Source organism: Neolamprologus brichardi, chromosome 10 (assembly GCF_056152115.1).
Source record: "Neolamprologus brichardi isolate AB-2024 chromosome 10, ASM5615211v1, whole genome shotgun sequence".
NCBI classification, from domain to species: domain Eukaryota; kingdom Metazoa; phylum Chordata; class Actinopteri; order Cichliformes; family Cichlidae; genus Neolamprologus; species Neolamprologus brichardi.
The window spans coordinates 25,572,274-25,815,390 of NC_142113.1; the positions used below are offsets into that span (position 1 = coordinate 25,572,274).

General features: G+C 40.0%; 12 protein-coding genes and 3 non-coding genes across 25 annotated transcripts; 8 read left to right on the forward strand and 7 right to left on the reverse strand.

The window, feature by feature from the left end:
- Positions 1-33,844: 33,844 nt before the first annotated feature.
- trnav-uac (transfer RNA valine (anticodon UAC)) lies at positions 33,845-33,917 on the reverse strand. The gene has a single exon. It is a non-coding gene; the product is annotated as a tRNA-Val (tRNA).
- Positions 33,918-34,310: 393 nt separating this feature from the next.
- trnav-uac (transfer RNA valine (anticodon UAC)) lies at positions 34,311-34,383 on the reverse strand. Its single transcript has one exon. It is a non-coding gene; the product is annotated as a tRNA-Val (tRNA).
- Positions 34,384-48,447: 14,064 nt separating this feature from the next.
- nsd1b (nuclear receptor binding SET domain protein 1b) lies at positions 48,448-80,287 on the forward strand. 5 transcript variants are annotated; one of them, XM_087847450.1, is made up of 25 exons: positions 48,448-48,535; positions 48,630-48,722; positions 50,564-51,468; positions 56,045-56,189; positions 58,389-58,561; positions 58,749-61,755; positions 64,018-64,130; positions 64,256-64,511; positions 66,524-66,624; positions 69,648-69,690; positions 70,574-70,818; positions 70,902-71,039; positions 71,217-71,340; positions 72,125-72,325; positions 72,410-72,589; positions 74,025-74,181; positions 74,270-74,475; positions 74,561-74,673; positions 74,818-74,964; positions 75,421-75,543; positions 75,636-75,752; positions 77,120-77,261; positions 77,362-77,468; positions 77,551-77,752; positions 77,951-80,287. In XM_087847450.1, the coding sequence occupies exons 3-25, from the start codon at positions 50,581-50,583 to the stop codon at positions 78,637-78,639; spliced, it is 7,617 nt and encodes a 2,538-aa protein (XP_087703576.1). In that variant the 5' UTR covers positions 48,448-48,535; positions 48,630-48,722; positions 50,564-50,580; the 3' UTR covers positions 78,640-80,287. The 5 variants fall into 5 exon arrangements, with proteins under 5 accessions (XP_087703576.1, XP_087703577.1, XP_087703575.1 ...); XM_087847451.1 differs by lacking the exons at positions 48,448-48,535; positions 48,630-48,722 and adding an exon at positions 49,114-49,276; XM_087847449.1 differs by lacking the exons at positions 48,448-48,535; positions 48,630-48,722 and adding an exon at positions 49,453-49,596.
- A 727-nt stretch (positions 80,288-81,014) lies between these two features.
- rab24 (RAB24, member RAS oncogene family) lies at positions 81,015-92,545 on the reverse strand. The gene is made up of 9 exons (XM_087847453.1): positions 92,130-92,545; positions 91,217-91,416; positions 89,637-89,705; positions 88,439-88,517; positions 86,819-86,886; positions 86,034-86,133; positions 85,167-85,217; positions 84,021-84,080; positions 81,015-82,862 (listed from the first exon to the last, which is right to left on the reverse strand). Exons 2-9 carry the CDS (start codon positions 91,331-91,333, stop codon positions 82,792-82,794), a joined length of 615 nt encoding a protein of 204 aa, XP_087703579.1. The 5' UTR covers positions 91,334-91,416; positions 92,130-92,545; the 3' UTR covers positions 81,015-82,791.
- Positions 92,546-93,955: 1,410 nt separating this feature from the next.
- pgrmc1 (progesterone receptor membrane component 1) lies at positions 93,956-98,789 on the forward strand. The gene is made up of 3 exons (XM_006785049.3): positions 93,956-94,325; positions 95,881-96,036; positions 96,731-98,789. The coding sequence occupies exons 1-3, from the start codon at positions 94,031-94,033 to the stop codon at positions 96,823-96,825; spliced, it is 546 nt and encodes a 181-aa protein (XP_006785112.1). The 5' UTR covers positions 93,956-94,030; the 3' UTR covers positions 96,826-98,789.
- Positions 98,790-100,228: 1,439 nt separating this feature from the next.
- trnal-caa (transfer RNA leucine (anticodon CAA)) lies at positions 100,229-100,339 on the reverse strand. Its single transcript has 2 exons — positions 100,302-100,339; positions 100,229-100,274 (listed from the first exon to the last, which is right to left on the reverse strand). It is a non-coding gene; the product is annotated as a tRNA-Leu (tRNA).
- A 474-nt stretch (positions 100,340-100,813) lies between these two features.
- On the forward strand, positions 100,814-102,684 carry cox7b (cytochrome c oxidase subunit 7B). The gene is made up of 3 exons (XM_006785050.3): positions 100,814-100,955; positions 101,895-102,010; positions 102,356-102,684. Exons 1-3 carry the CDS (start codon positions 100,919-100,921, stop codon positions 102,431-102,433), a joined length of 231 nt encoding a protein of 76 aa, XP_006785113.1. The 5' UTR covers positions 100,814-100,918; the 3' UTR covers positions 102,434-102,684.
- A 1,916-nt stretch (positions 102,685-104,600) lies between these two features.
- Positions 104,601-117,274, forward strand: pgk1 (phosphoglycerate kinase 1). The gene is made up of 11 exons (XM_087847454.1): positions 104,601-104,780; positions 108,075-108,125; positions 108,477-108,632; positions 108,869-109,013; positions 111,239-111,342; positions 111,497-111,616; positions 113,422-113,536; positions 114,997-115,176; positions 115,258-115,435; positions 116,370-116,468; positions 116,569-117,274. Exons 1-11 carry the CDS (start codon positions 104,716-104,718, stop codon positions 116,607-116,609), a joined length of 1,254 nt encoding a protein of 417 aa, XP_087703580.1. The 5' UTR covers positions 104,601-104,715; the 3' UTR covers positions 116,610-117,274.
- Positions 117,275-118,428: 1,154 nt separating this feature from the next.
- LOC102777145 (uncharacterized) lies at positions 118,429-144,402 on the reverse strand. Of its 5 annotated transcripts, none has more exons than XM_006785052.3 (14): positions 144,058-144,402; positions 139,365-139,483; positions 135,136-135,240; positions 131,631-131,673; positions 131,210-131,253; positions 131,068-131,113; positions 128,527-128,558; positions 128,382-128,414; positions 128,227-128,254; positions 126,183-126,238; positions 126,036-126,089; positions 125,895-125,936; positions 121,201-121,260; positions 118,429-119,890 (listed from the first exon to the last, which is right to left on the reverse strand). In XM_006785052.3, the coding sequence occupies exons 3-14, from the start codon at positions 135,236-135,238 to the stop codon at positions 119,826-119,828; spliced, it is 606 nt and encodes a 201-aa protein (XP_006785115.2). In that variant the 5' UTR covers positions 135,239-135,240; positions 139,365-139,483; positions 144,058-144,402; the 3' UTR covers positions 118,429-119,825. The 5 variants fall into 5 exon arrangements, with proteins under 5 accessions (XP_006785115.2, XP_006785116.2, XP_006785117.2 ...); XM_006785053.3 differs by lacking the exon at positions 144,058-144,402 and adding an exon at positions 139,675-139,764; XM_006785054.3 differs by lacking the exon at positions 139,365-139,483.
- kctd7 (potassium channel tetramerization domain containing 7) lies at positions 143,990-158,030 on the forward strand. The gene is made up of 4 exons (XM_006785051.3): positions 143,990-144,561; positions 146,460-146,629; positions 151,828-152,006; positions 154,067-158,030. The coding sequence occupies exons 1-4, from the start codon at positions 144,256-144,258 to the stop codon at positions 154,441-154,443; spliced, it is 1,032 nt and encodes a 343-aa protein (XP_006785114.1). The 5' UTR covers positions 143,990-144,255; the 3' UTR covers positions 154,444-158,030.
- A 1,398-nt stretch (positions 158,031-159,428) lies between these two features.
- On the forward strand, positions 159,429-180,932 carry kcnj6 (potassium inwardly rectifying channel subfamily J member 6). The gene is made up of 4 exons (XM_006785055.3): positions 159,429-159,474; positions 159,757-160,084; positions 173,337-174,254; positions 179,762-180,932. The coding sequence occupies exons 3-4, from the start codon at positions 173,360-173,362 to the stop codon at positions 180,112-180,114; spliced, it is 1,248 nt and encodes a 415-aa protein (XP_006785118.1). The 5' UTR covers positions 159,429-159,474; positions 159,757-160,084; positions 173,337-173,359; the 3' UTR covers positions 180,115-180,932.
- Positions 180,933-182,208: 1,276 nt separating this feature from the next.
- Positions 182,209-199,160, reverse strand: rabgef1 (RAB guanine nucleotide exchange factor (GEF) 1). Of its 2 annotated transcripts, XM_006785056.2 has the most exons (10): positions 195,809-195,857; positions 194,143-194,325; positions 193,740-193,936; positions 191,980-192,143; positions 191,792-191,873; positions 191,520-191,652; positions 190,944-191,035; positions 188,672-188,928; positions 186,803-187,251; positions 182,209-182,582 (listed from the first exon to the last, which is right to left on the reverse strand). In XM_006785056.2, exons 1-9 carry the CDS (start codon positions 195,832-195,834, stop codon positions 186,841-186,843), a joined length of 1,545 nt encoding a protein of 514 aa, XP_006785119.2. In that variant the 5' UTR covers positions 195,835-195,857; the 3' UTR covers positions 182,209-182,582; positions 186,803-186,840. The 2 variants fall into 2 exon arrangements, with proteins under 2 accessions (XP_006785119.2, XP_006785120.2); XM_006785057.3 differs by lacking the exons at positions 182,209-182,582; positions 195,809-195,857 and adding an exon at positions 198,824-199,160 and having other exon boundaries at positions 184,518-187,251.
- Positions 199,161-201,940: 2,780 nt separating this feature from the next.
- Positions 201,941-205,211, forward strand: LOC118453800 (uncharacterized). Its single transcript, XM_035905353.1, has 3 exons — positions 201,941-202,258; positions 203,776-204,078; positions 204,311-205,211. Exons 1-3 carry the CDS (start codon positions 201,947-201,949, stop codon positions 204,938-204,940), a joined length of 1,245 nt encoding a protein of 414 aa, XP_035761246.1. The 5' UTR covers positions 201,941-201,946; the 3' UTR covers positions 204,941-205,211.
- A 964-nt stretch (positions 205,212-206,175) lies between these two features.
- ttc3 (tetratricopeptide repeat domain 3) lies at positions 206,176-233,703 on the forward strand. Of its 2 annotated transcripts, none has more exons than XM_006785058.2 (46): positions 206,176-206,261; positions 208,338-208,408; positions 208,503-208,539; positions 210,997-211,153; positions 211,242-211,323; positions 211,418-211,471; positions 211,759-211,891; positions 212,074-212,159; positions 213,679-213,773; positions 214,253-214,315; positions 216,290-216,344; positions 217,062-217,251; positions 217,435-217,459; positions 217,538-217,601; positions 218,297-218,321; positions 219,182-219,242; positions 219,389-219,476; positions 219,552-219,704; positions 220,357-220,437; positions 220,646-220,755; positions 220,852-220,978; positions 221,055-221,177; positions 221,272-221,373; positions 221,483-221,575; positions 221,667-221,731; positions 222,457-222,605; positions 222,711-223,031; positions 223,151-223,426; positions 223,507-223,550; positions 224,254-224,310; positions 224,401-224,480; positions 224,562-224,717; positions 224,812-225,409; positions 225,515-225,583; positions 226,073-226,216; positions 226,305-226,444; positions 226,551-226,619; positions 226,711-226,807; positions 228,619-228,722; positions 229,349-229,433; positions 229,850-229,963; positions 230,331-230,551; positions 230,670-230,784; positions 231,333-231,464; positions 231,794-231,886; positions 233,068-233,703. In XM_006785058.2, exons 2-46 carry the CDS (start codon positions 208,349-208,351, stop codon positions 233,176-233,178), a joined length of 5,304 nt encoding a protein of 1,767 aa, XP_006785121.2. In that variant the 5' UTR covers positions 206,176-206,261; positions 208,338-208,348; the 3' UTR covers positions 233,179-233,703. The 2 variants fall into 2 exon arrangements, with proteins under 2 accessions (XP_006785121.2, XP_006785122.2); XM_006785059.2 differs by having other exon boundaries at positions 222,457-222,587.
- A 216-nt stretch (positions 233,704-233,919) lies between these two features.
- Positions 233,920-239,090, reverse strand: vps26c (VPS26 endosomal protein sorting factor C). Its single transcript, XM_006785060.3, has 8 exons — positions 238,860-239,090; positions 238,115-238,258; positions 237,423-237,572; positions 236,973-237,053; positions 236,335-236,406; positions 236,078-236,228; positions 235,846-235,998; positions 233,920-234,180 (listed from the first exon to the last, which is right to left on the reverse strand). The coding sequence occupies exons 1-8, from the start codon at positions 238,914-238,916 to the stop codon at positions 234,098-234,100; spliced, it is 891 nt and encodes a 296-aa protein (XP_006785123.1). The 5' UTR covers positions 238,917-239,090; the 3' UTR covers positions 233,920-234,097.
- Positions 239,091-243,117: the final 4,027 nt, after the last annotated feature.

Below are 243,117 nucleotides of genomic sequence, written 5' to 3' on the forward strand. Positions count from 1 at the left end.
GGTGTTTATGCAAATGCAGTCCACCTTTTGCAACACACATGAATGGTTTGTTGTCATCCACCAAAGCCTGCTCAAACATTATTAACCAGCTAAACTCTGACAAGAAGTAAAATACCCAAAATCCTTTTACAGCTTTCACATGTTTATATTCAGATATTTATTTATTGAGATAAGTGTGAGATTTGTTTATTTGCTCCCAGCTGATTCACCACATCTTCTCCCAGACCTTTTCTTGCATATTAGTCAAGAACTTATCTGCAGTATCTCTCTCTCTCACACACACACACACACGCACCTTCAGACACCAAGTTACTTTTTGCACAACACTCAGTATTTTTGCACATTTCCTGTTCTGGCAAGTGTTGCACTGTCTTGTCTTGTTTTTTTGCAATTTTTGTACATTGCACTTGTTTATGTCATATGTAGCACCAGAGTCTGAGAGGAACGTTATCTTGTTTCACTCTGTACTGTACGACTGCACATGGCTGAAATGACAATAAAAGCCACTTGACTTAACTTGAAGTGTCAACTTTTCAAACTCTTGAAAACTGTAGATTACATATTACCTTGAAACCTAGCCAGGTGCCTGCTTTGTTATCTTTTGTTGAAATATCTTTTAGGGGAATGTTTGCAGTTAGAAAGAGTTATTCTGGGACAGTAACATTAACACATCCTTAAAAAATTATATAATTGTACCAGGCTACTTTCCACCTCAGTTACTTACGTATAGCGTAACCACTTTTGAGTGATGTGCTGTTGGACTTTTGCACAGCTTCAGGGCTACTCGAATGGACACTAGTAGGTCATAAATTCCACTTAAATTGTACATATTCACTCTTATGCCCAGCCTCGAGAACTGGAAGCGCTGCAGCTTTGACAGACACACCAAAATCCATCTACAATATTTAGAATGTTTCACATTTTAAAAGGCTGTTGGTTTTCTGTCCCTCTTTAGTCTTATTAGCTGCTCTACACTTCAGCATTAGTCTGAAACCTTCTTGGATTTATTTTATTTCTTTTTCCAACACAGGGCTCGTGTTTACTCTGTATATACTGTATGCTCTCTATAGTCTCACCTCAGGACAGTCAAACATTTGAAATCTGTGTTTATGAACTACAACGTTATTGTTCATGTGGGTTTTAAAGTTTAATTACATTAAGAATTAATATACTCATGACATAAGCTTCCGAGGGGGTTTATCATTGTGAGTTGATGACTAATATATCCTTATAAGGAAGGATATGGGTAAAATTGACCTAATATTACAGCTCATAAAGACTTGGAGCGCTTTGGTAATTTGTTTCACTTGGCTTGTTTGGGTGCATATTTTACAACATGAATAAAATATGACTAAATTCTGGTTCAAGGTTAGAGTAAGACATGAGAAACTGTGCTTTTATAACAGACTCTGACCCACTTCAAACCATACAAAAACAGCACAGTAAGACAAACAAAACTAACTCGCTGATTGAGGAAAAAGGTTTTCAGGCCTCCGAATGCAAGTTGATTTTCACATCAGCAAGTTAATGTATGCGCACTAATTTTACAGTAAATTGTCCAGAAAAAAACTATAAAAGCTGTGTCCACTAGAGCCATACACCTAGTTTTAAAGCAACCACTTCTTTTAATAATATGAAAAACTGTCATTTGATAACAGGTTGTTGGGGCTTTTTACAGAGTCATTACCCAGCTGATGTGAACGTTTACCATCGAGCGCAACCAAGCAGGCCTCTAATTGTTCATGTATGGAGCCCCGAGGATGTGACTGATGGACGTCATTAAGTCGAATTTGCGTCAACGGGCGTGTAGCGAGCATATTACAGTCCATCTCCCTCAACCCTACACTTTCTCCTCAGAAGGCAGCTAATGGCCCAGAAGGTCCAGGTAGCAATTTAGGCCTCTTAAGTTTTAAATGCTTCCTACTGTAAAGCTGAACTACACACACACACACACACACACACACACACACACACACACACGCACGCGCAATGGAACGGAACAGAACGCTTTTTATCTGGAACTTTTTTTCTTCCAGTTTCTGACTCACATTTGTCGATTTAACAACACTTTTTAAAGCAGTTTTTAATCAAATAAGCAGATGTGTAGTTTAAACAAACGAACACAAAAATGTATTTTTCTGCTCACAGTCTGGTGTGACGCTACTTTCAGCTTCCCTTTTGCCACCAGGGGTTGGCACAGCGTGTACGGCATGTTTCATTTTACACCAAATGGCCTTCCTGATGCGAGCCCAACTGGGATTTTTGCCACAGATGAAATTCTTAAAGGATGCCTGTGGTGCTATTCTTTTTTCCTGTCATATCTATACTGGTGTAATGGTGGAAAGATTGAAAATAATGAAGTTGACATATACTCAGGGAACACTTGTGAGCACGTCTGAATCAAGTTACAGACACCTTGCCACAAATTTGTCGTGGGCCTAGAGCAAATTGTATTGATGATCAGTTTTTTGTCCTTTTTTAATAAATAGATACAATTAGGCAGAAAACGTCACCTCTGATCTTGATCTTGAGATGAAAGTCACCAGTCTTTAAACTCATCTGAGATTTTGCCTTGTTCTCAAGTTATTGCACTCAAGATTTTTAGGAAACAAAGTCAGAGATTCAAACTCATCTTCAATTTTTAGTAGATACACCTATGTTACCAATTTAAAAATCCTGCATTCCCTCAGTCGTCGTGTTATTGCCTTCACAAATCTGGGTGTCCTCAACATCACTTCACTTTTACCCCTCAGAATATTCATCACAATGCACCTTTACTAAAACGTCAAGTCTCTGGTATTAATGGAAACAATGATACTGTGTTTCATGTGTGTCTCCTTGTCTGTTCTCCTTCTCTTCTTCTATCTGATGCACTTGTTCACAGTCCCACTCCCAGGTGAGTGATGAGTGAGAGAGCTTTCCCTGGGACAAGCGCACTTTTGGGATGTGTCCACGTAGAACAGGAATAAACACATTTTTGTTTCCATCCATCCATTTTCTTCCGCTTATCCAATTCAGGGTCGCCAGGGGGCTAGAGCCTATTCCAGCTACCATCAGGCAAAAGGCAGGGTACACCCTGGACAGGTCACCAGTCTGTTGCAGGGCTAACAAAGAGACACAGAACCACTTGCACATATGAGCAAATTAGAAGTTGTGCATCCTTGTTGCCAGTTTCATTAATTTTGCATAGCTAGCTGAGCCTAGGTGACATATGGACCGCTGTATTCTACCAATGATAATTTTTCTTGAAAGCAAATACACATCCATGTTTTGATAATATATAGTTTCAAGAGTTCTCTCTTGGATGAGCTGCAACTGTGAGCGGACCCCCGACACATGTAAGGAACACCTTTTGGATAATCCAGCCAAGCCTATGAGCCAAACGCTCAAACTCCAGGTTGTTCCTAATGCTTGGATTAATTTTTTGCAGTGTTTTTTAACCGACTGTCCAAACCTGCTGTTTTTGAGGAGAAGCCAGTGCTGACTTAAAGGGAGAGAGGCTATGAGGGCTTCTTTCAGACAATCAGAAGTAATGAGGGGCCCAGTATGAGAAAAATAAGGATTATTCTTTGAATTGTGAATTTGTGTGCAAAGCTACTCTATTAGAGTCAAAGAACAAAAACAGCATCCAATTGAACTAATAGAAAAGTATGAATACAGAGGTGGCAGGATTTTTTAAAAACTTGAAGTAGAAATTGACTTTTCTGTGAAAACTGTTTATCCTAAATCATTACTTTAGAAATTCTTCAAGAAAAAGCCGCAGAATTGCGATGTCAGGCTCACTTATTTCACAGTACAGAGTCCCAAGTAAGAAATACAGAGGTCAAAAAACACATGAGAAGGATGATATTGCGGCCGATGTTAAACTATTAAATGAACGAATATTGGATGAGGTGCCACAATTTATCTTAAAAATGAATCTGTTCATTTGAGTGTTTCCTATGCACACAGATAAGAAAAGAGGAGGACTTTGAAACCTGCGCACTGGAGCGAAGAAGGTAACCGAAGCATAAATCATGAACAGGTCATTTGGTTCACAAACAAATCTAGTTTTACAACCGAGAACGTTCTGGAAAATATATAATAACATTTTATCTTGATAGCTGCTGGAAATTGGTCTGTAATTTTCCTTAACAACCTGCACTGAGCTACATCTGTGCGCCTTCGGCTGTTCAGAAATGTGTAAGATAAAATCTCAGCTATTTGCCTCATTGAGTATCAGAGCAGTTGGATGATTTTCAGAAAGATTGCAGCTGCAGGCATCATGCAGTGCTGCGTTCAGGTGCTGTGGTGCGTGGAGAGTTCTCACAGTCTGACCTGAAAGTCTTCATTCCCAATAAAAATATCCTGTAGACCAGAAAAATGACTTCGAGGCTCCAAACACAAATGAGCCATATAAACCTTAAACACTCAAAAACAATCAAGATATTCAGCAGAGTTTGAATTACTTTTAGCGCAGTAATATTCTTTGCTTCTTTCCTCCTTCACACCCTTTTGGTCCCACATTATAAAAATGGGCTCCACTTCTTAGTTGTGGAATTTATTTGAAAACCATTTGGAAAACCCCGTTAAACTCGAGCTCCGAGACATCTTGTCTGTGTGTCTGCGTGTGTGATTCGCGAGTGCGGTCATGTTTGCGGGTTATCGCTCATGTATTTGAATTAAATATATGTTCAAAGACAACTGACTTTTGCAGGGGTTTTATAGCACCGTGATTGCATGAGACGCGTTTTATGGGTGAACTTTACAACATGAACAGAACACAACAAAGAGCTGCTGCCGGTGAGCACTTTGTTCCTTATGAATGACAAGATTACTCAGCTTTTATTGTCAAAACAAGACAAAGCATGTGTAACAACACTGTGAAGATTTACTGCTCTGTGGCCGTGCTTTGATCAAAATGCTGACTGCTGCATGTTCAGTACGTAATGTTCAAACTCTGGTGTGAATGAAGGCACAGATAGTTGAAATCACACAGTGACATGGAGGGGATTTCTCATCCAGCAGGCTCCTAAAGTAAAAGTAATTATGGGGAAAAGTTCTTAAGCTTCTTTTAAAAATTCATTTTTCTTTCATGTTAGCTTCAAACATAAAAGACAAAAGGCAAGGGAGGTAAATCTGTCAGAGTTGGGAAAAACAAAGTTTTGGTTTATTGTTATATTTCATATACATTTCATATATCTTGAGTCTTTAGAATTTTTTCTGCATTTTAATTATGGTTGGAGTATGTATGGTATGGTTGCTCATGTTATTTCCATGTCAAAGTTGAGCATTAGGGAACACCTGCGAAAAGATAAACCTGTTCCTGTTCAAAGGGAGTTTTTCTGTCACACTGTCACCAAAGCGCTTACTCATAAGGAGTCATATGATTGTTGTGGTTTTCTGTGTTTATTTTTGTATTATTGTAGGGTCTTTACCTTACAGTGTAAAGTGCTTTGAGGTGTTGTTGTGATTTGATGCTATATAAATTGAATTGAAAATTAAGTTAAAGTCTATGCACACCAGCAGCATTGCACCTTTGTGGAAAATCCATCCTCAAAAAACTCGCTCTGTCATAGTTTGAGTGGAAGACACCAACTTGTCTGCAAGCAATCACCATTTGCCCTTAACAAGTGCAACAAACTAGAATTGGAGAACATTTCCCTTAAATGTAAAAGTTATGCCTTAATGCTACCAGCTAACATGTTTGAAAAGGTGCAACTTTTACACATAAGACCAGTATTCTCCATCTTTGGTTGGTCACAGTTTACCACAGAAAACAGGTGTCCGCCCTCAATCCATGTCATAATCAGCAGGAATGAGATCCAGACAAAAAACTACCGTTATTAAAGACAAGATTTCACCCCCCCCCCCAAAAAAAACCCCACAGACATACTACAGGTAGGAAGACGAAGCAGACACAACACAGGACAAAGGGACTATTTATACTGACTGACACACTAAGGGCTAATCATTGGAATAGGGAACAGGTGGGGTGCGAGGGACAGCTGAAGACAATTAAGATAATGAAATAAAGGGATGTAAAACTAAACACACAACACAAAGAGCAAAAGGCTTCAAAATAAAACAGGAAATGAATAACTGACAGGCTGAATACAAGGAAACAGGATGAACAACAGAAAAAGAGGCGGGAAACCATGAAACTCATAAATCAAAAGAAATCCAAGATGTTCAAGTTAAAGGCATAAAAATATAAATTTATGATTATAAATATAAACAAGAAATCTGGAAAAAATAACAATAACCATGCAGTACTGCAACAATATCAGGCAACAGTTAGTATGAAGACAAAGAATTCCCAGCAGCATGCCCAAAATTTACCCTTTCATTATATTTTCCAGTTATTTGTATGAGTAAACACGGATTCCCATCACCTCAGAAACAGAAACAGCTCAGTCTGAATCTTACAAGCAGAAAGAAAATAAACATTTACTTACCATAAATTTAAAAAAGTGATATCAAAATCCCCTGAGGGATAATTAGCATGAAAACAAGCCATAATTATGTTGAACTAAAAATAGCGTAAAACAAACTTCATTTGCTTCCTCCTCTGGCAAATGACGACTCTATAACTCAATCAAATCATCATCCATGCAAGTCAGTTCACAGGTGAATGAGGGGTATTACCCAACTAAACGGCTTGTCAAACACTCCAGTCATCGCCCCAAACATAATAAACAATATTTCTTTAATTGTCAACACGACCCCCCAAGTAGCAGAAGTGAATTTTGGCTAATTTGTTATTACAGCAAATTGCAATGGGGGGAAAAACCTACTGACTTAAATTTCTTGGGAGACTTTGGAGTCACATTATTGCACATTTCTCCGTGCTCAAACTCCGTACTCGGAACTGTGCTCCCCACGTGTTTACGTTTATACTGACGTGGGCTTTGGTAACAATTTTAAAATCCTTCAACCAGACTGTTACATTGGATGTTCCAGTTGACATGATTTACAGCTATTAATTAAACACAATATGTCAGCATTGTTTATACAGTAATTCTGAGGGCAACACTGGCGATATATTACAAAACGCAGTGTATGATTATAGTTTCAAGTTAATTAAACACCCGCGGCAGACAAAAGTGCTCATCGAGACTTGAATTTAAACCAAAACATAACAATCAGGCCTCCAACTGCACATGGAAAATGTTTTTTTGTTGTTGTTTTTTTTATTTGCAATGCAAGTTGGGACAGTTAAGAAGAGTTACTGCATGACTGAAATGCCCCTTAAATCCCCAAGAGTGTCTGTGGGCATGTGGACTACATGGAAAAATGAGAAAGAATGTAAAGGGAAAACAAAGAAGAAGAATAAGGCTGTCATCACGCGCTTTTCATCCATCATCTGTAAAATACGTAATTATCAGTCCGGAAGAGCGGCACTCCTCCTTGTCTCCTCTTTTCCTCTGTGAATGTGTGTGTGTTTGTTTTCTCAGCCGCCTTAAAACCTCTCTTTCACACACACACAAGGACACAAGTTCATAAACAGACAACTGTGATCCTCGGATCCTCTGCTGAGCTCCGCGCTTTGTCAGAGGCATTTTATTTGTAGGGCAAAAAAAAAAAAAAAAAAAAGAGTTGCTTCTTCTTTTCCACCTCCCACAATATCCTAAATCCAGTTTTCCTTTTTTCTACCTCCCACATTTAACATTTTTTCTATGCAGTTATTGACTTTCACATCTGCCAGTAGCTGGAAATACATAGTACAGAAGTATTTAAACCCTCATTTAAGCACATGGGTGTTTTCATGGACTAAAAACATCCTGGCATCATGAAATTGTGTCTGAACATCTTATCACTAAGAGGTTTTTGCTTTTCATGCAACATTTCAGATCATCTCACCATTTGGAATAATTTTAATTTGAATTGTATTAAATTACATAATAACCTAAAAACGTGTCATGAAACCAATTTAAATTTTCAGGTCTCAGGGTCAAGCTAATCTACGGTTTCTTAAATGGAAAAGTTCATTTATGGTTCAGTATTTAAGCTAATTCAGCCTACACAATAATGGTGTGCATTTGAAAGCTGTCAGCATCTATCCAATAGATGCTCTATTGCAGGGTTAGGGAACTCAAGGCCTCGAGAGGCGGTGTCCTGCAGATTTTAGATGTGTTCCTGATCCAACACAGCTGATTTAAATGGCTAAATTACCTCCTCAACATGTCTTGAAGTTCTACAGAGGCCTGGTAATGAACTAATCATTTAATTCAGGTGTGTTGACCCAGGTCTCTTGTCATCTTCAAGAAACCAGTCTGCAATGATTTGAGCTTTTTGACTTGGTGCTGGAAACAGCCATCAGAAGATGGGAACACTAGGCTGTGGCGTGGAACCATACTCAGGTGGTACTAACCACCACTGCTAGCTGCCTGAATTGTCAATATGAGGCAGGATGGATGCATGTTTTCATGTTTATACCAGTTTCTGATCTCCTGTTGTCCAGTTTTGGTGAGCTAGTGCAAACTGTAGCCTCAGTTTTTTGTTCTTAGCTGTGACAGCAGTTGCATCTGGTGTGGCCCATCTGCTTCAATGTTCGATGTGTGGTTATGTAAGATCAGCAGATTCCGAAATACTCGGATCACCCCGTCTGGCACCAAAAACCATGATACATGTCACTTAAATCACCTTTCTTACCCAGTCTGAACTTCAGCAGGGCAGCGCAATCATGTCTACATGCCTAAATGCACTGAGTTGCTACCACGTGATTGGCTGATTAGATATTTATGTTAAAGAGCAGTGGAACAGATATATCTAATAACAGTTACTCATTTGCATACAGTCAAGATTGTAAGTTACACCTGCTGTTTTACGCTGCTGTCTGCACTGCTAGCACGCTGTGTCTAATTTACAGGTATCAACACGTGAGCTTTATCTGGATAGACAGTCTACGTCATGAGATTTCCATACACCAATTTGTCACAACATCTAACCCAGGTCATGGGAAGTAATGGCAACCTGAGGCAACTTCAAAACTGAGTCAGTCTGTTACTCAGCAGGCAAAAATATGAGGCTAAGGCGACCTGCCCAGGGTGTACCCTGCCTCTCGCCCTAAGACAGCTGGGATAGGCTCCAGCCCACGAGCGACCCTGAAAAGGATAAGTGGAAGCGAATGGATGGCTAGATGGAGTTTTCAAAATACAAAGTACAAAAACGGTGTAGTGATGTCACAGCAGCTATCAGTGACTTTTTTCTTTTTTAGCATTTTCTTTATTCAGACATATCCAGAAACAGGGATGTTAAATCCGGATATGGTTTTCTTTTGTCTCCAGCTTAAAGTAAATAAAAGTATTAGTTGTTTGATTTCTTTAAACAGGTGGAGGATGTCAGCAGTGTTTTTTCAAAAACACTGTGAACTTGTTACACAAACATCACCTGACCCAAATCTTCCAAACTGATAGGAAACTCCTTGGAAATCTTGTTTGCTAGAAAGCTAAACAAATAAAGTTAACAGCTATCCATTGTCAAATCAAAAGACTTCAAATCAACATTTTGTTTACATGCCCTCAGTAAGTCAAACACATTGTAACAGAATCACCTCTCCTCCAGCATCCATGAGATAAGGATTTTCCCGGGTGGCCCGACTCCTGCCGGGAACAGAGCTAATCCGTTAAGATGAACAGCAGCGTTTTGTAAACAGGGAACAATGCATAAAAAAGGCTGTAATTCCTAAATGGTTAATTTTTAAAAAAAATTGTAAATCCCCTTAAATTAAAGCTGAAATTCTGCACTTCATTCACATATTGATTGGTTTTAAATGTACAACAAAATAATGTGGTTTGGCCCCAAAAATGTATGCATCTGTGCTGCAGATGATGTCTGTGTCCCCTTCTTTATCAGGGTAAAAGTAGAGGACATTTTGAAACGAGGATCCAGGCCAGGGTATCCCCTCTTCAACCCCCTGAGCAGAAACGAGCAGCAGCAGCTCCAACATTCGAGACTAGAGAGGTTCACAGCAGGAGCTTAATTAAAACAAACTGGCAGTGCTGTCGCACACACAGATGTGGGTGAAACAACCGGAGCCGCTAAGTCTCCCGAACTAAATAAACTGGTGCCACCAAATAAGACCGTGTCCAGACAAATGTAAGGAAAACACTTGCAATCACTGTTTATGTGGTTTGTGATAAGAATATGTGAAATACGCTCATTTTCGGTCTGTCTCAAAAATACACAAAAAGACATCAACACATCTAAAGCTCATAATATTTTGTTTAAGAAACAGGGATGAGTGGAAAAAACTGTTTGTGAGTTTGTATGACAAAGTCTTGAAGACCCCACCGACCCCCGTTCCCACCGTTTATGATAAGCTGAGGTAATTAACTCCTTGGCTGTACTCCAAAGTCAGACGTGCCAGGTGAACTGGTGATTCTACACTGGCCGTGGATAACAAAGTGTTTACAGTTTATAAGTCCTGGATGGATGGATGGTTAAATGTGGCTAAAGTGCTGTTACTGCTCACCAAGTTAGCAAGTGGTTGCTGGAAGTTGCTACGTGTCGCTACGTGAAATTGATCACAAAGCGGGATACAGATTATCACAGTTGTCCGTAGTTCTAATGGAAGATGCCAATGACAATCAGTACGTTTCAAAAGGCAGAATTTGTGCTGTGAAGGCAAAAGGCCTTAACTACTACACGGTTTTTGTATGAAGGTAAATCAAATGGAAAATGAGAGAACATTAGATAGAATAAAACGTGTGGAACAAAATTGGTTTTTTTTTAGAAATTAAAATTTCAAGTTACAAGTCCAAATAATTTTTATACTTACTTCCATATCACCGACTGGTCTCTGGGTCTGTGCGACTGAGGCCTTAAAGACAGCATTTTTTAAACTTCAGACAAACCTCTGAAGATAAATTTAGACTATTAAACTAATTGTTAAATGTTCCAGCTCTTTTACCAGTGATTTGCTCTGTTTGTCTTGCTGTTGTTTAGTGAATGGTGAACGCTCGTGAAAATGGCTTTAACAGAGGAAACAAAATAAAAACTAGCTGAAAGACAATAGAATGCAAATTGAATATGGGGCCAGTTTCTCCCTCAGCCTCAGTTGAAGAAGACATTTTAATCTCAAGGGTCTTACTGGGCAAATAATAGTCATTGGATGATCTTCTGTTTTTAAGACACCCTTTACATTACACGTACTGTTGTGACCCACTGTTGACGTGAGATTTTTATGTTAAGTTCAGTGAAAATAAGTGTTTTCTGACTTCTTTCCCAAAAATGGATGATTTTTGGTGAGGCCTTTATTAGTCAGCCAGTTTAGATATATAAAGGGATACAAATTAAGCTGTGGATGTTGCAGATGTGTTATCCAGTACCGTTTTCAGCTTTGTGAACATTATACATCACAAAGATCTGCTATTGAAGGTGTTACTTAAAAAAAGAGAAAAAAAACACCTTCCAGAGTTAAATGAGAAGAGAAGAACAACGCAGAGAGACACAGACTTTAAATTAATCACTGTGAGCGTAAACATGCACTATCTGTGATAACATACAATATTTGTTTGACTGTGATCTCTCTGGTATGTCAGTGAATGCTGTGTTTGTACCACCAATGACAAATCTGTGCTCCTCCCTCTGTTTGTTTGGCTTTGTTTTGCTTTCATCTACAAACCTCCAGAACAAGACAAGGGCCAGCTGTTCTTACCAGAGGAGGAGGAGGAGGAGGAGGGCAGAGAAAGTGACCTCCTGCTCTCACCCAGAGGTCAGCAGGGAGGTTGTGTTTGTCCCAAAGTGATGGAAAATGGTCAGTTTGTTTAAGAAAAGTCATACTGAAGAAAATAGTGTGGGCATATTTCTAAGTTATTATTAGAATGGGAGAGGTTTAATGTAATGCGCGCCTCTTTCACTTGTTTTTATTTGAAAACTGACCTAGAAATTGTGTAAAATCTCAAATATTCCTAATTTCACATAAGAACATCTTGTTTTTTTTAATGTTTCTATATCATCAGAATTTGCGATTATTTACAGAGGACAATATGGCAGATTGTTGGTGTGGTCACAGACTAAACTGTTGCACAATTAGCAGAAAAGCAGCACGTTTCCACCCAGTTTCTGATCTGTGAGCTGCAGAAACGGTCTGTCTCAAAGCTGTAGCGAGCGCCGTGGGGTGATAGACAGTCTGGCGAGAGCCCCGGTGACCGGGAGGCTCAAACTGTGACCAGCATCTGACCACACAGCTACGGGTCAGTCTACACAGAGACAGACAGGGCGACGGCGGCCGGGGTTTCCTCCAGAAGACGTTAATGATCCAGAGACAAAGAAACGGTCGAGAGAAAAGCACTCTGTCTGCCATTAGAGGCACCGCTGTTACGTTTAATTTAACCCAATAACAGACAGTGCAAACACACTATCAGTTAATCAGTGGTGACCTGCTGAGCAGAATCACAGAGATTATAAGGTAGCTGGTCTCATAACCAAAAGATACTCATTCACTTGTTTTCTCAGGAATCTTAGTATTTAACAATATAATTGCATTTCTGTTTGACCTAATTAACACTTGTGTATGAGCATCATACATTCTCCTACACAACGACAATGCGTGTGAAAAATATTAAAAAATATTATTTTTCAAATGCAAGCACGGAGAAAAGTTACCAGCCTTTTCTTAATGTCTCGTTGATTAGGTGATAGTGAGATATTTTATGAGCTATGTGCTGGAAACTACAGCAAATCTCTTAGAAAATGGTGTACTGGAGCTAAAATTATACACTTTTGGCCAATGTCCACATTTACAAACCCATAACTCACGACAGAAATGAGCAGAACAGGTAAGCGCCTGCTCGGTGCTGCTAAGCATGGAAACTATGGCAGACAGAGGCCTTTCTGTCTAAACTGAGGAGGAAACGCGGGCGTCATGCAGCACCAGGACGTCCTGACAGGCAGGCGGCCGCTCCGACCAATTAAAAGGTGAGAGCAGAAGAAGAGCAGGATGTCAGGAGCTTTGCCCGAGCCGTCTGGGCTTCCCTGTAACATTGGGATTACTGTAATTCTCTATTTCAGGCAGTTCTACTACAGCTTATTTCAACTGTCTGAGATTTTCCTCAACCACTTTCAAATGTAAACCTTCACTCAGCTTGAAATCTGAACTGTGTCATAAAAAGTCATGAAAGGGAAAATTCAAGAGTTAGCTCGACATCGAAGAGAGAAAAAGACAATGAAACACTCTGAACCATATATCATAGAGAAAGTCCAAACAGAATAAACATGCAATATAAAAGTCACATGAGCGGATGTGCTGATGTTTTGCCTTTTTAACTCTTTTTCAGCAGCTGATTATAACAGGGTGTAGCTGAGATTGATGGGTTTAGATATAAAAAAGAATCAAAAGACATATCAGTGATATAATGTTCATCATCATGGGGAAAAGACAGCAATTCCTAATTCCTCAGCCAGAGTAATAGACAGACCAGCACTGAGGCAAACAGCAAATGCCTCTGAAAAAACAGAGTGTAGATATCCACAATTTGCTGGAAGTAAACGTGTCATCGCTGAATACAATAAATGTACAGTTTCCTACTTTTACCTTTCTATGTAACTCTACTTTTAACAAAAATATGTAGGAGCAACATTTTTCAGCTGCTCCAACTTTTGGAAAGTCAAACTGAAAAACCTAACAGTGACATACACAAGTTGTTACTTTATGAGGATCATCCTCCTCTTTTCTGAGAAATGCACTTACACAGAAAAAGTGGCAATCGGGCAGTTGTTAAACTTGCTTATTGAAATTCTGTAGTTGTGTGAACATCAGTGTTGGGGAAGTTACTTTGAAAAAGTAATTAATTATAGTTATTAGTTACTTCTTCAAAAAAGTAACTGAGTTAGTAACAGAGTTACAAGATTCTAAAAGTAATCAATTGATCTAAAATCAGACAAAAAACATAAAATCCGAGTAGAAAAAGTGATATTTTTTTTACTGTAACAACCACAAAAATGTTTAATGAATCATATTTCATAACCTTAAATGCAAATATAAATTGTTAATTTTAAAATCATATGCACAAGTTTTGCAAACAACAAAGTTACTTGCACCCATTTACCTTTTACCCCTTTTCTTAAATAACAATTTCAAACTATTTACATAACAATCAGCTGTTCTGCATTCAATTAGATGGCACACAAATTATTTGTGCCACTTCAAAAAAATAATTTCTGTCCACTATAAAGGAGAACATCACAGCCTGATACCTGCAGTTCTGACAGCAGCAGGTGTATCACTCCTTTTTCTACCTGGAGACAGCAGTCACCTCATTGTTCTGACACACAACACAAAACTATCCACAACACTACACACAAACTACACAAGAAAACACATTAACTACACACTCCAAACACGCTAAACATCACAAATGTCTCACATCTCAAAACTCGCTCTCTCTCTTTTTCTGCTGTCTTTCTCTCTCTGTTTCTCGCCATCAATCCTAAAACTCCCCCCTCTTCCTAAACAACCAAATGTCATGTTGCCATATCATTTTTGATTGGTCGTCATGATGCCTTTATCCACCAACACGAAAGGGCAGGGGTTTGTTGTTGTTTTAAGCTCTAGCAAGCACTCTTATAGGCAGAGAGCGCTTGCTAGCGCTGTCCTTAGACGTTAAACATGACGAAACTATTGAGGAAAAAACGCTGTGTATATATTGTTTATCATGAGTCTGGTTTTATGTGGCCTATCAACACAATTTAAAAACTGGTATCTATCACCTTGTTGCTTTGTCATCTTAAAGTGGTCATGTGATTGGCTTACCACGACTACTTTATTCTTCCTCAGTCAAACAGCAGCACTCGTGAGATTGTTTTGCCCCCTTAGCTCCAGATGTTGTGCCAAAAAGTGATCGTCGGGCAGAAAGTGATTGCCGTCCGCGGGAGCACGCGGAGCTGCTTAAAGCTATAGCGCCCAGATTACTTACAGCTACTTCCGTGCAACTGATGCAGTAAGCTGAAGACAGCTTCAACCGTCTGGTTGTTGAAAAATAGTAACGAGACAGCACCGCATTTTCTTGTTAGTAACGGTAGATAGAAATAGTAACTAGTTAGATTACTCGTTACTGAAAAAAGTAACGCCGTTACTTGTGACGTCATTATTCCATCACTGGTAAACATTAACCACTTGTTGGCCTTTTTGAATGTGTGACAGTCATGGTGATAATGTAGACCCACAGCTCCAAAACTGTGGAACGATCTCCCTTTAGAGATTAGATTTAAAATCACTCCTGAAAACCCACCTTTACCCTGACCTTTGACACCATGTAAGATGTTGGTTTGTAGTTTTAGTTTTATTTTAGTTGTTTTTAGTTGATTCTGTCCTGTTTTATCTTGTTTTTAATATAGGGCTGTTTTAATTTTTATGCATTATGTGTTGTATTTATTCATTTTTGCTGTTTTCTGTTATTCTATTATTTTTAGCTTTTTTTCTGTACAGCACTTTGGTCCTGTGCTTGGTATTTTAAAGTGCTTTATAAATAAAACTGGATTGGATTGGACCCATAGTGCTAAAGACCAGCGACCATCTGTCAACCATCAGTAATGAATGAAAACACAATGCAGTTGTTGAGAAAATGTTTTTACTGGTTTAGTTTAGACTAGTATGACCAAACCAGTTTCCCACAGTCCACTGAAATAAAATTAGGGAAGATACAGTTAGATGAAATAAAATATTTAGGTTTATCTCAGTTTTATTTCCCCACACTACAGGCCTGTAGGGGGTCAGCCCAAAACTGCACTGGCCTATGTTCAGGTTTGTCATGGATGTGGTATTCAAATTACTGCCTCTGTCATGTATGTAAATATGAAGGACAATATAAAGCAGTCCAGTAATACCCATTACTTGTGTCATGTTAATATAATAATAATATATTGTGTCCCTTGTTGCCACTGTACACAGCACAATGAGATTGAGTGCAAAGCAATATATAGTGCAAATGGCTGATAAAAGTTGGATCTATAGAATTTAGAAAAAACATCGGTGCAAATTATAAGTCTGTATTAAAATGTCTGGTGTTTTCGTGTTTGTTGTTTTGTTTTCATTTTGTTTTATTTTGCGAGTTGGTTATTAGATGCTGCTCCAGCCAGCCAGAGAATCCACCGCCGCCCCGCCCTCTCCTCCCTGTGCTGCAAGCAGTAGGCGCACCTCGCAAACGGAGGGCACCCTTACTCCCAGCAAATGGGCGACAGAAAACCGATCGGTGCCTATGCCATTCCCAATATGCGCTGGTTGATGCCGGGCAGCATGAGTACGAGCAATTTTTTATTTTTTTATTTTTTGCCGATGCCCGTGATGCCGCCCCCCACCACGATGCCGCCCCGGGCAACCGCCCGGTCGCCCGTATCAAAAACCGCTACTGGATCTAGTGTTGCACTTTGCTGTAGTGCAAAGTTTGCAATGAGATTTTTGTAACTGTGAGTACAAACAGTTCTACCATAGCTATGTGATGGACTGGTTAAGTGCATTTATAAGTAGCTCTGGAATGAGTCTCTGAGCCCTGGAGGTCGGCATCTGAAAGGCTCTGTTTGCAGGCTGTGGCATGGGTGTGGGGGGTTCGTCCTTCAAGGCTGGAAGCTGCACCATCATCTCTGTAAATGTGCCCAATCACTGCTGTGTCATCCAATTTTATGACAATGACCAAAGCAGGTGAATGCAGAAGTTGTGGCAGAGTCATTGTAGTGAATTTTGCTGGGTAACAGGTGTGTTTAAATTAAGTAATCACTGAGTATACTAAAAAATAATAAAGATGGTCTAAATCGAGAGTCAAATGCTACTAATGTTTGCGCATCTGTGCAACAATGACAGATATATAACCTCTGAGGAGATTTGCATGAGCAGGTTTATCATTTCCCATATCCGGTCCAGAACGCAATTAAAACTAGAGTAAGACTATTAAGGATCTTACACAGATTAAAAGCTCATCTTAAATATCATTAAATGATGAGAAAACACTGAACACAGAGATCAGTGGCAGAAAAGTGGATTATGCTGTGAGGAAAGGAACTTATTAAAAACTCTCCTTTCCCCAGTTAGTGGACTTCAAACAGCACGGTGCTGTGAGGTCTGGCATGTCCAGCAGTAATCTCAGTGTTGATGGTGTGCGTTTTTTTGACGGAGGAGACAACAGAGAGGCTCGCGGTCATCTTTTGATGAGGCCAGATGAGACCTTCAGCCACATTCCTCGTCAGTCTCCTGGGCTGCCGCTCGCCACATTACTGTCTGCAGTCCAAACAAACAAGGCCAGCCTCAGAGGGCCTCCTGAGCCGTGCCAAGCCCAGCCGGGACAAACCGCCCACATCCGACGGTCTGAAAATATAGACTCTCCATTTTTAACTCCAGTAACAAGAAGTTTTTTCAATAATACAACAAAGTCGTTCCACACGGTCTGACACAAGCTGTTGTCACTTATGATGTCTAGATGTCAACAACCTGTCACTGGAAATTTGTGTGTTCCTGAACAACATGCATTTAAAAGTTCCCAGTCACTAATTATTTGTTTTTGTACTAAACAAAATGTGTACCAGTTGCTAAGACCTTTGCCAACCAGTGGCCTGCCAAAGCAGTAGAAATACTCTAGTTTCACAAGCTGTGTCATCTGAAACCAAAACTCGGATATAAATATGAAGAATGGCTAACTAGCTCTAATCTCAAAGCCGATTTATTAGCCATAATCTGAGAAAAGTGAACAAAAGAAAACTAGGTGCTAACCTAAGGATAGCTATGACACAACTGAACCAAAGTGAATGAAAATCAACTTGAGTACTTGAAAAGCACCAGCCTTCCAGGATAAGAGAGAGCGCCATCTCACAAGGCAACCAGCTTACATAGACTCCCAAGCAGGTGAAGTCATTCCTTTATTTAGGAGAAACCGTTAATTAGGACCTGAAAAATAGTACACGGTAGACATGAGCTTTCTCTGAAGTGTGGCTCCGGCATCTGTTGTTTGAGAGGTGCTCAGAGCTGCTACTCCACCACATCAAAGGGAGCCCGTTGAGGTGGTTCGGGCACCTATGCCTTCTAGGTGAGCTGATCCAGGCTTGTCCTTTCAGGAGGAGGTCCCAGGGTAGACCCAGGACGCGCTGGAGAGGATTTATCTCTCATCTGGCCTGGGAACGACTCAGTGTTCCCATAGATGAGGTGAAGGAGGTGAATCGGAAGAAGGCAGGTCTGGGCTTCTCTGCTTAGACTGCAGAGCAAGCCCCAAATAAAAGGAAGAAGATGGATGGATGGATCAGTTTGGCAAATAAATGCACCAACCCAATCCTACACATACTGTTACACAGCTAGCAGGTAGCTAAAGTTACTTTAAGCCACTGAAAATCTTGATGACTTGATGGGATCAATATTCTACATTCAGTGACAGCATTCACCCACCAGGTGACATTTCTTTTTTTTCAATGCCTAATTAAGTATATGTGTATATGACAGGTGATGGTGATACATGGTTTGTGCTGTTGTGCACCAATGGATAAATCTATTTATGTAAACGGACTATTGTGGGTTTGAGTTAGAGCTTATTTAGCCTCAATATGGACATTTTTCTTCATACATGGCATAAATACAACTGAGAATATGTTTCTGTATGGCTGCTCCACAGTGGCACTTTAAAACAGGTTTTTAAAAGCCAAGTAAAACTTAAATTCAGCTCCTAAAATATATGTCTAACAGAAAACAGGTGGTGTTTTTGCATGCAGGTCTGTGTGTGGGCTGTTGTTTTATACTGTACGTCTAACAGAGGCTGAACACAGCTCATAAACACAAGCCACAGGATCCTGATTCAACACAAAGCTTCACCCGAGCAGTTTTTCGTGGTGTCCTGTCAGCCACTTCTTTAAAAAGCAACTGTAAAGTCAGATCTGAGAAGTGAAAACTGAAAGTTAATCATGAGAGAGGAGTTTAGGATATCCGCTGCTGGAATTGAAATATAAAGAAATCTGTCCATAGTAGAGTCTGTGGAAGTCACCCGATTGCTGTTGACTTTTCCTTTTACAGTGCAAACTGTATCCTTCCTCATGCAAATAAACCTCCCCTTCTTTCTTTCTAGCCCTTCTCTTTAGCTAGCTTTGAATCTCAAATGACTGAATTTTACATGTTATACAAATTATGACATTTACATGTAACCAGGCACAGGCTGGACAAACATATATACATTAAATCAGAGTCCTATTGAAAAAGAGACAAAACAGGTATGAGTAAAATACACTTTATGTTATCAGAGTCAGTCTGAGCTGATAATAAAATGTCTAAGAATCACAGTGTCTGCTGACCTTCCATTAATGCCACAGTTTTAATCTATAGACAAAAGACAAAACAATATTTTTAGACTTTTTTCAAGCTTTCACTTTGACTGAAAATGTTTTATCTCCTCCAATCTAGTCATCTTTTGCAAGTTAACACGATAACTAAATAAAAGTAGCGTTGCATGATGAAGTTTAGTCCGTATGATGAAGAAAACTGAACCATTCAGGAACTTCTGCCGCCTGCTTTGTCAGGAGGAGGCAGCCTGGGCAAACAGTAAGTTAAATAATGAAGTAATAAGTTATATTTGTTCTGTGTGTCATTAAAACCCGTGTGGGGTGGACATTAAATAAATACAAATCGGCTCAGCTCCTGGCATTTGCGTAACACGATGCCGTCTCACAACATTTATTTGACATTGGATTCCTTCTTGTCTCCTGATTGGGCCTGAATCTGCAAGATTTTATCATGGCTGTCAGAGCAGATTGACACATAACCTTTAAAAGAATCTGTCAGGATGCCAGGCTGCGACCGCTGTATGTTATTATGTGTGCGTGCCTTTGAATTTGCATCCCTGTGACAGACAGAGACGTCAAGTCGTCAAAGAGGACAATGCGTCTGGCGCGGAGCTGAACTCGGGGAGATGGAGACAAAGAGATGGTGTGACAGGTTGGAGGAGGTGACAGAGAACTAAAGGCCAATGGGTGAATCTGTTTATGCCGCCACCTGCCCCCTCGCTGTCTGAAAAACTGACCATTAAGTCAAGGAAGGGAATTCCAGGACATGCAGGCCTTCCCTTTTGTCTTCATATTCATTCTCCTGGTGATTTTCACTGAACTATGAGCCAGACTGCACAATGCCTTCCCGTTGAGATTAAGTTAAAGTCATTTATTTTGGGGCCTGAAGGCTCAGACAAAGATACCTGCTGATTAGTGTAACATAATCTAAAATACAACAACACTCAGCAGAACTTATTAGGCAAACTATTAGTTAGATTAACCCCAAAATTGCCAAAATATTTTCCACAAGGCACCAACACCACAAACAAAGAGATTCTGATTAGCCTGAAACTCACAGTCTCCCTTCGTGGTGCCAATCATTTTATGGCAAAGTTTTATAAATTATACCTTCGTACACTTCTCATGAAAGGAGCTGTGAGCTACACAGACCGAGCTGTAAACAAGTTTATTTCTGCTTTATATTCGGGTGTGTTAAATATCGCAAACCGCTTGTTCAGCAGACGTTATTAGTTGCTAATCAACTTTGAATGAGCCACATGTCTCTCTTGACTGTCTTCCAGTGCTTTGTCCTCACCATCATCCAGTGAGCCAGTGTCCAGCCCGCCACAGGGGTTGTATTATGGGCCGGTGGGAGTGTCACTCAACCCTCTGAGAGGAGAAAGGGGAGGGAGGTGATTTAGCATTAGGTCATCCCTACCCCTCCTGCTCGCTCTCTGAGGCTCGCTGACAGGTCTCATCATACAGGGGGACCTGCCGGGCAGATTGACAACTCAATGAGCCGACCAGCGCGAGGCTTTCACAAGCACTATTTCATGGCATCTGTCTTTGTTTAACAAACCCCCTACACCACCCATATACCCTCCACTACTGCCCCCAATCTTTGCTTTTCTCCCTGGTTTTCTTGCAAACTGTCTTCCGTCTGCTTTGCTCATTAAAGATAGGATAGAGCAGCTCCACTCGTCTTAATCATTAGTGACAGTGAAACAACAACCATTAATAGTAAATATCAAAAATTAGTAGTATATATCAGACATTAACAGTTTATTTCAGCGCCAAAATGTGCTCAAATTCTTTAAAATATCTTAATTTCGGGGATCAAGTTTTGAATCAAAGTGCAGGATGCAGAAAAAAAATTACTAATTACACACAAAATCTCAGCAAACTACACAATCAAGAATTGAGCTACCAAAATTTGCAAACTGGTACATCTTAGGCCCCTTAAAGGTTCTTATCTATCTCATATAAATTAGCTATATCATGTTGCCTAGCAACCATCGACTAACATGCTACAATGACCCACTTCTAACATCTATCTACCGATCCCACATTATTAAAGCATCATATAATTTTAATATCTTGAAAATAACGTCTCATTTCAGTCCATAAAACTTCATCATGCATGCTGCCGAGCAACCACCTAGCAACGGACCAAAATCACAGATCAAACAATACCGTAACGTGGTGTGTACTACAAAAGAAGGTAGACTTGTTTAGCTGCTGGCACAAAAAAATGGATATGCATCCAACAGAAGATAATTGAAACATAAATCAACATAAATCAAGGTAGGATTGTTTTCTCATGCATTTCAATAAAGGCTTCATTGGAGGAGTCGCCCCCTGTTGGCCAGCTCAGTAACTATATTGAATGCTAACATCTTCAGGTTTTCTCTAAATTGCTTTAAATCTCCTCTATCTTCAGAGAATTAATGAATGGTAATGAGAGCACAGGTATTTCCTACCTGCTGGGCATGAATGTCTCACCTACTACACATCCACCCACTACCTTGTGGTTCTTGCTAAACACTGAGATGCAGGATTGACTGAAGTACACGTGACTGCTCAGGACACCAGGCTGAGCAGTGGATGCAAGGTGAGGCTTGAGCAAAGGAAGAATGCAGGGAGAGGAGGGAGTGAAGAAAGGAGGAAAAGTGGGAGGCTTGGAGGGGAGGGGATACCGTTCCGCTTTGGTGCCTTTCAATATACCGGCCACAAAAACCGGCTCGCTCCATATACCTCATCTTTGCATGTGAAAGGACGGCTCCATTGTCCAGGCCTAACTGCACATTTAACCTGTCTGGAATGAAAGAAAGGGGAAATTTCTCCCCCTGTCTCTCCCCTCAAACCCACTCTCGTCTTAACAAACCAATTAGCCGTACATTTCTCCCGCAAAGACGACTTATTTACACTTGGGCTAAATAGTGAGTGAACAACCAGCTCACGGATGTTTAATTTTTAGCCAGAGGGAAGAACCAAGGCTGTTTTCCCTTTTTTCCCCCCTCGTATTTGTCCTTAATTTGGGCCTTGAGGAAAGATGCAGATTTGGTGTCTTTATCAGGGACTGAATGCCCAGTTTGATAGTGATGTCTGTCTTTTCATCAAATTTGGGCCTTTTCAGTTTGCAATAAGTTGTTTTTAACTCTGTGAAAAAGAAACGCTTATATTTTCATTTTGCTGTTATCACTTTTTGAAGCTCTTCTGTATAGTGCTGTATGATACTGCAAATTATGGTATCAATCCAATACCAAGTACTGCCAATACCGTTACCGATACCTTTCACTCATAAAGGCAGCTTATGTATTAAAGATCAGTGTGTCATGATTTATGAGATGAATCATCAGTTTTCAAATTCTAAACACACTTTAATGACCACCAAATCACTGTGATTTTTTTAACTTTCCACAATAATGAGTTAACACAACAAAACACACTTTTCAGCTCTTCATGTATTGTGAAACTGGGCTGGGGGGGGGGGGGGGGGGGTTGGACACCTGGAATGTAAATGTACAGCTTCTGATGTTAGCAATCTCTTTATTTTCAAAATAAAATTAGCCAGCCAACTACATACTGAACTTCGAGGATAGTAACAAAGTATCGATCTCATCCCACTAGTATCGATCTAATACCGATACCAGCATTGGTATTGATACTTTTGATATTTTGTATTGTTAATGCTAATATTGAAGTTGCAAACTATTCTGATAGACGGTACCATTTTTAAAAACTTTACAAGTTACCAATATGTGCATAAGTTTTGATGTGAATGTGCACATGATTTTTAAGACCCAGCAATAAATTTCATTTACATATGAATAAATCTGATATTTAAAAAAAACACAGAAGTTTTCATCCAAACACTGGTATAATAAATCGATCAATTTCTGTCCTTAAATAGGGGCTCAATTTTGTTTTGGGTTTTTTTTTTCACTAGAGGAGGCAAAATGATCCCAAGCTACTCTGCAGCCGTGCCCACTGAGAGTCCCAGCTCATGCTGAGGGGCAGAGTGGGGATCATTTTTTCTGCCAAAGCCCCTGGCTGTGTTTTGAGTTTTAAAAAGGAGTGTTGTTTGGCTCTGAAAGCACACTGACGCAATCTGACTCAAAGCCAAGCAGGCTGTGTGTGTCTTACAGGTGCCACATTAAGCAGTTATTAAGGAGCTGATGGCTTATCATTAAACATCTTTAAATCACTTGTTAATGCTTTATAGATCAGCATTCTCATTTTGCAAGGTTCTAAAAGAAAAAATCCACTCAGATAATGTATTTCTGTCTTATTCCAATATTATTGCATGTTTGAAAGTAATGTATTTGAGCCACAGTCTTTAATATTAACAGTTGTTATAACACTTAGTAGAACACTTTGTTCCGGGGACACAAAAATGATCAAGTGAGACGTTAATAATGCCTCAGTGGAAGCCTGTACTGTGTGCAAAACTACTGCGCATAGTTGTTAGAGCAGGGGTGTCAAACATAAGGCCCGGAGACCAGAATCAGCATAGCAAAAACAAAGTGCAGCCCACTAGTTGGCTTTGGAAAATGCGAGGAAGGGCACAAAAATTAGGTTTTATAGATTTTCCTACTGATCAAGACTTCCCCATGGCCATTCCTACTACACCAAAGTAATTAAGTAACAGATGCACAATGTTTTAAAGAAAATTAAAATGTCACAAAATGGGATTTAAGCAAGTTTTTTTCCCCTGAATAATAAAGAGTAATGGAAAGGAATGTTGTTGGTTTTTTGTTTAAAGGAAACTTTAAAAAGCAGCTTTTAAGTTAAAAAAAAAGATTCTTTTAAGTTACCTACTTACCCAAACCCCTCATTACCCTTTAATTTGCCCACATTTGGATTCAGACAAATAAATATTTGTAATGACTCTATTCAAAAAGATTACCTTATACTTAGTTTATGTCACAATACCACAGTAAGCTACTCACTTTGGTTGCCTCAATAAAAAATTGCCTTAAACTTCACAGTTGGGATGTGGTGGTTCTGTTAATGTTCCTGAACAGCCCTCAGAGAATCTTACATGGATTATATTTCCACTACTTGCTTTCACCATCACCAAATTATGAAGCAGATTGTCATATATTGCACTAGTCCACCAAAGCAGAGGTCAGTTGAGGTTAAGACGCGGTGAGTAGGCGTGGATGTGATTGTCAGTGAGATGCCAGGGATGTGAATGCAGTCCTGAATGGGGAGGCTGCTGCTCCCCTAATGCTCTATCATGAATACGGCTTCCTGAAGAGACCTGGTGAGAGGACGCCGTCTCTGTACCTGTGAAGCCGTCAAGCGGCCGACTGGGGTTTGTTTGTGTCTTCAGTTGAGTCGGACCTCAGCAAGGGTTCTCCCAACACAATGTCCAGTACGCGGCTCTCTGCCTCTGAAGCTCAGCCGAGGGGCCAGCTGTGAGAGCGTCTCAGCCGGGGTCCCGGGGCCAGAGTAGGTCCAAAGGCCTGGTGCTGGGAGTCTCCGACAGGGGCAGCTGCTTCCCAGCGGCCCCTCAATGCCCAGCTCATTCTTTTAATTAGACACTTGGAGAATTAACTCCCGCGTAGACGAGATCAGCCTCCACTCCCCTGCAGCCTGAGCAAAGTGGACTGGAAGGAAAATAATGTACACTTGATAAGCTCTTCAGCTTTAAACTGTTCATTTCAATAAAAAGTGGTGGTGAGTGGTTTTAACTACTTTTAGCGTTCTGCAGCCAATGGGGTTCATTTTCTCTGGTCAGAGCAGCATGCTGGAACAGGTTTAATTTGATTTGGGGTTTATTTAGCAATGCCTGTGTTTGTTGAATTGTCTATAGAGCTGGTTGGGAAAATTAAGAGTTCATTCTCTCCTCTATCTACATTAGTGCTATCATCCCCTATGTATGGAGAAGAGGGTTGCTCAGATCTAACACAACCATGCTTCTGGCAATCCTGTCACAACCTGACCTGACTGAACTCACCTGGTAAAGCCAAATTTACCAACCTTAAGCACAAAGGTTTATGCTTGCTACTTCACCAGTACAAAACAAAGTACAGCACATGTACTCCAGTACTAAACAAATATCTCAAAGTTGAACAATCTTCAGATGACTTCTAATCACAAATTGAAAATGAAAGTTGTGCAAGTTCCCAGGATTTTTTTAATATTTTACTTTTAATCAACTAGAACTAAACTAAATTTTAAAAAGTTTTGTTGCTAGAAGAATGTTGACAAAAAGCATACAACACAAGGAAGATTTATCTCCTGACCCGTCCGGGGCCTGGTTCTAATGCTGCTGAACAATCCCCACACTGCAGCACACGTGCTGTCCCGGGGATGTACATAAAAACTAATGGTTTGAAGTTCTGTTTAAAAAAAAATCAAATATATGTAACTTCGTTATATGATCTTTATTTTTTGCCTCTTCTGAGTGGACATTTATTGCACATGGAAACATATAACATCAAATATAACTGTATGTTTTCACTGTGTTTGCTGCAGTTTATCCACTGTGATGCTTCCCACTAGTTAATACAGTTTACATGGGTGGGTTATACAGTAACTGGGATACTTACCTACATAGAGCAAAATGATTTTTTGCACCTGTCAGTAACTACGTTGGGTATTTTACCATTGGAGTGCAGGGGGACTGTGTCCTTTTTGGAGACATTTCTGCTTTGGTTTCATTTTCTGCTAATTAATAAAGAACTTGAAAACAGTCCACACAGATTTATTCCCAAACAAAGCTTCACTATGCTGAGCTGTGGAGGGAGTTTTATCTGCTGTCACAACAAGGTCATAATGCTTCCGCAGAGCTACACCTTTCCCAGGATCATTAGAGATTTAAGAAGCGCCGCTTTTGCAAGCTATCTGCAAACTTGTGAGACTACTGCAACACAATGGCTACACTGTTTGTCATGAAGCTGTGCCCCAGGTGTAAAACATTGTTTTTCTTGAAATAATACAGTGTGTCTATGAGTTTCACTGTTTTCCTGTGGGATGTTGAATTTTTCAATTTGGTTACTGTAATCAAAATTGTATTCAGTGGTTTTATTATAAAACTACTGCCATATGGAAGACTGTATGCCCCCTCCCCCACTCCTGCTTTGAGGCTGAAAAGTGACATCATTGTCAAAGTGTCTAAACTCAATTGCTATCTGTACCGCTTCTTCAATATAGGATGATTTTCATTGTTTTAAATCACCATCCCAAACCTGTACCTGGAAAAATGTATCATTTAGAAAAACTTGCATGCTTTAAAATAACTATCTTGGCCTGGAGGATTAAATGTAAATGTTGGCTCATGCCTTGTGTTTTTTTTCTAGACTTATTGTGTGTGGAATTTCATCCGCTGCTGTTCCTGCCTCACAATCATTACTGTGAATACAGCATCTTAATTAGCGGAGACGGGATGCTGCTTATGGGGGCAGGTGCAGCTTTTAAATGACTTGACATTTTTTGCAGTGTGCAGGAGGTGGCAGGTTGTGATCTTGCAACCCACATCTCATATACATAATCCAGGAGGCAGGCAGGCAGGCAGGCCCTGCTCGTGTTGAATGGGGGGATTCTCCCTTCCTCTGGGGACGTTTCAGGGCTGAAAGAGAAACCTCGCCACCCGGCTACCGGGGGACGGTGGGCGCAGTGAGAAAATGAAGACCTCTGCGCCCCTCTAAATCCCCAGGAATTTCTCATTAAGCATAGGTCCCGGTCTGCTGAGGGCCCTCTGGGCCCTCACCCACCCCCCGTGAGGGGTCTCCCTCTCTGGCAAGGAGAATGAAGCTCTCCACTCCACTTTGTGCTGGCTGCCGGCTACCAGGAGCTGTTATTCACCTTTTCTATTCTAACCAGCACAAGGGCTTTCTCCCAATCATGCTTTCAAAGCCCTCAGGACTTCCTCTTCTTTTCATTTAGTTTTTACATAAGTGTGTGTGTGTGAAAGTGTGTGTGTGTGTGTGTGTGGTGTCCCAAAAGAGAGAAAGGCATAATTGAATTTGACATTTTTTAATGGTCTCCTGAGATATTTTTGTCTGGCGGCACCAAAGCTGGAATGAAGCGGACTCTCATTTCAAAGAGTTTTTTTTCTTTTTTTTTCACACGTTGTTCATGAGTACAAGTAGGATTAATGAGGATTATGTATATGAGGAGAGGTAATGAGTTTTGATGAGAGTAGAGAGGATATTTAGTGTAAGATTTCAAAACATCCCAGTGAGTCGGGATTTGGCAGCATTAGCTCATGGCTTTTCCTGTTTTTTGTTTTGAAGTGACTTTCTCCTCATATTTTTCTGACAATATTTGGCCTGAATTTTCCAAAATAGCGGGCTGACTGGAATGACAGTGCCGTGTTTTTCACATCATAAAGAGCACAAATAAGTTTAAGAAAAAAAACATGCCGTTTGTTCTTCTGAAAGAGATGCTGTTGCCTCCCCTTTGTGGAGAACAGCTGCTGCTACAACCACAAAACATTCCCAAAAGCACATGCAGCGGACACTCACAAGCCACTTCATTAGGTACTGCAGTTCACGGAATATTTTTAGACCCTTCTATATAATAACTCCTCGATATGATTGTGTGTGTGTGGGGGGGGGGGCCTAGTATTTCAGCAGTTTATGAAATACTGCTGAAATTTCCCCAACAACCGTGCCACATTAAAAGTCACCTAAATCCCCTTTTTTTTCCCCCATTCTGATGCTCAGTTTGAACTTCAGCAGGTTTTCCTCATCGTGTCTACGTGCTTAAATTCCCTGTGTTGCTTCTACAGGATTGGCTGACTAGATATTTGCACCAACAAGCACTTAAGTGGTACTTAATAAACTATTAGCTGAGTTTATTTAATGTGTCATCTGTTTATTTGGTTATTCTTCCCAAAGTGTAACATAAATAACATAAATAAGATTATACCTAGATATATTGTATACAGTATATCTTCGATTCATATAGAAAATGATCTGTCGTTTCTAAAATGCATTTATGTAGCATCATTTCTGGGCTTGTTTATTCCTGTTTTAATCTTTTCATAGACCTTTTATACTGTGCATAGATCATTTTATTGACCCATCAGGAGTCGCTCTGCTCAATTTCCTGAGCCACTAATTTTGTGTGTATGTACTGTTGATATCGATAGCAGACTTTTAATGCATGTAAATCCAAGCTATATAAAGTTAAAACATCTAATTATAATATTTAAGAGTACTGAAAACATAAGCTGTCTCTTCAGAATTTCATTTTAGGACACCAGGAAACAAGAGTCCACTAATGTTTTCTGCTGGACAGCTCATCTGGTCACTGCAGTTCATCCATCAGCTGTGCGTGTTTGTGAGTCCGTGGGGAGGTGTTGGAACGATCGACAGAGACTCATTACCTCGACTCTGTCAACATGTGCAGCGGGAGAAAAACTCCATATGGTTCCCTCGCTGACGGAGAGCCTGTGATGGACTTGAAGGGTGACCCTTCTGGGCTGGTGTCCATATCTGTGGTGAAAAGATGATTCAGCATCTGGGGCTGTTGGTCAGCACTGACTCAACTCCAGGTGCTGAGCTTTCTGACAGTTTTCATTCTTTAAAAAGAAATGTTTCCTCTGGTGTGGTGTCCTCAGTTTGTCCTCAATGTGTGTTGCTGTTTGGGATGTTTACATAAAAGTTGTGCAGATAATTTATCATTTTGAAAGTGTAAAAATTTGTTTTATCTACCTATTAATTGGTGCTTGTAACAGGCGTTAAATGCTTGGGAAACAATAAAAACAATGGGAGAAAAGAAATTACGAAACATCAAAGTCAACCTCAAAAGACATTTTCTGCAAAAAATTGGCAACTGTGAGGATGTTACATGCAGTATGTAGTATAGAGAATGGCTTTTGTTATTTAGTTAACACATATTAGCTTATGGCTTTCATCTGGGGTCATCATCAAACATGTTACAGACACTGTTTTAATTAGTGCTCACTAAGTTTTAACCCTGCAATCTTTTAATGGTCACCAGGGGGCGATGGCCGTGGTTGCTGAAAGACTTTCAAGATTCTTTATTTGTCACATGCATAGTCATACAAGTACAACACACAGTGAAAAGTGTTAATAAATAAATAAATAAATAAGAGCACAGTCTGTGCTGAGCGGTTAGGAAGGCATCTGGACGTGGGCGCGCCAACTGCTAACTTTGTGTCCTATAAAAGTCTCTGTGGGGGAAAAGGCCAGCTGCCAACATTTTCGTACGTAGTTGGTGGGCTGAGTCTATTGTTTCAAGTGATTTTGATTAAAGAGTTCAAGTGAAGTCCACCAAAGATTGTTGGTCATCTTTGGCAAATACTAAAACTCCAAGAATTGAAGCACATAGCGGTTCACTGGGGAATGAACACAGGACATTCTGGGCGTAAAGCAGATGTAATTGCCACTACACTATAGATCCACCACAGAACACAGGAAACCAACTACTGAATGACCTAAAAACTATCAATTACTCAGTCTTTATTGACAGACTTTATATCCATTGTTAAAAAACAAAAAACACACAACATATAAACCTTAATAAAATAATATAAAATATTTGTAAAGATTCAAAGAAATCTTAAAAGAAATCAATAAATACACAAACACTTCAACCAGTGCTTCCTCAGACTAGATGAGTAACGGGAGCCATTGACTTTCAGATCTGTGCTAAAATTTTGTGATATCCAATACCAGTGATTTCCTTTCCGACCCAAAACCAAGTAAAACTCAGGGTGGTATCGACGATACTGATTCGATACCAATACTTCGTACGCACACCCCACTTTTCAGTTATTTATTTGTAAAAAATGTTTGGAATGATGTATGATTTTCGTTCCATTTTGTACTGGTCTTTCAGGTGGAATTCCAATAAAATTGATTCATGTTTGTGCCTGTAATGTGACAAAATGTGGGAAAGTTCAAGGGGGCCGAATACTTTTGCAAACCACTGTATATCTTGTCATTTAACATATATATAATTGCCTGGACATTTCAACAAAAACATTCCGCATTCACACTTTCCCTCATTCACAGAGCTGCTGTGTCACACTACAAATTTTGGTATCGATCCAATAGCAAGTAAATATTGGGCCAGTATTGCCGATATCAGTACCAATAATTTTAAGTTATTCAGGCAGCTAATTGGGAAGAGTAGTGTGCCATGACTTATGAGATGAATTCTCAATTTTCAAATTCTGAAACAGCACCAATCTGTCTGTCGATCTCCGGCTCCCTTCTTCCATCACTCGCGAACAAGACCCCAAGATACTTGAACTCCTCCACTTGGGGCAGGAACTCATCCCCGACCCAAAGTGGGCACTCCACCCTTTTCTGGCTGAGAACCATGGCCTCAGATTTGGAGGTGCTGATCCTCATTCCCACTGCTTCACACTCGGCTGCGAACCGTTCCAGTGAAAGCTGGAAGCCATCACCCGATGAAGCCAACAGAACCACATCATCTGTGAAAAGCAGAGATGAGATTCTGCGGCCACCTAAGTGAAAGCCCTCCGCCACTTGGCTGCGCCTGGAAATCCTGTCCATAAAAATTATAAACAGAATCGGTGACAAAGGGCAGCCCTGGCGGAGCCCATCACCCACCGGGAACGAGTCCGACTTATTGCCGGCAATGCGAACCAGGCTCTTGCAACGGTTGTATAGGGATCGAATGGCCCGTAGCAATGGGCCAGACACCCCATACTCCCGTAGCACCTCCCGCAGGACACCCCGAGGGACACAGTCAAATGCCTTCTCTAAGTTCACAAAACACATGTAGACTGGTTGGGAAAACTCCCATGCACCCTCAAGTATCCTTGAGAGGATAAAGAGCTGGTCCAGTGTTCCGCGACCCGGACGAAAACCGCATTGTTCCTCCTGTATCCGAGGTTCGACTAGCGGACAAACTCTCCTTTCCAGCACCCTGGCATAGACTTTCCCAGGGAGGCTGAGGAGTGTGATCCCTCTGTAGTTGGAACACGCCCTCCGGTCCTTATTCTTAAAAATGGGGACCACCACCCCGGTCTGCCAGTCCAGGGGTACTGCCCCTGATCTCCATGCAACATTGCAGAGGCGTGTCAACCAGGACAGCCCTACAACGTCCAGAGCCTTCAGGAACTCGGGGCGGGCCTCATCAACACCAGGGGCTCTGCCACCAAGGAGTTGTTTAACTGCCTCAGTGACCTCACCCCCAGAAATTGGCGGGTCATCCCCCTCATCCCCAGACTCTGCTTCCTCCTCGGAAGACGTGTCAGTGGGATTAAGGAGGTCCTCGAAGTATTCCTTCCACCGCCTGACAATTTTCTCAGTCGAAGTCAGCAGCGCTCAAACCAGCACTATACACAGTGCAGGTAGAGCACCGCTTTCACCTCCTGAGACGCCTGACAGTTTGCCAGAACTAGAACGTACTAGTATCGATCCAATAACAATACTAGTGTTGGTATCGATACTATCGACATTTGGATTGATCCGCCAACCTCTACTAAAATTATACTATATAAAAAATGTATAAAAGGTAGCATAAGCGAAAAAGGTGGTTTCTTTTTTTTTTGGCCTGTCCCGTTTTGTTTCTTTAGCCATCAGAATTATTGTCTGAAGGCTAAAAAAGATGCCCAACGGATTTACCTTACGAAGTGGATCATGGCCTCGCCATATTGGTCCATTTGATTGACCTTTATTATTATTATCTTGGGGGGTTTTTTTATTTCATTTTCAGACAGACATGACTGGGAGATAGGAAAGTGAGAAAGAATGAAAAAAGAGAAGGAGAGAAAGACAAACAGAGGGGAAGAAGGACAGTGAGAAAAGGCACTTAAAAAAATCACCTGGATCACCTGTTGAGAGACAAAAAAACAGAAGAGAAAACAAGCAAAAATGAGAGCAACATAATAAACACAACACCATCGCAATAATCTAGCTAACAGTAAATAACAGTAAATAGTAAATGTTGAATGTTATTGTGCAGCACGCAAGATCGACAGCGCACAATGTGCTTTAAGGTAGCAGCCAAGAAAGGTGTAGTTTGTGTCTGTGTACACCCGTGTGTACACCCGTGTGTACACCCGTGTGTACACCCGTGTGTACACCCGTGTGTACACCCGTGTGTACACCCGTGTGTACACCCGTGTGTACACCCGTGTGTACACCCGTGTGTTGCGGTTTGTTTCACACGTCAAACATTCAGTAAACACAAATAAAAGTAAACCGCAATAAATAACAGGTAGTAAGCCTAATAAAAGACACTACTAACTCTTTTACTACATCTACACCTACACGGGTATTTTTGAATACGCAGCTGTTTCTATGTGTTTGGGCCTTTTGTCCACACGTAAACGGCGTTTCGAATCACCGAAAACTGAGATTTTTTAAAACTCCATTTTTGCTGTTGTTTTTTTTTCCTGTTTATTAATATTCAACATTGCTATCAATTAACAACATTAACAACTGTGGAATACTGTTTGTCTGTGATTTGAACCGGGGGAACAAATTGTGGCAGGATCAGCCTGATATTATTTGTATCCCACTGTAACTTTACTGTATAAAGAAGTAACTTCCCCAAAATATCAGGAGTAGTTAGTCATTACAAGAATGTGGGATACTGTTTGTCCGTGATCTGGAGAGCCCAGCTCGTGCTCCCGACGCAGGGAAAACCAATTCTGCAGGGGAGACCTACCTTGGCACTTGTGCAGGTGAAGCAAAAGGGAAGATATGCGTCATCATATTTTCTAGTCTTTTGCTTGGAAAGAAGTTGGTTTGGAAACATATTTGGCGATGCCTCATCTCCTGCTTTCTGTTTCTGTGGGAGCCCCGTCAAAAACCTGTCCATTATGCTAGCAGTGTCCAAGCATTCTTTTTTTTTTTCTCCATGCCGCGCCCCCCCTCCCCCTGATGGCCCTGTGGCCCGCCTAGGGGGCGGGCCCATACTTTGGGAACCTCTGTGCTGGAGGGTGTGGGGAGCCATAGCCCTGTCCCCAGGGAATGAAGCAGCAGTTTGAATACTTCAAACTTGAATGCACAACACCTAAACTCAACAGAAGTTGCATAGCCTTAAAATGGGGAGATCAAGAACTAACTTGCACTTAAGCCTAATTGGCTTTCCTCAAATAAACACTGGAGAAGGGTCTGGTTTCACTGGGGATTAAACCCAGGACCTTCTGCGCATAAAGCCCATGTAATACCCACTGCACCATAGAACCACCATGGGTACATGCCTTCCCTCCAAAACGAGAATGGGAATTGGGAACTTTGCATCCTATAGAAGTTCGCAGAGAAGAAATCTATCCTTTCCCTCCAGTGTGCATATACATCAATGACATAAACAAAATCTGAATGAGAACCAGCAGTCCTAAAGTCTAAACAGATGAACTCTATTTCTGTGTAGTTTTTGCTCATACTGAACACAAAGCTAGTACTCCATAGACTCATCTTTAGAACCAACTGGTACTTTTGTGTCAACACACTATATGCCACCAACTGGCCCGTCACTTCAATGACTAATGAGAAAGAGTTCTTCACAAAAATCAAAACTGCCGTCTTTGCATCACCAAGACACACTATTTGATTTATTGAAACAATACTGAAAGCACTTGTACAAGATAAGCTATGCTTCAACTGATCTTGATTACACTTTAAACTTGATGGATGTACTTATCATGTGGCAGACATCTAAAAGAGCATGGTTCCACTGGGGATTGAACCCAGGACCTTCTGCATGTAAGTCAGACATGATGACCACTACACTATGGTACCACGTCAGGTGACCTATTACTGAATGAATGTCCTTAAAAATCTGTACATGTACAGATAATTTATGTGTATTGAGCCATGTTTCATAAAGTTTGGTCGCATTGAATAACACTTCAGGTCCTTGTTTTTTAATTAACGTGTAAGCACATTACACATCCTCGAGGAACAATCCTTTCCATCCAATATACATATCCACCAATGAAGTAAACAAAGACTGGATGCCTAAATAGAGTCCTAAAGTCCTAATGCCTAAATAGATGTGTGTAGTTTTGGACACAAAGCTGGTGTTTCTAATGTTTAGAATAAACCAATATTTTGGACTGGAGAACATGTACAGGGAGCAGATTGTCAGTGGTACTAGGTCAAAGATACACCATTTGGTAATGTCTAAAACACTGGTTCCACTGGGGATTGAACCCAGGACCTTCTGTGTGTAAAGCAGACGTGATGACCACTACACTATGGAACCACACATGCTGGGTAGGTCCTCATAGCTTTATCTTTTATACACTCTATGGTCATCTTATTTTCAACTATACAGATCACAAAAAGCCAGTCATACACGTCAGGCTAGTTAGTCTGGAAGCAAGGAAGCAGACGTGACAATATAAAACCACCAGAGGAGAAAACAGTATACCTTTAACTGAAACAGTGACCTAGTCTGCCTTCTCTTTAACAGCCACTAGGGGGAAATGACTGCGATTGCAGAATGTTTTCAGGTCTTTAGAAGACTGTGGGAACATCTGCCTGCACAAGGACAACCTAACGTCTTTGTGTAGACACAGTGCTGGGCTTTAGCACCAACTTGCACTTTAGACGAGTGGGTTTGGAAACTTCATGAAACATATATGTCTTAACATATAATCAGACAGTAAATAATTTTTGCATATAAAGCAGACGTGATACCCACAACACTGTGGAACCACGACATATCCTGCCACTAAATGAATGACCAGTGAGCATGTGACAGATGAAGGTGGCCTGGTCTCATGATTAACGCTCATGTGTGATGTTAGGTGATGGCAGCAGGATTATGGGAAACTTTGGATTATGATATTATTTCGATATCAGTGCTCCATAATATGATCCATAATATGATTTTTTTTAAGTCTTGAACAGGAGATTTTTTTTTCATGTTCCCACCTTGTGTTGGTGTAGGTCACATACAACCTTACATTGAAACAGGTGGCCTCTTTTAGCAGGAAAACACATCCTATCACAGACATCTGGGCTGTGGAGGGTCCATTAAAGGATGGTACAGCCCCGCATTACACCTTCAGAGCTGCTATGGCTGGACAAAGGAGGCCTAAGTGATCTTAAGCAGGTGCTGATTGGTGTAACCTTTTATTACACTCTGCTGCACGTTAATGTGGCAAGAGGATCGTATGTTTCTGTGAGCACTTGTCTAAAAGAAACAGAGATCTGATTTCTGTCAGTGACCTGCCCACAGCCGTTTTTCTTGGCCCCTGGGACAAATTAGCAGCCAGGCCGAGTGGTGGAGCCACATCTAACCTTCTTATTAGATCCATGAGATAGATAGTCCCATGCAGGCCAGGACAGCTGACAGCTGGGTTCAGCTGGGGTCAGAGGTCATGGATTGGCAGCAGTGGGGGAGTGAAGTGGAATCTGAAACAACAGGAAGAAACACACACACACACACACACACACACACAGTTCCGGGAGGGAGATAGTCGTGGGCCTCCGGATCTCTCTCTCTCGCTCAGTCAGTTCACTAAAATCTCATATTTGAAATCAAGAGGCTTTGCTCTGTGTGTGTGTGTGTGTGTGTGTGTGTGTGTGTGTGTGTGTGTGGTTCACAGGAATCTAATGTTGTGTAATTTGTAATTTGTTTCTCTCCTTTATAAAGCGGGGGCATCTGAATCGTTGAGACATAGTCTGATTTTCCTGATTTGTTTGTTTATGTCTGTACCCTTGTGTGCTCTGTATGTCAGTAACAACTTTGGTTCTACTGAAGGAATCATTTGAATAAAAAGTATCCATAACCCAGGCAGAATAAATGGTATTAAATAACAATATACTTTTGTGGGCTAACTGTGTAACACGCAGTTAATTAAATGCACAAACGTAATTTTAAAGCAACTAAATTTTGTGTGTTAAGTATTACATTTTACATACAGGTTTGTGTGTGACTGATATAAAGAGGGCAAGAAGGGTTTAAACATATTTGTATAGTTCAAAACCTAAGGAGATATAGTAAACATTGAACAGAGATTGGGTTGGTTGGTTTGGCCTTACTTTGTGCACAGGTAAAAGTTGCTCATGTAGTTATGATCTCATCCGGGATCTGACACTGTTTAGTCGCTTTAGTCACTTAAGACCTCTTTTCTGCGTTGGTGAAACTGTGTGAGCTCTGAGTGTTGGATCCGTCAACACTGGGCACTGTTTTGCTGTCCCCTGGTGGATTTCTGAAGTCTTTACACTTTTTGTTTGTTTTGTTTCAATGATCATAAAGAAATTTGTTCTGAGGTGATCATTAAAAACGATAATGTGATGCTTGTTAGGAAAATATGAATAATTCTTATAGCAAGCACAAAGGTGCATGTGCGCGCACACACATACACACACACACATTCAGTATTGAATACACTCCTATACTTTTAAGTTGAAGCAGTCAGTAAGATTGTGAGATTTCTGTCTTTGATTTTTGTAATATTTTGTATAAAAACCTTTGAGTGACAGATTTGATTGACTTGGACATGGATGACATTTGTATTATTATTATTATATGTATGAGTCTGTGGAAAGATGTTGTTCCAGGTTAATGAATGTACTTGTCGAGATTCACTTTTTATTCTCTAAAAACATTAGTAGAGTACTGTCCAAAAATCCTGAATCACTCTTCATTTCTTTGCATTTTGCTTTCGCAGAACCAAACTTTATTATAATATTTTATCTATAATACTGATCAAACAAATAAAAATGTATTTAATTATAATGTAATAATAATGCTTTATTTAAACTGATATCTATAATGCTATTTATTGCATCCCATATGAAAATGTTGCATGTTTGTTAATGTTTATGACCTTTATTGGGAAGCTGCCATTTTTCACTTCTATGCTTGGTAGGTTCTCGGGGCCAAATCCACCTCATTTCAGTTACAGGCTAACACTGCTGTTTGCTCAGGTCTATACCGAGCTTCTGTTTCTCTGCTCCAGCCATAGAGTACGTATGAGATGGACACAACCACAGTAAGCAACTAAAATGTATCTTTGTTTATTATGTCTTTTGTCACTTTTTGCCAAAATCTTACTTACAGATGGTAAACTCAACTGTAACGGTGCCAGGCTGTGACTTATTTTTCATCCTTTAACTGCCTTTGTGGTAACAGCCTTTGTCCTGATTGTCCAGGTCACCAGACGTTACGGGTAAAAAAGCAGGAAGACATTGCATGACTTCCTGCGAGATAACGGCTGCATACACACGTCTTTGTGTCTCTTGAGAATGCCTCGTAGTAAAACTATGCAGTGGTGAGACTATGCTCAGAGTCCATGCTTGATGGATGTTTGGTGCATGGACTCTGAGAACTCACTGCTGTTGACCTGCGATATCACTGTTTCATTTGACTGTTTGAAGCAGGCCACAGGGAGATGCTCCAGTGTTTCTAACTGGCTCTCTGCCACTGGGTCTGACTGAAACACCAAGAACACTGCTGCCTGTTGTAACTTCTCACAGGACAAGCTTACTCTAACAATGTATCCTTTTTGACTCTAATGTTGACAGTAATCTAAAAAAAATCATCATCCAGTACCATTTAATGAGACTTGAAACTCAAGAATGAGGCCATAAACTCATCAAGAAAAGTCATAAATTAAGTTAGCAAAAGGATGTTTTCCCATAAACATCTATACAATCTAACTTGCATCTAAATAAGTCACTCCCTACTGGCTATTAAGAAGAATTCATGGTTTTCCTTCACCTTCCATCTCTTATGCACCGACTATGGATAAAGCCAGGGGTTAAAGTGGACTGGAACAGTTTTCCAGCACCATCGGTTAATGAGCAATCAAATCTGTTAAAAAGTTTTATATATAAAACTTTTTTTATATATAAAAGTTTTATAAAATAATAAAATAATGTCATCCCACAGGCTCTTACAACCTCAATGTATCCTTTTTTTTTTTCGATATCACCATGATGTGTTCATGCTGCTGATGTCAATAAAGTTGTTGCCAGACTTCAGCATCTGAGGGCTCTGGCTAGCATGTCAAACCATGAGTCAGTGTAAATGTAATAACATTCATAATTGGCAGGTAATTTCAAAAGTTTCAAACAGCTCAACAAATATCATCAAGTACAACCTAAGGTTTGGAGCACAATGTGCGTGCGAGGTAAACCCTACTCAAAATTATTGATTCATATTTATTGAAAATGAAAAATTACTTTTAAGTGCACATGTAATTAAAAATTCCAATAAAAAAAATAAAGGGGTATGTTAGCTGCCCCATACATCCCAATCTACTACATGTCTTTCTTTTCAGGGTAAGCAGTACCCTGGTAAGCAGGTCAGCAGCCATCAAGTTGTGTGTTATTACTGAGGACTTCCATTCAGCAAAATTCTTCCCTTTTAGGAGCAAGTTTTCCAAATCTGAAGGGAGATATTCTGAAAAGACTGAACAAGTCCTCTCATCATTTTCTTTTATACTAGCATCTAATCTATCATGTGGCAGGGTGTTGAATTTCCAGTGTCAAAGAGTAACACTAGTTGGAGAAACTTTGATCCAACTATGTAGATAAACTTTCTGGAGATTAGAAGGAGCTTATAAATATTCCACTAGGTTCCCTGGAGATAAATGTCCAGAACCTGGAAATTAATTTCCACTCCCAGAAGCAGTGAAAATATGTTCCCTAATCAAAAAGCACTAAAAAAAAATAGAGGAATTTATCTTGTGCAAAATAACAGGAGTGATATGCAATCTGTGAAAATTTTTATAAAGAGTCTTTTTCAGTCTGATGCATGTAAAGGGGGATTTGATCAGCCTGATTACTGCCAGACCTGATCACTTAAAATTAAATAGAGCCTGTCTGATAAAGTAAAGATCGCTAAAAGAGTTCAAAGAGGGACACAACAACTTAAGACCAGTCGAGAAATAAAGTCACTGACATCTATCAGTCTGGGAAGGGTTACGAAGCCAGTTCTAAGATTTCGGGATTCCAATGAACCGCAGTGAGAACCATTATCCACAAATGGAGAAAACCTGGAACAGTGCTGAATCTTCCCAGAAGTGTCCAGCCAACCAAAATTACTCCAATGTTTCATTCAGGAGGTCACAAAAGACCCCAGAGCAACATCTAAAGTACTGCAGACCTTGCTTTCCTCAGTTAAGGTCAGAGTTGATGATTCAAGGATGAGATGGCATCGATGGGAGAGTTCAAGGAGAAAACCACTGCTTATCAAAAGGAACACAAAGGCTCATCTCACATTTGCAAAAAAGATCTTGATGTTCCTCAAGACTTTTGGGAAAATTTTCTGTGGACTGATGAGATAAAAGCTGAACTTTTAGTAAGGGTTAAGTCCCATTACATCTGGTGTACAACTAGCACGACCTTTCATAAAACGATCATAACAACAGTGAATCGTGGTGGTGGTGGTAGTTTGATCGCCTGGGGCTCCTTTGCTGATTCAAGAACTGGACGACTTGCGGTTATTGATCAACCAGATCTACCAGAAAATCCTCCAGGAGAATGTCCGGCCATTACTGTGCTCTGAAGCTCAAGCTGACTTGGGTTATGTAGCAGGACAGTGATCCAAAACACACCACTAAGTCCACCTCTGAATGACTGAAAGAAAAAAAAAAAGAAAAAAAAAAGAAGGTTTTCAAGTGGACTGGCCTGGTCAAAGTCTGGACTTAAATCAGATTGTAATGCTTGGGTATGACCTTAATCAGGCTCGAAAACCCTCCAGCGTTGCTGAATTAAAATAATTCTGCAAAAAGAGAGTGGGCCATCTATTATTAAAGTTTGGTTTGGTAAACATATAACAAATATGCAAAAATAATAATATGTTGTCTTATAATAATAAGAAGAAGGGACTAAATGCTTCTGCACCACTGTGATGGCCAAACCCGTGGCCACACTCTAAAGTCGATAACTTTTGTATTTTCATTCTTCATTTGAACACAGTAATACATTTTAGTTGCCAATAACTTTATTGATTGGTTTGGATACATTTGCTCTATTTGTAAGCACGCACATTTAGTTTACTTATGTATTCATACTACTTCATTTCTACTTCATTTCTTTGCTTTCTGACTAACCTTTGTCTTTTTATTTCTTACCTGCCATCATCCCTGGGAGTTGCTGGACAAAAGATGGTAGCCAGGGTTTGAAACCATTAAATGTAAAGGAAGATAATTGGACCACACCACCACTTCCTGCTGAAGGGGAGAATGTGTGTTTTCTTTACTTTAAAAACAAAGTATTTGTATTTAATTAAATATTTGAGTTTAGGGTTTAATGGGGGTTTTGATTTTCTTCTTTGGTGTTTAGTTTATTAACAAACTAGATTGTACTGCATTGTTTGTGATTTATGATTGTGTTTTGTTTGTTACCCCTCATGTGTCACAATGGTCTGATCAGCCATTATATATACCCTTGTATGTCATTTCATGTTCAGGTCAGTTATGTTTGTTTGTAGCAGTCATTTGGTTTGTTAAGGTTGCAGTCTTTGCCTGAGTTCAGTTTTGTTTCTTTGACCTCTTTTATGAGCTCAACATTTATTACGCTTGTAAATATAATTTTTGGGGGTTAAATAAATGGAAACTATATTTTTCTAATAATTCCTGGGACTCCTCCTGTTTTTCAACTCAGTCCATCACAACCACATTGTATGTATTTAGTAATTTCGTCCCAGACTTTGATACTAAAGTATGCATTAAAAAACTTATTTTTGATCTTCTCAGAGGTCCAACATTGGCAGAGGACAGCCTCCCTTTGCAGCCCACCCCATCAGCTGTCAGAGTATGCAGGCAGTAATCTCAGCAACAAAAAAAAAGGAGGGAGGAAGAGGAGGAAATACAGAGTTCCCTCCCTCTACTGTACAGGAAGAACAAAGTCCTGTGCTCAGCCCTGCAGGAAAAAAAAGGAAAGGAAGGGCATTTTTTTTATTGTAAACACACAATTTCTCAACAATTACTTCATGAGCCTCATATCCCGAAACTTTGATTGCAGATCCCAGTTGAGAGCAGAAAAAAATCCACCAAACAGAATGAAGAGAGTGGAGATAGGCAGACAAAATGCTCCTGATACAGACATCTAACTTTTCCTTGTGAAAAATTAGATGTCTGTGTCTGTCAACAACTGCCAGCGAGGTGAAAAGCAAGCCTGGCTAAGTTTAATCGGCCAATACTGGCACAAGTACAAAAGTATCGAAACAAAAAGTAAAGGAGTCAGGTTGGGGTTTCAGATGCTATCAGCGTGGACAAGAATATCTGTTATTTTATACGTATTAAATAAAAGAAAGAAAAGGTCAATTATGAGCATCACTCCCCGTACAAATCTATTCAGCTTGTACACCGGTTCAAGTTCTGTTCCTTGAGCTTCAGAATTCAAGGCCAATGGACTATGTGCACGTTAGCATATGCTACTTCCGGTGCGGAAACTCCTGTGGGGACGTTTGTTTCCGGTATCCTATTCGCGCCCTGTTTACGGTCCAAAACAAGTTAAGCAAATAAATAAATAAAGCGGCGATTCACATTTCTATAGATGTCTCGGGCATTTACCCAATATATCTGTAAATGTTGTTCATCGACTTGTCGATATTTTCCCCCCACGCCTCAGGGGAAAAGAGAAAATGGATTCAAACGTTATATTTCTCAGCTGTCCGTCGTTTATCGCGGGTGTTATGTTCTAAAAATAACCAGCAATATGTGAAATCAAGTAGCCAATTTTATTTTTTGACGGTGCAAAACGTTTCGTGTACATCGTGGACATACAGCACTGCACTTCAGAGTCACACTGCTAGCGATAGATGCAGCGATTCTGTACTGTACAGGAGAGACGGAGGAGATCGTCTGCAGCGATCAGGACGCAGGACGTAAATAAGCATGCAAACTTGCACTAAAAATCTGCGAAACAGCGAGGTGAAAGGTGAACCGCGTTATAGCGAGGGACCGCTGTAATTTTGAAGGTAAGTCACAACATACCCTTCGTAAATACTAATGTATAGAAACCGTTACCAGCAATCATTAATTTTTTGTGTGGCTTTTTTTCACGGTTTGTTAACATGCTGTGTAGGTGTGTACTTGACTAGCTGATATCGACATAACGGGGAAAACACCTGGTTTGACTATTCTTCACCTGTAGTTTGAATGCTGAACATTTGCCTGTTTAAATCATAAGACCAGTCACTATACAGAGATGTGCTTCTGAATGTGGACGATGTGTCTTCTGCTGCAGTTCTGCTTGTGTTTAGTGATGTAAACAACCGATCGATCTAAACTCTTTAAACGTCAAAATTGATCATTAGATTTTTATGACACAACAGTGGTGAGTGTTCCCACCTTCTGCTCTTTGTAACTTAACGCGATCGTTCCGTTTTCGAGTTTTGGACATCAATTTTGGAGTATATCTTCGCAGTAGCGATTGACCGCAAAGTAAAGCTACCGGAAATGTACAACCCCACATCCGGTCTCAAACCAGGAAGTTAGCATTTTCTCGTGCATAGGGTCCATACAAGCAGGTGAAACCCATTAAACCTAAAGAAGCTCATTCGGGTCAGCTGACGTGTTTGGAAAAAACTGCGATGACTGTGTGAACTCTTTTATTAGCAGAACAGAAACCACAGAGTTTTTCAGCTGAGTCATGTGAATGCAGGGAAAATAAATATCTGTAACACACTAAATTACTCATCACTATTAATCTGCATGTATAGTGAAACTCGAAAACCTCGTGGTGCTCTGCAGGAGAAGCACCCACTCTGGTTGATGCATGATGAACTGCAAATCCTTTACATAAGAGATGATACGTTTAATAGGGGAAGAAAGTGAAGGGAAAGTCTAACAGTCAATCAAATGAAAAAAACAAGAGGAGAAGTTCAAAGGGAAACCATATCATGGCACAGATAAGAACTCATAGGGTTGAAAAATGTGTAGACCCATCGGTTTGATTCTTAACAGTGTATCTTAATTACGTGTATACCGTTTTTATAGTTCCCGCTCATTGCACTCATATCTAGCACTAGTTTTTGTGGTTTGTTTTCAGAGAATTAACTACTAAAACTGTACTTTTGATAACTCACCAAGCACCAACCAGCAGACACACAAAGTCTGAAACTAGCATTTAGTTTTTATTAAGAAGGTGGTGGAGACCAGTAAATGTTGGACTTATTCTCACTGACTACTATATTAGACACGTTGCTTGTATGCCGTAAGACCTTCCTTTCCCTTCAGAGTTGTCCTAATTTCTAATGGTATAGATTTAACAAGTTTTAATATTCATAAGAGATTTTGGTCCAGCATCACACAGCTGCTGGAGATTTGTTGGCTGCACATCCATAACTTTGATCTCCTGCTCCACCACATCTGAAAGGTGCTCTAGTAGGTTGTAGGTTGTGGTGTTTAAATGATGCTCAGCTGGTACTTAAAAACATGAACCCAAGAAAATGTTTACAACATCATTGATGAGTCTGTTTGACTTGTAGCCTCGGTTTCCTGTTTTTAGCTGACAGCAGAAGCATCCAGTGTGGTCTTTTGCAGCTGCACCCTGTCTGCTTCAAGGTTCGATTGTGTTGTGTGTTCAGAGATGCTCTTCTGCAAACTTGTGTTTGTAACAAGTGGTTATTTGAGTTACTGTTGTCTTCTTTGCCTTCAGCTTAAGGGAGTCTGACCATCCTCATCTGAACTCTGGTATCAAGAAAGCATTTTCATCCAGACAACTGCTGATCCATTCTCTGTAAGCCCTACAGATGATTGTGTGGGAAAATCCCAGTAGACCACTCCATTTAGCACCAACAACCATGTGACATTCAAAATCAGTCAAATCACCTTTCTTCTTTATTTTTTTAGCTCTATTTGAATGTCAGGAGGTCATCCTGACCATGTCTGCATTTCTAAATGTTCTGACCTTCTGCCATATTAATGGCTGATTAGATATTCACATTCAAACTGGTGTACCAAATGAGGTAGCCGGAGAGTTTACATCAATTGACTTTAAATGATTATATAATTTTTCCGTGTACATCCTGCTCCATGAGCTGGAGAGAACACGGCTGGAAGAATATTATTAGATACTTCAAGACACCATATCAAGAGAGATAATAAGGTGCTCATATGCCATGCTGGAGACAATGTGGCTCGACTGTTGCTAATCATTTCCATGTCTTTTGGGACTGTCCCAGGTTAAAAGATTTCTGGATGGGTGTCCAGCAGGCCTGGACTGGCCATCGGGCATACCGGGCATTTGCCCGGTGGGCCGCTCGTGATTTTTCGTTTTTATGGGCCGATGGGGTTTTATTTCTAATTTTTAACGATATAAATGAATGGTGGTGGATTGGCCAGTTGGTCATGATCGACTCTGGGTTTGACCAGTTACAGCAGAGGAGGTCGAACTTTAAAGTTGAGGTGAAAAGGAACACGATTTCATAACTACTTCAGCTAGAAAATGCTAATTCAATTCAATGATCACCTGATCAGCTTTTCTCTCCAGAAAGAGGGAACCAGCAGATGATGTTCGTTGGAGCCACAGCTGTAAAGCTGCTGGTCATGATATCGGTTTGGATATGTGGTAAGAGGGAAACATGAAGATGAAACCAGGAGATGTCCTTACTGAATCATCAGAGCTGAACAGGTGATGGAGAAACAGGTTTACCTTTTAGGTGACATGAATGAGTTGAAGGGAAGAAATGAACTGTTTCTGAGAGACAAATAACACCAGGATCCATACTTTTCTTTCTTATTCTCATTTAAAATGTCTAGCTTTTAATAAATATTTATCTGAATCTTACAACCAAAGTTTTCATCTGATGTAAAATGTATAGAAATGGATTATTGTATTCAGTAAATATTAAGTCTAGTATATACCCTAGTAAGTTATAGTATTCTTTCCTTTGGGAAGGTACCATCTGTGCAGTCTGCAATTCTGTTGAAGAAAGATATTGAATCTATTTGATTATAGGAGAAAAATAATAGATTTCTGTGCATTTGTTTGATATGTGCATTAAATTAAAATCAGTTTTGTCAATTAAGCATCTTGAGGCAGAGTGTGGGGGAGTGGGTCCCTATTTTTTTTTTTTTTTTTTTTTTTGCTGGGAGTTGGCAACCCTATTAGTTAGGTATATGTAATTATAACTTAGGTTGTTTTATATTTTTGCTAAAGACCGTTTAGAATACCAGAATAGAGAGGGTGGTGTAGGTTTAAGTTTATTATAAAGGCTTTATAGCTTTTCCTATAATACCATGGTGGGCCAGTCACTAGTCAAAATGCCCGGGCTGATTTTTTGTCCCAGTCCAGCCCTGGTGTCCAGGCCTCCTTAAGCACAGTCTTTAGCGCTCAAATACCTCTAGATTTTAAGGTTCTATACATGGGTCTGGTCCCTTTTCTGGAACGTAGGAGTGAAATTAAGTTGGTGCAATTACTCTTGGTGGCAAGTAAGAAAACAGTTACAAGAAGATGTTAAGCCCAGTTCAGCCTATCCTGGATGACTGGTTTGGGATCACTTTAGAGATATTTAGAATGGAAAAACTGACATATCAGTTAAGAAATCAAATTGTTCCAAATTTGGAACAAGTGGATTGTATTCATTACCCCCACAAGAGCTGACTTTACTTGATCTCAGTGGTACTTGTACCTTTGTAACCTACTTATCTAACTGTTGACCATCCATTCGCTTCCGCTTATCCTTTTCAGGGTCGCGGGGGGCGCTGGAGCCTATCCCAGCTGTCATAGGGCGAGAGGCGGGGTACACCCTGGACAGGTCGCCAGTCTGTCGCAGGGCCAACACACAGGGACAGACAACCATTCGCACTCACATTCACTCGCACATTCACACCTAATGGCAATTTGGATTTTCCAATTAACCTATCCCCACAAGCTGCATGTCTTTGGACGGTGGGAGGAAGCCGGAGTACCCGGAGAGAACCCACGCAAACACGGGGAGAACATGCAAACTCCACACAGAAAGACCCCGGCCTGATGTTGGAATTGAACTCAGGACCTTCTTGCTGTGCGGCAACAGTGCTAACCACCGTGCCACCGTGCTGCCCAACTGTTGACCATTGTTAATTAATTTATTTTATTTACTTATCTTTCTACTTTTTTTTCTCCGTGGCAGCAGAACGGGCAATCCCCAGTTAATGATTATAGTTCCATATAATTTGTTCTACCTTTATGTAATATGAATCCCCTCCTAGAGAACATATGAACCTTTTAGAACTTTATTTATCAGGCTATTCTCCTAGTAATATCCATTAGAGGATAATATGCACCTGTCGATCACTGTGTTTGTCATTTGCTTCTCCAGGATTAACTCCAAAAACTTGGAAGGACTCTGTTTTCATGTCATTCACATATTGCTATGTTGACAGAGGCGTGTAAAATCAGCCAAACAAGCAAATATTTTACTCCCTCTTCATATAAGCACATCAAAAATAATGATTAAATAACAGCTACGGACACCACAGTGGTGTCATAGCTGCCATAGGAATTTCTCTTTGGGATAAAAACAAGAAGTATATCTTACTAGGAAGTTGCTGTTTAAAATTTGTCTAATTTGTAGTTTAGTTTGTTTTGTTTGATAATCTCACTATCATATATAATACATGACATCTCTGTCTGCTAATAGTGTTCAACTCCTCCTACATGATCATGAGTTAAGCAAACAAACTTGGCACACAGATACATCTAAGTACATCTACTAAAGGTTCTCATCTACCATATTACATATTGTAGCGTTATTGCATTGCCTAGCAACCAACTACCAATCGTGTATGAGTTTATGCACCCACAATATCTTATAAAAGCACACTAGCATTTTAATTTCACGAGAGTAGCATCTAATCTGTATCCACAAAAGCTGACGTACGCATTGTTACTTCGTAATGCCATCGAGTTGCCCAGCAACCACTTAGCAACAGACTAAAACGACAGTGGATGAGGATCTCAGCAGTGCGTGGAATCTACAAAAATGTGCTAATTCCTCTAATTCATCATAGTATATACAGCACAAACAGACCAAACAATACTGTATTGTGACATTGTAATAGTAAAATATTATGTAGTGCTTTACGGTTGTGAAATTGGCTACAGGTTAGCAACATTTAGCACTAATATAACTTGTCAAAAATAATCACAGAACATTTTAAATGCAGGACTGAGACTAATGAAATAGTTTTTCTCATTTAAGATGGAAAAAATAACAGAAGCACAAAATCCTTCTGATGATTCAATTTCAATGAACTGTAACTGTGTGTATATTAATTCCAGTCTTTGAATCACTGAATCATTTTCCATGTCTTGCATCTACTGAGTTCATGGATGTATTAAATGAGTATTGACAACTTTTTCACACTTTCAATCATTTGCAAACGGAAGCTCTGACTCATAAAGCACCTGAACCTGCAGTGATGCAGCGGTGGAAAGTCCGGGAAGCGGAGACTGACCGTGAAACCGAGTTGAGTGACGCCAACAGCGGCTCGCCGGGAGTTGCGCGACCGTGCCGATCCGCGGCGCTATTCTGCGCTGCGCAAACCCTTTCGCAGGCCCTGTCCTGTCTGCCCGTCTCTCGCCTTTCTCCTGTCTGTCTCTACAAGTCTGTTTTTCTTTCTCAGCAGACCACTCCTGCCAAGATCGAGGCAGAAAAGCAAAACGCATCCTAAATCGTCCGGGTTTCCCCCTCCCTCTCAAACGGAAAGAGGAGCTCACACCAAGTGTGTGTGACGGCAGAGAGCGTACATTAATCTGACTCCTCTTTGTTCTGCTGGCTCAGAAATGATCTTATCGGACCAAAGGGTGTATTTATTTAACATCAATAGTTGACCCACCCACTGTTTTTTTTGACAGAGGAGGGGTTGCGAGTGCCTTTTTGCGGCATGTCGGTTGTAAATGCCGTTTCTCACATCGCCACCCGGTGACTGTGGAGAGGTGTGTGTATGTGTGTGTGTGTGTCTTTGTGGTGGGGGGGTATTTTTTCCGTTTACACCTGAAACAATCCCCCGACCATCCTCCGTGTCCCCAGTCACACATCCTCCCCACAAATCTTCAAATCTGGAGATTTCCTCAGCCATAAAAAACAAACACACCACGGCAGAAATCTCGTATGTCTCCCCGGCCGAGTGAGCTGCAGTTGTTTTCAGCTCTCAACCCCTCCGTGTGACAGAGAAGAAAAGCCTTCCCTTCAGACGTGCACACAAAAAGAAAAACTGGAAGCAAAGCAGCACGGTCGACGGTTAAAGTGCCATTAAATGTTGTGGTTTTTGCTGTCAAGACGTACGTTTGACACACACACACACACACACCAGAGGATAAGAGAGCCTCAGTCCCCCTCCTGTCGTGGCAGAAACGCTCATAAGACAGTGACTTTGGGAGGCACAACATGTTAAAGAAAATGTTACTGCCGTGACAAGACCCAAAGCAGCCCGCAGAAACCCCATCAGAGCACGGCAGAGGTGCGCTTTGTGGTTCAGTTTCTCCGTGACTGGGTGAACTTTATATCGAACATATATTAACACTTTGTGGCCTGTTTTTTTTCCCTCCTCTCAGGCTGGAGGACTCCATTTTGAAGGGACCGGGTGTGCAGCCAGAGAGACTACACAGCAACTCGTCTCAGGAAAGGAAACCCTTCTGTTTTTCCGGGTAGACTGCTGCACCATTTCACAGCCTCTCAGACGTGGTGGTGGACATTTTTGTTGATTTATTTATTTTTATTACTACTCGTCTTATCTCCAGGAGCATGTGAGCTTGCCCTCACATGCGGGGGTTGTGGTGGTGGTGGTGATGAAGAAGATGTCAGTTGTTGGCACAAGTTTGGCATATGGCATGTCATTGATGAAGGCAGCCCGCTTTGGTTAATAATTGATGCTTGTAATTAAGAAGAGGGGCGGGGCGATTTTTTCTGAAGGTGTCGCGTGGTCGTCCGGTGCGTTTTTTTTGTTTTGTTTTGTTATGGGGTTTTTTGGTGGCTGACAGCTCAGATTTTTCTCCTCTCTTTGTGTCTTTTTATATATCTTTTTTCTTAAGGAGAAATTTACGGCCCCCTTCTGTGCTCCATGCTTTGGACCGGCTGGGGAGGGAGGCAGTGGTGACGACTGGCAGTGCGCACAGTAGAGATACTGACTTTCAAGGGGCAAGGCAGAGTCTGCGGGCAGGAAATAACCATGCAACAGAGCAAACATCCATAGACTGAGGAGGTGAGGGGGGGATTATAAAGTTGTAGTTATCACAAAGCAAAGGGGGAGTGTCGCTGGAGGAGCACAACACGCCTGAATTTCTATTCCGGGGGCCGCTGGACCAGGCTTTTTAGCGCATGTTGAGAGGAGGAGGAGGGAGGAGGAGGTGGAGGGAGGCTGTGGAGGGGGGGTAGAGAGTGAGTACGTTTCACAGGATCCAGGCCTAGTAGTATTGCCGCTGGGACTCTCCTCATCCGCTTTCAAAAAATTGGAAATTGACACATTTAAACGCCAAAATGAGCGGGGCGGGGGTCATTTTTGCGCTGGCCGACAGTGGAATGGTAAGATTCTCGCGACACATCCCGTGTCATGTGGCGTTTTCTGCGTGATTTTGCTGTTTGATGCACATAGCCTGCATCTGTCGGAGGGAAGCCCGTGGAAGTGTGTGTGAGTGTGTGTTCGTGAACTTGTTGTGTGTGTCGTGGTCTTCGCATGTTATGTATTTATGTGTCTTGTCTGTCGTGCATTCACTGAGCCACTGGAGAGCAGCGAACGACACGAGACACACACACTCATGCAGCTGCACACAGACATACAAAAACACACAGATATATGTAGATGCAAACGCGCACACGCCTTTTGGGCACGCGCACGAACGGGTCCATTTTAATTCGCGTTTTCAGCGCCGGCGCGTGAACGCGGGCTTGATTTTCTTTTTATTAATTATTTTTTTTCCCCAACACGACGGGATGTGATAATGTCACCGGGTTTATTGATACTGTAGCCATGCGTGCGAGTTTACAGGCTGACCTTATCGCGCTTGATGTCATTTTCATCATATCGCGATAACATTCCTAAAAGGATTTTGCAGCTCGACGGCGGTGTTTGCGCAGAATCCCCTCTTACAATGACACGTTATTATTTCGACCTTCCCGTCGTCAGTGAGTCTGTTTACGTTTTTTTTTTTTTTCTTCAAATTTTGACACCACGGGAAGGCAGGCTGTGTTGTCTTTTGCGGATCTCGCCTCTGTGAGCTGTGCCCTTCCTCTGCCACTTTTTTTTTTTCAAATATCTCATTACTCATTACTGCTTGGGATAACTTCAGATAAGCTCTTATGACGTTTAAGTGACTGAAAGATGTGCAGAAACTAAATTTAAAAAAATGGCACAAATAAATCAAAGAAAATGACAGCCTTGAAGAATCAGAATGGATTTTAATGTATAAGGCATCTTCCAAAGTCTTTATGTTTTGATTTTCCGTTTAATGAAAGAAGGCCCTGCATTGATTATTTTGTCTTCATGTTTCAGGGAGGAGTCATGCCAGCATGAGTGGGCCTTACACGGGCCCAGGAAGGGAGAGTCATCAGACCAGCTGCCCTTTGACCCCTGGGTGTGACCTCACCGCCCTCTCCTGCCCCTCCAGACGCCAGGATCACAGGCTTGGGCTAACCATGTCAGCAGGCACCTCCTCACTCAAACATGCTTCCTCTATCTATGGGTTCACGACGCAAAGGGACCACTCCTCCTCGTCCTCCCCCTCGTCTTCGTACAGTCCTCTCAGGAGGCTCCAGCATCTCACCACCATGGTGAGCCAGCCTGACCTGGTCTTGCCGCTGAGGGAGCCAGAGAGGGGCTGGGAGTGGGGGACACATAAGAAGAATAGGGAGAATATGGAGAGGGACTCCTGGGCTGATTGCACTAGCAGGGATCACTCTGGAACCCAGGTTACAAGCCGAGAGGCAACCGTTGTTAACATTGCTTCCAAAAAGAAACAACCCGAGGTCCAGACGGGAAGTAGAGACACACCGGCGCCTAATTATACTGATTCTGTCACTTCGGAGAAAAAGACAGAAAACTGTTTCTCCGGCCCACCCAGTCCGGCCTTCTCCCTCGACAGTAACAGTCCCTTTGCGAACAACTTACTCCACTTTGAATCCTCTTTGTTTGAGGATGACGACAATGACATGGAGCGGAGGACCGTGCCACCTCTCAGTGGCATTCAGGAGAAACGGGAAAAGGTGGGGAATGTACTTCAGTCCGCCTCCGGAGACGTAAACTTGCACTCCAAAGACTCTTCTCTGACAACAGCTAAAGTCGTCACCCGCTCCCAGTCCTCCGGTCAGCGCAGGAGATACTGGGATGGCTCAGAGGACGAGTGGGACAGCGACACCGAGTTACTGCTATTTGAGGATAGCCCCTCAAGGCATTCAATGGCAAGTTTTTCCCCTTCTAAGTTATCTCGTCATGAAACAGCAGCAGTTCAGAGGTTTTTAGAAGTAGCAACGGCTTTTGGGTCTAGCCAAAGGATTGCTGGCGTTCACCTGGCTGGGAAATACTTTCTCCGGAGCTGGATTACAAAACTTTTTCCGCACACAAACCTTGACCGTGACATGCAATTGCTCACTGCTTGTAACCTGTCATAACAAATCACTGGTTATTTTAAATGCTGGCCTGATGCAGACAAACGCACAGCTCCACGGCTTGCCCTGCCTTTAACAAACCGCAGCTGTCTGTTTTTAAAAAGCAGCAAAAGGATAATTTTCACCTCCGCCATAGGTGTTCAAGCTGAGGGCAGAACTGAAGGGAGGGCGTGGAGGGTGAAATATGATGCCAGCAGGGCCGATGGCTTACTGACGGCATGCTTAGCTACAGGGCCTGCAGTTTGAGCTGTAGCAGAGGACACACAACAAAGGCTATGGAGGCAAATTACTCAAAAGCTCTTATTTAGTTTTTGTTGCGATTTATAGTAAAAAGGGGCAGTTCTTTCACAAATCCAATTTTAAAATACTCCTTAAAACTGCAGAACCTTTCTAAGAAGTTGCCTTTACCATCACAGTAGTCCAGTTGTGCTCATCAGTATCAGTGTGAATTTTACATACTTCTACGATGCATATTTCCAAAGTGCTAAACAAACACTGAATAAATAGTCCACAGTTAACCCACTAAACCCCCGGTACCATTATAACCATCCTATAAAGCACACGATTAACTGTAGGTACCAGTTATCCTAAAATCTATGACAAAATGATATAAGTGTCAAATTTCATTAATATTAACTTCACTGTTTGCACTGTTTTACATGTTTTTATGACTGAAAGCCTCTGTGGGCTGCCTTCTTTAGGACACCGATAGGCTTACATAACAATCGATATAAATACAACACAGCGGATGTTTTCCCTCAGTACGGTATATTTAAAGTAGGATACAAAGAAAGTCCATACCATCCTCTCACATGCACAACTTCAAAAGCATGACCACAAAATCCATTTGTAGGCACCATTTGACCATCAACCAGCATCTGGACCCTGAAACTGAAGCATCTAAATGAAATGCAGGTGTCATTTAAGAAGGAGGTTCCTTCCTGCTAAAAGGGAGTTTTTCCTTCTCACTGTCGCCAAGTGCCTGCTGATAGGGGGTTGTCTGATTTTTGGTGTTTTCTCTCTGTTATTCTAGAATCTTTACCTTAGAGTATAAAGCACCACGAAAACAGCTGTTGCTATGATTTGGTGCTTTATAAATAAAATGTTATTTAATTCCTACAGTGACCTATCAGAATGTCTTAAAAACCCATAAAAGCCCCACACACATTTGCAGACATGATGGGACATTGATGGCAGCCTTACAGGAAAGCCGTGTTCGTGAAAAATTCAGTTTAGTTTCCTGTAGTTTAAAAGAGTTTTCCTCAACTCAAAGGAGGTATTTGAATTAAATAAATTATATAATACATAATGTGTTCGTACCTTTAGAAGTGCTGGTAAAAGGATTAAAAGGCTACTTTGGACAGAGCTGGGCTAGCTGTTATCAGTAGGCTTAGCTCTCATGTCCTGGCTTTACCCCTGTGAAACTGTGTCAGACATGTTGGATGGTTATTTAACTAAAAAATTATTTGGCTAGTTGTAGTTATGGCATCTTAACCTTTTAGTAAAGTGACAATCTTAGAGGTTTTCATTTAAGTAGCAGTGGTTATTGAGCCTCTGAAGCTATTCCCATATTTTATATATTTGCAGCGATGTGAACTAGGTGTCAACAAAAACAAATAAACAAAAAATGCCATACTGAGTTCATGCTAATTTAAGCCAAGCCAAATCCTTCAGCTTCAAATTATAAGCATTTAACGGTTAAAAAACACATGATGTCAACGAGTTGAGCTTTTACAGTGGTCACTTTCTGCATTTCAGAAGAAACATTGGAGTATTTTGAAATTGAGATGTCATATCCATCTGTGGTGGTGAAGAGAGAGCTGAGTGTGAAAGCAATGCTGTTCATTTATTGGTCAGTTGTTGTTCCTACCCTAATTTACGCCCATCAGATCTGGGTAATGACCGGAAGACTGAGATCCCGGATTCAAGTGATGGGAGGGCTTAACCTTAAAGATAGGGTAGGGAGTTCGGTCATTTAGGAGTAGAGCCAACAATCTGTAGGAGTGGTTTGGGCAGCTGACGAGGATCCCTTCTGGACACCTTCTAGGTGAGGCGTTCCAGTCATGTCCTACTGGGAGGAAGCCTCAAGGCAGGCCCAGGACACAGAGATTACATCTCTTGGCTGGCCTGGGAACACCTCTGTGTCACCCTGGTTGAAGACGGTGGCTGGGCACAGAGAGGGCTGAGCATCTCAGCTCATACTGGTGCCTCAGATGACTGGCAGAAAATGGATGGATGTGTTTTGAAATATTGCAGGGAGTAATAAAACAAGAACAGCCACAGTGACCACAGTGTGGTTGGTTATCTCCACCAGGTAACCAAGCATTACTTTCACTATTCCCTGTTGTTCAAACTCATGCTGTGTGCAGCTTCAAATCAGGTCACAGTTGGCATGCAGAATGATGGAAAAAGACAGGCTGCCTGTCAGCTTTATTCAAATGCCAGTAGTTTGTTTTTGCTGGCCAAGAAATCTGTGATCTATAGCGTAAAATCTGCATTTGCTGTTCCCACTATCACCCGCTGCAGTGATTCTCACACTGTGAGGTGTAGCGCCACGGCCGGATGGATGGGGATGACCAGGGGAGGGAAATATGACAAGAAATTAGATTCTTTTTCATTTTCAGTGATTTTTTTTGTTTTTTGTTTTTCTCTCTTAGTCTAAAGTATGTCATGCCAGAAAAAGGTTGAGAACTAGCACCCAGGCTTTTAGATTGACACCTTAAGTGAGCTTGTCTCCAGTGCTAACGGTTTTTCTGTCACACAGCTCTCTCTGGAGCCCATAAAGCTTTATGAGACTTTATAGCCATACATCCTATAAAGTCTCATATATGAGCACAAACTAATAAAAAAAAACTTTGCAAACATTGCAAAATACAACTAGTGACCATTTCTGAATGCTATATCGTTTTATTTCACAATAATCCAAAATAAAATGCGTAAAATACTTTTTTAAGTGAAATTCTTGGTCACGGAAATGAAGAAAATAACTTTTTCATTCAACACTCATTTTGAATTGAGTAAGATATGAAAAGTTGTATCAGAAAAACAAAAATCAGTAGATGGAAGCAGAAACTTAAAATTTAATATAGTTATATTACAGGTCTTGCAGCCTCCCGTAGCAGTCGTAGCATTAAAGTGTTAGGGTCTTGTATCGGACTACTGATCATGCAATGTGGACACGGCGTCTTGGCCTTACAAGACACTCACGTGAAATGAGGCACTAATCTCATTTTTATTACCCCGAATTATTTTGTTGTGTTTATTTTTATTTATAAAAAGATTTGCATTGGTGCTTGTTGCATTTTGAATGCCTCTCAGTATATTTTAGGCTTAACCTGAATCGTCAGACTCGTCCGGGGCAGTAGGTCTAAAAAATGAGAAATATGTTTTTAATTTTGTGGTACAACTTGTGATATTTGCTCAACCCAGCATAAAAAGAATGATAATAGCATTTTGTTTAATTTTTGTGATAAAGAAAATCATGTTAAATAGTATTCTACATTATGTTTTGCATTATTGTGAAATGTAACTATATACAATGCAGAAATTGTCTTTTGCAAAGTGAAGTTAGTGTGTTTTCAAATATTGGACTTTGCAGGAGTCCTTCATTTTTTATTTTATTTTATTTTACTTTCTTTTTATTTCAGCTAGCTTATACTGAGAGCTTTTTTAATGCACCTGTCCCAAACTGCAGATACTGATTTCATTTTGTGATAAGAGAAGGGCAGTGAACATTTCTGGCTTTAATCTTTAATATTTTTTTTATATATTCATGTTCAAACATGGCCTCAGATTGTAAAAAAAAATTATATCTATTTATAAAAAATACATGTTTTATATAAGCTAAAGTATGTCTAAATTTCAAACCGTGACATTTTCAAGAAAAATCAGAGCTGATTAACCAGAAAAAATTCAAAAAGATTGATGACTTGAGATGGAATGACCCTTTATTTTTATACAGGGTTAAATCATAGCAGCTCCCAGTATCAGCCCTCTGGTCAGTCCTGCTACATGCCAGTCATAATTCAGGCCTGCTCATGTATCTCCAAGTTCAGCCTGGTTACATTTACACAAACAATTCAGCAGCTACAATTGGTACTGGGTTTTGGTGTTTCCATGCTGAGGTTTGTGTCACGGTTTGAACTGGACATGATGACAAGTTAAAATTAGACCACAGAAAAGGTTTTTGGAGGCCGTTGTTGGTCAGAAACGGAAACTTTTGGTTAAAATATAAAATTATAGTAAATCCTTTTCATATCTGTTTGTGTGAAATATATCTTTGCTCTTGTCTGTTATATCTTCTGTACTGTTCTGTTAAGTGAAAATGATTCTTTTACTTATATTTCCCTCTTCATTTTTCTGTTGTCAGCCTCAGAGCAGCCTCAAGAAAAAGTCTTTGCCACCTGTGAAGTTTGTTGAGGGTGAAGTCGTTTGGGCAAAGTTCAGCCGGAGACCATGGTGGCCCTGCGAGGTGATTGTCGACCCCGTACAAGGAGTCTATCACAAAGCGAAAGGTGGGCCAGGAACATTGTTGACTTACTGTGATAACCCAAGCCGGTGCTTGGTAAATGAGTAGCTTTTAATTGTTCTGTGCAATGGTTTGGTCTCTTAACTTCAGCTGGTGGTTACAGAATGAATCCGTGAGTCAATTAATGGTGATTAACAGCACATACACAGCCTGACGTTGAGGCTGTTTGAGATATATTTGATTATTTTAACTTCTTATACTGGGGTTGCCAACTTAAACTACAGGTTGCAGTGAGTGTGGGGATTTTGGAAGAAAATTATGAGGTGTGGTAATTTGGCTACACTGCAACTATGTGCTTCAGGAGAAAACTGTGCCACTTCTGTAAAGCCTGAACAATAATACCCTTAATAAATAGTGAAAGCCCAAATCTGCAGGTGGTGTTCTTTACAGAACAATTATACTGGTTTATGATTTAATGGTTTCTAAGCACAGTTTAGCTAGGTTCCCCAGTCATACACGTTAGGTTAACTGGTGAATGTGACTGTGAATGATTGTCTCTCTGTTACATGGCCTGTTTATGCCTGCCATTCTCACAATGACGACAAAAGTGACGTCACATCAACTGGTGCCGCTGCTGTCATGTCTGTTATTACTGCCACTTGAATCAGATATCAGTTCAGGAGCTCAGACGTTCCCAGATTAAATAGAGATGAAAAGGGGGGAAAAATGTGGTGACTTCTCCTCATAAACCAGCACTGATGTGGGGATTTTGGCTGAGTGGTGACACTTATCATTCGGGAGTAAACTGTAACAAGTGGTGATGTAAATGAGTTGGAGATATGCTGACGTTACTGTTCAAAGTGACCAATGTGGTGAGCATAAATTGGCCATTAGTCCTATAACAAACTGGCAGCTTGTCCAGGGTATATCCCGACTCTTTCCTAGGGACAGCCGGGTTAGGCTGCAGCTACAGCCACGACCCTGAATTGGTGAAGTGGAAGAAAATTGATGGATGTACACAGAAGATTATCTCCTTATGTGATGCCAGGATGATGCCTTCCTGCTTTCTCTGGACAAAATATGTTTTTCACATGAAGTACACTTAAAAGATTACTCTCAAATTCATGCTCTCTGACATGAAAAGACAATTCAATGTACGTGTGCAGTTCTGTACAGCTTCATGTTTTCAGTGTTACTAGGCTACCCGTTTCCATATCAGAGGCATTCAAGCGGCAATAATAATTGGTGAATAAAAGCAACTGCTGTGTTTACTTACAGTAAAATAAAGATATCTGACATGATAAAGTTCAGGAATCAATTCGAGGGCTATGCGACTATGTATCGAGTGATGACTGCCTGAGGGTTTAGGGATATTGTCTTATTCTGTTATGTCCTTACTGTCCCTTACTGTAATTCTGTGTCTGGAATAATTAGTTTACAAATAATTAAAGAAGCTATCATTGTGCAAAGTGCATGCTCTCACTTTTGGGACGCTCATATGGATCCTGCTGCCAAATGTTATCTTAAGTGACGGATGACAGTCCTTTTCTAGACTATGTTATCATTGGCTAGTTTTTCTTCACCATTTTATCAATGATGAACTATGATTGTATGCAGCTTTCTTAAAAGCTGTCATATATTGAGAACCTAAATGATTATGTTGGTTATGTGTTAGCCGCACATTAGTCTTTGTATACAAAGAATTGTTATTCACAAACAGTAACAATAACATTTCAAATTGCTCATTTATAGCAAATTACAATGAAAATTTTTATTTATATGGCACGTTTCATTTCACGTAAACCTAATGTGCCTAACATTAAAGATATAAATTAAAAACCTATGTCTTAAGGGAATAAAAAAATAAAACAAAGAAAAAAAGCATGATTATTGAATTTTTTAATGGTTCTTGGAGTGTTTTTATGATTCTAAAGTCACAGCGGGCCTCCTGCTGCGCCTGTTGCACATTTTCTTTTAATTTTACAGTACCTCCATAATCTGCAGCATATATGGTACTTTCCTTTCCCACAAAGAAGAAGTTCCATGTGGAGACATTTTTTTTCAGTTGATAGCATTGTGGTCATTTAGCAATATAACATGCTCATAGTTCTGACATAAAGACATCATGTATTTCCATCAGTTAAGGGTTGTTAAGACTGCTGTCTTCTTATATTTTCAAGTTCCCTTTTCTTCAGGTGATTCACTGATCTGACTGGACTGAGAGTAATTTTTGTTGTTGTCTCAGAGCCTAGCGACCGGCCCTGTCGGCTCTACCATGTCAGGACGTTTGGGGAGCCCCAGGAGCTGGTTTGGGTGGAGGACAAATCAACTCATACTTTCCATGGAGGTTTTGAATTTGAACAGCTCCTCCTACTACGGCGGAGGGGAAAACAAAGGGAGCAGAACAGCAAATACACCGTAAATACCATTTTATTAATAGCAGGACAACACTTGCATGCCTTGAGTTAAAAAAAGAACCTTCCTGGTAGATAACACAGGAAAGCTTGCACGTCCAGAAATAAAAGTCTTGCTAAGGCCAAACAGGTTATTTCTGTAAGCTGAAATATGCGCAAAGATTGAGGAGTGTTTGCTTATCTTTCTCTAGATTGCTAAGCGGTTTAAGGAATCCTGGAAGTCCAGTGTGGCAGAAGCTGAATCCATTCTTCCTGAGAGACCCAAAATGGCGTCTTCCGTGTCTTTGTCCATAGCTGATGCCTTCCATGATGCTTCCCCACTGGAAAGAGAGAATAAGACCCATCAAAACTTTCTTCCTGTCACTTCATCTGTCTCCACCCATACTGAGACGTCACACATGACCAATGGATCCATTCCATCCCCAGTAATTACACCCCCTGTTACAACTCCAGCAAAGCCAAGCACTTTAAAGAAATCTTCTGGAAAGAAGAAACAGAATGAAGCATCAAAGGATACAAAAAGTAAACACTCTAAAAAGACACTGAATAATAGTCCTGACAAATCGGATAGAGACAGTGAGGAGTGCCCGTACTCTGACCTTGAGTCAGTCCCTAAAATTTTGTGTCCTAAAGCACTTGAACGTCAGCCTAAGCTAGTTCCGACTCAGCCGTCTGTTGTGGTTGTCAAAGAGGTAAAGAAGCAGCCTGAGATTCAAAGTGGTCTTTGGTTTAGCAAATCGAGCAAAGACAGGCGACCTAAAACAACCAGTCCAATGCCAGACCGCAGTCTCTTCAGTAAGGTCCCCTGTAAGAAAAAGAGCTCATCTGTTATTAGTAAAAAGACACCAGCTTCTTGTGCCTCCTCCTCTGTCAGTGCCGCCGCCAACGAGCAGTCAGGATTATCGGACAAGCAGAAGACCACTGAAACGAATCTGCCTCCTGAACAGTCAGGAAATCTAAAGTGTAAAAACACTGCTGCTGCTAATGGGCACTTTGGTACAGCTGGTGTTGTGGGTGAGCAGAAGTCTCTAGACTCTAAGGATAGTGGTTGTTCAAAGGGTAGAAAGTCAGTTGCCAGTTCAGTGGATACCATCAGTGGCACATGTGACCAGTTAAGTCTTTCAGACATTAAGAAGTCCTTAGAGGCCACTGTGAAAGATAATTTGAGTGATCTATCCAGGTTTTCAGAGAGTGCAAAGATTGTCAGTCAAACTGAACATTCTGATGCGACATCTACTAAAAAACATTATACAACTGAAAACATTGCTGAGGAGGAAAAAGAGAGCAAAAACGCTTCAGCATCCTCTTTACAAGATAAAACTACGGACCCATTAGGGTGGCTAGAAACTCAAACGAGTCTGGTCTCTAAATGTAGGCTACCCTTTGTCAAATTAATACGCAAGGACATAAAAGATAAGAAGATCTCAAACTCCAATACAACTATTCATTCCAAAGACCAACCTGGAAGCACAAAGAAAGAGAGACGATTGGATACTAACATGACTACATTGACATCCAAACAATCAAACTGGATGGATGGTCAGGGAAGAGCCTCAAAAGACGAGGTAGTCGCCTCCAAAATAAAAGTCTCAGTTAAGAAATTAAAAGCACGCGGCAAGTCAAGTATGGTTAATTTCTCATCAGAATCATCACATGAGAATATCATGACCTCAAATGTTTCCACTGAGGAGTTGGGTAGCCCAGAAACAGAGAGGATACCAGTTTCAAATGGAAGTCTGAGTACTGTGAGTTACTCATCCTCGAACCAGTCAGATCAGTTTGAAGGTAAAAAGACACCTGACTCTAATGTAACAAGCAAGTCCTCTGAACAACTGGTCAGATCAGACCAAGCAACCACATCTGTCACATCACATAGAACGACCGCGCCACCTTCTCACCAGCGTGCAAGGTTAGCATGTAGAAGAGCTTATTTTCCAGGACGTCCTTCCTCTGAGAAAACCAAGAAAGTGGCCTATAAATCAAAGCGTGGCCCAGATGAAGTGAATAAAGTCATGCACGAGCAGCCTGCCCACCTCCCGGCCAGCAGTCGGCTGATGACTAGAGCGCTGAAGGCCATGCAGGAGGCTGAGGAAAAAAAGCGTGAAAAAGTCAAAAAGGAGGCTGAACAGAAACAACCCTTGAATAATTTTAGAAAATCTGAGGACCTGAGCTGCAGTCCCAAGGCCAAATCGGACTTTTGCACTAGTAAAAAATTTCCAAAATCAAATTCTAATGACAGTGGTGAGTATGCACCTGACAGTTTTTCCAGTTGTAGCAGCCCCCATTTGATTTTTTCTGATTCCAATGACTATGACACAGATGTTAAGAGTGAAGATGAAGACCTCTCAATTCCCTCAACTCCACCGATGGACTTTATACCTCTTACTTCTAAAGCAAAGGCAAAGAAGGAGGATCGCTCCTCAGACGCATGGTTATCGCATTCACCGTCTTCGCCATTTTCTTTTATAAATGCCTTTAAAAATGTTGAAGAGGTCTCTTTTCAGTCCCTGACAAATGAAAGCAATGGTAAACCCGTTTCTTTCAAGCCAGACACAAACTACAAGTTTAGCACCTTCCTTATGATGCTGAAGGACTTGCATGACACTAGAGAGCGAGACGGTGCGCCCTTAGAACTGGAGATTGGGCCACCAAGTGCACATGTTAAGGAAGAGCCTTTAGTGATGCCAGGGGAGGCTACACCTGCAAGACAAGATCAACAATTAGATTTTGTTCATAGCATCTCAAACTCAAGTCCAGATAAAACCATAGTCGCACATAATGAGGAAGGTCCGTATCAGATGTCCAAGAGGCCCTACAACAGACGGGGTAGCTCATCCAGGTGGAAAAAGAAAGCCAATCGCAAAGTGCCTTGTCGTCGTGCCAGGTCTGGGCCTGGTTTCCCAGGACTTGAGTCAGGAATGTCGTCCATGCCAGCAAAGGACTCTTCCTCAACAGAGGATTGCTCATCAAAAAGGCCGGGCATATGGGAGCAGCCTGGAGGTGGTGAAGGAGCAGTCGTGGTGACGGAGGAGGAGAGTTGGAGCAGAGTAAAGGAGAATCTACAGATCATGGTGCCTTTGGAGCAGAAGGGGCGTGACATTGCACTGTCTTTGGAAAAGCCTAATGGGCTTGTGGACTGCACTAAGAAGAAGGCGAGCTTGACGCACAACACTGGAGAAGGTGACAAGGATCCGACAGGTAAGGAGAATTTAGTGTGGAGACCCCCACAGAGAGACTAAGCTGATGGGTGTAATATAGAAGAAAGATAATGAGAAAAACTGAATAGAAGCCAGGGAGGCAAGGGAGAGCTAAAAGCAATTGTTTTTAAAGAGGTTTTTGTGTGTCTCAAGTGCTCCCACACTAGCACCTGCTTTTTCAAGTGTGTAAATGCATTCATATTAGTGTGTTTTCATGAAGTGCTCTGCTAGAACAAGCAGAATGGTCAAAAGGTTAAGCGTAAAACCCTGAACTCTTCTCTCCGTCAGTGGTTGCCATCTTGGCTTAGTAGCAGAAACATAAGGATAATTTCAGCCAGTTGAAGGCTACATCATCAGCGTTAATTTTGATTAATGACAATTAATGACAGTCACACCATGTTTAAAGGCCATTTCTCCATCTCTTGTTCATTTTTTAGAATTTTGTTTTATTCGTTGTTATAAATGCCAGTACAGATAAACCGGCTAATAGCTAAAATCCTCAATGCAAATAACCAAAATATAGATGATGTTTGTCATGTCTTTGCTGTTTTTTTGTTTGTTTGCGGGGGTTGTTGTTGTAAAGGTTGTGTCGATCGGATTAGCTTCGTAACCGTGTGTACTCGTTACCCTTTGATTACTCAATTACAGAAGTATCTCATTCTGTTTAGATTAAATATTAAGCACACTGACAAATACCTCCTTAAAAAAATAAATACTTCGTTTTCAACTGCAAATTGCTAAACGTGGCCAATATCAGTTTTAAACAATAAGATTACGTCAAGTAAAACAACACTTTAACTAAAACCTGCCATAAATGTTGCCATGAGACAGAGTCAGACTGATATCAGTGTGTGAGGCAATTAAATGCAGACGGTTTCTGATAATACAACAATTAACTGTGATAAATCGCACATCTGTCACTGACTACATAGGTAGGAATTTCTGTTTATTACATTTGTTCTCAGCAATAATCAGAATACATCCAGTTCATTTGAGTCCCCTCAAGTTGTGCTGATTGGGAAAGACTCCTTCAGACTGATGGTAACATGTTGGCAATGTGTCTGCTTTTATAAAGTAGATGGTGAGTCAGTCCAAATTGGATTGTGACTGTTTGCAGAAAGGTTGCCTCCCATCGGGCAACCTGTGCAATCGCCTTAGAAGTGGCCATTGGTGTGCAACAGCCTTAAGGCTGGGACAACCATTTAGTCACTAGTTGCAATTAGTCACAGAATATGAAAAAATTTCAATTAAAAAAAAAATCAGTACAATTATCAGGCAGCTGCAGATGATAATCTTATTTATTTGGTTATTTGTTATGATACATGGATACATGCTGTCCTATTTTTACTTGCACGACTGAGCCATTAGCTTTCACTGAATTAGGAGGTTGTTTTGTCAAGCTGAGTCTTGGTTGATTTTTTTAGGTTGAGTCAATTCACAAGTTTGGTCGGCTAACATTATCTGCATGTGATGAGCCCTCTTCGTAGCATTCCCAGCAGGGGCGAGTCTACAGAGGGGGAGACAAGTGCCTTGCCCCCTAGCTTTTGTTAACTCCATTTACACATAGGGGATTTTCAAATACTTCACTGAAAAGTGAAGTATTTGAAAATACTTACGCCTCTTTCGTGTCCCTGTAATGGTACAGTATCATCACGCAAAATATCGTGATGCTATTCTGCATCTGTTGTTTTATTTTTCCCCAACCCTAGTTTATACAATAATGTGTATGAAATGAAAAATCTGTGTTTCTGAATAGTAAATCCTTTAACCACAGGTGTAAATCTGTGTGCACATTAAACTGCAGGTATAAAAGTAACAGTACTTTAAACTGTTAGGTTCAGTTCTGAATTCTGACTTGCCATTGAGGAATTTTTAAAAAAATATAGCAGTTCATAAAATTCTGTTTCTGCTCATGTAATGGGTAGACTACTGACATAGTTAGTCAACCAGTTGTACAAATACTAGTGCTGTCAGCGTTAATGTCGTTAAAATGACGTTGACGCCATAACCGCATTAACGCGGCAAATCTCTGTTAGCGAGTTAGCGCAAAACGCCCCGTGCGTGGGGCTGCACGGCGTCAATGCATTAGCGCGGTTAGCTCGTTAACGTGTTAGCGCAGTCCAGCCACACACACGAGGCGATCCGTTAACAACATTAACGCTGACAGCACTAACAAATACTGATGCTATCAAAGGGCTAAATAGGTCAAAAATAAATGTGTATCTATAATCTTTTTTTAAAAAATAAAATTTGTCCCCTTTAGCACATAAACGAATAAGAAAACCAAGCAAGAGGATGATTGAATGGACTGAAGAGTACGACCAGATTTTCTCCGTGAGGAAGAAAACGAGAAAGCCTCTCCAGTTGATTGGAAAGGTAAAAATCACACAAAGTAAGCTCTTTTGTAAGTACACATTATTATATGAGCATAACCGTTTAGTATTAACCAGCCAGTGTAACTTTATACTGCTTCACACAACTCATGCAATCTGCTCTCTCAGGCCTCTCAACCCATTACCTCCATATCTGAACCCTCGGAGTGTGACAAGAGCATGCAAGTCCAGCCATCCTTGAACTTGCTTCCCGAAATACAGACACCACCCCCTGAGGAAATCTGTGCAACGACGCCCTCTGACCTACAAATTCCCTGCACTGAAAACACATCTTCACAAGATGCACCTGTTCTTTCCATCGACACGTTAACCCCTCCTCCTGAAGCAGAACCTTCGCTACCAGAAAGCATCGTCAAAGACAATGGTAGGACTGCGTTTGTGTGCTTTTCTTTCTGAGGACACAAGTTCAGGTCAGGTCTTTGTGTAGACTGTGGTTGAAATATTATACGGTTAACTTTAAGATTGTCCTGCATTGGCGCTAAGAAGCCTGAACCATGACCAGAAATATGCAGAAGTGTTGTAGACAGCATTGTGGCCATAGGCACGGGTATCGACGTGCTCCTCTGCCATTTCAGTACTCATGCCTTTCACACAGGGTCAACTTATACATGAACTCTTTTAATAAGTGGTGCTGAAGGTTCTACAGGTTAAAAGGTTCTTTCACTTGATAAGGGCAAGGCTTTTAAACTTCTCATTAGTGGTCATGATTGGTTTCAACTGGTAGTTTCTCTTTGCCAGCATAAAAATAAATGTTTGACATCACTCATTGGATCAACAGAAAAGTCCTAGGAACTCAGTGAAGCTGTAAGAAGGATAATTGTAGATTTATAGAAGCTGTGGAGATCTCTTGGAGTCCTTTCAAAACAACTGCAGGTTCCATCATCAGTTCAAACAATTGTACATAAGTACAGCTTATTTGGTTAAGTCACCGCTTTGGATCTTCTGCTAGACCTTGTCAAACTGTCAGCCTCAGATGAGAGGAAATTGGTTAGGATGTTCAGGAACAACCTAGGAACCATCAAAGGCTCAAGCCTGCTGTGAACTGACAACTGGTGGAACACCAGTGTCGCTGTTCACAGTGAAGCCAGTTTTACATCGACATGGAGTGAGAGGGTGCCGATCAAGAAAGAAGACCGTGCTCCAAAATCAACGCCTTCAAGCTCAACCGAAATTTGCAGCTGCCCAGGTGAACAAGCCAAATGCTTTTTGGAGAAAAGTTTAAAGGTCAAAGAAAAAGACTGAGCTGTTTGGCCACTAGACAAGAGGCATGTATGGAGGATTAAATGTGGAGCTGTCAAACACATAAGAAAACGGTACCAACTGGTGCATGCATGGTGGTGGTATCATTGTGCTCTGGGGCGATTTTTCTGCCTGTAGTACATTGCACAAAGTGGATGGAATAATGAAGGAGGAGGACTTCGTCTTCACCATCAACAGCTAGACGCTTGAAACTTGGACACAGTTGGGTGTTCCAACAGGACAATAAACCCAAACACACATAAAAACTGGTTTTAGAATGGATAAAGAAGGCTAACATTAGGCTTCTGAAAGTCCCGCCCTCAACCATGTTGAACATTTGTGGACTTAAACAAATATTAGGCGAGACGTATTTATATATTTGACCCTGTGTGGATTAAAGAAAATTTTAAAAAATTAAAAGCCCAAAATTACCGCGACATTCATGCCGCTGATAAGCAGTAATAAACCTGTAAGCACAACTGTACTTAAAGAAAGGCAAACAGAAATGATACAAGAACTGGAACATGACAGGAATTCCCAAGAATTTGTAAGAATGAAGTTTGTGTTTTGTTTTAACAGGTTACAGTTCAGTGTGCAGTAAGCTAAGTGCTTAAAGTAAATACTGTCAGTAACACTGTAAAATGAGACCAGCTTAAGGTGACTGGTTAAACAGGAGCTTTAACCAAATGAAGAGAAAATATTGTATTAAGCTTTGTTCTTGTGCCAGTGATCTCATTACTGTAAACTATCAGTTATTATTAATAAAGCACTAGTTATTCACATATTTACACATACACAAGTATTTTAAGCACTTCCTGTCGAGCACACATAGATACAGTCAGAAGAAATGTGGGTTCATGCAGACCAGGGGAATAAACCACTGATGACCTAACCTACCTCCTGAACCACACACAGCTGCTGCAAATGGCTTTTTAATGTAGGAAAACCTTGAGAGTATTCCACAGAGAACCAGTCACTTTCTGTTCTGTAGCAGGCAGATAATAATCTAATATGGACTGAATTTACACTTTACAGTCAGTTTTTATCATCACTTATGTTGTTTGGTTAGTATCCACTGGTATACACAGTATTCACTGCTGGTTAATGCTAATCTGGCTGTGACACTTGTTTTTCCAGGAAGTGCTCCTGTGCTGGAGAAGAAGCGCAAAAGAAAACCCACTCAGAAGATCCTGGAATACTGCCTGGAGGCCGAGGCATCAACAGGCCTCAAGAAGAAGGTACAGCATGGATGTTTGAGTGTACATTTATTCGTTTGGTGTAATGTATTTGTACTGTGATGTGCCAGCTTATAAGATAGAGCTGTACATTTTATTTAGCACAAAAAAATCCATTTACCTTCATAAAAGCATTACATCAGATTAGATGTTACTGAGTTAGCAATAATAATTAAGAAGAAAATCTTAGTTTCCTCCTATAGTATCAGTAGTACAGTGCCATGAAAAAGTATTTATTCCATCCCCGATTTCGTAGTTTTTTGCACACTTGTCATACTTAAATGTTTCAGATCATCAAACAGATTTTAATATTAGACAAAGATTGACATCTGTCAGTCTGGAAAGGGTTACAGAGATATTTCCAAGGCTTTGGGACTCTGGCAAACCACAGTGAGAGCCACAGATGAAAGAAACTTGGAACAGTGATGAACCTTCCCGGAGGTGGTCTACCAAGACACTAATGACTCCCCAAGGATGTCACAAAAGAACCTGGAACATCATCTAAGGAACTGCGGGCTCAGTTAAGGTCAAAGTTCTTATGCAAATATAAGAAAGAGACTGGGTAAAAATGGCATCAACGGGAGAGTTCAAGAGACACAGAAAACCACTGCTGACTAAACAGAACATAAAAGCTTATGACTCATTAAAAGTACTCTTATTATACAGGAGGAGCAAGAAGTCCTCTGAATGGCCAAAAAAGAAATAAAATGAAGGTTTTGGAGTACCTGAGTAAGTTCAGATGCTTTGGCCTGACCTTAAACAGGCCGTTCATGTAATTGGAATTAAAATTCTGCAAAGAAGAGTGGACTAAAACTCCTCCACAGTGATCTGAAAGACTGATTGATAGTTATCAACTACTTTACAAAGTAGTTCTTGCTGCCAAGAGTGGGACAACCACTTGTTACGGGTTATTACTTTTTCACACAGGACACAGCAGGTTTGGATAACTTTTTCTCCTTAATAAAAGAAATAATCATTTAAAAACTGTTGCTCCATGACTCCAAGACAAAATTAGTGGTCAAAGCTCTCATTATGTTATCCAGCAAGACATTGTTTTTATTGCAAGCTGTAATGCAAATAAGTATAAGGAAAATTTTCAAAAATGCACCAGTGGGAGTGGAAAGTTCCTTGGGTGATCTACTAACACTAACACTTTGTGTATGAACACTAATTCATACACAAAGATGCAGTAGGTTTATTGCGATAATTGTGAGCAGCATGGATTAGTGACTTAGAAACAAGCGCACCCGATGAGGGAGTGCAAGGGAGCGTTTAAAGGCCTAACAAAAACGAATCGTAAGTTAGGATTTTACAGGTGTTTTCTCTGAAAACAGTGTGGCAGTTACGATACATGAGAGGAGGCTGAAGGAGAGAATGCTTTACTATAACCGTGAATTCATTTGTTAGAAATAGGTGGGAACTGTGTGAGGTCCTGAGGCCTGAATCTCAGTTTGGAGTATAGGATTTTTCTGCACACCATTCAGGTCAGCTGTAGCGCAGATTTCAGGTTTATAGGGTGGAATAGTTTCTCCTCTGGATGAATCCTGCCTCCACCTGAGCTGTGAGAGATATCTCTGATGATCCAAGGTGGAGAGAGTTGTAAGCAGCATGAAAGAACTGATGATCTGATGGTCAGACAGATGACTTTACCTTCCTAAATTCAGTCTGATGCTTGGTCATAGTTGATGTTCAGTTATGGTCAAATAATAGAAACTTGCCACTGTGTTGAAAAAACCTTAGAAACACCAATGTGCATATAGGCAAATGCATGACCGATGCACTGTGCTACTTAAATAAACAGCACTGCACCACGGGCATTAGAAACATTAGAATCCTTTTTCAGTCCAATAAAAAACAACTTAGGGATGTTTGATTGGCCTCCGGTCACAAACATAAGCACCGGTTGAGTGTTTCCAGTCATTCCAGCATTTATGAGATGATGGAGGGTTAATCCTCCCACACGTGTTTAGTTAAGATGTTTAGTTAAGCGCATCTAAACACGCATTATGTTAAGAGCTTCTTAAAGTCTGGGGCTTTCAAATAATGAAGTGTATTAAGTTTTGTGTAAGCTTTGCTTTGAGTTATAAATAACAAACATAAGTATAAATAATACAAGTAAAGGATTTATGCTGTGAATGCTGTGGAGATGAAGCTGAGACTATGAGATGATCAGATTATTTCAGATTATTGTGTAGTTAAAAAACAAACAAACAGATAAACAATTTTATAGAGCCAAAAGTGCCTTTAAAGATTAAAAGTGTTTGTTTTTAATTGAATTTATTTGTTTTTAAATTGTATTAGTTTTTAAGAAAAACAAATATTTTATTTTAAACATCACTCACCTTACATTCAATCTCAGCTAAGAAAAGAAGTCCGTGACCTTCAAAAACAAAATAAAACTTTGACAGCATGTAGTTCTTCCCTGATCCTCTGTGTTCTAAAGAAGTATCACTCCTAAGAATGTCTTTAGAACTGATATAAACTTCAACCTCTACTTGAGGTTGGTGGTGAAGCGAGAGCAGATTAAGATCACAAATACAAGTGTCGAAAAGGCTCTGAAGAGAGGCTGGGCTCACCTTTAGAGACAGGACTCAATCACTCAGGAGGGGCTCAGGGTACAGCTGTTGATTCCTCCACATCGAAATGAGCCAGTTGAGTTGGATCAGCCATGTGACTAGGATGCCTCCAGGACATCTCCTAGATTAAGTGTTTTGGGCTTGTCCTACATGCTGGAGGGATTATGTCTCTCCACTGGCTTGGAATCTTTGTGTCCCCTGAGAAGAGCTGGAGGAGGTGTGGGCATTTCATCTCAGACTGATGCCCTTTCCAACCTGGCTGGAATAAACGATGGATGGATGGGCATGGATGGAGTATTTTAGCCTTAAAATGCTTTTGAGAATTGCAGATAAGAGCTACAAACAAAGCAAAAAAAGAAACACTTGAGCTAGACTTTTTTTTTGTTTGATAGACTAAAACAATGTTGGTTTAACTGCAGTCATTTTTGACAGTGTTCCTCTTTGTTCCAGGTCAAAACACTGAAGACTAATCCACCTCCAACTCCTCAATCTGGTCAGTGAGTTTTCGTAAAGCCTTCTAAATTACACTGTAGTGTGCGGTATCTCATCCAGGACTACTTTTATTTAACTTAACAGTAGGTAGCAGGCCTATATCTGTATTAGAGGCAGGCTTATAAAGACATGCTTAATCAGAGGATTTTTACTCATCTGCCACTTTTTCTTCTTCTCCTCCACTTGCCCAGTTTTCAACTCTTTGGGAATCACCTTAATAGTGTAAAAATACAATTTTATGTCTTTGTTATCTTTGGTATTTTCCATAGTTTTTATTAAAGAAATGAGAACAAATAGTGTTTTTGTGACAGACCGCTAGTAACAAAGTGTCCAGAGATACAATTTAGAATTAGTGCTTTACTATATTATCTGTTATATGTCGACACGACACACATCATCCCTTGAGTTTTGTATATTTATGCTTGACTGACTCATAGGTCAGTGTTAGTGTTGGCTTAGAAAACAAACAAACAAAACATGAGTGGAAAAGCATCAGATTTAGAAAGGAGAAAATATAATAACTAATTAAATGTTGTAAATGAAATAAAATAATCATTGTGTACATGTTAAATCTATAAAGTGTAATTACATTATTTGTTCAGTGGGTTTCAAACATTTTATGACACAGAAGAAGAAGAAGTTAACATAAAAAAACTTCCAAGTCACCAGATTTTCTTTTTTCCTTGTAAATTAAATTTGGGAAAGCAGCCAACTAAAATACACTCTAAGGAGTCCAGATGAATTTACAGCCAAGCGTATTTAATCTGCACAGTTAATGTAATTTAATATGATGCTAAGAGGAAGTCCTTGTTGTTATGAGTTGAAAATCTTGAAAAGCTCGTTTTTCTGTCTTACTATTTCAAATATGGTTTTCTTCCACACAGACTGCTCAGCACCACCCCTAAAATCAAAGAGTAAGCCGCTTCCAGCATCAGAGTCCACACCGGCGACGACCTCTGACCTCTGTACACCCACACCTTTGGTTCAGACCAGCACTCCTGCACCTTCTGCTCCAGAGCAGTCTTCGCCAGAACCCGGACAGGAGGAGACGGCACCAGCCGATGTCGACGATCCTCAACTGGACGACGGTAAAGCCGAGGACATCAAAAAGGACGGAGCAGAATCAGAGGTTGGTCAGCTTTACTTTTTTTACGTACAGTAATAGTTAAAATTGTTGCTATGCAACAGCAAAGTCCTGCTTTGTCTCCTCAGGGTGAACCATCCAGCCTGGACAACAGTTTCTGCTCCATGAAGGACGACTTGTCACTGTGTGACGACTCACTTTTACCTACGAGGAAGATCATAGGGGACCGAGGAGGCCCGGCTTCCATGAAGGAGAACATATGTCAGGTGAGCTTTCAGCAGTTTAGTGACTTTATGGTTAGATCTAAACAACAGTTGGCAGACATTAGATGTTTTCCTCTAAAAACTCTGAAGCCTTCATATCCACCTCGCAAACCATGCATACATAAGACGTAAAGTCCCCTCTCTCTGAGTCATTCTAGTTATGCTATGATCTCTGCTCAGGTGTGTGAGAAGACCGGGGAGCTGCTGCTCTGTGAGGGTCAGTGTTGTGGCGCTTTCCACCTGCCCTGCATATCTCTGGCCGAAGCACCGAAGGGGAAGTTTGTCTGTCCAGAGTGCAAATCAGGTAAAAACTTAACAGCTGTTCCCTGATGTCAGTAGAGCCTATAATTTAATTCTTGATATGTGAATTTTCCAAATGTAAAAATCACTACAAAATGAAAAGTCACTCACTAAAGTCTAAAGACGTTCTAGCATAAGAAACATCCAAGCGTTTGGATATTTCTTCACTCCCCATGTTGCCTTAATCCACAACGGGTTACCACAGTGGGCGGACTTTTATTTTTTATTTTTTGTGTCTTCTCCTGGGATCAAACTGGGAATCTATGTAAACCACTACACATAGACCACTACACAAATTTATTTATTGTTATTATTTATTTATTATTTTTAGTTTTCAAAAATTTTCTTTACTTTTGGTTTCAATTTTATTTCTGTTTGTAAGACTTTTTAGTCTGTTTTGGCAATAATTAATTTTTTTTTTAATAATTTTTTTACAAATGCCTGTTATGTTTACCATTTTATTTATTTTTGTTCATACAATGGAAAAACGTTTCCAAAAATTTGAGATTTTTAGTATTGAAATCATGTCTAGCATGGGACGTTTTAAACAAATAGTTCACGATTAAAAACAGATTTAAAAAGAATTGTTAAAATAATCATAGTTTTATTAGGAATTATAGTTTTATTTAGATATATTTTCCCAGTCATTTGTGTTCATTGCATTCTGGAAGCGATTAGAGGGAGAACTGAGGCCACTTATTATCTGCTGTTTTCATTTTGTTAAATAAATATGAAGATATATATATTTTTAGGTGATCATTTAAACCTGTGACTTTTCCTGTGTCCAGGACTCCACACCTGCTTTGTGTGTAAAAAGCGCGGTGAGGACGTGCGGCGCTGCATGATCCCTGTGTGTGGGAAGTTTTATCATGGCGAGTGCATCGCCAACTACGCCCCGACCGTACCCGTGAACAGAGGTTTCCGCTGCTCCATCCACGTTTGCCTCACCTGCTTCATCGCTAATCCCAACAGCTCCAACATCTCTAAAGGTAATCAGAGGACGCTCAGACCGCACCTTCGCTGTAATCACCCGTCTTGCGCCGTGGCATTTACTCTCCACTTTACGTCTACAGGTCGGCTGGTACGTTGCGTGCGCTGCCCGGTTGCCTATCACGCTACAGATCTTTGTATGGCAGCGGGCAGTGTTGTACTCTCCAACAACAGCATTGTCTGTCCTAACCATTTCGCCCCCCGCCGCGGCGTCAAGAATCACGAACACGTGAATGTCAGCTGGTGCTTCGTCTGCACTGAAGGTACAGATGCTAAAGGAAACTCCAGACCAGACTAAACTGGTTTTGTTACTGAGCTGTTTTCTTCACCTCAGATTTATATTTTATTTCACCTTACGGTTACGAATTACAGTCAGGTGGAAAATAAAGTACCGGTAAGGTTTTATTTGTCAGAATATATTAATAAATCATCTGGTTCTCACGAAGTATTTTACAAACACCAACACGTGACATATGTTACTGTCATTATTTATTTAACAAAAACTGAACCAAAATCCAGAATTAGTGTATGAAAAACTTAAGAATACCTTTTATTGTTTCCACAAGAACTGAGATTTTTGTTTAATTCATCATCATCGTTGTTTCAAAGGCTAGAGCTGAAGACCAAATTTCTGCTCTAAGGTAAACTTTCAAGCTGTTTCAAACTGGTCCAAAAACATGCGAAATCCACTGGAGATGCAGCCTCAACAGGCAGAAAAGCGTTTAGTGAAATACAGTTTTAATACATTTAAAAACATGGACAAAATTGAAGTAAAATAGACATAAAGCACCCAGAAAGGGTTAGGCCATAGACTAATTTGGACTTAATCAAAGACCCAAGGCTCTTGGGAGCTCCCACTTTTTTAGGAATGGAAGTTTCCAGTTTTGGTCTGCTCTGGCAGGTGTTCTGGAAAATTTGGTATTTTTCAGTGTCTCATTGTTTACTATCCCCAGTGGGATAGTGCCACAGAGTCCAACAAAATTACCACAGAGTCCCGCAGACTCTGTGGCAGCCAAGCCAAGTAATGATCTTAGAGAAGCAGTTGTTACTGCCTATCTGTCTGGGAAGGGTTACAAGTAGATTTCCAAACAATTTAAAGACCATCATTCTACCGTGAGAACAATCATTCACAAGTAGAAACTGAACACAGCTGCCAAACTTCCCAGAAGTGGACATTCCAGCAAATTTACCCTAACGTTGTTTAGCAAAACTGCAAAAAGCCCAAGAGCTGCATGTCAGACTCTCAAGGCCTCACCTGAAGTTCTTGATGGTACAATTTGAAAAAAGAATGAACAAGTATGGCTTGTTTTGAGAGGTTTGTAGGAGAAAGAACATGGCACCACAGCTCAGTTTTTGCATAAGTCGGATCTGAACAAACCACAAGACTACTGGAACAAAGACCTTTGGATAGATGAGACCAAAGGGGAGATGTTTGACTGTAATGCAAGGTGGAGAATTGGGCAAAAACGAAACAAGCCAATCAGCTGCAACATCTTATACCAGCTGCTGATGGTGGAAGTGTGATGATTTGGGCTTGTTTTACAGCAACAGGACCTTAAAGTCATTGAGCCAACCATAAACTCCTCTGTATACATACAGAGTACATATAGGACTAAATGTGAGACCAGCCCTGTCAGACGGCTTCATGATTCATTGATGAGAGGTTAATGCAATGCTGTCCCTCCTCCTGTGCTCCAGGGGGCAGCCTACTCTGCTGTGAGTCCTGTCCTGCTGCATTTCATCGGGAGTGTCTGAACATCGAGATGCCCAAAGGCAGCTGGTACTGCAACGACTGCAAGGCCGGGAAGAAGCCTCGCTATAAAGACATTGTATGGGTCAAAGTTGGGCGCTACAGGTCAGCTATGACCCACAGAGTCTTTTAAATCGGAAAAGTCAAACACACGTCATCAAATCCTTTATTCTCCCATTTTCTGCTCCATAAGGTGGTGGCCGGCAGAGGTCAGCCATCCCAAAACAATCCCAGAAAACATCCAGAGAATGAGGCACGATGTCGGCGAGTTCCCCGTTCATTTCTTCGGCTCCAACGACTACCTGTGGACCTACCAGGCCAGAGTCTTCCCTTACATGGACGTGGACGCCAACAGCAAGGAAAAGATGGGTAAAGGGGTTGATGCGACCTACAAAAAAGGTAGGCAAAAGTAAAATATGTCCTTTGATCGGTTTGATATCATGGTTTGTGTTTGCGATCGCTGACTTTTGACGTCCTTCCTCAGCTTTGGAGGAGGCGGCTGTGCGGTTCCGTGAGCTGCAGGCAGAGAAGGAGCTTCGGCAGCTTCAAGAGGACAGGAAGAACGACAGGAAGCCTCCTCCATACAAACACATTAAGGTAATGGAGGTGCCTTTACTTTGAAATCAAGCTGCTTAAATCACAAAGAAACTGTAAAAAGCTTTCTTCATAAGTTGACTTAAAAAATTAGGTTTGATTGTAATGCTCGGTGATGAGTGATACACACCTTTCTGACTCATTCAGGTTAATCGACCGATAGGAAAGGTTCAGATCTTCACTGCCGACCTCTCAGAGATCCCCCGCTGTAACTGCAAGAAGACAGATGATAGTCCATGTGGGATGGACTCCGAGTGTATCAACCGCATGCTGCTCTACGAATGCCATCCACAGGTACCGAAACACCTTCATCACGCTCATGCACAGCTACAGATGGACTATGTTGCCAGAATGTATTCACTGACTGATCCAAATCATTGAATTCAGGTGTTCCAGTCACTTCTATGGCCACAGGTGTATCAAATCATACAGACTTCTACAAGTATTTTAATCCAGTTAGTTTGGTTTAATTTTTTTCTAGAATTTTATTGTACAAGGTGCATGATCCAAGTGTTTTTACTTAGTTATTGAAATTTTCTACGTTCAGGATGTTAAAAAATGCGTTTAAAAATCTACTATGCTGCCACCAATAGCTGCGCTTGACCAATTGGAGTTTAGTGGGGCTAAGACGTAATAGTTGTATTGCTCCAGATCTTCTAAAGTTGAATCTTTAGCAGCTCCCTGGCTGCCTGCCCTGGACTTTGCACCCAGGTGTCGAGTATCTGACCGAGGCCGCTTCTTTACTTGCAGGTTTGCCCGGCGGCCGAGCGGTGCCTCAACCAGGCGTTCACCAAGCGTCAGTACAGCCAAGTAGAGATCTTTAGGACGCTGTCTCGAGGCTGGGGGCTCCGCTGTGTCCATGACATTAAGAAGGTAACCGCAGTGCTGCTGCTGTTGCTGCTGGAATTGCCATCATAAGCCGGGAGTGAATGATCCATGTTTCCCGTATGTGTTTGTTCTCTCAGGGTCAGTTTGTGAGCGAGTATGTCGGGGAGGTGATCGATGAGGAGGAGTGCAGGTCGAGGATCAGACACGCTCAGGACAACAACATCTGTAACTTCTACATGTTAACTCTTGACAAGGTACGGCTCAGAGTCACGTGTGTTTTTAGGGTGTTTTCACATTAGCCTGTTTCGTTCAGTTCACTTATGCAGGTGTGTACGCATTAATCGCAAAACAACCGCACCAAGACCCTTCGGAGGAGGAGGTCTCATTCAGTTCCTAACCGATTCGTTTATGGTGTGAAAGTGATCAGACCTCAACCAACTATCAGGTGAACGTTGGAAGTTTAAATTAACATCTTCCCGTAGCCACATATGTTTTGCATTCTGGAATGCAACAGGGTAACTTCAAGGTCTGTATGGGCTGGCAACCAGTTGTAAAATGTAAATTATCGTTTCATCATATCTTCCCTAATAACTGCGTGGAAAGAAACCAAACCACAGGAAAATGCTTCAAGTTTACAAACCCATTAACTAGGGCTGTGCGATATGACCAAAATCTCATATCCCGATATAAGACATCTATCGTCCGATAACGATATAAATCACAAAAATGTAACATTTTCTGTAAATTCTGTGAATCTCGTGCAGCTCGACTTGCGTGAAGTGTTTCCAGCTGGGCGTCGTGTACCTGGAGTCTTCAGTATGGAGCATGATTCTTTCAGCTCGTTATGCACCTCCACGTGCTTCCAGATGTGAATGACAGCCGCTGGTAGTGCCGCTTTTCTTTTTGAGCGAGTGGTTCTGATTGAAGTATTTCACCTCACAGCTGGAGGGAGGTATATGATTACAGGGATAATTCACTGAAGGAACACAGAGTTCTGGGGGAAAAAACACCAGCAATCCCTTTGTTTCTCTTTCAAGCTCCTCTGTTCCTGCTTTGTTTAGTTTGTGCTCTGAGCTGCAGCGTGTCATTCAAGAGAAGACTGCAGCAAGTCCGGCTTGCTTCAGGCACAAGTATAGAGGATAAAGTGGTCAATGTAGTTCTAAGGAGAAATAACAAGTGCATCAACATTAACCAAGGACTTGAGCCTTAACAGGCTTAACAGGAGAGTGTTTAAAGCAGTCCAAATTATGGTTTAAGAAAAAAACAACAGTAGCAAACTGCCACATGGTTAGATTAAATCTAATTAAGATCTAAAGTTATTCACTTACACCGAACAGCTTTGGAGTAAAGCCTCTGAACATGAATGGCTTTCCTACATCTCTTGTTTCCTGCCGTCTCTTTTTTCAATCAATACCTCCTGATAGGTATGAATGCACTTCTAACAGAATCGTGTGTTTGGTAGTTTTAACCCTGTTACCAGCAGTAGATGCTTTCTTGGCACTTTGGAAATTTCATGGCCAGGCCTGTGTTTGAGTACAGATTATAGCTACACCTTCAAACTAGAGACCTATACAGTAATTAAGTTTAATTTCATTTCTTGTTGGATGACTTTGTGTTTTAGGATCGGATCATTGATGCCGGGCCGAAGGGGAACGAGGCACGCTTCATGAACCACAGCTGTCAGCCAAACTGTGAGACGCAGAAGTGGACGGTGAACGGTGACACCCGGGTGGGACTGTTCGCTCTCATCGACGTTGCCGCAGGTTCGCCGCCTCTTACAGATCTGAAGATAGAAGTCGTTTCTATCTTGTTGTTTGGTGATGCCAGCAAGCTGCTCTCACTCATTTGTGTTTATCCTTTCAGGCACAGAGCTCACCTTCAACTACAACCTGGAGTGTTTGGGCAACAGGAAGACGGTGTGTAAATGTGGAGCATCAAACTGCAGCGGCTTCTTAGGCCTCAGGCCAAAGGTGAGAGGAGGGACACGCCACAAAAATTAATAACCACCTGTGTTTGTTTGGGAATAACCGACTCCTCTGCTCTCTGAACCAGAACAACCCCCCGCCTGATGATAAAGATCGCAAGCTGAAGAGGAGAGGTCACGGCAAGAGGAAGAAGAAGGTGGTGTTGACCAAAGAAAGGGAGGACGAGTGTTTCATCTGCGGCGACGGAGGACAGATGGTGTCATGTAAAAAACCTGGATGTCCCAAGGTTTACCATGCAGACTGCCTGAACCTCACCAAGAGGCCTGCAGGTCAGTGACTTAATCTATTTGGGATTTTCTCTAATCCACACAATATCACCCAGTTTTTATGAAAATAAAATGTAGGATGGTCCCAAAACAGATCTATGCTGCCAAATGTTTATTACAGCTGGTGGAAATGTTGTTGTGAATATGCGTTGTGGTCCTGAGTGAAATAAAGATTCCTTAATGTTCTTGCGTTTGTTGTAGGTCGGTGGGAATGTCCGTGGCACCAGTGTGACATATGCGGTAAGGAGGCTGCGTCCTTCTGCGAACTGTGCGTCAGTTCCTACTGCTGCCAGCACCGTGACGGCCTGCTCTTCATCTCCAAACTGGACGGCAAGCTGTCCTGTAGTGCCCACGACCCCTGCGGGGAACCGCTAGAAGCAGGCGAGATCCGAGAGTACACACCCGAACCCACAGCCCTCACCTCGGGGCTGGGCATGGCGGTCATTCCATCCTCTGCTACTAACACTACCTGCAACGTTAACCCGACTGCCAGGAGGGCCTGGGACGTAAGCACCGGTGCCGGCATGTGCGCGTCAGAGTCCTTTCCTGCTTTTTCCATCCCAGTACCTATCACTATTCCCGTCGCAGCTCCAGCAACGTCGCCTCCTCCCAGTAGTTCTGATGCTCCCAGCAGCCCGCACGTGTTCGACCTCCCCCACTACTCGCCCATCTCCTCATATGAGGAGGAGAGGGATGTCTTGGAGGAAGACCTGTTGGCTGAAGAAGAAGAAGAGGAGGAGGAGGAGCTGTTGGAAGAGGGTGATGCAGAGAGGCATAAATCAGACACTAGTGAAGACGACAGAGAGACAGTAATGGAGGAGGAGGGGGTCGAATACCTGGAGCTCAAAGATGAAGAAGAGGAGGAGGAGGAGGATGAAGAAGAGGAGTGACGCACAGAGGATCATTATTTACAGAGTCACTACAGTGAGGAAGCACATGGAGGTTACTCAGTTACAGTCACTGTTAATGTTCAGTATTCAGTTGGATGTATGGAGGGGCTTTTAGGAGAAAACTACATTTAAAAAAATAAACAAATTGTGAGGTTTATAAATAAAAAATATAATATAATATAATTTATGTATACACTGACACACATCCAACAATTTTGCAGTTTATTTATGCTTGCAATACATGTAGTTTTACCCTGGTAATCACTCCCTACCTCCATCTACACACCTGCTACGAGTGCACAAAAACTATCCGGACCCGGGACATCAATCATGAGACTTGGAAACACATTTCATCTTTTTTTGTTTTGTTTTCTCACATGTTTGTTGGAGGTGTAGGTCAGGTGTCCTAGGAAGCTTTGTGCTTTTAGAGGGAGATGTTTTATGGTAGAAAAGAGAGTCACAGCTGGGCTCGGTTTGTGACTTCTACTGAGTTAAATCGGGATTATGTTTACATCCGTGCAGTTTGAGGCCGTGTCAGAAAAACGTTGTATTTGTCTAGAATTAAACTAGCTGAAGTTCTCTGTGTCCTTTTTAAAGCTTTTCTTTCTAATCTGAACACTGTTGAACCACCACAACCAACGGAGTTAAACTCGCCCTCGTGGTCCAGTTGTCGGGACACACGATGCTGGCAACCCCTTCCACAAAGGCCCGAGTCAACGTACACGCAGGACTCCATAACCTGGGAATATTAATTGTTGCTTATATTAAATCCACTCTCCTCTCCATTTCCAGTTCTTCATGATGACTCACATCAATTAGTTGGTGCTTCGAGATCCAGGACTACCGGTGAAGATATGACAGGCTGCCTGGAGTAGTCTTAACCATGCCAACTTTGTCTTTCCTGGTGTTGTTGGGAAAAACAAAATGCAGTATAATGGAATCAACTGTTTTTTAATAGATGTAGATTTGGTTTGCAGCTACAAATAGACTCTAGATTCGAACATTTCATGCCAAAAAAAAAAAGATTAACTGTTTGAAAGTTAAAGTGTGAAAGATTTCGTGCCATCCTGGGACATTCAGCTCCGCTGTTGTTGGACTGCAGGCTCACGTCGTCCATCAACTAATGGTGTGCAACGCGAAATGAACGCTCAGCCTTGCCCTGGCAGTCGGAAAGAAAAGGTAGCACTCAGTTGGCTCCAGTGTGTGTGCTGTGCTCTGTAGTCATTATTTATTCGCTGGTCTGTGACGCACAAACGGTGACGAGGGAGGGAGAGCGGCGGGGTCGGTGCCCTCCTCCCTCGTTCTTGACCCCCAAACTGCTCGGGGAAACAAAAGTCTTTCGGAGGGAGCAAAAACGTTTGAAACGGCGGACTCCTGTCACCACGCTTGCACTTGGGTATGTGTTCTTGCCACGTTTCGCTCCGTCTTCAAGCTTAATATTGTCTGTGTGTTATCTGCCAATGCCTTAGAGTGTATTTCTTTGGAGATATTTTTAAGGAACAATGTCGCCCCTGTGAGAGCCAAGTTTCCCTACTAATGCCTTTTTACAGTTGCCCAACAAGAAATGTCTCATTCCAGTGTAATTATGTTAGATCTCAACCACTGACCTGTCAAAACAACTGCTATATAAATATATAAGAAGACATGAAATAAGCATCTTGTGGCTCGTATCTTTTTTTTTTGTTTTAAGATTAATAATCATAAATCTGAAAAGAGATCTGTGAGATACTTGGATGCTTTTTAAAGCCAATAATGTCAATTTTTAAAATAATTACATTATACCACATTATTATTTAATTAAAATAAATCACACAAGTCAAGGGTCCAAATTAGTATGTTTTCACTACTATAGATATATAGAAATATATATATATATTTTTAAATATGATATTTTGTGAATTACGACAGGACAGTCTGGGCAATAAGTTACCACAACTTTTTCCATTATTTTCCATTTATTTCTTACACTTTATGCCCAAAGAGTCATGGTGACAGATTTCCTTCATTGCGGCATTTTTTATGCTTTTGAAATTGCACTTATTTTTCTAATACTAAAATATGTCCTGGATTAAGTGTGTAGTTAAAACTTATTTATATCAAGAAAAAGGAGAGTTTCACTGGTCCGATCAACTAAAGTGGGCTGTAAGTGGGGGATAAAAAGCCAAACATACCAACCTGAATCAAAAAAGGTTTTTAAGTATTCCTCGAATTCACTTCTGTAGGCAAACGTGCAAAGATTTATGCTGATATGCAATCCAATGCTAAAATTGTGCATATACAGTATTTTTGTCAGTCTTTGCCAAATATTACACACAAGCAAAATACTGTGGATCAATTCAAACTTAAAACTTACAATCTATCTGCGTTCTGAAACATTCTTGGAATGAGCCTTTTATTTTTCAGAAGAGATGTGGACATCAGTTGTTTTTTAAAAAATATTTGCATCAATATTGAACATCGACACATCAAAGCAGCAACCTACAAGTCCATTGCGCAGTACAACTTAAAAGGCAATAAATTAGTGACTCGAATCTTAAATATAGCTTTAAATGTTTGTGGGACATTACAATGTTAGCCCACGAGGCTTTTCGCTGATCGTCCTTCTGCAGAAGAGCTTCTTCCTGAAATCATTTGAACATTCCAAGATTTTCCTGCTAGAAATCTGTCAGACATATTTCTTTCTTTGAGAGATGCATTCAAACTTAGAAAAACAGTAGATTATTTGTAGAAAAGTAACATTCCCTAAAAATGTTCTTTTAGGCAGCTCAGGCCATGCAATTTAATTACAGATATGTGGGCGTGTTGTTAGTCACCTCCTTAAAACCAGCTTATTTTTTGGACGTTTTTACAGAAATCGTAGTTTATGATGCAAAACAGATCTGTTTTAGCAGCATTTAGTGTTCTTGTTTATTGGACTTCATACTGGATTTTTTTTGGGGGGGGGGGGGAATTTACACCCAATTCAGGCATTATTATTTAAATTATTTTGTCTTTGGGAATTATGTTTTTTGGGCCACAGTTTTTGGGGGGTTTGTGGGTGTTGGTGCACTACCTTGAGTGGCAACTAGGACAAATGCAGAACAAGTCTGAGTAGTGGCAGCGTACAGCGCTTTCGTGGCTAACACATGGCAAAAGATGTACTGTTACTGTAAAGGCCTCTATATAAAGAAAAATGTTGTGTGTTTTGCCAGTTTTTCAAGTATTTCACTTAAAAATGCAGCGGGTAGAAAACTAGAAAAGACAAACCAAGATCGTGCCAGAATCTACAACCTTCATCCTGAAGCATGGGCTTAGTTTGGTCTCCACACAGGATTCAAACCCTACTCTTCTGGGTAAAAATCCTTCTGCAAAACCCAATAAGCTACCACATATGAATTCTTACTCAGGCTTTTTTTTTTTTTTAAACTTAACTGATTGATTTCTTTTAAAGCCTAATATCAGAGCGTAGAGGAGGTGCATGAGTCTAGTGCCCTCCTGAAAGGTTATTATGGGTCATGTTGCCTACCCCAGCTTTAATTAAGAGCAGGAACACAAGTAGTTTTCTGACACACTTCATCCTAGCTGGCTTCTCCATCTGCGTAGCCTCCACTGAACATGAGCAGGACTGACAGATGTGTTTCCACAACAATGTTAAATACAGTTGGAGGTAAACAAAATCAGCATTTGTAAACAAACCACTCCCCCTCCCAAAACACAGCAACCGCTAAAACACACAGCATCAATCGAGTTATCTCTTTCAGTCTGGCTTCAGTGAGGATCCCACACCCTTACCACTGCAGGCTGTTGTCCAACCACAGCGTTGCTTCTGATTGTTTAACACTGTGAACTTGGGGAGGCTTATCGCCCTGTGGGCTGCAGGAAAGTCACAAGTTGATATGGTGATAAATATGAATAACTTGGTGAAAAAAGTGGGTGTGGTGGTCTTTAAATCCCTCACCACCCAGCAGTTGAGGATCCTCTTCCCCAAAGTCTTGCAGCTCTCAGTTCATTATGGCACAAAAGAAAACATATCCAACAAAGTATAAAGAGTTTTGTTTGATTTTCCTTTTTGTGATTTGGTACCACATTCATAGATGAGTTACAGCTTTCCAGCATTTCCAGGTTTGACTCCAGCTGAGGGAATGCAAACACTTCCTGTCCTGCTCCCCAGCATCAGTTGTTGTGACAACAGGAGTAGAAATACGAGTCCTTCTTCTGGCCTAAGTCGACGCCCGTTTCCTCTGCTATGAAACAGAAGTGATAGGACTTTAAATTAGTTTGAGATCATTTTCAGGAGATAAACACATTGCATATTGCTTTTACATTTTGATAGTTTGTATAGATTAAAGAAAGTCCTGCCAAACCTAAGGAAACCTGTTTCACCCATTTCCCATTTAAGTCAATTAGCTGAAAGCTCTAACTTTATATTCACATCTAAAAAGAAAAGAGAAAGACTGGTACTGGTCTTTTTCCCCCCAAATTTTAGCAACAAAGATAATAGATATATTTCTCCAAAGTCTAAACTTTCCTATAAGGTCCCCCATCTACTATATTATAGGTCAGTAATTTGTAACTCACTCCATTTTATGATGGTGTTCCTCAGGGATCATTTCTGGGACCACTGATATTTTCTAAGTATGAATGGCTACTTCATATCACTTGTGTCACAGTTAAATTCTGCTTTTTTATTTTGGATTAATATTATTTAAAAGCCCAAAATGTGATCCCTCATGCACCATCCCATCTGAGCACTAATACTATAGTGTCTAAATCTCAGCTATACATTTACCAAACAGAAATTCTTGGACCAAAAAAAAAAGAAAAAAAAAAGAACCAATTGGTCTCAGCATTGTTTATTTATTACATATTCTGAAAGGATTTTTATTAACTTTAGTGCAAAAAAGTTAAAAAATTAAATAAAATTGTTTGTAAAATGTTATAACTTGGTTTCTTATTTTTTTATTTTAAAAAGTATTTCTTTTAATACTACTAGAAAAAAAAATCTTTAGATATAAAGTATGTTGACTTGTATTCCATACAACTGTGTGCTAGTTTAACATCATAATATAGATGAACTATTGATTTTGATGGAGTAACAACAAATTGCAATAAAGTAAATTAAATATAAAGTCATTAAATAAAAGTCGAGGGCTTTTTTTTTTTTTAAATCCTTTGTTACTTCCATGCTTTTCTTTAATTCAAACATGTTTGTAGATGTGTAAAAGTAAATATTTTCTGCACAGATGCTAAACCTTTAACTTTAAAAAATTAGATTTGCCTGAAAGTTCTGCAGTAAATTCTGCTACGGATAACATAACTTCACACAACTTTCCATTACCCCTGCCACATGAATTGATATAAAGATAACAAAAACAATCTGTGTACATGAACGACACGCTTACCTGTCATATACTGGAAAGCAGTGCTGTTGTAATCCTCGGCAACTTTCTGGAATAACTCATCTGGAAAGCAGAGGAAGAATGAGGCCTGTCAGTTTCCATCAGTTCGTATTCCTAAAACCTGGTGTACAGCATGCAATAGCTTCTTTTAGTGTAAGCAGGCTGATAAGAGATGCTCCAAAACCTGCATCCAGCGAGAGAATGCTAAAAGCCACAAAAGAGACAACGCTCTTCTTTTAATTAGACTTTAATCATCAGATTCAGCCATGGCCTCACACTATAATACTGGCAATAATCTACCAATTAATTAATCCATTCATTAAGTTTCTTAGATTAAATATTTTCTCTTGTCAGGAAGTAAATTAAATATGTCTGGCTGTGATTAGCGGAAAATTATGGTAACACTCTTTGATCACACTCGCATAAAAAAAAGAGAAAAACTCTTAAGTGCACAAAATTTACCAGTACATATTAAAACTGTGTGTGCTAATAAGTAACTTAAAAATAGCATTTGTCCAGTACATGTCAGCTGTTTTGTTTGAAGAAGGGTGTGAAAATATGCAGAGATTCTCTTGGGTAAACAAAAAAAAAAGGTGGACTTGGGTGAATCAGTAACCTACTTTTTATGCCATTTTGGTGGATTTTGTCATGTCAGTTTCTCCCTGTTTGATTCTGGCTACACACACCAATTTGAAAACCTCATGATGCACTACTCAGATCTTAAGCGGTCACCCTGTGTAACCTTCCTTCTGCCTCCTGCTTTTGTGAAGAATCGTATGTGTCGAAGTTTGACCCCTGTGTTTCATTTTTACAGACAGAAAAGCTGCCAAAGAGCAACAGTTTTGATACTCTTGAAATGTTTCCAATCAAAAACTGAAAGGCTTTCATTTGCACATACAACACTGCTAAGAAATACATTTAATCCAAAGCTGAGTGGGTATCTGCAGCAGCTTCAAGCTTCTTTTATGAGGAGCCAACTTGTATCTGCCATGCTGTGTTCTGACCATCCTCTGATCATCCTGCATGTTAACGAAAACATACCCATATTTTTAATGCTACAGCTCACTTCCTCACTCATCAACAATGCTGCAGTCAGAGCCAACAACCTGTGTTACATGAAGTCTTCCGGTGACTCGAGGTTGAACTCACCTACGTTATTCCCTGTTTTACTGGAGGTCTCAAAGTGCTGTGCACCAATCTCTGTGAATATTAACCAGAACATTCAGGTTAAACATCAGTCAGTCTGAAGGACAAACTTATGCAAGCGAAAAGAAATTGTGTTTGTGTTGCAACTCGGGCTGATCACACAGAGAAAGCAGACAGAAGTTAGAGATTTCTTAACATCCTTTTAACAACATCCAGAGTGTTCACAAGCTCTACAGTACACAATCTTTCCCCCAGTTTCAAACATGACTGCGCACGTGGAAAATCCTGTTTTTAAGGTTAAATGATCAACTTTGTCAACACATCTGACTGGTTTCTTAAAGCTGTCTTGGATGTAAATGTTCAAGAAAAAGACAAGAAAATATCAGAACCATTCAAGGAATCAACTATAAATCATTTTTCCACAACTGACGATCATTTATAGAGTTCAAACACATATTTACAGTATATAAAGTAAGGAAAATGACTCATGTACTAAACACTCGGGGTATTTTTAAGTGACACTGTGGATACAACTGAAACTGTCTGTAAATTTGTTCACATATAAAAGACAAAGTTGACTAGCTTTATACAATAAACAACCGAACTAGGTTTTTTATTCTTCCATATTTTATGTATTTATGTTTACATTTTAGAAAATTATGAATGCCTCAACTTTAGGAATTTGAAAATTTCGAAAATCAGAAATCAGTAACCTGAAAGAAACCACAAGACTATTGCTCAACTCTTTTCTAAAGTAATGCATACTGTTAACCATACTGATGTTAATTCACTTCTGACCAGGCCACCGTCTCAGAAAGAAAACATGTTACAGCGTAATCTTTCTGCATGTCTACACTCCACTGCGCTCACCTTCAGCAAAGTCCTGAGCGTCGTGGTAGTCGATTTTGCGAAGACTCCGGTCTTCCTGGATCAGGTCGCTCTTGGTGCCACACAGGTAGATCTTACAGTGCTGCAGTGCACGACACACACCAGAATAAAACACAATGTCCATTACTGACATGATAGAAATTTCAGAAATCCAATGTGGGACTTCAGCTTCAAGTAAACCTCGCTGACAGCAGACTGTGCGGCCACAGATAGTAATAACACATACATTTATCTAGATCAATAAAACAATCAAATAAAATACAAACAATCTTCCATAAGGTTGTGGACTGAACTCTTATATTTTTTACTACAAACTGAACCATCTGATCACATCCATCAAGCTGAGTCTTATTTGATTAGATATTGCCTGCTTTAAATATATGGTACTTTCAGCTGTGTAAAGGACTGAAATAGAGTTCAGAATGAGACAGTGTTTTTTCAGTGCTTCATTATCCTAACAGATGCATATAAACTGACTGCTTTACAAAATGGAGGCCTGATTACCTCAGAGGTAATTACACTGAAACCCCGATTTAGCAACCAACAGAGCCAACTAGCAGAGTTACACCATCATAATATAATTTTATTGTATAAATCGGCTATTGTATTGCTATTGTAAATGCAATTTGCTAACTTTACTTATGGTTTAAAACTGAATGCCCCCAAAACCCTTTTGAGCTACCATGTTAAGATGACTGTTGGCCGTGTGAAAAAAAAATCACATATCAAATGACGTGCAATCATTTCAATGAAAGAAACCATCTTACCTCCTCATAGTTTTGCAGCTCTTTGACCCAGAAGCGAGCTCGCTGGAAGCTGCTGCTGTCAGTCAGATCTGAAAGCCAAAAATATACAGCAGACTTTTCAGTATTCAACATCCTTGTCTAGACACACACATGCACGTGCACGCACAGTGTGACTAATCTGCTGGGGAATGACTATCCACCGACTATTTTTACAAAGTTTCCCAATGTGGAACAAAGACACAGATCTGAAAGCAGTTCAGGACTGGACAGTGGCTCTTTGGTTAGAGGCCAACACCACACCAACTAGTTTACTTCTTAACACTCAAGCCAGGATTCCTTGATGCCGATTCTAGGAAATGGGGTAATACACTGAAAGACATAAACTAATAATGCATTACTGCCATTCAAAAGGATTGAGAAATATTGTATCCCTAAACTCAATTTCTTTTGCCATTGACAAATTTGATATTATAGATTGCAAAGCACAACCGTACATATCTTCTATCAGAAAGCTGTGGTTTCAAACGCCTAAAATAGCCGTTGTTGCCACCTCTGGTTTTTCCAAGACCTTAGATGGAAATGGGACCTTTCTGTCACAATAAATGATAGTGAATAGGAAAATATACAGAGATTACAGACTGGAATTGAAAAGCGGTGCTGCTTGAGAACCGGTTTCAAATTTTCCACAGCACTGTCATATGTGCACAGTTGAAACAGCCCAAAGCATTGCTTCACAAAGAAAAATTATATCAGTGGTAGCTGTAATCTTGTAATCTGTAATCTGTAACATGATTATTTAAAGTCGGATTAAAATGCCCACAACATGCTGAAACATTTTTCTACACAACAGCTCAAACCTGACATCACAACACCAGTTTGATTTACACTTCACCTGCTGAAATCATCACCAGGTCGAGTCAGTGCACCTGCCTTTGAAGGATTCTACTGACTGTTTTACAGAGTGCAGTGATGGGCAGGACGTCTCGTTTATGAAATGGAAACTGCTGCCTCGAGTGAGCTGTGGTAGCACTGAGCAGAACTGGTACTGAAGCCGACCCACACTTTCGTTTTGAGCCCTCATAACTTCTGAATTTATGAGGGTGGGAAAACACAATCTGAAACTAAGAAAAGAAACGCAGGCCAAGCTGACTTGTCACAGTTCTTGTGGTCCCCTTGTAACACATTAACAGTCACGACTCACCTATTAAAAGAACGTATCATGAAATTCAACCTGGCTGTGACTGAAAGTGAGTGAACACCATCACCTTTATAAACCAGATATGCGTGTCATAATTATCAGCACCACTGTGCTAATTTGCACACCGGCCAACCTGACATTCTTGATACTGATACTCAAAGCTGCTTAACAAACGCGATTTTGTTGCAACACTGAAGTGGTTGTCAAATTGCTCTTAAATGTGTTTTTCAGCCCTAAAAAAATTATTGTGCTAACTCGTGTATTTAGGTTAAGTTTAAGTTACTAGGCACCAAAAACAATGGAAAAACAAGGATAATTAAGAAGCACCAACTTTCAACGCACACAACAAATATCAGCTGATTTTGACAGGAAGTCAGGGTGAGTATCCAGTGAAGTTATTAACGTAGGAATATCTCCTCTTCACTGTAAAAGTATAGATTTACCATAGCAGACGATGGCGGCTCGAGCTCCTCTGTAGTAGATTCTGCTCATGGCTTCGTAACGCTCTGATCCAGCTGTGTCCTGAGTGGGAAACACAAGAGAAGAGATGAACTAACTGGAACTGGAACTTAAACGGTGATGAAATGGTCAGGAGAGAAGCCTTAACTTTTTGTTTAAAGCTATAATAAACAGCTCAAATGATTTATCTTTATGCCGCAACAGGCTGTGGTTCCAAAATTTTACAGGTCAAATTAATATTATGTATTTTTTTTACCTCTATTCTTATTGCCATTCATATGAGATATGATAAAAAACCACTTTCATTAATAACTATTTGCATCCACCCACACACACGCCATCATTTTTACATAGTTTCCACATTCACACAGGGAAACCATTTGTTTAGCTTCTGACATTAGCAGGTTGAGTCAGGACAGCTATGCAGAGAGTTCTTCTAACTGGCACTAACATCAACTAATTTAAATTAAAGTTAAGATACATTAATACTGGGTACATGCTGATGACATTAATCTATTCTGAAAGGAAAATTCATAATCATCAACCTTCAGTTAGGTAGTAATTTAAGTATGATTATATTAAAGATATAAAGAGGCTGGTTATTTTCCTAAAATAGAAACCAGGTAGTCAGTTAAAAGCTAGGTCTTTGGAAATGTGATCAACACAAACAACACAAAGGCCTGTAGGGACAAAAGCATAACATGGGGTGGAGACAAGTCAGCTTGGCTGATGGTGCACAAAAAGGAAAATTCTGGACCTTTTATTGGAATACATACATAAAGTTTTATTGTGTTGAGGAAGTTTTGGTTGTGACATAGCAAAGCTTAGCAATATTAGTTCTCTTGGTTCCAATAACTTTGAAGTTGTGACACCATGAGTGCAGTGGGTAGTTGGGTTTGGAAAAAAATAGACCGAGTTACTGTTAGTATGAACCTTTTAACAGCATAAAGTAGCAACTTCAGCAGGACAAATGACAGCAGACTGGCTTTGCTCTTACTCATGGCTATTTTCCGGTCTTCAAACAGAGGAAATTTTGAAAAAAAGAAAAAAAAAGGGAAATATAAGAAATTCCTTTTTGGGTTTATGAATCTTCCATCAGCTCATTGAACTGCAAGAAAGGGATCAAATGTGAAACGACTGACTATCACAAAGCATGTGCATTTTAGGCAGCCTCTAACTCACCCATATTCCAAGAGTAATCACTTTCTCTCCCACCTGGATTGGCTTGGCAACAAAAGCAGCACCGATGGTCTGTCAGAAAGAGAGAAACGGTGGGGTTAGACACTGCAAACATATGATATGACTGCTTTCAGCCATGTTAGATTGATATTTGTCAGATGATATGTGGATTTCGTTTTTCTTAAAGCTTTTCTCATTTCTCTAATTTGTGCCTCCTCGAAATGTACGCAGGTTTTGACACAGAAATCAATCTCATTGCGTCATACTGAAAGACTTCATGTCTCCTAAAATCCATCTGGAGGACAGAGGAAAGGAAGAGAGGTGGCTTGCTGGAGGAGCTTTAAGTAAAGATCCACAGGTGTTTTCTACATGAGTGTTGTAGGAAATGTAAGCAATATCTAGATTTTCCAGAAAATCCTAAATATGCACTTTGAATAACATTAAAAGCTATTTTTTATCATTTTGAAGTTAATTGGTTTTTGTTTCCATTTGTAGATTTTAAACATGATGTGTGTTTACTTACGTCTTCTATTTTAGTGTTTGTGTTTTTGGAGACTTGGAAGGCTAACAGGTTTGCCTAAACCAGAAGACACTTTGGGTTAACTCCTGCTGCTTTAAAGAGGCTAATGACTTGTATAAAACCGGTGTGACACCTAGCTGGAATAAACGAACCATGGCGGGAAAAAGACTTGATTATGTGAGATGATTAATTGGATCATCAAACTTTCTGCACCTCACAGTATTGTCACATGGTGCAATTAGAAGTGGTCCAAGATATAAAACAAATGCCATTAATCCTGTTGGGTCTAAGAAAACAATTTATGATGCAGTCATATTTAATTGGAATCACTTTAAAATAAGGCTCATAGGTGAAGATGGTTCACTTTGTTAAAAGCCTGTTGCATTGGCCACACCTAAGCTCGAGGGAGGCCAACACTGTGAGGATAAAACCAATACTTTCACACTCTCACATGGAGAAAGTCATCAACACAGCAGCTTCCTTTACAAGATAGAATTGAGGATGTCTGGCTCATAGGTGCACAGCTGCAGAAATGAGTGAGCTGGAGCCTTAAATCCTTAGGTGGGGCCTCCTGGTTGTTCCAGACCTACATCTGAAGGTCCCCACTTTGGAATTACCTACCTGAGGAGATTAGGCTTGCAGAGTGGGTAACCACCTCTTAGAACTCTCTTTTACTTGATGTCTTACCTTATAGTTTTGCCTTCCAGGCTCCCTTTATTCTTTTCTTATACATGTATAAGTTTACATTTTTTGTCCAACTTTAATGTTTGGATCTACCATTGATTGTTCTGTGTTTGTCTGTTTGTCAAAGCCCTTTGCAAAGGTGGTATATATAGAATGTTTACTATACTGTTATTATTTATGCAAAATGCAGCAATAGCTTGCAGAAATGTACTAAAACATTACTGCAACCCTACTTCCTGTCAGAGCTTTGACGCATTGAAACAATCACAGACTTGATCTTCTGTTACCACAGCCTCCCTGGGGCTAAAGTTAAAACTGAAGCTCTTCATGGAGGCAGCAGACCAACATGGAAAATTGAAGTGGAGCAGCTGACACTCACATTCTGGTACGGGCCCACCAAGAAGCGATGGTGAACATATCTCTCCACCAGACTAGTCTTTCCCACGCTCTCTTTTCCTAGCATCACCACTTTGACGTCCACACGCATTGCGGTCATAACGATGGCGTCTGGAAAAGCCAGAGGAGAGACCACGGCACAGCAAACAAGGGAGAGCAGAGGGAAGTTGATTTATAAGGCAGCTGAAAAGAGAAAATACACGAGTTAGAGACTGAACTTTATAAATCATGCACTGGAAACAATGAGAAATAATCAACTTAAATCCTCACCCCTTCTGTAGGAGTCTGTTAACACCATAGTTACTTCACAGGGAATCTCACAATCATTTTGTTACGATTTGAATCTCTGGATGCATTCTTTTTCTTATTTTTTCAAAGATGAAAGTGAAACAAAACTGCAGCAGTAAGACCCAACCCTCAAAAACCTACACAAAAGTGGCAAAGAAAAGGGTACGAGTGTAGCTTTAATTTCTAGTTTAATCTGACTAACAACATAAAACACGAATTATTTCCTTTAAAATTATAGCTACTACCAAATAACTGCTGCACTTGTCATTGAAAATAACCACTAATTATCATAACGTAGATTAAATATTTATACACTATGTACTTTACTATATTATTTTAAGATAACCTGAATTTAAAAGGAAAACTAAGTCTTACTAGGTGTATTTCTATTCCTGAGATAAAGAGTTAGCTTTAATTTGAGTTTTACTAAAGTCTCTTTCTTTTATTTTCTCTTAATAAAAAAAGGCAAAGGTGTGGTTTTACTACCTTGCATGAAGCTAGAAATGATCCAGCTAGCTTACTTGCTCAAACACGGCCGAGCATTATCTTTACAGGGTTTCAAGGCTCCCGAGTTGGGCTAGCCTACATATAAAAACACCAAAACTCACCGGGTAGCTAGCTTGACTCAACAAATCTCTCGTAGCATCAGATCTCCTCCCAGCAGGAACCAAAACGAAAGGCTGAGCCCCGTCTATCAAATCCGCTTTAAAGTGGACACAGCAGCCGTCGGCTCGCTCTTCATCTCTGCTCCCAGCCTCGCAGAGCCGGGTAGTGTTAGCACTGGTAGCGCTGGGGGTTAGCTCGGTAACGTTATTATTGTTGCGCAATGAGTGAAATTATAAACAAGCCTTCAGTCAGCTGAGCGTGTTACCGGAACACACGGGAGCCAACTGGTCATGGTTTCTGGTTATCAGGAATCCAGTCCTCTGAAAACAGGTTCAGGTTATTGCAGCTGGGGCGGACACGAAGCTGAGTGTCGCTTCTGTGAGGAAAAAAATCGCCAGCTGAGCTTTGTTTGTTTGGGTGGGAACCAAAGACCGGAGAGAGGCGGTTTCCAAGAGGAAGTGGACCGAGTTTCATGACACAATCGACGGATGTTGAAAGCCACAAATGACTCTACCACAACCACAGCTTTTTGCTGGTATTATTTAATTCAGTATGCTTGTGTGCACCTTAATCTCATCAAAAAACCACCCAGAATTTTATAAAAGAGACTTAAATCTAGAAGAATACAAGATTACAAGTTACTCACATAATAATAATATGTATTGATTTAGCATATTATACAATTAATTCATGAATATATTTATCTCAAGCATTAATTATTGAATGAGACCACCAGGCACAAGAAAATGATCCACTTTTTTAAACTTTATTTTATAAAAATATTTTTATTCAAAAGTAACAGAGAGTCACAAAAAGACATAAAACAACCAAAAACACTTTTATACCGAGTCCAAAGAAGCGCGTTTCCGTCATTTTGCGTCTCTGTGTTTGTTTTATGTGTGTTGCTTTGTTTAATTTGTTTGTGTCTGTCCTATAATAACATAACTTTTTTGTGGTGGTCATTTTATATCTTTTAATAGGAATATGTAGCCATTGTGTAGTTGTGCTGGAACCTTCTAAACATTTTAAGCCTGTTTTTGTTTACATTTACTTTTTTTATAGAAATATATCTTTATTTACTTATTTATTATTTATTTATTCTGTTTTGGAACTAATTAAAGACTTGTCATATTAATCAGTCCTAAAACAGAATAAATAATTGTTAGTTTTTTGTGTAAAGTTATCAATATAAAAGATTGTATGCAGAATGTCAGACTGTGCAGTGTAGTTTATTTTGATATCCATTTTTCTAAAGTATGTAAACAAAACTTTTAGAAATTGGACAGATGTTCCAGACGTTTCACCTGATATATTACAGAAATAAGTACCTGACTCTTATAAAACTCCACAACTGAAAAAACTGGTACAGGTTGTATGATAGATTATTGACGATATCCACCACAGGACCAAGGACATTAATTTAATTCGGGGACCAAATGAAGAAAACAAAGACCACATACACAAAAAACACAAGATGCAGTAAAAAACATCCAAAATGAACACAAAGGAATTAAGAAGCATTTGTATAAATTTGCATCTTTGTATTTAATTTATGTTCTGTTTTGTTTAATTTGTTTGTGGTTGTATTACATAACTGTTTGTAGTCTTTTATATCTTCTTTTAGTCGGGGTTTCATGTCGCACCGTAACTTTCTTGTTGTTTTTGGCGTTTTTTAGACTTTTTTTGGCCTCCACAGATGATTGTTACATGGACAAAGTACGATATCTATGGAGGCACTTAGAAGACGTTGATTGGTCCAAACAGCGGACTGTAAGGGTGAGAGAGAACTGTGATTGGTCCAGGGATCACAAGCGCTGGCTCGGCCCAAAGCCGTTGAGTAGTGTGAGGTCAGGCTCCACCAATCCCACCCAGCACACACGGTTCAGGGGAAAGAGACGACAACATGGCCGAAGCAGAGAGTAGCGAGTTAACTTCTGGTGGAATTTTTCAGGAGATCTTCACTTCTCCGCTGAATCTGACCCTGCTCAGTCTCTGCTTGTTCCTTTTGTACAAAATCTTCCGCGGGGACAAACCGCCGGAGCTCAGCGAGGAGGACAAACCACTGCCCAAAATGAAGAAGAGAGATTTTACGCTTGCGGAGCTGAAGCCCTACGATGGGCTGCAGAACCCGCGGATCCTCATGGCCATCAACGGAAAAGTGTTTGACGTGACCAGAGGGAAGAAGTTCTACGGACCAGGTAACGTTCGCGCGAGCCGTGCGCGTGCAGTGGTTACTGTGGTGTCCTCGTGCCACGAACAAAACCAACGGCAGTTAGTTTAGCGTGGGTTTTAGTTTAGTTACTATCGCCAAATGCAAAAAAACTGTTGCTGCTTGGCACAACTTTTAGTTGACTTCTGTGTCTTGGAGCTGGCGCCACACCCCCTTTAGTTGTTTAACTGAGATCCCGTTTCATAACATCGGGGCTGCGGTGGCCTTGGAGCCAGAGATCGTCTATGAAGACATTGCGTTCTCCTTAGAAAAAAGGCTTGATCCCTGCAATGTTTAAAACATACCTGATGCTTCTTCTGTCCATAGAGAAGAAGATAGAAGATAGAGTCTCTGATTGGTCTGAATGTGCTGTTAACAATGTCTTAATAGCTGTTATCTAGATTGTTCTTTTTTTATAGCTTTACATTTGGACTACTTTGAATTAATTTGACTATGTTTTTGTAGTGACTAAGCAGAATTGATCTAAAACTCACTGCACCATCTTATGGTACAAACTGTTATTACACAAAAGTACAACCCAGCCCTGGTTCAGTTTCACTTGATGTCTCATCAATGCAATACACAACGCTTTGGACACAGATATAGCAGTTGTTTCTGATGATAGCTTTACAGAAAATGGACAACAATAGGTTTAAACCAAACAAAATCACTTAAGCTGCACATTCCCATTTCTGAAAACCACTTTCTAAGAGGATGAAATGAAAGAGTGAAAATCACCAAGACTGTCATCTTTAACAAGTTTTTTTTTTAAGTTCCATTTAATTAATAAAAGCCGAAAATATGTTTAGTAAATGGCCAAAAATATAAAGAAAAGTCTGAGGCCGTGAAAACACAAAACTTAAAAATTAGGTAAGTAAATTAGTTAGGGAAGTATCTGGATGTGGATGATTTCCTGGACACAGTCAATTTTCTCTGTGACTTTTCACTTGTGTGGAAACGGGCACAGAGTGAGCACTCACGGGTTTTGTCTTATCTAAGAATGTAACCTCTGTTGCCTGTAACCTCTGGACAACATGATAGTCATCCGTCATGCAGATTTTCTTAGTGCACTCCACACCCTGCCCTGTAGCCTAAATTCCACGGTTTGTCTCATTTCAGGAGTTTGGATCATTTATATTAAAATTTACCCTGAAGTTGAAAAAGCTTTGGCAGCTCTCGAGGAAAACCTTAGGACTGGCTGTTGTTTGCTGTTTGGGGGAGGGGGGGGGCAAAAAAGACTGATTAACTCTATATGCTGATCTTTTTGTTATATCTTTTAAATAAATCCAAACTGAGGCAGGTGGTTACTCACCTAGTTCAGTATACTCTGGGATAAGACAGCATTCGTTAGGAGTTTTAAACACCCTCAATGATATGAACCACATCTTTGGGGGAGTTTTGGGGAAATTTATCATTATCTGTATTTGAAATAACCTTTTTTTAACATCAGATTTTTCCTCAGATTTAAAGACGATTTAAAGACAAATATTCAAGATATTTTCCCATGCACGATCATCTGATCGTATGTCTTCCTCACCTTGCAGATGGACCGTACGGAGTGTTTGCAGGCAGAGATGCATCCAGAGGTCTTGCAACCTTCTGCCTGGATAAGGAGGGCCTGAAAGATGAACACGACGACCTGTCGGACCTGAACTCCATGCAAAAGGAGAGCCTTTCTGATTGGGAGTCTCAGTTCACCAGTGAGTGGAAGATAAAGCACACTGTCAGGTTATTAGGGTCCAAAAATGCCACAGAAAAAAATTTAAACATGATTTACAATTCTTGTGTATTTTATAATTTACTAAGCATTTATAGTAAAATAAAGCCTGTACTTAGATCAACCAGGGTTTCAGTTAACAAGTATGTCAGGCAGTTTGATTTGCCAGCTCTTAATCCATTATCTCCCTTTACCCTTTAGCCACAAATATTTATTTTCCTCACTGTCAGTAGCCTCTTATCAGATTACAACTGGATTGCTTTAAGATTGTTTCCCATCACGCTCATAGTGCAAATTTGCAAAAACCTGTTGAAACCATGGAGGTGAAAAAGGAAGAGATTTTGGCCATCTCTGCCATTTATGTGTTCAGGGCTTTATCCTGAAACAGCCCAGAAGCACAGAGAGAGCGATCAGTGAATGTCACTGCTTGTATGAGCTTAAACAAAACTGCAGTGATAAAATGTTTGATTTTCATAAGAAAATGAGAAAAAGAGTAACTTGAGGCGGCTCTGGTTGAGTTTCATGCCCACCTCACGCCTCACGCAGGTGACCTTGGTGTGAGGTCACATTAATAAAGTGAGATAGCTGCAGATCGCAACGTGCAGACCTTGGCTGTTTTCCCTTCTGTTCTTTTTTCTTTTTCTTTTTTTAAATTCGATTTTTGTTCTACGTTTCAGTGAAGTACGACTACATCGGCAAGCTTCTGAAGCCAGGAGAGGAGCCGACGGAGTACACCGATGACGAGGAAGGAAAAAACAAGAAGGCGAACTAAAACATGAACCGTGACCACAAGGGGGAACAAGATGCCTTAATGTATATTGGTAATTTGATAACCCTAATAGGGTCGCTGGAAAACTCCTCCACCTTCTGTCCATCTACCACTACTTTTGGACCAATCTCGGCTTGTATACAATGACTGAATTCAGTTTATCTTTATTAATCTCGTCTGAAGGCATTAACGGTTAGAAATGCAGCTTTCTAATGTAGAGTTCTTTAATTGTTTAGAGCTGTTACGTGTAATCTCTTAAACACTGATCCGCCGACCAATCCCAGCGTTTTGTTGAGCTCCTGGTAGTTATGTGGTGCTGAAAAAGGTGATCAGCTCATGTTGATGGTTGCCAGGTTTCGCTGAAGGCTCTCAGGAAGCGATTTTTGGTTAAAATCAATCCAGGTCTGAAGCAGGACAGCCAATGTCAGAGTCAGAATTCTGGTATTTTTGAGTTTACTCCCATTGTGGTGTGACTGTTTTTTTTTTTTTAAATACAGTTTTTCCCTGCATACTTGCATATATTGGATCTTTCTCAATTCAATTCACTTTTAATTTTATAGGCTCAAATCACAATAACAGTTGCCTCAAGGCACTTTATGTTGTAAAGACCCTACAATAATACACTAATTATAGACCAATAGTTGCGTTTTAATGCACATGTCTGTTTTAAGCTAAAAGACTATCAAATCACAGAACTGTCTCCATAGGTAACCACCCTCTTTACCTTCCAGCAGGGTCACTCTATCGCCATTCCCGCTACCTGGTGACCAACCTTGACACAGACTTGCATCATTAAATCAAGGCCTTAAAGGAGGTAGTCTAAACACTGCTGGTGTCATTGTTCTGTAGCCGCTACATTGTGCAGTTCCTAACATGATAAGTTAAATCTAAAACTCGTCCATTGTCACTTTAATTATAAGAGTAAGTACATTTTCCTTACAAACTACATCTAACTTTCACATCAGGCCTGTTGTACTGATGATCTCTGAAGATTCGTACCTGCACGCATGTTCAAACTGTAAGAGGATGATGATGTACAATAGGTCTGTTATCCCTACCCTTCGGTTTACTCCTAACAGTTCCTGTAGCTGGAAAAAAAATATTCCAAGTATAAAGGTCAAATTTTGCATGGCATAATTAAATACACTAAATCTGTCCCATAAAATGAGCTGATTTTGAGGAGATTTGGTGGGAACCTTTAACATATTTGATTGATCTTATATCAGTGGCTCCATAGTCACTATTAACAAGTGAAAGATCCCCGGTTTGATTCCAGGAAGAGACACAGATCCCTTTGGGGTTGTATAAGGGTATCTTTTGGGAGGGAACAGCTGAAAGTAGCTTTATAATACTACTGTGACAGTGCAGGTTGATGTGTTTCCTCTGCATGGAAAGGCCATCTTCTCTCTTCCTCTGCTGTCTCCTGCGATCTTACCACAGAACAGCAGTTAAGCATTTTAGCATCTGGATTCAGCATCCCAGACAAAGGATTTGCTGCTCTTTTCATTCTCAATTTGCTTTTTGACCTGTAAAAGCAGTAGACATGTAAAAACCTTGTCAGTAAATGAATTAGAAAAAATGCGTAATGGTAAGTGCGGTCACCATGGTGCTCCTATAAACAAACATTTGGAAAAAAAAATTTCCCCCATTTATTCTGTTTACCTTGATTTTAACACTAAATCCATGATGACAGAGAGACCAAAACCAACCCTCAGATCAGCTGTCATGGACGTAACAGCTAAACTTTGAAACGTTTTCAAGCCTTCAGACGTGAGTTCATTTGTAACTCAGGAGTTGTTTCTGACTGTAGAGAAATGTTTTCTTCTATGTAACTTCCATTTAAAACAAACAAAACATCCAATATGTTGACATTCCTGGTATGCGTATATATATTATTCATCATACAGTCATACTGTTATAATCCTGAAATGAGTTTTTGATTTAATTAAAAAAAACTACAATATGAAGACTTGACTGTCTTGTGTCTTTCTATATCTATATTTAGATTTTTATTGAACATGTTTACATGCCTTTATGTTTATGCCCAATTCCGACCCTACCATCTGAATGGCTCAGCACAAATTAAGACACATTAGACCATGTGATGTTTTTCCAGTCTCCTATTTGCCGAATCAACGCAAGCTCTTCTGACAGGAGTGGCACCCAGTGTGGTCTTTTCCTGATGTAGCCCATCTGGTTTAAGTTTCAGTGTGTTGTGTGCTCAGAGATGCTGTTCTGCATACCGTGGTTATAACGAGTCGTGTCATGGTGTGAGGACAACAACCTTGCCTTCAACACTGATAAGACAAAGGAGATGATAGTGGACATGAGGAAGAACAGCAGCACTACTGCTATGGACTGCCCTCGAGATGAAGATTCAGAAGTGTGGAATCTAGAACATCCCGACTCAACAACTCCTTTTTCCCCACTGCTATCAGACTCCTGAACAGCTGACCTACCTCAACTGCAATTTTGCACATCAGGTCGCTTTGCACATTAAGCTCCTTTGTACATCCATCTACATCGACATCTGCATACCACACTTTTCTTCACTTACTTATTTGTAATTATTTATCTTTTTTATTATTTTTTTATCCTTATTTTATCTTTTTTATTTATTTTATTTTATTTTTGTTCTTTTACCCCTTACCTAACTTGGCATTTGTGAATGGACAGCAAAGGAAGAATGTCATTGCACAGAGAATGCTATTTCTTCTGTACTGACAATAAACACTTTGAATTTGAATTTGAGTTTCTGTTACCTTCCTATCAGCTCATAGGAGCCTCCTCTGACCTCTTACAGCAACAAGATATTTTCACCCTGAGAACTCACTGGGTAGTTTCTCTGTAATAGTTGTACCGGAAAATCTACGTGGAACAGTGTTTTCTGCAACAGTTTTCCACACTTCATTTACATCTGAAAAGCACTCTGATTTTAAAAAGTCCTGGATTGTGCCTGACAAACACATGATTCCTACAAAATGCAGAGTGAGTACTTGTGCAGAAAGCTCAGAACATTAGCATAAATGTTTGAGCTGGTAAATTTGTTAATTAGTTATAAACTAATTTGTAGAAATGTGTTAAACATTTAAAATGTCCTGTAATAACAAAACTGTGAACTACTTCATTCTCATGTCTATAAACAAACCAGAGCAGACCGACCTGTCCTGATAATATTAAATGAAAAATACAATATATTTGGCAGGGAAGACAGCCATATGTGATTCCATTCACTTCGTATTTATATTTCAACAAGCAACGAAAAATGTCAAGCATGAAACTTAAAACAATGACGTTCACCTGTGCCAAGTTTTAGAAACTCATACTATAGTTGAAAATTAACTAATAACCTACTCAGCCTACCCTAATCATTTTGTATCATCGATTTTAACCAAAAAAAGATATGTGTCAGAAGTGGGATTCGAACCCACGCCTCCAGTCGGAGACCAGAAGTCCCGTCTCTGCGGAAGGAGATTATCCTTGAGTCTGGCGCCTTAGACCACTCGGCCATCCTGACACGGTGCTCAACATTGTTGTTAGTAGGGCTCTTAACCCTAACACTGTGTAGCCTATGATTTGATTTGATTGTAATATATGTCGTTATATTTCTTAACAAAAGCAACTGCCAGTTATGCGAGGGTATTTTACAACTTTATCTCAGCTTAAAGTGCGTATTTATCTTCTGTATTCACTTTTAATGTTCAGACTTTATCTGCGCATGCTCGTTTTAGGACTCGTGATGATGCTGCGTTCAGGGAATGGAGAAGAGTGGGATAAATATGTAGTCATTTATATTATCTTTAGCGGATATCCGTTTAATTTGACATAAATAAGCAGCATTCATCGGCATTAATTCCACAGGTTTTTAATATAGTAGGTTGATGTGAAAATTGAAAAACATCGTCACGAGAACAGCTCGTTTGCTAGCGGAGACCAGAGCCTTTTTATGGAAGGTTGAATGACTTACTCAAGTACACTGGCGGGGACTATTTAAGTATTAAACGTGAACGCAGCATAACTTCCGCTTTGTCTACGTGCGGCGGCCATATTACAATTCCGTGCTTCAAGGGTATCTGAAGACATCAGGCTAGGCAACATGTACCGGTTTGGTAAAGCTGCAGTGAACATCAGCGGTAAGAAAGCAGTTATTTTCATATAAACTCGTCCTAAATGGTTGCGTTTTTAGATCGGTGTGCTGTTTAATACTAGTTGACCTGGAGAATGACAGTTTGATGGGCCGGTGACCGCAGTCAGCGTGCAGACAGGCTAACCTTAGCACCCCTGAAGGAAGAAATCTTAAAAAGCTGTTTTCCCGATTAATTTAATAACTAGAGTTATATCCCGTAAGTGAGAGTCGTTATTACGTTTGAGGTAGTCGTTTTAAAGTGCTCCTTATTCAATAAACATGTCCTTGTCCGACCCTCTGACCTGCGTAACTCGAAGACGTGACAGGCTAACACACTTGCAATGCTCATTTCTTTATCGAGTATTTATCCTAGTATGCATTAGGTTTTGTAAGTACCCGTCTGATGTGAGAGTGCGATATTGCAAGGGCAAATAAGATTGGTAAGTCTCTTGACTTGCCCCTGTAAAAGAGGCTAGCAGGAAGCGAAATTGATTGTGGAAGTACTGAGCTTAACAATGCCTGAGAAAATATTTAATACAGCGAATTGTACTCACAAATACTATTTATTACATGAGAGCAGAATGTACGTGCTTATTTTAAGCATGCATCGGTTTCTTTAAACCCCACTTTAAAAATGAGTTACTGTGTATGTTATGAAAGGGGACAGAACTGTAAAAATACACAAAAACACAGTTTAGATAGAAAATAGAAGAGCTCCATGAATACCTCTACATATACATCAATAATAAGATGAAGTAAAAAATTAAACAAAAAGATGTTTGTTTAGATTTGTTTTGTTTTTATCATTAGTTTCTGTTACTGATTGATTTTGTGCCCTATTTTTTTTTTTTTTTAATTGATTGTTTTCAGTAGTTTCTGTATATCATCTCTTTTCATTCTGACAGCTCAGTCATTAACATGAGGACTGTTTCTTCTTGTCGTGTAGGCCAGGCCATGCGGCAGGTGAGGCATGGATCCAACCTCCCCCAGAACTTCCACTCAAAGTATGGTGCCGGTGTGTTGGTTAGTGGAGCCATCTTCTGCACAGCCGTGTGGGGATACGTAAGTTCGATCACATCACATTCAGTTATGAGCATGACCTGAACAGACCTTAAGATTTTGGGGACTTTTTTTGGGGGGACTGAATATAGACTCCCTATTGAATTGAGATGTTTGTTTCAAAATGAAATTCTACAGAATAACCATTTTTTTTCTCTATTGGTGTTTTTATTAAATGGCAAAAGTAAAAATTATTAAAAACAAAGTTTGATAACTGCACACTCGCATTTTCCACTGATATGCAAATGTTTCAGTTTTTTAAAATTTGTTTCATATTTCCAAACTTGTCTGTTTTCTCGTTTTCACCAAGCAATACTGAAAAAATAAATTTGACTTCTCTTGCTTCAGGTGCTAACTTCGACTGGCATCACCTGGAATCTGTCACCTGTCGGGAAGATCCAGCCCAAACCGTGGAGAGAGGAGTGAAGAGGTGCCATGACGGAGCTACCTTCCATCCAACCCTTCTGTTTGTACAGATGAATAAAATATCTGCGTGTTCAGACAGCAAATGCTCTTGTTTATTCCAACATGTTTCTTTGTCCAAATAAATTAAGTGTGATTCTACTGACTCCATCTGTTTGAATAAAGTTATTAGTTGGCTTGATATCAGACAGAACTGTTTGGAACTGAGGAAAAGTGAGTTGCTGAAGGGCATTAAAACATTACAATAATATAGATTTTACTACCTCCCGTGTGTTTTTATTAGGCTTTTTATCAGAGGCTTAAGACATTTGAAGGGAGTAATATGGTAATATAAAATTACAAGGTCTGTGTGATCATGAGAAATACTGTTACATGAGAAATACAGGCCTGAAAAACGAAAATAACCCAGAAAGCTTTGAATACCAGTGTAGTCAGATTTTTAGTACACTCACTGGTACCAACCCATGTAGTTGACTTGAGATGAAGTTGAAGAATTTGGAGGTCATCCTTCATTATTCCATCCATTTGTGTTCAATGTACCAGTACCACTGTACCAGCCCCAGAGCATGATGCTATCTTTTTCAGGACCTTTGCAAAGTGGTGACACATTTTCTAACTAATGTACTCAGTACATCTAATATATTCATCCAAGGATGTGTATACAATAAATAATCTGTTAAAAGATTTCTTAAGTTGTAATTACTGGTATGTTTTTTAAATGTATTAGGAATTTCATTCATTTATATAGTATTAATCAGTATTGGCATTTTTTATCTTACAGATATTACTTTCCTTATTATTAACCTAATTATATTTTTCCTTCACGTGCTTATTTTTTCAAAAATAATATCCTTGATGCTTTTGCCAGGGGTAGATCTAGAACAGGGGTAGGCAATTCCAGGCCTCGAGTGCCGGTGTCCTGGAGGTTTTAGATGTGTCCATGATCCATCACAGCTGATTTAAAGGGCTAAATGACTCCTCAGCATTTCTTGAAGTTCTCCAGAGGTCTGGTAATGAACTAATCATTTGATTCAGATGTGTTAACCCAGGGTGGGATCTAAAACCTGCAGGACACCGGCACTCGAGGCCTGGAGTTGCCTACCCCTGATCTAGAGAAATGTCCTTAGTTTTTTTTTACACATATGTAGCTGTTACTTTCTGTAATATGTATTATATATGGTTAAAATTCATCAAAGTATACACATTTCATTTAAATATAGTCTGACACACAAGTCTAACTTAAGCATCACACTCTTTTTTTAATAGAAAAAATAAAATTGTAACATGAGGTTTGTTACATTACATGAGAACACCACAGGCCTAAAACCTGCAGGTCTAACACTGGGGGGTGTATTGCTCCTCCTTTTTTCCACCTAGAGACAGCGTTGCCTACTTTTGACATTCAATAGTACCCTCATTTTTTTAACACACAAAACCAAACAATGACTACACTACACACTGACTATACTAGACAATGCTACACACTAACTACACCACAAAATGCTAAACTTCACAAATCTCTCACATTTCAAGACTCGCTCTCTCTCTCTCAGCAGTCACACAAACCTCATGTGCTGCCATATCATTTTTTTTATTGGTCGACACAGTACATTTTTTGCCGTAGCATTTTTTTTCCCTTTTTTTTGTGCTGTCATTTGAAAATGACATTTTTACCATTTTTTCCTGCACTAAACGTGATGACAGTATTCAGGAAAAAAAGCATTAGTATATATATATAGTTTATTTTAATCATAATTCTGGTTTTAGTGGCTATCACTAAAATTTAAAAAGGGCATATAGGCAGGGGCAGATCTACAGGGGTGGCATAGGGTGGCATGTGGAACCCTAAAATAATTTCTTGCCACCCCTAGTGCCACCCTAGTTTTGCAGATGACTGACTGACTGGGGTGACAAAAGACTATTATATGGTGGCACATGCCACCCAATGCCATGACTGTAGATCCGTCCATGGCCTTTGCTATATCTTCTAATCTAAAGTATGCAGAGGGGGAGGTGGGGGGGTTGAATGACATCCACTAAGTTCAGCTGATGCAGTAATCAGGAAGCATCAGAAGATAAACAGCAAACCGATCCAATCAGCGTGGAAGCTCTCCTAATACATTAGCCAATCAGCAGCGGCGGGTGTGCGTTTTGCCCTGCCCGCGGTGGTGTTCCTCCGCTGAGCTAAGGTCACCGCTGTCATTCGGTAGCTAACCAACAGCCGAAGGAGGCGGAGGAGACCCAGCAAAGGAAGGTGCACGAAAGAAGCAGCTAAACTCAGCAAAATGTCTCTGTCTAACAAACTCACACTGGACAAGGTGGACGTCAAGGGGAAGCGGGTCGTTATGAGGTGAGCGTTAATTATCGCCTGGCAGTTAGCTTCTGCTGGCACCGTAGCGGCTAATCGGAAATGAGATTATTGATGAGCTTCTCCAAAATGTCGTGTTTGTTCTTCCTGCGGTGGCAGACTGTTTGGTGCTCACACACAGTGATGTGAGGGCATTAAAGTGATAGCTAAATGGTGTCTGAGTCGGTTTAGTCCGACGGGCAGACGACAGGAAGTGAACTCGTCGGTTGTCACGTTTTCCTTTCATGTTACGTGCCTGTGCGGAGATGCTGCATGGATGGATGGAACCACTGGCATCCGAGTCAGTCCTGTAAAATACATCAGCATCCCTCTAATAATAATGAGTTTGTCAGTTAAAAACCTGAAAATTGATGATGAATGTTAGTGAAGTCTTCAGATTTCAGCTTAGGCCTCAAAGGAGATTTTAAAGGTGGTGATACAGACAGCACCAGGAACTATTTCATATATAGAGGGAAAACTAGCAATTGTTGGCGTGATCTATGAAAGGGATTATTAATTTCATAGTTAATGATAATCGACAAAAAATAACTATCGCAAATATCCAGATTCACATTTTGACATCCATTCTCAGTAGTTTAGGAGGCCCAAAACAGCCCAAAAAAGTCGAGTGATTTTTGACCTGGGATATGAAGGTTGAGCCAAATAAACACTTTAATTGCTTGAAAACTGAATCAAACAAGACTCTGACTTTATTAATCAGCCGACTGATCCATTTTAACAGGTAATGATTAGGCTCTAAGCCTAAGGTCACTGGCAATTCAGTCCAATTTGTTTGTTTTATTTTATTATTATTCCTATCTTCCAGTGAAATCTCTCTAGCAGAAAAGATGCCCTGCATCCTAGCTAGACACATCTGAAGTCAAATTTATATTAGTCTAATTTGCCAGTCATTCACTTTATATTTCTGCAGCCCCCTCCAGTGATCTTGAAGGCACTTTTGAAACTGACACCATGTGTGAAAATGTCAGAGGGCCATGCTGGTTCGCTCAGTTTGGTGATGCAACACCAGGTGGCTTAGAACAAGGTTCACCCGTATTGCTGAGTGTTAAAAGGTCAAAATTCACCACATGTTGAGTTATCCTAAATGTGAGCGAATGTTGTGCTGGTCTAAGACAGTCAGACAATGGGTTACATCAGATCACACCCAGGGCCTGTCGTGGCATGACACATGGTGGTGGTGTTTGTGTTGTTTTTTTTTTCCCCCAGATTCAGATGGAGGCAGTGAATCGGTGTTTCCTTACTGAAGAAGGCTGGCCCTAAATTGAAAAGGGGGAGGGGCTCTTTATTGAAAAGGGGAAAGGGCTACATGTTGCTATAGAGACCTGAAGTGGCAGACAGAATTGAAATGTGTTCAGCAGAGACTTGCAGCCGGCTTCCTCTGTCATGTAGGCTCCTGCTGCAGCATGAAACATGTCAGTTTTAAGGTTGCAAAATGTATTTATTTTTCCTTAGTCTTTGAAAGGGTTAGGGACTGTGTTGACTGAATTTATATTGGGGGTTGCTTCAATTCCAGCGAACAGAAAGATGAAGGCAAAAATGGAGAGTCAAACACAGTAGTGCCTTTTGGGGCTCTGAACAAAAGTGAGAAATACCCTCACATGTTAATGTACCAAACTTTACAGCATTAAAGAAAAGTTTAGTTTTACTTGATGGATTGCAGTAGACTTGAAGTCTACTGCAAGTGAATCTGCAATAACCAAACACTTCTAGTGTTGTTTACTTCTGACAGAGTCTTAAGTGACTGAAAATTCTCATTAGGATAGGAACACAAAGGGTTTTCTATTCCTTTTGAACCAGTATCGCGTCCTCTCTCTACAGAGCAGTGCACTTTTGGTGCAGGATCCTCTGATTAAACTGTTCAGTTAATCTCAGTAGGCTAGAGATGGGAAAATTACAAGAGGCAAGAAAGGAGGAAGATCATGATGTCCATTCATTTGTTCGTTGTGGTTTGAGTTTGCCATTGCCTAACCAGTGTTTGTTTCACCATGCAATATTAAGCTGCAATTTCCTCTCCTTGTAATGTTAGGTTTTACCAACTAAGGCAAAAAAGAAGTGGTGGCGTTTTATATTTGCAGTTTTAGCGAAATAAATGTTCATGAAAAACCAGCTGCTGAGCTGCTGTTAACTCCTTCATTGAGCTTATTTCTAGTTGTAAAGCAGCTAAAAGAGCTTTAGAGTCCACTGTGCTATAAACCGTATAAAGATCTGCATTCAAGAGCAACAGGGGGAAAAATGCAGAAATTTACAAAAATAGAGCGGAAAACTACCACAGCTTTTGGATGAGTGGCACCTGTGAACAAGATCCTACTGTTGAGCCTCTGAATTGCTGACCGATGGCTTTCAGACTAAGACAGTGGATTGCTGTAACAATGACTGCAGGAACCGAGTGCGTACAGGCTGTTCACGTCTCAGAGCATCAGGTCCCCAGAGGGAGGGAAAGGAGAGGCAGCTATGTAACCGGCTGGAGTACGAGGGACACGACGTGTACTCTAAGCTGCCAGTGTGCATCTGTGAAAAGGAAAACGGTTTCAGTTCCTGGCTCAAAATGGGCTTTTTTTCCCTTTAAAAACAAAGTCGACCAATTTCATGCATGAGTAATTTTTTTTTATTACGGTCCTGATTATTTTTGGGGGGGATTCAAGGTTAAATCCTTGAAAGTTAAAATGTATGTTCCTCTCTACATGGGAAATAAAAATAAAGTGTGCTAAAAGGCATTTTAGAGGAAAGCTTCTCAGCTAATGGAGATCTTTGTATTGACTGCTTGGCATCAGGGGACTCGAGCTGTTTATAGCTGACTCCAGGAGTCAATAGAGGAAGGAGAAGGGACCAAACACTGAGCTAAAAACGGTGCAAGATTTAAATCAAGACCTCCTGTCTCAGCTGCCAGTTACATCTGGTTTCTAACAAATGGGTAAGGTGTATAGTCTTAAAGCAGGGGTGGGGGAACGCCAGGCCTCTAGGGCCGGTGTCCTGCAGGTTTTAGATGTGTCCTTGATCCAACCCAGCTGATTGAAATGGCTAAATTACCCACTCAATATGTCTTGAAGTAATCATTTGATTCAGGTGTATTGACCCAGGGTGATATTTAAAACCTGCAGAACACTGGCCCTTGAGGCCTAGAGTTCCACACCCCTGTCTTAAAGTCTTGCCAAATTCCCTAAAATTTTGTAGCACTTTGTAGCATCCTGGTTTTATTTTCTGATGTGAAATGTTCAGAGGCAAGCATAAGCTGAGGTTTGAGATCTATCAGTTCACAATCTGGTTCTTCTTTTTCAGAGTCGACTTCAACGTTCCAATGAAGGACAAGGCGATCACAAACAACCAGAGGTAGCGTCTATTTTATTCTGGATCTTTTCAGTCTGTTATGCGTTAAGCAGCTGGGATTTCTAGAAGAGGAGCAGCAGATTTAGATTTGCTGAGAGCCTCCATCGGAAATGAAAACTAAAAACTGAAAAAATATGTAGTTTCCCAGTATGCTTTAATTCTGTTAAAACTCCATACATTGATGTCAAGATCTCACTGGCCTTGATTTTTGACAAATGTAACTGTAGTCTTTTAACAGAAAAGGGAGGAATATAACATTCCTAAAAGCAAGAACATTAACATTAAGTTGGAGTAAGTGTGACTTGATTCTTTTTTTTTTCTAAACACTCCTGTTCACTCGTGTGTTGCCTTCAGGATCAAGGCAGCCGTCCCCAGCATCCAGCACTGCCTGGATCATGGAGCCAAGTCTGTGGTGCTGATGAGTCACCTGGGCCGTCCTGACGGAAACGCCATGCCTGAGAAATACTCCCTGGAGCCCGTCGCTGCAGAGCTCAAGACCCTCCTAGGGAGGTGAGATGATGGCCTGAATAAGTGGTGTTTGTTAACAAGGGCAGAGGCGATGTCCTTGTTATGGTTGAAATATTCTGGTATTAGTAAGAAAGATATTAACACTATTTTTGGTTGCTTCTAGCAAAGGCAGATTTGTTTTGTTTAAAATGTATATATCTGTCTGTCTATACACTAAAGAAGAGAAAATCTGCTCTAAGAACCAATCATAATCACACTCACTAATTCTGTGACTGTAGGGACGTCACCTTCCTGAAGGACTGTGTGGGCCCTGAGGTGGAAGCTGCCTGTGCTGACCCCACCTCTGGATCCGTCATCCTGCTGGAGAACCTCCGCTTCCACGTTGCCGAGGAGGGCAAAGGGAAGGATTCCTCTGGGAACAAGGTGAGTCTCTGAGGTTTGAGTGTTAACGGTGGTTAGGCTCGGCAGCGTTATGTGTGGTTTGGGCTTCTGAGAATTTTTTTTTTTTTTGTGTGTGTCAGTTTTCCTAAAGACAGAATATTGGTCTGTCATTTAAGACTACAGTCATATTAGAAACTTGAATATTTAGTCTCCTAACTGCCATCGGTGTGAAGAAGAGCACAATAACTTACAGCTACAATCAAGTTCCTATTATTTTCAGAACTTGCATGTAGTCCTACAGTTTGTCTCTTTACTTCCAGTCCTCTACTTTTTCTTTTTGCCTCCATCTAAAAGAAGTTGAACATTACCTCTCACAACACACTGTGAAGTGAATTTTTCACAGAGATTAAAATAATGTAGTTTGGCCAACTGGGTTTTCCTCCATTTGCGTCACATGGCAATTTGCTGCATCACAAATGTAACTGAGCAAGTTGTTATTTGGCAACCAAGCCGTACACTGAGAACAGACCAGGCTTTATCCACGAACATGCTGCAGTTGAATTTTCGAGCACAAAAGACACAGAATGAGAGCGTCAGTGCGAAAGGGAATGTGGCCCAATCATTTTGTCAACATAATCACTGGAAAATTGTATTTGAAAATATGACCCAGGCCTCAGACAAAGGTGTCTTTTTATAGTTTAAAAAAAGTGTGTTCTATATTTTACACACTTTCAATAAGACCTAAAAAGATGCAAAGTGAAGCAGAAAAATGGCCACCACCTTGTCGGTTCAGCAGATTTTCTTTGTGCTCGGTCACATGGAGGAAGACTCAGTCACTCCAGCTGCAGCTTCTCCTGAAATTGCTGCATCACCGTCTGACATCACAGTGCTGGTGCAGAGACTGTTTTGTAGCACACTGTTAACCTCACTATGTTCGTAGGATAAACGAACTGTGATCCAAAATGTGACTAAACTTTTCTAAAAAGCCCTAATGATGCAACACACACAATAACAGGCTTTCATTTACCTATTTAAGATAAATTTGGTCATTTGTGTTTTTATTGAAATTCATATTCGTCTACTCATAAGCCATTTATGTTGTGCTTTAGTAAGGCTGCTGTAGGAGCAATTTCCCATCTCTGGGATAAATAGTCTGGTTGGAGAATGCCTGGTTGCACTCCCTAATCTCCTCCTTTATGCTGAGGCACAAATATTGTAGCATATTCAAACTCACAGACAGACGCTGTCTGAAATGAGCATCGGTCTGACCCGTGGCCGAGCACCACTTTTGACCTGTTGACATTTATCTTGAAGGTCGGTGGGCTTTTCCTGTCCTGTGAGGCCTCGTTGGTATGCCGGTTGGTTTCTACTGTACCGCTGTAGTGTATCACACCACGGTCTCTTTATTTTTAGCTCATTATAAAAACATGAAATGGTCTCACTTTCTCACTTAAATGGGCGCTCCACTGCTTTTTACACCAGGAGGAGGACTCGGCCTGTGAAACTGTAAAGTGTTTTCTGTAGCTGTGAAAGTTCATCAGGGTTATTTCAGCTTGGAGGTCTGGCTATTAAAAGCATCAGTGTGTTGAACTACGGGGGAAGATCCATATTTAGTTTTACCCAGTTTATTTTTTGGGTTGAAGCAAGTAGTTAGTCTGGTCAAGTAATAGAAAACCAATCTGCAGCTATTCGATTATTTTACAAAAATTGCTAACTTTTGTTGGTTTCTGAAGCTCATACTCTTTGGAGGGGGGTAAAAGTTTAAAGCCTGAAGCCTGTCCCGTGGAAAGAAGTGACCTGGGCTCCCTGGCATTTGGTCGACCCCTAAGGAGCTCTCTTGACCTTTACTCTGCCTACAGTCTCACAGTTGTGACCTTTCCCTGTTAAAGTGCATGCGAAACCTGACCCACAATGTACTGACTGAATCTTGATGGATAAACTGAGTTCATATTGACAGCAGTGCGATTATACCTGGACACAAAATGGAGTTGAGCTTGAAGATATTTGGCTATGTAGGTGTTGCCCTTTGCTCATTGGTGGCAAGTATATTAGCTTTTATTTGTATGTGGACAGTGGAACTGGATTAGAGCTGAAACAAGGAAAAACTGCTTTGAGATCAGGATGATGACACATGCAGCATCAGTTCGCAGGACTTAAACGAGTCCCTGAATTTAGGCCAACAGTCTTGTTGAAGTAAAATGGATGAACTCTTGCTTTTGCACTTTGCAGCCTTAACAAATGGTGTTTGTCTTCTCTTGTCTTTCCAGACGAAGGCAACCCAGGAGCAGATTGACTCCTTCAGAGCGTCTTTGTCCAAACTGGGAGACGTTTACGTCAATGATGCCTTTGGGACGGCTCACAGAGCGCACAGGTGAGCGCCACGCAGGTCAGGTGGATACAGTGATGATCACTAAGTGACATCTGCGGTTTCAAAGCAGATGGTCTTTGAGAAGTTTTAATTCGATTAGTTTAATTAAATGGTATAATTCAGTAGTTTGTAACTTCTTCTTCCTTGTCGCTGTTAGCTCCATGGTGGGAGTGAATCTGCCTCAGAAGGCAGCTGGTTTCCTCATGAAGAAGGAGCTCGACTACTTTGCCATGGCTCTGGAAAAACCTCAGAGGCCCTTCCTGGCTATCCTCGGAGGGTGAGAACATCTCTTTTTAACAGATGAAGTTTGAAAATGTTGGCTGGACAATATAAAAAAACTACGCAGAGCATGGTCACTAGTTCTGATTTGTGTCCACTTTAGACATTATTTTCTTCTGCTCAGTTCTTTAGGAAGTGTCACAGGGTGTCCAGCCAGGAATGGAGGAAAAGCTCATTATGTTGTCTGTGGTGTCACTGTGCACTGCTTTATTCAAGGCTCAGTGAGCAGGCAGATCCAGGATTAAGATTTAAGTTGGTTTTGATTTATACTCTAACCCCTGATTTATGGTCACAAATATTTGGTGGTCAACAAGCAAAATTTTATGTACGTTTTAAACCTTTTATCATGTGTCTGCAAATTATGCTCAGAAAGAAAACTGCCCATTGACCTTCTGTGCACAGAAGTAAAACTACAGTTTCCACCATTAAGTGAGGACTTCCAAAATAAACAACTTTATTTTCTAACAGTCGCTAATCGTGTCAAAGTGTTGTATAAGGTTAACCATTAGAATGTATTTCTATTTAATTGTATAGAAATTGCTTCCATACAGTGAGAATAAGAGCTGCTTCTCAGGAATAATGACTTGATCAACAGTTTTAGTGAGACTGTGGCACCGTTTCCTGTAGCTTTGTACCTCTGTCCTGCCGTGGTTTCATAACCCTTAACTTGCTTTGTCTGCTGCTGGCCAGATGTGGCAACATGCCAGAGTACATTGTGCAACAATTGCTGGCAGTCGGCGTCGACTGCTGCAGCCAATCAGCTCCTCGGTGAGGATGCTGACCATTAGCGTGTAAATGATTAGCCACTGAATCTCAGTATTTAACCTCGTCTATATCATCGAACTTTTTAATCAGTTATTGACCAGTAACAATTCCACATGAAAGTCAATATTTATAGAAAATTTTGCCATCTATTTGGACAGAGTTCTTGTTTAAGCTGTTGTTGAAGTGTGGGGGCTGTCAACTGACAGCTTTTAAACCCCTGACTTACAACATTACACCTGCAACAGGAGACTGCAGACTTTTCTGCAGCTCAAAGTCATCAGCGGTGAGGTTAATGGTACAGAGGTGCAGATAAATCGATTAGCAGCTTCGCTTTCTGATTTCACTGACATAATTCTTTTTAATAACTACAGTTGAAATGTAATAACAGTGCAGATCTATTGATAAGGGTTTGGTATAATGACAGAAGGTTGTGTTCAAATATTGGAATAATCAAAAAAAAACAAACAGATTATTTAACCATTTCTTGTCATTAATGGTTTTCCTGCACTGTTCTGTGTGGTGGGATGCAATACAATATAATATCTAAGCAGCTCCATGAGCCAATATTTAACAAAAATGGAGAAATAATGCACTGCTAAAAGACTTCGAACTACTAAAGTTTGTCTCAGTGTAACTAGATGCTACTTTGAAAAGAAGAGTTTCATTCAAAGCCAAAGACGACAGCAGCTGTCATGAAGCCTACATGAAACCCTTCAAGCATAAAGGAAGAGGAGGCCCTCTCTCCACCACAGAGAGCCAGTGAAGATTTTTGCTTGAAATGCCTAATTTTATATAATCAGAGATTTAATTGAATTATTGACTCACAGGACTTTGCATTAGGAAGCAGTGGGTTCATCAGATGCCCTGCAGCAAAAGACTCTGCAGTTTTGATAAAGAGAGAAAATCTAAGGATAAAATTTAGCTTTGACATCTTAACTAATAAAATAAACCAGTTTTTAGCTCCTGTATGTACAGATGAGTGAATTTCAGGATTGTCACTGTTTATCTGTTCTGACGTGTTTTCTCTCTCTGTTTCAGAGCAAAGGTGAAAGATAAGATCCAGCTGATCAACAACATGTTGGATAAGGTTGATGAGATGATCATCGGGGGTGGCATGGCTTTCACCTTCCTCAAAGTCCTCAACAACATGGAGGTGAGGAGGAGGATGCGTCGCCAAAGCAATTCGAAAATGAAACCGTTAAAAATGGTGGCTCAAGTGACTTCACCTGATGGAGGTCGCCTGCTCTGTGCCTCAGAAAGCTTTGAGCTTCAGCTCATTGTTTAGCGGTCCATAGTTTGCATTTACACTTGCTCCCCTCGTGCTGGATGAACCTCCCCAAAAAAGAAGACTCGGTTAAAAAACAAATGCTTTTTGAGTCTTGAGTGGATTTGTTTCTTAGTTTTCCATGAGTATTCATGTTTTAACCTCAGTGTTCAGCCTCAGGTAGATTAATAAAATAAAATTTCTCCTTCTAATGGAGCTCACACTTGGACTTTTGTAGTGACGAAACGGTCTTGTGAAACAGTTTTGTTTGCATCACTGCAGAGACCGAAAGTCACGATCGTGACCTAAATTTGACTTCTTGACGAGCAGATTTTATTCAGTTTCCTCCTCCTGGTTTTATTTGCCCAGTTTATGAAATGAATAGCTACCACAAACCCAGTAATAGTGATAAGTTGCTGCCTGCCTGGGCAAAAAGATTCCTAATCTCACTAAGCTCACAGTTGAACCATGAGGCAAGAGCAGAGGTATGAAGACCGAGTGGGTGTGAGGTGAAAGAAGCTGGAGCTCTTAAAAATGACAGGATGTTACTTATTGTGATTTGTGCTTCAATGCAAACAGTTACAGGTGCAGCTATAAAATTCTTATCTCGGTCATTTGTGACATTGCATAACTTTTTAGATTTAGTAAACTTGGAAACTACAGAGCAAAAAGGTGAGGTTATTTTGCACCACAATGGGCAAATCTGCCCTGTGAAACGGGCATCCTCTGACTGTTCCTGTTTGAGCGGTAAATGTTGTGTACATTCCTAAATGATCTTGATCCATCTGAGGCTGCAAGATATCAGAAAGCTGTTGTCACTTGCCTTTAAATGGCACTGAGCGTCTCCACTAGAAATGACACAAACTTGCTCGACACATGAAGGGTGTAAAGTAAAATAAGTTTCAGCATCAGCTTGACTCGGCAGTTTTCATCTCGTGGGGTAGCTTCGGTGCAACTTCCAAACATTAAGTAGGACTTGAACACAAAACCTCTTTGAGACTCGTATAGAAGAAAACCCAAATTATGAATCATGCAGTGATAAATGTCTGCAGGTTTGAGTAAATGTTTTTTTCTTCTTGCAATCCTGTCTGTATCATATAGAAACATCAGATTTCGGAGGGCAGTATATTAATTTATTTTTTTAAAGTAATGGTCATGGAAGTTTGCGGTAAATCTTAAAATGTATAGCTGAATATAAAGTTTTAGATGCAAAACTTAGGATGTTCAATGTGTCCCCATTCTGAATACTCTTCACATATAGTTCCTCAGATTTACTTGTTTTTAAATTGTGTCTTTGCTGGTTTCATGTAAGTCACAAATCTTTTCTCCCGTCCTCCTGCTCCTGTCAGATCGGTACCTCCCTGTATGACGAGGAGGGCGCTGGCATCGTCAAAGACTTGATGGCCAAAGCTGAGAAGAACAAAGTCAAGATCACGCTGCCCGTCGACTTCGTCACTGCTGACAAGTTCGACGAACATGCCGCCACCGGTACTGCAACAGTTGCTGCTGGCATCCCTGCCGGCTGGATGGTGAGAAAGGACAAGTTATTTTAATTTAAAACTACTTAATGGACTATGAAGAAAGGTTAAGCATTCTTTCCTCCTCTGCAGGGTCTGGACTGTGGACCCGAGAGCTCTAAGGCCTACGCAGAGGCGGTCGGCAGGGCCAAGCAGATCGTGTGGAACGGTCCGGTCGGTGTGTTCGAGTGGGACAACTTCGCCAAAGGGACGAAGAACATGATGGACAAAGTGGTCGAGGTGACCAAATCTGGCTGCATCACAATCATCGGTAAGAAAGAGGAGACGAATGAAGAGCTTGTTTAATTCACTTGCAGTGCTGCAGTGCTTTCAACCTGCATTTCTTCTAATGGTCAGAAGGGGGTGATGTCAGCATGTAAATGAAATCGGATTACGTAGAAGTCTGAGGGAATCACTGTTTGGGATGTTGTCTGTGACCTCTAAACACTTTCCTGATTTGTTTAGAGTTGTAGTCACAACTTTCAAGTCTTACTGGAAATGGCATGCTGTTTTTATAGTTGATGCTCCTTATTCAGTCAAAAAGGTTGGTGAAGTCGTGTTTTAGGGTAGGGCTACCTTGACGTGTTCCTTAGTTTCACTCAGTTTCATCCCTCGCTCATCACAAGGAGAGTTTACTGTGATTTATTTGTAGTCTGGTTTATGGGACACAAGTGTTTACTGGAGACACACAGGGACTCGTGCTGCATTCAAGAACATCACGTTTACTTATAGTACAGCTTTACAGTTCTGACTTTTAATCTTCCAGGTTCAGTTCCACATTTATTTATATTTTATATCGCTTTTATTACTGACAAATGATGATAAACAAAATGTTTGAGTATGCAAAGCTGAGAAAAGCTTTGTTTCCTCTCTCTCTGCACCTTTTAAACTGTCAGATAAAAGCAGATCTTTCATAATGAGGTGTGATCTTACATCTGATTTGTTTGCTGTGCAAACAGTAGCACCATATGTGCAGTTAGTCCAAAAATGAGTCATTTATGATGGTTTTACTGCAGCCACGTCCCCTTCTTACTAATATTCAGTGATCGTAAATGTTATGAGGGGATTTACAGCGAGATTAAATGATGAGGCTGTTTGATTGGGCAAAAAAAACCCCAACCCATAAATGTGCACAAAGAGAAAGTAAAAGTATAATTTAATGGCATTTTTATACCTTTAAATCGTTCACGTGTGTTTGTGTTCAGGTGGGGGTGACACCGCTACTTGCTGCGCCAAGTGGAACACAGAAGACAAAGTCAGCCATGTCAGCACGGGAGGCGGAGCCAGCCTGGAGCTGCTGGAGGGTATGTGATGGGAGAAGCTGCCCCATGTTCACTCACAAAATAGAAAACACTGTTTTTAACATGTTGAGCCTGACTGAGCGTCTGCTCTTTGTGTCCTCAGGTAAAGTCCTGCCAGGTGTGGATGCCCTGAGTAACGCTTAAACCTTCATCAACTGGAGAGCGAGTGTGTGTACGAGAGGTGGTTAGCTACGCAGCCAGACTCCTGTTTACTCCCAGAACATCCCCAGAAGTGAAATAAGACAAATCCCATCTTTACCCTGCAGCCGTTTCATGTTCAGTCTTTGTTTTTGAAGTTGTGACTCAGAGGAGGAAAACATCGCCTCACACCTGCTGTCGTTAATGAGTAGAGCGCCCTGCCTTACTTCGACATGCTTCTCAAAGCCACTCTGCTGAAAGTAGGAGCCTTTACTTAACGGTTAGGACAAAAAAGATCAACCTCATCAAGGTGGAAGTTGTTTCTTTCTGCTGAAACACAAACGGCCTCTGCACTGACTGAATCTGGGTTCAAACAGCAACGTCTGCTTCACTGTAAACTTCCGCAGTGGCTCGTGTGTGTAAATGTTTTGCTGCGTCACTTTTGCCTCCCTGGGAACGTCACTACACCACCCTGAGTGTGTATACATGCAGAGTATATATATTAAAATATATGAGAGAAATGGTAACTTGGTGTGTTACATTTTGTCTGTTGGCACTAACGTCTGCTCTGGTCGTCTGTCCTCTGTGGTGGTTGTTGGTTTCGAGCGGCTTCAGACTGAGATGTCTCTGCTGATCGGTTCAGGCTAATAAAACTGTCTCTGTGTTAAAAACTCTGCTGTGAACGACTCCTCATTTGAAGGTGTTACTGTGATAGAAATGCAGCCATTTACTGGTGAAACTGATGGTGCGATAAAACTTATTCTGGGACATCTGCATCAGCAGGACAGGAAACCTTTGTAGCAGGAAACTGCCTGGTGGTGGTCGTCTCTGTCTTTAGTTTTGACCCTTCATAATGTCTCCAAATCTCTCTGGCATGCCTGACTTCAGTGTCAGGGTTCAAATCCTGATGGTGAGACACATTTTGTGGTCTCCTGCTGGTCTACCTGCTTATTATTATTATTATTATTATTATTATTATTATATTTTTTTTAAAGGAGTGATCATAATAAAAAATGTCCTTAAAAACCAACTTCTTCCAAAGATGTAGGAGTTTATGTATTATGAGTAGCTCATGACTTTTAAAGGTTACCCTTATTAACCATAAATAGTAGACTTGAGTCGGCTTCTCTCTAAGTTTAAGCAGCATACGAACTATCATGAGAGTAATAGGGGCTCAAATTCTGGAATCCGACAAGTCATACCAGGATTTCCAACAAATGTCTCTTAATGATGTAATTTTGATTGGATGTTGTGTATCACAGTGAACAGGTGATGCTCCCGTGTGGTTGGGCTGGAGGTTTGAGAACCACAATCCTGTACTGTTGTGTTTGACCCAAAGTCATGTTTTCTTTTATTTAATCAAAGAGCCACTTTAGAAGCTTCTTATTGTTTTCAAATTTAAGAATAACTGTGTGAGATGATGAATGAGCCTGAATTTAGGACTTTATAATCAGCTAATCTGACACAGAGCCTGAACCCACCGAGGACTAAGAAGCTGTTAACTCGGAAGTTATTAATGAAGACTTTCACCAGCATGTCAAAACAATCCATTAAAGACGAAATGATTTACATGACTCTGGCTTTATTAAGAAGAAAAACCTCTCTGGCTTTATTATTTACCACATAGAATCACTGTGTAAACATAATGTACTTGAACACCACGGTTATTATAATGACTAAAAATAGGTTTGAAAAAATGTCATTAAATGGAACCAAAATGTTTAAAAAAAAAAAAAAAAAAGTAAAACTGAAACACTGTTGCGTACTTGCAAAACAAAAATAAAACCAAAAATAAGTTAATCAAATAACTTTATTTTATTAACAATAAAATAAGTTAATTACTACAGAGAGAGACATACTTGGAATCAATCCTTTGTGTTTTTGTTGCACATATAGTTTTGGGGAGAAGTTTACACACAATGATCATAAATGGGCATAAATGTCATGGGAATCATGGGAATGTCTTTGATCTTTTTCCAGATTGTACAGCATACATGTTAATCTTTTGGATTTTCTTTATTCCACACAGAGTCAGAAGTATACATATAAACTGAAATATTTACATCTACTCAAATCTTTTAACAAACTCAAACTTGTGTTCCAGCAGGACAATGATCCCAAACACACACGAGAACTGATTTCAGAATAGGATAGAGCAGGCTAACAAAGCTTCTAGGATGGCCTTCCCAAAGCCCCGACTTCAGCCCTATTGGAAATTTGTGGACTGTGCTTAAACGTCAGGTCCGTGCCTGTGCCAGGAAACCAATCAGTTTAAATGAACTCTACCAATACTGCCAAGAAGAGTAATCAAATATCCAGGAAATGTATTCCAGAAGCTTACCAATGGATATTTAACCAAAGATCAGTGGAAGTGTATGTATATATTTGAGCCGGATTAGAGAAAATCCAAAATAGATTCAAACTTGTGCACCCAGTTCTCATTTTCTAAAGTCATTAAAGATGTATAATGGTAAATGGTAAATGGCCTGTATTTGTATAGTGCTTTTACTAGTCCCCCCTAGGGACCCCAAAGCGCTTTACACACCCAGTCATCCACCCATTCACTCTCACATTCACACACTGGTGGAGGCAAGCTACAGTTGTAGCCACAGCTGCCCTGGGGCAGACTGACTTGTATGTTGTACAATCATTCCACCCTGGAAAAAGATCAGTTCAGAGAAATCATTAAAAGCCCCAAAATACCATGACCTTCATGCCCATGATGAGAGTATGTAAACTTCTGACCACAACTATAAATTATCGCATGTATATAATATAATAAAGTCTACTTCCTCTGTAATACATTATACTTTTTTCACAGGGATCAGTGTCATAAATTTGAAAAAATTCTAGAATATGAGCAGAAAAAGCAAATAATAGCCCATGTGTGGTCAGTTTCAGTTAATTTCATCATGTTTTTTTTTTTTATCATTTTCATCACTCATTTTTTTACGTATACAGACTGAATTAAAAAATTAATACTTTTTTTTTTAGAAAAAGGTTTTTATCAAAGATAAAAAAAAATCCCACAAATTTGTTTACACTATATTTAAATTGATTTATTTCACCACCAGGTGGCAGACTTGGTTTTCACTTTCAGTGTCCAAAAGCATCTGTGCATGTTATTTGCACGTCAGTCAGACAGACATGAGAATCTTTTTTAAAGTAGCAGTTTTCAGCTTCAGTTTTCCACCAGATAACTTGCAGAGCTGTCCAGGATGGTCACATCTTCACACCGATGCTTCTTTCAAGTACATTACTGATCTGATTTACGTAATCTGCCTCATCTGTAAAACATGTGCATAAGTGGTTAATGATGAAAACACGTCCAGACAATTGAGCAACTTAACAGCATGAACTTAAACAGAAGAATCTAAAAACTGGGCATCCTAAAAAGTTGTTTCTATTCATCTGATCGCAGCGTTTTCAGTGGGAGAAATGTTTCATCATTCATCCCAGTGACTTCAGTTCAGTTCAATTTGATTTATACAGCGCCAAATTACAACAACAGTCGCCTCAAGGCGTTTTACATTGTAAGGTAGACCCTACAATAATGCATACAGAGAAAAACCCAACAATCATATGACCCTCTATGAGCAAGCGCTTTGGCAACAGTGGGAAGGAAAAACTCCCTTTTAACAGGAAGAAACCTCCTGCAGAACTGGCCATCGGCCAGTAGCAGCAGATGCGACTGCCCCATCTGCCAGCGCCACGTGACTTCTTCAGTCTCAACTGACTGCAGGATTACCCAACCTTATAAACAGTACATTTGCATAATGACTGAAACTACCACCACTGACGAACTGGGCTGTGAGGTCAACTAAAACCTGGGCAGCTCTGCTTAAGCACAGCTGAAAGCAGGCCTTTAAATGAATGTTTTCACAGTCACCGTACTGTGCAAAAGCCTTAAGCCACGCTTTTATTATTTTTTTTTCCAAGGAGCCACATTTCCTATTTTTGAAAATGGTCTTAAGCAATAGTTTTCCAGGCTTTCTGCTGGTCTTCATCAATTGTGGAACTTTCCCATTTTCCTGACAAAATATAAAGAAATGAAAGGTAGCACAAGACTTTTTCACCGTGCTCTTTGTTCCTTTGTTGCATTTAAATCATATATCTGAGTGCTTGAGATTTCCAAGCAGCTGTTGTAATATGTTGGCTGTTACTGTATAAAGCAAATGCCCCAGGTAGTCAGTAATATGGCACCAAGTAAGTAATATAGTGAGGCAGCCAATTAGACATTCACAGGACTCTGGGACCTATAAGCATCCTCAGTGGGCCATTTTCTGTTAGTGCTCCTGTGATGTTATCAGTCAGAAAAGTTAGACATGTTATATATGGCAGTATTATGGTCTTGTGGTTAAACTGTGAGCATGCAAATAAAGACGTCCAACGCCATAAAAGTGCTACATGGCGTTAAAATAACTACGTATTTTATGGTATTTAATCAGCGGGAAACACTCTGGGTTCCCCAAAATGCCCTGCTCACGTCATCTGGTTGATGTTACTTGACGTCAGTGTTGCTGAGCTTTCGTTTGAAACTGTTATGAATACGAATTATTGCGTGGAATAACTTTTAGAGGCAGCTATGTGTGCTCACCTTGTGATGAATCATTTGGAGAGGTACCCGCTGCCGGTGCTTCTGTCTTTTTCTGTACATCTGAAATTAAGGGCCATGTTTCAGGGTGTTAAGTTGTGCTTGGTAATTGTAATCATTGAAGCTCTGTGAAAAAGTCTTGAGTGAACCCTTCTAAGGAGCTAGACTGTCCTCAAATTAAAAAAAACAAAACAAAAAACGGTGTTGCATAATAGTTTCTCTGTCTTTCTAAAAGGTCATTAAAAGTTTGTTGTTTTTTTATATTTGCTGCTTTTTTGAGTCAGTCCAATCCTTGTACCTGATGATTTTCAGATGAATGTTTAGTTTGTTTGTCTGTTAAACCATTTAAAACTGACCTGAATCTTTCAAGCATTAATAAACACCTAACTCAAAAGATAAACCAGTGTTGTGTCTACACATAACAGACAAAGACGGTTAAAATACCAACCAACAGTCGCTGCAGTGGTGTGGTTTGGTTAAAGTGAGACACTACAATGACTGGTTTTTACGGAGCCCCTCTGATGACATGGTCCAAAAAAAAAATAAATTGTGGCCACAAAATACTACTTCGTGGGCACGAAATAGGTATAACGTGCGCACAAAATGCTAATTTGTGGGCACAAAACATTTGACCAATAACCGTGATCCTTCCCAGGCCCTTGCAGTTGGTTGACAATAAAATCTTTCCCAGCGTCTGGGTCGTACTTAAGTCTGCAAAGGAACTGGGCTCTCAATATCCTGTTTAAATGTCTCTCTGGAATAATGCTTCCTTGCAGTGCCAGGCTTTTCAAAATGCATTTGTAGCTCATTCCCAGCCTAAAATTGTCAGGGATCTGAGTCTGAGTGACCTAGAGTCCCTTATTAGAGTCCCTTAGAGTGGAATTATTATATTATGTGTGTGTGTTCTGCACTGCTGTTGTTCCATGTTTGTGTATTGGCAAGTGTGTGTGTGTGTGTGTGTGTGTGTGGGTGCGGTCGTGACAGGCACCTTCAGGCATGGTGGGTGGGGCCCTGCCAGCTGACCGGTCACACCCAAGGATCCTCACGCACACCTGACGCCGATCAAGCCTCGTCGGAGGAGCTACAAAGCAGTGGGGCTGAGAGCTCCTCGATGCTCTGCATTTATTAAGGCTGTTGTGTCTTTAACTTGTTTTAATGCTTTGTATCTTGTTCTGTTTAATCTGAACAATAATCCATCCACAATATCTCAGTTGTTCTCCTGACTGAAGTTTGGTCCGTTTACAGCATCCTGCCATGCAGTTGCATTTGTCCCAAACCATCGGGAACCCTCACGTTAACTTTTTAACTTTTTTTAACATTCGTCCTCCAGCTTCACTGTCTTTATATTATGCTAACCATAGCTGTGTAGCTAGACACCTCATAGCGAATCATTATTAGGGGTGGGTTTCGATAATCGGTTTTCCAATTAAAATCGATTTTAGCTTGAATAAAGCGATATAGATTCATTAAATACTGAATCGATTTTTAAATATAAATGTATTTTGCCAGAAACGCCAGAATTTCAGGTTAAAGCTCACAAAACTATTTCAGCAACCACTAAACAGCTAAAACAGCAAATGAGAGTAGGTAAACGGACTCCACACAAAGACGTAAACACAAAGCGCGGACCAGACGCATCAGAATCTGCGAGATGTCGGCATCCTCGAGGATGGGTGATCACCCAACAGACACGCCATCTGGGCTGAAAGCCGACAGCTCACAGATTCTGAAGCTGCAGGTTTCATCATTGTGACCAAAATTCACCGAACCAGAAGCAAAAGAAGGTCAAAACTACACTTCACATAAACATCGTCATGAATTCTCTCTTACTTTTGCTGTTTTGCTTCCACCACGATGAAATCACATTTCCTGCACAGCTCTCTCTCTCTCTCAGTGTACTTCCCATCTCAAAACTCTGTTTTCTGCATTATTTGCTAGCTTATTGCCCTCCAGTCTAACGTTGTTTACAGCGCTGTCAGCCGCTGTCTTTTTTTTTAAATGACTTCCAACAAGAAATGTCAAACCTTTTAAAATTATGCCAAATTGCAAAAGGCTTAGCTGTGTCTCTAGTAAAGCCTCTGTAACTTTGCTCTGCTTCACTTCAGCAGCATCAGGTAATGTTCTACTGCAGAATATTTTTAAGGTTATCTACTGTAAAAAGCCAGGCCAGGAAAATCTCCTTCATGTTTTTCTGTTTTATCCTCAGTTACTTTGACACAAAGGCATCTGCTGTGCTGCGTACATCTCTGATGAAGTCTCACAACTGTCAGTACTGATAAATGATCAAAATTATAATATTTCTGACTGTCTGAGTCAAAATTGAATCAAATCCAATCATGGATCGAATCGAATCATGAATCGGAATTGAACTGATTTTAGAAATCAGTGACGATTCTCAGCCCTAATCGTTATATACCAGTTGGCACAACTAAAGTAACCCTACAAATGTCACTGCTGTTTAGTTCTCTGTCTTCATTTATGTTGGAAGTAATAGCAGAGCTGTACGTTTGAACTGTTTAGAAATCCCTCAGTCAGAACATGGTATGTCATCTTTAGATGGAAACTAGCGAGCTAAATCTCTGCTAACTTCAAACTCCATTAAACTTCATAAATTCTGTTTTCACGGATGCCTGGATGTTAAACTTTACTGTTACACCTGGTAGAGCAGCCACACTGATCATTTTATAAAGATGAAAGATTTTAGACAGTTTGTAACTCTCAGTGATGACGCAAAATTTTCCATGGAAAAAGAGTACCTAGAGTATTATTGCTAATTGTGTTGATTCAAGTTCCAGTTCCAGTTTTGTAACTGTAATGCTGAGAAAATACAGACACTTGATTAACAAAGTATGTTTGGTTTATTAGATTACTACTTTTAAAATATTTAGAACTTATATTGTAGGTAGTATTAGTTAAAGAAGAGCAGTGTACAAAATATATTTATCATGGAATTAAGTCAGCATATAATACATGTATTTGTAATTATAATATAGAAGTAGTAGTACTTGCATTTTAGCCATAGCAGAAGTAGTAGCACTTTGCTTCAGCAGTAGCAAGAAATTAAACTTAAAGTACCTAAAGTAAAAGTATTCCTGTGTACACAGAACATAATACCTTTGAATAATTTTCGACATTAAGAAATAAAGTTGCAGTTACAGGTGACTCTCCGCATCCATCATTAGAACATAAGCAAAGACTTTTTTGAAGACTGCTGGTCCATCTCCCCTGCAAAGGTGAATTGGAGAATCAATGCTGAGGCACACTGAAACTGTTTGTGTTGCCCAACACCTTCATAAATTAGCTGTGTTATTTTGGTTATTCCTTTAATCTGTCACATGTGTGTGCATAGCCCCCTCTAATAGGCACAAGAGCTTGACAGTCAGGGCTTTTCATCTTCTTTAATAATTAAACAAAACATGCAATCCATATACACCGATTAGATATAACATTATGACGACCTGCCTACAGGCATGGACTCTGCTGAAATTGTGGTGTGGTATCTGCCACCAAGATGTTAGCTAACGATCTTTTAAGTCGTGGAAGTGGTGAGATGGGACGTCCACCAATCGAACTTCTTTGTCCAGCACATCCCACAGATGCTCGTTTGGATTGAGATCTGGAGAATTTGGAGACCAAGTCAACACTTGTTGTTGTGCTCCTCAAATCATTCCTGAACCATTTCTGGTTTGTGGCTGGGCGCATTATTCTGCTAAAAGAGGCAACAGCCATACATGAATACAGTTTCCATGAAAGGGTGACCACAGCTTGCAACAAGCTTAGGTAGGTGTTACGGGTCAAAATAACATCCACATGGATGGCAGGACACAAGTGATGTGATGCACTCTGTATTCTTACACCTTTCTATCAGAACCAGTATAACCTTTTCAGCAATTTGAGCTACATGGCTCGTCTGTTGGTTTGGACCAAATAGGCCAGCTTTTGCTCCCCATATGCATTAGTGAGCCCTGGCTGCACATGACCGTGCTGCTGGCTCACCATCGTTCCTTCTTTGCACAACTCTTGAGTTTTGATAGATACTCCAGACTGGGAACACCCAACCCCATCACAATTTGGACCTCATCAGATTCACTCACATCTTTACTCTTGCACATTTTTGCTGTTTCTAACACGTCAGCTTTCAGGACAAAATGTTCACTTGCTCCCTAATAGATCTCACCCACTAACAGCTGCCACGATAAAGAGATTATCAGCGTTACTCACTTCAGCCTGCCTCACCTATTTTTTCCTCGTTTTAAATCTATTATTGATTTCAGCGAGTCTTTTGTTTTTTCTGTTTTGTTTTTTGCTTCTTTGGACTCCTGGGCCCAGAATGCCCATTGGATAACCTTGCCCAGGGGAAGTATGTATTACCTCTTTTGTTGCTACATAATAATTTAAACCTCCACTGGCTCACAGGTAAGTATGTATCATTTACAAGATTCTTCTCACTTAAAATCCTTAAAATCCTTCCTCAGTACCCGTCCAGACTCACGCATACACACATTTTGGGATACTATGGTCCTCAGCCACCGGTCTGCTTTCTGTTATTTTTTCTTAGTCAGTATAATCCACAAGTTATTTGTCAATCAGATGCCTCGTTTTCACGTCTACTTGGACTCTTGATTTCAATTTCTCGATTAAGTAATTACAAAAAAAACACAGAACAAAAGCACAAACTTGACAAAAACTAAACTTACCTGTCTCTTTTAGGAAGTCTGAATTTTCATAGTCGTCGTCGTCTGTTTGGTGAAACAATAGTTTGAATGAGTTGAACTCTTTATTCGTCAATCGACTTCTCACATCTCGAATGTAGTCAGAAAATATAAGGCTGGACGTACCGTTTGTTAATTCTATCGATGGGAAAACGTTTCCATACACTCCTGGAATGTCATCTACAAAAACACAAAATACACACGTAAAAAGTGTTAAGCAAAAATCAGTCAGCTTTTTAAAATCTGTGATTATTTTAAAGCAAAATCACTCACCCAGTCCGTTGTTAAAGGTTTTTTCATTTACATACAGCGACTCACTGATTGGATTGCTATAAAATAAACAAATAACCAAACACTCATCACTTTATCGCTTTGTGTAAACATATATGCAAAAAAACCTGCAGTTCCTTAAATGGCCACTTGAGGCGGGCTCCAAAAGTAAGCCAACACCAATGGACTCTGATGTTAAAATGCCCGCATTTCCAGGATTAAACTGCATGTTTGCAGCCTGTTAAACAACTCTACATGGGGTGAATTACTTTATCGTAGGTCTATTTTGAAACTGGTGAGGCTGTGAAAGGTTGTGAAAGCTTTGATTTAGAGGCGTTATGACACAGGAAGCTGCTAAGAACACAGAACAGCTGTCAGCTCTGCCAGGAGAAGTCACTAAACAGGACTTTGTGACCTTGTTTGTTGAGGTTTGGTGCATTTTTAATGCAGTTGTCTGAAAAGTAATATGGCTTACTGTGTAGTACAGATCCTTTAATTAGCAAATAGGTGTTCACCTGAACCTTTTAGTCTAAAAAAGCTGTAAGACTGAGATTTCAATATGTACCAGTGGTTGACGGCACAGCAGCACCATCTTTTATGTATTTGTTTTTCCATTTTCTCTCTCCTTTTTCACATAAATAGTTATACAACTGTAAATCACCTTTAAATACTCACTATACAAGAGAAGTGCAAACAAGCCAACATAACCAATGGTAAAACCATAACAGGACAAATGCTCTATTGTGGTTATACAGTTCTATATTACCATATGAATAAAAACTCATCTTTATGTTTGATTTTGTACCTTTCTGCAGATGAATTACTCCCAGAATTGGAGTGTAGTAGGGCTCCAATGATTTATCAAGTAATTCGATTATAAAAAATTCTCGACACAAATTCTTTGCTTCAATGCCTCGTTTAATTCATGACTCTGTCCCTTACCGATGTCCTAAACTATGCAATGAGCGTTTCACCCACATTTGCGACTGAAAACAGACCTGCAATACAAACTTATTCAGGAGCAGCGTGTGAAAAAGAGGTTGACAACATTAAGCCAAAGCAACCCCCAGTTTTAAATAAAAACACAGTGAGGATGACGCTGGCACAGTTAAATGTGTTCCAGATTAACTGGTTTTTACATTAACTGGTCATAAGTGTCAATATATTCCACTCTGCGTGTTGCAGATGTTGGATCCATTGCAGATGTGCAAAAAGAACAATTACACTAAGTTATATAAGTTATTTGCAACACAGTAGGCTATACGAGTAGGAATATCAGTATTTTAGTTTCGGCATCATAACTGCAATATAGCAACAACAATTGTCTTTAATTAGTTTTTGGCTGCTGTGGCTCAGGTGATAGAGTGAGTCATTTACTATTTTTCAATATCCGTATGTCAAAGTGTCCTCGAATAAGAGCCTGAACTCTGATCGATGATCGAAGTGTGTGTTCGTCTTGTAATCAGAAGGTTGCCGGTTCGAGGCCCAGCTCCGACAGTCTCGGTTGTTGTGTCCTTGAGCAAGGCACTTCACCCGTTCCCTACTGGTGGTGGTCAGAGGGCCCGGTGGCGCCAGTGTCCGGCAGCCTCGCCTCTGTCAGTGCGCCCCAGGGCAGCTGTGGCTACAATGTAGCTTGCCATCACCAGTGTGTGAATGTGTGGATGACTGAATGTAGTGTAAAGTACTTTGGGGTCCATAGGGACTAATTAAAGCGCTATACAAATACAGGCCATTTATCATTTAAATGAGGTCCAGTCCAACTACTAAAAAATATTTGTAAACTGATTTTTTATTTTTTTTATTTTAATTGTTATTTTTTCAAATTCAGGAGGTAATTCTCTCTCTTTCCCTCTCAAAAAAGAGACATTTTATGTTTTTTCGTCTAAGATAAGACAGTCTAAAATAAGTTTAAATGTCAAATAACTAAGTTCAAGACATGAAAAAACAAAAACACTGAGTCTGGATTGGCTCTGGCTGTTCGTGAGTACACATCTAAAAAAGCAGGTCCATAAAAAGAAGGTCAGTTAAAAAGAATTTGAATACTTACACATAGTCACGTTCCACACTTCCGCAGACTGGTTAAACAGCAGAACCACATCAAAGATAAGACAATAATGCAATAATTTAATAAAAAAAAACACCAAGAATTTAAATTTAAAAGCCATCCAGATGTATGTGTGTGTGTGTGTGTTAACTTATTACCGTCAATATTTATGTAGTCTGACTGTTCATCTTCTGCAGGTGTAACACAGCACAGTTATTAAACCTCAGATTAAACACTTCAAACACCACGGCAAGGTATGCAGAGCGTGTGCTCTTTAAACATAAGAAAACACGGGGGGCTTACCTTCTGGAGGTTCAGATGGCTCTGGAGTCTCACTGAAAAAAACAAAACAAAAAAACTCATTTGAACTGTGAAGTTTATTTGGGATGAAATGCCACAGAGAAGCAGATAGGAAGCTGATGTTATGGTGATAATATTTGCTCATTTTCTGAATAAAAAATAATTTCCTTTTGTTAACAGTAAGTTAAAAATTTGGATTGTTACACCAAAAAGGCTGCTAAGTTGAAATTTTGAGATGATAAGTCAATATTTTGACTTCGCTCTACCTGGCAACCCCCCCAAAAAACTATGTTTGTTCATTTTTTTTCCAGTGGTGGAAACAAGCATCCACATGGAACTGTTAACAGTAGCTAACTTATTGACTTTTTTAGAAAATTACCTGTTTCTCTGATAATTTGTCTGAAATAGGCTCTGCTTAGTTGATCCATGTTGTGCAGAAGAAGAGGGAAATGATGCATTAAATATGTGTTTTTAAGAGAGCGCAGAGTGTGAAGCAGCAAGCAGAACAGAGAAACTGATAACCATCATTGTGATATCTGTTATCTCTGAGTCCGGTTTTATGGTTTGTTGAGCCAGCAAATGCAAAGAAAGAAAAGAAAAAAAGCCTGATTATGTTCTCTTATTTGGTAGTTCACCCTCAGGTGAACATAGACTGGAATTATAATAAGTCTACAGGTGGTTGTGAAAGATGTAAAGGAAGACATCGCACAGTAGTTTTGTTTTTTCATTTCTGTTTGTGAGCATATAAAAAAATAAACAATAATTCTAATATTTAAGTTACAACGTCTTTGAGCGGCTGTTAGGTGCATTTTTTTTATTCTAAGAGTTTCCCCTTGATTCCATCATGAGTTTATTTGTTTCTGTTTAGCTGAGCTGCACAGGGTTTATAAAAGGAGAAAAAATTCTGTGGAGAAGGTAATGTATTTTGGGTTGTCTTTTATCCAATGTTAGGTTACTGCATGAGTGACCCAAACCTGACTTGAGGTGGCAGACACTCTGCAGAGAGGAAAATAACCAAAGTGCAACTTTAAACAACATCCCTTGAGAAGCACAAAAGCGAAGATGATGAGCTGATTTTGATAAACGTTTCCCACAACTCTGAACTAACTATTACTCTGAGATGTGAAAGTGCTGCAGATATGTTGCTTTCTAGTAATGCAGTCCCCTGAGTTCCAACTACCATCCATCCAGCTTGATGTCCTGCACTTAGAAGAGATGGCTGACGATTGCACCGTTTTTTAGTCAGTATTCATAGCCAGTCTTGTCAATGATCTGGTAGAGGAGGTTCAGGCTTCTGTAGAACATCAGTGGGAACAGAGCATCTACTTGGTAAATCCCACACTTGATGGAGACTTGTGCTATTGGCTTGAACTTCTCCATCTCTGTCAAATTCCTGATGAGGGTCTAAGGGTCCTGTTGAACTTCTAGGCACAAGTTCTAGGCATTTCAGGATCCATGTGTGAGGCATTGAGTCGTAGCGTTTCTTGTAGTCAATCCAGGCAGTACACAGGTTGGTCAGACTATGGTAAATGGTAAATGGCCTGTATTTGTGCTGATCATAGTCTTTTTGAGAGAAAGTTTACTCTTTTATGGCCCAGCATGCAGTGAAAATCATATAGTGACAGCCCTAGCTTACAGTCAGGTTGAGTTGTGTGTTCAGTGTGCAGTTTAATACATTTTACTGAGGGGTGGGCACTCTTTAATCTAAAAAACCCAAACAAAACAAACATTTTTGAGGAATTTGCAAATTGTGTGGAGTCAAAAAACATATAAAAAACATAATAGCTTAAAAAAAATGCAGTTTATTGTAGTTTAAAACTTTTTTTTTTACGTATCACCTGCTTTTGTTTGTGTAAAATAATTAAAATATAAACAGCCTACTTTGAAAAAACCCTGCCAAAAAACATATAGTAGTTTTATAGCTTTCAAACATAGTAACAGTAAAGTTAAAAAAATTAGGCAGTTTAATTTGAATATTGGCTACAGTGTTACATATTTAATTTTCTTCTAACTTTGGATTTGAAAATCAATAGTTAAGTTAAGTAAGTTTAAGCATGTCCATCCATGTTTGCCATTGCTATTTAGGTTCAGCAAAACTAAGAGGATACAGAACCAGTTGAGGTATTAAAGCACATATTAACATGCAGCGTATAGACTTCAAACTGGAGAATAAAGAATCACCTACAGCATTGATTAATAAGAAATAAAATCTCTGGGAGTTGCTGGACGTGGGCATATTTAGCAAATAGAATTCACTCATATCAATTCTCAAATCAGCAATAGCTGATGGAGGATACATCTTATAAACTCAAGCTGGAATCGGGGGGGGAACTGTTTGCAGATTGAAGTGCTTTTCAGCAGTAACACCATTAAAGCTGAGTCTTTGTACTTGACCTTTAACTGATCTGGCTTCTGTGTTATGTGCCCTGATAAAAAGCGTCTCGTGTGCGCAGATATGCACAAGCACTGCATGAAACACATAACCAAGTGCGGTTAAATATTGTGCAGAGTCTTGCAAGTGACAGTATCTCACGCTGTACGTACGCTGCTGCTGCTGCAAATGATGATGATATCTGGTTGGTTTTGGTTACTGAAAAATAAAACGAGGATTTTAAACAAAGCATTAAAGCTCGTTTCACAGAGGCGGTATCTGAGGTACAGATTTCATCGGTTTACTTTAGCCTACCTGTTGTTGATCGCATCACTGCAAACTGACTCCCCCCACGTTGGCTGTCGAGATAGAGTTTTAATGTCAGGACTTTTATGAAGTGATTAAAATATGCTGGCATTAAATATTTATGGTAGCCACACAGTTTACTACTACTACTACTGTTTACTGCTTAAGGCCTTTAGAGATGCTTAACTATGTTCAGTGATGTAATTTTAAGGCTTTATCTGCAGATTTATGAGACTTTCAATAAGTGAATGAAACTAAACTTGCAGGAAGGCGATGGACACGTTCTGTAATTTTCTTTCTTGCAGTCACTTTGCTCATCTGACACATGTCACAAAAAATATATATCTACATATATTTATTTGTTTTTATCAGACATTTTTACAGCTCTCTATAGACTGAAAAGTTTATCATCATGTAAGATATTACTTACAACGTTGGTGGATTGTATATTTGACGGTCCTCTTGAATGATCTCTGCAGGTAAAAAAAGACAGAAGAAAGAAACAGGTTGAAAGAATTCAACCTCAATATTTATACCAGTTGACTGCAGCTGTGTCTTATGACTATAAATGTACGATGTGTGTGATCCCACAAGTCTATGCTGAGCAGAATGAAGTGTAGGCTACAATAAGGCAATAACCAATGTCTCCATATAGGTATGCAGGGTCTCATGAGGTTAATGGTGGTCTACAAGATGTTAATGAAAGTGAATATTGCCATATGGTAATCTATGGCTCACAGTTGTGGTTGTGGGTGCAGAAGCTCCACCCACCTGCCGCTCAAATCCTCTGTTTGCGAGGAGCAGCCAATCAAAGGAAAGTGGCTTAAAGGGGAAGGAGTTTAAACTGGGGGTTTTTTTCAGACAGAAGATGAACTGAGGGTTTGCAAGAAGTATAAGATTAAAAAAAGGATTATTCTAAACTGTGACTCATGCAAAGCTACTCTAGAATAAAGGATAACAATGTAGAAAACATGTTGAGTTGATAAGCAAAAATCTTATGATTAAGAAAGCAGGTTGCATGAACAAATGAGAAATCTGTGGAGGTGTGACTCATTTTTTTCTTTTGCTGGGATTTAAGCGGCACCTGACTGCAAACTTTGCACCACCTGTTGTTTCTCTTGACAAACTAATAGCCAGTAATCTCATAACAACGATGAATGGAAACACTTGGTGGTGGAAAAAACCCGCTATATTGCAATATTTTGTATCGATACAAGGGACACCAAATATTGCTATTTTAATAAATAAATGAAAATAAATAAATTTATGAAAATACTCTGGGAATCTCCTGCATCATGATTCTGAGATAATGTTAGCCAATAAATCGGCTCAAAAGAAAAAAACATCCAACACTGAGTATATAATTGCCAACTTCAGCCTACCAAATCGCAGACTGACTCCACGTTATGGCAAAATTTATGGAAAACTGATCTTCAGCTGTCCCCCGTTATTTGTCCCTAATTTCTGTTTTGAAATCTTAGTTGATATATTCAACTTCGAGGTTCAGAGTCCTGTTTTGATTTCTTTATTATCCACACATTGAAAGTCTTAGTCCTGGCAATGTTGAGTCTCTTTCTTTTAGTTTTAACTTAATGGCTTCAAGAAATAAGTTCAGTTTTGTGTTTTTCTTGTGTTTTGATCCTTTCTATCATTAGTTTTAGTCTATCTCGTGTTTCTTCTTGGTCCCTCTGTTCTCCCTTTGCTTTTGTCATCTTGTGTTAGTGTTCATGTCTTTCAGTGTCTTTGGGTTATTTCCTGTGTTTGCGATGAAGGATGTTTTCTTGGGTATAAGGTGTTAGTTTTGCTTCCTGTTTATTGTTCTTGGACTCCCTGATTTATTTATTTTTTTACCTTTTTGATAATGTGTTTCTCCTGTTTTTCTTTGCCTGTCAGACTTCTTTGTATACAATCGCTGGTCACTTTATTAGGAACACCTGTTCAACTACTCCTTATATTTATATACATATTCCAGCCAGTCACATTGCAGCAACTAAGTGCATTTAGGCATGTAAACAGACGACCCGCTGAAGCTCAAACCGAGCATCATCAGGGAAGGTAAGGGGATTTAAGAGACTTTAAAAGCTAGTCTATGTTCCCACATAACCAGCTCAATGGTTTGCAGAGAATGGGCTGAAAAATAGAAAATATTCTGTGAGCAGCAGTTGTGAAAATGCTAATAACTCAAATAACCACTCATTACAAGAGCAGTTAAATTTGGACAGCAGAAGACAATTTGCAGCAACTGCGTGACACTATTATGTCAGTGTGGACCAAAATGCACTTTGTCGAGTCATGAAAATTTACAGCAGTCCTGAAAGAAAAGGCGGTTCAACCCTGGTAGTAGCAGGGTACTTAATAAAGTGGCCAGTGAGTGTATATAGCTCTGTCTTCTACTCATCACATGTTCCTATTCAGTTCCTGTGCAGCATGTTTGATGATCTTCTGCTTTCATCCCCTTTTAAAGTGACCTTGGCTCTTCGTTAAATAGAATTAAAAATCCTCACATACAAAGTCCTCCATGATCAGACCCCTATCATAGCAAGGAATCATTATTTTGTGAAGTCATTAAGAATGCATCACATAATGAGAGTAAAACTTGTTATTTTCCTCTGAGCCTGCATCTGAATCATCTTCAGTGTAACGTGCTTCTGACTGAGATTATGCTTCTTTGTTTTACAACAGTCGCATTTCTTTGAAATGACAGAAGTGTATAAAACATAGTCACATATTCCTCAAACTGTAGTTATTTTCATCTCTAAATCTATAAAGTTTGATGTTTTCAAAGTGCATCTGTGCTTCTTTGCACTGAAAGGAGCACGTTTAGGTTATTATACAATACTTTTCTAGCCATGTCAAATCTAATTAAATTGCATGTGCCCTTCAGATTAAAATGAGTTTGACACACCTGTGCTGGACTAAAGGCAAAGCTGAAAAACATGATCTCATCTCTGAGAAATCATCACTTCTGTAAACTATTAGATAACTCAACAGTGAGTCTATAAAAAGCGAGAATGTAACTGGCTTTGTTTGTACCTGACTTTAAGCGTTCCTTTATACTACAACACAGTTTTGGGGTTTTTTTGAAATATGAGAACTTTTTCGGTGGTTCTGACTTCTGCCCTATTTTATTGTCTGTCCTCGCTCTACGCTTTTCTTTTGTCTCTTTGCTCTCTGCTCCTGCTACGACGGCTTGTGGGGGCTGGGTGCTCGCTCGCAGCAGATCACTGTGCTGTTAACATTTGTTCAAGGGTCTTTACCTTGACAAGGACAAATGTGTTATTGGAACGTATGTTATTACAATGATATATCTATAATGGCTAAATTTTTAATTCCCCCAAATCCTGCCTCCATGTCTGGTCTGTGTGGATGTGTAAAATAAGCAAGGGTAAATTGATTTTTTCACATCTCTATCTTTGCTTTGAAGCGGCAGGGTGGTGCCAGCCTCTCTGTAAAAAGTACGCAAGATCTCCCGTGTCTGCGTGGTTTCTCTCTGACAGCCCGGAGACATGTATGTTAGGTGTCTTTGTGATTGTAAAATGCTGTAGGTGTGAAGCTGAATAGCGCTCATATCTGATTAAAGAGATGAAGATAAGATAAAGACTGCATGTGGTTCTTCTGCAGGGGACCAGCATGCTCCCACATTGTCCTCAGCATTGTGACCCACATACAGCGTGTGGTGTTGCTGATCTTTCAACTCATGTGTTCTGCAGCTGTGCAGTAGACCTCCCTATGAAGGACGTACTTACTGTGCTTGACCCAAGAATGGAAAGTGGGTAGAGACGGCGTGAAGAGCTGCCTCCCCCCAAACTGCTTCATGTGGTTCAAGCGAAATAAAACAAAGCCCGCATGTGTCTCCAGTTCAGTTGTTTGTGTATATCACTATTCACACCTGAAATCGGTCACAACGGTCCAAGCTCTCTGAGAAATGTACTTACTGGGTTTCCTTTTGCATCGCAGACACAGCAGCGTCAGCAGACTCAGTAAAGCCACTGACGCAACAGTCAGGACTGCGGGCAGCGGGCCAGAATTTCCTATCATACCTGACAGACACACAAAGGAGAGAGAGGAAAGACTTTAGAGAAACTCAAACTGATCCCTTCAGTTTGTTTAGTTATATTAATGCAGACATTACTGGTCAACAGGCATTCACACCTACATGGCTTAAGCAGCTGCTGCTGCTGCTTTCCTGTTAACACGGCAAAGAACCACAGGATGTGGTCAGCCAAAACAAAACTGAAACACTGCTTTGTGTATGGGACTAACACCTACCCACACCGTTTAAGAAGCATCACACACCCCAATGCAAGAAAACTGTTTTTTGTTTCAAGGACACATTATTTTATAGTGTGATCTCAGAAAGGTCATTTCGTATTCATCTGCAGCAGGTGACTAATCAGCCTCGTTTTGGAAAACGTTTTTTGCAACTTTCTCACCGAGCACATTTCTTTTAAAGTCTGGTCAGCCCTCATTTTCCAAGAATAAACAAAGGCAATAATCTCTGGGGTTAAGAAGAGAGTTCAACAAATGTGCAGATTAAATCAAATTTTAAGAATCTGATTCTTAAAAAAATGTAACGTAAATTTATTTAAGAGGAGTGTGAGAGGTCAGATAGGCTGTGCAACTGGATTGAAAAGCTAAAACTACTCAAGTATTACTCACAATATGCCGCTTCAGTTGTGTTTTCATAAAATAGAGAATTTTTACATTGAATTGAATTTAAGTTTACTTTAAGTTTAAAGCTGTTGCTGCCTTTGTGTTCAAAGAAAAGTTAATTATCAACTTTTTTTAATTGAAAATTTGGTATAGCTTATTCATTTACAGGTAATAATGATAAATATTAAACATTTGTTTCTGTACGAGCGCTGGTGTTTGTGATTAGCATGCAACTTCTACAGTCACTGGCCACTTTGTTAGGGGCACCTGTTCAACAGCTCCTTAACACAAATGTCTAGTTCAGCCAATCACATGCCAATAATTCAGTGCATTTAAGCATCTAGACATGGTCAAGACGACCGTGCGAACTTCAAAGCGCACAGAGAAAAACTGCAGTGAGCGGCAGTTCTTTGGCTGAAAATGCCTTAGAGGTCAGAGCAGGATGGCTAGACTGCTTCAAGCTAATAGGAAGACAGCAGTAACTTAAATAAGCATTCATTACAACCAAGATACACAGAACATCTCAAAAATTGAAGCAGATGGGCTAAAGCAACAGAAAGCTATACCGGATGCCACTCCTGTCAACTAAGAACAGGAAACATACGCTAAAGTTCACGCAGGCAAAATTCGGCAACAGAGGATTGGAAAAATGTTGCTTAGTTTGATTAGTCTGGATTTCTGCTGTGACCTTCAGATGGTAGGGTCATAATTTGATGGAAACAGCATGAAAGGGTTATGCTGTTATGCCATCCTGCATTGTATCAACGATTCAGGCTGCTGGGGGTGTAATGGTGTGGGAATATTTGTATCTGACCATTGTTCAAGCACTACAGCCTCCCTGAGCTTTGATGCTGATCACGTCTATCCCATTATGACCACAATGTACCCTTCTTCTGCTTGCTGCTTCCAGCAGGATAAAATCTCATATCAAAAAGCTCAAATAATCCCACACCGGTTTCTTAAACATGACAGTAAGTGCACTGTACTCAAATGGCCTCCACAGTCACCAGATCTCAATCTAATAGAATACCTTTGGGATATGGTGAACGGGATGCTGTCGTGGATGTGCAGCTGACAAATCTGCAGTGACTGTGATGCTATTGTGGTAACGTGGACCGAAATCACTGAGAAATATTTCCAGCACCTTGTTGAATCGATGCCATTAAGAATTAAGACCGCTCTGAAGGCAAGAGATGGTCGAACCCAGTAGATTTAGCTAATAAAGTAGTCAGTTTATTAGCTACAGTCAGACATTATATGACTGGTCTTTATCAAAGTCTACAGAAAATGAGCCCTGCAAGAGTCTGTATATATTAGAGGCTGAATAAGATTTAAATAAACACATAAATTAATTAAATTAACAAATCGTCACTTGTCTTCAATTGTCTGAACAGGTTTTTCCGCATCAGGCTTCATAAAATTGTAAATCTTTGTTTACTGTGTATAAAAGCAAATCTGCATGAATGAAGTAATGCATTTAAGTTTACAATGAACAAACAGTGACAATTAGGCAAAATTCACACATTTAGTCCAAGTGAACTCTGCGTGGGATCTAAGTAAGACGCCAACATTTAATGCAGCGCTTTGGAAAGGGATGTATAAATATGTAAATATTTGACACCTTTAAATATCATCAGCATCTCAGTGCTTGGTTAGAACATGAGTTATTCATTCTACATCATAGTTTATTATTTCCATCCATTGTGAAATGCTTTGGTTTCAGGTCTCAAGTTGTGGTCTCACTGGAAAGTCTGTCTTTCCAGCGGGCGGCAGTTTTTCCATCACAGCCCCACTGCAGCATGTACTCTTCCTCTAAGCGCTGATGAATCTTTGTTGCTATTTGTAAAGATTTTGTGTCCTGCTGCAGAGAAACCTGGACGTGTTCGGTATTTGAATGATGCCAAACATCGCTCTATCCGCTGTTATTCATTTAACGCCTTTGGTCCACGCACAGTAGAGTGAAAATGCCTGTTATCTAAATGAAATCTGTGCATTCACTTCTCATCTGATAAACAAAAATCCAACCGTGTTTCAGTCATTTAAACCACAATAATAAAAAATTTAATATTACAGTGGCAACAAATTTCACATTGGCGCCGCAAAAAATCCCGATGAAGGAAAAACTTGGATCCATCGCCATGAGCAATGGAGTGAACGTATGCTAGAGGAAATTGGTGGAAAAATCTTGCAGTGTTTATAAATCTGCCAGCAAAAGCATGCACTGATTTTCAGAGCAGATTCAAAGGTTTTTAATGGTCTCCAATATGAATATAGCATATAGCGACTTCCTGACTCTCAAAACTCAATGTAAAGTTTTTTTAAGGAACTTTTTTCTAATGATGTAGAACTTCTGTCTTTACTGTTTTTATCTAAATGAAGCTTATGTCGAGCCTTCTCACTGAATATTTGCATATGTACATATTCGCCAACAAATAGCTGTCCACTACTACAACAAACAATACACCAGCTCTTATCTTCATTCTGTACATTTGAATTAATGATTGTGTTTTCATATTAATCTTTCATTCTCACTATCGCAGACCCTTATTTTAATTTCTCTACTAAAAATTAAACCTGGGACAAATGTAAGCTCTGAATCCTGAATGTTAGTATTACTTTATGTCGTAATAAAGACATAAAAAATTTTCATAAAAATTAGCTGCTAAAATGTAATTTTTTTCTTCGCTTTCCTCCTGTTTGTATCTAAATGATGAATTTGTACACTTTTACTGTGTAAATCTTATCCCATTACTTACTTCCCTGAGTTTCCAGCAGATACCCAGACATAAAGTACTTTACTTACTTTTTGGCACTAAATACATTTGGTACTTTCAAGCAAGCAGTTTAAAATATTTCCATTGACTTACGATTGAATTAATACAGTCTTTGAATAAGCAAAAATAAAACCATATAAAAATCCTAATTGTGATTTTTTTTTAAAAATCATAAGCACCTTATTGCACTTAAAGCAGCAGTAAAAGTAAGAGAGTTATATCCTGTCAGAGAATTATATCTTTGGACCGTCATTGATAATGTATCCATTAATGCCTGTGATATTTTTTTTTCAATCTTTTAGTTAAGGTGCAGATTTTTTTATTTTTATATATATCCATTCTTTAGCGGTTTAAGGAGCAGCATTTCATTTTTAGAAGCTGGTCACATATTTTGTGGGTAAAATCTTAAACTGTCAGATAAATGTAGAGGATGAAACTACTTTCAGCTGCTCACTTATTCACAGCAGGTGGTTCTACATGTTTGATTAGGCCGGCTTTTTATGCCTGTTCCCCTTTTGGACACAACCCCAAAATCAAATGGGGGTCTTTCGTTTAAGCATTACACCATTGAACCACCAGAGAAATGTAGAAACCAGTGAAATCATGATTTGGATTTTTTTTTGTTCCAACATCTCATCAGATAAAAAAATCCTTTACATATCGATGTTATACAGCCTTAATTGTAAAAATAATAATAACAATAATAATGTGTTTTATCTGCTGTGTTTCTGTGTTACCTTCTGTGGTCCGTCTGTCTTCATTCTTCTGCAGTTTCTGGTAGCAGCAGCTCAGTGACAACAAGCTGCGCTTCCTCTTTCAACACCCCCCACATCCGTCAAGCACTCAACTGTAAACTCTGTGTGGTTTGAAGTGGACACACATGCAAAAACACTCTCTTCAGCATTTTTTATTTAGAAGCAACAACTCTCATTGATATTTTTAAGGCAAATTCTTCAGCTGTTCTCACACTAAATGTAATCTTATGGTGGCACAGCAGTGCAATGGTTAGCACTTGCAAAAAAGTTAAACTTTCATCTGAGCTGGAACCTTAATGTGAAATTTGCATATTCTCTCGTTTCCGCCAGCTTCCTCCCACAGTCCAAAGACCTGCACTATATGACTAAATGGTTGCCCCTCTCTCTGTGTTGGACCTGCAATAGCCTGGCAACCTGTGCAAGGCGTGTGCAAGGTGCACCCCTCCTCTGACCTCATGACTCTGAAACGATAAAGAAAAAGGATTGTGGCTACCTCCAATGTCACTGGACCGCAAAGTGGTGTGAAAACGTATTTCCTGATAGTTTTTCTTTCCCGTTTTTTGCATATTTCTCACATGTACTCTCTAATAATTTCCCTTACTCTCAGGGGAGACGAGTAGATCCTGCCTTTGACTCCGCCCACTAGTAGATCGTGCTTGCGTCCTGCTCTTCAGCAGACACACTTATTCCTCATGAGTCCGCTACCTGCCGTTACTTAAGGACCTACTCAGGTGAAAACTTTCCTGAGTTAATGGGATCCTGCAAACAAAGGAATTGTGTTTTCACCTACTAAGAATCTAACATGACCCCCCGCCCTTTGTGCCGCCCTATGCATCCATACCATGTGGTGATTTAAAATTAATCAGTATAATCTAAAATTGAATTGCACATTAAATAAACAGTATAATTCTGGAGTAACATGTTCCCTACATGGAGTATTTGTGAGTATCCTTGCTGCTGAGTATTTCCACCAGCTATAAATGTTCAACAGCGACTTGTACTCGTCTAATGAGGAAACGAAGGTGCGGATGAGTGGTGCAGTTAAGGAGATAAGGAATGGTTGAAACACTGTTAGTCAAAGACTGTCTCCATTACACCAACCACTCAGGTGTTGCAACTGTATCTGGTTTTGAGGTCAGTTGCGACATCTGACTTTATCTTCTTCTGAGTCATTTTCACTAATTGCTTCTCGCTTGTTGTGCCCAAAAACCCATTTAGAAAATATTAACAGTTTTACAGTAATGTATTTATTTATGTAGTTTTGCTTGTTTGTTTGCCATGAGTTTCTCATAGTATTAAAATATATTTGTGGTTTTATTAGTTAACAAAAAAAAAGACTCAAACAACTAAAAACGTTGGTACAGAACTTCTGTGTGGTTTTAACAACTTGTTCAGCTTGTTTTAATAGCTTAATGCAGCCGTCACCACCTTGCCATCCATGACATCATGCAGCAGCCACACACACTGAGTCAACACGTGTTAATCATGTGCCACATTTCCCAGAAAGGCGACAGGGAGGCAGAATCAGGGCAAAACCGTTTCTTTAAACTAACTTTAAAATAACTTAAAATAACTTTTACAATGGCTTTTGTATATTTTGGGGTTTTTAGGAATTATTTTAAATATACCTGAGTTTGCCTTTATTACTTTTCAAAGTGTTTAAAGTTTTGTTTTGATTTCATTTTCATTCTTGAGTTTCAATTCTCGTGTCTGAGTTTTAGTCACCAGGTTGGTTTCTAAGTTTCACGAGCTGTGAAACTCGTTCACTAACCCGCCTCCTGCAAGCAAGTCGGTCAGTAAGTCAGTAAGAATTTCCCCTTTCTATGCAGAAAGGAGATAACCAGCAGGCGCTGAGCTAAATTTTGCCCAATCCTGCCCCCTTTTAAAGTTTTTTGCCCTCTGGGAAATTCCTATTTCTATTTTGGCAACTAAACTACAGTTATTAAAGACACCGACAACAAGTGCAGCAGTAATGTCAACACAAAAAATAAAATAACACTATCTGAAAGTGACACCTATATCATACCTATATTTGTTCAACAGAGTTATGCTACAAAGTATAAAAGACCAGTGACAAAACAGACCCTAGCTTTAGCATCGGGACAGGAAAAGCACAGGTCAGAATAGGAAAATGCTGCCTCAGTAACAAACACAACAGCAGGTGAGAGGAGGTGGGGATAAAGAGAGAGAGAGTTTTATTGTTTGGTTATTCTTTGTGAGTTCCTGATTGGAGGAGTGACTTGCTTGTTACTGGGGAGTGTTGCTCTGAGCCTATTTCTAACCTGACGACACAGTGTGAGCTGGTTGAAGCAGTCACATAACCAGTGTTGGTCAAGTTATTTGAAAATAGTAATTACTTCTCCAAGAAAGTAATCCAACGACTTTACTGATTACTTATTTTCAAAAGTAATTAGTTACTTATTACTTAGTTACTTTTTAAAAACATGATACACAACCTGAATACGTTCTAAAGCAATAGACCTTTCAGCCCAATTCTACTTTTTCCTCATAATCTATCATATGAAATTGAATCAAAAGTCTCTTTTTAAAACTTGTTTTATTAGTTTTAATCTTTTAACTTTATGCACATGGCATCAAGCAAAAACATAAATGATATGATATGAATGATATAACAGTCTTTGACTTGAAGAAATTTGTTTAACATTTAACTTATCTTCTGCATATTCAAGCATATAAAATAAAATAATTTTTTGTGTTTACACTCACTCTTTCAAATAAATGCAAGTAAAACAGAGCAAAAAATAAATAAAACAAAAGATTCAGTGGCACTAAGTCCTGTTGCTCTTAAATCTATTTTCACCTGTTTAGCGGGAGTGGGGTCGGTGGAGGTTTGCCCGGTGCCTCAGCGGGTCATGTCAGTGGGGGGATCTGGGGGCTTGCTAGGTGCTTGCTCAGATTTTTCGCTGTTTTGGCACTTTTTAGGGAATCAAACTCAAAGTAATGTCCAAACTTTAAAAGCTGCATGGTCGTACTTTCTCCCTCACTCCATATTATCCATTGTTGATCTAACACACGTCTGTTGCTGCCACGGATGTCGCAGGCTCGTATGTCATTCTCATGAGACACTCTCACAAACAAAATCACGGTTTAGTAATGCAGTAATAGTAATCCTTTACTTGTTACTTGAAAAAAGTAATCGGATTTCAGTAGCACATTACCTGTAACACGTTACTGCGCATCTCTACTCATAACTTTCTAGCGGGGGTGGTAATCATTGGTAATAATAGTGGAATGACACCATGGTAATATGGTGAATAACATAGACTGCATGGTCGTACTCTCTCCCAATATGCTGAACTATGAATTATATATTAATCATTAGTTATTATTAATATCAACTTCGAAAACAACATATAAAGATAAACTTCAATTAGCTTTCAACTTTTAAAAATAAAATAAATTAAACTGCATTTTTTCCTTTTAAAACGTCTTCTCATTGACTCACAATTATCACAGTTATCCAGACATTACACCAAGACTCAAAAATGTTTTATAGTTTCATCTTTCATTTGGAGGTCCTTATTTTATTTACCATGTATAATGATTCCAGTGCCACTATAATATGTTGCTATATTTGCTTTGTGACAACTCCCAGTCTATGATTTATCATTCAGTGGTTGCGTCACACGTGTGGGTTACTTTCAGATTCCACCAAGTTGTCAGTAAAAGCAAACAAAATCTCTAGACAGACCAGTTAATCATGTTAATCATCAATCCAATTAAGTTGCATTATCTATAAAGATGCATCTCCTTGGCAAATGGCCTGTATTTGGATAGCGCTTTACTTAGTCCCTAAGGACCCCAAAGTGCTTTACACTACATTCAGTCATCCACCCATTCACACACTGGTGATGGCAAGCTACATTGTAGCCACAGATGCCTTGGGTCTAGCACCCTAGACCTATTGCACCATAACTAAGGGAGGATACAGGGTCACCTGATCCAACCCTAATTATATGCTTTATAAAAAAGGAAAGTTTTAAGCTTGATCTTAAAAGATGAGATTGTTTCTGTCTCCTGAGTCCAAACTGAAAGCTGGTTCCACAGAAGAGGGGCCTGAAAGCTGAAGGCTCTGCCTCACATTCTACTTCTAAATACTGACTGGTCAGTCGGTGAAAAAAAACAACAACAATAACAACAACAAAAACAAAAACATTTTAAAGAAAGTACGTTAAATCCCATTTCTTTTTTGAAAACTAACTAGCTAAAAAAAAAAAAAAAATTCAAAGAAAAAAACTTCAAAAACAACATGTAAAGATGAACTTCAATTGGCTTCCAACTTTTAAAAAGAAAATAAAAAAATTAAACATAAGTAAATAAAATATCATATTAAAATTAAAAAATAGTAAAATTTGTAAAATAAAATTGGCAAAAAATCCAAGGTTCAAAAACAATATTTAAAGAAAAATGTGAAATATTTTTAATAGTTTTTTTCCTGAAGAAATGTTTGACATATAGTTTCAGTTACATTTATAAAAATAAAACTGCAATCAACATTATAAGTTTACTGAAAAAGTGCTCATTTCCAATCTCATCGTACTTCACTCTCTTGGCGTGATGACGACGTGGAACGTCAGAGTACGCACGCTCCAAAAACCTCACGGTCCCCGTGCTGCTTGCTAACGTCGGGATTAAACTGTCATCTTTTTCCTACCTACACATTGCTGTCGCCGGAGGCGTGGAACCGCTTCTTCCGCTTTCGCTCCGGTGAAAGCCGGACTGAGCTCTGGCAGCTGCTCGGGCCACACCCTCCGCTCCTGCCCTCTCCTTCTTCTAGTTGTTTACTGTACCAACAGTCGTGAGCTCTGCTTTGTGTCGTACCTGCCTAGCTGAGAGCTGGCCCGCCGCGCGCATGCAGCAGAATGGCTCGAGCGGTTCCAACGGCTCTGACGGCTGCAGCAGCAGAGAGCGCCAGTCTCTGTCCTTCAGCCCGCTGCCCGCCGCTACGCGGGTGAGACGCTTCATTCAGGAGAGACGGACGCTGCCTCTACCCAGAGTGATGGTGGTATTCTCGGCCGCTGGGGACACCGAGAAACCGAGCGATGCCATGTCTAGCTCGGACTCTGTGGAGGACGAGTTCCGAAAGCCGGCCTCCCCTTCGCCGAGCCTGACTCTGAGCACGCCACTCTGCTCCTCGCTGAACACCCAGGAACAGGAGGTAGGCCTCTTTTCCATGGAAAAAAAACAGTGGCACAAGCCACCAAACAACACAGCTTCTAACATAAAGAAATACTCATATTCATATAAAACTCATACTCATTAAACACCAACTGCAGGTATACTCTCATAAACATCCCGTTAATTATAACCACCTTGTTACTACCAAATAACAACACTGGGCTGATGGGTATACATATTTATGCAGAGGTCAGAGGCTGGTTGAGCTGCTGAATCCTGTGATGATTGGCTAGCAGTTGTGTCACATGACTGATGGAGCTAAACACAGGCACAGCAGGTTAATCATCTTAACCACAGGCTGCTGAGACCTGCTCACACAGCAAGATTTTCTTGATCTGCAATAGAAAATAAAGTAATATTCATTTTCTTATTGCACTTAGTGAAAAGAGTGTTCTTGCTTTTATCACACCAGGCCTCTGCAGTTCGTCTTTCATTGCATCAATAAATGTTCTCCGCGCCTTCCTCCTTTGCTCTCACCTGGCAGCTAAATATGCTGTATCTGTTTTCCAGTATATCCACTATCCCTCAGCTGCACATACCCAAGCCATCTTAGCCTTGCCTTTCTAACTTTGCCTCTTATGTAGTTTAAAGCTGCCGAGAAATATTTTAGTTTCAGATTATCAAACAAATTGCATGTTAAATAAAGATAACCCAAATAAATACAAAATACAGTTTTTAAATTTACTTCAAACTATCCAAACCAACCTGGTCTTATGTGAAAAAGAAATTGACTTCCTCCCAAAAATCATAAATTAACTGTAATAGATCACATTTTTGGAAAGCTGAGTTCATTTTCACTAGCCACACTCAGGCATAAACACTGTCAGACTTGTTGAATCAAGAAATCACTTAAATAAAATCTATCTGACAAAGCAAAGCAGGTAAAAAAAATCTCAAAAAGCAACACGTCAAAGTCAAGAACAGCCGAGAAACAAAGTCACTGACATCTATCACTCTGGGAAGGGTTACAAAGCCTATTCTAAGGCTTTGGGGCTAACCACAGTGAGAGCCATTATCCACAAATTTCAAAAACAACTCATCCAGCAGGTCACAAAAGAACCCAGAACAACATCTGAAGAACCGTGGGCCTCACTTAGCTCAGTGAGGGTCAGTAGTTGATGGAACCATGAATTCTGCTCTCTACCATTAAATCCTGAGGGAGAATGTCCAGCCATCAGTTCATGCCCTGAAGGTTAAAAGCACTCTGACTTACAGCAGGACAATGGTCTGAAACACCAGAAAGTGCGCCTCTGAATGGCTGAAAAAGGGCAAAATGAAGGTTTTGGAGTGGCCAACTGTGGACTTAAAACAGATTGAGATGCTTTTGCATGAGCTTAATCAGCCTGTTCATGCTGGTTTTCCAGCATGAACAGAGACCCCAAAGAAGAGTGGGTCAAAACTCCTCCACAGAAAGACTTACTGTCAGTTATCACAAACACTTAATTGTAGTTCTTGCTGCTAAGGCTGACACAACCACTTATTAGGTTTACTTTTTAAGACAGGGCAGGCAAGTTTGGATAACTGTATTTCCTTCATAAGGGAAATCATCATATTAAAAAGACATTTTTACTCCACCACACATTTTAAAAAGAAATCTTCATCAGCTGGAAAGAACGTGATTTAGAAAGTAAAGCTGTTGATGGAGACTGAAGCTGACCAGTAAATTATCAGAAGATCTAAACAAATTTAACTGGAATCTCAGATCGGTTCCAGTACATTTCTTTGGTGTAATATCACATTTACCTTGGCCTCTTAAAGCCTCTTAAAATGCACATGGTGAATTTCACTGGAAATATCTTAAAACCTACTTATGATTTGCTTTTTATGCACCGTAAAATATGCATTTCATTTTAAACCTGTCCTATTTCTCCTTTTAAGTTTCCAGAGGTCATCTCTCTAAACGTCGGGGGCACATACTTCACCACTCGCCTGTCCACACTGCGGCGATATGAGGACACCATGCTGGCTGCCATGTTTAGCGGCCGTCATTACATCCCACGCGATGCCGAGGGGCGCTACTTCATCGATCGGGATGGAGCCTACTTTGGGTGAGATTCAAGCAAAGATATTACCATCATTATCGGTGCTGCTGCCTGCAGTGATATCTCCTTATGAGATAAGGAGGTATAGTGAGGAAGAGGAGGGTTATATGTGGGAGTACAAAGTTTTTAAAAGGCAGCTTAGTGGAGGACAAACTTTTAGTTTCTGAAAGGTTCACGCTCTGTGATCTGAAGATTTTCAAGCTGCTGCAGACAGCTCATTATATTCTGACAGGTCTCGGTGAATCAGGTATTCTGTGAAATAAATTGGTCTCTTCTGCTAGCACTCAAAGTTGATTTACATATCTATTTCTGTGCCGCTGCTTTTTCTTATTTGTTGCTTATTTCTGAAGATATAATGTCCATACTGAGATTGTATTTGTGATAGGGTGAAAATTGCAGCCTCTGTCACAACATAACACTGTGGCCTTTAGTTAGATTGCTGTCATTTTAGATTATGGAGGGCAGACAAGTTGCGAACAAAGTCAGCAGGAAAGGACTGAAAATGTCATGGATGAGTGGTGCAGAGGGAACCAAGATGCATTAAACAGAAAGAAAACCTTTATTTATCCGAAGAAACAAACTGGAATCCAAAGTGAGCATGAAGGGTGACACTTTCAATAAACAGGAAACGGTAATGGGGGCATAAACAGACCGACAGAGTCACACTGATTACACAGTGAAACCACTGTGAAGATTAGAAAGGCCACAATAAGAAGATGACAAGTACCAAAACTCAATGTCACAAATACTAAAAATCCATGACAGAAAAGGTGTGGAAAATTAAAAAGAAAAAAGAGAGTTTACTGTCCAGACATCTCTGATAAAAAACAACCTCAGCAGAGTTTAACAAGACTTTACTGAGATCTGTAAACTCTGTGTTTCACACATAGGTCAGTCATTCTCCAGATAAAATAAAACATATCTGAGGGGATAGCTGCTTCTGTTTGCTAAGGAAAAATTAGTATTTTTCAGCTAGTTGGTGAGTGGTTGCTAGCTGTTGCAAAGCAGTAAAAATTTTGCGATTGCTATGGTTGGAAGCAGATTGCTGCAGTCTCCCAAAGTTTGCCTGAAAGATGCCAACTTCTCTGCAAGCACTTCCCAACTACTGGTGGATCGTTAGTGAAACTTGAAAACGAGCATTGCAAAGTGAAAACTTGAATGTTTACCTGCCAAAGTAAAAGTTGCCCCTTTTGAAATATGTTTGCAAAAGCAGTGAGGCTTAGCTTTTACTTTGAAGGTGAACAGTCTCTGCAGAAGAAGTTTTTGGTTTAGCCAGTTTCACCACCGACTGGCCTCAAGCCCAGGCAACCATTTTCCAACCAATTAAGGAATATATATTTTCCTTAGTGACCAGAGGTTGCCAGGCGGTCAGTCACTGGTCTATAAGCCTGCCTGAGTGGGGCTTTAACAATTGCATTTACAGGCAGTAGCACCCGCTAACAACCATGGACCAGCTGGCCAGGAAAGACATAATTTTCCTTAGCAATCAATAGTTGCCACAGGGGCTGGGGTCACCAACTGGTCTCTAGGCCTGTGAGACTGGAGTCTTAATTAGACTACCTGATTGGTGAGTATTTTGGTGCCTATTGGTTAGCTAGCTGCCTGCATTTTTGGACAAGTGATAGTTGTTAGTAAGTATTTTATCTGGCTGTCAGTAATCTGTTTTTGCATTAAAGAAGAGTTTGAAGTGATAACTAGGGTTTTCTTTGTGTGTGTTGTGGAGAACAGCAGGAAGGCGATGCTCTTTGTACAGGACAGCACAAGCATGTTATTGGCATTTGAAGTAAGTGCATGCAGACTGTGAATATATGCAGGAGCACATGTGGGAATGGAATTATTCCCAGATTCAGTCCAAGTAACCTGTTTTTTGGGAAAAAAAGAAAAACAGGCAGTAATAAAAAGCTCAGTGACACAGTAGCTGGGAATGTAACTCTGTCCTAGTTTTAAGTGGAGCTGGAGCCTGTCCTCTCTGACACACAGTGAGCAGTAAAGAGGCAGCGCTGTGGCCAGGAGAGTCCTTAATAAAACCACCTGATCGACAAGTTTAGCTGTTTGTCTTGAGTTTAAATCTCAAGACAAACTGAGTAAACAGAAAACACATTTTAATTCTACAGTTGGAAAGCCCAGCAGGAATGCAACGAGCATTATCCAAAAAAGAAAACACACAGGGAAGGGCAACTGACACTGTGACAAAGAGCAAAGGATAACTGAAATAATTTTTACTGACACTTAAAAAGGGGAATAGGGAACAGCTGGGTCCACAGGTGAGACTAATCAGGGATAGTGAGACAAAGGAAGTAAAATTAAACACAAAGCACAAAGGACACATGACTGCCAAAATAAAACAGGAAGTCAGTGACTAACACTTAGACAAGACATACTGAAATATAAAAGATATATAGAAGAAGATGGGTCGGAGAAAGCTAGGAAAACTAACATGAGTAGTTATACCAAATAAACCCCAACCAGAATTCAAGTGGAGAGAAACCGAAACGGAGAACTAAAGGCTCAAGAGATATGAAAATCCAATCTAAAATCCAATTTATGCCACCAGGAGGGCGAGAACATCATTAGATCCAGTACACACCCACAACCTCAGCTGTTCACACTTCTACAAGAGTCTGAAACCGAAGTCAAAAAGAGCATTAGACTCATGGGTAAAACAGTCAGTACTCCCCCTCCTTCACCTCATCACGACTGACTGTTACTGTACTATTATTGTTATTATTATCTAGTGTCACAAAAATCTGAACAGACCTGTTTTGCAAACTTGCACAAGCATAAATACAACTCGGGTTTTTTTTAAACACGTTTCTCTTTAACTCATTTAATTTTTTGTATAGTCATTACTTGTACTTTCCCTTTCCAATGTTTGAGTTCTTATTTTTTAATTTATGTTATTTATTATGACTTTTTATGACTGCTGTGTGAAAAGAATTTGGCAAAATAAGAATTTAATCATACAGTATAAACCCCATGTTTTTATTTACATGCACATATGACAATAAAAGTACTTCTGTTAGTTCTAAATATAACAATAAACAACCTAAGAACCAAAATAAAACCCTCAAATAATGAACAAGAATTTAAAGGATTACACAAACTTTAAATTTGCTGTGATACTAAAGCTAGAGCTATTTTGCATATTTACAGTAGTAGTAAAATAAAGCAGGAATCGTTGAAACCAATAGGCTTCATCCTGAATGTACAAAAGGTATTTCAGTGTAAAAGAAGGCGCACCAGCACTATCATCCCCAGAGCCGTCCATTGCTACAATGGAAAAGCTTTAAATATGAATACAAGAGCAAACGGAGTAGATGACTTATGTAAGAAGTGGGTTGACCTGAGCTCAGTGCTGAAATTTGTGAAGGGGTGTAATTAAAGATTTAAAAACATAACTCGATCAGCTTGAAAGGTAGAACATACAGTAACTGCATAAAGTAATAAAATGAAAACTTCAGAGGGTGCTGGCACTGCAGGCTGCACACGCTCAGAAGGAGCCTTTTCATTTGGGATGTTTTTAGCCAATCCTCTGCTCTGGTTCCTATTGTTTCGCTGGAAAATAAATCTTCTTCCAGGCTGCTGTTATCTTGTGCACTGCAGCAGCTTGTCGTCCAGTATTTTTCTGCATTAATTTTATTCTCTTAAGTTCACAAGCCCTCCAGGCTCTGCTGCAGAGAAACAGAAGGAAACCAACTTTTCTAAGTCAGTGTCTCTCAGTGAATCTACATGAGATATGCAGGACGAGTAAAGGAAAAGACATACAACTATACGAAGAAGGCATACAAACATGTATTCAGTACCTGGTGTATGATTACTAGGACATGCTCCAGCACTTTAAATTGGATTCAAAATTCCTGTCAAGATTTCAAAGCAAAGGCAAAGTATGGCCTGGGGGCTGGGACTGACCCATGACAGTCAAGATAAGTGACTGCATGAGTCTTTAATGCTTTTTAACTATGTTTCAATGCAGTGTGTTTGATCAGGGCAGATTAATTTAAACATGTATACAATTATTTTAAGTGTAACCAAATTTTTCTTCAGTTGTTGAGTGTGTGACCCTTTTGCTTTGTATGGTCCTCTGGAAAAAGTGTTGCTACTGGAAGATTTCTGATTTCCTTTGCAGTCCACTCTTACTATTTGTATTTGGCACTTGTGTTTGAGCAGGCCTTGGTTACACAAAGCCTGTGTTTGCATTCAGTGTTTGCATTCAATCTCACAACCCTCAGCTATCATGTTTACCATTTAGAGTATTAGCTTTTAAACATATCTGCATTTGTAAGCAATGACCAGTTGCTCAGAGCAGGTCATCATTAGACATTAAGGTTGATGTGTTCCTAGACTGGATACCTATTGGTAAATCTCATACAGGTACACTATTTAAGCTACATTAGCCTGGCTTGAGGTGCTGCAAGCTTCTTTGAAACCCACCTCCACCTCTGCTCCTTCTTTTACATTGTTTATGATATTAGTCAGTGTCACATCTGTCAAATAACAATAATAATCTTCTTCTGATATGTGTTGTCCTGACTGAAGGGCATTCAAGAACATTTTGTGTTTCTTCTTTTTTCTGCCTTTTACATTATTCCAACACCTGAAGACCTCATATTCAGGAACTGGTCTCCTGAATGCAAGGAAATAGTTGCCAGGGCTGTGTTCAGACAAAATGAGTTTTATGTTTTGTCTCTGATTAGTAAAAACTGATCTTAAAATAATAAAAATGCCATCAGCATGTGCCAGACTCAGCTGAGGGTTACACATTGCTTTCACAGCTGTTTATATGAGCAGGATGCTCATTTGCTGTTTCAGGCATGGTAACCTTAATATTGTCTGCTTTGTGCACAGTGCTCCAGGCACAACAAGCTATTGGAAAAGGATTATTGAATATTTTTCTGCATAATATTTGCCATTTTGTACATCCATCGTTTAACAGATTTTACCCACCAGGGCTAATCAATATTAAAAAAAACAATAGTTTCAGTTTTCAAAAGAGGCAACAGTGACAACAGAATAATTACAGCCGGCTGTGTACACCATTTAAGTTGTGTCAAAGCACAGAAGGTGATCAATAATCTATTTCAATCAAGTGTTTCTTCCTGTGGAAGAACACTCTGCATATTGAAAAAGCTCAAACATAACCAGTGACTGCTGGGATTTAGTAATAAGGCTTTTTATCAGTTTATCAATGGCCTTTCCATCCAAAGGGACATCCTGAACTTCCTCAGAGAAGGCGAGCTTCCTCACCGTGACAGAGTGAGAGCGGTATACAGAGAGGCTCAGTACTATGCCATTGGCCCGCTGCTGGACAGCCTGGAGGACATCCAGCCACTCACAGGGGAGAAAGTTCGACAAGCTTTCCTCGATCTGCTGCCCTACTACAAAGGTATCTGGGGAAGTCTGTCCTTCATACATGCAACCTTTGTGAAAGAAAACTTTTCAAAGATGTTGCAGACTGTAATAATGCTGTGACAGCTACACATTTAACTTTTCAATGTGTGTGATGTGCACACAGTGTAAATTGCATGCAGTGGAAGCACATTCTTGGGTCTCTGCGACTTCTGAACCAAATAATTACATTTTAGAGCCTCAATATTTAAAGTGTTGTTGTGTTTTATTTCATTGTGTTGAAGTCACCCCATGCTCTTTGGATTAACCTGGCTGTTGTTAGCATTTAAACCCTCAGGTTGTTATAAGTAAGCTGATAGGGGTGTAAAAAAAACAAACAAGTAAATGAATCAAGTCTAATATGAAATTTTTATTTGCTGAAGGCTGAAACAATTTGACGAGATGCAGCTCCTGATAATGAGTTTGGCGTATCCTGTGTGAAGTGTAAAGTGTTGTTCGATTAATGGAAGCGGCCTCATGGCCTCATACCAAGGAAATGGTTTATTTATAAGATGTGAATTAAAGTTGATGTAAAATAAATACAAAATATGACAGGAAGAGAAAAGGAAGCGGAGAGGCTGTACTCGGGCAGATTTATTTAAAAATGGAAGAAAGCAACTAGATTAGACAGTGATTTGAGTCAAGACTGGTTGTGTACTTAATAAAACACATGCTTTCATAAACACATAAAGTGAGCTATTTATCTGTGGCGCACACAAAAAGCAAATGAAGTGTCTAGAATAATACATATAAAAATAAAAATCCATAAACTCTACAGACTAAAGACTATTCATGTACTACATGGTAACTCTTGAGTCTTAATACGTCATAAATGTTCTGTCCTACAAAAGCCCGCTGTTAAAAACACATGAAATATTTACACTGTTAGGGAGTAGAGTAAAACTTTAATGTCCCCTTAAGGCATTTGCTTTTAGGCAATAGTCCAACACAATACATACACACTTACAGTACATATGGTACAATGTACAAAGCTGTTACCATGAATTACGAGGGAGAGAATTCAGAATCTGAATCTGGTGGTGCTAATTTGATGAAAGTCAAACCTTTGCACTGATGCAATCGTCTGAAGCTCATCATATAAAGGATGGTAAAGGTCGTTAAGGGTGGCTAATATTATAGCACATCTTGACGAGTTCATCCAGTTTGTGCCAGTTTTTGCACATACTGACCCACAAAGGCTGCAGATTACTTTGTGCAAGTGCGAGTCATTCATAGTCATTCAGCTGTTATTATTGGTATAGAATTATTATTATTTAGATTGAAAAGCATCAAAAAGGCACGGTTTCATGGCAAAAACAAACACAGACAGTGATTTTGGTGTTCATAGCTTTTTCTTGTCGATAAGAAGAGGTTAAGGAGTGAGAAAATGCTCGTGTTCTCGCCTTAGTCGACTTAAAAGAGCTCACAGATGCTGTTGCCAAGTGACGACTAAAACCAAATGACGTGCCGACAGTTTTCCTCCATGAGGAGTCTAAATGCTCTGACTTAGAGAGTGAAAATCACTTAAAGAAAGATGAAAGATGGCAAAAAATTAAAGACTCTCCTGCTGTGGAGTAAATCATCTGCTGTGGCGTTTGCTACCTCTGACAGCGAAGCAGTGGTCACGACCCCGATCACAGAGGAAGCAACAGTCTCTCAGTTCAGCCAGCTCAGCAGTCGCTGTTATAGAAACATCAGATACAGCCATACAGCAGATGAGAACATGTGAACACTAAATTGACTTACTTAAAAAAGTAGAGGACGATATGATACATGTTTATCATCCCAACAATACACATAAGGAAATAATTAAAGAATGGGGGAAGAGGGAGACAGGAAGCAAAATTAACGCAGGACACAAAAGATAACTAACCTTCAAAGTGAAACAGGAAATATCCAGACAAACACGAATAGTAAGACTTAAGGGACCAAAGAGGTACAGAGACAGTGCAAAGAAATGAACTACTACAAATAGTTACTATTTCTATTTCTAAAAAACTGTAGCTAATTACCTAGCTCCATCCCGTGTATAGATAAATGATTCTGTTCTCATTTCAGACAATCTGGAGCGTATCGTGGAAATCGCTAAACTGAGAGCCATGCAGAAAAAGGCGCGGTTTGCAAAGCTGAAGATCTGCGTCTACAAGGAGGAGATGCCCATCACGCCGTACGAACGCCCTCTTTTTAACTCTCTGCGCTTCGAGCGCTCGGACAGTGAGGCCAAGCTCTTTGAGCATCACTGCGAGGTGGACGTTTCCTTCGGGCCGTGGGAGGCGGTGGCAGACGTTTATGACCTGTTGCACTGCATCGTCAGTGACCTGGCCGAGCGCGGCATCACCGCCGAGCAGCAGTGCATCGGCGTCTGTGATAAACACCTCATCAACCATTACTACTGCAAGAGGCCCATCTACGAGTTCAAGATCACATGGTGGTGAAGCTCCATGGCTGATAGGACCAAAGAGCAACAGGATGGATGTTTCACTTTTAACTCAGCCGATACTGGTTTTTGTATTGACTTTGTCAGTATTTTGTGCTGATGTCTTAAAAATGTGACCCTTTAAATCATACTGTAAGTATTCAGTTTCCCCAAGATGTTTTATATTTTCCTTCTTGTTCAAGGTAAAAACCTTCTATAGCGTCTTAAAAGTACTGTAGAGAGTACCATAACACCCCTAACTCTGGTGGCCTCTAGTTTAACCTCTTACCTTGATACAGTGGTGTGCAGGTGTGCTGCAATAGATCACCACAGGTGCGCACGTGTGAGACACTCATTAGCCTTCAAGACGAGGTGATGCTTTCAGTTAGATCAGTTAGATTGATGTTCAGCCTATTAATAGGTTACTATCCACAAATTAAATTAGGCTGTTTCTAGCAGTCTAAGCAGACATCCCCAGACCTACCTCTCTCCCAGCCACCTCCTCCAGCGCTTCCTGGGGGGACATAGATTTTTCCAAGCTACCTGAGAGACATAATCTCTTCCATTTGTCCTGGGTCTGACCCGGGGCCTCCAGCCTGTTGGACATGCCCAAACACCTCACCTGGGAGGCGCTAGTGACATGCTTGAACCATCTCAGCTGGCTCCTTTTGATGTAGAGTAGTAGCTTTACTCTAAGAAACCCACCTGAGGGTCTCAGCATTAACATTGAGTGAGAGACGGGGTACCCTTGGACAGGCAGTCAGTGGATCAGAGGGATAAAACAGAGACTTATGCTCACATTTACACTTACAGCAAATTTAGAATCACCAGCTAAGTTAACAAGCTTGTCTTTGAACTGTGGCAGGAAACTGGAACACCTATAAAGATGTCACACAAAAGGCCCCATGAGGTTGCTCTCAGGTGACAGCACTGACCATCGTAGCACCAACCTGCACTTTGGTCATTTTTGGAGTTAATGTATTTAATTAAATGTCAAAGCAGGAAATGTTTTGGCCGCATACATCATACCTATTGCTTATTGCATGTATACTCAGAGTTATTAACAAATGATGAAGGAAATGCTATGCATCATGCACAAATGGCATGGGTGAAAGGCAACCTGTGTAGCTGAAGCATATCTACTCTGTTAGACACGCGGATGGATGGATATAAATTTCCTGATGGAAAGATTCACTTCACTTTAAATGACTAAAGTAATCAACCTACCTTTAAAAAGAAGCACATTTAAGTCATGCAGGAACTCTGAGACCAATATGTACAATTATGTATTAAACATAGAAAAATAGAAACAGTAGTGCTTCACGATCAGCTGTGCACATGTAGCATGCGAGCAGGTGGATTCCGAAGGAAAAAAAGCATTGTTTTCTAACATGGATCAATTTGAAAGTACGGCTGCTTCTGATGTAAACCGCTGATCGCTTCATATTTAATCTACATGGCTTGCAGTATTGTTTGTTAGACTTACAGTTTTAGGAAACATCAGCCAATGAAGTCACAAGTACACCTGGTGTACTCACACCAGGTGAGGGTGAGTCCAGTTTGTTTGCTGCCTGCTGTGCCAAGGTGCGAGTAAGTGAGCCATCATTGCACTCGGGCATATTATGCATATAGTGTGATCACCTATCTGCACTCCAGCACAGACCTGTCAGTGCTTCCTCAGCGACAGCTGCATCCATGTGAGGACAGCCTGTCACCACTTGCCCAATTATGCCACCAACAGTTTTACTTGTGCACGGTGCCCCTCACTTTCTCTGCAGCCTCGCTTCCAAACACTGTATGGGGATGAAGTTTCTCTCTTCCAACAGAAGAAGACGTTGGGGGAAAAACGTAGGATGAAATGCTGGTAGTTAAGGCGCCAATTACAGTAGTCTGCAATCGGTGACTGCATCTATGCGACCTGTAGTTATATTTCTAGGACACATATATCACTCGATTAAGGTGCGTCCCCACAGGATAAGAATGTAGAAAGTCACTGACATTCAATGAGAGCGAGGGATAACATTGATTTAGTTGTGACAGGGAGCATCTGAAGCCTTGTTATCACCCATCAGCTACAAAGCGATAGACAGTGAGGAAACTGTTTCCTGTGTGGACGACCTAAAACATAGCAGAATTTCACTCACCAAATCTAAAACCCAGACGCGGTCTTGGATTAGCAGAGATTATTTAATTCTATTAAAAATGCTCCAAAAGCCTCTAGAACAACACAAAGACCTTTAAGAGGTCGAGTTCAGTGAATACACTTAGTGAAGGTCAAGCTACACCCTGTACAGTTGATATGAAGGAAGGAAATATCCACAGTTAGTGCCAACCTGTAAACATATTAATGCTGTGAAAGTGGGTATTTTATAATGGGAGTCTATGGGAACTTTTTACCTTTTGGAGGCAGCCTCAAGTGGCCACTTGAGGAACTACAGTTTTTTTCCACTTAATGTTTTTGGTTCATTTTTCAGCTCTAAAGGTTGCTGCGTGATTTTAGCTCAGCTGAAACTCAGCACTCTACTTACTCAGGTCCACAGAAATTTACCCGCCAAGTTTAAAAACAGTTGAGGACATGCAGAGATTTCTTGAATCATTAGCTGACTTTATCCACCATGTACAGAGGAGTTAAAGAAGGTCAGGAATGCCATGGTTTTATAGAAAATCAGCCCCATTTTAAATCTGATAATCTCGACTCTGTGTGATTTAAGTTTGAAGGTTGTTGGTGTATATCTATGATGACTTTGTGTCCGAGCCACCAGCAGTGCTGTGGTTAAGCAGACAAACTGTAAGAAGTAAGTAAGACGCCTGTGATGTAACCACAGATCGACAGATTTAAAGGCCAGCTCTAACTGTACCATTATGTATGTTTATGCATTAATTCCTGATTTATCAGTCTGACTGTAGCGTTGGTCTGATCTGTGTCAGGGTTCACGACCCACCACATTTCCAGAGCCATCGTTTGAACACATGCCCTTATAGTGGATATTGTATATTGTGATTAAACTGAAGTCAGATGTGTATATTTTAAGAATAACTTGCTTCAGGTGTAATCTAGACAGAGTATATTTTCATTAAGCTGCAAGTTTTTAAAGCTATAAGGAAGCTGGGGCTGTATCCATATTGCCATTCACAGTGTGGGTTGAAGGAGTTTGTTTTATTGCACACTAATGAATATTTGTAGTTAATGCAGCAGATGTGAAACTGTCTAGAATTCAGAAATATTTGTTAACAACCTCAGTTGTTATTTTTCCACCTCTTTTAACACTGCTGTACTTTATAAAGTCAGAGCACCTTGAAAGTTTAACAAAGACATCTCCAAGTTTCACCTCAGTGTCGCCTCACTTCAGTTATCCTTACTAAGAAATGCAAACATGCTTATTTTATTTATTATGCAGGAGCGATGCTACATTATTTCCTGGAGCACTACTTGTAACCTTGTTTTTACAACATTGTGTTTGTTTATAGTGTTTTTATATGGTTTCTTGTCTGTTTCTGTTAGCTTCCAGGAAGCTCTGGTTCTATATAGTCGACTTCTGTTTGTTTGTATTGTGAAAGACTAATGTGTCATTTTTATTATTTATGGTAAAAATTAAAACTGTTAAGTGCATCTACAGCTTTGTTCCTGTTTTATTGACCATTCTGTGGTGACGATTTGTAGGAATAAAGTTAAATAAAATATTGTATTTATAAAAGAGCAAATAACATTTTTAATGTTCTTACACAGCTGTGTTCAGAAGTTTACACCACCATGCTTGACAGTTTGTACAGTGTTCTTATGTTTGAAAGCCTCACCTCTCCTCCAAACAAACCTCTTGTCACTGTGACCAAATAGCTCAGTCTTTGTCTCATCTGACCATAAACCTTTTCTGCAGAAGGCATTTGGCTTGGCCTCTCAGTCCATCACAGTGGACGGTGACAGTTTTGGTCTTTTTCCAGACCTTGGCAATATGGTGACATGTCAAATATATAGGTATATACAGGTATATTTATATAATTATAACTTCAATTATGCTTCTTAGATCTTCAGAGTTCCTTGGACTTTCTCATTAATCTGAGTATTTGTCAGTCCAGTGATGTCAAACAAATCCTTTTTGTGCTGCAGAAATCATTAACAGCCCAAAATTACCACGACATTGATGTCCAGGATGAGTGGAATGAGGGCAAGCGCCTTAAACCACTGGATGCCACTTCAGCAAGTCAGCACAATCCTGCCAGCGATGGTGAGTTATTGCCTGGATTTTTCCAGCAATGCGAGTGGAGACCCGGAGGATCCAGGTTCAGCACCATGGAGAGCACCGAGGCATACATCCTGAGTGTAAAAATAACAAAATCAACATGCTAGCAAAATATATTTACATTTTTCCTCTTACTATTTGTTCATTTAATATATAGAGGATTGTTGCCTCAAACTGAGCATTTATTTATGATATAGCCCAGCAATTCACACGAGTTTCCAGCACTCGACGATAGAAGACTGGAAAAAAGTTGCCTGGTCTGATGAGTCTTGATTTCTGCTGTGATATTCACATGTAGGGTAAGTATCTATCTAAGCAGCTAGTATGAAATGCCAGAATTTGGCATAACCAACATGAGAACATGGATCCATCTGGCCTTGTATCAGTGTTTCAGGCTGTTGGCGATATAATGGTGTTGGGATATTTTACTGGCGCTCCTTGGCCCACCTAAATATTGTTGCTGACCCTGTTCATCCCTTTGTGGCCTTAGTGTAGCATCTTCTGATTGCTGCTTTCAGCAGGATAACGTGCCATGTCACCTTAAACTGGTTCCTTCAACATGACAGTGAATTCACTGCACTCAAACGACCTCCACGGTCACCAGGTCTCAGTCCAATAGACCGTCTTTGGGATGTGGTGGAACATAAGATTGATATCATTGTTATATCATAACTGCGTGATGCTATCATATCAACATGGACCAAAATCTCTCTTCTTCCAGCGTCTCGTTGAATGTAAGCTGAGAAGAATTTAAGCAATTCTGGAGACAAAGGGGAATCCAACCCGGTACCAGCAAGGTGCAGCCACTAAGTGTATGTATGGTATAGCTTATGTCCTATAATGACGTCCTTTTTATTTGACCAAAATACTGCAGCTCCTGTAATGATGCCTCTTTTATTTTTTTCAAGTTTATTGAATTATTGGCAAACGGACTGCTGAGAAATTTAAAGCGACCTCGTTCACGAGTCTAACAATGATCTCAGAAAGGCTTCTGCATTTATTTTGCATTGTTTTACTGATATATTGCTTATTTCTCCTGATGTTTCCATGCACTGTGTATCCGCACTGTGTTGTATCACCTCCCATATTTCCAGTCCTCCTCCTTCTCCTCCCTCTCTCTCTCTCTCTCTGCTTACTCTTTCTCTCTTTTTGCTCAACCTTCCTCTTCCTCTCTCGCTCTCTCCCTCTCTCTCCCTCACTGCCCACCTATGTCTCTCTCCCAGCTGAGAGGGGTGGAGGCTGACGGCCGATGGTTTTTAAGCGGATAGGGGATGGAGGAAAGGGGGAATTAGTGGCTCCTCTTCACTCGGTCTTCGCAACAGCGTCCCGGTAATCAGAGACCAGCAGCCTCAGCGGAGATTTTTCATGGGAACGAAACGGCTTAAAATGAGCCGGGGAGTGATCACTGATCTGCTGCACAAGGTAAGAGCCTCTCCTTCCTGCGCGGCTCCTTGCGGCGACGCTGATGATCGGCTTGTTAAATGTAATCATGTGTTTTATATGGAAGGGGGGGAGGAGGGCAGTGGGGGTGGATAGTTACATAACAGTGCATATCAGAGATTAATTAAGACAATAATAATCAGCACAAGAGAAAGACAGACACACAGGGGGAGAGAGAGATAAGGGGGAAAGGCGCATCTCAGACGGTGGAAGCTGACTGAGGAAGCTCCTGGCGGCTGGTTTTGTGCGCTGACATGATAAGGAGAGGAAAGCAGCCGCTCGGATGGAAGAAACTGGAAGGTGTTGAAGAAAATGTTGCAGGCTGTGAGCGCCTGCAGGCCTCACGTCACCACAGGACACAGATAAGGCTAATAAACGAGCCACACTGCAGCACATAAAGGCAGCAAATGAAGCAACGACAGGAGGCCATCGTCATCATCATTATTATCATTATTAATGCTGTTATAATCGCGATCACCTACACCCCCCCACACCCGTGACAGCGGGGGAAATATCTCCTGCTTGGTTTGCTCTCGAAATCGTTTAGCCGGGTCGTAATAAAAACCCCTGCTGTTATATTCACTTCACTTTTCCCTGGATTACAGGTGAAGGTAAACCTCCACCTCCCCTTAAACAGCTCACTCGTGTTTCTCTTTAATACATATAAAAGTTTTTAAATAAAGGCTGAAACTTCCCCTAAACAGAAATTATACTCGCATATAAAACTGAAATGAACTGTAATGATGATCAAATAAATTATAAACTAACAGCTCCTCACACTTGAATAACCTCAGGTCGTGACACAACCCCTTCTAATTCATTCATTCATTCATGAACTTAATTTCATAAGGCAGCCAGGTTAAGATGTGTGTCCAGAAACATTTATAAATCTGAGATGGTGCAAAAGCAAGCACGAAGTCCAGAAATGGTTCATTTCCTTTCAGTCGTGCTTTAGAAATGTGCTGTAGGGGTTATAAACTGGGCAAACTGGGATGTGCTGGAGGTTTTTCCAGAAAGGCGCTGAAATGCAAAAGAAATGCAGTGAAAAGCAGGCTCTGCCGGGGTATAATTAACTGAAATGGAGTGGCGTAATTAATTATTTATAAGTCATTTAATCGGGTGGTCCGAGAAACATTAATAATTCTGCACAAGCAGCAAACAAATATGCAGCAACACAACCACAACGGAGAAAAACCATTAGGTGACACCACATAATAAAGCTTTTTAGGGCAATCTGCACTTTATTTATTGGATTGTACCCTGCACAATGTAAAAGAGAAGAAGAGAGACATGATTTGGCAACTTCTACAGCCTGTTTTCTTTTTCTGTTATAAAATATAATGTGAATGGGAATTTAGTGTCCACTGAAGTCCTTTAGGGTTATAAATCTGACGGCTGTAATCTCAAGCAGTTAATGAAACCGGTAATTCCTTGACCACTTTCATTTTAAAGCCTTAAATTGTAGAATTTATGAAGATTTCTTTCTTCTTTCTTTCTTTTTATGAAGATATTTGCCATTAAAATCTGTTCAGGTGTAAATCTGACTCACAGTTTCCAACTGCAGTGATTTTTCCTCATGAAATAGCATAGTATAAATAGTTTGATCCAATAGACAGTGAGTACATTGGATCCCAGCCTGCTTTAAAAAAACATTTTCTTCTGTGTTGCTCATTTAAGTCGATTACCTGAGGCTCCTGCCAGTCTCCGCTCTGTGGTCCTCCTCTGGAGTAACGCCGTTTTCGTGCTGGTAACACGATTCAGCAGAATTCGCTCTCTGCTTGTTTTCCTGCTGATACTGTGTCTCAAACAGTCATAAAATAAGCAGCAGAGTTGATATTAACTGAATCATGTTCTGTTGATAGTCACTTTGCATTTGTCTGCATAAAATGTATGTTTTTAGTTTGAGGCTCCTTTTCCTTTCCTGGAGTTTGTCTGAATGTCCTACCACCCTGGCTAGACATGTCAAAATATCAGAAATCAGGTCATTAGTAACAATATTCTTGTTATTGTGGCGTAAACCAATCCACCGGACTAATAACATGCAGACCCCCTCTCCCCTTGTTGCTGCCAAAGCAGCTCTGACCCTCTGTCCTGTGGTGGCTGGCACCAGGACGTTGGCAGCAGATCCTGTGGGTCCTGATGGCTGAGGCCTCAGAGCTTGATCCACAGTAACATCATATTAAAATCCACCTCAGTCTCACAGCAGTTTCTAAAACAGTCACAACTGTTATTCTATTATTTAGTTTCTCTTGGCACGTGTCCTGCTTTTCTGTCAATGTCCTCAAAATCAGTATTTTCTCATTTTAAAGGGTGAAAAAGTCCACATTCTGAAACTGATGGAAGTCATTTAGATTTCCTCACTTCAGTTGTGTTTTTTTGAAAGCATTTACAATCATAAGAAGCTACTTGGCTACTTATATATGTCGCAGTTTGGGTTAAAATATAGTTGCCAAGTTGTTTCTTGGTTGCTAGGGTGATGCGTTGCCTTTGAAGAGCCTGGACACAACATATGCTGCAGACATGGACTTATACTTCCTGCCCATGACTGTTTTTTCCTGACTATTTCATGTCCTGGAGGAGGAATTCGGGAGTTTGGAGACTAGGCCATAACCTTGGCTTATCTTTCCTGAGCAGTTTTTTTCTAAGTGCTATAGAAGAAGATGCTGTTGTGGTGGAGGAGGCTGCTGCTGTTGGAGAGTGCAGGTCTGCAGCAGTGTGTAGGTGGAACAAGCATCCAAAGGTTGCACTATAAACCCAGTTATAAGTGGCCTTAGGTAACATGTTAAAGAAGGTGATAAGTTGGTTTTTGTTTACAACAACAGCCTGTATAATATTAGAGGGAGAACCCCAGCAATCAATGACCTCTGCTGTGAGAGTGGGGAGGAAGAACTCCCTCTTTAACAAGAAGAGACCTCCAGCAGAGCCAGGCTCAGAGAGTCGTAGCATACTGCCTCAGCTGGTTGACAGAGGAAGAGAAGAAGAAATGACTAGAAGTAATAATGTTATATTATCAATGTTTTTCAGCATAGCTTCACATTTTTGCTGCTTTGCTGCCATCGGAGGCTGAAAGCATTTTGCTGCTGGCATAAGGTTTACGATGGGTGTGTTTTGTTTTTTAATTTTTCATTTTTGATGGAGAAACACTGAAAATACTGACAATAACAAAAGGCTGCTTCCTTTTGGGAACTGTGGTAACATGCTGCCAACATGGACCATGATTCCTCCACAAAATAATGAGAAAAAAACTTGTACAGTCTTGGATGGCTTGATGCTGAACAAATGTAAAACGGATTAATAAAGCATAAAATGCAATTGAAATATGTTTTGTTAACCCTAACAATTTGGAAATTTCTATTAAAAAAACAACCTAGATGAAACGAAATAGCTCAGAAAGGTGAAAAATTAATGCTTGAAACATTTTAAAAATCTAAAAAAAATCTAGTTCTGTTCTTGTGTGCAGAAACCCTGTAGAAAACCAGTCTTACATTCTTTATGAGAACAAAGAGGATGTGAGCATGAACAAGTTTGCTCAAACATGAAAGGTGTTTTTTGGCCCATCTTTAAAGGATGGCAGGTTTTAATGAATACATGCATGTGTGGTGTGTAGCCCAAAATTAATACATAAAATCACAACCGAGGGCCGGAAAAAAAATACTACGCACACTCTACTATTAAAACTGAACATCAAAGCGATGTAATACACAGAAAAACACACACAGACACCAAGCCTAGACTTCTGGGTGGCTGCATATCAACGATGATCAAAATGTGCACATGAATATTTGCACAGATGAGCTTCAAAGCCTGAGGGAGCTTTTGACATTTACACATTTTTAAAAATGTGTTTCAAAACTTGCTTACTTTAAGATTACTAAAGGCTTTGCGGATTTCATAACCCATTAGTAAAGATTCTTAAAAAAACTGTGACTAACACCCAGAGTTCAGCCCACGGGGTGATGCCCTCACAAAAGTCAATTTATCAATAATGAACAAACCCATTAGCCTTTACAAATGACTTCTGGTGATTAATGCAGACTTGATGAATAACCTGAAATTGATATACCTGAACGTTCTTACTGACCAGGCCCACACATTTCCTGTGAAAGAGTCAGCTCACTTAAAACACACAAGGTTAGATCCAGATCAAATCTGTGCTAGGATGTGAAAATTATTTGCATGTGACGTCTATAGTGCCTGTCCTCAGCTGTTTGTGTGGCTAAAAATAGCTTGAGTCCCCATGCGGCTTCTGTCGGATTTTAGCCACATCTGGATGTTGCTACCTGGTCAACAATCACCCCCAAAACGGCAAAGACACAGAAAGAAGCTGAAGCACCAATGACACGATTGTCTGCTGCTGCTGTTGTGTTCACGCATGTCATCAGTCGATGTTCATCCTACACAGCACGTCTACATGCATCCTGCTGCAGGCCAACAAACGATGTTCAGCATCGTTGCACTTGTGTAACCATCTGTGAAACGGACCATCTTGTGTGTAATAACCTGCAGTGTTTCAGTTTAGCACCGTTTGTAGCTTCATGAGCGGGATCTGGTGGGATGAGCTGTTTTGGGGGATGCTTTCCTGTAAAGTCATCTTTATCTACCTTTAGGCCTCATGAGGCCATATACGATTTATAGGTGGGCTTGTTAATTTCACGTGTAGCCTAATGTTTAACTGAAAATCTGTGGGTGTACAGATAGACGGCCTACAACCAAAGGTTCACCATATTAAGGTTCAAATAGGACAGGGGCCCAGAGACCAGTTTGAAACCACTTGTAAAACCAGCAGTCTTCAAAATAAGGGTTCTCCAACCAGTTTGTGAGTGGTTGCCCATAGTTTGCATTGTCTGCAAACTACTCATGAAGAGATGGTGAGACTGTGAAAACTGAGACATAAACCATCCAAACCAGCGACCACGACCGAAATCTGCCAGTAATGAAAGCGATCAGGATGAGGTCTTTGGTGCAGCACAGTCTTTGTGAGTGATGCCATGTAGCAAATGTCAGTAACCAGTCTCCAACCAACCAAAGAACACATTTTTCCTGGCAACCGGAGGTCATCTGGGGGTCACCAACCAGTCTGTAGGCCTTTGTGACTGAAGCCTTATTTGGATGAACTATCCTCGAGGGAGGGGTGGCACAGTGTATACGAGGAGTAACGTTATTATAGTTAACTAAAACTAAATTAAACCCCTCCCCCCCCAAGCATTTTAGTATATTATAAATAAAATAAAATAAAAATTACAACTAACACTAACTGAAAATGAAGTAAAATAAAAATAAAAATAGAGACAAAATATTAAATATTGACAAACGTTAAGTATGTGTCAGTTTGGTGAAGATTGTTACATGTTTACTGAGACTTTGTCTACAAGACTGCGTGTGTAATACCTGTGATGATTTTCCTAAATATTACTGATGACATAGAAGATAATATTTTCAATATTAATAAAATAAAGACTAAAACTAACACTGAAACTAATAAAACCGAAACATTTTAAAATAAAAAAACTTACCCAAACTAAAATGAATTGAGAACAAGAAGTCAAAATTAAATAAAAATAAAAACAAATTACAAAAATTCAAAGCTATAATAACTCTGACGAGAGGAACAGACTTCCTGCTTTGAAGCTTAAAATCCTAGAGTTCAATAAAACACAAATAATTCATTAATAATCAGCTCAAATCTGCAGGCTGATGAGGGCGCACACATAAATGTTCCCCCGTAAGTGTATTTATGTTGGATGGAACTATCCACAGAGGCTGTAAACATTTTTTTTAATGTTGTGAAGTTTTAACATTTTAACACGGGAACATATTTGAAGCACACTGAACACTCAAGTGGCCACTTGAGGAACTGCAGTTTTTGGCACGTAGTTTGCTTCCTTTTCCAGCTGTGAGCCCATCAGCTTGACTTGACTTAGCCTTTAGGGGCAACAGACAATATTTGGAGGCTTTCAGTCTTAATATCTACATAGCAGCTTATTGGTTCATGCACCAGGCATCGATTCATTTATAAATAACTGTAGAAAATGTATTTGCTGTCAGATCTCCTTCTTCTTTGCAGTCCTGATGGACGGGATGACTGATGAGGTCACGGTGGACTATGATGTCTGCAGGTGATACTCTAGTGAGAGCAGGGAGCAGGTGGAAGAAAGGCTGCAGAGGTGGAGGTATGCTCTGTAGTGAAGAGAGATGAAAGTAGAAGCAAGAGAGCACACGTGTGTGAAGGAGAGGCAGGCAGGTGTAACAGGGAAGCTGCAAGGAGAAGAGGTAGTGAAGGTTTAAAGCAAGGGACGGTGCACTAGATAGGTAAAGATGAGGAGAGTGCAGGCAGGGTGGAGCAGGCGGAGATGAGTCTCAGGGTGATTTGTGACAGAAGGAATATAAAAAATAGACAGAAGAGGCTGAAGTGTTTTGGATATGTGCAGATGAGGCGTTGAAGAAGAAAGAAGGAAAAGAGGAAAACCTGTGAGGAGGTTAATGGTTGTAGTGAAGAGGGTTGGTGTGACAGGGGAGGATGCTGGGGTGAGATGGAAGTCGATGACCCGCTATGGTGATCCCTAAAAGCAGCAGCTTTTTCCTTTTTGGAAAATTTAACCCTTTTTTTGTTCTCCATGCCGTCTGTTTACCTGCATGCTGCAAAAGCCCGCTCAAGCATGATTGGTCAGCAGCATCCAGACACTACGCCTGAGAACCAGAAAGTTTCTCGTACTAAAAATCGCTTCCCGTAATCACAGATTCTGAATGTTCATAAGCAGATATTTGTTTACAGAGATTGCTTCGTGTGTGCCAGCTCTCTCTCTCTCTCAGCTGTTATACAGATAATATCCACAAAGCCTTTCTGGAACCAGTGAGCTTCACCAAAAAAGCATTCCTTTGTCAGAGTTTCCTGCACCATCACCACTCAGTTTTTAATATGTATATTATGTAATATGTATATTTAATATGTATGTAATAGCTATTTAAGTCATCATTTGTCTAGAGATATTTACAGCAGCTACTTGGAGACTATAAGAGCCATGAGAATCAAAAGTGGTAAAGTTGTGGGTTATGAAACCAAAACCAAAAGCTCAAAGATGCTGAAAAGCTCAACTGAGCTGAGGGGCCGAGTAGCAGTATAGTGATAACAGCTGCTGTAATTTGTTGTCAATATTTACTTATTGATTACACAAATGAGATAAAATTCATCCTGTGAGACTTGGCAGCACTAAACTTTTATTTCATTATCTTGGGTTTTATTGTTTTCTGTGCCAAACATCCTCTTAATAAGCCGGTGTTATCAGATATTTATTCACAGATATTCAGCATTAGAATAAAAAAACAGATGTCACATGAATGGGAGCTCTGTGCACAAAGCACATGCAGCACATTGTTCTTCCTTCGGGCCCCGCTGAAACGAGATGAAACAGACAAATGTTATCCAACGCCGTGGCCTCATCCAGTACATTCCTGCTATATTGTGAGCACTTTGGTAGACTGAGCTGTGCGTTGCCATGGAAACCAGTGCTGCTCAAGCTCATAATATTCCCCCGTGAATGGAGAGCAGAACGGCTTCAGCACAGCCATTTGTTCCAGTGGTAGGAACGCTGATGGTGGTGGCTTAGGATCGTATGTGCGGAGTAAAGGAAATCAATGCTGATCTCAGGACAGTCCGAGGCGCAGGCTCGGGCTCGGGCGGAGGGGTGGGAGGTGTGGGAGGTCGGGGGGAGAAACTCCTAATGTGACAGACTTATCAGAGGGATCGCACAACAAGCCCCGCTGTGTTCAGTTTTCAGCACCACACGCAGAATAAAAACGGACAGGACGGCGCAGCAGGGACCTTTAACGAGGAGAGGTCAGGTTCAGGAAGTTTAAGAGGCTGAGGGGTTTACAGAGTGCAGCCTTCCTTAACTCTGACTCAAGGTTATTTATTTCCAATTTTCTTTTTCTTTTCTTTTTTTTTTTTACCAAATGCAATTAGTGTCGGTTCTTATCTGCAGCTCTGTCCGAAAGGATGATGATGAGGCTCGATTTCAACATCTGGCCAAGCAGTCCAACCTTTTTTCACACAATTTGTTTTACATCTATAAAAACACAATATGCACAGCCTCAAGAAAGTACAAAAAAATTGGGATGATATAATTTTAATTGCCACGGCTATTTCAAGGGCCCTGTGATAGGATGGCGAGCTTTCCAGGATCTGCCCTGCCTTGCATAAGCTCGAGCTCTCCCATGACCTGAAACTGGATGGATGGATTTTATATCACAATATTTACCATAAACCACCAGAAAAGCATTTCAAACTAGTGTTAAATAATTAAATGATTGGGCCTTAAATTATAGGCTAGATGAGGGCAGTTCAATAACATTGACAGAATCACTCCTCCTAACTAAACTCCACCTTCAGAGCGAGCAAATTAAATAACAGAGCAACTCTTTCATTTCTGTGTCTTTAAAAGTTCTATTTTTATGCAAAGTTTAACCTTGCAGGACCAACTTTATAACTCCCCGAGTTAATTTTGTGCAACCACAGTGTGGATTAAAGAACCAGTTCAGTTGAGAACTGGTTCCAAATTGTCCTCAGAGCTCAATTTATTTATTTTTGTCAATGTGGGCATGTTTTTCTGACAGTTGTGCATTTTATAACAATGACGTCAAACTCGAGCCAGCGGAGCTTTTTGGACACCTGAGTCTCATGCGAGCCTTTTATTCTGCTCTTTTTTTAGCGTTCATACTCAGAGATCATACAACATGTGTAGGCTGCAGGAAGCAGATCAGGGATCATTAAGAGATTCGATATAGAGAGCATGACCCACGGATAGAGTGAATAATGACATTAATATCTCAATAATGTCTGTCAAACAAAATGACTCAGGCTATAGACAACCCTTTTTTCTCCTAATACTCAGAGGTCCTGACATGAACCGAGTGATAATTCTTCTGCTCTAATTTAACCTTGTGAGGTCTCCCTATGTTATCTGAATATGTAATTTCCATATTGATGCTTTATTTAAAAATATACTCCAAAGTCTCAGTTAGATTTAGTTGAATCTATTCTTCATGCTTCAGTCTTGAGCCACTCCTTATTTCTCCAGGCTTCCTGAAGGTCCAAAGTTTGTCTTTGGACATTGGCTCCTTTTTCACTCAGAAGAATATTTTTTTGTGACAACTAACTTAAGGGATGAACCAGTGTTGAGTTTATGGTATCTTTAGATATTTTGTTACTTAGTGTTTCTTTAGTTGAATCTATGAAAAATGCCAAAAGTAACAGTTTGACAGACATAAAATTCAATTTTTGCACCAAGAAGATGATTTCCAAACAGTGGCATATCTCAGCATGGCGTGTGGTTTGTTTTTAAAACCTTTGAAGAAACTGGACAAGTGGAAGACAAAAGAAGAAGTGGCAGGGCTAAAAAAGCTATGAATAGCGGAGGTTAAATAGCATCACCTTATTTTTACATCACTTGAAAGCCGGAAATGTCATGATCCAAATGGTGTAACTATTTTATAATAGCAATATTTCAGCAGCTGCACAAATTCCTCATTTTCAGTTTTTCTGATGTCATTTGACAACTCTCATGTCACATACACACAGTTTTCCAAGCTTTTAGTTAAAAAAGAGACTGGATGGTCTCTGGTGTAGCTCACTGGGTTGAGTAGGTGACCCACTGCCATAAGACTAATGCAGAGGCTATTTAATGCCTGTCTTCTCTGTACTATCCTGTTGCAATGACTGAAAATCCCAACAAGTGCCCAACTATAAAAGTGTTGCTTGAAAACTTATGTATGAGTATTTTGTATGAGTTTTCCTGTCCAAGCCTCTTTGCCACAACAGTACAGCACACACAGAATACTCCACTGTACACAATGTTTTGTTGGGAAACTACATTAAATCTCCAACCTGACTAAATGTGACGTCTTAAACGGGCTGTCAGGATACGAAGTGAGTTTGGGTGATGGCTCTCAATCTCACTTCGCAGTATGGCTTCCTCGTGGGTGCCGGGGAGCTCCTCAGCACCCACGGAGCTGAATTACAACCTGAATTCGGTGTTACACACTTGCTCTGCACTGGATGAGTTACTGTGACAAAGCGTAGTTTGCTGTTGGCAGCGTAGGCGGTGACACGTTTTCCCTCAGCTGCACCCGAAGCTGCACGGATTCACGCTGAGCCTGTTTATTAGCCGTGGTGAATCTGCGCACTAGGCTTTAAACAATGGCAGAGTAGGAGGTCTATTGTTTATGATATTATTTGCATGCGTGCCTTGTTTGTGTAGCTGCCACTCACACTGTCCACACTAAGTTGGTTTAATTTGTAAATGCATCCGTAAGCACTCCTTCCAGACATTTTCCTTTTTCACAAAAGCAGCTTCAACTGAGAGAATGTAAAGAGCGGACAACCCGTAGACTTCGACGTGATCTTTGAGAGGCTCGATAAAGAGCCTGCCTTGTATTACTGTGACTAAACTGGATGTAGCATTTTGTTGTGTTTCATTTCTGCCGCATCTAATTTGGTAGAGTTGCAGTTGAGAATTTATAGAACAGCCTCAGTGTTTACTGACTCATCGAGGATGGCTGTTACTTACTGAACCTCTCTGGCCTCGTGTTGCCAATCTGTCTGCATTTATAAATTCAACAACAATTATTTGCAAAGCTAAACTTTTTTACTGTCAGCAGAAGTCAAACCCGAGTTGTTCAGAGACAGGTTGTCTTCCACCCAGTGATGTGCACAATCACCCTGAAAGTGATTGCACAGGTTGAGGTTGAGCGTCGGTGCACGCTTGACCTTTGGGTGTCCAGTTAGATCACCATAGCTACTTTCAGTCTGTCGCTGAGCGTGAAAAATTCAGTGCAACCACCGATTTAGTCTGAAGGATGACTCTGTCCTATTTTCACTGTAGTGTGACTGAGACATTCGTCTTTTTTTGTTAGTCCTCTGTAGTGTGTAAGTTCTAGTTTAGCGTTTTGGAGTCTGTTATTTGAGTTAGGTCTTTGTATTTGGTTTATTATTATACCTGCCACAGTTTCCCACAGTTTGTTCAGTGAGTTTCCTTAGTTTAGTTCTCTTCTTCTCACCTGTTTCATTTTGTCAGGTGTTTTGTGACTGATTTGACAATGAGGACATTGAGTGTCCTCAATGTCTCCACCTGTGACTCATTTCCCCAGCTCCCTCCACTTTGATCATTACCATGTGGTTAAATAGTCCAGTCCTTCACTTCAGTGTTTATCAAAGCATCTGTGTTACCTTCCTACTCTGGATTTTTCTGTTTATTTCCCTTGTGGACTTAACCTAATAAAAGGTGCATTTTTGTTACTTCTGCCTGCTCTTTGGGTCTTGCATTCAACAAACTGTGACACAAGCTCAGACTTCAGACTGCTTTCTTCTCTTGGCTCTATATGATGTTTTCTGGGGATATCCCTAATATGGTCACATCAATGCACAAATGCACTTGCTGCCTCTATTTGCGAGCAACGTGTGATTAAAGGGAGAAGAGCTAAAGCCCCAAAGCCCAGTAATAAAAATAAAGATAATTTTAAACCATGAATCATGCAAAGCTACTATAGTAGAGGCCAATAAAGAAAACTTGCAGTTGGGATGTCCATTTAAGGGTAGGATTTATGACAGAAGCTGTACATTTAAATTCAGTTTGTGGGTTTTAATCGGGGCAGCATAGCAGCTCAAGAACAAGTGTTGATTAATGTGTTGTTTAGTAAAATCTGTTGAGTAGTCTGGGAAGTGAGATGGAAGAAAATATGCATTACAAAAATGTCCACCTGCATGAATTTAATTTGTTGAGGTCAACGGAAATACGATCAGGAACGCTAGTTTCCACACACAAATGGTTTCATTGTTATTGCAGATGGCGCCGTGGAATTAAATTTAAATTGCTAATCTAACCAATGCAGTAAAAAGTATGAATTGGGTTCAGCACTGATGTACGCACAGTGGTGAAAGCCATTTAACGTTGGGAATGACAATATAATATTGCTTAGTTGTAATTGTTTTCCGTAATGAATCTGAGCTGACATGTTTTCCAAAGCTACTTCTGAATCGTATTATTCGGGTGGCATTTTCATTAAAAGCCCCGCTCTTGACTTGGCGTCACAGTGTGGATAATTCATGTCCAAATGAAAAAAATAATTAACCCTCTGTGCCAACCAAGCCAGAGGAGCTTTCTTCTTCTTACCATAATTCTTCGATTGTTTATGCTTTCAAACTAATTCAGACATCTCTGTTAAAATAGACCGCCACTGCTACACGTCAAGTACAATTTGTTATGGCGATGATGTTGTTTTGGCAAGTTGTGGCAGCCCCAATTTATTGGGAAACTGAAGGGGGGAAGGGTTGAACAACTGGAGATGGCTGATTGGTGAAATACCCAGTGTGAAAAAATGCCTTGTGCAGGCTCATATTATCTTGTTTTCACTGTAATTAGACAGATCTAATATATTTAAAATTGAAGTTCCAATTACAAACGTAAACAACTGTAAAATATTTGTTATATAATATATGTGTTTTCTGAAAAGAAAAAACAAATACATCTCAAATTATTTATGCTCAAAATGCTGGTATATGTAAATTTATTTTGTTACACTTACACTGTGAAACATTAAAGTTAATGCAACCTGGTCAAATTAACTTTCTTGATTGGAATGCATTCAGTTTATAACCAGCATATTTTCCTTAATGATTGTTAGAAAAAAATAAACATTCAATTTGATATATTTTCGTTTATGTAGCTGTAGACTAATGACATGTGATTGACAAGTTGTTAGCCATCCAGACCATCTAGACTAGGGGTGGGCAACTCCAGGCCTCGAGGGCCGGTGTCCCTGCAGGTTTTAGGTGTGTCCTTGAACCAGCACAGCTGATTTAAATGGCTAAATTAGCTCCTCAACATGTTTTGAAGTTCTCCAGAGGCCACACTAATCATGTGATTCAGGTGTGTTGACCCAAGGTGAGAGCTAAAACCTGCAGGACACCGGCCCTCAAGGCCTGGAATTGCCCACCCCTGATCTAGACCATCCAGTCTGAGCATGTGGTTTGATAGTCATAGTTGCAGTTCACTTATCACATGTGGTTACAAAACACCGAGGTGGTATGCTCTTTTACGCTCCAAATGTGGATTTGTTTTTATACTTCCCTGTCTGTCAAATATTATTCTCTAAAACACCACACCGCATCTAAGGTAAAATAACGCCAAATGAGTTCTGCACTTGCTAACTCATGATCACTGCTATGTTCTTCCTCTTGCAGGCTTGAATCCACCGAGAAACCCCATGGAGCAGGATGTGGAGAGCCCAATAATCAGAAAGCCCAAGTTGCCAAAGCAGGCCAGAGAGGACCTGCCTAAACACCTGGCAGAAATCGACCGGGTGAAAAAGATTCAGCGGTATGTCCAGAAAGATGGGAAGTGCAACGTCCATCACGGAAACGTCCGAGAGACATACCGCTATCTGACAGACATTTTTACCACACTGGTAGATCTCAAGTGGAGGTTTAACCTCTTCATCTTTGTGTTGGTGTACACGGTGACATGGCTCTTCTTTGGCTTCATGTGGTGGCTTATTGCCTACCTCCGGGGTGATCTGGACCATATAGCAGACAACCAGTGGACTCCGTGCGTCAATAACCTCAACGGGTTTGTATCAGCGTTTCTGTTCTCCATTGAAACAGAGACCACCATTGGTTATGGATACAGAGTGATCACGGACAAATGCCCCGAGGGAATAGTGCTGCTTTTAGTTCAGTCAGTGCTGGGATCTATCGTGAATGCCTTCATGGTGGGTTGCATGTTTGTTAAGATCTCACAGCCCAAGAAACGGGCTGAGACACTAGTGTTTTCCACCAATGCGGTCATCTCCATGAGAGATGGTCGGCTGTGCCTGATGTTCAGAGTTGGAGACCTCCGAAACTCGCACATCGTCGAGGCTTCAATCAGGGCCAAGCTTATCAAGTCCAAGCAGACCAAGGAGGGGGAGTTCATCCCTTTGAACCAGACAGATATAAACGTGGGTTACAACACAGGAGATGACAGGCTCTTCCTGGTATCGCCACTCATCATCTGCCATGAGATCAATCAAAACAGCCCCTTCTGGGAGATCACACAGGCCCACCTGTCCAAGGAGGAGCTGGAAATTGTTGTGATCCTCGAGGGGATGGTGGAGGCCACAGGTGAGTCATCAGATTCTAAATCTCAGAGGTTAAGGTGTACAGTAATTGCTGTTTATTGGATCTAATGTCACACAATGACTTTCTAATGCATTATTTATTGCAGAGAACTGCTTCACCATATCTCTGGAGTAGTGCTCAGTTAATTTTGTAATTTTAACAAAATGATTACAAACATGTTTTCAGTTCTCAACCTGACCAATGCCACCAGCTGTGCTGGATTTCAGTATGTATGTTTGAATAATAATTGTGAAAATACTTTCAGTTCACTATTATCAGAAAAAAATACTTTTTTCTGATAATAGTGAACTGGCTGCCATTATGTTGGATTTGCCATTAAAGGCCAATCTTGAGAGAACACCAGTGTATCTGGCCACAACTTCTCATATATCTCAGAAGGTTATCAAAAAAACATCTCTTCAAGTTTATTTGGACTTACTGTATTATTGTTGGATTTGTAATACATAGAACGCAGTGGACTTCAGTACAAAAGCTCACCTGTAGTCAGAGCTTGCTGACCTACAATGAACCACATCTTACCTTAAGACACTGGAGGTGAATCAAATACTGCTTTGCACTCTGCAGCTTTAATGTACTACAATGTCCTTTGAAATGCATTCATTTTTAAGTCACTGTAACATTTTTAAGTTTCACTGACTCTTCTTCTGGCACAACCGTAAGGAATCTTATTTTGAAGGGATTTCCACTGAAAGTTGGTGCACACGTCTCCCACAGGGTCAATCTGGGAACCCATCAGTAAGCCTGACGACAGCCTCAGATAATTTTAGGGTGGCAGGAGATAACTGGGACAAGACTTCCTGTTCCACATGCCACTCGTCATTTACTAATGCGGATAACTCTTTTATAAAGCCAGTAAAATGCTAAAGAGTCAGGGGATAGTCAGTGGTTTCAAGATTTTTCAGAGGTATTTATCCATCTTTTGGTCTCTATGTGGTCTGCTTTTATGTGATGCACAAAAATTAGTTTTTGCAACATTATTTAAGGTTTAATTAACCTCATCACACCACATATGCAAACAGGCGGTGCAACACAATTTTGTATATGTCCAGCATTAGTGTTTTTTCTCATATTATTCCCCACTTCTACTGCTCTGTTCCTTTTGTTACCTTCAACTACCTTTAAACACCACTGTAAAATGTTATAATTAGGAAATGATGAACTGTAATATCATAGCTGAGCCATCAAATTCACTTGGTATACTTTAAAATAGAGATGGACCGATCCGATATTACATATCAGTATCGGTCCGATACTGACCTAAATTACTGGATCGGATATCGGAGAGAAATAAAAAATTTAATCCGATCCAAAGTATCACAAAACCACCTCACAAAACACGCTACTTGGCGTAACCCAGCTCTGCGCCTCAGAGCAGTATGTGTCACATGATAGAGCGGCTGTTGTCTACCTGTCGGTGGTCTGTTGGAGCATTTGGAGCCTCGCTATGCTTCCTAACCGCAGCATTTCATCTCGGCAAAAACTATCCCAGAGAAGTAAAGCAAGTGTGTAAGTTCATCCCTGAATGTTTGCATAGTATTTCCACGTTAAGCTTAACAACTGATATATTGAGCCACAGCTGGACTGGCCATCGAGTTCCATATTGAGGTGAAAAGGAAGCAATTTGTCCCGTACTTCAGCTAGAATTAAAAAATAGACACAAAGCTGGAGTTATTCTGTCTTTGCTGCGCAGTTGCATCTACTTCTCTCATTCACTCCCCCTTCCTCTCCTGTTATTACTTCAAACATGAAACTGATCAATGATCAGCTGATCGGCTTTTCTGACACAAGTCCCGTCTTTCTTGATTGTTTATCGCCCACTTTGCGCTAGAAAGAGGAGACCAGCGGATAAACAACAGCAGCACGTTTAAGCGTGATAAGCTGTTGTTAGAATGTATTTAATATTACTTTCTAGTATAAGCTGAGGTTTGCTGGAGCCACGGCTGTAAAAGCTGCTGGTCATGATATCCGTTTGGATATGTAGTGAGAGTGAAACATGAAGATGAAACCAGGAGATGTCCTTACTGAATCATCAGAGCTGAACGGGTGAGGTGAAGGGAAGTTATGAACTGTTTCCGAGAGACAAATAACACCAGGATCCTTTTTTACGTAGCTGACGGCTGGTAACTGTGCAGGGGTGGGTCTAGCAAAGTTTTGCCAGGGGGGCCGATAGGGCATTAACAGGGAAAGGAGGGCACAAAGAAATACTTTTCTTTGTTATGTCATTTAAAAACTTTGAATAAATAATTATCTGAATCTTACAACAAAAGTGGCCATCTGATTAAATGTATAGAAATCCAATATTGTATATAGTAAGTCATATATACACCTTAGTAAGCTATAGTACTTTTTCCTTTGGGAAGGTACCATCTGTGCAGTCTGCAATTCTGTTGAAGAAAGATGTTGAATCTATTTAATTATTGTAGAAAAATAATTGATTTCTGTGCATTTGTCTTACACTTTCATTAAATTAAAGTTGATTACATCGATTAAGCATCATGAGGTGGAGGGCGGGGGGTGGTTCCCTAATATTTTTGCTGGGAGTTGGCAACCCTATTAGATATCCATCCATCCATCCATTCGCTTCCGCTTCTCCTTTTCAGGGTCGCGGGGGGCGCTGGAGCCTATCCCAGCAGTTATAGGGCGAGAGGCGGGGTACACCCTGGACAGGTCGCCAGTCTGTCGCAGGGCCAACACACAGGAACAGACAACCATTCGCGCTCACATTCACTCGCACATTCACACCTAATGGCAATTTGGATTTTCCAATTAACCTATCCCCACAAGCTGCATGTCTTTGGACGGTGGGAGGAAGCCGGAGTACCCGGAGAGAACCCACGCAAACACGGGGAGAACATGCAAACTCCACACAGAAAGACCCCGGCCTGATGTTGGAATTGAACTCAGGACCTTCTTGCTGTGCGGCAACAGTGCTAACCACCGTGCCACCGTGCTGCCTAGCCTATTAGATAGGTTGCTTAATATTTCCACTAAGTACTCTTTAAAATACCAGAATAGGGGGGATGGTGTAGGTTTAAATTTATTATTTTATAGTTCAGTGTTGCTAAACTATAAAATGTTTTGGGTGCAGTGTATTTTTTGCATACAGGTATGACAGAATAGCTTCTGTCTCTTGTTTTTTAAAACTTGATTATGAACTTTTACAAAATGCAGCAAGATATTTATAAAAATCAGTTTTATTGATTACAAAATATCGGATTCATATCGGTATCGGCAGATATCCAAATTTATGATATCGGAATCGGTATCGGACATTAAAAAGTGGTATCGTGCCATCTCTACTTTAAATTGTGTCCCAATTAAGTTTCCTTTCAGTCATGCCGCAACAGTCAACACAATTGATGTAGCTCTTTTTAATAATTCAGACACACATCATCATCGTCTATCTTAAAGAAGGTCCCCGGGATGAGGAAACGCTGACAGAGATGTATATAAAGACAGATGTAAAGCGTTAGAGTTAGATTTAAAAAGGTGAGAGCTTGTGCAGAGCACAGCTGCACAGCCGAGAGCAGGATGAACAAAACATCTGGATTGGCAGCAGGAGACGTGAGGGAGATACCAACGATTTGCGTCACCATCCCAAAAATCACTCGATTTTCACATCACCATGTTAGATGAGATGGTTGCTGAAATGCCTGAATTCTGAACTGGTGTTCGATCATTTGTCTCACTCTCAGACTCAATGAAACAAGAAGAACCAATTACATAATGGTTGCGTGACGTGTTTTGAAACAGCTGCTGGAGGCTCACAGAGGACTCTGTTTCCTGCAGACAGCTGAGCCAAAGAGCTCACTGATGAATATGAAAACACAAGTAAACGCTGCTGGAAAGTGATTAGGACCCACTCCTGGTTACAGTTAACTAACCATGGAGGAAGTGTGTTTAAATCACCTGCAGTAACGATGGTGTAAAGATTACAACAACATGCCTGTACATCCAGGGGAACGTTTAGGGATAAGCCTCATTTAAATCCAACTCTACCTGCTAGTACCATCGTTAGCACAGCTCAAGCAGGAGAAAATAAATGCCACCAATGCCCATTTGTCAGAAATCATTCTTCTGCCCAACAAAGCGGGAAACCGGAATATGCTGTCACTTCTTGCTTCGATTTTTCAAAGATAGGTGCAAATGTAAGGTGGGTTAGGACAGGGGACAGGAGCTTTGAAAATAACAGAAAGTTAGTTACTGTAGTTGTAATGCAGAGGGAATTATAGCACTTAAAGTGCACTTGTTCGCAGCAATTCAAAGGGAAGCAAATGGGTTGTTTGTGGAAGATAAAATGTGTGAGCAGCATCTGGCAGATGGGGATGGTGACGCAGGGTGATGACAGGAGCCTCAGGGAGGCTTCAGGATAAATCTACTATTGCTTCTGAGCTGTGAAGACCCCCACGGGACCCTGGGAGTGATGACAGAGGACAGAGGGAGGGAAGGGAAAAAAATCACACCTTTTCCCTGAGTAATTTACACTTTCCGAGGATATCATTATTCCTGCTGTTTATCGCAAATAACCTGCCATAAATCTGCTGAGTGTTTATAGAAAAAAGATGCTCCTTATAGCTGCCGACGTTGCCTGAGAACTGTCACATTTTTTAAATCTGTCTAAATAATCCAGTTATTTGTGATAGTTGCTGTTACAGCAAACTAAATGGTGCCAATTTGCAAAACTGTAAAACAAAACAACAAAAAACATATATATATAAATCTACTTGGTTAACCTCTAAGAGCAAGTGTTCTGGCAGTTTACTGGTGTGGAACATCCAGATCTTTTCAGGAGTGACCATACCAGCAGATTCACCCAAGGTCAGACGATGCAGTGCTCAGAGAAACTGCAAAAACCCCAAGAGCTCCATCTTGGACTCTACAGGTCTCAGTTAGCACGTTCAGTGTTAAAGTTCGTGACAGTACGATTGGGAAAAACTGAACAACAAATTGCTGGTTTGGATGGGTTACCAGGAGGAACCCTCTTCTCTCTAAAAGAACATGGCAGCACAGCTTAGGTTTGCAAAACCGCAACTGAACAGCCCTTTGGACAGATGACACCACATTTCAGCACAAACACTCAAACCAAATATGAAGCATGGTGGTGGAGGGATGATTAAAGTCACTGCGTCTGTATAAATATTCTAGAACAACCTGTCCAACAGCTAAAAGTTAGCAGAAATTGGGTCGTACAAAAGGACAATAATACCAGTCCATACGCTCTATACCTCGTACTGAAAGTTCTCTGATGGAGCGTGCTATTTAAGCTGCTTTAGCGTACATAAAGTTGATGCTGCCTCTGCAAGCTGCTTTGCAACCCACCTCCACCCATGCGTTTAATGCTAGATTTTCTGTGTCTGTTGCTGCTCTTTGGAGCCTTACAGCCAAAGATAAATTACTGCAATAGACTAGGACTCCTATTTTGACTAAAGATTGCTAAGACTACACTAGTCCCACAGTTTTTAATGGTTTTCTTTGTTTTGTCTCTTCAGGTATGACCTGCCAGGCAAGGAGCTCCTACGTCAGCAGTGAGATCAAGTGGGGCTACCGCTTCACGCCCGTCCTGACGCTGGAGGACGGCTTCTACGAGGTGGACTACAACAGCTTCCACGACATCTACGAAACTGACACACCCACCTGCAGTGCCAAAGAGCTCGCTGATATGGCCAACCGCGCCCGCTTGCCCCTAACTTGGTCGCTGGCTAGCAAGCTGAGCCAGCAGGGGCTGCCAGAGTCTGAACAGGAGGGTCAGGAGACCAAAACCAACCTGGACGAGCAGGGGAAGAGTGAGAAGACCGAGAGGAATGGGGACATTGCCAATTTAGAGAGTGAGTCCAAAGTGTAGCGAGCGTGGCAAGAGGCAAGCGTGAAGTCGAAACGAGATTAATGAACTGTACTGTCGGTCTCCCGCCGAGGAAGGCCACCCATTGAGGACCAATGAGCACAGTAGACCAAGTACCCCTGCACCACGAACCGCTTTTTTCTCAGTGATTTACATTTACCCCAAAAACGAGAAAACACGTAGACATGTGGCCCACCGCTGGAGTGAAAACCCCCTGCGGCAAGTGCATGTTTCAAATATAATGTGATGTCCTCCTGACAAGATTCCTATTATTTTTTCTATTAAGATATTCCTAGGGGCATTTGCTAAGTATTTTTGTATATACTACAAAATGTTTTAAATTCTTTGTTTTGTTGCAGTGTGAATATTTGACACATGTTTGATACTACTTCCTTTAGGTTAGTTCTGTATATATTCTCTGCCTTACTGTATGTATAAAGCTTTCATTATTTGTTTTTCAGGAATATATAAGCATGTATAAACATTAACTGCAGTTGATTTATCTTGTATTCTGTATATACTGTATGATGATATTATTATTATTATTAATATTATTATTATTATTGTTATAAGGAACACATACAGTTCAATGGATGCAAACTCTAGTTTAAACCAATGAAAGATTCTTCCCCAATGATAAGTGTTTGTTTAAAGTAGTACTACACGAAGCCATGACTTGCTGTTTACAGCTGACTGACTTCAGACAATGGCCCTTTAAAAACTGCATTTTGTCACTTTTGCACACTGGAGTCTTCTGATGAAGGTTAGTGGCTGTTTGAGTCTCCAGAAATAACTCACCTGTCACCTAAAAGTATCAATAAATAAACAGTAAGTTGCTTATTATGCACTTGGTGAGATGTGGTTTTTGTAACACTTTTACTCAAATCCAGAATCTACTGACGTACTTTCAGGACACCTTTTTATTTTTTGTCTCTTTTTCCTATTAGTTTACGAATTCTGAAACTTGCACGTAAAATTGAATACAGTGGTCCCTCGCTATAACGCGCCTTGCTGATTTTTATTGTGCAATTTTGCACGATTTCTTTTTTTTTTTTTCCCCACAGCGCATCGTGTTCTGCGTCCTGATTGGCTATAGACCATTGTTTAATCTCCTCCATGCAGTGTCTCCTGTACAGTACAGAATGCATTCAGCTTGTCAAATTTATATAAGTCTTCGATCGCTAGCGGTGTGACTCTGAAGTGCTGTACTGTATGTTTGTAAGTTCCCCCCCAACAAACACAACAATGTCGACGAAATGTTTTGCACCGTTAAAGGCACTTCCGGTGGCACCCAAAAGGCAGAGGAAGATGCTAACCATCGCACAAAAAAGTTGGACTTCTGGATATGCTAAAGGAAGGTAGAAGTTACCGTATTTTTCGGACCATAAGGATAATTCAAACTTTACTCAACTCATTCTTCTTGCTTCCTCTACTTCCGTACCATTGATTCATTAATGTTGCTCTATTCGCATGTTCTGGACCTGAAAAAAGGGTTTGATCTTTGGTTTCATTCTATAATACTGGACTTACTTTTCTACGAAGGGTTGAACTTTGAGAGTGTTTAAACAGGAGAGAAAAGTGTGAAAACTTTCATGCTTGTCTGAGAAAAGTGTATAAAGTGTGCAGTGAGGCCTTAAAACATCTATAATAATTGTAAAAAATAAAGCTGGCTACTTTGCAAATTTCACCTATCGCGGGTTATTTTTAGAACGGGACCACTGTAACTCATAAAATGTTTTTGTTTCTTATGAATTAAAATCAAGCAGCAACTTTATAGACTACCATATAAAAAGCAAACATGGCAATCAGATCCACGTCACATTTGTGACTCTGTCCTCCCAAAACGCAGATGGTTACAAACAAAATGGTGAAGTCTTCCACAAACCACTGGTTGACATCGCAAGTGTCCATCAATGTAGCGCATCAGTCCACAAACTGCTTCTTTGCACACCCACATAGGCGGACAAGTTTCAGTGTGAGTTTGTTAACCCACAACTAAAGCCTGCATCATTGTAACATGTATTAATTTACTATGATAATCTAATGCTTAGCACAAACAAAAGTGAGGTATCAACATAAGTAACAATCATCTTCATTTATTTTCTTGGTTAATCTTTGTTAGTTTGTAACTTGACAGAAGATGAAATATGAATGTCTCCGTCACAGCACTTCAAAAGTGTGTAAACAGTACATCAAAATTAGTTGATTTTAGTACTTTCAGGCTTTTAAATCTGAGATCAAACTGGCAAAAGTAGAGGCTGGAGTCTTTTGTGCAAAAGTTAGCAAGCAACACAGTGGCAGGTGTAACTCGCTGCCCAGGTGTTTCCTTTTGAATCAGTTCTTCCCAGCAGGTGAGAGCAGTGGGCGTCCAGCCTTCATTTCATTATTTCACATCTTTTCATCTTGCATCAGTTGGAGCCAGAAGGCTGCACGAAGACCAAAGAGCTGAACACGACAGAAAAACAACTTATCTGTAAGAAGAGGAAACAAAAAGTAAAGGATTGACATCAAGCTCAGAAAACAGAAAAGAAACTAGTGATGGACTTCAAAATAAACTGTATCCTCCAAGCTTTGAAGAATAACCACAAAACAAGTGTGACAGTGACGTGGAGATTTTATAATGAAAAGGTTTGTGTTGTGCACCCAAAATTGGCCTTGAAGCAAAGTTATGAGACAGATGAGAGCATAAATGCAACCTTTGCCAAAGTCAGGGAAAGCCAACAGTGTGAAGAAAACCACAAAGTGCCCTTGACTCAATTCATTCCCGCTCTTCAGAGAAGCACACAGCAGCAAAAACCGTCATCCTCGACAGACTCGGATAATTCATTCTCACTGACAGAGGAACAGATGACAGCAGGGGGGAGCAGCAGGTGTTGTTTAGAAGTGTAAAGATTATTTTGGCAGGACCTTCATCCTGCAACAAGACAGTGACACCCACCCCCCAGCCACACCGAGGTGCAACCAAAGCTTTTATCAGCCTCAGTCTTAAATAAAGTGTCCACTTCAGGCTCCAGATTTAAACCCTACTGAACATTTTCTCTGCAGCGAAGGAGAGAGAAGGTAAACATCACTGGAAGGTGTTCTAAAAAACAAAAAACGTCCAAAAAACTTTTCCTTCTTTTGACATAAATCTGTTCATTTGCACATGTGGAAAAGCTGACTTTGACCACAAACTGGCAACAAAACATAAGATTCAACTGTCCCGAGACGGTGAAATAATTTGTAGATGTACATTTAGGTAATTTAGGTAAACGCTTTTGATTTTGGAATATTAAAGTAAAAATAATGAGAAATGTACTTTTACTTTGAATTCATATTTTAGGTTCATATTTATTGGTTAAATTAACCGTTTAGTTTCCGTTTACTGCAGGTCTAATTCTCACCATGACTACAAAAAAGCACTGAGTTGCTGCCGTGTGATTGGCTGATTAGATATTTGCATTAAGGAGCAGATAAGGAGGTGTACAGTGTATTTCTGCTCCTGTTCACAGACTAGATGAAGCCTGGTGTGTTAAAATCATTGTTGTTTTTTTCCTAATAACCTTTTTAGTGTGTGGAGTTTTTCCCTTTACCTGATGATGGACAGCCTGTTTTTTAACCACACATACTGACACTGGCAGCTCGTTACCTGCAGTATGACCCATAATTAAAAGAGAATTTTATTTGTTTTTTTACTGTGTGAATTTTCTGGCGTTTAACGGTTCATCTAGCAGAGGCCACAGAAGCAGAGACTGTTGTGGAGAGACTGCACCCATGAAGAAATATGAAGACATAAAATTACTATTGAGCAGAACTGTGTCCAGCATTGTTATTTTATGCATTGCTAATACTAGGAACAAAAACTTAAACCCTGATCTCTGATACATGAGACCTCTGTAAAGGAAATTGCTGATAAATCTGAAACTGCACAAAAATAGCTGGATTTGGCCAAAATGATAAAAATTTAAATTGATGTTTCTTTTGTTTTTAAATTGCCAAATTGTTCAATAAACACTCCAGATTTAACCATTAAATGATTACTGTTTGTAATCATTTAATGGTTCAGTCTTGACAGGGTTAATGCTTTTAACATTTTTGTGTACACGCCATCGGTGAGGTCTTTGTCAGTATGGTGGCTGTAAAACTAACAATGATTTAAACCTCTGGCTCAGAATTCATTAACAATTTCAGCTCTGTTTTTATGTTTTATATTATTTACAGCAAATAACATTAAAAGTCAAAATTTCCTCACCGATTAAATTGTTTTTTTTTTTTCAAAGTCACCCAGTGGGCCGTGCTGGACCCTTTGGTGGGCCTGTCATGGTCCCTGGGCCATATGTTTGACAACCCTGGAATAAGGAACAAGACCAAAACAATTTTTTTTGTTTTCTTTATTCCACTCAGAAAAAAAAACAAAAAAAAACATCATCCATCACTCCAATATTTATTAACTGTGTTAATTTTTTCATATGTGATTCATCTGAAGATTTCACTTTAATTTAAAAAACTTTAACTTTAACTAATGCTTAACTAAAGTAGCAGGTTTACTTCACAAGTCTGGCTCATCACAAATTGTTTTTCCATTTCAATTCAACAGATTTCATTATTTTTCATACACACTCAAAATATTTCAGTTACATCTTAAGGCATAAATCATTTTTTTAAAATCACAAACATATCAAATTTATATGAAATAGCTGGGAACTGTAGCTTAGAGTGAATAGTGAAATCGCATGGGACTAGTTTCAGCTGCGGATTAATACACATTTGGCGCTGCTGCTACTGCCTGAACATGTCGCTCCGATATTAGAGCTCTGTGGCACAGAGAAAAAGAAATGTACAGCAAAAACCTTTTTAAGATCAAGCGGTTGCTACTGAGGATTAAACAAGCCACACGTGGCAAATGGAGATGCTTTTTGCAGCGGAGTAAATTTACAGTAATCACACATTTTATAGGCTTTTATACAATCCCTTTGCTTTTATTTCAGCGACTAGCAATGTTATTGAATTTGACAGTACTTAAAAGATCCTCGGTCAATAAATAAACACAGAAACAGGACCAGGAGTGGTTTAAAGTGGCAGACACTGGACTGTTTTAACAATATACAGTACACAAAATGAGATTTTAAAAAAATTAATATCTAAAATACATTAGTAATAGTATTTTTATCATGTATCATGCGTATTTTTGCAATGGTTTGTTACTGAGGCCGGTATGTGGTGCAGAAAGCCAGACAAACACTGTAAATCTTTAAAAACAAATAAAAAAAACCCACACAGTACAATATTGAAACATAAATTACACAAAACCTGAAGTGTGTATTCAGGGTAAATTCATGCTTGCAGGATAATTGGAAGCGGTTCTGTGTTAGAAATGTGTAAGACCTGAATTTCTTTTCTCCACAAAATGACAAACGTGAAACTGTCCTCAGACTAAAACATCGATCTGCAGGCCTGCAGATGTTTAAACTTCCACGGCAACAAAAATTCAAGACTGTGGCAGATAACAATGGCAGCTGAAGGTGTTACAGGGAAACCGTAATTGCACACTCATGCACAGGTTAGTCTGCTTTTTAATTTATTTCTTTTGCGGGATCACTTTTTAGTGAAATAAAGAGTGAACATGTAAAGAAATGTGCGCAAATAAGCTTATCATTTAGGAGCTTATTTTGTCATTAATAAGAGCAAAATCAAAATCACAGCTGACAATAAGTGATCGTCATCTGAAGCTGGTTGTTTATTTGCGCACTTAAAATCTATTTTAATTGTTACATAAATTTAGGTACATTTATTTCATATCATATCATCATCTAGTACTAACACGAGTATTCTCTTCTCCAGCCAGTTAGCATCATCTGCCTGTAACAGCAGCTGGTGAGTTTAATATGTGCTATATTTTTGCCATTTCTTTCTCGTAAATTTGTTTGTTTTTGGTTACAAAATTACCTGTTATTTTTCATAAACATTTTTACAGCAAATTTGCTATTTTTTCCTCGCAAACTTGTCCAGTTTTTCTCGTGAATTTCTTTCTTAAAACTCTTTAAAAAATTCTTTTTTTATTGACAAATTTTTTCCTTGTAATTTGACCATTTATTTCTAAGAAATTAGCATTTTCGAAATTTTTCGAAGATTTTTCCTCATAACTTTTTAATCACACTTGCCTGTTTTTTTCTCACCACTTTACAAGGTTTTTTCCTAATAAATTTCCTATTTTCTTCTAAAATTACCATTGACCACACCTTTTTTGTTGAACCTACTAAGTTTTGTTTCAAATTTATTTGATTTTTCTTTGTTTTGTTTTTTTTTGTTTTGTCCATTTGGTGTTGAATAAAAGTGAACTGTGCAACATAACTGCAGAAACCTCGACAGCTAAAAGCCAAAACTGAGCTGCCAAATACAGTTCCTGCAGTTCCATAAATGGCCACACGAGGCAGCATCATAAATGGAGACTGTCAGCATAAACTTCCGTGTAAAATGCCCCAAAATACAACAAACTAACTACAAAAAGAAATGTTCCATAGCTCGTGCATCCCTTGTTAACAATTGTACGTGGAGTGTGTTTTTATAGTTACAGTTATAATAATAATCAAATAAAAGCAGCTTCTCCCCGTAGCTCACCACTCTCTCTCTTCCTTTTTCTGACTGAAATGACTTCACTTTAAATTTAAGGTGCAGAGGCTACTGGGAAACTCCCATTTTCAAAGTAAAGTACCTTTATGCAAAATGCTTCTTCTCCCTTTACTGACTTTACTACCCTGCGAACACCTGGGGGGTCAGCGGCGGCGGCAGGTTGTCGTTGTCTATGTTGTTGGCATCAATGGCAGAAACTGTGCAGGTCAGCGGATATTTTTCCAGGATGTCGTTCACTTCCCGCTGGACGCTCTCGGTCCAGGAGAGCAGATCAGCCTGGAGGCTCTGAGCGGCCTCCATCACCTTCTCCTGCCGGCTGCTGATGGTTGACAGCTGCTCCAGATTGTGGTTGAGCTGTGCCAGGACAGGGTTGGTGGCAGCCACGCCAGCTCCTGGACCGGTGTGGGGCCACTCGCCCTCTGCGCTGCTGCATCTTGGCGAAGCTTGGCCCGACATGTAACGCTCAAACTCCTCCGGGGAAAGATTGAGAGACTGAGCGTCCAACTTCTCGATAAAGGCAGCTGCACAGCACTAAAAAATAAAAATTAATTAATTAATTTAAAAAAAAAAGAAAACCAACTGAAATCATGGATGATTTTCTGATAGCACATCAAACTGAGTCACAGAGAGCCAGATGGCCTTATGTTACAAGGGTTATTCCAACATTTTGGGAAACAGAGTGCCATGACGTGACAATTATGCTTCTCTAAAGATTCACATAAACGTCTCTGCAGGCCTCATTTAAAGCCTGTTAGGATGCAGGTATAAGCACACGTGAAAATTAAGCCAACTCGGAAATATACTCACCGGCTACTCGTTAATGCAAATATCTAATCGGCCAATCACATGGTATCAACTCAGTGCATTTAGGCATGTAGTCGACCTGCCAAGCATCATAATAAGGACAAAACATGCCATAAGAGAAACTGAACGTGGCATGGTCGTTTGCCCGAATATTTCAGTAACAGATTATCTGCTGGGATTTTCCCACACAGCCAAAGAAAGCGGTCAGTTCTCTGGGAGAAAATGAGGAAGCCAGAGGTCAGAGGAGAATGACCAAACTCCTTTGAGCTGTTAGGAAGGAAACAATAACATAAATAACTACTCATTACAACCAGGATGTGCAGAAGAGCATCTATAAATTTACAGCACATCACACCTTGAAGCAGATGGGCTACTGCAGCAGAAGACCACACCGGGTGTCGCTCCTATCAGCTAAGAATAGAAAACTGAGGCTACAATTCACACAGGATCGGCAAAATTGGACAACAGAAGATTGGAAAAATGTTGCCTGGTCTGATGAGTCTCGGTTTTTGCTGTAACACTTGGATTGTTCCTACTATGCCGTGAAGATGCAAGAATGGGATCCTAGCAAAGTATAACTAATAAAGTGGCCTTCGAGTGTGTATCTTGTTCTGCTTAGCTTAGTGAGGAAGAGCTTGTGTGGCTCTGTCTGAAGGCCATGCGATTGCACCTATCAGTGCCTCTAAAACTGGCAGATAAGAAATAACCTTATATAATGCTTGTTTCTTTAAAAGAAAAAAAAGCAGACAGAGACGTTTAAGCCCTCCAAATCTGAAAACTGTATTTGTCTATGACATAACACTCATCGGCAAATACTTCATACACCCACATATATTTGGATATTATTCATTAAGGGGTTTAATTACATTTGGACAAACTGTGCCGTCAGTAAAGGGAACTAAGTGCACGAATAGCTCAGCAAAGACAATAAAGAGGCGCTCCACATTCCCAGCATTTAAGGCACATCTTGAACAGTGGTCTTATGTTATGTAAATTAGCAGGTTTGCTAGGTTTGGTGTATTGATGTTTGTTAACATGTGTTGGCTGCTAAATAACTACTGAAATCTTTACTCTGATTTTACAATTATAACACAAAACTTATTTCACTTTTCATTATCTGGATTCATCAGAAGAAAGAAAAACAGACCAGGTTGGTGAAGTAGTATCCATCCTCTCCGGTCATCAGCCTGCTGGGGTTGCAGAATCGGGTGATGTACTGGATGTTGGACTGAAGTCGTGGAGGATTAGCCTTCAACACGATGTAAATGAGCGCGGGGAGAAAGTCGTCGGCGGACGCTGGCTCGTTCTTGGTGATCCTAATAGCGCTGAAGATGTGTTTACTGCAGCGTGTGATGCAGGCCAGTTTGTCCCGAGGAACCCTCTTCGAATCCATCTCAATGATATCTGGAACAGACCAAGATTTGCTAATGAAGGCTGAAACAAAGAGCTAATCAGGTTATACGTTTATTAAGTAAAACTTATTTGTTCTGCTCTGGAGGTAAAATATATATAAGGATGATTTACAAATGACTTATTTCCATCCTGGCACTTAAAGAACATTATATATTCACAGCAGAGCGTCTGTCTTCACCATCTGCAGCACCAGACGTCGCACGGCGCTGCCAGATCAAATCCATTAGCAAGTTAAGCTCATTTCTACACATGAAGGATGGATGGAGCGACTGTTTGAAAGCCATACAGCTCAGTTTTAAAGACTACAAAGACAAGAAAAACCTCTTCAAAGGCAGACAAACGGCTGCTTATTTCTCAAAGGGGAACATAGAACAAAGAGCAGATATACACTCTTTTTCCACAATATTAAGAACGCCTGCCTGAAACAGCCTATGTCCCCTCTGGGCTACAAAAACCATCAGGAGGTGTCCTGTGGCTCATATCCGTTGGGATAGGACCCTGTAGATAGGCAGTGGCTGATAGGCTTAACTTAACTGTGTCAAACTGTCTCTGTTCTTTGGATTATTGAACTTTAGTAAATGATTAAACTTCAGATAAAAACTCACTAGGTTTACAGGAACAGCCAATCAATTGCAATGCACACAGCATTATTGCCTCAGGCCCAAGATGGAAAGGTTGCCAGCGTCATTAAAGGGGGCAAGTTTCACTGACCCCATCGCCCTTCTAGGTGTGTGTGGATGCTACTGAGCAGGACAAAATGTTGTTTATTTGGAGTTCAAACAACAGAAATGGTTAAAATGTTCAATAAACTACATTTTCTGACATAATTTTGTAATATAATGTATACTTTATTTATCCCTGTATAGAAATTACTCTCTGCATTTAACCCATTCACTCTAGTGAAGCAGTGGGCAGCCAATCCAGCACCGAGGGAGCAGTGTGTAGGGACGGTACCTTGCTCAGGGGTACCTCAGGATAGCCATTTAGTGGATTTTAACCCCCGACCTTCAAACCACTCTACCTACTCAGCTATCCCTGCCCCTAATTTTGATAAATATTTGCAGACATTGATATAAAGATGTGCACAGTCAGGATTTCTCAGTCTGCACCTTTTCCCATGCTGCATCACCTACAATTTTAATAAAAGACTCATAAATGGAGTAAATGAGTCAAACTAAATTTAAGTGAGTCTAAGCAGTGAAGGTGAACCCTCATGGACTGCTGGCACATCTGTGTGTGAAGTTATAGAGATGTTACAAAAAAGGCATAATTCACAAAGGTCAAAGCCATGTTTTGTAGGTGGCTGTAAATATGGTTTTTAATGCTGTTAACTTTTAAGATTTTAACATGGGCGTCTATGAGGACAGAGTCACTTTTGGAGCCAGCCTCAAGTGGCCATCAGAAGAACTGCAGTTTTTAGTTTGGGGTTCTAATTCACATTTTCAATCACTTTCAGTAACAGGGTTTCAGACCGCCAACGGATCCCTACAGGAGAGATGGCCCATATTCAGGTGGATTTATACATTTCGCTTCTGGAGATGGATGGATTGCAATTCTGGGAGCTTGGAAGCTCTTCATTGTGTTTCTTGAGCTGTTCCTCAATATTTTTCTGCAGAATGGCGGGGTATACTATCTTTCTGGGGTAGTCCACTGTCTTTAAAGGGTTGGGAGTCATTTCTAGGTTTCCAACATGTACCAGGTGGGTGACAGATGCCCACGTGAATTCCAGCACCCAGTGACTCTGTCTGTGGTTTGTAACCATTTTCTGTACCATTTTACTTGGATTTTTAACTCCCCAAAACTGTTTTAATGTGGACACATTGTGTGTGGCAGAAACAAGCGAGGACAGCAGTGATACTCATGAGCAATCATTTATCTGATGGGGTAAAACATTCACTCTTTTTTAACTCAGATTTTGGTCTCTGTGAAGTTCACGACAAAACTGCAAAACGACAGCACCGCTAGGATCAAGCGCAATCAAACAGCGCGTCTGAGCGCTTGCTGACCTGTTATCGCTTTCACCACATTCTCAGAGACTTCCGGGATTTCTTCATCCATGGACACACAGAGCATCTGGATGGTCACCCAGTGCAAAGCCCTGCAACACAGAGAATCAGAATCAGAGAAAAAAAAAGACACACAAGATTGTGTTCATTCACATAAGCCTGACACCCTTATTTTTTGTATTTTTGTGTGTCTGCATATGATGCAACCATACACATTTGTTACAGTCACTTCGCTCCAGGGTGACAAACACATCAGACACGTGCAGCCAGCAGCTGCCACTGTGCTTCCAAATGTAAGAAAAACACAGCTAAAAATGGCTATTGTGTAATCAACTGCACAGACTCAGAAAGCATTCAGACTGAAGTTTTCACAGGCGGATGAAGATTAAAGGCGAGCGCTGTGCACTGAGGCTTTCTATTCACCAGGCACACACACAGCTTACACATAAAAACCCCATGTTTGCACAAAATCTAATGCCAAAGCCAGGAAAATCCACAAAAATGACAATATGACATAAAATATTATATTCTAAAAACATCAGGCTGTGCTGAGTTGTTCAGTTCAGGAAGAACCACCTTATTCTGTTCTGTGTGGCCAAGTCCTTCCTCTCGTCATCAGTGGTTTCTGGACAGAAAACGCTCTTGTACAGACGAGTCATGATGTACTTTTCCACTTGGTCCATCACCTGCTCCACAGACTCAGAGGAGCCTGGTGAACAAAGGCACATTAGAGCATATAAAATACTGCTTGTGCTGCCATCTAGTGGCTTCCCAGACTGTTTGCGTTGAGAACATCTTAATGATTGTTGTAAATACTTGAAGTAAAGTTGCAACTTCTGCAATCCTACCTTTAAAGTGAGTCATCAGGCGGTCGGCCAAATTCTGGTAGAAATCTTGAACGCACTCTGACAGCTCATCGGCACCCAGGTCCTGTTGACAAAAGACCTTAGAAGGTTCTTTGCGTGGAAAGTCATGAAAACATTCAAAAGTAAACGACTGGTGTCATTAAGTCACTAAGCGTCAGAGTACGTCGCACCTTCTTGCTTGACATGTTCACGAGGAAGGCTCGGCACTGCTTGTGGATCTCCCGGCCGGGCTTCTGGAGGTTTTTCAGGAAGTCCACAAAGTCTTTGGACACTTGGTCCGTATCGAAGCTTGCGTGGCGGCTGATGGACGGACTGGTTTTACCTTCTTGGGTTTCTAGTTAGGAAAAAAAAAAGCACGTTTAAAATAAAAAATAATAATTCTCCCCCCAATAGGTGTATATGTGTAGGTACTTCAGATAAACATGTATTACTTACTCTCATCATAGGACACATAACTCCCTACACAGCTGTCACGCCACTAAATAATTGCAAGAACTACCAAAAAAAAAAAAACCCAAAATTTTTAAATTTCACAGCAAAACACCAAAAAAAATTTTGTCATTTGTCACAAGTTATTATAAATGCTGTGCAACATCAAGTGTGGATGAAGGAGTGCCCCCCCCCTTACACCATCAGAGGAACTCAGGACACTTGTAATGTCCATTCACTGAACACTGTATTAACTTAACTTAAACAGATTAGACTATGAATGGATGGAAGTAATTGGCAACAATACTCAGCTAGGCTGTGGGCTTTAGATGATGCACAGTTGGTACTAAGGAGCCCAAATGTGTGCCAAGAACATATCCTGGGCACCGGACACATCCTGAACCACTGACACAGGGCTGGGTGGTTCATGCTTTCATGTTGTTTACACTGAATTCTGACCTTACCACACGCCACAGCAGAAATCAAGACTCACAGATCAGATAACATTTTTCCAATCGACTATTTTTCAAATTTTGGTTAACCTATGTGATTTGTAGCCTCAGCTTACTGCTCTTAGCTGAGAGAAATGGCAGTCAGGGTGGTCTTCTGCTGCTGCTGCCTATCTGCTTCAAGGCTCCACATGCTGTGAGCTCAGAGATCCTCTTCTACAATAACTATTTGAGTGACTGTTGCCTTCTTATCAGCTCAAATCACTCTGGCCATTCTCCTCTGACTTCCTGCGGGATTTTCTCCTTTTCAAACTATATTTGTTAAGCCCCAGAGATGCTTCCAGCAGATCAGCAGGGTCTGAAATACTGGCTCATCTAGTACCAACAACCATCCCACGTTTAAAATCTTTTAAATCACCTTTCTTCATCCTTCTGATGCCTGGTTTGAACTTCAGTTGTTGTTATCCTCTGACCAACAACTGCATGATACCCCTACAACAACAACATCTGTTTCAACCTTAAGATTTAAAAACAAAGGAAAGCTATAAACATTTAAATATTACTTTCAGGTTCTTTTAACTGAATGGATTGAGAAAAACAGCAATTCTCCTCAGCTTTGGCAGCCAAAGCAAACTAAGCTTTATGCAAACTAAGCCATTTTTAATGTGGCAAGCAGCTGGGTGCTCTGATGACAGGGGAAGAATATAGATGTTGTTGTTAGGACAGAAACCACTTTCTTAAGTCAGCATGTGCTTCCCGAAGTCTTCATTTCTCTTGGGACCTCCAGCTGTATATTAAACCACCACTGATGACTTATCATCAGTAACCATCCTCATTTGCAGAGCTGTTATCACCACAACCTTCCACCTTAAAAACATTTTACAACCTCCTGCAGTTGCTTATTATTGGCATGGACGTGGTAAGACACTAACACCAATATAGACCTAATCCCAACCCCTGACTATTTCAGGCTAAAGCATGCAGCTGCGAGTTGATCAACAAAACACAAAGCACCCCAAGTGCACACACATTGATGTTAATGAATGTGATACCTTTTTTAGAAGCAGTTCGTGACGAAGGGCTGAAGAACTTCTTGACGGTGGTCACTTTCCGAGTCTTTTCATTGGTTTTCTTCTCCTCAAACTTGGAGAAGGGACCCAGCGAGGCATGTCCGGGCTGCGGGGTCGCTGTGGACTGAGTCTGCACGCCGTGACTACTGGCATACGCTGCCTCCTCCTCTCGTTGCAGCCTGGAACAGGGTAAAGTTGATTAGAGGGGAAACAATAAGCTTGCAATGAGCATGTCTGTTTCTTTTCAAATGAATGCACCTGGTGATTTATAAAGTGGTTCATTCATTAATGGAGCTATTTAGCACAATGTTCTGTGTTTCTGCTTTTAGCCTCTCTCACACTTTGCTTTCCTCTGGAGATGTTCGAGGACTGCTAAAGGTCTTACTTTTCTGCCAGTGCCCAGTCATCCTGGATCTGTTTCTGCCGTACCCGCTGGTACTCCTCCCTCCAGCACTTTGAGCACAGGCCCTGCCAGGCTGCGTTGCCATAGTAACCGCATCCTTTTTTGCACAGCAGGTCTGATTGGTCCACGTGTATCCCCCGTCGCTCCGTCCGCTGACTCATAATGCTGGACGACACGGGATGAAAAATTCATCATCTGATTTATTAGTGTGTTTGTATGCGCTGCTGGTCAGACCCATCTCCCCGCTGCTGCCTGCTTATGCAGCTCAGATTATTAAACAGTTTACACACACAGTTAAGGCAGGAATAACATACCGGTCCAGCAGCGCTACACTAATAAAACTCTGCAATAAAAAGGGAACGCTCTAATTATCGAGTTCTTCCGTAACACTCAGACACAGACTAAAATAAAAACAGTCTTAATACAGACTCTTCGTAACTCAGTTTCACTTTGTCTTTCTCCTCTCCTTACTTCCCAGCATCCATGATTTCTTCCACCTTTTCCTGTATCTTTGTCCATCACAGGAAAGTTGAGAGAAATCAAAGGATGAAAAGTTATTTTAGCACCCTCTGGTGAATTTTTGATAGTTTACACTTTCTATTTTTACCCATATACAATGACTTTTAAGCATTCTTTTTAATTTTCTGTTTGATTAGTATTTGCTTATGCAATTAACCATAGACTGTATATAAAAGATGGACCTGAACCCTATGGCAGAGTGCCTTAAACCTGCAGCTCTTCTAACAGCCAGCATGACCTGCAATCTGTGTCTCAAACTCGTCTTATCTAACAGTATTATTATACAGAGAATAAAAGCCTTGATTTGGATGAATGCTAATTATTTTTTCACTGCAGTGTGGAGACTTTAAGTGGGGATTACCTACTCAAGAGGTGTGACTAAAGGGACACATACCACATTTACCACTGTAACAACTTCCATGATGGATCTGAGTATCTGAGTGACTATCAATGTGTCAAATGTCAGCATGTACACATTTCTGCTTGTTGTTTAGCTCAGCGGTCCCCAACCCCCGGGCCTCGGACCGGTATCGGTCCGTGAGTCCTTTGGTACCAGGCCGCGAGAGTTGAGGCTCAGGTGTGAAATGTATGGTTTTCAGGGTTTTTATCGGTTTTCAGCGTTATTTTGTTATCGTTTTTATTGTTAACTCGGTTTTCCTGGGTCTTTTCAAGTGTGTTATGAGTAAATCTTATTTTTTTCGGTACCGGTACCAGTTTTATTTTGTTGTATTTATCCGCGACATCTTAAAGGCCAGTCTGTGAAAATATTGTCGGGCATAAACCGGTCCGTGGGGCAAAAAAGGTTGGGGACCGCTGGTTTAGCTAGTCAATGTACATTCGCACTAAGCAGCAGGCAACCATAATGGGATTGGCGTTGATGCCTGAGTTTGTATAGTAAAATCTCTTCTGAATGTATCAGAATAATTAAAGTAAATATTCTGCATGTCCCCTTGATGGGAATCAGTCTAAAATTGATTTTCACTTTTAGGACCTGCGATCCTGAGAGCAGATAAACCCTAACCTGCCTGTAATCCATGGCATTGTTCAAAAGAAACTTTGGTCTGTGACGCTGTAGAACACAAAGCCAGTTTCACTTGTTTATTACCTCTAACTATGATCTAAGAGTTACCTGCTCCCCAGTATGAAGATTTGCATGTCCTATTCATAGTTTTACAGCTCCAAGAGCAGCAGGTGAAAAACAAACATAAAGTCAGCATCTAATGCAGCGAGAGAATAGAGAATTATAAAGTCCAAAATGCGAGAATACGCAAGGAGGAAAGCCAGAAATCACTAGAAATACAAAAAGCTACATAGACGACACAATAAAGGAAAACTGAGAATAAAACTGAAATAAGATTAACTTGACATGAACGAAGAAAGAGGAAGGCAGGGGAACGCCTAAAGTCAAAAGACAAACAGACGAGAGAAGGAGGAAGTGAATGAAAACACAAAATGGGAACTAACTGAATACGACCCTCAGTCACAGGTAACTAAAGCTAACCGAGTCTAAAACAGATGTAAGAATACAGCGTAGCTCAAACCATAAACAGCCCAAAGAGCACATCAGAAAATAAAAAACACATTTAAACTTCTAGATACAAGTAACTAAATTAAAGCAACAACTCTACAAGCAGTAAATTAAGTACTACCTGGAGCAGTGTTTCCCACCACTGTGCTGCAGCACATAGGTGCGCCATGAGAAATGATCAGGTGTGCTGTTTCCACCTGATTAGTACTCTAAGCGACCGGCGTGAGTAATGGGCAGAACAATTACACTGTCTTCGACTAGAGGGAAGCACAACTGAAGAAGACGAAGAAGAAATTACATAACAGTCATGCTGTGAGTGAGACAGCACAGCGTGTAATAGCAATAGATAAATATTTGAAAAGAAAAAGTAGTCAATCTGACCTGGGTCCTGGAGAAATTCCGACCCAGATGAAGGCCCTAGCATGAGTAGCAGTCAAAAGAAAACAAAAAAGTATACTGGGGACAAACCGAGTCAATTCCGCTATACCTGATGCGCAGGGGGAAAATGATCAATATGCTTTTTGTGATATTATTGTTTGGTGGGGTGCCGTGTGTATTTTCTAATGTGAAATATGTTCTGTGGCTCCAAAAGGTTGGGAAACACTGACCTAGAGCATAGATATACAGACGACCCACTCCAAAGGTGAACCTAAAATGCAAGGCTCTAATGACAGGTTCTCAGAATCAGTAAGAATCATGAGCTCCCAAAATGCAGGGAACACGACACTGCGGGCAAAAGATGGCTGCAAATGACAATATGCAGCAAAGTGGAAAAACACTCATCAAAGCAGGCTGTTTTGTTTGCTATGTAGGAATCTACTGTAGTGGAATATCTATTCATTCTTTTTTTAAAGCAACTGCCTTTTGTTCTGTTTTTTGACATTATCTACTAAACTAGGCGGTGCTCATGCAAGGCAATCACACTTTTAAGGTTGTAGCACATAAACTTTGGAACAGCCTTTCTCAGCCTATCAGGTTCTATCAGGAATCTTAAACTTGCTAAAAACTCGTCTTCATAGGTTAGCTTTTCTTCATTACTGTCAGTTAAGTCAAATGGCACAGCAGGCCAAATAGCACTAAGTGGAAGTGGAATTTAATAATTTAAACAGTATTATTACATCTGATTGAATTACATCAGTCTGAAAACATGAGAATGAGAATATTGCACATATTACAGCAATTTTATTTGTTTCAGTTCTCACTTTGTTCAATTTAGCTTCATAATTATTCTATAAATGTTGCATGAACAGCAGTAATAAATGTTAATGGGATCGCTGTGTTTCCTGAATTATTTCTGCATAAGAAATAATTCTTTGGGGTTTTTTTTTTTCGTTTAGCAGAGGATGCAAATACAGAAACTACTACAAACTAAATTAAAACTCAAGTGAAACACGTGAACTCACACAGAAGCTAGCTGAAACTAAGAAGATGTAAAAGCAAAGATTTTAATAATAAAAATTAAAACTAATGTGTTTGAAGCCTCTGAGCAAGCATTCAAATACATCAGAATTACTGTTACCTATGATGTCATGTACTCAATTATCTATATTAGTCTAAGCATCCACTGGATTATTGTTGGTGGTGATGTTTTCCTCCAGTTAACAGTTATCCTATAGCGCTCTGAGGAAGTACTAACACCATAGAAACATAGTAACAACTGCCAATATCTCCGGATTATTGGACGGGCCCAGAAGACACGATCCCCAATGAACCTGCAGCTCCTCCAATCTTTATCTGATGCTGAGACCTGAGAGTCTCTAAAAACTCTAATTTATTCTTCCAATCAAAATTTTTCCCATAGATTACTACTAATACCTTTGTGACAATTCATACACATGTCCACCCGGGCGCTGTCCTCAGTGGACACACTTAATCCAAGTATGTGTACGTGATACACATAAATTAATAAATCATTCTGACCTACTAATAAGAATGAGTACTTTAACTCTTTAAGTATATTTTGATGCTAAAACTGATTAGCAGGGTGTGACTTTTACTGGACTTCTTATTCAAGACAAAACAATGTTTAAACTCTTCTGCAGGACACAGGGCTGCAGCGGTTTCCACATCTGTTTTTCACCTGATCAAGCATTTTGATTTGCTGTGGGCCCCCCACTGCCGTGATCCTGGGCGCTGCCCTGTCCATTACAACCATAAGAGGGCCATGGACGCTCTTGCAACTCCCGACACCCCCCAGCTGCTTATTTGTTCCAGCTTTCAAAAGACGGTTTGTTAAACCGTTATTACGTTCCAGCTACAGCTTCAGGGCAGATTTAAAGCTCCCGAGCAGTCCAATCAGTGAAGAATGACCCTCCTTATGAAAATGTTTCGCTACCCTGTATTTTAGTATCGCCCAAATCTCTCACGGGTGGTCGATTTAGCCAAGATCGGACAGTCGCAAATACACACATCACAAGTTTTAGCCCCCCTTCAAGTCCTTAAAGCTTTCAATCAGGTTTCCCTTTCAATTTTTCTTGAGTCTGGAGGTCATCGAGCAGCCAGTCCAGCCGTGTTTTAACGGCCGTCGCAGGAAAATAAGACAGCTAAATAAAAATATTACTTGTTTTGTTAGTTTTTGAACGCGCCGTGTGCCCGCTGTGCCGATCAGGTACTCACCTGTTTGTGATTTCACCGTCAAGGAGCTGGAAACAGACCTCCGCCTCCGATGCGTTTGTGCTGACCGGACTGTGAGGGTCCGGACGTCTACGTCATCACGCAGACAACACGGAAGTCCGGCAGCTAACTACCCAGAGCGGAAGTAGAAACGCACAAGACTCTCCTAACCAAGGATTGTGGTTAGAGTGCCTTCGGTTTCAGATGGAGGACTTATTTTAAAGGATGGGTTATTGTTGTCATATTGACGAACAGGCTGAGATCATACACAATATGCAGTTTCGACACTGAATCTCTCTTTTCGCGCACCCATTGACTCTCTCGTCCTTACATGTTCATTATAATTTACGCCTCCCAGAAGAAAGGCGCAAAACCTTCACATAACGAGTTCTTGTAAGTTAACAACAGATCTGAAACTAAACATTTTTGAACTTGGCAGACCCCTCGGGTGCATGTCAACCGTTTACATTCATGTTTACAACAGTTGCCTCAAAGCGCGTTAAGGCAACTGTTGTTGTGATTTGGAGCTCTAAAAATAAAATTGAATAGAATATGAATTCAATATAGAAACGAGACTCTGCATGTTTGTGAAACTGTTATGTATAATTTGTCTGGAAGAAAGCTTCTTCTCTCGAAAAAGTACATCATAACATCTGAGCAAACCGCACGACTTCTTGGACGTCGTGGGGTTTCTTGGCCAAACAAGTGAAGATGTTTGGCCATAATGTACAGCACCATATTTGGAGAAAACCACAGCATTTCAATGCAAAGCTCTTATACTGTTCCTCTGTTATCTTGCTTCCCATTTTATTTTGGTATGGGAAGAGAGATAACAGACCATCTCTCTTCCACTTTGTCCTCAATTTTATTTCTAATGTCTCATTGTCTTTGATTAGTTTCACCTGTTCCTTGTTCTCCAGCTGTGCTTCATCATCCCGATTAACCTTAAGTGTTTGTCTACCCGGGTACGTGTGGACATAGCCCCCTTGTCAGTGTCTTACTTTACCCTGTTTGTTGTTCTTGTGTGTCCCTACTTAACAGTCATGCTTTTGCCCTTTTACCTTTGATCTTTAATAAAGGTTTGTTTTTTGTTTATCTTGTTTACTTTGGAGTCCTGCATTTGGGTACTTTACCCACTACAAAACATGACACTATTGAATCATGGTATGCACTCAGCTTTTCACAGGACTGCACAGAGTACCATAAAAACTTTAAACTCAAGACTTTGAATATTATAAACGGAAAGACTGAAGAGAAATTTAATGTACGGACTGTATAGAGAAAGTATGCTGTTCATTCTGTATATGAAAAATATAAACAGAATCTTGAGGAGCTTAAACAAATGGGCAAGAGTCTGATGTCACTTTCCTAGGCCCAGCCAAGAAGTGCTGTTAGCTAAATATTAACCAACCTAGGACTGAAAAATGAGCTTGGTGGTCTTTGGTATGGTCTTTTGTTTGAGCCTCAGACTTTGCCAAAGGGCAGCACAGTAAATTCATCCCAGTGAACCTTGTTTATTGACATCGAGGTTAATGATCAGTGTTTGTGTCTAAATGTCGATCTAATTACAAAAGAGCTCAGATTTTGATTACGTTTATTTATTGACCTATAAATAAACCTGGCACTTCTGACTTCTGGTAGGCTAGATTTAAGTTTATCAAAGCTCTCAGGCATTTTATCATTTTCAGCACTTTCAAACAAAGCAGTCATGTACAAGGAATTTAAAAATATTTGTCTTGAAAAAGAGAAAAAGAGACCCAATCTGAAGCTAAAACAAGACCAGATGGACAGAAAAATAAAGCCTTATCAGACTACAACAGTGAGATAAACACGGCATGACATCCACTTAAGTAATCTAATCTATTAAAGAATATTAATGAGATATTGGTATAAAGAACAGCAGGATGATGTCATAACAAAATAAAATTATTGGCTTATATGCTTTAACCACATTGACTCCAACATAAAAAAAATCAACTATTCTTTGTCTACAGAAAAGATAAACTTTTCTCTGCCTTGACGCAAGTGACTGAAGAGACTACCAACGAGAGCGAAGGGTATGATTGATTGACATATGAAAGGATGGTAGAGGGTTACCTAGGCCCCCACTTTCTGTGGGGATGCCCTGACAGGCATTTAAAAAATATTACTCTACTCCTCTACTGCTGCCATGTCCTCTTCTGTCCCTCATTTGTCCAGGTTCCACAAGTGTTTTAGGGACACAGTGGACACCATGGCAGGATATGAGCTAACAGGTCTTGTGGAATCACCTTGCTAGTCCAAAAATACAATTTATCCCTGTCAAATGTCAAATCTTTGGAATTTCTTGTAGATTCAACTAAAGAAATGTGAACAAAGTTTTTTTTTGAAGGAAGCAAAATGTTAAGAAATGAGATACAGTATACTGTGTGTATGTAGATAAAAGGGAAACAGCTCAAACAGAACATTATATACAGAAAAATCACATTTAAAGTAACTTATTCTTTTTATACTGAATTTATACCTCAGCTCTTCAAAAGACACAAAAACCTCAGAGTTTTAATCATACAAATCTTAGATACACACCATGAGAGGTATGGACTCCTTGCTTCTCTACTTCCTTTTTGCCCCAGCAATAAAATCTATGAAAGATTTTTGACTTCAGTGATTGACTGAACATGATGAGAGTGATCTGACTACTGAGGTGAACCAGACTCGAAATCTTCAAGGATGAAGGGAAGTGAAACCAACCCACTGTTACGCTTCTCTTTAAGGGTACAGAAACTGCTTTCTTTGTAGAAATAGAAATAGTTTGATGCTAAAATGAGCACCAAACCACCTGCTTCTGCTGTTCCACTCCTACTTCTGCACATTTAGAGACAGGAAATTAAAAAGCACACAAGAGAGTCACTGTTTGACTCAAACAGCTTTGCACCAACATAAAAAACAAGCTTTTTGTGCAGCTACTATATGTATGTGTGTAAAAACCTTGTTTTATTTGAGCAAATGGTTCGCTCATTAGTGTTTTTGCTCATGAGTTCTTTTATAGAACTGGCCGTGCTGATAACATCCTTCGGACTGGGTCAAATAAACACACAGTGGGTTAGAAACACTGATAACACTGAGCACACACAGACAGATTCAGCCATGATCCTGACGGGCCGCAGTTTGTGTCTTCCTTCTCGAGCCACCGTCCAGGAGCTCTTCTCGGTGGCTCAAGATGCCAGCATCATCCCTGATATCTCCTTGGACCCTGTTCTCACCACCTTCCTGTCGCTGGACTCGTCAGCTGCGTTGCAGCATCAGTACAACTTCTTACAGCGGAGCATGAGCATGGAGCAGCAGAGCACGTTCAACCTCAACCTGACAGCGAAGCTGGGGGGCAGCAGGGTAACCTGTGGAGGAGTGGGGGTTGTTGCTCTGGCTCTGTCCATGCTTTTTGATCAGGTTGCTCAACAGGTATGTAAAACTGTTGCATTTTAGTGTGAGATTATTTTTTATTATCATCACTTTTCCCCCTCTTTGCTGTGTCTGTGTTCCCACTTTCACTTTACATCCTGTTTTAGTTTGAAGGTCCAATCTTCATGTGGTTTTGTTGCCTTTTTACTTCCTACACTACCCCCAATATTATACCTTTTACATCCTTCTGTCTCTTTAGTATATCATCCTTTCTCATTTCGCTGTTTGTACAATTATAGAAGCCTGTTTCCACCACAAAACTTTATTTTATTTATATATATTTTTTATGTCATACATAATTACAAATGTTGACTTCCTAAATGGAACTTCTGACTCAAAAACAAGAAAATGAAATGAAATTTTGAGTTATTAAGTCAAAAGTTTAGGTTTTGTTTTTAGGATTATAGTTTAACATTTTCTGTTTTGTTTTTCCCACCATACTATATTTATAAATAAATAAATACATAAAATGAAAAACATTTTATTTTGGGTTAGGACATCTTAGTTGGACAGTAGTGCAATAAGTGACAATTGCAGGCTACACTTTAGAAATGGCTCATGATCAAAGTAGCTATTCATTTTACTTGAATTTCTTCCTTCCTAAAAACTGTCCCTACATCTAGTTTCTTACCTCTTACCCTGAGCACACAGGGGAAAAGGGGAAGCGCCCGTTGTTTTAAGAGATTTGATCAGGCAATCCAGTGTCAGTAATAAAAATGAACCACTGGGCTGCTATCAGTGCTTTTAGGGTGGGTGCACAGCAGCCAGCCTGCAGCATGTTTAGTTATATCGAAAAAGAAAAAACAATTATATTGACCCATTGGGCAAATGGCCGGTAACAGTCCAGCCTGGCTTCAGCCACCCAGCCCATGACCCTAAAGTGCATAAGTGGAAGAAAATGGACCGCAGACTAAACAGGGAGTGAGCAGAGGACTAACCAACCTTATGTGCTTGATAGTGTAATTAGATTACTTACATGAGTTAGCTATAAATATACTGACAGTGGTTTAATGGTCTTGCAGCAGGAAGGTTCTGTTCTAAAACCTGTGGCATCTCCAAAGGGACAAACATTCAAATTCTGGGGCTTACATCTACTTTTGGAGAGTATTTTTATTTCCCTCCTGCACCAGATATCTTGAGGATGAAGGAGAGTGATTGTGGATAGAGTTGTATCCTCTATGGAAGCTCCTTTCTTAAGCATTTGGAGAATGTGTGTCACTCTTTGCTCAAATGATGACTGCAATGCAGATACTTTGGTGTCATTTCACTCTGTTAGAAACCTCTCTAAGCAAAATGGACTACTGGAACGTACCCAAGGAGTCACAAATTCATGAAATAAAAAAGCCTTGTGTTTTTTTACCATTTTTCCTCTTTCTGGCTCTCTGTGTTTGGAATTATGAGGTGTCTTTCTTTAATGTCTGAAGTACTCTATTGACGCAAATACTACCTCATTTTCTGTCCGTGTTTGGGCCAGCATGACAGTTTGTGTTATAAACTGTGCTTCATATTCCAAACAGGTCCGAGCACAAGGATCAACAGAGGGTCCCTCGTTAACTCAACCATCCCGGCTTAAGAGGATTTTTGGCATCAGCAGCTCATCGAGAATCGGCTGGATTATCCACAGCTTCCTCACCCTTATCCCAGGCATCGCCAACAACCAGGATCAGATGGCTGAGACCACAGAGCTCTACGATAACTGGCTGAAATTTGAGCTTCTCGACCATTATGAGAGGATGACCACAAGGAAGAGAATGAGTTCAGCGTCCATGCAGCAGTGGCTGACAGGAGCTGCAATTCACCTGCACATGAGAATCCACCAGGTCAGGACAGATAGATGAAAACACATCCAGCTCAGGTTATGATAGTATGTGTTCACTGTAGTGCATCTGTACGCCTCTACATTGTAAAATCTGCTTCGTATGTAGGTAAGTGTTTACATCCCATATTGCAGGTTCTTTCTCTCCCTTTAGATGATAGCACAAAACTAAAGCTACAGAGAGCTTTGAGTGGGAGGTATTGAGTTGATTTTAAAGCACTTTCCTCTTCCTACAGGCCCGTCTGCAGTCTGTGCCATTAGGATCAGTTGAATCAATGCGCATTTCTTATAAGACGGGGTTAGGTCACCTGGTTCGGGGCTATACAGCCTACCTACGCGCAAACATCCAGGAGACTCCAGCTCCTGGTCCACAAAAACCAAGAACCAGTGCTGCCAGAAGACCTAAACATGCTAACACATCTACTATAACCAATATGACATGCTCCAACAGCCTCCTTGTTAATGGTAGCCAGGTTGGTCCAAGTAATAAATCTGCCACACCCAGTTCAACTGCAGGAATTAACAGAGGCTGTAAAACTGATGAATCAGGTGGAGACTTTGGATTTAATGTCCTAAATGGAAGCAATGACACCACGATGACAGGCGACACCCTCTACACTTCATCCAGATACAGCAGGACAAAGGAAGGCAGCATGCTTGGACTGTTAGTCATCGAGCCCTCGAGAAACGTGAGTCACAGTGTGCAGCATCACCCCTGTGAGTCTCCAGCCATACAAGAAGCTCTGGTGACTCGAATAATCAACGTGCAGGACCTGGAGAGCAACAGAAATTTTTTCCTGTATCCTGACGGAGTTTTTCAGAGCCTGCTAAGGCAGAGGGATGACTTCGAACTGAGGACAAATTAGACAAAAACAAATATCTGATTAGTCAGCCACAAAAACTAACACAATGTTGTTACAGCCAGAAAAGCACAAAATTTTGTTTCCTATTTTCTACCAGTGTATTAAACTCGGTCAGTTACCACATATATAAGACCCTTTCAATACAAATTTCACACTAACAGTATGAAATGTTTCACATAATTTAGGAAACAAATGAAAGTGTTTTATTCAAACTGTCATCAAATGTCAAATGTCATTTCAAATTTGAACAGACCCTAATAAAAAACCTCACATTTGCAACAAAGAACTAGTGACAGTTCTTATTTTTCACAATAATGCAAAACACAAACTTTGTAAAATACTTTGAACATAAAATTCATAAAATTCTTAATCATAAAACCTATGGAAATGCAATTTTAATTCAGCTCTATTGCTGGATTGAGTAAACATGACAAGTTGTACCACAAAAGCAAAACTATTAGATACTAATAGATAGTGTAATCCAAAGAGAAGACAATAAAAAATATAGCACACATTGTAATAAATGAAAATCTACACTGAGACTAACCTAAACAAAACCTAACATTGTATACGAGAAAATTAAACTGAAACTTAACATTTAATTAGAATTAAAACTGAACTCCAATGAGCAGTTTCCCGGTGGAGACTACCTGAAATGAAACTGAACTAAAAACAAAACTTAACAATTAATAATAATAAACGTAAATAAAACTGAAAAAAAAAATAGTGTGAAATTTCATTATCATTTACTGAGTTGCTTTATTTTTAACGTAATTTGTTTACCTAAAGATATAAATTAATAACAGGGCGTACATCTGTGGAGGGGCACCACCACTCCAATTGTACAGTAACCAGCTGTACTTCAGCTCCGGATGCAGCAGGAGGCGCTATTCAACAGTGAATAGTAGTGAACGCAGCTAAACGGGTAAAATGATTTTTCCCTCCTTCTAGACAAAAAAAGTGCACATTTCAGTTTAGTTTATGTAAGAATAGTATTCATAATATTATTATAATATCATGACTGGTTTTGCTTGTAAGACGCTATGATTCAGCTAATGCTAATTTCCCTAACAGGTATTTTATTACAATTTTTTTTTAAAAACAATTATATTTAATTTCGTAAGCTCTTTCACCAAATCAGGAAAAAAACCAAACAAACCCTGAAATAATAAAAATGTTTGTTGCAGGAAATTTATGCAATTCATTCGCGGGATCCGCCTACTTTGACGCATGCGTGTGTTAACCGCGCCTTCATTTCCGTAAACTAGCATGAACAGGAGCAACGAGGGTTACTGTGAAGCATCCATACAGCAGTTATCATAAGGTACGTGTTTGAATTTCTGCTGTTTGTTATTTGTCCATAATATTTTATTTCCCCCCCAGTAAAAAAACAACACCCAGCTACACTACAAGGCTGGCTAAGGCTGATGCTGTGAGGCGTCACGCTAAAACAAAGTAGGAGAAAAAGTGTCAAAACGTTGTTGAACAGTCATTAATGTATGCCACGTTGTTAGAAAGTATGTGTAAGCTAAAGCTAATGTTGCTTACACTTACTGCATTGTGTTATATTTCCGCTACCAGGCGTTTAACATGGCTCTGTAAGCCACTACGTAGGTTAGCTCATATGCTACAGTGCTAACATTGTTATTGGGGCAAATTCCTGTGAGATTAGGTTTCAACTAGTAGGACAGTCCTCCATCTTTTTTGTTTTAGGTCGGGGGACCACGAGCTTCAAGCATTTCTAGTAATAACTCAGACTGTACCTGGGGTTGCCTGCATATACATTGGGCATCACCTCATGATTTTTAGGTGTCTTACATGCCCGCTCTCTGCGTAATGGCCTTACTATGATGGAAGACTAGTTCACCACACCCGGTCACTGGATGTTGGGGAAACTGCAGTTTGGTGCTCAGTATATTCCCAAGTTGTGTAAAAAATGAAGCCTTGAGAGGAGACTGCACGAGGAAGTCTGGGCGTATCTGGGCTGGTTCTGTTAGATAACGCTGTCAATTGTATGTGTGGGTGTGGTGTTTAAAACCTTATTGAGCAAACAAAAGGGCAAACTCAGCCAGGGGTGGCGACAGAGACAGTACAATATTGTCAAAAAGTCAGCTCATTCATTTATATTTTGCAGGTAACCAGACTTTTTATTTTTAGAGTTGTCTTGAGCAGTAGTTTTCCAGATTTTTCTTTGGATTATTTTTTTCACTCATATTCAGTCTAGTTCTTGTACCTGACCACAGTGATATTTGAGAAGTGAAATGAAGTTTATTGGATTTACAGAAAGTGTGCAATAATTGTTTAAACAAAATCAGGCATAAATTTGGGCACCACAAAAAAAGAAATGAAATCAATATTTAGTAGATCCACCTTTTGCAGAAATTACAGCCTCTAAACGCTTCCTGTAGGTGAGAATCTTGATTGTGGTTGAAGGTATTTTGGACCATTCCTCTTTACAAAACATCTCTAGTTCATTCAGGTTTGATGGCTTCACAGCATGGACAGCTCTCTTTAACTCACACCACAGATTTTCAATAATATTCAGGTCTGGGGACTGAGATGGGCACTCCAGAACGTTGTACTTGTTCCTCTGCATGAATGCCTAAGTGGATTTTAAGCAGTGTTTCGGGTCGTTGTCTTGTTGAAAGATCCAGCCCCGGCGCAGCTTTAGCTTTGTCACTGATTCCTGGACATTGGTCTCCAGAATCTGCTGATACTGAGTGGAATCCATGTGTCCCTCAACTTTGACAAGATTCCCAGTCCCTGCACTGGCCACACAGCCCCGCAGAATGATGGAACCACCAAAAATTTGAGACAACTTAAGTAGTGGAATAAGAAGTGGCAAGCCTAAAAAAAAATATCTCTAGCGGATGAAGAATATTTGAAAATCGTGTCCTGGAAAACATCTGATTGGCAACGGCTTTATTTTTCAGTATGACAATGATCCCAAACACACTGCCAGTGCAGTAAAAATATACCTGGATAGAAAACCACAAAGTGAAACACTATCAGTCTGCCAGTTTTGCCTTCCCAGAGCCCGAACCACATTGAGACAGCGTGGGATTATCTTAACAGAGAACAGAACAAAAGGCAGCTGACATTCAGTGAGATTGCAGGTTATGGTGTGATAGATTTTTTTTAAGAGCTTTTTTTCCCACATAATATCTAAATAGTTTGAACATTTTATTGCAGAGAGGTGGAGCCAAGCTTCATTAAATTGAACTAGATTTTCTCTTGCATGGTCAGTTGTGTTGTAGTTTCACTGTAATATAGACAGAAGCTTCTGCTTGTTGATTTGCATTCACTGAAGTAAATTCAAATCATCGGCAGAAATGTATTTACATCTCTTTAGCATGTACTGTAAAATTGGCTTTGGTGATTGATGTGAATGTTTTTACAGAGCTGAACAAAATGTCAGATCCAGACTCTGATTCTGATAATGGTGTCTTGGGCAGAACCAGACCACCTTTGGTGAGTTAAAAATCTTTTAATAAAATGATTTACTTATTTTATTTTTCTTTCCTTTATGTCACTGATTAACATTTTCCCCCTTTTGGTCACTCAGAAAATGGAAGATATGGTCATCACCTTTCGTCCATCAGGTAAAAAGCTGCCCAAACAGTTATAAGGAATTAACCCTATAATACTAATGTTGAGTGATTAATTTTTTTCACCCACATGATTTTCATTGTTTTTTTCTTTTTGTGACAATGTACATGAGGAAATAAGAGTAATTTTTTGTCGTGTATTGTTGTAATCTAATATACTTTTATGGGAAGTGTGTTTTATCAAGTAAATGATACGTGACGTTAGTGGTAATGCAAGAACTGCAAATTGGTGTTCTAGAATTAACCTTACATACTGGGTTATCATAATAATCTGATAATAACTGTGTTCTTTAATGTCATATACCAGCGGTCCCCAACCTTTTTTGCGCCATGGACCGGTTTATGCCCGACAATATTTTCACGGACCGGCCTTTAAGGTGCCGCGGATAAATACAACAAAATAAAACGAGCACCGGTACCAAAAAAAAGAAGATTTATTCATAACACACGTGAAAAGACCCAGAAAAACAGAGTTAATGATAAAAACGATAATAAAAATAACGCTGAAAACCAATAAAAACCCTGAAAACCATACATTTCACACCTGAGCCTCAACTCTCGCGGCCTGGTACCGGTCCGAGGCCCGGGGGTTGGGGACCGCTGTCATATACAATCAGAAATTTATTACATTTAATGTTGAGCAACCCTTTTAAATGACACCTTATGCAATAACTCAAATGTATAATATCATTGCTAATGAATAAAGTTCATGTTTTTACTTGCGTAAGTAAAAACATGCACTTACATTTTTAGACTCACTTGCATATTGCACTAATCTTAGAGCAAGGGTCACATCTTTGGTCTGCAGCTGCACATAGCCTCTTTGGTGTTAAAACGGTGCTGTTTACTAAAGAGAAACTGTTAGTTTTGTCACTGAAAAGAATGAACACAGGTGATTTTACACTGACCCTTATATGCATTTGTAGGAATCTTCCTTTGATAAATTACTGTAGAATAAAGCAAATTCATCCCACCTGACCACCTCAGTTTTTCATAGAAAGATTTGGAGGCATATAGAAACAATGTTTTCTCAGATAGAGGAGTGATGTGATATACCCTGAAATGATATACCCTGATGCAGCTGTTACAGTTTGCACCAGTTTATTTATCTAGGATAAGATAGGAGATGCTATCAGGACAGTTGTCTAACTGATGCAGGTGGATGACTCAAACTGAGGGCAAGATGCCTCAACTTTGCATCATGTAGCGCCCCATTGAGTCCTCGCCCTGCATGTTTAAAACACTGCTGGTGTCGTAGTCTTCAATTCTGTTTAGATGGTAGAAAACAGGTTGAGCCTGTACCAAAATGATGGGAAAATTGGAGAGTACACAAAAGAAGAGAAACAGCTCTTGATCGGAAGCATACCACATTGTCTATCAAACATTATGGACACAATGTTATGCTATGACCACGTATGACTGCCAGTGGAAATGAGTCACTAGTGTGTGCGATGATGTGACTACTGATATAAGTAGCAGTACAGGGCTGTACTTTTAGGTCAGATTCAGAGAAATGCTGTAAAATTTATTAGAAGTGCTTCACAGTGCAAATGGCTAATGACCGAGAACATAGTGCAAAAGCAACCCAAGAGTCTCTCAAGGAAAATAAATTGGATATTCTATACTGGCCAAGTCAGTCACCTGATCTCAGCTCAACAGAGGAGCTTTTCAGTTTTTGAAGCCACAGAGAGCCAGAAAACAATCTTCTTCAGGCAGTCACAGACTGCAAAGGAATTTTACAGAAGTATTGAAAACAACACATTCAAAAGTTTGTTCAAGTAATGTTGAGCCTGTGATAATCAGGTCCTGTATATAAAAAATGAATGCAATACTTTTGTCACATCTTGATTGCTTGATCCACAGCGATGGTGCTCAGAGGCAAAATGACAAAAAGTTTTTGTCCAAAGATTTGTGGATCTGACTGTATAAAGCAGTGTCTCCAGTACAAATGTAACAATGAAATGATAGAGGAAGCTTTAATAATATATTAGGTTCAGTCACTGTAGTCCAATGTTGTGACCTAGACAATTACTGTAGATATATTTTGTTACATGTACTTTTCTGAGTTCTTTTTTTTCTCACTTCTTTTGTAGAGTGAGTTTTAGTGAAGATGCTATTAAAAAACTACAGTGAAGCGATATGTTTTCTCATATTGCACAATATGTTTCATAAGAGAAGGGGGTCATTTTATGAAAAGTGCAAACTTGTGAAATGTGGATTATTTGGTTACAAACTCTTATATATGCATTAGTTGTGACTGGATTTAACAGTCAAGTAATTGTTTTTGAGTTTATTTGTTCAAAAACAGTGATAATCACTAAAAACATTTTTTAATGTTTTATTTTCCTCTTTTAAAACGAACAGATGGAATAATCATCCTATAATGTGCCATCTTCTGTTTGCCGTCACTCAACACCTTGCATCGTTTTCTCCATGTGTTTTTTTTTCCAGAGGACATTTTTAATCGATGGTCTGATATCCCTGTTGACAAAAAAAGAGAAGCAGTGCAGAGGATGAAAATTTGTTCCTTCTGGCTTCCCATTCTGCTGCAGCGTGATGAGTGCGATACTGTTCGCTGGGCTATTGAAATAGGTCTAATCAGCGCAAAGTAAGCACAGTTATAATTACCTGTAGTTAATACCTCTTCATCATCAGTGTTTAAACTGTTAATAGAATGTGTAATGGTCTCTTTTCAGTGAAAACAACGATATAAATCTAAAGCACATAAGAAGAATAGAAATAGTAGAAACGATCTTCAGGGCCTTGGAGAGAGGAGTTGTAAGTTAAATATGTCAGTCAGACACACAGAGATAAGATAAGTCTGTAAGTCTCATTTTCTTTATAACAGGTGCTTGTTTGTTCTCTCTCCCAGGTAAAGAGGAATGAGTCAAAACATATTGTTCTACTTAGCAACAGGCTTAACTTGGTAAGTTTGGGAAAAATTATTGTAATTATTGATTTTGGAAGTTTGTTGGGTGGTTTTAAAAATATATAAATGAAAGAGCTCTAAAAAGTAACCAGTTTTTCATTTGATTTCTGACACGTGAATGTCAATTCACCAAAAATGTATTTTTGGTAGCAGGGTCTCACCTGTGTGCATGTGCAGTGTGTTTTCTGTTATTTTTGTTATTTTGTTCAAAATGGGTACAAATGTAATGTAGCTGTACAAACAGTGCTCATGTGTGATGGTGTGTTGACTTTGTTTAAAACCAGCGCAGTGCGGACATCTTGGATGATGCGTTTCGCTGGTTGCTGCGAACAGGAGAACCTGATATACAAAAGCAAATGACTGAGCTCAACTCTGGGCACATCTGCTTCACAGCTCTCCACTTCATCTTCACAGAGTGTAAGACACAGTATCTGCTTTTGAGTGCTCAGCTCTAGTAATTCCTGTGGGTATCTTTATGTGTTGAGTCTGTGATATTCATAGTTTTTTTTCCCCTTTTCTAAACAGTGAACTGGTTTGTTGATAATTTTCTTTGACTTCGGTGGTGGTGTTTTAAAAGCTGAGACTTGTCTTTTGTTCAGATGCCAGACTTATTCAGGATCTGGGAGGCAGCCAAGATAGGAGGATGAGGGAGCTGATGGCTCCACCGTCGGACTTTAATGTTGAGGTAAGAGCCACCACACTGTTTCTCATAGTCTTTTTTCTTTTTTTTTCCCCCACTGGTGCCTGCTCAGCTCAACTGGACTCGCTTTTTAGGGTTTTCCATTAAGTGGTAGTACTTGGTACCAAATACTTTTTTAAGTACCTTCTTGCGCCGAAGTTCCAAGGAAGATGGCTCAATCTGGAAATGTAATGTCAACAGTCTGCAAGCCACTGACTGGGCAATCAATAACGTCACTAAATGAGTCATGAGAGCTTTTGAAACCTGGCCACGAGAGACATGGCTGCACAAAAACCAACACCTTGGACCCAGAGTGTGACAAAAAGCCAGAAACTGAGCAGTATTTATACCATCGATTCGACATCCTCCATTGCTACTTGTATCTCATACAGATGACGTCATGAGATTTTCGGCTGCGTTGCTATAATGACCAAGAACGAACGTCCAAGAACTCAAACTGAACCGCTGAAAATAGTTTATTTTGATGCACAGGCTGTTTTTTTGCAAATTTGCACTATAATATTTATTTTAGTTTTTCCTGCAGTATATAAAAATTGGTGTATTTCAAAAATAAAACTATGAAGACACTCAAAATAAATTTCCTGTGGTGGGAAACTAGTTTGTGCAACTTTTTTGTATTTACAGTTTTGAGGGATAAGCCTCTTAAATTTCTCTAACTAGAAATATATGTTAAAAAAACAAAAACTATTTTCAATTTTTTTGTAGTTTATTGCACTTTTTTGCAATTTATGTAATTACTATGCACTTAATGCATACATATTATTAAAATTTAGGCTGTAATGGTTGTATTGATGTACAGGAGCTTGAAATGCTCCCAAAAATGGCACTACAACATGTAAAAATATAATATAAGCTCTGGCGGACTTGGTTCTATGGTAGGTCTTAAAGGGTTAACAAGGTTTCTAACTTCATCTTTATGGTGTTTTGAAAAGTATCAGAGGGCTTCACAGTTTGAATAAAAGCTACACATTAAAGATAAGTATCCATGTTCGAACATGGACATAAAGGCACATAATTATTCCAAGTTTATAAATGTAAACACAATGAATGTTGATCATATTGTGGCATACAAGTAAAACATCAAATAATTTAGATTGGGGACAAAAATCAAAAAGCTTAAAAATAAGCTGACACTAAATTAAAGGTCATCTGAAACTGAAACTTGGTTAACATAGAAATGGATATCCATTACCTCTGACTGGGATTTAAACTTTTGTCAAGCTAACAGTCAGCTAACAGAAATAAAGCCTGGTTATGTCGAACTTATTTCATACAGGACACCAATGTGCTGCATGCATGCCCTCACGTGACCTTGCTCAGCCACAAATCCTGCTTCATAGTAGAGCCAGCAGGCAGTCTACTTGCTGTAACATGCTTGAAAACAACCTCAGACGCTCAATAACTTTAAAGTGCTTCCTCAAAAGATTTAATGCTGTTTTTTTCCCTTCCTGTGTTTGAATGCATTTCTCTACCGCCAGTGGAAATAAATATTTTCCTCCCCCAGAAAAGTGAAGAGATGAAGAAGAAAGGAAACGAGCACTTTGAGAAACAGCACTATGAAGAAGCGGTGAAGTATTATTCTAAAGCCATCGAATATTAGTAAGTAATACTTCTCTGACATTAAATTTTATTGCCATGCCTTTACCTTATGACAACTGTGATACACTGCAGCACCATCATAGTGAGATGTATAAGGTGTCGGTCACATATGTCAAGAGACTGTTCAGTAACCACCGGCTTCTAGGGAAAAATGTATATTCGTCATGACTGGTTGGTGAATGGTTGCTGGCTGTTGACACAAATTTTTACCTTGTGACCTCCAGCAGCCACTGTCCAACCAGTTTGGGAATGCACCCCCCCCCCCCCCCCGGCAACCACTGGTTGCCAGGGTGTTGTTGGCCGGCCATTAAGCCCATGTGACTGTGGCTGTACATTTCTTAATACAGCCTAAATATGCTGCTTGTCACTGAGTGTATTTAATCCATGGAAATATGTCAAAAAACATGTTCTACATATCTGTCCACTAAAAAGTAAAGTTGTGCCTTTTGTAGTTAAAATGAATTTATTTCTCTTCCCAGCCCTGACAATCACAAACTTTATGGAAACCGAGCCCTATCCTTTATCAGGTGTAAGAAATATCTGTAAGTACCACTCATTCTGGAGCACTTGACACCGTTCTGTTTGATAAAAAGCAGAAAAAGCAATGCTTAATAAATTAATTATACCACCACCCAATGTAAGGTTGTAAATTTTAACTCACAGCTGCCCTAAATTAACAGCATTGGGAATTTCTATATTTTTGTAGTAGTTAATCAACAAGGGTGCGCAGTTTCATTAGTCAAAATCTTATTATTAATGCTAAAACAGAATTTTTGTTAATCGTTTTTTTTTTTTAATTTTCTGTTTTACAAAAAAGCTGAGAGGATATTAAAACACACCTTTTTCTTAATTGTTCACTTACATCCCTGAACAGAAAAATAATTTTAGTGGTTGAATGTTTTGCTTGATTAATTTCTGACTTCTCAGAGATATCCAGCACTCCGGCTTAAATTTGGGTATAAAAATATGAATTTGGTTCATTTCTAATATATTTTGTGCTCTTATTTTTATGGTGAGTGGCCTAATAGGTTTGTTAAGCACTGTATGTTTCCTGTTGTCTTTGTGTACTTTCTAGCCTACCAGGCACCCTATTCTTTTAAATTCTCTGAACCATATTAGTGGCTATCATAGATATAAACACATAAATATCTGGTTTAGATCAGGGCTCTGTCATGCTATCTCCCATAGCAGCGATATAGTTTTAAGTGATATCAAACTGTAATTTTAGGATAGAATGATTTAGCAATGCCTTGAGTGTTTCACCACTTGAGGCAGAACCAGGCTGTGATGGCAGGTGAGGAGGAGATGCTAGCAGCTGATGATGTAAGACCAAAGTAAACAAATGACTGGGTTGAGCATTGCTGGAGCATTGGCTGGTGTCATCGTTCCACATGACAGGAAACGGTTTATGCAACCACAACATCCTAGGTAGACAATATTCATCAGTTTCAATTCTCTTATGTGACCCTACTGTGTGTCTTCAGAGGAGTTACAAGGTAAAGTTAATTTAATTGTTGTTGTTAAGGTAGTAAATGCTTTAAATTAAAATGTCCCATGGAAACACGACCTAGGTTACTTCGGTGTTTATATTTGAGTTGTGCTCAAAGTCACTACCATTGTTTCTTGTACGCAATTTGAATTAGGGTGTGTCATCAGAGACGTTAGCTCACTGAAAAAGGATGGAAATGCCTTTCAGTGCTTCTTCATTAATAAATATTGTTTCCTTCTGTGTGCAGTAATGGATCAAAATGTTGTTCAGGGTTTTTTTTCTCTCTATGTTGTCATAAATATAATTACAATTTTTTTTCAATATCATCTTATGATTGCGAGGCTCTATCGCCAACCCCTAGTGTCTGTCTATGGAATAAAATAGTGAATTTAACACCAAATATGTCAACACAGTGCTGTTAACCTATTGATTTAATTAATCTTGATCTAAAGTCAATATTTAACTGAAACTGGCCTTTTTAAAAAGCTGTTAGGCTGACAAATGTTTTAATACCAACTTTCTTTGTGTAGGAAGTCACTTTTGTCTTCAACCAAGACAGAAGTGACCTAAACCGAAGAATAAGTGGACTTTCTATTTATTCTCAGCGAATAAAAAAACAGACATGTACTAAAAGCTTTGCCATTCATCTAATTCAAATACACATGAGGACATTATTACCCTTATCTGATATTGCAAAAAGTATTGGAAGCACTTACGCATAACAACCACACACAGAAACACATTCATCAGATTTTTTAAAAACAAGTTGTATGTAAAACCAGCGTTGCTGGAGCTTTAACCTCTCCACATTTGATCCTCTTCTCTGTGTACCTGGATAAGTTGAAGTTGTGTCCGAAACTTACTGAAAACAACTTGTCATAAATGCTTTCACTTTGCACCTGTGATTGTTATAAAACTACGCCACACCCATTTTGAGGTGTGTTTTACTGCAGATTGTTTTTGTGAAGCAGAGCAAGTCACAAGCTCGTGGATCTCTCGATCCAAACTTTTTATTTTTACTTTTCAGAAAAGCGGTCGGTGATGGAAAACGTGCCACTCTGATTAAACCTGTATGGGCAAAGGTATTTGTCTTAATTATAATCTTTGTTTGTAATGTTCTCAGTTCATATTTGGTAAAATACATTTCTGCTCCACTGTTGCTTTCATTTCTGCTGAGTTTCTGTTATTAGAGTAGACTGAAGTCTGTGTCACAACAGATTTTCATTACTTTTCTTTGGATTAGTTTTGTTTTTGCAAGTTGCACCGTGACCAGATGCCTTTAGTAGCCATCAACAAGTGCATAGCATAATTCTGGCTGGGTATTTGACCACCTCTGTTGGTAGAGTTCATTTAGATTGGTTGGTTTCCTGGCACAGTACCGGCTTTTAAGAATAGTCCAAACATTTTCAATGGCGATAAGGTTGAGGCTTTGGGAAGGCCATTCCCAGAAGCTTAATGTTAGCCTGCTTTATCCATTCCAAAACATTGTCCTGCTGGAACACCCAGCTGTGTCCAAGTTTCAAACATCTAGCTGCTAATTTGAGGTGAAGTGGAAGATTTTGGAAGTAGTCATCCATCTTCATTATTCCATCCACTTTGTGCAATGTACCAGCAAAACTGCCACCCACCATGCTTGTAACTTTGTGTTTGGCTTTAGTGTACAGTACCTTATCTGAACAGCAAATGGAAATAAACATAAAAAGTGTTTGCTTAGCTGGTTCACACTGAGCATTATTATGTGAACTGTGTGAGCAAACAGCTGCTGTGGTGAAGAAATCATCTTTCTTGTTTTTGTACAGGGTCACTACCGTTACTGCGAGGCCTTGTTCTCCTTGGGACACTATGAAATGGCAATCAAAGCAAATAAGTTGGCCCAGATGGTCTGTAAAGATGACCACGAGGGAGTCAAAGATCTGGAAACGCAGTTCTGCAAATACGCAACGACGTTTCCAATGGCTCATCCAGGCCCACCTCGAGGATATGTCTCAGGTAAACTTAAAAACCCTGTCTTCTTACAGTGGCTAATGGTAAAGGGTTATTTCTTTTTTTGTTTTGTTTTTGAATGTTTCCACTTTTTACCTTCCAATTAAGATCCTGTTATTGGTTTTAGTGAAAAAATAATCTGTCATATCCCTCCAAATTCAAACTGATATTTCTGTTCTCTGATTTCAGCTGGACCACTAGAGCAAGGTCAAAGGTATGTATGTGCTTTGTGCATTTGGTAATAACCGCGAGTAAAATTCTTATTTCATGCAGTTTTATTTTTTCTTCACAGCTTAAGACTTGGCCTCGTGACACCATCTCATAAGAGTCATCCAGCGGCCAGCACGTCCCCAAAGGTTTGTAATGGATCATTTGAGATTGTGAGTAGAGCAGAATAATAAATTAGTTAGTTTTTGTCGAAATATTAATTGAATGAAATCTTTAATAGAGTGGTTTAATTGATAAATGATTAAGAGTAATTCTGATAATCCACTTTTCAATCAAAAATGCTGAACAAAACCTTAATTCAGGTTCTTTTTTTGTATTTTGTAATCATAAACTTTAGTTTTAGGTCTGTTTGTCTAAGATAAAAGGGGAAATGTCAAAATATTAATATTCTAATACAGAAGAGCTTATATGTGAAAGAAAAATGAAAGTGGCAAGAAAGAAAATGAGTAACAGTATTTAATGTTTGGTTTTTTTTTTTCTTTCAATTAAGTTTTTGTTTTGAGTGTTTACATTTAATTTGACTTTGATTTCAGTTTTTGTTTCAGTTTCTTATTTCAGTGTTCTGTTTCTTTCTTTTAATTCTACAATTGATTATTAATTTCTTTTATGCATATTTGTAAATGGATATGTATTGATTACTATGGTCTCATGATCTTCAGCTATAGATGTTCTTTTGGTATCTATTTAAAATTTAATTGTGGTGGTTTTAAAAGAACATTCAGATGATGAAAATTTGCGGCTTTAGTTTTGTCACATTTTAAAAATATGACTCATGTTTTGTTGCTTAATTTTTAGAGTTGATATTTTATTTGTGTGTTAACAGGTAGTAAACATGGACAAGCAGACAAGTGAGTGTGTTTTCATCTGTTTGGTTTTTATCTTTCATCATATAGTTGCACTTTCCAGTATGGAAAACTAACCCTTTGAGGCTCTGAGGCTTATTTTGAAGTTTATTGCTAAATTGCCACATGACATGAATATGTATGATGACCATGAAGTGACACAAATTTAGGCTTATTTGCAGTTGATGACATGAATAGAATCAAATTTGAGTTGCTGTGAATTCAGATATTTGTTTATTTATTTTTTAAATGTTCAAATCAGTGAAACCCATCAGCTGTGATTCTGAAATAGACTGTTGATTAACTCCTGACAGCACTCACAATCAGAAATTGAGGCCTTTTTTGATGGTGTTCGAGGGCAGCTGGCTCAACTTGGCTTTAAAAAAAATGGAGAAAAGTGAAGAAAGTTACAGGACCGTTTGGTCACTTTTATAAATGTTTTGATATCTGGAATATAGTTATATCTCTTCTTGTTGCTGTTACTCAGCTGCTCAAACATAACTGCATTCACGTGAGTAAATCAAGGTGAAACTTTGCTTCCTCTTAGGAGGATCAGAAATCAGAGTAGGCTTTACTTGAGTAACAATTGAATATATTTCTTATTTAACATAAACTGGGCCTTGCTGCAGCCACTCGGTCCATATTCTGGCTGAAACAAACTTGTTGACTCCCTTTCTGTCCCTGTCGGTTTAAAGCAGAGACACTGAGCTCTGGGACTCGCAGAGATTACCTGTATATACACTGATGGCCTTAGTTAGAATTTTGTGTATGTTTAATATGAACTTTGTAAGAGTTTGTGCGTGTAAGATAGGAAATTTGGAAAAAGCAGAAAAGGTCCAATTTAAAGTCTGATATTCTCTCCCAAGGAAAAACTGTAAGGACTCCACAGAAGAACAGCAACAGTAAAGACCTTAAACCACCTAAAAGGTTGGTGAAAACACTGCTATTAATAACCCATAAAAACTGTCTCACTTTTCTACCACAACATTTGGCTCCATTGGACAGTACTGTCAAGCACAGAAAAACAACTTCAGCAGGGGAAATGTTTAATTTAAAACTTTTGTGTTCTGAAGCGAGCCGCTTTCAAAGAGTGAAAAGGGAGAGTCCAACGCCACAGCAAAGAAGAAATCAAAAAACAAAACTAGTTATCCTGGAAAACAGGTAAGTTTCTCACATTTATGACTGCTTCAAAGTCATCAGCAGTACCGTTACATAAAGTGGCCGTCCTCTGTTCAGAGCCAGGTGGTGGTTGACGCTAAAGCTGACAGATTGAAAGAGTTCAGATCTCTGGTGGAAGATGCTCACACTGCAATGGCTGACCTCCGTACCCGCAATGCAGAGCAGGCCTTCAGCAGGGCGCTGACCTTCCTGGAAACTGTTACAACCAAGGTAATATTAGTTCTTAATGTGGCTAAACTAAAGTATGCTAAAGGCTAAAGTATGAATCTCAATGAACTCCAAATACAAAAAAATGTGTCAATAGTTTTAGTTTTTCTGCAGATTTGCAGTGTTGTGTACAAATGTTTGTTTTTTCCACATTTCTCACACTACACTGATCCTTTCTAGAGATGATGACATAACACTGAAACGAAACTTAACTGGATTATTTGTCTTTATTTACATAGCACTCTTCATACGCACATACAGACCAAAGTCTGTCAAAGTGCTTATTTTATTTTTTTATTTAAAATTGGGATTAAAAATGAAAAGTTTCTATTTGAAATTAGGTCGAGGTTCTTAGATCTTGCCCCAGTGAGTTGTTCACTGTGGTTAATTGCTGATTTAGAGCAGGGAGCCTATTCTGGCGAGTCACTTCCTTCCTCTTCTACCATGCTTCCTCTCACTTTTCATTATAAACTATTTAAGAAGAAGAAAAACCCAATAGGAACCTGTGAGATTATTCAACTAAGTTTCTGCTCCCCTAAGCTGTACAAACAGTTACTTTTGAAGCACTAAGTAAAGGTTTTAATGTTAATCCTTTTAGATGATTTACAGTTTCAACAGAATGATTAATGTCCTTTCTTCTTCTTCTTCTTCTCAGGAACTTGGACTTTCAACAATAGATGAGCTGTTGTTACTGTTTGGCCATGCGTCAGCCCTGATACAGATCGGCCGGCCGGAGGTAAGTTTTAAGCAAAGTGGTCAAATTTTATTTTTTGGCAGAAGCACCATTCTGCACCAGGGACTACAGCTAAGTCACCGTACATTCTTGTTGCAAAAAGAAGTTCTGATTGATAGATAAAGCAGTTAAGGCAGGAAATTCAGTAGCAAAGTGGAACAAGGTGGACTTTGTTGCATTCGCTTTATATGTGGTTGTCGTTCATATGTAGGAACTGACAGGAGCAGAAAAACTGCTGGAGAAGATCAAATCGTACGACGAGAGGACTTTTCAGTGTCTAGTTTACTACGCCTTTGGCAAGCTGTATCTCAGGGAGAACAGGTACACAACTAACATCAGTTAACAGCAGTTTTGTCACTGATTCTGACTTTTGCATTTTCAAACTGTACAATGTGTGGATTCTTCTGCTTCTGGCAGGTTTGCAGTAGCTCTGGAGCAGTTTTTAGATTCCCTGCAGATGGTCAAGAATCAAATAACACCTGGTAAACTCACCTGGCCTTTAACAAAAGAGATTGTCAAAGAAACACAGCCAGACTGTTTCAAGGTGAGTCTCAGGTGCTTTATATTTTAACAAATGTGTGATGTGAATCAAGCATTGCTCATGTTTTCTTTCGTTTTAGGAAATTCTGGAAGATGCTATAGAGTTGTGCAAGTTTCCTCCCCTTCCTGATGCCATTTGTCGCCTTGACAAATGTCTTTGCCCAGTGAAAGCTGAAATCTACTTTACTGACCCAGATTTTAAAGTAAACAGCATCCAGTCAATTTTTCACAGTTTAAAAAAAGAAAGAAAGATAGAAAAGATAGAAACCATAATGGTTTTTTTTCTACTTTATGAAGGGCTTCATTCGGATATGCTGCTGTGAGGACTGCACAGTTGAATATCACGTCACATGTTGGAAGACCCTGAAAGCGTCAGCCTTCTCAGAAAAGAGTGAAAAGGTGAATTTAGACCTTGTTACATCATCCTTCTGTGTATTCTGTTGCTTTCTTGTTATCACGAAGCTACAATTTCCAGCTGTGAACAGACCTACTTGTTTTTGTGTTGCAGGATTTGCTGCAAGAAGCTTGTTTGACTCCAGACTGCATCGGTCAGATCTGTAGTATAACAATCTTTTGTCCGACGGGCGTGGTGAAGTGTAAGGTGAGAGGCGAAAGCTCTTTGAGGGGTGGCATAGAAACTCTGGTCATGAGTCACAGAGTTGTTGTTGACTTGAGTTCTTTTGTCTTTTCAGTTTGAAGCTGCAGTCCTCAAACCGCAGACTTTGAAGAAGCCAAAGGTGAATCAGAATTGTACAAGGTGAGGCTGAAGTTACAGAGTTCATTCTGGATGTTTGTGAACTTAAGAAAAAATTAACAACTATGTAGCTACTAGCTAATAATTACCAGCTAGATGTTCTGGTTATTTCGCACTCTTGCTTATACTTTAGTATCAGCAGCTGTTTTGGCTGTAGCAGGGACCCGGTAACTCCCTCTTGAATTTATAAAGTGACAGTGTGTCCGTCTCACACCTACAAGCAGCTGACTCATCTGCATGCCTGTGTGTACAGGCATTTCACTTAAAGCCAAGCTCAAATATTTCCCTGACCAGTAAGGGCTTTTAAACACCCAAATTGCAATGACTGCCAAAGACCGGTCTCTGATTTAATCTGACATTCTTAAAATTTGCGTCACAGTATCTGCAGAGCTCTTCTATTTCAAACGGCTCAGCTACAAAGTGTGATTCAGTGTAGGAGTTACAAGTTAGGTGTGTCTACTAAAAATCTTGGACAGGTTTGAGTCTCAGTGATCACTGGCCGTCGCCAGTATTTTTATTATTTTGTGTTTAACACTTGGCCTGATGTTCACACGCACAATGAAATTCCAGTGAATGCATTAGGGACTACTCAGAGTTGATTCTCTCTCCTAGAATACTTCAACTGCAGACCGGAGAACCTGGGGATCGAACCATGACCTTAGTTTTATGATTCACATTCACGTGCAGCTGCTTTCTGAAAATCTGTACTACTTCTTGCTGTTTTTCAGTCTGAAGAAGTTAAAATCAAAGGAGGAGCACAAGCTAAGGAGGAAGCAGCATAAAGTGTCTTTTCAGGATAAGGAGGATAAGCAGATTCTGCAACAGCAGCAAGACTCGGCAGCTCCAAGTCAGCAGAAAGGTGCCTCCTCTAGCTTTGGTAAAATTTTGTTAAAAAGGTTTCCTTTAGTTAGAATTTAACATTTTGACTTTTCTCAACCCAAACACTTGTTGATTCACCTTTTGTCTGTTTCCCTTGTTTCAGTCTGGTTAGTGTACAGAGATCGAGTTCTTCTGCAGATCAACCAGAACGTGGAGCTTCTGAGGGGGGAGAATGGCCTCCATATTTCTGTTCTCTTCACCAGTCTGAAACCCTGGTTGGAGCTGGACTTTGCTAGGGGGAACCAGCTAGCTGGAAGGATGCTGAACTGGCAGCAGGAGCAGCTAGAGACTTTAGGACAAGTTGCTGAGCTGCTGCTGGAGAGGAAGAACCGGGTTTGGGCTCGTGTATTTATCCAGGAGCTCAGTAGCTGTGTGAACATAAATCCCAAACTCAGCAATTGGGCGCACCGGCTCAATGATGGAGGTTGGTGTTTATCCACTTAATCTGATACTCTGAAATACGTGTCAGAAGAGTTTCTGTAGCATTAAAAGTGGCTTTTTTAGGTATTCATACTGTTAAATGGATTATTTTTTCTTCTGCAGGTCTGAATGCTGCCCAGAACTTCATTGAACGCTACGCAGGACGCTTGGAGCAACTGGACTTGTCTCTTCTGCTAAAATTTGGACCTTTGCAGGATATGATTATAGAGAAGTTGGGCACGAGCCCGGAGTTATTTTCAAGCATTGGCTTAACTGTGACTGAATACCTTAAACAGGCCCCGCCACATGACATGAGACTCTTTATCTGGACTATGGACGAGCATAGGGATGAGTATGTCTCCTGCCACACTATTCTGGATGAATATTTTGATATGTTGGGTGAGTATTTTGAGCTCGACTAACTTTTGATTGGGAGAGCCTTCATTTTACTTCATGATTTTATTTTGTTTGTTTTTCAGATGGGCATTGTTCGGTCTTAAAAAAGTCAGATGAAAGTCAAAATGTAAGGTTTTTGGAAATCTAAATATATCTGGCTGCAGGTCTATAAACTCAAAGGATTAGTTTGACGTTTTCAGAAATACACTGGTGGTGGGGAAAGCACTAAAACGATATTTTAGGGCGTTTTGAACAAGCACTTGGTGAGAGTGGGAAGGAAAAACTCCTTTTTAGCAGGAAGAAAACTCTGGCAGTACCAGGCTCAGGGAGGGGCAAACATTTGCCATGACCGGTTGGAGTTGAGGGGAGGGTAAATGGGACAAAAGACCTGTTTATCCTCTGCCTAAAACAGTACATTTGAGCTCCTCCCCTTTGAACCAGATTTATTCTGATTGGCTACCCCTCCCAAACTGAAGGTTTAAACAGCAGATGGGACTCCCGTGCTTATAGCGTGTGTGAGAGTGTGAGAGACCGGCTGTTGTTATTATTCGGCTTTGTATAAATAAAATTGAATTGGGAGCAAATTTGTAGTAGTACTATTAAGTATTTACCTGGTCATAGGTAAATGCTGCATTTAAAGAGGTAAATACAGCACTTTATTGGAAGTCTTGGCTGAAACCTTCAACTTGGTTTGTCCACACAAGTAATTTCCTCAAATGTCAAACTATTCCTTTTAAAGTGAATTGATTTTTCTCAATAACAAAACATGGAGTAGACAACACTAAACTGGAGTTTTAGTTTGATGCTCATCACACTTGTTCTTCCTTCAGAATTCTCCTATCAAAGCTAAGAGTCGAGGTCGGAAAAAGAAACAGAAAGAGCCAAAGGTCAGAGGTTGCAATATTAGTTGTTGCGTGTAAGAGGAATTCATTTATGCGGCGTCACACTAAAATGTTTCTTCCTTGTTTTCCTCTCAGGGTGTTATTGTTTTGTCTGGGATGAGAAGTGTTAATCCAAGGGATGAGTGGGACCAAGAGTTTTTTGAAGATGATTCTTTGTAAGTTCCTTTGTCTTCATGGACATGCAGACTATGTTTTAGCTGAAACTTGTTGGTAACAATCAAGCTTTCTGTCTACAGATCATTCCTTGACACGCTCGATTCGTTCACTGTGCCGAGCCACCTTCGAGACCAAGTGGCGGAATTCGAGGATCAGTATGACAGCAGGAGACACAGAAGTCACTATAAACATATTTTGGACAACAACCCTGACTCAACAAAAGAGAGTTTGTATGAGTAAGTGCAAACACATTAAAGAGGTTACGCTTACGCGTTCTTATGTGAGCATATGTAAGTGCGAGTAATATTTGGACTGTCTGTCCCCCTGCAGCTACTTTGCTCAGATCTTGGACGAACATGGTCCCCTGGTAGCTGAAGACCCTCTGCTGGTGGGTGAACTTGAAAATTTCCCTTCTGAGGCTAAGCGAAAGATCGAAGCAGCTGGGGGCTTCGAGCCATTTCTCCTGGACTCCCTTCGCTTCATAAAGATCGGGAGGTGTATTGGCCTGGCGAAGCATGCCGTGTCCCTGCAGCAGGCTGGACGTGGAGCCAGCCTGGACGATCTGGACGAAATAGCTGATCCGGACAATAACTCTGAATCTCCTGTTTTGTATACAGGCGATGAAACTAGTTTCACAAGCTATATGCATGACTATTCATCTGCACAGACTGAAGGCTATACAGTGCTCCCAAATCCTTATGCATCTGGTTTTCAGCCCCTATACCAGCCAGTGATTGGGTCCTACTTTGCTTGGAGTAACGGTGATGATCAGGAGCCAGACAATAACTTTTCACCCAATGGCTACGAGGATCTGTATCTTGATCCCTCTGAGTTTAACCGTGGAGTTTGGGAAACTAATGCAACTTTAGGGACATCGGTGACAACCAATGACATCTTTTTGAGCCATGCAAGCCATGCAGCAGTGCAGGTCAACACCAACACATTTGTTTCTTTTAATTAACTAAGTGGAATATGTACATAAATGCACACTGCTATGTGTCTGTCTGAAATGCTGTGTTTGCTGTGGCCTCAGACATGCCAGGAAGCCATGAGGAGTGTAGCGGTGAATACGGAGCTTCATGAGGGCTTTGAGAAATCCCAGGTCAGTCACAGTTTTTCCCATAAAAGGAAAGCCTCCAGCAATGTGATTCATAGCAAGTATTTTGTTAGTGGAGTTTTATTTACTAAAGCTTAAAATATTCAGTAACACTTTATAATATGGCCTGCGACTAAGAGCGTAAATCCCCTGTAATTAAATGTAATTTTGAGGTATACTTATAAATAATAATATACAAATATTTAAAGGTAAGTACACTAGAAAACAAGACAGTTGTTACAGAAAACAAAGAAATAATTATACTCTGAGTAAATTTAATTAATAATAATAATAATAGTAGTAGTAGTAGTAGTAGTAGTAGTAGTAGTCTTATCTACTGCACAAATTATAAGTGCTTAACATCTGTTCCAGTCTCGCACTGAGAGAGACTATAAGTCACTGTACTTGCATGGATTCAATGTAAAATATGAAGATTTACTAGTGTTACTTCAGTATTTACAGTAAGTTGTCGTTTACTGTTCATATTTTCTCCAGGGTGACATCAACAAGCAGGAGAAGAGCAACAGGTCGCTGGAGCAGCAGATCAAGAAAATGACAAATGACAAAGTAAATGTAGGCGAGAGAGAAGACGTCGTTTTACTACAGGAGGAAGTGCAGAAGATCACAGCCAATATTCAAGTAATTTCAATACATTTGGCATTTATAAATGTCATTAGCTGAAACTTAACATGTCTGTATTTTAATTAATATTTTCTCTCTCATCAAGGTAACCAATAAGGAGCTGACGCTGTTCCAGCAGAAGCTAGAGGAGGAGGTGAAGAAGGACCAGAAGGAAAAGAAAGCCAATCAGGAAGCACTGAGGTCCCTAAAGCAGGAGATAGAAGAGCTGTTGGGGCAACAAGGGAGGTAAGACTTTAAATCTTATCTTAAATCATTGTGTCTGTGTCGTGGCTGCTCTTACATTAATCTCTAAATTTCCTCAATTTTGTGGTCTTTTTATTTTTATTTGTAGACTTGCCCAAAGCATCCAGGAGAAGAAAACCAGCTATGAAGCCAAGCTGAATGATTTCTTGGAGCTGAGGTAAGACAGGACAATGAAACGTGAAGTGAAAGTTTCTTTTTCTTTCTTCTTTTTTTTAAGATTCTCTCTCTCACCTTTTTTTTCCCTCCAGTAATCAGTTAGCAGCTGAAAAGATGAGTCTGGAGGATGAGATCGAACGATGTAAAGTCTTGATTAGCTCGGCCACCAGGAGGTCTCACACAGCTCTGGTATTGCCTAGACTTTGATACATCTTATTTCTGACTACATACAGTGGGGCAAAAAAGTATTTAGTCAGCCACCGATTGTGCAAGTTCCCCCACTTAAAATGATGACAGAGGTCAGTAATTTGCACCAGAGGTACACTTCAACTGTGAGAGACAGAATGTGAAAAAAAAATCCATGAATTCACATGGTAGGATTTGTAAAGAATTTATTCGTAAATCAGGGTGGAAAATAAGTATTTGGTCAATAACAAAAATACAACTCAATACTTTGTAACATAACCTTTGTTGGCAATAACAGAGGTCAAACGTTTACTATAGGTCTTTACCAGGTTTGCACACACAGTAGCTGGTATTTTGGCCCATTCCTCCATGCAGATCTTCTCAAGAGCAGTGATGTTTTGGGGCTGTCGCCGAGCAACACGGACTTTCAACTCCCGCCACAGATTTTCTATGGGGTTGAGGTCTGGAGACTGGCTAGGCCACTCCAGGACTTTCAAATGCTTCTTACGGAGCCACTCCTTTGTTGCCCGGGCGGTGTGTTTTGGATCATTGTCATGTTGGAAGACCCAGCCTCGTTTCATCTTCAAAGTTCTCACTGATGGAAGGAGGTTTTGGCTCAAAATCTCACGATACTTGGCCCCATTCATTCTGTCCTTAACACGGATCAGTCGTCCTGTCCCCTTGGCAGAAAAACAGCCCCATAGCATGATGTTTCCACCCCCATGCTTCACAGTAGGTATGGTGTTCTTGGGATGCAACTCAGTATTCTTCTTCCTCCAAACACGACGAGTTGAGTTTATACCAAAAAGTTCTACTTTGGTTTCATCTGACCACATGACATTCTCCCAATCCTCTGCTGTATCATCCATGTGCTCTCTGGCAAACTTCAGACGGGCCTGGACATGCACTGGCTTCAGCAGCGGAACACGTCTGGCACTGCGGGATTTGATTCCCTGCCGTTGTAGTGTGTTACTGATGGTGACCTTTGTTACTGTTGTCCCAGCTCTCTGCAGGTCATTCACCAGGTCCCCCCGTGTGGTTCTGGGATCTTTGCTCACCGTTCTCATGATCATTTTGACCCCACGGGATGAGATCTTGCGTGGAGCCCCAGATCGAGGGAGATTATCAGTGGTCTTGTATGTCTTCCATTTTCTGATGATTGCTCCCACAGTTGATTTTTTCACACCAAGCTGCTTGCCTATTGTAGATTCACTCTTCCCAGTCTGGTGCAGGTCTACAATTCTTTTCCTGGTGTCCTTCGAAAGCTCTTTGGTCTTGGCCATGGCGGAGTTTGGAGTCTGACTGGTTGAGGCTGTGGACAGGTGTCTTTTATACAGATGATGAGGTCAAACAGGTGCCATTCATACAGGTAACGAGTGGGGGACAGAAAAGCTTCTTACAGAAGACGTTACAGGTCTGTGAGAGCCAGGGATTTTCCTTGTTTGAGGTGACCAAATACTTATTTTCCACCCTGATTTACGAATAAATTCTTTACAAATCCTACCATGTGAATTCATGGATTTTTTTTTCACATTCTGTCTCTCACAGTTGAAGTGTACCTCTGGTGCAAATTACTGACCTCTGTCATCATTTTAAGTGGGGGAACTTGCACAATCGGTGGCTGACTAAATACTTTTTTGCCCCACTGTATGTTGATGTTTTTCAAGTCCCTCACAACTCTCTTTTAGCAACAAGAAATGTTTATTTTAATGTATTATTTATTGCTGGTAGAGGTTTTTTTGGGGGCACGTTGTTGACTCAAAAACTGACTTGAAATAATGACGACCCATCCTCCGCTTGTGTTACTTCACCAGCTGTCGCTAATGGAGAGCAGTCGGGATCAGAGCTTGCACGGCCTCTACAAAGAGCTGGCAGACGCCAAGGCTTTGCTGAACAAACTGGATGAAGCATTACACAGGTAAGAGCAGGAAAGAGTACAGGTCAGCCAAGTCATTTAAGAAATGGAACTAATGTCTCACAACAGCCTGAGTTGGCTTCAAAACGTTGAAGTGCTTTTGCTGTTTTTAAAGTACCAAAAGTAATCTGTAGCAAGACACTGAGTAAACTCTGCTCAGTCAAACAATGCATGTAATTAAGTAAAGTAACAAAAAGGACTATACTATATTGTGTTTAAAGATCCAGTGTTTGCAAAAATAAATTAAGTCTGCAGCACTCTTTTATTTTTTTCATGCACCAGATGAAAATTTCTTTATGAAGCTTTTAGCTGCAGTGATGTGAGTTAAAAAGGATGGGAATTTGTTCCTGTTCAAACTAAATGGATTTTCTTTAAAGCACTGGAGTGAGGTAGGGCTATGTCTGGTGCCATAAGACCAGACTGCATGCCGGCCTGGTATGCACTCCTACACCGTCATTTTACTGAGCCAGTGGAGAGCGGTTGGCTCTGCCTCAGTGAGCTGAATCTAATTAAGGTCTTGGTGCTTTGGGAATGTGAATATTCCCAGTGGCCGGTGTTGATGTTGGAATGGACCGGATATATAGCTCAGATGTTTTCAGGCTTATGTGTGATATCTGACTTCTTTGCAGATTCCCAAATCAAGACCTGGAAGCAGCGAGAAACAGCTGCAGAGACCAGATCAAAGAAGTGGAAAAGAGAATCTCCACTGCTGAGGTACAAGAACCCTTCAGATCAGACGTATGTTTGTGGCGTAGGTGTAAGATCGGGCAGCTTCATAAGCAGCAGGACTCGACAAAGAACTGCGATACTAAACTCAGGCCTCATACAGTCATTTAGAAAAATGTCTCCATCAAATGTTTAGCTGTCATTGCTTGAGAGGTCTTCAGTCCTGCCCATCACCTCTATGGGTGGACGGAATTTAACGCAGCAGCTTATATTTTACCTGTGTGGAGCGATCACCGTACCATAATGACATCCCACACCTTATGACACTCCAGAACAGCCTGATAAAATAAAACCACGCACAGTCAGTCTGCCTTTAAAATATACATAATCTGATATCACCGTCTGCATGTTTATGAGAGGCTCTGCATGGATGTTGTGACATTTTGTCTCTACGCGGTCCACAGCGGCAGTACCAGGATCAGATGGATCAGGTGAACACCGGCAGGCGAGTCACTGAGATGCATCCAGTCAACAGCCATCCTGAACCTGCAGCTGCTCCAGTAAAACCAGTACAAAAAGTTAGTTTACTCACAGCACTCAGCTTTCTCTCTAGGATATATATATTTTTTTTTAAAAATCACACACTTAGCTGAGCTTTATTTATATCAATAACTTGGGCTGATCACATGAGCAGCTTTGCAGCTGTATGTGTATTTTGTTGATTTATTCTTCATTTATTATAAATTCTCTTTAGCTTTTGTGCATCAAATAGAAGTCAAAAATTGTTTGCTTCCTTTGCACTGAATGGGACAGCATTTATTTACTTCATATTTATTACACATTCAGCTAACAGTCAGATGGTGAACTGGATAAAGGGCCGAACGTCCTGATCAGGATCTCTCTGTTAGCTCACTTGTAACATTACATTTCTAACTCTTCCTGCAGCTTTCTGCAGCAGCCAAAGAGTTTACTCTTCAGTCTTCAGCTCAGGCCTCACGCGGCACTCCTCCACCCATCCACCACTCTGCAACCCCTGCGGCTGAGGCACCGGCCCCGCCCTCTCAGCACAAACATCCAATCAGGACATCGGAGCCAGGACAGCAGCCCAACACAGTGTTCGGCAAAGCCATGGAGACGTTGTCCACCATGTTCCCTGACTATACAAGGTAACACTGGAGCAGCTGTTTAAAAAGAAAAGTGTCATCCTCCTGCTGCAGACTCACATTTAGACCATGGTGTTCAAACCCACTTAATAAAATGTATTAACTGTGTTTGTGTGCTCAGGTCGGAGTTGATGAAGTTTGTTCAGGAGCTGCGTTCATCCAGCGGTGGAAGTTTTAGCAGCATGACTTTACAGGATGTAGTCGGAGGTGTGACCCAACTGATCCTGGACCATCAGGTAGACACATTCTTAAAGTGGTTTTAAGGGTTTGCGGTGAGGTTCCTGGTGAAACAGAGTTGGTTGAAGCTCAAATGGGGAGATGATGCAAATACTGGGTTCAGACTACACCATATCTGTCCAATTATGGACTGATTTGAGTGTTGTCTAAACCAATGGTATATTTGGACCATCATGGTGCCCTGATAGAAAGACTAGCATCTCAAAATTGTTGGACTGTTCTGACCAATGTGAGTAAGGATAACAGCTTCTGGCAAATGAAGGAACACAACACAAGAAGGGAGAGCTGAATAATAGTATAATTCAGTCATTATGGTTACATAATCGAGTGTGATGCATCAGGAATGAGAATTACCACCTCCAGCTCTGAGGTCATGGTTCTCAGCAAGAAGAGGGTGGCCTGTTCACTCTTTTTACTACTAACCAGTAAGAAGCATATTGCAGTCTACTTTATCACACAGGTCCCGTCTCAGGTGACTGATACCAGGATTTGCGGAGGCTTGCAGAAAGTATTTTCTTGACTATTTGACTTCATTTCTTCCTCTCAGGAGAGGTTTAACTCGACCAGATCCAGCGTTCTGGGTCGTGGGAGTCCAGCTCAGTGTGTTACCCCTCCGTTGATAAACCCAGCACCGGTGTGGCAGCCAATCGGACAACAGAGAGTCAGAAGTTCCAACGCTGTGAGTCCAAAAATCATCATTTAGTACTGGTGTTCAAGTTTGACTCAAAGCTGCACATTTTCATCATTTCACTGTTAGTGTTGTTTTCCTGCTGTCGACTTGCAGTGCTGTTGTAAGCCTTGATCAGAGTTGCAACTCATTTCTAGTGACCAGTAAATCTTCGAATTTACTTTTAAAAAAATCGATTCCTTTGCGCAAACATCAAACAAAAGGAGTGCATTTATTGAGAACTAGTTTCATTTGCAAATTAATACAGCCTGGTATGTGCAGCATTGATAGGGTTGGGTGAGTGCCGTTTAGCAGGGCCTGACTGTGCGTGTCGATTGCAGCTTAACATGGAGGATCCCTGCATCATCTGTCATGATGAAATGAGCCCGGATGACACCTGCGTGCTGGAGTGCAGACACAGCTTCCATAATGAGGTGAGCAGCGATACCAGAGACTCAGTAAACTGTTGGGTCTAAGGCAGGGGTGGGCAACTCCAGGCCTCGAGGGCCGGTGTCCCTGCAGGTTTTAGATGTGTCCTTGAACCAACACAGCTGATTTAAATGGCTAAATTAGCTCCTGCAGTTCTCCAGAGGCCTGGCAACGAACTAATCATGTGATTCAGGTGTGTTGACCCAAGGTGAGATCTAAAACCTGCACTCGGTGCCTGGAATTGCCCACCCCTGGTCTAAGGTGTGGAATAAGCAAGGTGCAAAATATGGCAGCAGATAAATAGTTGAGTTTTGCTTGGAGAGACTTGTAGCACAGTATCTGTGTGGCAGCCACAACAGGAGCTATTTTCCTTAGTGTTTAGAAAAAGGTAGGGTACCTCAGTGCTTCCTTTATTGCTTCCTTTAGCAGAGGACACACTGCTGGCTACAGGACGTCAAACCCAAAGGTTAACTATGAGCATAATGCATCTTCTTATCAAGTTATTTCCTTGTGTTAAAAGCTTATTTACATATAAAAACCTAAAAAGTGAATTTTAAGGTCTGTCATGAGTTAGTCGGCATTAGTTACATCCTTTGCAGTACTGCCAACTTTGGGGTTATCATTAATTAAGCTTGAATAGAGGCAGGGTTACAAGCTGGATAAGCAACATGTCAGTTTTCTTTATAGTCTGTTTATTCTTGTTTATTTAAAATCCAGACGTTGGTTATTAACTAATATTTTCTCTCATGTGGCCTATGAAAGTTGTTGTAGTCCATCTTCGAGACATACTCAACAACTTCTGAAGTATTGAGGAGTCTTGTGTCTTGAGTGGAGAAGCACTGTGCTTCTTTTCCTAGCCCTGGGGAATTTTCCTCCACATCATTTTCCACTGAGGTCAAGGAAAAGAAGGCAACTAGAGGATGGTGTAACCATGTTCTGCACAGGCGCTGGGATATTAACCCACAAAGAAAGAGGGCTGCTGCTAAATCATGATTTTCACTTCATCTATTGATTGTAATATTGTGGCTGCACAGTGTAATACGAGCTAAGCTTGGTTTTGTTTTTATAAAAAGGCCTAGGAAATAGAAGAAAGCGTTAACACCACACACTGGATTTTTAGTGAAAAGCACCCAGATGTGGCGTCTGGTCTAGTTTCAGGCTTTAAAGCGCTGTTTTCTGTGTTCAGTGCATCAGATCGTGGCTGAAGGAGCAGAGCACCTGTCCAACCTGCAGGACTCATGCCCTGCTGCCAGAAGATTTCCCCATGCTGACTGGCCGGAGACGCCCAGCTCCATGAAGTCTTAACCTCGCTTCCTCTCACTGCTCATGTGTACGCTTTTATCTTTTTTGCTTTTCTTATTGCATTAAAATCTAAAAAGGCTTTTGAGTTTTTCTTTTTTAAATGAAAGGTTTCATGTAATTGAAAGAAATAACGGTTCCGTGTTTTTTGCTTGGGATTATTTTATGGTGGCTAAATTTGCCATAAAACAAGAAGGGTTATTTTAGATTTTGTGGACAGCTGCTGAGACTCCTGCAGCTGGTGAATGAGGAAGTCCCGGTAAATCCACAATGTGCCGCTTTCAGACTTGATTAAACAAGTCTTCATCTGTGAGCTTCAGAGCAGCTACCAGGGTGAATGTTTGGGAGTTTTCTTTTTTAAAATCTTCATGCTAAGCTGTGCTAACCAAATGCTGGTTATGTCTTTCTTATGTAACTTCTGGAAATAAAATAAGAGGAAAGTGTTGGTTTGGACTCGGATGCTCTGACATCAGAGCTGAAACACTAGCTGTACTGGAAAAAAATATTAAAGTTATAAAACCCACTTGCATTCTGACTGACTCATTTAATCAAGCTGTACTCTCAGATGACTTCTGCTGCAGCTCTGAGGTTTTCAGGACTAGACCCACAGAGCTGCAGCTGATTGGATGTCAGCTGGACTTCTAAACCACCAGGTCCTGAAAGAACAGTCCCTGTGATGCTGCACATCCTTAAAAAAACAACTAGGAAATATGAAATAGTTTCAAAAGTGAAATTTATTAAACTGAAATAAAACTTTAAAAAGAAAAGAGTTTGGTCACGTTAACATGACGTATTATTAGGGAGGTCTCTGTAGGTTTGAATAATTTCTCCGGCTTCAGTTGCACGTTGAAGAATCTGCTCAGATTCAGGCAGACGAGTTTGTTGCAGGATGAGAGCTTCTCTCAGAAATGATAAGTTCAGAGTCTGCACAGCTTCAGAGGAAAGTTCTCTGTGATCAGGTGATCATCATGGAGCACGACGACAACGTTGACTTCAAACTCTGAAGGAAAGAAACACTCATGATCGCACTGCACAGAGAAGTTTTTGTTTTATCAAGAGCATGTTAAATTTAAGTTTCATTGAGTTCTCCACAGTAGCACGTAACGTCCTGGACTTTTTCCTTTAGATCTGATATTTGTTTACAACTGCGTCCTGCAGAACAGCCAACAATAACGCTGTCTCACCTACCTCATCATTTGAGGGGCAGAAACACTTAATGACAGAGGCCTCTGTATAATATTCACCCCCATGTTCACTGAAAAAGAAGGCTCCTCTTCTAATTTTCTTTTATGTAAGCATTTTATATGCCAACTACCTGAACACAGATGCCACAGTAGAACAGTGGGTAGCACTGTCACCACACAGAAAGGTGGTTTACTGTTTGAAACCCAGCTAGAGCCTTTGAGTCGGGAGTTTGAATCCCTCAGTGCTACCTGGGTTAACTGGTGATTCCAAATTGGGTGTGGACATGAATAAAGTGTGACTTGTAGTCTAAAGCACTGTACAAATGCCAGTCCAGTCCAATAAATCTCATCCTGCAGATTAACTATGATTTTAGAATGCAGGCCATAGTCCTTGTTTAGCTCTAAACTCCACCTGCTGCAGATGGAGACTGACATGGTCGTGATCCTGTCTGAACATGGAAGTATAAGTCAAAATGCCCTGAAATTCTGTTTTACCAAGAGACTTCTAGATGGGGGGGAAAATGTTTTTCCAGTGGCAGAAAAAGATAGTATACAAAATCAGAACGCTGTGGAAAGTGATTATCAGTGTATACAATAAAACAGCAAAAATAAGAACATAAAACACCCCATAGCAAGATTAAAACATAGTTTTGTGTTTTTAATCAAAGTGTACTATATCAAATCACTGTATTCAGATGTATAAAATCCAGAACCTATGCATGCAGACCACTTCCACAAACATCTGTGCAAGAATGGGTCGCTCTCAGGAGCTCAGTGAGTGTGGTAGTATGATCTGATGGCACCTGTACAACAAGTCAAGTGGTGAAACTTCCTCAATTCTAAATATTCCACGTTCAACTGTTAGTGGGATTATAACAAAGTGGAGGGATTTGCACTGCTGGACTGAGGGGTGGTGTGAAGAGGTGGAGACCAGCTCTCTGGAGAAATGAATAGCGCTTCTCTATCTGGCAATCTGATGAATCAGACTGAATTTGGCAGTTGCCATGAAAACGGTATCACTGCACTGTGCCAAGTGTAAAGTTCGGTGGAGGGGGGATTATTATGCAGGGCTGTTTTTCAGGAGTTCGGCCCCTTTAGTTCAAGTGAAAGGACCTCTTAATGATCATCATATTAAACCCCCTAAATGAAGAATGGGACATCACTCAAGTTCATATTCATGTGAAGGCAGACAAATGAATAACTTTGGCAATATAGTGTGTCTCTTTGTGATGAGTGTTTTATATTGTTTTAATGTCATTATTGTAAATAACATGAGCAAACACTCTCTAGATCTGAAAAGATTTAAATGTTCAAAGTAAGAACTTGTGGTTAAAAATGCTAAACTCTAATAAAATTAGTCTGCTGAACTTTCAAAATAAGAGCCACAGGCTTGTTAACCAGTAAGTCTAGTAAATAAAAAACTAAAATGAGCCTTGGAGTAAATTGTTTGTGTGAGAATCACAGGAATGGATTTTACTGACCGACTTTGAAGTTTGTTGTCTCCAGCGTGGGGCAGGTGAACAGTCTGGGGAAGATCATATAGATGGGGATGGCGAGGCTGTGACAGACGTCACCTTCAGCTATCTGGATGTTCTGGATCTCTGTGGCGTCTCTGGCGTAACCCTCAGCGCAGCCTGAACACAGCAGATGCTCATAAAACCTTGGGCCTTGCCCAATGAAAGTTAGACTGATTGCCTCACAGCGTGCACTTACCGCAGGTCTCCACCCGTACCAGCTGCAGTTCAATACTCTTTATGGGGACGTCCGAGTTTTCCACCACCACCTCTCCAGTAAGCGGCAGGCTGATCACGCAGTTAGTGGCATCTAGATGTCCTCGGATGAGAAACTTGGGAAGTGAATTTTTCTGAAAACACAAAGCAAGTTCAACCTTTGAGAAGAGCTTTAAAGCTTTAAACTTTAAGAAATCAAGCAAAAAAATAAAAATGAAGAGATTTAACACGTTTTCTGACCTCGCGGCTCTGCAGAGTGTCCGGAGTGATGGTGAAGTTCACCGGTGTGGGGATGACTTTAGATTTCTGAGGCTGGAAGTCAAACAGAAAATGATGTGACACAGTTCAACAAAGCTGAAGAAAAGATAACTTTTCAACAAAATTGGGAGGTGAGGAATTTTTTTTGGATGCAGATACTTTCTTCCTTAAAACAAACAAACAAAACAAAAGTCTGTAACAACAAGTGAGTGGCACAAAAATAAGAGAAACTAATTGTTGGTATAAATGTCGTTTCTTTTGTGGCTACCAATATGTCAGTTTTATAGAAACAAAATATCATCATCCAGCTGCTTTTAAATGACTCAGCAGTGATGCCCAAAGCATGGACTACTGCCCCCTGGTGCACTGAGAGAGCGCTGCAGGTGAGCCAATGAAAGTTTATTATGATTAAAAAAGTTAGAAATGACAATCAAATATTTATGATTAAATATTCAAAGGTAATTATGATCCATAAAAGTGTTATTAAATAATTTATTTACCATATTTGACCTGATATGTTTTCTATCAGTGATGGAAACAGGGTAAAATGGAAAAGGTTTGCTGTAAGCTTATTCACACACAGCAGATCAGATAACAATAACCAGGTGTGTTTCACTCACCTGGCAGTGCACGATGAATTCGCAGCTCCTGCTCAAATCTTTGGCCAGCAGGGAGCGCTTCATGTCACAGCGGAGGGTGTACTGAGGAGTGAACAGAAAGGTTTAAAGCCAGGACGCCACGACATTATACTCTTTACAAGGTTTATTTAAAAGAAGCATGGCAGCGTGATGTCTTAAAGATATGTAGGAGTCTGTCCATTCTTTGAGCTGAATCTGGTGAGGTTCATTAAAGGGACAAAACTTTTTTTACCCATGTGAATCTTTATAAAGCTGACGAGGATGCATGATATTTTCCCTCCAACTGTCCAGTCACTGAGTTAAATGTCTGTTTTGAAGGTCCAGAGCTATAAAAACGTATGTTCTTCTTTCTTTTGTCTGGACCAAACAAACTGCACTGCTGCCCTGAAAGCAACAGAAAACCCTGACATACACCATGTTCTTCACACTCACTTGAATGTTGACAAAGACTCCGTGGTAGGTCTCGTACAGCACTTTGTTGCCTTTGGTGTGCAGAGGGAACTCAAAGGGAATCTCAGTCTTTCCTCCAGGGATTTTTCCAGCCTTGGCCACTTCAATGTTACTGCTGATCAGCTGGATGGGCTGCAACATGTTTCAATGTGATTATTATTAGGAACAATTGACTAGCAGTTAGTCTGACCTAGCAGTCAAACATTTTAAACCAGGAGTTCAATGATTATAAACGTATAAAGTGAAACTTGTATCCTGTAGGTAAAATATAACACAAAATCAATCACAGATAAACACTGTTTGATGAAAAGTAAGGACTCAAACAGTAAAACAATGGGTTAAACAGTTTATGTCGCTTATTAAGAGTCTGTTAATCATATTTTGAATTAATTCAATGTTTACTTAATACAATATTTCAAAACAAAAGGCCTGACTGATGCTTATAATTGTCTTGTTTTGTTTGAAAGTTCAGCTCAGCTCAGGTAAATAAAACTTCTGGATGATTAATTTATGATGATTTTATTTACTTTTTTCTTGTTTTTTTTTTTTTTTTAATACTTCTGTCTCATATTTATGCTGGTGAAACTTCTTTGTCAAATGGTAAAGGAAATGACCCTTTTACTAGTCTTTATCTTCACTCAAAGTGATTTTAAAGCAATATCTTAGACGTTCACCTTGACAGAGTTGTAGAAAGCCTCAAAGACACCGACACTCTTGGAACTCAGCTGCAGATTCACGACTCCCTCCATGCTCAGAGAGATGCCATGATGTTGCAGTGCCTCCTTACAAACCAGCAGGATGACACCAGCCACTGTTTCCTGCACACCAAGCAACACGGATGAGCTGCAGTCTATCATTTTTTTTTAATATACACAGTCACACATTATCAAAGGCTCAAAAATAATTTGTCAAACTAAGATCAGTTTAGCAACATTTTGCTGAATCTGATGGAGAACACAACCACAAACACTTCACAGTTCATCCTCCTGCTTCTATCAGCAGTCACATGATCATACCCATACCATAACTCTATCTCCATCATGGCTGGAACTGCTTGGCAGTCAAATGTCCAGTTACTTTTGGCTTCTAAAAATGTAGATGCATTAGTCTCTGCTTGAGGTTTCACTTACATTTTCCATCACAAACTACGATGTTATGTGTATATATCTGATCAATCTGTGAGGATTTCTGCGGCGAACCTCACAACAGACACATTTCGCCGTCACACCGACAGTCAGGTGCCCGATCATGTGACGCCGGCGACTGGTAGCTAAATAACTAGCTCGGGTTGTTACAGTACATTGGTTTAGTAGCAGTTACATAGTTACATTATTCATAAATAAAGAAAAATACTGTATTATTAACGTTAGCCGACGAGGTTGCAGAAGCTGCTGGTGCTAGCTAGCTGTGGCAACTTACCCCTTCTCGATAAACTTTGTTTGCTCTTTTCAGCCTTATATCCAACGTGACGCTCATTTCTGATCAGTACACGGCACACAGACAGTTAAAAAATGCTACCTCTTCTCCGGTCTCCACCTTACTAATCAAAACAAACACACTAAAAGCGCTAATTTTCACATCTGTTAGCCGAGTTCATGTTCCGTTTTGGACTAACAACAACACCGTATCCGGTCGGTCCGATCCTTAACAATAAAGCGACAACGCGAAAGATGATGTGTATTTCCGGTCCAAATGATTCAAAGTAAAAACCGAAACACGCTAAAGGGAGAGAAATGATTTACAAAAGGGTAAAAAACAAAACAAAACTTGAAAACAACGTTAAACCCTATGGAGCACTCTCTATGAAACAAAAACACTGTCTTCATAGCTTTGCTGGTGCCTGGAGAGAAAAAAAGATTTTGGTTTTGTGTGCTCAGGTCTGTTTTTGCAGCTTAGTGCGTAGAACAGTACAGTGGAGGTGACCCACCAACTGGTACTGGAGCATATCGGGATGTCTTAAAGTGACATCACTTCAGACTAATATTGAGATAAATTACTTTCATGGTTTTGTGTGTTAGCCAATCACCAACATATATGCTGAATATTTGTAGACCTGGACACATTTGCTTTAATCCAGCAGCAACTGCACTAGATATGCTAAATTTGTGCATTTATTTATTTATTTTTATGTAAATTGGTGTTTACCAGCGTTTACCTTTTTGTTGCTTCTTATTTTGGAAATTTTAAAGTCACTTTTAGATTTTACCACTAGATGGCTATATTGGGCTACTTTACACAAAACAAATACATAAAAACCTTATCTTTACGTTTAGATTTTAATTGTTCAGAATGAGATATATAAGATTGTCCCTTGTTTTTTGATTTGATGCACTTGTAACAGGTGTTATTGTGCGGATATTGTCAATATGCTGTACAAACCAAACAATTGAAGTCTGTTATTGAAAATTTAATATCTCTCAAATCTCAAAGTTATGTCATTCTGAATGAGGTTACACATTTTATTTGTTTTATATGAATCCCCTTTTATACCACAAACATCCATCTTCTTGCGCTTATCTGGGGCCAGGTTGCAAGGGCAGCAGCCTAAGCAGAGAAGCCCAGACTTTCCTCTACCCAGTCACTTCCTCCGGCTTATCCTGTGGAGCACTGCAAGCTGAAAGATATAATCTCTCAAGTGAGTCCTGGGAAAACTAAAAGCAAAAAGATTAAGAAAAAGAAGAAAAGGCAGGAACTAGACCTCATGACAAAAAAACTGCTTTTCTTTAAGAAAATAAAAGTGAATAAACCCTTAATTTTAATTAAAATGAAAATAAAGTCCCTCTTTGCTTGCTGGAGCTGGAACTGGATACTTGTAACATCTCAGATTTTAGGCAGAAAACATCACACAAGATGTCACAACAAACAAAATCCTTTAACAGGGGCTTTTGTCTTTTAGTGTGTGGATCATTATATTTTCAACTTTCATTTCAAATCAGCTCACATCACTGTATGTGTGTACTGCATTGCAAACACAGGCTTCAACATTTATTTCATGTGAAGGGATGCTGCATCAGGGGTTGTGAGTTACCTCCAGAATATCTCACCGGTGGTTCTCACATTATTTGACATCTTGAGTGCAGCTTTAATGCTTTTCAAGCTGAAAGAAAAATTCTGCTGACGTGTTACTGCTTTGTCTCTTACAGTAAATATTAGTTACTTTGGACCATATTGTTTGGACCAGACACAAACGCCACCAGCCATCACAACTTCAATGGCTGCTCCACAGTGTTGCCACAACACAAGGCTGACAGCTAAAGACAACTGTGTGCAGGCTGAGCCTCTTTCGTCCTTTGAAAGGCTTTAGCCCTTCATCTTTCAGTTACAGTGCTACTTTCTTTACAGTGAAGAAGATGTCGCTGTGCAAATTTGCTTGCAAGTATTTTTTTTATAGAGAACACCCACATTCATTTACTATTATACAGATGCCCTGACGTTAAAAAAAAAAGAAGCATTTTCTGCATTCATTTTATATAACTACTTGTATATAACAACTAGTCAAATTAACTGTTGTGTATACTGAATGAGTAAATATACTTTCCACCATTCCACCATGGAGGAGGACAGGGGCTGGGGGGAGGTGAAAGCAGTGGATGATTTAAACACAACACTTTGTTTTTAACTAGAAAGAAACACACTAACAAAAGGGTTTAGTTTATTACTTTTTACATAACATACCCCTGTATCACAATCCCTGATTTATTATTATAATACCATAATGATATTTATGTCTAAAACACAACAACTAAAGGTAACATTTGTTTTTTTTTTTCTAAGAATAACACAATCAACATTAGTCATACGAATACACTAACAACTGTAAATGTGTAATAAGCTTTAACATTTTTCTGATGATTCAAACATATGTAGAAATATCCTCTGGCAGGTGCAATATTACTCAAGCTGCAGAGGAACTCCTTATTTAAAGAAGAAATCATAGCGCTAAAGATCAAAGCAAGTTTTCTTTGAAATTTATTTTGGTGGTGTTTGTCTAATCCAGTTATGTATTGACGGCCACAAAATCGAAACCCTGCAGATATTATGGAAATTGAAACGTTACATGAAGCATTTGGGACTAATTCTTCTTCACCTACTGCTGTGTTTAAATATATGTGGCACTATAGTGCCAGATACACAGTAGAGCCCATATTTATGTTTTTGAGCCAATAATAACTTAAACTGATGTGTCACCATAATGATATAAATTCAATTCTGCAGCAGGTGTCAGCGAAAGAGATGGTGCACAGCAGTAGGATTCAAAGATTTGTACCAAAGCCGGCACATTTACTGTGGTAAACAGACTAGTATTGATACACCACTCAACCCATTTTTATACTACAAGCCAGATTCACACTCACTTACATCCCTTTATTTGAGCCATTTTAAAATCAGAAAATCTTCCGGGGGTCACCCTGCCCTAAATATAAAAGTAAATCTTTCTTTGGTATCATATTGGTTTATTTATTTATTTATTTTTTTAATTTCTTGCACGGCTACATGTAGTACCTTCACAGGCCACTAGGACCACACTTTGAAAATCTCTGCTTTATTCTATGTATCTTTGCCTGGTATGCTTAGAATGAGTGGATCAGTCTAAATTGTGGCACTAATATCCAGCTCAGTCACTTTCATTGTATCTGGTCTGAAAGCCTGTTAGGAGGGCCTACATTCACAGAACACGAGTTATATTCAGTAACTACTGTTTTGTGGAACTATTTCTCAATGCTTGCAAAATTTCTAAACAGAGTTGTAAATGTCTTCTGAATTTTAAAAACATCTGTTATGTGTAACAACAATTTTAAAAATAAAACTTGAAACAAGCAATTATCAATTGATGGTTACGTAAAAAGCTTATTATATGAGAGTCCTCGTGGTTTTCCACTAAACAATTTGTTCGGATCTACTGCTGTTCAGATGAAATGCGCAAACACTATGAGCTGTTTGTGTGTCATCACTAGTCCTGCAAGTGAAAACTCTTGCCATGATCTTTAGGGGGCTCTGCAGGAAATGTTTTAATCACAAGTGAACAATCTGGGATATTTTACATCTTTACACCTCGCTTTTTGGGAGCGATGAGAAAGCAAGCTGTAAAGTGTTAGTAGTGATGTTTAGAGAAATATTTTGACAGGACTATTTGAGCACTGTTTTTTCATCTCAACTAAGCTAAGCAATGGCTTATTCTAGCTTCATATTTAAGTACAGCTCAGAAAGAAGTATCAGTTACTTCATCTAAATCTTAATAATAAAATAATTCTCCAAAACATGTCTTTAAATACTAAACTCTTACTTTATCGGTGTATAACTTAACATTCTATTCATTCTAAAAAGGTCTTCAAAAGCATTTATAAAGAGACCCATTCAGTGTTGGTCAAGTTACTTGAAAAAAGTAATCACTTACTAATTACTAATTACTTTCCCCAAAAGTAATCCCATTACTTTACAGATTACCTATTTTCAAAAGTAATTAGTTACTTAGTTACTTTTTAAAAACATGATTTACAACCTGAATAGGTGATAAAGTGATAGATCTTTCAGCCCAATTCTACTTTCTACCTAATCCATCATATAAAATGTAATCAAATGGAAAAGTCTCTTTTTAAAATTTGTTTTATTCGTTTTAATCTTTTAACTTTATGCATCAAGCAAACATTAAATTATATGCAACATTCTCTGACTGGAA

Coding starts and splice junctions, on each gene's coding strand:
- kcnj6 (XM_006785055.3), top strand. CDS start 173,360: ATGGAGCAGGATGTGGAGAGCCCAATAATCAGAAAGCCCAAGTTGCCA. Junction 174,255..179,761: donor GGGGATGGTGGAGGCCACAG/GTGAGTCATCAG, acceptor TTGTCTCTTCAG/GTATGACCTGCCAGGCAAGG.
- cox7b (XM_006785050.3), top strand. CDS start 100,919: ATGTACCGGTTTGGTAAAGCTGCAGTGAACATCAGCG. Junction 100,956..101,894: donor AGCTGCAGTGAACATCAGCG/GTAAGAAAGCAG, acceptor CTTGTCGTGTAG/GCCAGGCCATGCGGCAGGTG. Junction 102,011..102,355: donor GCACAGCCGTGTGGGGATAC/GTAAGTTCGATC, acceptor CTCTTGCTTCAG/GTGCTAACTTCGACTGGCAT.
- vps26c (XM_006785060.3), bottom strand. CDS start 238,916: ATGAGCGTCACGTTGGATATAAGGCTGAAAAGAGCAAACAAAGTTTAT. Junction 236,407..236,972: donor AATTCATCGTGCACTGCCAG/GTGAGTGAAACA, acceptor TTTGACTTCCAG/CCTCAGAAATCTAAAGTCAT. Junction 234,181..235,845: donor GACAACAAACTTCAAAGTCG/GTCAGTAAAATC, acceptor TCTTTCCTTCAG/AGTTTGAAGTCAACGTTGTC.
- kctd7 (XM_006785051.3), top strand. CDS start 144,256: ATGCAGCAGAATGGCTCGAGCGGTTCCAACGGCTCTGACGGCTGCAGC. Junction 146,630..151,827: donor CGGGATGGAGCCTACTTTGG/GTGAGATTCAAG, acceptor TTCCATCCAAAG/GGACATCCTGAACTTCCTCA. Junction 152,007..154,066: donor TCTGCTGCCCTACTACAAAG/GTATCTGGGGAA, acceptor TTCTCATTTCAG/ACAATCTGGAGCGTATCGTG.
- nsd1b (XM_087847448.1), top strand. CDS start 50,079: ATGTCATTTTCATCATATCGCGATAACATTCCTAAAAGGATTTTGCAG. Junction 50,197..50,563: donor TTTCGACCTTCCCGTCGTCA/GTGAGTCTGTTT, acceptor TTCATGTTTCAG/GGAGGAGTCATGCCAGCATG. Junction 64,131..64,255: donor CTCTCCAGTTGATTGGAAAG/GTAAAAATCACA, acceptor CTGCTCTCTCAG/GCCTCTCAACCCATTACCTC.
- rabgef1 (XM_006785056.2), bottom strand. CDS start 195,834: ATGCAAATCTTCATACTGGGGAGCAG. Junction 191,036..191,519: donor GCCACACAGAACAGAATAAG/GTGGTTCTTCCT, acceptor TCTGTGTTGCAG/GGCTTTGCACTGGGTGACCA. Junction 188,929..190,943: donor TGTGGTGAAAGCGATAACAG/GTCAGCAAGCGC, acceptor GGTCTGTTCCAG/ATATCATTGAGATGGATTCG.
- LOC102777145 (XM_006785054.3), bottom strand. CDS start 135,238: ATGATAGGAAATTCTGGCCCGCTGCCCGCAGTCCTGACTGTTGCGTCA. Junction 131,674..135,135: donor GCGATGCAAAAGGAAACCCA/GTAAGTACATTT, acceptor TTTTACCTGCAG/AGATCATTCAAGAGGACCGT. Junction 131,254..131,630: donor ATATACAATCCACCAACGTT/GTAAGTAATATC, acceptor CTATCTCGACAG/CCAACGTGGGGGGAGTCAGT.
- ttc3 (XM_006785058.2), top strand. CDS start 208,349: ATGTCAGATCCAGACTCTGATTCTGATAATGGTGTCTTGGGCAGAACC. Junction 213,774..214,252: donor TCTAAAGCCATCGAATATTA/GTAAGTAATACT, acceptor TTCTCTTCCCAG/CCCTGACAATCACAAACTTT. Junction 231,465..231,793: donor GAGTCAGAAGTTCCAACGCT/GTGAGTCCAAAA, acceptor TGTCGATTGCAG/CTTAACATGGAGGATCCCTG.
- pgrmc1 (XM_006785049.3), top strand. CDS start 94,031: ATGGCCGAAGCAGAGAGTAGCGAGTTAACTTCTGGTGGAATTTTTCAG. Junction 94,326..95,880: donor GAAGAAGTTCTACGGACCAG/GTAACGTTCGCG, acceptor CTCACCTTGCAG/ATGGACCGTACGGAGTGTTT. Junction 96,037..96,730: donor TTGGGAGTCTCAGTTCACCA/GTGAGTGGAAGA, acceptor TCTACGTTTCAG/TGAAGTACGACTACATCGGC.
- LOC118453800 (XM_035905353.1), top strand. CDS start 201,947: ATGATCCTGACGGGCCGCAGTTTGTGTCTTCCTTCTCGAGCCACCGTC. Junction 202,259..203,775: donor TTGATCAGGTTGCTCAACAG/GTATGTAAAACT, acceptor TATTCCAAACAG/GTCCGAGCACAAGGATCAAC. Junction 204,079..204,310: donor TGCACATGAGAATCCACCAG/GTCAGGACAGAT, acceptor CTCTTCCTACAG/GCCCGTCTGCAGTCTGTGCC.
- rab24 (XM_087847453.1), bottom strand. CDS start 91,333: ATGACCGCAATGCGTGTGGACGTCAAAGTGGTGATGCTAGGAAAAGAG. Junction 89,706..91,216: donor TGGTGGGCCCGTACCAGAAT/GTGAGTGTCAGC, acceptor TCTTTCTGACAG/ACCATCGGTGCTGCTTTTGT. Junction 86,887..88,438: donor AGCCGCCATCGTCTGCTATG/GTAAATCTATAC, acceptor TTTGGCTTTCAG/ATCTGACTGACAGCAGCAGC.
- pgk1 (XM_087847454.1), top strand. CDS start 104,716: ATGTCTCTGTCTAACAAACTCACACTGGACAAGGTGGACGTCAAGGGG. Junction 108,633..108,868: donor CTCAAGACCCTCCTAGGGAG/GTGAGATGATGG, acceptor CTGTGACTGTAG/GGACGTCACCTTCCTGAAGG. Junction 111,617..113,421: donor TTCCTGGCTATCCTCGGAGG/GTGAGAACATCT, acceptor TCTCTGTTTCAG/AGCAAAGGTGAAAGATAAGA.